The sequence below is a fragment of the Molossus molossus genome, unplaced genomic scaffold, assembly GCF_014108415.1.
Source record: "Molossus molossus isolate mMolMol1 unplaced genomic scaffold, mMolMol1.p scaffold_m16_p_20, whole genome shotgun sequence".
Lineage (NCBI taxonomy): Eukaryota > Metazoa > Chordata > Mammalia > Chiroptera > Molossidae > Molossus > Molossus molossus.
Window position 1 is genome coordinate 13,571,595 of NW_023425356.1, and position 256,112 is coordinate 13,827,706.

The 256,112-nt window shown below is 41.8% G+C and overlaps 1 protein-coding gene across 2 annotated transcripts; it reads right to left on the minus strand.

Moving 5' to 3' along the window:
* Window positions 1-122,534: 122,534 nt before the first annotated feature.
* On the minus strand, window positions 122,535-243,492 carry TRIM33 (tripartite motif containing 33). 2 transcript variants are annotated; one of them, XM_036272036.1, is made up of 20 exons: window positions 242,853-243,492; window positions 188,743-188,861; window positions 188,213-188,357; window positions 187,915-188,047; window positions 157,827-157,943; window positions 153,315-153,429; window positions 150,592-150,738; window positions 150,036-150,153; window positions 148,358-148,632; window positions 147,372-147,536; window positions 144,192-144,392; window positions 136,772-136,904; window positions 135,068-135,131; window positions 132,325-132,484; window positions 130,836-131,185; window positions 128,133-128,256; window positions 126,748-126,822; window positions 124,394-124,546; window positions 122,856-122,906; window positions 122,535-122,776 (listed from the first exon to the last, which is right to left on the minus strand). In XM_036272036.1, exons 1-20 carry the CDS (start codon window positions 243,376-243,378, stop codon window positions 122,564-122,566), a joined length of 3,384 nt encoding a protein of 1,127 aa, XP_036127929.1. In that variant the 5' UTR covers window positions 243,379-243,492; the 3' UTR covers window positions 122,535-122,563. The 2 variants fall into 2 exon arrangements, with proteins under 2 accessions (XP_036127929.1, XP_036127931.1); XM_036272038.1 differs by lacking the exon at window positions 122,856-122,906.
* Window positions 243,493-256,112: the final 12,620 nt, after the last annotated feature.

Sequence of the window (256,112 nt, forward strand, 5' to 3'; positions counted from 1 at the left end):
CACCTTTTTGGAAATTCTGACTTCAGAATATTAACCTCCACGTCTAGGACTCAAGCTCCCCCAAAACTATGGGCCCACAAAAGGAGGGCAGAGTGAGAGAGGAAGAAGGAAGGGGAGAGGGAGAAGGAAGGGGGGAGGGGGAAGGAAAGGGGGAGGGAGAAGGAAGGGGGGAGGGAGAAGGAAGGGGGGAGGGAGAAGAAAGGGGGGAGGGAGAAGGAAGGGGGAGGGAGAAGGAAGGGGGGAGGGGGAAGGAAAGGGGGAGAGGGGGGAAGGAAAGGGGAAGGGAGAAGGAAGGGGGAGGGGGAAGGAAAGGGGGAGGGAGAAGGAAGGAGGAGAGGGAAGGAAAGGGGAAGGGAGAAGGAAAGGGGGAGGGGAAGGAAAGGGGGAGGGAGAAGGAAGGGGGAGGGGGAAGGAAGGGGGAGGGGGGAAGGAAAGGAGGAGGGAGAAGGAAGGGGGAGGGAGAAGGAAAGGGGGAGGGAGAAGGAAGGGGGGGAGGCAGAAGGAAGGGGGGAGGCAGAAGGAAGGGGAGGGGGAAGGAAAGGGGGAGGGAGAAGGAAAGGGGGAAGGAGAAGGAAGGGGGGAGGCAGAAGGAAGGGGGAGGGGGAAGGAAAGGGGGGAGGGAGAAGGAAGGGGGAGGGAGGAAAGGGGGAGGGAGAAGAAGGGGGAGGGAGAAGAAGGGGGAGGGAGAAGGAAGGGGGGAGGGAGAAGGAAGGGGGAGGGAGAAGGAAGGGGGAGGGAGAAGGAAGGGGGGAGGGAGAAGGAAGGGAGGAGGGAGAAGGAAAGGGGGAGGGAGAAGGAAAGGGGGAGGGAAAGGAAAGGGGGAGGGAGAAGGAAAGGGGAGGGAGAAGGAAGGGGGAGGGAGAAGGAAGGGGGAGGGAGAAGGAAGGGGGGAGGGAGAAGGAAAGGGAGGAGGGGGAAGGAAAGGAGGAGGGGGAAAGAAAGGGAGCAGGACATTCAAAGAGCTACACTATTACTTGTGCTTTTTCCTCCAGAACAAGTGTTTCTGGAGTCACCTGCACCTTGATGGAGCAAGGAGAGAGGAGAAGAGAGTTTGTGGGCTCTGCGCCCTCCCTCCACAGCCCCTACTCCACCCCACTCACCCACACACAGGAGGAGGGAGGAGGAGGAGGAAGATGGGGAGGAGGAGGGGGAGAGGAGGAGGCAGGGAGAGGAGAAAGAGGGGGCAGGAAGAAGAGGGGGAGGAAGAGGAGGGGGGTGGAGGGGGTGAGGAGGAGAACCAGGAGGAGGAAGAGGAGGAGAGGAGAAGGAGTCGTCGTCACCTCTGGCTTCTACAGGCTTTAGGGCTGATGACCGAGGCCCAGCCTGCCCAACCTTGTCCTAGTGGAGGAAAATGTGACACCAAGACCTGGCCTTAAAATCCTTCCAGGAATTCTTCCCACAACTACTTTGAGGTCGTATACTGATCAAGACTCTGGTTGGGAATATCAGAAACCCAGATCAGAATGGTTAAAATGAAAAAGGGAATTTACTGGGAGATCCCGGACTGCATCTGCATTCAGACATAGCTGGTACCGGAAATCAAGCAATTGCATTAGGACTTTCTCTGCTTATTTCTACTCGGCTCCATTCCTCGGTCAGCCTAGCCCACGTGGTAGGATAGAGGCTGCCACACCCCACACTCCTGTCCTCCCGGTTAGCAGGTCCACCAGAAAAATGTCTTTCTCCATAGCCCCACCAGAAAGATCTGATTGGCCAGTTTGAGTCACATGCTCCTCCCTGAATGAAACTCTGAGGCCAGATGAAATTCTCTGAGGGACAGACCTGTGTCACATGCCTTCCCTGACACTGAGAGGATGAAGTGGGGGTCAACCCCACTTGAACCCCATGGAATGGGTACCTACAGGAAAGAAGGGGGTAAGGAAGAGATTCTAGGCAGATAAAATGATCAGATTTCCTCAAATAGATTGTTTTTAAGCCCATTTTACAGATGAGGAAATTGAGGAACAGACTGGTTAAATGACTCACCCAAGTTCATAAAACTAGGAAGTTGCAGATCTTGGGCTCAAAGCCACATTTGTCTGCCTCTGAGGTGCATGTTTAAGCCACTAATCTCTGCTAACTACACTGACCCAGCATCACCAGACACTCCATTATCCCAGCTCCAAATACCTGGGAATGGCATTCAGGGGCCCCCAAATAATGCAAGTTGCAGGGAGACTGACAGGAAGTTCAAGACTCCCTGGACCCTCAGAAACGTGCTGCTCTGCTCTGTTTCTCTTCCTCTGCCTTTTCCCAGTTAGAAGGAAGGACCTGCAGACCACAAATACACCTGTCCTTACCCCTCCCAAGGCCAACACACGGTACGGAGAAGAGTTTGCGTGTCACCACTTAAGGCCAAGGTTCTCAACCACACGGGTGTGGAGAATCATTTGCAAGGTGTCTTGCAAGCCATCAATTTTATTAATAGTCACAATACTGGAGTTTGCAAATGATTTACCTTTTTTATTTATTTTTTTCATTTTTTATTTTTAATTAATTTATTTATTTTTGTTACAGATGTGTCTCCTTTTTCCCCCACTAATTCCCCCTCCCCCTCCCTCCCCACCCTGTCCCCAGCTTTGTTGTCCATGTCCATTGTTCATGCACACATGCATATAAGTTCCGTGGTTTATCTCTCCCCCTAAAAAAACAAACCCAAAAAATGTATTATCCTTATAACAACACCTACTGCATTAGCATGTATTTTATGCTTTCTCAAGCAGGGAGAGGTGAAGTCAAAGCAGGCAGGCACGAAGGTATGGCTTTGTCATGACCCTGGCATCGGCCACGGGAGATTTTCCTGCTTGGGTGCCCGACTGGCTAAAGGGTTGGAAATTATTGATTTAAGGAGGATGTGTGCCCACAAATACCTTCTTTCAATTCCACCAAGTAAAGATATGTTAGTTTTAAAAGCTAAAGCTAGATAGGGAGAGTGTTCAACGTGTATATTGCTGTGAATTATAGGATAGCCTTGTTCAAGAATAAAGTGTTCTAGAGATTCTAGATGAATGGAGACATCTCTGAGTACTTTCAGATCATAAAAACTTCTGAAGGACTAAAAAAAAAGTCAAGCTTTAAATTGGAGCTTTAAATAGAGTTGAAAGCTTCGAGTTAATAGGTAATTTTGTGCAAAATAACTTCCACACTAGCAAGCAGCTTCCAGAGTGAGTGACAAGGTAGGCAGCAGATTTGTTTGCCATTGTGGCAAAGCGGAGCTCTTCCCTTTCAGTTCTCTTTGCTTTCTGGGTATTTTTTAATGTACTTATAGTATAAGAGAGAGCCAGATGGCACGCCCATGTACATTGCAGCATTATTCACAATGGCCCAGAGGTGGAAGCAACCCAAGTGTTCATTCATGGATGAATGGGTAAAGAAAATGTGGTATATACATGCAATGAAATATTATTCAGTCTTTAAAAGGAAGGAAATCTGGTCACATGCTACAATATATATGAACTTTAAGGACATTGTACTAAGTTAAGTAAGCCAGTCACGGAAAGACAAATGCTGTGTGATACCACTTCTACGAGGTACCTAAAGTAGCCAGACTCTGAGAGACAGGAAGCAGAATGGTGGTTGGCAGGGGCTGAGCGAGAGGGAGCTGGGGGAGTTGGGGGAGTTGTTTAATGAGTTTAGAACTTCATGTTGAAAGATGGAAAATTCTAGAGATCTGTTGCACAACAATGTGAACGTAGGCGACACAACTGAACTATACATTTTTAAATGGCTAAGATGGTTACGTTTATAGTGTGCATTTTCTACATAAAATTTTAAGCATTAAAAAAAGAAAAAGCCAGAAAACTGGGGCTGAGCTATTTAGTCATTTGGAAAAAAAAAAAGAGGGAGTGGGAGGCATAAGTGGTCCCTGAACTTGATTCTAATAACCTTTAGAAGTCAAAAGTGACAGTGATTCCCTCTCTGGTAGAATAAATGTCAGAAGACAAATTTACATGGAGTAATTTATTTCAAAAAAGGAAAAAGAAGTAGGAAGAAGGGAGGAAAGGAAAGGAAGACGCAAGACTACATGAAATTGTAGTCTAAAAAAGAACCATCTTCAATAACACACACACACTAATGCAACAGTGTCATACTCAGCATTGTACAAAGTATAACAGTGTTGCCACTGCAGTCACAAGCCCTAGCCAGGGAGCCCAGTTGGTTAGAGCATTGTCCGGAAAGGCCCAGGTTGCAGGTTCAATTCCCAGTCAGAGCACATGCAAGAATCAACCAATGAATCGATGTTCTCTCTCTCTCTCTCTCTAAAAAAATTGTTTATAAAGCCCTTCAGGGAAGGAGTGTTTATGACATTAAAATAAAATCTGCACGCTCACAATGGTGAGGGTTTGGGAGCTATCCGATTGCTTCCCCACACCTAGCGTGAGAAAACGGGGAGGAGAAGGAGTGATTGGAAGGCATGGAAGCCTGCGGAGCCGAGCAGGACACAGCCAGGGGGTCCGGGTGGTCGTGGTGTCTGAGGAGATGAGTTGGGAGGAACACTGGCCCCTCGAGGGAGCAGGGGAGCCGCTGAAAGGGAGGCAAGTTGATAACCAGACAAATGGTGTCAGTAAGAAAAAAATGTGCTGCAAGTCGGTTCTGCCTGCTCCCTTCCTAGGAAGGAAATAGTGCTCACTTAGATGTTGAGTCCCTGCCTCCTCCTCACCCTGCCCCCCCAGGACACTAGATGGTTGAGACAAGACAAAAACTGACCTGCAATGGGGGGGGGGGCTCAGCAGCAGCCCTGAGCTCCCAGGGGTCCCCGGGGCCAGCCTGGAGGCCCAGGCGGGGTGTGCTGGCCTCTTCATGCCCGAGGTGAGGTGCACAAAGCTGGGAACTCTGCCACACAGACAGACGGCCACAGGAAGCCAGCCTGGCCAGCAACCACGCGGGGCATTTAACGTGCAGAACCTTCTGGCTGGGGGGAGGCTGGGCAGGCAGCACTCGCGAGGGAGGCTGTTACTTGTGCATCCGCATCAGCAGTGGTTACGGGGGCTCTGCTCCCAGTCAGACCCCATTTATGAAGACACTGGGGAGTGTCCTCTAATGCAGACTTCAGGGGGGCGAAGACGGGTTAATTGAGAGCGGCCAAGCAGTTATGTAATGAGAACTGCCTAAAATTACCGCACTGTTGATTTGTCACACGGGGCTGCGTTGCGACGCAGACTTCCACTGCGTCCAAGGTACGGCTTATAAGATTTTATTTTACATTTCCTAAGTCATAGATGTACATGATAAAAACACGAACATCGCCTCTTCCTGGCCCCCTCCTCGGAAGCCACTGCAGTGACTGATTTAAGGTGTGTTCTATGAAATGTAAGGGTTTGTCAGCTTTCTTTTGGTGGTAGCTTTTTCCTAGTTAAATGTATCGTGGTTCCAGGACATGTCTTGAACAACCCCATGAAACATCCCCCTTGGGCTTCAGATGGCCTGAGGTTTTACTCTGGAAGTATTTCATGTTTGTAAATGAAGCACAGATTAGGGGCATTGTCCACTTGCCTTTAAAAAAAAAAAATCCACGCCCTGGCCGGTTTGGCTCAGCGGTTGGAGCGTCGGCCTGCGGTCCAGAGAGACCCGGGTTCGGTTCCCGCTAAGGGCACATACCTCGGTTGCAGTTTGTCCCCGGCCCTGGTTGGGTTGTGCGGGTGGTAACCACTCAATGTGTCCCTTTCATGTCTATGTTTCTCTCTCTCTCTCTCTCTCCCTCCCACTCTACCTGAACAAAAAATGGAAAAATGTCCTCGGGTGAGGATAAAATAATTAATTAATTAATTTTTAAAAATCCAGGCTGTGATTGGTTCCTCCACTCGCAAGGTAAATTCTGTACCCTGCCTTGTGTCCATAATCTGTTTCTATTCCTGTTGTCGGAATGGCAGAAGCTGAGAGAGAAACGTGAGGTCACCTGCTTTGACCCCGGGCCCAGGGCAGGTGCTGTCACCGCTACCTCTCCGGCTGGGTCTAGCCTGCCTTGGCTTGAGCAAGACCAGGGACCGGCTGCTCCAGCCTTTGCGAAGCAGGCTTTTTGTCAGACAGCTCAGATTGTTAGAAAGTTCTTCCTGAAATTGAGCTGGAATCTGCTTCCTTGTCATTCCACCTAGCCCTGGGTCTGCCATCTGGAGTCCCTGGCATGAGCCTGAGCCCTCTCCCACATGGCAGCCATCGGGATATGAGGACAGCCCACACAGCCTTCAGGTCTGCACGCCTCCATGCAGAGCAGCCCTGGGCCCTCGGCCTGTCCTCGGATGACTTGGCCTCCGGACGTGGCATCGGCACACCGGCCTCTGGGTGGGCTCCGATCTGTGCTGCCCCTCTGAAAACACAGTTCTTGAAGAGACTGCAACAGTCTTGGTGGTGTCCAGCACCATGTACAACAGAACCATCTCGAACTTTGTTCTGGACTCACCACACCTGTTAATGATGACATGTAAGCTTCTGGTGTCATTTTCACAGCCTCATCATACTGTTGGCTCAATGTAATGTAATCAAGAAAAAAAAATCCATTGGCTTTTCCATTTTTGAACATTTGATGTGTGGAACACTACATTCATTTCTCCTGAATCTTACCATGTCAGTTTTAGCCTGGGCAGAATCACTAAGGTAACTATATCATTTATCATCCAAATCAGGACACTTTTCAGAGTGAAAAGGGGTGCTATTATTGCCATTAATAATCACATTGAGGCAACAGGCACCACAAGATTGTCCCAGACACCTGGACACAAGGTCCTCCTCCACATGGTGGGTAGACCACGAAGACCAAGTTCAAGTCTCAGTGCTATCATTTACCAGCGCTGTACTTACTTGGTCAAGGTTTCTGTTTTCTTGTCTTGGAAGGGGAGATAATATTCCTATGTTATAGGAATATCATAAGGATTAAATGAGATCATGTATGAAAAGCATTTAACCCAGAGCCTGGCTTACATTAAGTGCTCAGGAAATGTTACCTGCTATTTTTAGCTTCTGGAGATCTTGTTGAGTTTGACCAGCTATCTCGCTCAGTATTGTGTCATCTTTAATCTAATAAGTATGGGTCCACAGCTTTGTCTGAATTATTGCTTAAAATAACTTGCACCAGTGTCCAAGGCAGAGCCCTGTGGCATGGCCCTGATGTTCTTCCAAGTCAGTGATGTGCATTGGTCACTGTTCTCTGGATGTGGCGATTAAACCAGCTAACGCAGTGCATTAGAAGAAAGGGAGTTCAGTATCGGGACCCCACAAATCTCAGAGGCTAAACATGTCAAGGTGGGCAAAAAAAGTAGGTTTGCAGTTGTGAGTGCATGAAACAGAGTTTATTCCTGTATTATTATTTATTAATTATTGTATTATTTATGTGTATTAGAACAGTAGCCTACCTTTGCCCACCCCTGCATATTGTTTATTTCTGTCACCTAACAGTCTGGAGAGGCTCCACTTCTGCAGGAAGTAGGACATTCTGCCACCATCAGTCAGGAGGGTCTCAGGCTGAGCGCAGCTCTTCTGTCTTTAGCCTGTGGCTTCTGTGGCTTCTGTGGCTCTCCTGGTCACCTTTCCAGCTCGGAGGAGCAAGTGGGAGAGGCTTGTGGGCCTGGAAGTGGCAGGCATCCCCTCTGCTCACAGAGACCCACATGCAGGTGGAGAGACCTCGGAGAGACCACTGTAAGGAGACAGGACGTGCAGTGCCCGGCCGCCAGCTCCCACCTGCTCCTGTGAAGACGGGGGAGGGGAAGCCGGTGGGCAGCAGGCCACCTCCACCCCACCATGTGCGAAACGCATGAGCATCCAGCCCACACTTTTTATCTTGTCCTCAAGGAAATACAGTGAGATGCTGCCAAATGCCTCATGAAATGAAAGGCGTCCGGCACTCCGCCTCCTGCTGGCCCAGGGACTTTAGCACCAAAGAAAGTCACATCCAGGGCCTTGTAAGAAAATGACACACAGGTGGCCCACACTGTCTCTGCAAAATGATTTCACGTTTCGGGCAGTGAAATTCACTTAATCCTTCCATTAATTTGTATGAGGAAGAGACAGAAGGAGAATGCAGGAACACAGTGGAATTTAAAATAAAATTAAATGAGATTCCAAGACCAGGAGCTTTAGGGAAGAGGTAAGCAAAAAAGAAAAAAATGGAATTCTACATAAAAATTAAAGTAATCTGATGGGTTTTCAGCATTCCTCTCTGAGCAGTTCTGAGCTCCTTGAACCTGGTTGCAGGACCCAGATGCCTGAGGCAAGTAACAGAAGCGTGATGCTCGGCTCCGAAACACCAGCCGAGCTAGTAAAGCCACGCCCGTGGCTTCCGTTGCTCTCCTGGCCCTTCCCAGCCAACAGGAAGGACAAGAGCTTGGAGGAGGGGACAGAGAAGCATATGGGCCAGGTCTGGAGGTGGCAGGCATCACTCCTCTACCCCCTAAAATGAGGAAATTAAAAGACTAAGCATTTGGCTCTTATAGGGAGGAGAGAGCATAGAGCGGCATTTCTCAAATTCTGGGGCTATGAGAATCATCAAGGGAACCTGTTAAAATACAAATAACTATGAATCCCCATTATACCTCCTGAATTAGCATGGGGAGAGGGGGTCCCTGAAATCTAACTATGAACACACTCCCAGATGTTTCTGACACAGGAGGTGCCAGGCCCACACTTGGAGAGACTTTGGCTCTGAGAGTAGAATGGAATACAAAGGAGGAGCAGGCTGAGGGTGGTGATGGAAACTGGGGAGGCCAGGGGAGAGAGGAAGATCGTGGAGGAAACTATGACCCAGACCACAACCCCCCCTGGAACATGGGGGCTGAAGGAGGGAAAGAGGAGAGGAAGGCAGGCAATGTTCTCAACTAAACATCAGACTCAGAGTGCTCTGCAGAATGTCGTGTACCACAGGGCTTTTAATAAAATGTGATAGCGATGATGATGATGGAGATGCTGGGGATGAGGATGATGGGGATGATGGGGATGATGGGGATGGGGATGATGGTGATGGGAATGATGGGGAAGGGGATGATGATGAGGAGGAGGATAGGGATGATGGGGATGGAGATGATGGTGATGATGAGGATAGGGATGATGGTGATGATGGGGATGATGGAGATGATGGAGATGGGGATGATGGTGATGATGGGGAAGATGGAGATGGGGATGATGGGGATGATGAGGATAGGGATGATGGTGATGATGGGGATGATGGAGATGGGGATGATGGGGATGATGAGGATAGGGATGATGGGGATGATGGGGATGATGGAGATGGAGATGATGGGGATGATGAGGATAGGGATGATGGGGATGGAGATGATGGTGATGATGAGGATAGGGATGATGGTGATGATGGGGATGATGGAGATGATGGAGATGGGGATGATGGTGATGATGGGGAAGATGGAGATGGGGATGATGGGGATGATGAGGATAGGGATGATGGTGATGATGGGGATGATGGAGATGGGGATGATGGGGATAATGAGGATAGGGATGATGGGGATGATGGGATGGATGGAGATGGAGATGATGGGGATGATGAGGATAGGGATGATGGGGATGGAGATGATGGATGAGAGGAGGATGATGGGATGATGGGGGATGATGGAGATGAGGGAGATGGGGATGATGGTGATGATGGGGATGATGGTGATGATGGGGAAGATGGAGATGGGGATGATGGGGATGATGAGGATAGGGATGATGGTGATGATGGGGATGATGGAGATGGGGATGATGGGGATAATGAGGATAGGGATGATGGGGATGATGGGGATGATGGAGATGGAGATGATGGGGATGATGAGGATAGGGATGATAGGAATGGGGATGAGGAGGAGGAGGATAGGGATGATGGGGATGATGGAGATGGGGATGATGGGGATGGGGATGATGAGGAGGAGGGGGATAATGGGGATGATGGGGATGATGAGGATGATGGGGATGGGGATGATGGAGATGGTGGCAATTGTGGAGGGCAGCAGGCTTTGTTAACCAGCCTTACATGGCTGGTTGGAAGCAGAGCCGTCTGGTGCATATTCGGGACATTACAGAATCTATTTTGTTCTCACTACTGCTGCTCAGCCAAATTTATATCTGTTTCTGGCTGCAAAACTTGCCTGGTATTGGACTAAGCCCTGAGCTCTGAGCAGGAAGAATCCCATGCCAAGTACGTGATCAGGGCAAGTCTGCATCTCTGAGCCTTCCTAGAATTTGAGCTCTTGTTCCAGAAGGTGGGAATCCCAGTACCAAACCTTCTGTCTCCTCTCACAGAAGAGGGCAGTTTGGCCCCAACCTCACTGCTTTTTCACATCCTTGTCCCTGTTGGTCTACGGCTTCTGGGGGATCTGTTCATCTTTTCAGAGCTACTCAGTGAGTGTCCACTGCGTAGATGGGAGGGTGATGCAGGTAGGTGATGGCAACACACAGGGCCTGGGAGGTACCTGTCAGGGCTGGCCTGGCTGAGACGGATACGGCAGAAGAGGAGTAACTGACCAGAGGCAGAGGCTGGCTAAAGACCGGGGTCCTGAAAAGTTACCTTCTTAAGAAAGAAAGTGAGTCTGCTTAAGCTACGCAGTGAATTAATAACAATACACTCTAAAAACAAAAACAAAAACAAAACACAAAACAACTGACTGATGCATATCCCTGCCATGATCACTTCCCAAAACAAAACAGAAGAAAACAAGACAATTTGCAAGAGCGTAGGGGGCGGGGAGGAATGGGCTATGGGCTAGTACAGAGGGTCTTGGGACCAACAGAGCATTTGTCTCTTCTTAGTGTTTTCACTTATTTGTTGCCAACTGTTCCAAGGCACATGGGCAGAATTTCTCTTCGCTCAACTTCTTTTGGATCCTAGAGTGACACTTCGAGTTCCACACACCTGACTCCCCTTTAAAATTCCTCGTCAGAAACCCTTCCTTCCATCCGCCCTCTCGAGACACTGCTCTTGGCTCTTCCACCCGCTTGCCTCGCATCCCTGCAGCTCAGCCCGGACACATGAAACGCTGGATGGTGCACGGGGCAGGGACCTTGTCTTTGTGTCTCAGGAAATGCCATGTACACCTGCAGTGCTTTGTAAATAATAAATGGCCATAATAAAGAAGCTGCCTCTTTGGGGTCAGAGGCACATGTTTGCAGAAAGACAGCCCCCACCCCCAGAGGGTCTGGCTCCGCCTGGTGTGCCTGTCACCCGAGCCTGAAGATGCGTGGAGATTTCCAAAGGGTCTTGTGCCCTGAAAACTTAGAGTTCCAAATAGAATAGAAAGCATGGTGCTAGGATCTCTTGGCCAAGGAAGGTCAGAGAGCATCAAGCTGACCTACTGTGTACTTGCAAAATAAATGCACTGTGGAAACATAAGATGCCATTATTATCGCTTCCAGCTTTATTGTTCTGCTCCGTGCATTTACACATTACAGCAGCACGGGCCTTTTCACCCGAGTACATAATAATCTGCTATTGAAAGGCAGATTGACTGGTTATAGCAGGTATTAATACTACGATAATGACTTGCCAATTTAGTTTAAAGGAGAAGAAAGACCTCTTCCAAATGGGTGAACATGCTAAAATAGACAAAAAGGGTCTCATTAGGGGGACCCTGGGAAGGGCAGGGACGCAGTCATCACATTGTCACTCACTGTCATGACCTTGTGCCACTGATGCTGGGGACAGGTAGAGTGAAATACTGGTGTGTCCTGTTGGTCTGTCACTACAACTGACAAATGACAGCTCACCGTTTTGAAAATGGGCAGCTAACAGCTCCCCTCCTTGTTTCCTGTGGCAGAGCGTCATCAGCCCGAGGAAAGCGCCGCCACCACGTGCCCACCATCGGATGTCGCGGCTGCAGAAACCTGAGCACAGTCCTAGGAGCAGCAGCACGGCTTCCCGCAGCCTCACGGTGGGCCCCGCACCGTGTCCTCGCTGACCCCTCCGCAGCCTGTGAGGTCAACCCTGCGACCGCCCATTAGGCTCAGGCTCTAGGAGGCTGGGAGTCTAGGGCTCAGTGGAGTAGACTCAATGTCTTATATCTGAACCCAGAGCCCAAGATCTCATCCACTGGGATCTAAGTAACACCTCTCCTGCCATTTGGAAGATTCTCGATGGTTGAAGTGATTTGCTTGGCATAAGTGACTCGACCTGGACAGCTCCAGTCGAGAGAGAATGCTTGTCAATCGTCCGAGCTGATGAGAAGGCCAGAGAGGCGCAGACCATCCTGACGCTCGGACACGCGGGTGTCGCCTGGGTGGGCCAGGCCGGCCTGGCGGGGCAGCTGGCAGCCGACCTGCTTTCTGAGCGGTTTCTCCAAGGCAGGTGGTCAGAATGGCCCCAGTGCCTGCAAATACCCGGGCGGGGAGGAAGGGAGTGGCTGCGGGGCATGACCTTTCTACCACAGAAAACCCGGAGAGCTGACCACCAACGCCGATTAAATCTGCTTTCTCATTAGCAGAGCTGGGTGGTTGTGGTGCCCTCATACCTCTGAGGTTTTATGTTGAAGTTTTTCTTTATCTTTAAAGAGGAAAATGGAGAAAAATCAGAAGGGTGGATGCTTCAAGGTTCTCATTGCTCGGCGGACCATCTGGCCGGACTAGATTTCTCCCAGATGGCAGGTCCATGGGCCACATTCAGGAGCAAGTGGGGACGAGGCCTCACCCCAGGTTGATCTGGGCTACAGGTATCACCTCACAACCCACTCCCTAGTTTCTAAGTAACCTCTGGCTCGTCCCAGAGCCCCCTGCCCCGCGAGCAGGACAGCGACAGCCAGCGCCCGTCCTGGCAGGAAAGGAAGGCAGGCGGCACGCGTCCCTGCCTCCCCTCGGAGTCACACAACCACGTCTTTATGTTATTTCATTTTATTTTTTTAATTGATTTTAGAGAGAAAGGGAGAGGGTTGCCTCTGCAAGCACTCCAACCAGGGATTGAACCCGAAACCTGGGTATGTGCCCTGACCAGCAAGCGAACCTGCCAATCAACTGAGCCACCAGCCAGGGCTTTTTATGTTTACGACCACATGTTTTTAAAAGCTTGAGGGTGGAGGGCTGGAATGACGGGGACTGTGGAAGAGATGTGTGTACGTGAGGGCTGCAGGTGTACGCAGTGTCGGGGTGTGTTCAGTGTGCTTCCGTGTGTAGTATGATGTCGTGTGTTGTGTAGGTGTGTGTGGTGTGCTGTGGTCTGAGTAGGGAATGGACGTGGTGTCAGTGATGGTGTGTGTGTGTGTGTGTGTGTGTGTGTAAAAAGAGAGAGTGAGTGTGAAGCACCTCTAACAAAACAAGCTGTTTGAAAAAGGAGTTTTTCTATTCCCTAGAAATTTGTCAGAATAACTTCCTTTTTGACCAAAGCTTCTGTTCAGAGGCCTCTGATGGTCTGGATAAAAAAGGATGAGCTGGACCGAAACAAACTAAAATGGTGTTAAAGATATTTTGGGGAGAAGCATTAAAACAAAAACAGTGCAGCGGCTTCCTTCCTTCCTTCCCCTGGGAAACAAGGAATATTTCATCTCAAAACAAGTCTCATCCCAGGCCCTGCGCCCGGGGCGGGGGGGGGTGGGGGGGGCACAGTGCCCTCCCCGGACCCTGGCTCAGCTGTGCGGCTCTTGCTTGCCAGGTCACGGAGGGGACGGAATTCTCTCTTTGCAGAATACTGAAGAGGACGTTGGGTCTCCTGGGATTTGGAATGAATCCTGCAGAAGCCACCAGTCTCACTGATATGGAGGTGCCATCTAGGGGCAGGAAGGGGCTGACGCATTGTGTCACACGCACACTGGCTTTCCAGAGCTGGGGTCCTGGGCCGGGGATCAGCCAGACAACTGGAGCAGCTTCAGGACAGGGTCAAGGGTGACAGAAGACTAGACTTCTGGTGGTGAGCACACAGTGAAGCACACAGATGTTGTATTACAAAGGTGTACACCTGAAACTTATATAGTGTTATTAACCAACATTACCCCAGTACATTTAATTTTTAAAAAGAAGGCTTTCCACTGACAGGTTTTTTTCTCAAACCAAACTCCCCTGCATCGAGGCATTCCAGGGAACCACAAATGATGTAAACATACAAAAAGAAGGTCATCAAGGGAATGCAAATTAAAATAATTAATCCATAGAGACTTGGCAAAGGTTTTAAAAATGATCACACCAGGGCATTCTATGCTGCTGGCAGAAATATAAATTAGTGTAACCTTTCCGGAAGGCCTTTTGGCGATATGTATCAAGAACCTTGAAGATGTTCCTATCGTTTGACCCAAATGTTGAGAATTTACCCTAAAGAACTCACCAGAGTATAAAGATTTCACTGCAAAGATGTCCATTGCATTGTTAGTTACACATGTGAAAAGTGGTATTAACACTAATGTTCCAAATAGGGACATTTTAAGATAAATAATAGATCAACCACATGATGGAATGCTGGAGAACTATTTTTAAAATCACATTTTTGGACACTACCAAATGACATGGGAATATAGTGAAAAAAATGTGAAGTGAAAAAGCTGCAAGCAAAAAAGTATATAAAATATATATTTCTAGAAAAGGGGGCTGGGAGGATGTACATCAAACTATACTAGCTGTTTTCTTCGGGGAGAGATTACGAGTGATTTTTTTTTTTTTTTTTATCCTCACCCGAGGACATTTTTCCATTTTTTGTTCAGGTAGAGTGGGAGGGAGAGAGAGAGAGAGAAACATCGACGTGAAAGGAACACATCGAGTGGCTGCCACCCGCACAACCGACCAGGGCCGGGGACAAACTGCAACCGAGGCACGCGCCCTTAGCGGGAACCGAACCGGGGTCTCTCAGGACCGCAGGCCGACACTCTAACCGCTGAGCCAAACCGGCCAGGGCATGAGTGATTTTTTTATACTTTCTGCACTTTCAGTAGTTTTTAACACTGAACATGAAGTATAATAATAATATGTGTAATTTAAAACTCAAATTGTTATAAGCAGCAATCACAAAGACCGCAGAGGAATTCCTTCCAGCCGGAGAGAAAAGCGCTGATGTTTATCATTATCCCCTGCGTGCCAGGCCCTGTGCTCGCGGCATCTCGGTGATTCCTCTCGGCAGACCTGGGAGGCGAGTCTCCTCTCGTACCTCCAACACCTCTCCCCGCCCCCACCTTCGCCCGTGACCGTGCTTTCCATGTCACTGAGAAGGCTGACACAGTAAGAAGAGAAGGCCACAATCTCCCCTCAGGGCATCACCTCCTACCTGCCCCTGAGCCCAGGCGCCTGCTCTCCTGCTGTGACAAAGGACTCACCTGAGCTCCCACCCAAGGCCCGCTCCACACCTGCTCCGGGACTTTTCTCGCACTTCTTCCCTCTCTCACATCATTCATTGTCCCTCTGTGGTGGACCATCCTGTCAGGATATAAACACACTGTGACACCCCCACGACCCTCCCCCTCTCCCCCTCTGAAGGCAACTCCTCCAAAGAGTTGTCTGTATTCACAGAACACCTTTCCTCCTGTTTTCTCTTAAACCTCAAAAGTCAGGCTGTGGGTCACCCCACCCCGTTCCTTTGGGATTGTTTGTTTCCAGGTCACCATTGATGCCATGTTACTAAACAACGGCCAGTTCTCGGTCCTCGTCTTGCTCAGTCCCTCACGGCCTTTGATGCAGCTGAAATAGGTGAGGCTTCTTGACACTTCGCTTGACTCCCAGTTGTCCACACTCTCCTGGCTTCCACCTACTTCGCGGGCCCCTGATCCCCAGCCCCTCTCTCCGTCTCCACAGCACATCCTGGCTGCTGCCGGAACACCCCTGCCAACAACACTGCTGCTTCTTATCCTCAGGCTGGGCTCAAACAGCCCTTCTCGGTGAGGCTTTTCCTCCTGCTCATCCTGTTTAAAACTGCAGTTTCCCTCCGTGTTCCCGCCCGCTGCCCCCTGGTCTCCGCAGCACTGACTGCCATCGACACTCTGCGCGGTCCCTTCCCGTCTCTCCTGTCGTCCAGCGTGTAAGCCGCCCGAGGGCGGAGTCTTTTGTCTGCTCTGCTCACAGTCACAGCCTCAACACCTCAATCAGTGCATGTAAGTCACAGTGAACATTTGTTGAATGAATGAATGACCAAACTCAGTGATTGAAAAGGACTTAACACCCTACTGGATGCTTTAAAAACGTGTTACTAATGACAAGAACAGAAAGGAAATTGGCCATGAGTATTTCTTTTCTGTTCCCATTAGAACCTCTAATGAGACTGCACGGTTGTGTTATTCCAAAAACAACAGCTTTGCAGTGTTTACCAACGTGCTAAATGCTTTCGCTTGTTTCCATTCCTTTTTCCTGATAGGTGAGGGGATGTGCTTGCTGATTTCCCCACCCAGACACCACCAGGAGGCTGGCTTTCCCTTTGGCACTTGCCTGCTCCCTTCTCGGACTCAGCCAGCCACTTGGTCAGTTGATACAAGTTCTTGAGCACCTACTGTGTGTAGGTTTCTCTAGTTCTCTATCTGGGGTATAAGTCCATTATGCACCATAAAACACACACCAAGCGTTTGTGCCACAGTCCTAGTTACCTCCACTCCTTAGGAACGGTTGTGCTCCGTGTCTAGCGGTAAAGATGTCATGACACAGCATGGTGATGCCGCGGTTCCCAGACTCTGCCCCAGAACTCTACCTCAAACCATTCTAGGCCCTCGTCACGTGAGGTGGTTCTAATCCAGCGGCCGAGGACGGCACTGTACACTTAGCTTCACGAACCCTTACAACAGCTGAGGTTGCCGGGGCCCGCAGACTGAAACGCGAGTGGCACTGGAAAGAGCATTGTTCTTTGAGCCAGACGACCAGGTCTCACTCTTGGTTCTGCACCTGCTGGCTGGCCGTTCTGAGCGACTTACTCCAAAGCCCGTGTCCGCGCCTGGGAGATGGAACAGGAAAGATGCCGGCTGCCTGTGCAGAGGCGCAGTGAGGACCACGTGATCACCTGTTTGTGAAGGGACACAGGATGGAGTATTGGTGAACCCACGAGTCTTCTCCCTCCTCCCAACACTCCCCTGCACAGGTGGCTGTCACCTAATCTCCCCTTGGACTGGTCTCATTAGAAGTATTAGCTGAGGTTATATAGAGGTGGGTGTGTGTCTACCCTAGACTCCAATTTCACTAAACATACGCTGAGAATGAATGTACTATTAAGCTGGGAATTTCTTTAGGGCAGGGACAGGGTCTCCTCAGTCCCCGGCCCCAGACAGGACCTGCACTAGCACAGGTCCTGGTGCACACCTGCTTCAAAGGAGCCCTGGGGCCCTGGGGTCAGAGCGACCCCCCACCTGACCGAGTGAAGGCTTCCAAGACAGGACCTGGGAGCCGGGTTTCTTCTGCGATCAGAGTGGAAGAGGAACTTTTCCTTTGGGTTCTCCAAGCAGCCTCACTTCCTCACTGCACATTTCTGCCAGCTGCTTTCAGTCCTAATATTTTGGCAGCCAAGCCACATGCTGTTCTGCAGAAGAGTTGGGAAACTGCTAATGATCCAATATGAACAGCCTCTCAGCTCTCCCGTGTTCCTGCTCAGAACCCAAGATTGACAATGGGACATGGCCTCTCCTTGCCCCTGCCCTGGGCCTCATGCTCTAGAGCCCCAGCCCCAAACACCCCAACTATATTTATGAAGGAATGGATGGCCACCTCTTTCACTCAGGATCTGCTGCTCAACTTGGGTACATGACCCATAACCTTGAACACCCTATCTCGAGGACACTGTTCAGACCCCAGGACACCACTTCTCCACTAGTCTTGTCTTTTGTCCTTGAAACAAAGGGTGGCTGTGTGTGAACGTCAAGATCTGTGGGTTGCATTGCTTCTGATGGTGGCAATGGACGTTATTTCAGAGTGTGTGTTAACTGGGAAAGGGGGGTGATTGATTGGCAGAAGCGCTCAGGTAAAAGAAAAGACAAGTTAATTAAAATGTCAAACCTTCCTCTCACAGAGCAAGAATGCAGTCGATTCTTGCATAATGCATTATGCGTTGCAGCCTGTTTTCTTGCTTCTCTTCATGTTCCAATGTGTGATTCTGGAGTTACCTGTAATTAGGGTAGTAGTCACCACAGTGGCACATAGCAGGTAAGGAACGCTCTACAATGTTAAACTGCTCACGTTCCTTTCAAGCAGGTGTGGCTGTGTGTGGATGTGCGCATAACCAGGGTTTCTCAACCGTGGCACTGTTGACGTCTTAGACGGGTAATTCTTGGTTGTGGGGACTGTCTTCTGCATTGCAGGGTGTCAGCTGCATCCTGGCCTCTGCCCACTGGACACCGGTAGCACGTTGTATCAACCAAGATGTCACCAGACACGGCCAGCTGATCCTGGGGCACAAAATCACCCCAGTGGAGAACCATTGGTCTAGACATATGTGTATAAAGAGTGATACTGGTATTTTTACACTGGCAACAATATGGGTATTGCAGAATTGTGGGAATCATTTTATTTCGCTTGATTTAAATAATTTTGATTAAACATTTTAATGTTCATTAATTATAATTTGTATTTTACCCTTAATTCAATATATGAAAAGAAATACATTTTTTAAAATACAAGGTCAAAAATCCTGCATTTACTTTGATCTATGCTCTATGATGGAAACTATGCTGAGATTTTGGACTCTTTGAATACAATCATTTTGGTTTTTTAATCCAGATCATTATCATCAATGGAACACACATGATGTGAATATTTTGATTGTATAACAACATAATTAGTGATTTTGCTGAAATGAAAACATAAAAAAATAAGCTTAATGGAATAAATATGTAATAATTACTTAATCATTTATGCTTTTATTTTATTGCTCGCCCTAATATCACTGGCCCATCAACCAAGACATGCATAATAATAACTTGTCAGCCATCTTTGATATTAGACTAAATTCAGTCATATAAAAACTATAGCTCTCTCTATATTTTTTATTTTGTTGTTTTAAAGATATATTTGTCAAAGTAGGATGAGAGAGTATATTTTATTGAACAATGTATTCACTTGGTTTGGAGTTTTAAACTATGTAGACATGTTGGCCCTTGGGCCCCCACTTACTCTTTGCCAGGGGTCAGGCACATATAAGGGACAGATTGGTCTCATCTCCCTGACCTGAGCCTTTAAAGGGATTGTGCAGGTGTGGGAGCCAGGGGAGCCAGGACAGAGAGGGGTTAGGGGAGGTTAAGGTGGGGAGGAGCTGGTTGGTCACCCACAAGTCTGAGGCAGAGCTGGGACCCCGGAAAAGTAGGCACAGTTGATTAGTCCCTCAAGGGGGTATCCCTCTCCCACCTGAGATTTAGATTTCCCACCCACCCCAGGGAATGTTCTGAATTCACTCCGAAACACAGCTTGACCCATCTCCCAATTCACTCAACAAGTATTTATAGATTGTCTCCTGTGTTCCAGGCACCCGGCGGGGCCAGGGGGTAGAAAACAGTTCTTGTCTTAAGCTCATCTAGAGAGGGAGAGAGGCCTTATCCATCTCTACTTCTGTCTCCTCCCTGCTTTCTTGTTCTTCCTCCTCCTTGAGCCCCCAATAAAGTAGAGAAATACATATTTGATTCATTGTATGTATCCATGTTCAATTTTTCAGGATCTTGCTTTCTGCTGTGCTAAACCAGAATCCACTTCCTTTAACTCCAGGTGTGGACTTGCCCTCAGAGAACCCGATGATCCAGAAAAAACTAGGCTCCTGGCCTTGAGGATACGCCAGCCCAGCAGAGAGGCGGGCGGGTGAGTGATGCCCTCCCCGACGCTGGGCGAGGGCCGTGCAAAGGGTTTGCACGGTGGGAAGTGACAACAGAGGTGCTCTTCAAACTTGGCCTCTCAGGACATGTTGAGCACTCCAGGGAGGCGCAGGACGGCAGAGCTATGCCTTTCCAGAACCTTCCGTGTAGAGAGGCAGCTGCCACCTCTGCAAGCAGGGTGAGGGCAAGGGCGAGAGGCCAGGCTGAGGACACCCTGGCTAATTCATTAATTAGTGGCATTGACTGGCTGCCTACCCTCCCAGGGTGACTGTGGGATCAGAAGCGACGAGGAGAGTGTGTGTGTGAGTGTGTGTGAGTGTGAGCCTGGTTGTTCCTGCAGTTGTCAAAGAATGAGAAGACATCACTCTTGCTAAGATACAAATGCCCTTGTTTGGGAGAAATCCTGCCTGTGAAATGCATGAGGAGTGGCTTGGAACTTGGAAGGTTTGCAACAAGCATTGGCAGGTAAATCACCTGGAGAGAGTCCCCAAGGGTGGGGGTCGCAGAAGGCAGAGTGACACAGTGGGAGGGTTCGTTGGTGTGCCTCCTGAACCAGATGGCACAGCCTGGCCAGAAAGGGGCACCGTGTTCTAGGCAGGCGATGCTCCGGCCGGCCGGCCGAGGGAGCCAGCGAGGAGCCCCAAGGTGACAGAGAGGGCCACTCGCCCAAGGGCAAGGGGCGGGGCGAAGGCTGGTGGAGTGATGGGCTGTGGAGACCGGAGCGCTGGCTGAAGGGGCTCTTCTGGGAGAGGCCATGCCTGCGTGCAGCGCGGAGGCCGCGCCACAGAGGTGTCTGTGCGAAGTGGGGACAGACCCAGCCTACAGAGTGGTTTTTCACATGATGCAATGAACAAAAAGCCCAGTGGTGGCCAAAGCTCAGCATGTTCGGGACTCGGCTGAGGGGCGAGAAGGCTGTTCCCACCGCGCCCTGCGCCGCCTCTTCCCCTGGAGGCCTGGGCCGCACACCCCGCTCCTCCGCAGGACAGTGGGGGCCCCGCCTCCGGCCCTATTGGCCCACCTCTTAGGGTCCTTCTCCGGGGCAGTTTTGCAGCCTGCCTCTGAGGAAGGCTGGCGTTTCTCCCAGGTCCTGTGGCCTCCTGACCCCTCGGTCCTGATCACAAAGCCCTTCTGGGGAGCAATCTGACACTCCTGCTAAGAGCCACACCAGGCCCAGGCCCGATCCGCCTTCAGCCGATACAAATCCTTCCTTGGATGGGAGCAGAGCCAGGATTAATTCTCCCTGCTGGCTCCAAACCATACCTTCTATAAAGGATTCTAGAGGCTTCAGTTGAATCACCTTATCCCGGAACTCTGCAGTGACACAGTAGCATCCATCGGACCGTCCTCAAGTCTGTCACCGTGGTCACTGAAATTAGCTCATTATTCTGATACTCCTCTTCAGCGCTGCTGCAAGATTCAGGGACCCTCGTCAGGAATCCCAGTAGTCCCCTCCCCCAGCATTCAAAGCCACTCCTCACCCCGACCCTGGACAGCTCAGGAGGGTGATATTGAACACTGAACCGATTTAAAACATGGTGGTTGTATGAGATGCATGCAGGGAAATGCACATATCATGATGGCGCAGCTGGGTGAATCAGCTCAATCTGGTATCCATGTAACCACCACCCAGGCAGGATACAGAGCATCACCAGCCTTCCAGAAGCCTCCCTCGTGCCCTTCTCCATCACCAACCCCACCCTCCTCCTCAAAGGTAATGTTTATCATCAGGGTTTTGAACCCGAGAAGCACTAAAGGTTTAAAGCAGGCAGGAAATACAATCACATCTGTCCTTCAGAAAGCATCCCCTGGCTTGGAAGAGCCAAGACTGCAGGCAGCGAGGTGAGCTGGGAGCCTGGAGCAGAGACAGTGATGGCTGGGATCAGGAAGGGGCCGCGAGGCGGGAAGACAGGAGGGAGGGAGGGAGGCAGGGAGGACGGAGGGAGGGAAGGTGGAAGGAAGGGAAGGAAGGAAGGAAGGAGGGAGGGAGGGAAGGGGCGAAGGGAGGAGGGAAGGAAAAGAAAGGAAGGAAGGAAGGAAGGAAGGAAGGAAGGAAGGAAGGAAGGAAGAAAGGAAGGAAGAAAGGAAGGAAGGAAGGAAGGAGGGAGGGAGGGAGGGAGGGAGGGAGGAGCGAAGGGAGGGATGGAGCGAAGGGAGAAGGGAAGGAAAAGAAAGGAAGGAAGGAAGGAAGGAAGGAAGGAAGGAAGGAAGGAGGGAGGGAGGGAGGGAGGGAGGGAGGAGCGAAGGGAGAAGGGAAGGAAAAGGAAGGAAGGAGGGAGGGAGGGAAGGAGGGAGGGAGGGAGGGAGGGAAGGAGGGAAGGAGGGATAGGATAGGAGCAGGGGTTCATGAGGCCAACTTCTTCCCAACTTGTTCATTTTACTGTGTTTTCTGTGATCTGCAAATTGACTAAATGACCTTAAAAGCCTCCTACCTGCAACCCTGAAAGTCTTTTATTCAAACCAGTCGCCTGGAAAGCTAGCCTCCCACTGGTGCTTAATTCACTCAAGGAAAGATGAGAAGAACCTGGTTACCAAGCTTGGAAAAGTTGCTCATCAAATTCAGCAGGAGCCTGCAATCCTCAGAGACTTCTATTTTTACCAAAAATGCACACAGAGAAGTGGAGAATTTTCAAATGAATTAGACATGAGATTGATCTTTTTATACAGAAGAAGAGAGGAAAGCAACAGAGATACTGAGTTGAACCCCACCCCCACCCCCCACCACTGCCCCAGTTCCCTGAGCTGCATCATCTAATGGCTCAAGTTGGGCCTGAGCTCTGGCCCTGCCCCAGGCACAGACCACGTCAGGGACTGGTGGTCAGAAACACCCTGTGGTTTCACCCAGACATTGAACATAGCACACAACCACCCAGAAAGGACCTGCTTCCACCCGGGGAAGAGCTGGCCAAAATGATCCTCCAGCCCCACCTGAATAATAAGAGCAACCTACCCTGGGAGTGATGATTAGTGTTGAGAAAGCTTAATACAGGACAGGCTCGGGTGAGCTACCCTGGGTACCCCACTGGTGAAGCAGAGCCCTGAAGTCAATGATTATTTCCAACCTTTGTTCCATATTAATTCATCAAGCCATGGTCTTCCTCAGCAGGGCATCGCCAACTACCAACACCCTGGGCCACGGCTGGGCTTCCCCATGGACTCCTGGGCATCCATGAGCTTTGCACAAGTTGTGCATCATCGGTGGTTGTTCAGTGGTGTTTTATGGAACCTCAAGGATGGTGTGAGGGGAGCTCAAGAGCCCCTGAGCAGGGAGTACTCTGGTGGGCTTAAGACAATCCTTTAATAAAATTTTATCAAGTAAGTTTATCTCTGATCTCTTGGCTATAGCTGGTTATTTTAAAAATTAATTTGTTTATGGTTGCCAGGTAAGAGAAGATAAAGCTTAAAGCCTTTGTTCTTCAAAAAGCTAGACAGAAATGACAAACTGAAATCTGAATGGAGTCAGGCGGGTCAGTGGACGGGCAAAGAAGGCCGCTGGAAGGCAATAGGGCGTGGTGGGGTCTTTGACTCAATGGGGCATGCATTCCCCCTCGCCTTCAGCCAGTTGCCACCTTGGGAAAATGCAGGCCTATGGGTGACCCTCTAATGCTTTGAGAGAAGACAGATATCACAACTATCTGCGCATATCTTGATTTTTAAATATTGGCAATTTGTTCAAATTTTAAAGAAACAAAAGCATTTGCAGTCAAACCCATGCACAGTCAGGGGGCCATTGCTTCCGGTTTAGATCCCTTCAGGAATTAACCAGGCTTTTGGAAGAGTTTTAAAGGCTTCAGACGTCAGGGATTGGAAGGCCTGCCCCCGGGGTGGCTGGAAACACAGGAGCTAGGGAGACAGGGACAGTGGCAGCTTCCGAGTGGCAAGAACCGGAGCCACACAAAGTGGAGCAGTTGAGGAGGCAGGATCTTGGGACAAGGGTCTCTGAGGACAGGCCACCAGGTGCCAGAGCAGGAAGACTCGGAAGACCCACCGCTGGCACGAGTCCGAGGGGCTGGAGCTGCCGGCGGGGCCACCTGCCTCTGCACGCACCTGGAGGGCCTGGGGCAGGAGCAATCAGCCGGCAGGGGGCAAGGCCCTTGCCTGTTCTCTGTGCAGGGCTTTTGTCCAACCAGGAGAGGAGGAGAGAATTCCACAGAACTAAGTACAGTGAACTTTCCTGAGCCAGTTCATTTTATTTAGAAAATAAAGAAATGTGTCATTTCTTTCCACCCCAAAGCCCTAGAACAGTGGTTCTTAAAGTATGGTTTATGGACCCCTCAAGGTCCCTGAGACCCTTTCAGGAAGCCCTTGAAGTCAAAACTATTTTCCTAATAGTACCACGATGTCCTTTCCCCGGGCCACTGTGTTGACAGTTTCATGGTGGTAGAAAGCAGTGGACAGTGAAACTGGTCCCTTATCGTGACTCAAGGCCACTGCATCAGCCTTCTGCTGTCTTCCCGCCACCCACACGGGAAAGCAACGGCCAGGCTCACTTAAGAACGTTCTCAGTGCAGCAGTAAAATTTTTAATTTTACCAATCGTGACGACTGAGTGCATGTGGTTTGGCATTCTGTGGCCAAACTGGGAAGCATGCAGAGAGCTGCTCCATGCTGAGGTGTGACTGACGACCAGCGCCGTGTGATGGCTTTGAGTTGTGAGCTAAACCAGGCTTTCAAAAAACACTGAACACCACGTTACTCAAAAGAATCATTGATACAAAAAATGTGGTTATTCAGCCTAGGTATTTGGCAGAAATTCAAAGTAAGCCTGTCACGTCAAAGAAATTAACTTGACAGTATTGTTGCCAAAAATAGAATTTGAATTTTTTTTAATTTTTGGAAAACTGTACCCACCACTGCAAGCTTGACAGCTTCCCAATATTCTAAGGCTGATGAGACTGGTGGTAAAATTAATGAATGGATTTTTTTTATATCATACAAGGAAATGTCAACATTTAGAAGCTCTGCATAGATCACTGAACCAATATTTTCCAACTGACCAATGCATGATATTACAAAGTCACATGTGGGTAAAAGATCCATTTGAAGGGCAAGAGAGAGCAATGGCTTTTACTATGACAGAGAATGAAAAATTCATTGATATGATTTCAGATTCCACATTGCAGCTTCTCTTTAATTGCCACTTGTTGAGTGGGTGTGGCATTGTGATAAGCATTTATGAACATTCATAAATATCTGAACAAGCTATTAAATACATTTTCTCATTTTCCACTATCCATGTATGGAGGCCAGATTTTAATCATATAACTTCAACCAAAACAATATATCCCAAAAGATCAAATGTAATAATCCAGAGGTTGAATAGAGTTGCAAAAATGTAAAATAATTCCACTCCTCTCATTTGATTTTTTTTTTTGTCTTGGAAAATATAGCTGATTTTAAATAAAAATACAAATGTATATTAACATTTAAGGGATTTATTATTTTCTTATAGTGATTTACTAAGTACAATATTTTTTTAATCTTTTGTTTTTTTAATCCATGTTAAGTAACCATGACCGACATAAATTTGCTCTTTGGGGTCCTCTATTTTTAGGTTAGAAGAGCATCATGTGACAGTGAATTTTGAGGCCTCTTTGACGGAGAACAAGTCAGACCTGTCTTACTCTGCTTCTCTAGGGAACCCAGAAAGACCACAGCCACTAAGAGCCACCAACCTCTGTTTTACGGGGCCTACGATAGATGTTACAGTTTGCAATTTAAAATTCATTTTCAAGTATACAGTGTAATTTTATTCTCCACCCCTATCTGCAAGGGCAGTAGGACCTGTGAGAGGTGAACTACATGATCCCAGACCCAGCTACCAGGTAGACGAGGCAGGATTTGAACCCAAGTCCTCTGACTCCAAGACCAGAGTTATTTCTGTTCCCATCCACCCCATCTCCAAATGAGCCCTGGCCCCTCTCTCTTATCTTCCCCCTAGTTTGGTCTCGTGTGCAAAGTGAGGCCGTCTTAAAAGAGAAACTAAAATTCTTTTTCCACTTCGAACACTGCAACTGACCGCAGCAGCTCTGCCCAGCTGCAGCCCTCTGTGCCACGTGGCCTGTCCGCGCCCCACCACGACTGCCTGTGAGTGAGGTCACAGGGGTGGTCCCTTGACCTGGAGGCAGAGACCGGCCATCCAGAGATTCCTAGGCCAGCTGGCTTCTCTCCTTCACGAATTTGATTTGAGAGACGCAGAGGGTGTTGCCGTTTGATGGAGTGTCCCGGAGCTGAAGGCTCAGATAGGGGCTGAGGTGGCTACTCTGGGCCACATGAAAGATAACTCAACAGAGGAAACTGAGGGTGGATGGAAAGACAGAAAGACAAAAGGAAGAGGCCACTGGGAGACAAAGAAGGAGGCCTAGGGCCCTGACGTTCCACTTCCCATGAGAACCGACCACCTGCTTTCTGTCTCCCAGCATCCCCGGGGCGGCCTATCCGCTGTCCTACCCTCCCACCCACCCATCTTTTGGTGAATTTTAAAATTATATTTAATTTTAGTTAATTGAAATAGTCACAAGTGGTTAGTAGATGCTGTATTGGACAGTGCAGATGTGGACAATGTGTCCGTAAATTTTAGTGTGCATAACAATAAAAAAATAGATTCCCAGGCTGTCCCCAAGGGAATCTGATTCAGGGGGTTTGGGTGGGACCAAGGAAGTCTCATTTTTAACTGGCACCCCAAGATCTTCTCATACAGGCCAGCATCTGGACCACATTCTGAGAGTTACTATTGAATGGGTGTCAGGGTATCTTGGAGTTGTTGATTTCAGGTCATTTGTGACTTAGTACATTTTGGTCCCTAAGCCAGAACTTGCCATGTTAACTCTCACACTATTGAAATTTTGGATTAAAAGAAGTACCTTCTAGCCCTGGCTGGTTTGACTCAGCAGTTAGAGTGTCGGCCCACAGACTGATGAGTCTCGTGTTTGATTCTGATCAAGGGCACATACCGTGGTTTTGGTTCGTCCCGGCCTTGGTCAGGTTGTGTGGGGGGCAGCCAGTCGATGTGTCTCTCTCACATCGATGTTTCTCTCTCTCCCTTCCTCCCATTCTATCTGATGATAAATAGAAAAATATCCTCGGGTGAGGATTGAAAAAAAACAAAAAGCACTTCCTAGAGGTAGATTTTCTGGCTCTGCTGATTTCTCCTTGGAAGCTCAGAGAGCTGTTCATATCCATCTGCTCTGCTATTAAGAAAATGAAATTCTATCAGTGGCAACAGTTGTTTCTCAAAGTAACCACCTGTAACCGTTCTTCTCACCTCTTTCCTTCCTTCTGTCTGAGACTGACCTCGCCCCCAGGACCAACCCCTCTCTTCCTGCTCCCTCCCACATCCCGAGCCCTCCCATAGAGGCAGCAGGGCTCTGGGTCCTCTCCTTGGTTGAGAAATCCTCCTTTGAGTCACTTCAGAAAACCTGCTGCTCTTCCAGAGTAGGTCCTGGACAGTCACTGCCAGGTTCAGCGGGAGCCAGACAGGTGGCAAGAAAGTGACGCTAACACTGTGCCTACATTATTCTCCCACTTGACCCGTAGCCTCCCAGTTTGTGAGCATATACAGGGTCACATGTATGCTTATGCCCCAAAGGCAATGATCCTGAGCAACACTTCACTTGCCCAAGCAGAATCTAGCCCCTTTCACAGAAACCGCGATGGGAGAATCTCATGGTGGGCCACAGGCCTGGCCTCCAGCTACAGCAGCTCCTCAGGGGCTGCCCTGAGTCTGGCTTCCATCACCCATTAAGCCGCCTGAAGAAGCCTTCCAAGGCCGCCAGTCCTCAGCACGGCCCTGAATTCTGTGGCTCCTCCCCACTCCCGGGCCACACTTTGTTGCCTGGGTCCTAAGCATCCCAGCTTGTACTCAGAATCTCACAAATAATTCCATCAGTTTGGTGAAACCAAGCCCAGGCCAAGGGGGCAGGTGGAAGTCAGATCCATATGCCCCGGCTCTCTTCCTCAACTACAAAATGTAAGCCCCGCACAGGCAGATGGGCACAAACTGATGGAAGGGACAAGGACGCGCGCTGACCGGGTCCTGCTCAGCAGACTGCCTGCGATGCAGATACTGACAGATGACCCGCCAGATAAACCGAGGCAGCCTGCCTTCCCCACATGTCCTAGACTGAGGGTGCGCAAGATGCCAAGGACAGCCAGCCAGGCTGGTGGGGAGGGCAGAGTGCTGAGGAGGGAGCCGGAGAGTGTTCTTATAAATACATTCTGCCCCTCCTGGAGGGCACCACCTGTGTGTTCTTTCCTTTCCTTTTACTCGCATGAAAGCACAGTTCATTGATTTTGGCTTTTCCCGAAGTCAGCCCGCTTTCAATAGACTCCAAAGAAGAGTAGTTAAGTCCTGCTTTGAGACCCTCAGGGCAGCTGGGCAGAAGAGAATCTCTCCGAGGTTGCTCCAGCCCCGGGAAGAGTCTATTTTCAGTTCACGGATCCTCTCAGTCCAGGACCAAGTTGAACGGTAGCTCCAGTGGGCTCTGCCATTACCTGGAGCCAGGGCTTAGCGGTCAGTGTGGCCCGGCTCCATTCCATCAGAGGAAGGAGACTTCCCTTCCATAACAAGCTCTCTGGGAAGGCTTAGGGAGCTAATTTTCCTGTCCTCACCTAATCTGGTCCTGCTGACCCTGGGAGTCGCCTGCCAGCCGGCTGCCATCACCGAGCACAGAGCCCGAGCACCGCGGCAGCTTGGCTCTGGTCCCCGCGCAGCCGAGGGGAGCTGCCGGCGCGGCTGGTGGCGGTCCCTGGCTGCAGCTCAGGGGGAGACAGATGGCCGAGCGATGATTGCTGAAGTTTCCTGACCAGATTTCTCTCCTATGTATCATGAAGCAAACTGGGGCTGTGAGATTCGTCCCTGGAGGGGCAGGCCGCCACCGGCTCCGACTCCAGCTCTGCGTGGGTGCGACACGCGGGCACAACTGGTTTAGGTCAGGGCTTGAGCCTTAAGCAACCCGTTTGCTGGGACACAGGGAGGGAGGGAGGGCAGCTGGATTTTCACAGCTGGTACGAATATACGAGGGAGCCAGTGAAGGAGAGTGAGATCCCGTACGTCTGAACACGGCACTGGTGTGGCACAAAGCTGTGCCCTCGAACCACCGGGGGACGGTGAGAAGGGCCCTGCCATTGCTGCCCCTGGGCATTTCACGTATGAGAGCTGCTTATTTCTTGCATCTCTGACCTTAGCCATTTCACCGATAAGGACATTTTCCTCTTCGCTGACCGAATGCTCTTCCTGGGGATCACCTCTGCTCATCGGCTTCGAAGACCTGCTGTATGTTGGCAGCTCACAACCAAGCTCCACCATCCTCTGAGTCCCCAGGGCCTGTGCACAATCACCCATGGGAGCTTTCAGCCTGAAACTCAGCACAAACTTCCATCTTCTCCTGCACCCCTCGCTGTGAGCATCGCTGTCTCTGTGAATAGCACCACCATCCACCAGGGGCTAAGGCAGGAGCCAGGGAGTCACTTCCCACAATCACCCAATCTGGTTATTTAGCTGTGAAATTGCTCTTAGTGCCACCCCCAGCTCGGCAGCCCCGTCCAGGGCACACTGGTTCAGACCACCTCCCCACCAGCCCGCCTCCTACCGGATGCCCCTTCCAGGGCACACTGGTTCAGACCACCTCCCCACCAGCCTGCCTCCTGCTGGATGCCCCTCCAGGGCACACTGGTTCAGACCACCTCCCCACCAGCCCGCCTCCTACCGGATGCCCCGTCCAGGGCACACTGGTTCAGACCACCTCCCCACCAGCCTGCCTCCTGCTGGATGCCCCTCCAGGGCACACTGGTTCAGACCACCTCCCCACCAGCCCGCCTCCTACCGGATGCCCCGTCCAGGGCACACTGGTTCAGACCACCTCCCCACCAGCCTGCCTCCTACCGGATGTTCCTCCAGCCCATTTGTAGCAGCCAGAGATCGTCCTCAAACACCTGGACTTTGCTGCCAGCTTGAAACTCCACGGGCCTCCTGAACTGTCCTGAACCTGTCCTCGATGTCCCTTCAAGATCTGGCTCCGCTACCTCTTTGGTGGCACCCTGCCTCTCTGGCCCTGACACACCACACTCCCACACTCCAGCTGCACTTCACGACTTTTTTTTTATCCTCACCTGAGAACATTTTTTCATTTTTTGTTCAGATGGAGTGGGAGGGGGAGAGAGGAAGAGAGAGAGAGAGAGAGAGAGAGAGAGAGAGAGAGAGAGAGAGAGAGAGACATTGACGTGAAAGGAACACATCGAGTGGCTGCCTCCCACACGACCCAACCAGGGTGGCAAATGAGGCACGCGCCCTTAGCGGACACCGAACCCGGGTCTCTCTGGACCACAGGTCGACACTCTAACCGCTGAGCCAAACCAGTCAGGGCCACTTCATGACTTTAATCCCTAGAGTGTGCTTCTTACTTCTTTCCCAAACCTTCGGGAGCCTTTCCTCTTATTCACAAGTGCTCACTTTCCCCTCACGCCGGCTGGCTGACCCCACGGTTGTCTGAGTCCAGCTGAGATGCCACTTTCTCTAGGAAGACCTCTGGCCTCCTATGCACTCTCTTATCACTCGTTCTTACCCTCACCACAACCTGGCACTGCCCCTCGCTGGACTGTGAACCCGAGAAGGACAGAAACAATGTCTTGCTCACCATGGAGTCCTGGGTGCCAGGCACATCTGGCACACAGCAAGTGCTCACAACAGCTTTGTTGAGTGAGTGAAGAAATGAATGAGTACCTTGCCCAGAGATGCTCAGTAGTAGATAGTGGAATTCAAGCCCAGTCCTGCTGGCCTCAGAGCCTGTGGCCTTTCCCTTGCACTCTGATGACTCAAGTGTCAACATGCAGATTATTTAAAGCAAGGCTACATGACCTCTGGAGCTAATACAGTATCTCGGGAATAAGTGCAGTGAACTCTTGAGGGTGCTTTGAATCTGACATTTGAAAATCAACTTCAAGTATTCACCATCTGCCCACTTACTATTCCGGTCTAGAAGACAGGTCTTGTCTTGCTCTTTATCTGCAAATTGGCTGGCTTACGTCTTCAAGTCACCTCTTCTTCCCCTCACAGCGATGCCCCAGCAAGAGTGCAGTCTGCTTCCCGGTCCGCAGGCAATCTGCCGGAGAGCCGGGAAGAACGGGCCATGACTGTACTTTCTTATTAGAGGAAATTGCTTGTCTTCCTGTCCCAAGCTTGTGCCGATCTGTTGTTGATGCAATGTGACCAACTAGTATTACAAAATTCAATCAGCCTGGAAATTTTCAGCAGAGGCCAAAGAGGAGCCTCCTTCTCAGCAGCAACCGCTGTAAACACAAATCACAGTGCTCGGCTTCCCGGGAGCAGGGATGAATGCCATTATCTACCCCGGCTTCATTCAAATGAAGAGTGACACACGGTGGGGGATGCAGAGGCTCAGCACAGCCCTGGAAACCCTCTGAAGTGGACTGGATGAGTCCCTTCCTGCAGGATCACTGGCTCCACCAGGGCATGAAATCAGCCCAGTACCTGGGGGCTTCCCACGGCTGTAGGCTGTGATCACAGGAGATTCTGGACACCCTCTGAAAGGGAGGCCGATTTGTCTTCTGAACCCTCAGCTACTCAAGTCAAAGCACACTGAAAATGCCCCCTTTGGATCTGATTCAAAATAATCTTGTCAAATTGGGAACCTGGAGATGAAACAGGTTGGCTATACATTGATGACTATTGACTCTGAGTGATCAATATATGGATGGAACCATGGCAATAGTCTCTGTTCTTTTGTGTTTTTTACATTTTCCATAATAAAGTATTTTTGTAAATGCTGCATGTGAGAATAACCTGGTGAAGCTTTTTTTTTTTGAGGAATAATTTGGTTTTCTATATTCAAAATCCTTTAAAATGTGTAAATCCTGTGACTCAGAAAGTCTACTTCCAGGAATTTATCTTTGGGGAATAATCATGAATGTGTGAAAAGATTTATCAACCAGCATGTTCACCACCGTCTTGTTTACAGCAGGAGAAAAGGGCACAACCCGAGTAAAAGCTGGTGGACTGAATTATGGGGCATATCACGCGAGACTATTATGCAGTCATTAAAGTGATACCGGGTCTGCTGATGGTGAGGAGAACCAGGCATTTCATTCACGGTTGGTGGAAACAAATTGACTAACTTTGGAAGGCAAATATTTATTACTCCTCATCATTTAAAATATGCATATTCTTTGATGCAGCAATTAAAACGTTAAGAATTCTTTTATATTAATAGCCCAAAATGTGTATACAAAGATGACTGTATCATTCTTTATAGTAGAAAACAATTAAAACAATATAAATGTTCAACAAATGACGACTCGAAGAAATAATGGTACACCACGCAATGGAATTCTTTACAGGCATTATTTGTAAGTAGTCATAATTATAGCTCACATTTTTTAAAGCTTAGTGTGGGCCAGGCACTGTTCTAAGCACGTTGTACGTGTTAATTTATTTAACGTACGGGTATGAAAACATCTCTGTACCTATTAGATATTGCTGTATAATGAACTGCTCATAACCCAGCGACCTAAAGCAATAAGCATTTTTTAGTTGGATTGACCTTTGGTTGACTAAGTTGCCAGGCCTCCCAGGCGACACAGAGCCCTTGACAACTGCAGTAACCTCATGGCTAAGGACGCTCTGAGTCATGGGAGCCACTATTGTTCTGCAGAGTCGACCCCAAATTGACAAAGTTTGAAAGTCTTGGCTGATGAGAGAAATGCACAAATTCTTTTCACAGCAAATTCCTCCTCGAGTCAGTTTTCCTTCCACGGTCTGTTGTGGAAGGATCAGAAACATTCTGTCCCGCCCGTCTGCCACCCTGATCAGGCTTTGCAGTAACCCTATTAATCATGGACCGCCTGTCCCAGACTATTGATGTTCTTAACACCCATTTGTCTTGATTAAGACACATGTCTGCTCGGGAGTCTTGTCATCAGAGGACCAATCTCTTTATATGAGATGCTCGACACCTGGTACTGATGTCATCTGGAGGTACTGACCAGTTAAATTGTTCCTTCCCTCTCACAATAACCCTTGGGCACAGTGCACCAGCATGCTGTGTGTGCCCCTCCTCGGGTTTGTCAGGAGGGACCAGTCTCAACTTTGAGCAGTTTCTGGGAGAATATACCATCAGAGCCGCCTCAAATTAACAAATGATTGCAAACAATGCATTTTGGGTGGTGCATATTGTCATATATACCTTCCCATTTTCAACTAACAGAAAGAAACAGTGACTACTCCCAGAGGAAAAGTTGCCAAATTTCAGAAAACTTGTTCAATCATTTGGGCAACTTTTGTAGACAATCTTATGCTCTAGCTGGGACTGTGACATCCGGTTTCAGAGATTAAACTATTCTCAGCAAAACAACCTTTCTCCCTGGGGAACGAATCAACTCAATTGGGTGTGAGGCTTTTAAAGCTTTGCTTGTAATTTTAAAGAAAGTTATTTTTGCTATATATATACAATTTTAATTCCCTAAAAGGAAACTTAGAATTTTTGAAAACTCAAGCTATCGAACCATACTCTCTTGCTCACTGTGGCAGAATTCTCTTTGAAGTGCTGTTTTTCAAAACAGGTATTTTGAATAAGTGTTCCAAAGGCCACTCCTGATTTAGTAAGTGGATTAACTAAATTTAACACTTATTCAAACTCTACCATTGAAGCTCAGCTTGTCTGGATCCTGGCCATATCTATATTTTTCCATTATGATGTCATTTGCTGGCAAATATCCGCTTTTCACCGGCATGGACACAAGGAAATGAGTAATGATAAATAAGAGTAGCCCTGACCGGTTTTTCTCAATGGTTAGAGTATCGGTCCTCGGACCAGAGTCACAGGTTCAATTCTGGTCAAGGGCACATATCTTGGTTGTGGTTGGGTCCCCAGCCCAGGTTGGGGTTGTGCGGGAGGCAACCAATCAATGTGTCTCTCTCACATCGAGACCCCCCCACCCCCCACTCTGTCTGAAAATTAATGGGAAAATATCCTTGGGTGAGGATTTTTAAAAATAACAATAAATAAATAAATAAATAAATAAGAGTAAATGGTGATGAAATGATCTTGTCTCTGGACTCCACCAACCAAATCCCAGGAGCTCCCCTCCCCCAGGTCACACGCAACTCCACCCAGGGTCCCTCCACGTTCTGCCAGTTTCGGGGCTCATCCCCTGCATTGGGAGCAGTTTTTGTTTGTCATCCTGGTGGAAGCAGCCGGTGGCCCTGGCAGGTATCAAGGTGCACATCCCTCCTCTGTGCCCTGGCCATGTCTCTGGGCTCACAGTCACCACACTGGGGTGGCAGCGGTCTCCTTTTACTCAGGGGCATGAATCTTTTTTTTTTTTTAAGACTCCCAGGTCTCTCCTGGGAGTATCCCCAACCATGTGACCCACAGAGTCTTCACACACTGTCCCCTGGTCCAGGGACTACACAGCCACCGTCTTTCCCCGCACCCTGGCCCTCTTCAGTTCCCAGAACTCAGCTGTAACACTCTGAGTCTCCCCCACTTTAGTCCAACTTCCTTCCTGCCCGTGAAGATGGAAGGCAGCCCCTGCCCAGCCTCTGCTTCACTCGCTGCAGAGCCGCTGCCGAGCTCAAAGCCCGGGATCACAGACAGGCTCTTCTGCGATCCGAAATTACCCACAGTCCTTATGAAATCCCTTTTAAATTAAGGTACTCATTTTCACTTGATACCATCTTTGTTCTTAAGAGAATGCAATTATTTCTTTTTATTCTTGGTCTGGAAAGAGCCAGCTCATCTTGGTGCAGGGCCCTGTCCCCAACCTGGGAGCTACCAGCCCGGGGAGGTCTCAGAGTTAGGGCCCCCTCGAGTCCCAGGCTGCCCAGACACCAAAACTACAGATACACCCCACGTTCTCAAACCTGTGTGGGTGCCGTTGTAATTACTACACTACAGGATAGTTTACAAGCTTCACCGAGTCCATGGTACCGTTTATCATTACTGCATATCAGTTTTGTAATCGGTAGATACTAAAAGCACCGCTTTGATCACACAAGAATGTTCAACATATCTGACATTAGAAAGGAGATCGTTTTCCTTTAAAAAGCTGGCAACTCCCGCTGCCAGGAGAAGGACCCGGGAAGGGAAGTCGGGGCCGTCTGGGAGGCGGCCCCGCCCAGTGCCTGTGACCCTGCGTACATAGCGCCCTCCCTGGCCTCAGGGGCCCCGCCTGAAAATGCCGGGGGTTGGGAGAGACGGCCTGGAAGCCCACACGAACATCCGTGAATCTACCACCACCCTCTCCCCGCCACAGGGAGAGGAATACGTAGAGGAATGGCTGCCTGACATTTTTATTTTTATTTATTGATTTTTAGAGAGGAAGGGAGAGGGCGAGAGAGATAGAAACATCGAGGAGAGAGAACATCGACTGGCTGCCTCCTGCATTCCCCCCACTGGGGATCCGGCCCACGACCTGGGCGTGTGCCCTGACCGGGAATCGAACCGGCGACCTCTTGGTGCCTGTGTGGCAAACTGTACAGATGTGCTCTGTAAGCACATAACACAAACAGCAGGTTCGCATCTGCTAGCTTTTCGGTTGGACTTTGTTTCTGCTGCTCCTGCCCCTCCTCTGACATCTTCACAATCCCCATCACCTCTGCGGTCCCCTCCTTCGCCCTCAGCACCCTGCGTCCCTGTCAGGGTTCGGATGTTGGTGTTTCCCGGTGATCATAAGGCAGCTGGTGCTGCTCTCTCCGTTGTTTATCCAGGCCACTTGCTTGGTTTTCCTTCTGTTTTCCAGGCCTTGCGAGACCAAGCCCTGCCTCGAACAGACTGCTCCTCCTCACCTCAGTCTTCACTGTGCCGAGCCCGTGTCCCCTGTCACCCTCTCCTCTCCTTCGATTCATCGGCGGGGGTTGTCATCGCAAACACTCCAACTGTTGTTTAAATATTTGCCCCTTTTCTACGACCGCTTATTTCAGAAGACTGAAACCCTCACATGAGGAAAGTGTTTCTGAGCCTTTGTTTCTGCTCTGAGCAGAGGACGCTCCGGGCCTTTCCGTCCCCTGCCATCGCCACGCTCACCTCCACACCGACCAATCAGAATGCACTTTGCGTCTGGACAACCAATCAGAAAACGTCCTCATTCCAAGCATTTATTAAGCATCTGTGAAGGGGGAAAAGCTTCTTTCATAAAAGAAAACCCAGAGGCTCCCAGGTTCCTGCTAAGGACAGAGAATCTGTAGGCGCGGAGGACTACATACAGCTGTTGTAAAATGTACCTGCTCTTTGGTGAAGACAGAGAGGGACATCTCAAGCTCTCCAAAGTGACAAAGCACTTAAAATTCTTCTCTGCTTGGAAAAGATTCTTGCTTCCATCACCAGGAGGGACACGGCTGCCCTTTTAATACTATATCTCTATCACGGACCCAAACTTCCTCGCGGATTATTTTAAAACAGATAAGACAGGCTGGAATTTTCCATTAGACTTTGTTTAATACTATGGGATACTAAAAAGGAAATGCACAAATCAAACATCAGAAACATTTTTCAAATGGAGTGCAAAGTAGAGTGCTTATGTTATTGCAGTTTTATGGAGCTTGGTTGCCCTGTAACCCCGAGTGAAGTCTAACCCTAAGCGTCCTTGTGGGAACGCCTCGCTTCCCGGCTTCCAGCCTGCCTCTCTCCTGGGCGAGGCAGCTCGAGAGGCTAGCAGAGCCTCAACCTAATGACCATCACAAAGTCGCCAAACACTGCCAGCCCCGCCCCGAGGTCTGTGCTAAGCAGGGAGGTGTAAGCACAGTGTGATGCCACTCACCCCTCCCCCCCACCCCCACCCGGTTTGTATTCACGAGTGGGGGAGGCAGACCAGCACACACCCAGCTCCACTGCGGGATCAGAATGGTTGGTGGGAACAGACACAGAAAAGTGCTACCTAAATCAGAGTGAGGTCCGGGAAGCATTTCTGAGTCCACTGTGCTTGAGATGCGACCTAAAAGATGAGCGTGATCTACTCGACTTTAAAACGAGAGAGGAAGGGAAGTTCATCTTGGCAGCATTGCTCTGTGGGGCCCCAAGTGGCTGGAATGAAGAATGTGAGGAAGAGGCCAGAAGGGGGTCAGGGGGCTGGATGGGAAAGGATTGTACTGCGCAAGAGTGTCAACTTGGTCCTGACAGGTCTGCGGAGCCACTGAAGAATTTGAAGCAGGGGACTGACATGATCAGACGGGTGGTTTTGAAACTCCAGCAGCAACACAAAGAAAAAGAGAAAAGAAGGCGGGGGGTGGGGGTAGAATTCATTCTAGAGACTGTGACAATAATCCAGGTGGGAAACGATGAGGGGTTAACCTAAGGTAGACACTATAGAATTTTGTGGCTATTTTGATATGGGAATGGGAGGAAGAAAAAGAAAGAAAAGCCTAGAATACCTCCCAGTTTCGTGGTTGAAATAATCAGCTACACAGTAACAGCTGACTAGATACTCAGTGTTGTTGTGATGTGTGAAATGTTTTGCATACTTTCATTCTATATTTTTTATCAAGAGCCTGCTATGTGCCAGGTGCAGTTTCAGACAAAGGAGATACAGCAGTGCAGGCAGCAAAAAAGACAAAAATGTCTGCCCAGGTATAGTATGTAGGAGAGTGATGAGTAATTGGGAAAACGTGACGCAGGGAAGGTGGCTGGAGGTTTCAATGGTGTGGCCAGTGAGGCCTCCCTGGGAAAGTGGCTGAGAAACGCTGAGGCACGTGGCTACCTGGGTGCAGGGGCATTCCCTGCAGAGGACCTGAGGTGAGTAAACTCAGCAAGTGTGGGCTCCAGAGACAGCCCATGTGGCTGGGCGGAGTGAGGAGGGGTGAGTAGGAAGAGACGAGGTCAGAGAGCTGGTGGGGGGTGCAGATCGCTGTACCAGCTCTCACGTAGCAACGTGACCTGACTTGCATTTGGACAGGATGACCACGGCTGCTGTGCTGGAAATGGACTGAAGGGGGCAAACAGACCACCGAGGAGGCCACGCCAATGACACAAGTGAGAGATAATAAAGTCTTAGACCCGCATGACGGCAGTGGTGACCGTTAGAAACAGTGAATTCTGACCATGTTTTTGAAGGATTGGCTAATGCTTTAGATGTGGTTGTAAGAGACAAAGAAGACCTCCATGACACCAAGAACTTCAGCCACAGAGGAACAAGTTGGGAGAGGGGGGAAAAAAGGGCTCTTTTGTGACAAGTTAATTGAGAGACCCTGATTAGGCATCCCAACAGAAATTTAATGAGAGCAATTGACTGTATGAGTCCGGAGTTCAGGAGCGAGGTCTGAACTGGGGCTGTAATTCTGAGTCATCAGCACAGAGATGGCACCTAAATCCATGAACTTGGATGAGCTCATTGGTGCCATAGAGGGAACGGGGAAAGGTTTACGGTAGGGGCTACATCCTGAGGGAAATCAACAGTCCCCTGCAAGTCACCCACTTTAGGAGAGATCATTACAGGTTCTGAGGCGAGGACAGACTAACATCAGAAAGGGGAGGAAGGGTCGCTTCTACTGACAAAGGACACTGGGCAGAAGTTAGGGTGTCCCCATCCTCTTCTTCCCAGTCAGTTTCTGACTTCAACATAAACCCTGCAAGGTTGTCCACTTCTTTTTGGTAATAGACTTTTAAAGACATGATTTACATGTCATACAATTGATCCATCTAAATTGTTCAATTCAGTGGGCTTTAGTACATTCACAGGTGTAAATTCTTTCTGCATTGTAATTCAGCGTCTTCAGGATTCGAACCTGGGTCTGAATTTTAGAAATTTTGACCCTGCACATACAGAGGATGGGGCTTTCGTTCCGGGCAGTCATAGAAGCTCTCGGGCCTATCACGTGGACCTTGATCTGGACATGCAGGGCACTGAGCTCATCATTTTCTTTACCCAAGCTCTCTGGTGTACTTAGAAGCAACCAGTTCTTCATTTGTTTTTTTGTTTTGTTTTGTTTTGTTTTGTTTGCACTGAAATCTTATGTGGCAATAGCCACTTAGTAATCAATGTCTTCTCTAAGAGCTTGATTGCAGGTGACCACAGGTGGTCATTTAAGTAAAGTTTGCCACTTAAGTGCCCTGGACTACCAGTGTCCAATTTACTGTTAGCAACAGAGTCTTTTTTTTCTCTTGGTGAACAAAATTTTATCCTAAAAATAGAACTTAGCAAAGCAACAGAATCTTTAATGCATTCACATTTAGTCAGATCAGTGAACCAATTCCATATTCCCTTCCTCAAGGCTCTGCTCCCCTAGAACCACTTTTGGTACCAATAACTGTATCAGTCAGGTCCAGTCGGGAAAGCAGAGTTACTGTGGGTGCTATGGAATAAAACCTTTCACGAATGTGGAAGAAGCTGGAAATCTAGGGTCCGGAAATGGCCTTGGATGATCAAGGGAGGAGCCACTCAATCAATCTCAGAAGCCAGACGTGTCCACCCACCCGTGAAGGAAACCAGTGGATTGGTCTGTGGGAAATTTTGGCCTTAGTGTAGCTAGTGCTTCTATGAATCCAGTCAAGTGTCTATTGGTGAGCCTGGGGCCTGGGGACACTGCTGGTCAGTAGGGTTGGCATTTGGAGAGAAGAGTTGGACATGGGAAGGAGGAGAGCAAGGGCATGCTAGAAACTTCTGAGCACCTGTGCATCTGTCCTGACTGACTACTAACTACAATGACCTCTAGAGTAATAGCTGTTCATTCATTTCTGCCTTAGTAAATAATTGATTGTTTCAATGTTTTGACTCTTATAAATAGTGCTGCTATGAACAATCACATATATATCTTTGTGTGAATATATGTTCTTGTTTCTCTTGGGTAGAATCCCAGGAGTGTCATTCCTGGGTTCTATGATAAGTTTATGTTTAACTTTTTAAGAACCTGTTGAACTATTTTCCCAAGTGGTTATACCATTTTATATTCCCACGAGCATCAAACTTGATATTGTCCATTATTTTTATTACAGCTATTGTAGAGGTTTAATTTGCATTTCCTGATGACCAATGATGCTGAGCATGTTTTTATGCACTTATTAGTCACTTATATATTTTCCTTAATTAAACATATATTCAAATTGTTTACCCATTTTAAAATTGGATTGTTTATTTTCTTATTGAGTTGTGAGAGTTCTTCATATATTCTGGATACAGAATACATTATTATTTGCAAATATTTATCAGATACATTATTTGCGAATATTTTCCCCCAGTCTGTGGCTTGTATTTTCATTTTCTTAATCATGTTTTTTGAATTGTAAAAGTTTTTAATATCAATGAAGCCCAATTTATCTATATTTTTTATTTATGGATCATGTTGTGTGTGTGTGTTACCTAAGAACCCTTTCCCAACCCAAGGTCATAAGATTTTCTCCTATAGCCTTAGGTTTTCACATGTATGCCTATGGTCCATTTTGACTTAATTTTTGTATGCTTCTCAAACCTTAATGTACAAATCACCTAGGGATCTTGTTAAATCCATACCCTGAAGAAATACATATTCTGGTTCGGGAAGTCTACCGTGGCACCTGAGAGTCTACATTGTTTAAAACCTCTACACGAACACCCACGACCCCTAAAATACTTATGGAAATCCAGCTCAGGACGTCCTACCTTTCTTCTCATCTTTGAGAAGGTGCCGCTCTAGGCTATGCAGAGCCACTTGGCTCCTCTCTTATTTCTGTGTTCCTCTTGCCTGGTTGCCCAGATTCCACGCAGCGTGGAAGCCAAGAAAAATCTTCCCCTCCGCAAGGAGGGAGCAGAAGGCTGAGCTGACACGGACAGAATTCTCACTAGAGGGCGGATTAAGGGAAGGGTCTATAGATACTCACTTGAGAATATTTCTGCTCCTGTCCCATAAAATAGCAACTGGAAATAAAGATAGGTAATGGGGTGAAAGGGATTCTTTTAGGAACACGTTTACACACTGAGGAACAGGGCCAACGGGCTAGAACAAGGTGAAACTTAGTAAGGAAGTCCGGGATGATCCACGGATTGAGGTCACTGAGGTGATCGGTGGCAGTGGGGGGTGAAGTCCGTGGCAGGGTTGGGGGTAGATCCATCTATTTGCTTCCCTACCACAGTCCTCTGTGTCCCCTCTCTGCTCCCAGCTTCTTGGAAAATGTTTTCTCCTGATCTCCTCCCCCAGGCAGGCCCTTGCTGTCCCCGAACACGCCTCGTTCGCAGTTGCCGTCTTGTCAGGAGGAGTACGGTCCTGTTTCCTAGAGAAGGAAGCAGGGTGCCGGGTCAGCCTGCAGCGGCTTGGGGGCGTCATCGCTGAAGCCACTTTGAACTCCCGGGACCGACGCCGGATCATTTCCTGTTTCGCAGGCTGCCCTGTGTTCTCGTTTTGCTCGGGCCGTTTCGTGTTCCCTGGGAGCGGCTGTCCTCGGCCTTGGGTTTCCGGTACAGCTGTTCCACCACTGTCCCCCTGATCACGTGGCTGCTGTCCTTCAACCCTCGTTCCGAGTACGTGCCCATGGACTCGGGCTCCCTCCAGCCCTGCGGGGAGGGGTCTGACAGTGGACGTGAATGTTTCAGGTTACACCCCAGCTGCCTTGTGAGCACCTCCACGACGGGAATTGCGTCTTAGACTTCATTCGAGGCACCTGGCGAGTGTTCTACAAATCCTTATTCCACAAATGCTTTTAATTCGTTAAGGAAGGCAGGAGTTGGCGTTGATTATTTACTCCCTGCCAGATACTCTACAAACAACATTACACTTCATCCACACGGGAAGTGAACGGTTGTGATTCCTGTTCTACCGAGGTGACCAACTCCTCCTGGTTTGCTTGGGACACAAGTCCTGCCTCCCAGGCAAACCCAGGACAGTTGGTCACCCCACATTTTTGAGATGAGGCTGCTGAATCTCAAAGAGATCAGTTACCTTCTCCCACTTGTCTAACGAATTCAAATCCAAGGGTGTCTAGGGTACGAGACCAGTGTATTCACGGGACAGATTAGAGCTTTGGAGGAAAGGGCACTCTGGTAATGGCTCTGGCACACCCCAGCAAGTGGCCCCTGGGTACAGTTGCCAATGTGATGAGAAGTCTCTGCAAAGTCCTACGGAGGAGCATGGAGTGGCTTAAAGAGCTGCAGGTGGTAAGAGCTGGGGTGAGGGTTAACCACAGGGGCCAAGGTTGAACCTTTCGTTGGGGTCATTGAGGGTTTGTCCCCCGCTGATTGTATCAGACTTGATTATAGCTGGCTGTACCAGCTGACACGAAATTTTCCACTTGCAGAGTAACAAATGAGTAATTCGGCCCCGATCATTATGCCCTGCTTACTACTCACGTGCCAAATATTTATAGCAGCGAATACAGCGTTTCATTTACAGCCCATAATAGGGAGCCCATTAGCTCCCCCTAGTCATCCTTCTTCCCTCCAGCAGCCGGAGAAGCGCTCAACCTTGAAGAGCAGCTGAAGACTTCCAGCTGGAGGGTAAGAAGCACATTTCTTTTGTGCAATAAAGGCTCTCCAGGAATCTTTCCTCTGTCCTACCCGTTTGCCTACATTCAGTTTCCCTCCTTCCAAGTCTCCACCTCACCTCCAGTCACAATCAGGTCCTTGTGCTGCTAAAGATCTGAAACTTGCAGGTGCCACTGTGCCCCCAGCACAGCTCCTGATGTCTCCCAGACAACAGGATAACCCAGTGGAGTGCTCTCCTCGGGCTCAGGGATGACTAAGGGCCCAGTGTGTTGGGTCCCATAATTCATGTGAGCTGGGGCTTATGGAGCCCTCTGGGTACTGAACCCGGAGCTGGGTACCCAGCAGAATAGCATGGCCCCTCCTCAAGAAGCTCGCTGGCTGTTAAGGTGCTCACAGTCTTAGGTGTTGGTGAAGGAACAAAAATATGTCCTTATGGTTTATGTTACTGCTGTGATTAAAAAGCAATCTGGGTCCTTTGAAAGACCCAGGATGATAATAAAACAAAGTGACACAGGACATGGTAACAAGCTATCAATTCGGGAAATATTTTCAGATCATCAAAATGAAAGAGAAAAGATTTATTACGGCTTTATGTGGATGACACCAGTGAACGCAGCTCCTTGCTCTGGTTTGAGATTCAGTATTTTTCCACATTCCTTTTTTATTTATATATATCTGGATCCAAACACAACACATTTAAAATTATTTCTTCTATACTCTAGGGCTTATTAGCTAAATAATCCAGTGATTCTCCGTCTCCAGCTGTATCTGCTACGGATACGTAGACACTGTGATTTCTGTGACAGATGTTCATAGATCAGATTCGTGTGATTCAGAGTACATCCAAACGCTCACTGGAAGTGAGATTTATCAAGTGAGAGCTTTCAATTTTTAAAACACTGGACTCACCTGATTCAGGAAAAATGAACCTTCACCTCAAATTGCTTTTATTTGCAACTCTTTCAGCAATCAGAACTCTAAAAATAAATTTATGGATCTGGATTTGAGAGTTTGCTGCTTTTAATTAGGCATATAAATCCCCCTACCTCATTTTCCATTGCAGTTATGTGTGTGTCCAACCTTGATCTGTTGAAGAACAGCATACATCATGGGTTTGACTAGCATCCTCCCCTGGAGACTTATCAGATGGCCATGAGCTAGCAGCCTGGTTAGATCATCAATATTTCAAATGCTCTTTAATGTCGATAAAAAAAACTTGGCTAATAATTTCTTCATGTTGAGTTAGTTTACCTTTAGGATACATGGTGTTATAATGGACTTCCAAAAATATTTTTAAAAATTTTAAATGCCCTGGACAGAGAGAAAAATATATCTAAGAAAAGATACTAAGGGTAGTGTGGGAGGTACAAAGAGGTAGATAACACTCCTTCCTACAACCCAGCTCTGAGCTCTACCCCAGCCTCTAAATACATGTCTTTGGTTCACTTCATTAAGGCCAGAACATTATTTTTCAAAGTTTCAGTTTCTGAGGACAATATCTTCAAGAAGTTATGGGTCACCAGGACTGCCTAAATCTTTCACAAAATAAGCCGTTGACCTGCTATGTGAAGTTCTGTGGGGCACCTGGCTACCCGGCAGATTTGCAGCAGACTCCTGCTGGAAGATAACGTTCAGAAGAGACAAGACTCCCTATGAGAAAATGGATGGTTTTTGTGCTCCCAGAAAAGAAAAAATAATTTTCGCAATAAGAGCTCTACTCTCCCAAATAATCTCATCTCTGTCCCCTGGGGTTCTGTGGGGAGGGGAGAGGTGGCCTGTTGAAGGAAGACATCTTGCACGTTGCAGCTTCCCATTGCATCACCTTGACATCTCCCCCCAGCTGGCCAAATCCTCTCGAGATCCTAAGAAGTGGTTCCCAAACCAAGAAACAATTCTTGAGAACAGAGCACCAGCCAGTCTGAGGTTTAGAGAGACAGTTAATAGTGATGGGAAATGCAAGGGTACCATTGAATGATCCCCCAGTGTCCACTAAAGTTTCAAAGAGAACATTTCACATAAGCCCGCCACGCAGGTTCACAGGATAGTATGGAACGCCAAAGTCTAAATTATTGACGCTTCAAATAATTTAGCTTAGAGAGAGTCTGGTGTTAATGATGCCAAGAGTCTGGGTCCAAGGAGAAGAATTCCAGCCAATGGCTCTCAGGTGTGTATGCTGCTCTCAGCGTGAGTTAAGCGGCTCAGTACAACCATCGACATGAATGAAAACTTCATTTCAAGGGGATAGGAAGGTGGAAGGCAATTGCTATTATTGAAGACCGACTGTATTTCAGGCACTGTGCCAGGCACTGGACATATGTGACCCCTTTTAATCTCAGCATAAATAGGATTTTCTCCAAGCAAGATTGAGAAAGGAAAAATTATCTGTACAGGCCATTAGAGGCTTTAGACGTGTTATGTACAAACCTCATTATTGATGCTCAACCTATCTGGCTTGTTCATGGCTGGGGTCCCAAGGCCTAGCACCAGGGCTCACATATAGTAGGTGCTCAATAAATATTTTTGAATGAATGCACATTAAACCCATTCCCCCTTCAGAGAAATAAAGCCCTTTATTTTGGTATATAATTTCAAAACAATTTAATATGAACAAAAAATGATAGAATGGACATTTTGAATAAGACTTTTGAATTACATAGATTCTACTCTTTGGCATGCCTCTGAGGGTCATGCCCCACTGCTTCGAATTTACTTCCTTAGAAGTAGCCAAGTCTAGAGTTTGAAAATGAGAGGAAGATTATTGAAAATAATCATAGATGTATATAGTAACTATGTACAGAGCTATCCACTGTGGGGTATGGTATTTATGTAGTCAAAAAGTAGAAATAATGACTGGAAATGCCCATAATAATGTATGTGACATTCATACAATAGAATATTCTACACCCACTAAATCAAGATTTAAAGGATATTTAATGACATAGGGAAATGCTATGTAATTTTAAGTAAAAAGGGCAGGATACAAAACTGTGCATTTTCTCTGTTGTGATATCTATACCTTACATAGGCATGGTAAATGCTGGAAGGAAATGTACCAAAATGTTAGTTGTGATTATTCTGAGTGGTGGAATCTTTAGCTATATTTCTTTTTCATATTTGTTTATATTTTCTATTATTTTTGAATGTCTTTTTTATTGATTGTAGAGAGAGAAGAAAGGAGAAGGAGATAGAAACATTGATGAGAGAGAAGCATGAATATCGATGGGCTGTCTCCTGCACGCCCCCTACTGGGGATTGAGCCCACAACCCAGGCATGTGCCCTGAGGGGAATCCAACCAGCAACCTCTTCAGGTACAGGATGATGCCCAGCCTACTGAGCCACACCGACTGGGCCGTATTTTCTATTATTTTTATAATACACATGTATTATGTACATAATTTTAATGATTTTTTTAAGAAAGAGGGATTTGAACCCTGGCTGGTGTGGCTCAGCTGGTTGGGCATTATCCAGTATGCTGAAAGGCTACCAGTTTGATTCCCAGTCAGGGCACATGTCTGGGTTTCAGGCCATCCCCTGCAGGGGGTGTGCAGAAGGCAGCTGATCAATGTTTTGCTCTCACATCAATGTTTCTCTCTCTCTCTCTCCCTCTTCCTTCCTCTCTCTAAAAATCAATAAATATATATATTTTTTTTAAAAATGAGAGATTTGAGCCCTGGCCAGTTTGGCTCAGCAGTAGAGTGTTGGTCCTTGGACCAATGATTCCAGTTAAGGGCACATACCTCGGTTGTGGTCTGTCCCTGGCCCTGGTCAGGTTGTGTGGGAGGCAACCAATTGATGTGCCCCTCTCACGTCGATGTTTCCCTCTCTCTCCCTTTCTCTTTCCCACCCTCCTACTCTATCTGAAGATAAATAGAAAAATATCCGTGGGTGAAGATTTTTAAGAGAGAGAGATTTGATAACAGGACCATAATAGTAAAAAGTATGGAGTTGGCTTCTCCCGGGGGGCTACAATCTGCCCAAGGAAATGGCAGAAGTTTTATACAGAAATAATAGATTTTTTTTTTTTTTTTTTAGGAATTGTCTCCTTAATTAGGCCTGTGGTCATCATAGTCATTCACTCTGCAGACTTGACTCAATAAATTTGTCTTGCATTTTCTGTTAGCTCGGGAGCTGCTCTGAAACCTATCTTTGTATTCTGTGGGAAAGGCTTCCACAGTTAGAAAAACACTTCTGTAAATAGTGTCAATTACTCACTCAAAAGCATTGTTCACGTTCTGCGCCTCAGGTGCTGTGGCGGGCACTGGGAAAAGGTCCATTTCTTTCTGAGGTCTTTATATCACTCTGCAGATGTGGGCATGAAAGGCTGGCTATTTCTTTCTTCCCAGGCTCCCCACAGCCTGGGCTATGCCAGAGGAACTGCAGTCTACAAGGAAGGCTCAACAAAAAGGAGGAAATCCTGCCATTTGCACATCAGGGATGGGCCTTGAGAGCATTATGCTAAGTGCAATAAGTCAGACACAGAAAGACAAGTGCTGCATGATCTCATTTCTGTTTAAATTTTAAAAAGCCAAGCTCATGCACGCAGACAGTAAAATGGTGGTTGCCAGGGGCAGGAGGGTAGGGGACATGGGAGAGGGTACAAACTTCCAGTTCTAAGATGAATAAGTTCTGGAGAGCTAATGCATAGCATAGTGATTATAGTCAACAACACTGCTCTATGTATTTGAAAGTTGCTAAGGGAGTAGATCTTAAATGTTCTTAACACACACACTAACACGTAATAATGTGGAGGTATTAATTAACTTTATTGTGGTAATCATTTCAGAATATATACATGTATCAAATAATCACTTTGTACGCCTTAAACTTACACAATGTGTCAATTATATCTCAATAAAGCTGGAAAATTTTTTAAAGAAAGAAGGTTGAGCCCTGGCCGGTTTGGCTCAGCAGTAGAGCATCGGCCCGCGGACCAATGAGTCACGGGTTCAATTCTGACCAAGGGCACATACCTCGGTTGCGGTTCTTCCCGGTCTTGGTCTGGGTCGTGCGGGAGGCAACCAGTCGATGTGTCCCTCTCACATCGATGATTCTCTCTCTCCCCCTCCCACTCTATCTGAAGATAAATAGAAAAATATTCTCAGGTAAGGATTAAAAAAGAAGAAGAAGAAGAAAGAAGGCTGAGCTCAGATGAGAATTCTTTGTTGAAAGCCCTGCCTAGCCCTGTGGGCAGCGGAGGTCTGCTAGTGGGAGCTTTCCTTGTGCCAGGTCTCACCCGGCCAAAAAATGCCAGAAAGAGCCCACAGGTCCTCACTAAAGCCTTCCAAGTCTAGATGCAGAGTCTTTGCTGAGAGGAGCCGGAGGGGGGGGGGGGCAGTAGAAGAACTGAATGTTAAATTTGAAGAGAAATATTCTTAAATTGTATTAATTCTGCTAGAATATCAACCAATGCAATAATATGGTAATGCTAATATTAAGTGAATAGACAGATAAATAGAGGCAGCTGCAGAGAACAGTGTGCAGACGGCCTCCACTGTTCACTTTGTGACCTCGCTCAGCTTCAGAGCCCTTGTCTGCAAAATCAGGAGACCAACCGTCTCGCAAGGTTGTTTTGAGAATTAGAAATAATATATGCAACATGCAGGCTACACTCCCTGATGAATAGGAGTCGCTCGATCACGATAGATGTAAGGCCACTTCATTCTTTTAGAGTTGCCTGCATTTGTATAGCTAGGATTTTGGGGGGTGGGGGGTGGGGAGAAGAGACAGTAAGCCGACTGCCCAGAAGGTGGGAAGGTGCAAGGACTTTGAACCACAGTGAGTGTTAGAGCGACCCCTTCAGGTAGAGTTTGGTATGTGTTTGTAAAATGTGGGGGCCCCATGGATGAGTCACAGAGAATCAGGTGAAAACTCAGTATGCTTCTCTGCTTGTTTTTTGTTTTTATTTTTAAATAAAGAATAATATTAGTTATTCAATGAGCTTTGTACAATGATGCTAAATTATACATGAATGTTAATACATCTATTTAATTATATTTCATTGGATGACACATGATTTAGAGCAAGTTTTCTTTATTGTTGACAGCATTACAGATGTCCCCCATTTTCTCCCCCTTTGCCCCCATCCACCCAGTCCCTGCGCCCTACCCCTGGCCTTCACCACATTGTTGCCTGTGTCCATGGACTATACACACACACACACACACACACACACACACACATGCATTTATGTTCTTTGGTTAATCTCTTCCCATCCCCCCACACCCCTCCCCTCTGGGGTATGTCAGTCTGTGCCATGTATCCATGCCTCTGGACCTACTTTGTTCCTCAGTTTATTTTGTTCATTAGATTCCACATATAAGTGAGATCAAGTGTAATTTGTCTTTCTCTGACAGAGCAAGTTGTTTTTAAATGCCAACACCATGATCTAAATAAGTAGTTTCCTCATTAACTTTGGATATTAATCAGTACTTTTTTCACCCAAATCTTAAGCAGGACTGACTCACCAGGAATTTTTGTTGGGTTATCAAAACCCAGTTTGTCATCTCTCCAAACCACCAACATCATTTCTATTTCACAAGTACACAGCAAGCATTTATTGACAATTAACTCTGCAAAACAAACAAACAAACAAACAAAAACATTGCCCAAAAGCTCAGGAGAATACAGAGAAGTAGAACCATGGACTCCTGCCTGGAAGATTTTCCAATCTAGTTGTGAAGCTGAAGGGTACATACATGAAATAGTTAAGTCACAAGCAAGAAAACAAGTGTGAGATTATCTGCACTAGAACTCCCACCTCATTCAACCCCAGCCCCATCCCGATATCTACTTTATGACACAACACAGCGGTCAGCAGATGGTTAGTACATTGCACTGGGCAACATGCTGATAGAGAAAATAAATAGTGAATGACTACAGAAGAAAACCCTCCTTGCGGGCCATATTTTTTTCTTTAGCACTTGCCACCTTCTAACAACCTATAACTTATTTTGTTCATCAATTTTCCCCACACTAAAGGTGAGCTTTCTGAGGGCAGAGATTTGGTCTGTTTTATTCTCTGCATATCCACAGGGAAAATAGGCTTGTTGTCTAGACCATCATTGTCACCCAATAAATATTCTTTGAATGAATACATGAATGAATGTTTTAGCCATAATTTATCAGTGAGGTTCACCTAGGTGAGACTGTATTCCTGGAGTCTTGTCAGACTCCAGGTTCAGATTTAACAACCACAGGATGAAGTACTTAATGAAAAAAAACCAGGGTGTTTGTTACAACTTGGTTTATAACCATGGCAAATGGGAAACCATTGAAAGAGAGGACTAGCTAAGCAAAATATGGTACAGCTCTGTAATGGATATCATAAATCCATTAAAAGAGCGACAGATCTATATTCTTTTGGAAAGATGTTTATGCTACATTAGAAGTGATCAAAGAAAATCATAAAATGTGGTCCTGCTTTTAAAACAATTCAGGGAGGCAAATGAACAGAAAAATGTTTGAATGTTACTACCAGGTGCAGCATTAATGGTTGGATTTTCATTTCTTCTTTAAACCTTTTCATATTTTCTGATCTTATAACCAAAAAAAATAATAATATGCATGCATTATTTTAAAATCAGAAGAAAAAAGGTATTTTTGGTTTTAAAAAGAAGGCCTCTGGAAATTCCATTCTGCAGCATCCCAGGAGTGTGGAAATGATCTGCCTGGGTCCCGACGTGGTCTTGTGCTCATCACCGCCCACACCCCACTTCTCCGCACCTCCCCATGGCTCCTGGGTGACATAAATTACAGTTGACTGTAACTGATCCAGACAGTCTGGAATTAACTTTCGGGGGTATTGATTTCAGGTGGTGGTCACATTTAATAGCCAGCAGTCATCACAGAGGTTTTTCTCTCCATTCTTTTTCCTGATGAAGGCTACCTGGATTGCCAACTGAACCTTCATCAATGAAATCCTCAAGAACTGCTGCCTCGGGTCCTAATGGCAAGATTCTGTGCCTAGTAGGGGCATTGACCCCAAATTCCAACCCTACAGGACAAAAAAGACAGGGCCATGAATGGGTTGATAATAGAAGAGCTACCTAGAAGCTTTGGATGGGTGAATAGCTTTGGAAGTCACAGTAATCGGAAGCTGGAGGAACCTAGAACATATTCCTTTTACCCCAGGGCTCTGCTGGTGACACTGTCACCTGGGCTTGGTATGAGTTCCAAATATACTTTGTCATGCTAGTTCTGATTTAATTACCAACACCTGTAATTCAAGGGGAAATCAGGCATTTTCCTTTAGAGATATGGGATCTACTGGTCCAGAGATCTGGGGTGGTGCCAGGAAGCAGGAGGTAGGAATACTGTGGACTTTCATAGTCAGATTGACTTGGGACAAGTTCTTAAATTCTCTGAACTTCAGTTCAATCAACCATAAAGTTGTATTATTAATATGTACTTCACACAGTTTTAAAGCATCTATGAGATTACAAAATGCCTAACCAGTGCACGGCCCATAACAGGGGTTCAATAAAAGTTTATTCTATCAGTGACTACAGGCGTCGCCATCTGATTGAGGATTCCTACTTGGTAACTGAAGACTATTTCTCTACTCACAACAGTTGGACGCTGAACATGAGGGTTTTCCACACCAAGCAATTCCCCTATTCTCAGCAGATGCCAACTGGGTGCCCTGTGATTCAGTTCAGTTCTGACACTGACTACTCAGATTAGTGCAGACCCCACAGGTTAAGGGCTCAGTCCCACCAGTCTGTCCCCACTTCAGATGCCAACTGCAAGTAGTGGGTTCCCAGGTTACCCATCCTTCTGCCCAACGTGGCTACAAATCAGGGGTCCCCACGCCTTCTTCTTCAGTTTGATAACTTGCTATGATGGCTCACAGAACTCAGGGGAACACTTTACCAGGCACAAAAACCAAATATATTTCTTATTATATCAAAATATCACCTAGGGCCTCAAGACCATGCATAATAAATTTATCTAATTTCTCATAACGTAAACATGTATTACTTGATTTTTAGTGGCTGTAAAGAAAGTGTGGACAATGGAATACTATGCAGCTGTAAGAAAGAAAGATCTCTTATCCTTTGAGATGGCATGGAAGGACCTGGAGAGTATTATGCTAAGCGAAACAAGCCAAGCAGAGAAAGACAAATATCACATGATCTCACTTATTTGTGGAATATAATGAACTAAACAAACTGCTGAACAAAATTAACCCAGAGACATAGAGGTGGGGTACAGACTGACAAGCCTCAGAGGAGGGGAGGTTGGAGGGGGGAGAGATAAACCACAGAACTTACATGCATGTATGCATGACCAATGAACATAGACAACAAAGCTGGGGATGGGGTGGGGGAAAGGGGAGGAGGGTGTCGATGGGGGAAAAATGAGAAACATTTGTAACAAAAACAAACAAACAACTACATAAATAAATAAATAAATAAATAAATAAATAAAGTGTGGAGAGACACTGTACTGAGATCCACTAAGTGTCAAACACCCTCTGGATGCCGGCTTGTGTCCTGTTCTCACAATTCAGAGTCACTGTGAGAAACCCCCACCGTACAGAGGAGGCCCACAGACGCTAAGTGAATGGCCCATAAGTGACAGAGCTGGTGTTTGAATCCAAGCCAACGGCTCTCAAAGATCATTGCTGTAAACTATATTTAGGTTGTTTTAAATGGGAGGAATAGTATGAGATCCTGTTATCCTATTATTTGGGGTGGTGGGAATGGTCATCCCCCTAAATAGGTTTATTTATAGTCAAATTTTACTTCGGTCATGCAGCTCCCCAACTATTCCGTCTGGATATATAATACATAACAGCGGCTCACGGCCTTTGACAACGTACTGAGTACAGAGCTAAGCGCGTTATAGGAATAAATAGATTCTCATTTCATCTTTCACTACAAGCGCATGCAGTAGGCATTCTTATGCCCATTTTACAGATGAGAAAACTGACACACAATGAGGCTGAGTAATATTGTGCAAACAGCTGAGGCTGGTGTGAGTGACTCACCCTGAACCACCCACCCAGGGAAGGATGCATATGAGCAGATGGGAACCAAAGCACCACCCTGGTCAGCAGCCCACGGAGGCAAGGACACGAGCCCGCCCACAGTACCGAGCACTAAGCAGCACCCCTCACGGCATCCAGGGAAGGTTCTGAGGCCGACCTCTTGCCCTGTGTGCAGAGATCTGTTCTCAGTGCTCACCCCCTAGGCCCAGAGGCAGCTGGGAAGGCCTCTCAGTTGTGAGGAGGAGCCCAGCCCCTTGGCCTCGGCCTCGGCCTTGGAAAAAGAGCAGGGGCCAGGCCACTGGGGCCTCTGAGCTTGGGGTGTCAAAGAAGGTCGCAGCAAAAAGAAATCGGCTGCAGCAGATTCAGTCACATGTTCTAAAGGAACCTCTGGCAACCGTGACTCACCAAACTACACTGTTTTACATGTGGAGCGGTTATGCAAATTTTCTTCCACAAAAAGAAAAATCGTTATCAGACTAAGAAAAGACACAAAACAAAAATAATACATAGAAGCGACAGGAGGCCCAAAAATATAAATTAAATTTCACAAGATAAAGAAAAGATTATGTAAAATGACATTTCAGTATTTCTTATTACTGTACAGTATGAAATGGCTACCGGTTATAAAATATGGAATTAGTTTTCCAAAGGCTCAGGAAGATTCTTCAGGGACCACCAGCATGCAAATAGAATTGTGTAAGAAATGAGCCTCGGAAGTAAATAAGCAACAGACCCTGATCTCAGGGCTCCACAGACCTGCCATTAGGTTCTGCCCAAATGGGCAGAACATTATCTTAAAGGGCCAGGACTTGTTATAGCAGATCTAGTTCCCTAATACAGTAGCCATCAAGTTTTACCAATCATACAACGCTAGCAGTAAACATTTTTAGACAGGTACCCAATATAATTATATTACTTTATAAATTATGGATAAATGTCCCTCTATCATTAACTAATTAGTATCTCAATGCTTAGTACACTTTGCGTGAGGATTGTCATAACGTCAGTGGTGATAAAGGCACTGACTTCCTGATAGTCTCTAAATTTGTTTTTGCTTACTTCTTGTCTGATCGGATTAGATGCCATTGTTGCTAAGCTCGTCAGGCTGTGTTTCTGACAAGGAGCATTCTCCAGCTAGGGGCAGAGCCATTTTCTTGTTGCTCACTTGGATTTGTGTCAGTGTTGTCTTCAGCACACTCTTCTCTGCAGGGTTCCTCGTAAGCCATTCCTGCAGCTTGTGCGGGCTTAGACGAAACGGAATAATACTGCCCTGGCTGGGCCGCTCTGCTGATTGTGGACTCACCTCCCACACCAAAAGGTTGCAGGTTTCATCCTGGGCAGGGCACATACCTTGGCTTCTGTCCCCGTCGGGGCATGTGCAGGAGGCAGCTGATCAAGGTTTCTTGCATTGATGTTTCTCTCTCTATCTCCCTTCCTCTCTCTAAAATCAATAAAGAAACATATCCTCAAGGTGAAGATTAAAAATATTTCTTTAAAAAAGATGTAATATGGCCCAGCCAGTTTTGCTCAGTGGTTAGAGCATCGGCCTGTGGACCAAAGAGTCCCAGATTCGATTTCTGCCAGGGGCACTTACCTCGGTTGCGGTTCTTCCCCAGCCCCAGTTGGGGTCGTGTGGGTGGCAACCAATTGATGTGTCTCTCTCACATCTATGTTTCTCTCTCTCTGCCTGCCTCCTCCCCGCCCCATTGTCTGAGGATAAATGTAAAAATGTCCTTGGGTGAGGATTAAAAAACAAAACAAAGATGTAACATGATCTGAACATCCTTCCAAGTATCACAAGTGAGCTATAATACTCTGAAAGCAGATGACTGAAGAAAGTACAACCATCGAGCTGTGTGTGTGTATGTGTGTGTGTGTGTGTGTGTGTGTTACACTCAGTGTGCTTCAGCACACCCCTTGAGGTCTTTAGGTGATAAGAAACCAACAGACATACAGACCAAACAAGCATGCATCAATCAATCTATATATTACATTTAAGTAAAGCTTGACTTCTTTCTTATTTTTAGATATTAGCAGCCATTTTAATATTTCCTTCCTGTATCCCCATTATATCATTTTGCATTTCCTGAGCTGCCCACTCTCCCCTCTGGGATACAGGGGTGTGTCCTTGGGGTTCACATCTGTGGGTAGATTATTGGGGTTTGGATCCCCCTCTGCGTCAGGCCACCTACAAAGAGACCTCAAACCCTGCATCCTGGTACAAAGCCCCTTTGGAAAGACTCCAGAAGAAAAGGGGGTGATGTGCAAGGCTTCCCATCATCCCTCCATGAACCAGCCTCAATCCCATTTCTTGTCATTGTAAATAAAAATCATGGTTGTGGGCTAAATGACTTCCCTGGAAAAGTCCATTCATCAGGCAAAGGAGGAAATTAACAAAGGGCCACACATGATTGAGGACTCAGATAATGGAATTTTCTAAAAAAGCTGTTCATTTCCCCCCCGGGTCTTGTGATGTAGCTGTGCCTCGTCCTGCCCCACAACACAATCACTGTGGGCGCCACAGTGATGTTTCTGTGCTTGTCTCCTGCACCAGATTGTGGATCCCTGAGGCAGGACACTCCCAGCTCTGCCACCTCGGTGCCTAGCATGGTGTCTGGCAGAGCAGGTGCTCAGTAATTACTGCTGAATGAGTACACTCTTGGGAATAATAATAATAACCTCTGAGGACCGAATGAGATACTATAAGTAAAGCACTTAGCTCAGGGTAATTGCTCAATAAATATACATTTTATTGCATAAGATAATTGCTCAATCAGTGAGAGCAATTTTATTTATTTTTCAACTATACTTTGTAAACTGCAAAATGGTACATTAATCTGTGGTTGGAACTCTCAGTTTCCATTGAAGAAACTAATTTCCTGAGAAAATCAGAAATCCTGATTGTGTACAGGCCCGTTGCCACTCTTGGGCGTGAGGAAGTGTGAGCCAGGCTGTGACTCTGCACCCAGAAAGCCATCTGTAATTAGAAGGCAGGTTACTGGCTCAGGAGTAAGGTGTGTAAGCCTATTCCCTCCACCCTTGCAAATCCGTTTCTGAGATCAACTTTACAGCATCCTTCCTAGTTCATTTGGGGCTGCAACATGTTATTATTCAATAGCAATAGTCTAACCAGTGGCCCATTATTCACTGAGATTCCTTCCAGAGGTCTCCACACCCCTTCAACAGTCCTTTCTAGAATGTCCACTAAAGTTTGACTCCTCTCTTAGAACCCCTGTCCCTCACACAGCAATGATAAAAATCTCTTTCCATCCATCCATCCATCCATCCATCCATCCATCCATCCATCCATCCATCCAAAAAATAATGTTTCCTCTTATTCCTACTAGTACCTGACATTATTGTAGGTGCTAGATATACAGCAATAAAGAAAATAGACATAAATCCCTGACCTCATGGAGTTTTCATTCTAAATAAAATAAGTAAAATACATAGTGTCAGAGGGTAATAAGTGCTAAAATAAAATAAAATAAAATAAAATAAAATAAAATAAAATAAAATAAAATAAAGCAGTCAAGGGAGACGGAGAGTTTGGCGGGGCGGGAGACAGGTTGCACACGTTAAAAGGGTGGTCGGGCAAGGTTTCCGGAGAAGGCAGCACGCGCACAAACACCTGACAGAGAGGATGCAGCCCGAGGGGAGGGCCAGCTCCTGGACCGAGGAAACACACGCAGAGACCTGCGGTGAGAGGGAGCTCCCAGGAGTGAGCAGGGGGCCCTAAGGCAGGAGGTGACATCAGAGCTGGATCCGGCAAGGGCTGTCAGCTCTGTGCGAATTTGTCTTACAGTCTGAGTGAGATGGGAAGCCAGTGGAGGCAGAGCGACATGAACTCATATATGTTCTAACCGGACCACGCTGGCTGCCACATCAATCCCAGCCTCTGTGCGGGGGAGGAACAATGGGAAGCAAGGAGGTCTGGGAGGCGGATGCTACAGGAACCCAGGTGAGAGATAATGCAGCTTGGACCTTGTGGCAAAGTGGAGATGGTGAGAAGTAACCAGATTCTAAATATCTTCTTAACGTAGAAAATGCAGGATTGCTGATGGATTAAATGTGAAGGTGGGAGAAAGACGAACCCCAAAACAGAGGCCTCAGCTGAGACACTACACTTTAACCCTCCTGTAGAGTCATGAAATATGTGTTCTTTGCAGCTTTGCCCTAAACCAAAGCCAACTTTTTAAATTTAGCCTTTTTTTTAAGGTGTTTTTTCTTTAAATATGTTTTTTGATTTTTTAGAGAGAGAGGAAGGGGGAGAGATAGAAACATCGATGTGAGGAAGAACATCCATCAGCTGCCTCCTGCACACCCCGCACCGGGGATCGAGCCCACAAGTTGGGCAGGCGCCCTGATCGGGAATCGAACCGGGACCTCTCAGTCCTTGGGACGATGCTCAGTCCACTGAGCCACCATCCAGGCCAGCCTTCCTTCCTAAACCATTGCTCAAGGCATGCACTCGAAGCGTAAGTGTATTTGAAGCTCCCATATAGTCTAGCGGCACATGGAATACATGATGCGCAGATTCTCCGCAATGAACATCAATCTTGAAAACTCCTTGCTTTCAGAAATTCTATCAGCAAAATTAGAACAGCAATTTTATTTTTCCTTGGCTGTCTGATTTAGGTTTCATTTAAGCCTTGGGCTTATTTTTGAAAGCCCTATAAACATTTTACACACCTACTCATATATTACCAAAGTCATTCTGAATTCAGCCTACAGTAAAATTAATTACCATGCCATGGGTCTGTCACTTTTCAAGAGAAATCATAAATATTTACTCAGACCTGACTCGATGTCACTTTGTAATGAAACACACAGGCAGCCAATTGCTTCATATTACAGCACATTCTTTAGTTGGAAGATTTCCATGTAAATATATCATTACATTTTTAGAAGACCATTTTCAACACCCAGAGAGGGTAATAAATCAACTTATAGCTCTTCAAAAATCCATAGGCCCACAAAATCCACATTCTTTTCCAGTTCCTCCTGGGACCATACGCGAGGTTGGCAGCAGCAGAGACAGAGCCAAGCCTGGAGTGAGAGGCGCTGAGCGCTGAGCGGAGGGAGCCGGAGGGAGGAAGGAGGCCAGGACAGCGGGAAGTGAAGTCCTTGCCGATGAAGGCACAACAGGCTGGACCCTGAGATCAAACACACAATTTACAATGTGGCCGGCCTGCAGGCAAGCAGAATGGTGTCATGAAAAGCACACTGGGTGGCATGGGTTCAAATCCCAGCTCTGCCGCCTGGGTACTGTGTGGCTTCAGGCAAGGGAATCTCTCTGTGCCTCACTTTCCTCATCTATTAAAAGTACCAACTTTGTAGGTTTCTGGTGAAGACGTAATGTAAGGGGTTTAAAATAAGGCCTAATACACAATTGATAGTGAAGATAGATAGATAGATGATAGACAGATAGATGATAGATAGATGATAGATAGATAGATAGATAGATAGATAGATAGATAGATAGACAGACAGGATGGGGCAAAAGTAGGTTTCTAGGTGTTCATATGAAAAATAATACAATAGCCCGGCCAGTGTGGCTCAGTGGATTGAGCATCGTCCCATGGACCGAGGGGTCCTGGTTTGATTCCAAGTCAGGGCACATGTCTGTGTTGTGGGCTCAATCCCCAGTAGGGGGTGTGCAGGAGGCGGCCGCACACCTCTAACATCGATGTTTCTGTCTCTCTCTCTAAAAAATAAAATCAATAAAGAAAACATTTTGAAAAAGAAAAATAGTACAATAATTAATAACTAATAATACAAGAATAAACTGTTTCACATACTCACATATGTAAACCTAGTTTTACTCAACCCTGAATGGAGATATTCATCTATACATATACATATACATATACATACACATATGTAAATACACAAGTATACATATATATAGTATATACACTACATAGTATAATATATGACATATGCATTATACTATATATATGTCACATTTATAGTATAATATACATTATATAAAGAATAGAGTAGTATGCTAAATGTAATTTATTGAAGTCGGAAGGTCTGACTTTGAGTCCCCAGCTCTGTCATTGATTATCTTACCTCTTTCCCTCAGTTCCCTGGGGGTCTTAAGGGCAATCTTGCCGGAGCTTGTGAGGGTAAATGAGATGATGGGAAAGGGTCCTGTGGCGAGTACCAGAGCACAGGCAGGTGTGCGCGCTCATCATGCGGCCACTCTGTTCCTCTGTTACCACCCTCCTCTGCTCCCTGGCGCGTCTGGCTCTTTCTCTGTGGTCTGGATTTCACGGACCCGGGTCTGGCCCCGCTGGCCGGCCAGTCACAGCAGCAACTGGTCGCAAAGCCACTTACCTCGGCTGCCGCCCCCAGCGGGGCTTCCTGTCCTGCTCCAGAGCTGCCCCTTCAGGACTGTCTTGAAAGGAACACAAGGGTCTTCCTGAGGCAGGAGCTGAAACGCGTAGGTTGAACTTTCTCACACTGATATTTTGGTCTATGTGCTCTGTGCTTGGATGACTAAAGTACCAGCTAAAAGAGGAGCTGAAGAGGCTGCTGGGTGCGGCGAGCCGGAGAGGTTACATGGGGGAGAGGCGGCTCCGGGAGCCCAAAGCGCTGCTCTGGCGTCGCTGCCCTGGTTTCGCTGTCGTTAGCAGGAGGGTTCTGGGCCGCTTCTCTCCAGGGCCGGAGGACGGAGCAGTTAAGGGAAAGGGAAAAGGTGTTAACCCTGACGCACACTCGAGATCCACCGAGAGCTGTGGGTCCCCAACTATTCTTTTCCATCCATTTCCTAAGTTAATAAGGAGTTTTTCTACCATTTTTTTGTCTGCCTTCTTTTCTCCCACACTTAGATATCACTTACGTCATACAGTTCCCATTGCAAGTGTACCATCTAATGATGCTTGGTTAATCTCTATAGTGCACAAGCACCACCACAGTCCAGTTTTAGAACAATCCCATACTCCAGACGGAAACGTTGTGCCATGTGCGGTCACTGCCCATTCCCACCCCTAGTCCCCGGTCTGTCTTTTGTAGAAATTTCATATAAATGGAATCATATACTATGTAGTCTTCTGTTTCTGGCTCCTTTTCACTTGGTATAATGTTTTGGAGATTCATCCATGTTGTTGCATTTATCAGTGGTAGCTCTTTATAATTGCTAATCAGTGATCTGTTACACAGATAGAAAACATTGTGTTTATCCGTTTACCAGCTGATGCACATTGGGATTGTTTTGTTGTTGTTGTTGTTAATCCTCACCAGAGGATATTTTTCCATTGACTTTTAGATACAATGGAAGGGAGGGAGAGAGAAAGAGAGAGAGAGAGAAACATCGACATGAGAGAGACACACTGATTGGTTGCTTCCCCACAACCCTGACTAGGCCCAGGGATCGAACCTGCGACCCTTTGGTCTGCAGGCTGACGCTCTAATGGCTGAGCAAACCAGCTAGGGCAAGATTGTTTTTTTGTGTCTTCTTTTTAAAATGTTCCAAGGAAGTTGATTCCTTTCCTTTGAAGATGTTCTTTGTTAATCTTTACCAGAAATACTCCTTTGCAATAGACCCGGGCCTTTTAAAACACATTCGCAGGGCCCCTGGGAAAATACAGCCTCTTCCAACATAACAGCAGAGAATTCATTCTGGTCCCATACACAGGCACACTCACTAGGGGAACCCCAATGCTGAAGCAGGGAAGTCATTTTTTTTCCTGGTATCTGATGCCTGGCAATAAAGGGGTTGTCCAACTAAAGTAGAGTATAAGGCTGATGACCTCCTTTGAGCATAGGATGTTTGCAGGTCACAGTCCATCACTGCTGGTCACAAGAGGGACCAGAACAAGGAGAGCCAGGGGGACCAGGGCCCATCTCATCACACCAACAGCATCCAGAGAGAAAACCAAGAGTGTGTACCCTGGTTTCCCATCCTTCCTCTAGAGCTGCACCCCCAATGCAGAAGCTAACTGTGTCTTGATATTCTATTTTGTTCTTGACTCATACCCAAGCCCTTCTCCTGGTGGGGTGGTGGAGGGTGAGGGAAGGGGTCTTGCCAAGGAGAACCTCAGTGCGGGGCTTAAAGGAAGGTCAATAGAAGCCCATCACTGTTCCCGGCAAAAGGACACACAGGCTCTGTTGATAGAGGATCCTTCACTCAGTCAGTCAAATATGATTACATTTTTTAGCTCAATAGGAAGATTAGAAGATAAAACTGAGGAAATTTCCCAGAAAGTAGAATAAAAAATAATAATAATAAATGTAAAAGGAAAGGTAAGAAAATGCGAGAATCCATCAAAGAGGAAAAACATTTGAATAACAGACATTCCAGAAAGAAAGCAAAGAGGGTAAAAGGGAAAAAATTACTAAAGAAACAATACAAGAAAATTTCACAAAACAGAAAGATATGGGCCTCCAGTCTGAAAGCGCCATCAAGTGTCTAATGAATTTTTTAAAAAGCCCACCGGAAGGTTCAGAATTATGAAATTTCAGTATACCAAAGAAAAAGAAAAGTTCTGGAAGCTTCCAGACAGGGCAAACTCAACTGGGAATCAGAATGCCGATGAGCCTCTCCACGCTGGGCCACGGTTTTCAAAACTGAACGAAAATTATTTCCAACATAGAGTTGCATTCCTAGCCACATTATCAATAAAGTGTGAGGACAGACGACATTTTCAGACACATAAGGTCTCAAAATAATGTACTTGCATGCCCCTTTTCTCAAGAAGCTCCTGGAAAATGAGCTCCACCGAAATAAAGAAGAAAACATGGGGGCCAGGAAGCAGGGGATGGGCACGTGGAAAGGAGGCAGAGGGAGTCCCCAGGATGTGGTGCTGGATTTTCAGGGCCACAGCTGTGCAGACCTAGAGAGAAACCAATGCAGAGATGAGCCACACCGGGCTCAGTGGGAAGAAAGGGAGAAGAGGACAGAAGGGAGGGAGGAATGGATAGAATCCCCACCATTGGTCAGCGAGCTGAGAGATTCTCAGAGCTGACCACATGCGGGGATTAAGCCATAAACAAAGCATACTAAGCAGGAGGTGATTTTTAACTCCAGAAAGAACAATAAGATGAATGAGAGAGGAAATGTAATTGGGACGCACTGTGTGATTCAGCTGTGACTAACGGCGGTAATAACATAAACCCTGAGTATCGATTTCAAGGGTGAGCGGAGCTGAGGGGATGATGCTGGACAGGACTCGTGGGGAGGAGAGTCAGAGTGCTGAGCCTACAGGTGCCACAGTAAAAGTCAGCAGGTAATAGTTAGACAAAGAAACGATAAATAAATAAATAAATAAATAAATAAATAAATAAATAAATAAATAAATAAAACAAAAAATAATGCTAGAAAGATGTTTTCAGAAATATGGAAGCACCAAATTAACTACCTAATAGAGTTGGAAGTTAAAAGGAAGTTGGAAATTAAAAACGAGGGAACACAGTGATTCGTCTGAAGTGTGGCGTCAGAGGACAGCCCTGCAGATGCCCTGGATCCTCGGAAAGACAAGTGGGTCCTGGACAAGTGGAGCCAGAAACATTGCTGGCAGCAAAAACGACAAAACTGAAGCCATCCTACTTTGGGCACATCGTGAGAAGGCGGGAAACAGACAATAATGCTGGGAAAATGGAAGTCAGCAGGAAAAGCAGAAGACCAAATATGGGAGGATTGACTCGTAAAAGAAGCCACGGGTGTGTCCTCAGGAGCTGAGCAGGGCTGCTGAGAGCAGGACCTTTGGACATCACTCATCCAAGGGTCGCCAGGACTCAGAGCTGACTCAACAAAACTAACAACAGAGTTGAAAGTGGGTGTGATAGTTAATTGGACTCAGTCATGATGCCCGGGTAGTCTAAGTGTTTCTATGAGGGGGTTGTTTGGATGAGATTAACATTTAAATCAATAGACTCTGAGGAAAGCAGATCATCTTCCATAAGGTGGGTAGGCTTCATCCATTCAGCTGAAGGTCTTAATAAAACAAAGACTGACCTCCCCCAAGCAAGGAATTCTGCCAGCAGGTGGTCTTCAAACTTGAACTGCATCATCTGCTCTTCCCTGGGTCTCCACCCACCAGCCTACCCTGCAGATTTTGGACTTGCCAGCCTTCATAATCAACAACCGATTCCTTAAAATCTGTCCTCTCTCTTTTTACTCCCCCACCTCAAACACACACACACACACACACACACACAACCACACCCCATCTACCCTGTCTTTCTGGAGAGCCCTAACTAATACAGTGGATGCCACCTGAAGTGGAATGAAGGCGGGTATCCCACAGAAGAGTTTTGGGTTTTTGTTATGAACCTGCTTGACATTTTTGATCTTTTAGACTAAGTGTATTTGTTACCTGGGGAAAAAGGATTAAATTTAAAAATAGTTAAAAAGAAAAAAAGCTATGCTTTATAATCCGGCAGCTCTGGTTTAAATTCCATTTCTGCCACTCACTGGCTATGCGACCTTAGACAAATCTCTCGGAGCCTCAGTCTCCCCATGTGTAAGATGGGCCCCGTGAGGTCATCAGGGGGTTACGGAACACAATAAATGTGGTATATAGCTGGCGCTTAACAGGTGCTGGATAACGGGTATTTATTTGTTGTTAGGCCGAAGACGCCTTTTCTTTCATCAACTTCCCCTGGCAGGAGCCCGCGTGTTACTCTGATTTTTTCAGGGTTATTGTTCCAATAAAATACACTGGCAGAAAAACTCATTCTCCTGGAAAAGAGTATTTGCCCTTTTAATATTTTATCCCTGATGTGCTTTATAAGACAAATACACTTCAGTGTTTTAATTAAAACCTCTTCCCAGTGCAGCCTCTGGGTCCACAAAGGGAGGCCGGTTCCATCCGCTCTTCTGGATCGATCCCCACGCGTGGGCGCCCGAGCGGGGCTGGCTCAGCGATTTCCTGTCCATCACTTGCTGTGCACAAATGAAATCGCCCAGAATGACCTGAAGTGCTCTCCTGCCGCGCGGGACTGAAGAAAGAGGCGAAGCCGCCAGCAGCAGCCAGGCCCGGGAGAGCGAGCGAGGGCTGCGAGGGCTGACTTCTCTGACGAGTCCAGGGCGGAATTAGAGGAAGGGCTGCACCCTGGCAAGGCGTGGCCGCCAGGGACCTCTCGGCGTTTCCCGGGGACTTGTTCAGCTGTCAGAGGCCACCTCCAGCCGCGGTCTTACTCTGGAGGCCGGGATGGGCTTCCGAGGGGTCTGCGAACCCCCCACATTGTCTGCGAGCGTGGGTGGGTGTGCACTTAGTTGCCTGGGGAGTGCTGGCGGCCTCCTTAGATTTACAGAGCAGCCTTGCTTCCCAATGTGCCCCTGCCTTGAAGAGCTGGCAGCGTCTCCTCTGGGTTGCCCTGAATATCACCAGAGTTTGTAAGTGTCGCAGCTGAGATATCCTGCTTGGAATGGCCGTGGGTCCTGGTCAGTCCACAGCCCCCTAGAAGCCCAAGGTGGCAGGTGTCACCACAGCCTCCTTTCTGCTTCCCTGGGCTCCCCCTTGCCGACCCATCCCTGGACCCTTACTGACTATGGGGACAGCCTGCCACCAGCCCAGCCCTTCACCAGGGGCAGCCTGGACCCCACCCAACAAGGGCAGCCCCCCACCTCTACCAGGGAAGAGACGTGGGGAAGGGAAGTCACACTGTGGGGTACAGCATTCATTTACTTCTTGCAACACCATGATGTAGACATCAATGTCCCCGTTTTCTAAAGGATGAAACCAAGGCTCCGAGAAATGCACTTGCCCAAGGTCACACCGCTACTCGGCTGTTGGGTCAGGGGTGAACTCAGTCCTGGCCCTAAACCACAGCTTTTCCTGCCCCGTGACACACAGATCTCCTGCTGGCTGTTCAGAACCCCTCGCCCCCCTTATCTGCAGCTCCCCCTTGGCAGTGTTTCCTCAGCCTTTAGCATCTGCAACACCAAGTCCACTCTCGGAGTTCCCTCCCAGCCGCTGCTGACTTGAGAAGAGCCTGCTGGGCCCTCAACACGCAGTCCCGGCTTCTGCGGTGGTGTGAGACCCCACGCCACGCCACCAATGTCACTCAGTCCTTTTTCCTTCTCAGCGCCCAAGCACCACGCACATACTTTTATTAAAAATGCAGCTATTGGTTGCTTTGTTCTTTGTCCTTTTCATTAAAATAGGATCTCCACAAGGAAAAATGTTTTTGTCTTTTTTATCTTCAACAACTGAAAAATTCAGACACAGCCTCTGTTCTAGGGACTCAGAATGACTTCTCATTCCCCACATGCAGCAAGGTCTCCCCACCTGGCTCCTTTCTGGGGCATGGCCCCCAACACAGAACCCAGTGCAAAAATTGTGCTCCTTTAAAGTGTCTGGAGTATTGAGTGTTCAAAGGATGGGTCATTTCCCAAAATATACAAGACCCTTCCTCATCACCTTTCATTGTCATGTTTCTCAAAAATGTTCTAAATGAGGCATGATTTTCTATTTTTTATTAATTGATTTGACACACAGAGAGAGAAACATCGACTTGTTGTTCCACTTATTCATGCATTCATGGGTTGATTCTTGTATGTGCCCCGAGTAGGATTGAACCCACACCTTGGCATATTGGGGCGATGCTCTAATCAACCGATCACCCGGCCAGGGCCAGAGGCATGCCTTTTCAAAAGACGGTGTATTCGCTCCTGAAGCAATCATCTTTGTCACCCAATGAAGACGATGAAGAGAGGTGAAGGAATTACAGAGCCATCCTCTTGTGGCAGCCAAAAAAAAGCAAAAAAATGAAAACAAGAGAATTAGCCTCTCTAGGGAAATGTCCTCGAACAGAAATGGCAACCAGATTGGACAAGATAGACTCCTGGGTGTTTTTATTTCCTGAGGCGATTGGACAAAACAGCAGGCTCCCATCGCCGCGGCCCCCGCACGCGGGCCCTTGTTTATTGCCTGCTTCGTGCCCGGTTCCTCTCTCCCCAAAGAGACTTGCTGAAGGCTGGCTCCTTTCCTGTGAAGGTCACCAGAGCTGCTGAAAGCTGGGATATAGTAACTTCAGCAAAATGTCAGCGAAGATTTAGCTGAAGTAAATTCCACATGGAGCCCAGAGCCTCATGGGTGATAAAGTCAAGGGCAGGTGGGCCCAGGTTTGGGAGACCACGTCCTGTTGGGGAGGAGTGGCCTCCCGGGAGCTCCAGCAAGTGAGGGAGGCTGTGGGAGTTCAGGTCCATCCGGATCATTCCTGCAGCCAGCAAGCCAGCTGCAGCGCAGCCCCATTCATCTGCTCCTAATTTGCAGGCATTACCAGCAAAACCCGAGGACTGATTTGTTCAGTGACGGAAGAACACCAGTCAGCTGCAACCTGGAGTGTGACCACTGCCCAACCTAAACAATGCTCCCGAATAACTTCCCCTCTGTCTGGTCTGACAGCAGTGCCTGGCCAGACTCCCCACCTTGGTGCCTTCCTTTGTCAAAGGGACTTTGAACTTCTCCCCCCGGAATGTCCTGTGTGTGACAGAGGTCTTCAGGCCACAGGTGGACCACCTCTCCGGAGAGGTCATGCATTAGAGGGACATCCAGAAAAGGAACTCTAACTGAAAGAGTCAGGAAAAACCTTTCAAAATTTTTGCTGAGGTACCCAGAAATCACGCCGGTAGCCGAGTTCTTTCTCTGCTCTTGTTTCACACTCTCCATGTTTACGGACCGACCCAGTGTGTTGCATCCAAATGCACAGAAGCATGTTTGATAAAACCCAAGCCATTTGCTCCTTCACATTGTGGGAAAGGATGCAGCACACAACCCAGTGACAGTCACTCAGCCTACACACACCACTCTGAACGCTGAACGTGTGAGCCTAAGCAAATCGCCCTCCGGACCTCATCTTCTACACAGTAAAGTGGCATGTGATGGGACACAAGGAAGCTTCCAACTCATTGATATTGTGCCTGTTGCTTATCTGACTAGGAGCAAATTTATTTTCCAACAACCTGCTTTTTGCTAGGTTTTATTAAAGTAATGACTTTACTGGTTTTATTTTTTAAAAAACAATCTCTGCACCTTTCTCTCAACTTTGCTTGTGAACCTACCAAAAATTACTCTTAAAAAATAGTCTTTATGCCCTGGCCGGTTTGGCTCAGCGGTTAGAGAGAGCATCAGCCTGCGGTCCAGAGAGACCCGGGTTCGGTTCCCGCTAAAGGCACGTACCTCGGTTGCAGTTTGTCCCCGGCCCTGGTTGGTCGTGCGGGTGGCAGCCACTCGATGTGTCCCTTTCACATCGATGTTTCTCTCTCTCTCTCTTTTCCTCTCTCTCCCTCCCACTCTATCTGAACAAAAAATGGAAAAATGTCCTTGGGTGAGGATTAAAAAAAAAATTGTCTTTATGCCCAGTTGGTGTGGCTCAATGGTTGAGCACCAACCCATGTACCAAGAGGTCACTGGTTCAATTCCCGGTCAGGGCACATGCCTAGGTTGTGGGCCAAATCCCCAGTGGGGGGCATGCAGGAGGCGGCCAATCTATGTTCTCTCCCATCGATGTTACTCTCTCTCTCTCTCTCTCTCTCTTTTTCTCTCCCTTCCCCTCTCTCTAAAACCAATAAAAAAGGGAATTTTTTTTTTTAAAGCAGTCTTTAAAGCCCGGTTGGTGTGGACTTTTCCCATGGACTGAGAGGTCCCATTTCCGTTCCCAGTCAGGGCACATGCCCGAGTTGCAGGCTTGATCCCAGTAGAGGCCATGCAGGAGGCAGCCAGTCAGTGTGTCTCTCTCACATCAATGTTTCTCTCTCTCTCTCCCTTCCTCTCTCTCTAAAAAATCAATAAAAACATACTTTTTTTTTTTTATCCTCACCCGAGGACATTTTTTTCCATTTTTTGTTCAGATAGAGTGGGAGGGAGAGAGAGAAAGAGAGAGAAACATCGACATGAAAGGGACACATCGAGTGGCTGCCACCCACACAACCAACCAGGGCCAAAGACAAACTGCAACTGAGGTACATGCCTTTAGCAGGAACCGAACCCGGGTCTCTCTGGACCGCAGGCCAACGCTCTAACCGCTGAGCCAAAACGGCCAGGGCAATAAAAACATACTTAAAAAAAAAATAGTCTTTAAAAAAGACTATTGAGAAATTCAAACAAAATAGAACCACCACAAAAGAAAATTTTTAAAAAAATTGTTCTAAAATGCCCTGGCTGGTTTGGCTCAGTGGTGGAGTGTGGGTCCTGGGACCAAAGAGTCTCAGGTTCGATTCCACTCAAGGGCATGTACATTGGTTGTGGTTTGGTCCCGGCCCTGGCTGGGGTCATGTAGGAGGTAACCAATCGATATATCTCTCTCACGTCAATGTTTCTCTCTCTCTCTCTCTCTCTCTCTCTCTCCCCCCCAAACTCTATCTGAAGATAAAAGTGGAAAAAAGTATCCTCGGGTAAGGATTTTAAAAAAAAATCATTCTAAATACTATTGTCTAGATACAAGCATTGTTAATATTGTTAAACATTATTCTAGACATCTCTTCGTGCATGTATTCACACAGAAGGATAAGTGGATGAAAATAATTTTCCAAAAATGAAATTATAGTCTATATGCTCATTTCAGTAAAAGTGTCAAATTTAATATTATTTTGGAATTTCCTATGAAAAAGAGATAGCAGGAAACTGAAAATGCCCTATCACAAGAAATACGTAGCAACAGATACAGTGCAAACAGCCACAAGTTCTTCGTCACTCCTTCCGCTGAGAAGGGGGATCTCTATCCGCGTGGCCTTGACCCTGAGCTGGGCCTATGACTGCTTTGACCAAATGAATACAGTGGAAGTGATGCTGTTTCGATTCTGGGCCCCACCTTTCAAACACTAGCAATTTCCACTTCCTTCCTCTTGGAAACCAGCCACCATGCTGCCAGGAAGCTCAAGCAACTATGCAGAAAAGCCAAAAAGAAGGAAAACTGAGGCCCCTGGCCAACAGCCACACTGAACCCCAGCATCAGCTTCGCTCACCAGGTGAGCGAGCCATGTGGCAGTGACCCCTCCCGCCGGCTGACCCCAGCTGTCGTTGAGATCAGCTGCCCCTACTCCGAGCCCTGCCCAAACCGTGATCAAACACTCGATGTTGTTGTTTAAGCTCGTAGGTTTCAGGTGGTCTGCTAGGCAACAATACAGAACTGAAACAAAGTCCCTCTACAGTTGTTGAGAAAAAAAAGATAAAATGTTTAAGAAATGGGGTTTCTCAATTATGTATTTTATGTTTAGACAGTCTCAATTGACTCTAGCTATTTTTTAAAATCTCAGTGTCATTTAGTCTCAGTTAAATGTTAAAATGTTTACTGTGGGATTTTCACCGCATCCTCAAACTTCCTCATTTCTATTTCGGTTTCATCACTTGGTTGATCAAGTTTAACCTCAGTGTCCCCTACGCCATAAATTAAAGACTTTATGGGTGCTGTCACATACTGTTGCTCTAATTTGTTTGCTCTCCTTGGCCTTTGCTTTGTATTGACTGTTATTTCAAGCCTTTCCTTTCTGTCACTTGCCCCAGTTGATACATGGAGATAGAATTAAATTATATTGAATCAAATGGTGGGAAGTGATTTCCTTTTCACTCTCTTCCAGTTCTGTTTAAATCAGGGAGAAAGCCTCAATTCAGTGCTAGTATATCTTTGACATCTCTCAAATGTATCCAATCTCCCTCCTGACAAAGAGAGAGTCGGCCTTCAGGTTTGGCACCTTGAACAGGTGACAATCGGATTAGACTGCTCCCAGGATGGGGTTGTCTCCCGCTCGTTCCCAGCATCAAGCTGGCTGCTTGGGACAGAGCCTCCCGAGCTGCCCCAGAATCTTCTTTTCTTTACCTGACCACCTAGTTTTTACATTTGTGGCATGAATTTGTAAACCCCTTATCTTTTAGTTGGTGTTGGTGAGTTGTTTTGTTATTAAGGTTTCTGCTGGCTTTTACATTTAATATTTGCAGAGGAAGAGCATTTCACCTTGCTTGTATAAACTTTCTTTTTTCTAGTTAAGATCTTTATAATTGTTTGAGCTACATTTGATTTAACCAGAGTGTTGGCCAAGATTTTGGGACACAATCAAAATAAAGCATCCCTGAGTCTCCCCCGAGGTATTGCGAGGCAGTGTGGTTAATGGAAAGGACTTAGCCTGGATTTGAATCCTGGCCCTAGCACGCCCTGGCTGTGTGATTTAGGACAAGGCACTTAACCTCATCCAGCCTCAGTTTCTTCTGCTGGTGCCCATCAAATAATAAATACGCAGGGAATGTTCAAGTCCCTTTTCTTCTTCCTTCTTTTCTTCTAAGCTTTCTCAGTGGTAGGACTGGCCAGAGTCAGGGCTAGTGAAAACCAGCTTTGTTTGTTTGCTTTTTCTGGAACAAAGGATGCAGGGGTGAGTGGAAGGGTTGATCTGAATCCAGGCTGATCCAGGGGCAAAGAACCAGCCTCTTGTTTCCTGTCTCTTATAAAGCCCTGAGAGCCCTGGCCGGTTTGGCTCAGCAGTTAGAGCATCAGCCCGCGGACCAGAGAGTCCCGGGTTCGGTTCCCGCTAAGGGCACGTGCCTCGGTTGCAGTTTATCGCCGGCCTTGGGCTGGAGTCGTGTGGGTGGCGACCACTCAATGTGTGTGTGTGTGTGTCTCTCTCCCTCCCTCTCTCCCTCCCTCTCTCTCTTTCCCTCTATCTGAAGATAAATGCAAAAATGTCCTCAGGTGAGGATTTAAAAAAAAAGAGCCCTAGAGTCATACATACCGAAGAGCCCTAAGACCCCTCTGAGAGTGAGCAGACTTCATTCTCCCAAGAAAATGAGGAAACTGAGTCAAAGGTGAACGAGAAGCTTTGATTGGGGTGCTTCCACAGGGAGCAGCGCCTGACCCAGGCGAGGCCCATCAGCCCCTGCACTTACTCTTTCTCTCACACTCCCAGACACACACATTCTCACGAGCATGCACGTCTTCTTACACATATATGCACGTCACACATAGATTTACCCAGACAAGCACTCACACATAGACACACGGACATTCACACGCACATCCTCACTCACTAATACACACATTCCTACTAAACTGTTCTCTCTATTAAAAAAAAAGAAATCACTCCTGCTCTTAGGCATCCAGAAACAGGATCTCCTCAGTCACAGAAACACCCTGAAGCATTATCCTCTGTTATCACAGTGGCCTGGGAAGTAGCCAACTCAATTAAAACGCAGGGACCGCTGACTCCAGGAGTCAAAGGAACCACCGGGGTGAGAACAGGAGCGCAGCTAATGACATTCATCTCTTTCTACCCAATCGCTGTACTTACAGTCCACTAAAAATATTTGAACCATTGCAAAGCCAATTCCCCAATTTTCTATTTGAATTTTGTAAATCGCATGTATGATCTTCATCCCAGGTAGAAATTGAATTCATTAAAAATATGTGTTAACCTAATTAGGCGACTAAGTGAAGAGCCCGTTCTAACGTGGAGGACAGGTGAGTGAGCAGGCAGATGGGGTGGGCGGCTTCGTTTCCCTGAGATCCACCGCTGGTGGTAATTTATTTTAGAGAGTGCATCTTTAATTAAGTGTGAATGGCATCTGACTTATCATGTGTGCCAAATACGCGGAACCGAAGTACCGCTGCGCTCAGAGAGCCCCAAGGTCCCGGGCATTGATCGCAGCGGCCCGGGCGGGCAGACGCGGCAGACACGCCCTGCAGGCCTCCCCTTCACCCCCACGTGGGCCCTCTGTGGCAGCAGCATGCCTTCTGAGTGTGCTCCAGGAATCTCGGGACGGAGGCTGCTAAATCTAATATGTACAGAAATCTGAAACATTCGTAAATCTAATACATGCGTAGCAGTCCTGGCTGAGCCAGCCCGGTGGGCTGGGGACCCCTGCGGTGTCTCTGCAGGAGCTGCCGGTGTGCTTGGAGGGGCCGAGGTCCTGGTGTGGCAGAGGAGAGGAAGGGAGAGGGCGGTTTCTGTCCCGTTCAGGATCTCCTGGCCTTGGCCAGCCCTGCGACTGCGCAGGCTGACCGAGCGGATCTCCCGCGCAGGCTGACCGAGCGGATCTCCCGCGCAGGCTGACCGAGCGGATCTCCCGCGCAGGCTGACCGAGCGGATCTCCCGCGCAGGCTGACCGAGCGGATCTCCCGCGCAGGCTGACCGAGCGGATCTCCCGCGCAGGCTGACAGAGCGGATCTCCCGCGCAGGCTAACAGCGGATCTCCCGCGCAGGCTGACCGAGCGGATCTCCCGCGCAGGCTGACCGAGCGGATCTCCCGCGCAGGCTGACCGAGCGGATCTCCCGCGCAGGCTGACCGAGCGGATCTCCTGCCCAGGCTAACAGAGCGGATCTCCTGCGGAGAGAGGGCTGGGACAGAAAGCCAAAGGAGCAGCTTACTGCAAGTCCAGGCGAGAGGCTGGGCGTGACCGAGGCTGGAGAGCAGTGGGAGAATGTCCTCGGGGGAGGACTAACAACAACGAAATACTCACACTGGTGAAACACAGCAAGACGTAAACTTTTACGGTTCCAAGCCACGGAGATTTGGGGATTGTTTATTATAGAAGCTAGTGTGTTATATCAGAAAGTATTATTATCCCCAGTCTACAACTGAGGGCAGGAAATCCATAGGGATTAAGTCAGTGGCTCCCGACTGGCAGTCATTTTGACCCCAGGGGACCTTTCCAAATGTCTGGACACATTTTTATTGTCACAGCTGGGGGAGGGGATTGTATGTGCTACTGGTCCCTAATATGTAGCGGCCTGGGACGCTGCTACACACCCCGCAGTGCTGAGACAGCCCACAGCAAAGGTCATCTGACCCAAAACGCTGAGGTTAAGCGAATGTCTGAGGTCACTGAACTGGAGCGAGCAGGTGGCCTGTGACCTCAGTCCTTCCTCAGCACCCGGCGGGCAGCTGCTGTGTGCACCCGTCTTCCTGTCACGGCTTCACCCAGCTCTGAGGAGGAAGCTCACTCCTGCGGTCGATGCCCACGTACACGAGCTCAGTAAGTTTTATGGAAGACCACCACTGCCACTCCTGCCGAGCCAGCAGGGACAAACACCGCTGGAACACGGGACGTGTCTGCGGTCGAACCAGGTGCCACACCTTAGAAACGGTAGCGATTGCACTCTAGGGCCCTTGCAGCTTCTGCATCACCAAAAAATCCAGTCTTCTGCTGCCAGAAATAAGATGTTTGTTTTTTGTTTTTTTCATCCTCACCCAAGGACATTTTTGCATTTATCTTCAGATACAGCGGGAGGGAGAGAGGGAGGAAGAGAGAGAAACATCCATGTGAGAGAGACACATCGACTGGTTGCCACCCACACGACCCTAACAAGGGCCAGGGACAAACTGCAACCAAGGTACGTGCCCTTAGCGGGAACCGAACCTGGTTCTCGGGTCCGTGGGCCAACGCTCTAACCACGGAGAAAACCAGCCAGGGCAAGATGGTATTTTTTTTTATCCTCATCCGAGGACATTTTTCCATTTTTTGTTCAGATAGAGTGGGAGGGAGAGAGAAGAAGAGAGAGAGAGAAACATCGACGTGAAAGGGACACATCAAGTGGCTGCCTCCCACACGACCCAACCAGGGCCTGGGACAAACTGCAACTGAGGTACGTGACCTTAGCGGGAATCGAACCCAGGTCTCTCTGGACCGCAGGCCGATGCTCTAACCACTGAGCAAAACCAGCCAGAGCAAGATGTTTGTTTTCTTTTGTTTCTTTGTTTGTTTGTTTGTTTTGTGGTATGTGCCCCCAGCAGGAACCGAATCCGGGACTCCCTGGCCCGCAGGCCGACACTCAACCGCTGAGCCAAACTGGCCAGGGCAAGATGTTTGTTTTTTAATACATTAATACAAAATACATGAGAAGTTTTCTATATTCCATCTCCTCGAGGAACCATGATAAGTAATTTTCTTCCACGTTTACTTCTAGGTATCGGCTAAAGTGATGGCTGACTTTGTGTGTCCAGATTAAACGTTATTTCTGGGGGTGTCTGTGAGGCTGTTTCCATATGAGACTAGCATCTGAACCCATGGACTCAGTAAACTGCCCTTCGAATGTGGGTGGGCATCATTCATGTCCTGAGGTCCTGACTAGAACCAAAGGTGGAGAAAGGAGGAATTTGTCCCTTTTTCTCTGCCTCGCTGTTGAGCTGGGACATTTCATTTCGCCTTCTCCTGCCCCAGACTGGGATCTCCACCACCTCCAGCTCCCCACATTCTCAGGTCCTCGGACTCAGACTGAACTACACCACAGGCTCTCCTGGGTCTCCAGCTTACACGTGGCAGATCACGGACTTCTTGGCCTCTACGATCACATGAGCCAATTCCTCATAATAAATTACACATCTATCTAAAGATATCAACTATTGGTTCTGTTTCTCTGGATGACCCTAATACAGCTAATATTTCTGTATTTTAACTGAGATAAGATATGGTATACACACACACACACAAATACACACACAATCAGGAACTGCTGGAGAACAATTTGTGTTCCCCTCTCCTTCCTGAGAACACAGGTAGAATACTTTTCCCAGCCTGCCTTGCAGTCCCATGTGGTCACATGACTAAGTCTAGCCAATGGAACATGAGTAGAAGTGACTTGCACGTCTTCTGGGCCTGGCAGTGAAAACCTTCCTTACATGCTGCTCCAAGTTCTTTTCTCCTTCTAGCTGGTTGGGACAGAGGTAGCCACATGTTGAAGGTGACAGAGCTTTCTTCAGGCCGAGCTCTGCATGAGTGCTTGGGGAGAGTCACCCAAGAACCTGTTCACCTGCTCAAGACTGTTATGTGAACAAGAAATACAATCCTACTGCGTACATTTGGGGCCTATTTGTTATACTAGCTAACAATTGCTCTGTAACTTCCTTCTTTCACTTAAAAATATATTACAACCCTGGCCGGTTTGGCTCAGCGGTATAGCGTTGGCCTGCGGACCAGAGAGTCCCAGGTTTGGTTCCCACTATGGGCACATACCTCGGTTGCCGTTTGTCCCTGGCCCCGGTTGGGGTCGTGTGCGTGGCAGCCACTTCATGTGTCTCTCTCACATTGATGTTTCTCTCTCTCTTCCTCCCTCTCTCCCTCCTGCTCTATCTGAAGATAAATGCAAAAATGTCCTTGGGTGAAGATAAAAAATACTTGTAAGATATATATATTTTTTTCATGTCAGTACATATACTGTATTATTTTTATTGATTTGAGAGAGAGAGAAAAACATCAATTTTTTGTTTTACTTAACTTGGTTAAGTAACTTGGTTAACTTGGTTGATGCCTGTATGTGCCCGGACAGGGGATCAAACTTGCGATCTTGATGTATCGGGACGACACTCTAACCAACTGAGCTACCCAGCAAGGGCCATATACTATTCATTTTGTTTTTGTTTGTTTTTTATGACATACCTTTTCCCACACAATATAACTTGTCTGAAGTTGGGACATATCTCCTATATGAGGCACAGTTCCTGAAAAGATTTCATTAAATGAGTGGGGTATTTTGGAATCAAGGAAACACCACAACTCTAACTTCCTAGAGCTTTAAAATATCATACACATTTACTGTTGCTGTTAAAAATAAAAATAGTACCAGGAGATTTTAAAGGAAAAGTCTCCAATCTAGCAGAACTGTTCAGACTGGACGGCGCTTCACTCGAAGGTCCAGGTGAAACAGTTTTGCTAATGACAGAGCAGAATACCCACAGCTGGTGCTGGGGCTGAGGAAGTGTGAGCTCCCGGGATGAATAAGTAGAGAAGCATTAGTTTAACTCCAGTCATATCCAGTTTGATCTTGGGAACTACTCAGGATATATTCAAACACTGCAATGAAGATCTTTAAAAAAATATTTTGTCGCCTGGCCGGTTTGGCTCAGCGGTTAGAGCGTTTGCCTGTGGTCCAGAGAGACCCGGGTTCAGTTCCTGCTAAAGGCATGTACCTCGGTTGCAGTTTGTCCCTGGCCCTGGTTGGGTCGTGCAGGTGGCAGCCACTCAATGTATCCCTTTCACGTCGATGTTTCTCTCTCTCTCTCTCCCCCCCTCCCACTCTATCAGAACAAAAAATGGAAAAAAATGTCCTCACGTGAGGATAAAAAAAAAAAAAAAGGTTTTATCAGGGGGATTATCTAAACAAAATGATGTTGAAAAAATACCAGCAAGCATTTCTCTGAAGGATTTCAGTGGCAAGGCCTAAGACAGAGAAAAATCAACCGGTCAGGTGTACAATCTCCAAAAAAGATTGAGAAACCCCATTTTAAAAAACATATTCATTCATATTTAAGAAAAGCTTCCAAATTCTTCACCTTCTTATCTCCTGTCAAACTTTCCAAGTTCAATTAACTTCTCTAAATCACAAAACACTTTTAGTATCTATCATATGAGAAATAGAGTTGTAGGTCAGAAGACATCTCTCTCCTTAAAGGCTTTGGAAATATTATGCACCTAAGAAAGGCCTTTTTGTAGGGTGAGCTCCGTAAAATATTAAACGTGAAAAAATAAGCAAGATTCACTGAGGTAAAACTTGACATCTTAAAATAAATTATCCTTATAAAATGCATTTGCTATTTCCTCTCCAAGACAATGAGGGGTTTTGTGGTTACTGTACAACTCTGTTTTGCGCCCCGCCAGTGTGGCTCAGTGGTTGAGCGTCGACCCTGCACCAAGAGGTCCCCAGTTTGATTCCCAGTCAGGGCACATGCCCAGGTTGTGGGCCAAATCCCCAGTGGGGGGCATGCAGGAGGCAGCCAATCGATGTTCTCTCTCATTGATGTTTCTATCTCTCTCTCCCTCTCCCTTCCTCTCTCTCTAAAACCAATAAAGAAAACAAAATTTTTTTAAAAAACAACTCTTTTGCATCCTGGCCGGTTTGGCTCAGCGGTTAGAGGGTCTTGGGTTTAATTCCCAGTCAAGGGCAAGTAGCTGGGTTGCAGGTTTGTCCTGGTCCTGAGGTTGAGGTCGTGTTGGAGGCAACCAGTTGATCTCTCTCTCTCTCTCTCTCTTTCTCTCTCTCTCTCTCTCTCTCTCCTCTGTCTAAAAATTAAGGGGAAAATATCCTCGGGTGAAGATTAACTAAACATAAAACTCTGTTTTGCTTATTTGGATAGCTTCGGAGGCCCCTGGAATCCCTAAATTATTCTCTCTGAAATATGTTCTCTTTGGTAGAACGGAACTTCTTCTCACAGAAAGAATTGGTTGTTTAAAAATGCCTTTTTTAAATACAGAATAAAATATTCATCAAATCTTGCCTCCCAATCTCCCAACATCTGTTTATGAGAAGTTGCCATCAAAAGTAATATGGTGACAAAAAAAAGTCCCCAGATGATGGCAGAAAGAACTGATCTACATTATGGTTTTTATACTCCCAGTCTAGTTTTTCAACAGTCCACAAATCTTCATGTTTGTCTAGAAAATAACCTCTGGAGTTTTCTTCCTTCTCAATTGCTAGTTATGCCGTGAACATACAATATTCAAGAACTCTTGAGTCTTGGACTTGAATCCACTGTAGAAAATAGTGTAGGATGTAGCTTAGAAGATATTTGATACAGTTTCAAAGCTCTTTATCCAAGGCCACTTCTGTCAAATGAAGAAAGTGCAGGCTCTTTGGAAGAAGACAATGTGGTCTATACAGCTGGTTGAGCCAACGTCTTCAAAATAAAGAGCCTGTCGGCAACTTACTATTATTAGACAATAGTTATACCCTCGAATCCTGAGGTTTCTCTGCTGGTGAGTAATGAAAACCATTTGGTTTTTCCGTCCAAGTAATAACAAGTCTTGTTCAAAGAAACTGGTTTTATTTAAAGCTTTGAGATGGTTGGAAATTTTTTCCTTGGTTGAAAAAGAAAACATCAAGTCAGCATGAGAGATTCTTACTTCTTTCTTTACTACAAGAGAACACTGCTCTCAGAATCCCCTGGGGAACTCACATTCACTAGAGACTAGGTAAGGAATTGTCATCATGCCACCAATATCTAACTTGCTTTTGAATTACTTATTTCACGTATTAAATAAACATTTGTATATAGTGTGTATATTGTGCTAAGCATTGTTCTAAGCATTTTACGTATATTAACTCCATTGATCCTCATGGTACTCATATAAGATTTTCCTGATAATTTCTTCTTTTCCCCTGAACTTAGGATAACAATGAGCTATTTGTACAGAGAGGGCTAATATTTCCATTTAAGTCTTTTTCTCCTTAAGGATTATTCCAAGCAGATAAAAATGAAGACAAACAGAGAGTTAACCTTTAAAATATAATTTGGGGCCTGGACAGTGTGACTCGGTTGGGCATCGTCCCATGCACCAAAAGGTTGCCAGTTGGATTACGGGTCAGGGCACATGCCTGGGTTTTGGGCTCGATCCCCAGTAGGGGATGTGCAAGAGGCAGCCAGTCTGTGTTTCACTCTCACATCAGTGTTTCTCTCTCTCTCTCTCTCTCTCTCTCTTTCTCCCTCTCCCTTCCTCTCTCTCTAAAAATCAATACCAGTAGAGAAATGACCAAAAAACAGTGTTCAGCCCTGGCCAGTTTGGCTCAGCAGTTGAGTGTTGGCCTGCGGACCAGTGAGTCCCAGGTTTGGTTCCTGCTAGGGGCATGTACCACAAAAACACACACACACACACACACAAAAAAAACAGTGTTCAGAAAAGTAAATGTTGAACTCTGATAGAGTTTGAGACTTGGGATATTTGTAAAAAAGCAGGCTAACCTCCAGCCATGTAAGCTAACCAGCTTGTATTTATTGTATCAAAAAATTAGAAATTTTTGTCGCAAATGTACCATAAAATGCAATTCCACAGATCATATACTACAGTTAATAGAGTGTAGTTAATGGCAGTTATCACAATGCTTATTAAGCATTTAGAGAAAATATATCACCACAGAATAGAATGCTCTCCTACATCATAGGAGACCAAGATCTGAGTTCTTACATGTGTCTTGAGTTGTGTCATTTACGACACCTCCCTTAATGAAACCTGAGGATTGGCCAGATGAATTTCTGAAGTCCCTGCACTGTGATCCAAGATCTTATCACTCGTTTGGTGCATCATTGCCCTCAGCCAGCGCAGTAGTCTTCAAACTGTGATTCACAAAGACACATCATTTCAGAAATGCTTCCTATCATGTGGCCCTCCTGGAGATGCGCAATGTACGAAAGTCCCTGAAAAGTCCCTCCATATTTGATTTGTTTAACCTAGCCTTAGTGTCCTGAGAATGTAGCTAGAACCACTGATTCATCTAGTGAACTCTGGACAATTTGCTCCAACGGACGAGGACATGTGTGCTGCAGAGAATGGAGTTGGAACCTGCAGTTGGGGGTGGACTAGGGGTTGTTTCTTGAGTGGGTTTCTTCAGTGGTGGTGTTCTCTTCTGGTTCTTAGGTACACAGGTGGAGTTAATACTTCTCAGTTCGTGACCTGTGATATTGTGATTTATAACAAAAAATAAATATATTTGGCCCTGGCCAGTTTGGCTCAGCGGTGGGAGTGTCGGCCTGCAATCCCGAGAGACCCAGGTTCGGTTCTCGCTAGGGGCATGTACCTCGGTTGCAGTTTGTCCCCGGCCCTTATTGGGTCATGCGGGTGGCAGCCACTCTATATGTCCCTTTCACGTCGATGTTTCTCTCTCTCTCCAAAAAATAAATAAATAAATAAATAAATAAATAAATAAATAAATAAATAAATTTGGTCTTTGTTCCCTTTGTCAGCATAGAGCTCCTTAAACCCTTGAAATGTATTAAGTGATAAGAGTGGTAAAGATGACAAGGATGCCTATTCTTGCCACTTTTATCCAACATAGTATTGTAAGTCCCAGCCAGAATAATTACTAAAGAAAAAGAAAAATAATAATAAAAGGCATCCAACTTGGAAAGAAAGAAGTAAAACTGTCACTATTTGCAGGTGACATGATATTATATACAGAAAACCCTGAAGACTCCACCACAAAGCTGTTAGAACTAATAAACAGCCCTGGCTGGTTTGGTTCAGCGGTTAGAGCGTTGGCCTGCGGTCCTGAGAGACCCGGGTTTGGTTCCCGCTAAGGGCGCGTACCTTGGTTGCAGTTTGTCCCCGGCCCTGGTCGGTTGTGTGGGTGGCAGCCACTCGATGTGTCCCTTCACATCAATGTTTCTCTCTCTCTCTCTGTTCCTCTCTCTCCCTCCCACTCTACCTGAACAAAAAATGGAAAAATGTCCTCGGGTGAGGATAAAAAAAAAAAAAAAAAAAAGAACTAATAAACAAATTCAGTAAAGTTGCAGGATATAAAATCAATATACAAAAATCTGTTGTATTTCTATACATTTATAATGAACTATCAGAAGGAGAAATTAAGAAAATAATTTCACTTATAATTGCATAAAAAAATAAGATATCAAGGAATAAATTTAACCAAGGAGATGAAGGAACTGAAAATTGTAACACATTGATGCAAGAAATTGAGAAGACACAAATAAATGGAAGAATATACTGTGGTCATGGATTAGAAGAATTAATAATTGTTAAAATGTCCATTCAAGGCAACTCACTTGGGTCTCCTCCCTGCTGCAGGGAGTCTTTCTATTTTTCAAAAAAAAACTCTTCTTTTACTTGGGGAAAAAAATGTCCATAGTACTCAAAGAAATCTATAGAGTCAAATCAATCCCTATCAAAATCCCAATGCCATTTTTCATAGAAATAGAACAAATAATCCTAAAATTTGTGTGGAACAACAAAACACCCCCAAATAGTCAAAATTATCTGGAGAAAGAGGAACAAAGCTGGAGGCAGCAGGTTTCCTGACTTACAACTATATTACAAAGCTATAGTAATCAAAACAATATAGTATTGGCATAAAAAACAGGCACATAGATTAATGGAACAGAATAAAGAGCCCATTGATAAACCCAAGCATTTATAGTCAATTAATTTATAACAAAGAAACCAAGAATACATAATGGAGAAAGAACATCTTTTCAACAAATGGTTTTAGAATTAATTGATATCCATATGGGGGGGGGGGGGGGATGACCTTGACTCTTATATCACATCATACAAAAAATTAACTTGAAATGGATCCTAGACATAAATATAAAAACTTAAACAGTGAAATGTCTAAAGATAACCATAGAAGAAAAATCTTCTCAACCTTGGGGTAGGCAAATATTTCTTAGATAGAAGACAAAAAGCACCAACCATAAAAGGAAAAAAAAAGATAAATTGGACTTGATCACATTTAAAACTTCTGCTCCTCGAAAGACTTCATTATGAATATATGTACCCCTATGTTCGTAGCAGCACTATATACAATTGCTAAGATCTGGGAACAGCCCAAGTGTCCATCAATAGATGAGTGTATAAAAAAGCTGTGGTACATATATACAATGGAATATATGCAGCTGTAAGAAAGAAAGATCTCTTATCCTTTGAGACAATGTGGAGGGACCTCGAGAGTATTATGCTAAGCGAAATAAGCCAATCAGAGAAAGACAAATACCACATGATCTCACTTATTTGTGGAATATAATAAACAAGGTGGGCTGATGAATGAAATAGACCCAGAGAGCCCTGGCCAGTTTGGCTCAGCAGTTAGAGCGTCGGCCTGCAGTCCAGAGAAATAGACCCAGAGACATAGAAAGGAGTATGGTTCAGAATGACAAACCTCAGATAGGGGGGCGGGGGGAATGGATGAGATGAACCAAAGAACTTATATGCATGTATGCATCACCAATGGACATAGACAACAATGCTAAGGGTTGGAGGGGGCGGGATGGGGAGGAGGGGGTCTAGAGGGAAAAAAGGACAAATATCTGTAACAAACACAAATGAATAAAAATTGGAGGGAAAAAAAAAACTCCATTATGAAAATAAAAAGATGAGCCCTGTCTTGAATGGGTCTAAGACCACAGACTCAGAAAGCTGTGTCATTCAATGAGAAAAGATTCTATATGCCAGTTTCTTAGTTTGTTTTTCCTGACTTTGTTCAATCTCAGTTTTACTGAAGATTGACCACTGTCCCTCTACAAAGGGACAGTGGCATTGGGCAGTAGTACTCTGATTCGTACCCAGTCCTCAGATAAATTGTACACAGCTGCGTAATGAAGCCAAGAGAGGATGACCCCTGAGTTCACTTGGCTTATCTCAGAAATCAGAGAAATAGAGCCCTTCATCTAAGCATGGGTATGTGAGTATATGTGTATTTACTTGTGTGTGTGTGTGTTTTTGTTTTTGTTTTTATTTTACAAAAGCAGTGTATGTTCATTACTTAACAATCAGTAAAAGCAAATTAATTATCCAGAACTTATTGGTTGCAAGTGACAGAAACTCAGTTCACAAAACTTAATCAAGAGATTTTGGGCCATCTCACCAGCTCATCCTGAAGCATGATGACTTTAAGAAGAACTGGATTCAAGGCTCAGAGGACATGTCCAGGTTCCATCACTCTCCACTATCAGCTCTGCATCCCTCACTTTGTGGACGAGCTACATTTTTACCTACTGCCCACGGCCCTCTCCAGGCAGCCAGGAAGGGCAGCCAACCAAGAGTCACATCTTTCCTAGCAACTCAAGACTGAAAAGGTAGAACCCATTCCCAAAAGGTGCATATCAGGCCAAGAAAAATTAACAACTGAGCCTGCCTGAGTCAAGTGCCTTGATTCTTCTCTGCTGCCAGGGGTATGAGAAACACCAGGTACAAACCAGGGCGATGTCCATGTTAACTGAGTAGAATTTCCATGCCCATGGCCTCTTCCTTCTAGAGAGCACTGCATGGCACTCTCACCACCCACACTGGTCTTCGTGTATCTTCGCAGAGTTTCATGCATTCATCCAACAAGCAGCCTGCACCGGGCCTTGGCCTACACTAGGGGCCGAGGACGCGAGGTCAGACAGAGCCCTGGCCTCAGCTGCTGAACTAGAGGGCCCTGCTGCAGGGGAAGAAACTTCTGCCACGAGGGCCACTTCCACGGGGCCACCAGGAGCACCAGTGTGCAGACGAGTCTTAGAGAAAAAACACTCACTTGCACAAATTCCTCTAAAAATTTCAAAGTACGCTAACTTTTCTCTTGGCTCACAATTCTAGGGGTGCGCCTAGATTCCCTGGAGCCCAAATTAACTGGTCTCTCTACCGTCACACAGTTGTATGAACTTGGATATTCAGCTATTTAATATACTCTATAAAATATTACTCCTCTGATTCCCAAGTTACACTCAAGATCATTTGAAAAAGTAATTACAGTAGCCCTGGCCAGTTTGGCTCAGTGGTTAGAGTGTGGGCCCTCAGACCAATGAGTCGTGGGTTTGATTCCAGTCAAGGACACATACCTCGGTTGCAGTTCGTGGTCCCTGGCCCTGGTCTGGGGGCCAGGTCATGCGGGAGGCAGTCAATCGATGTAGCTCTATCACATCAATGTTTCTCTCTGTCTCTCTCTCTCTCTCTCCCCCTCCCACTCTATCTGATAATAATTGGAAAAATATCCTCGGGTGAGGAATTTAAAAACAAATTTTTTAAAGTAATGACAGCAGAAGTTTCCTGCTAATGAATATGGACATGTGGGGAGGCATGGTCATCAAACAGAACAGGAATTGGGGACACTCTAACTATCCCAAATAATTTCTATTGTATATGAATAAATTTGTTTTTTCTGTGCCTAGTTCTCAATTAGTCACCACTTTTAACTTCACGGTTATTAGTGCTCCAAGGGCTGTGTTTGAAATGCAGCTCTGAGCTGCCTTTGCTCACCCCAGCATACTGGACAATGCTGCACTCAGTCTCTCGTTGTGTGGATGATGTTGTACGAATGACAATGAGGATGAAGTCCGAGTGCCAATTACTTTATGTATGTAACTCAAAATTTTCCTGTCTTTTAAATTAAGCATGAAAATCTTAAAGCGAGTCTGGAACCAACATTCTCTGTTGTTTCCAAAAGAGACACGATCCTCAACACAGGTGCACTGAAGACACAAACACAAATAGAAACACATGTCCATTATGTCCAGTTTATACAGCAGAAAGACTAAGGGTCATTATTTTCCTTTCGCAAAAGGAATAGTCTTAGCAGAATTTCTTACAATAACATTAAAGAGTGCATTGATGTTGTATTAAAATTAAATTGAAAATAACAAAAATTCGCCCTGGCCAGTTTGGCTCAGCGGTTAGAGCGTCGGCCTGCGGTCCGGAGAGACCCGGGTTCGGTTCCCGCTAAGGGCACGTACTTCGGTTGCAGTTTGTCCCCGGCCCTGGTTGGTCGTGCGGGTGGCAGCCACTCGATGTGTCCCTTTCACGTCGATGTTTCTCTCTCTCTCTCCCTTCCTCTCTCTCCCTCCCACGCTATCTGTACAAAAAATGGAAAAATATCCTCGGGTGAGGATAAAAAAAAGAAAAGAAAATAACAAAAATTCAATTTATGTGCTATGTCTGAGGAATACATCTATGTGTAAAGACCGATTCACTAGTAAATATTTGACAATTGTGTATATCATACATATATGTATATATTTCTAGGAACGGCCCATTCAGAGGGCCACCTGAGCCCCACTCTCCTTCCAAAGTCTGTGATGAGTCCATACATTTGCTGATCATCGTCAGGTTTTGGATCCAGACTAACATTTGGCTGGTTGCAGTTGTAGAGGAAAACGTAGCACAGCAGGTTGGAAATGCATGAACCTTCTGGAAAAGCTATTGGCTGAGCTTGTGTCAAATCTGCCTGAGTTGGCTGTGGCAGCTGCAGAATCAAGGCTCCCAGGGTGCAGATGGCACTCCTGTCCCGTGGCCAAGGGCTGGCTGGATCCCTCACATCACAGAGCCCTTCAGCCAGCAGAGCTGGGCCCTTCCTGTAGGGCACCTGTCCCCTCTCCAGCCACCACACCTGCCACTCGGGGCCGAGCCTTGCCACAGGCATGGTAGCAGAGAAGGGTCAGCTCTCTCTGCCCCTATACTTGTCACAGCCCGCGATGGCATGGACTTGGGAAGAACGCATATTTCCAGCAACACCTAGGACACTTAGGAATCTCCAAGTCACTACCCAAAATAGAGAGCTGCTCCAGCAACGCATATCCTTCCCCTTCCCACGCAAAAGGTGTCGCTGTCCAGTGTGGCAACTCTGGCCCCTGCTAATCTGGGTCCATCTGCCTCCGTGAGCCTGCACAGAGCTTCACCTTTTATAAAATATATTTGTATTGGTGTTTAGAGAGAGAGAAAGTCAATCAGGCATGACCAAGCCCACAACCCAGGCACGTGCCCTGACCGGGAATCAAACTGGTAACCTCTTGGTGCACAGAACGATGTCCAACCAACTGAGTCACACCAGCCAGGGCAGAACCTGGCCTTCTACCAGCTCTTCTGGCCCCTCCACACAGCTCAGGCTCTTCCTCCAGGCGATGGCTGGTCAGTGTGTCAGGCTCTTGATTTATTTATCCAGTCGTCGATTCACTTACTCACTCCATAAATATTTATAGAGTACCTACTACATGCTGGAGGGCTCCAGGCTCATCCCAGGCCCTCTCCTGTCTCACTCAATGAACTCTTAGAAATCTCTTCTCTCCTGTGATCACCACTTGACTGATTACTACCAGATGTCCTTCTCCAGCTGAGATGGGCTCTAGCAGTTGTCATTTTTTGGCTGCTTAGCATCCAGACCTACTTCCTATTTGTGGAGAATTCCCCTCCTTGTAAGTCTTGGTAGGAACAGAGGAGATGTTGGGTGATCATCGCTCCCCAGCTCAGTGAGCAGCTAGGACACAGGCAAGGGACCCAGGGTCAGCCCCTTGGGGGTTCACTCAAGGACTGGGTCGAAATGTCTCCAGGTGACAAGGGTGAGAAGGACAGCTGTGGCAGCAGCCTCCAGGGACCAGGACTGAGGAGTCAGTGATGCAAGAGCCATCGCCTTGTGTTCGACAGCAGCTGCCCCTCACCTGCCTGCCGGTGAGGCGCTGGCCCCGGTTCCACACATATGGCCTCCTTTGGGTTCTTGCTGCTCATTTACAAACCTGGCCTTCTGGTGGTCCTGTGAGCTCCCCAATGTCCGGTCAGTAATGCCTGTTTCTGCTTGAGTACACCAGAACTGGTTTCCATTCTGACGGTGGTGAGTCCCACTGGCTTTACTGGGAGGAGAGTTTCCAACTGGCTCTGTTCTGTCTCTCTCTCTCTCTCTCTCACACACACACACACACCAGCGGCCAAATCTTTCTGGTGACCGTCAATCAGTGGCTTCGAGATGTAGTCCCCACACACCTGGAGGTTGCTGAGAAGCTTTCAGGAGATCTGCAAGGTAAAATTAGTTTCATAAAATGACTGAGACATCATTTGTCTTTTTCACAGTGTTGACATTTTCACTGATGATACCAAAGCAATGGTGAGTCAAACAGCTGAAGGCTGAGCAGGAATCAGGGCAGTGGAACCAAACTGACGGGAGCAGCGCGTCCTTCACCACGACGCCCCATGGAAAAACACAGCCAGTTTCACTCAAGACTGTCCTCTTTGAAAGAGTATGAATTACTATTTTATTAACTATTGACCCTTAAATACACTTTTTAAAAATTCTATTCTATCCTGGCTGGTGTAGCTCAGTGGTTGAGCATCGACCCATGCACCAAGAGGTTGCCAGTTCGATTTCCAGTGAGGGCACATGCCCAGGTTGTGGGCCCAGTCCCCAGTGAGGGGCATGCAGGAGGCGGCCAATCCATGTTCTCTCTCATCGATGTTTCTATCTCTCTCTCCCTCTCCCTTCCTCTCTCTCTAAAACCAATAAAGAAAAAATATTTTTAAAATCCTATTGTATTCTTTTTGGGAGGCACCCAAAAAGCACATCCTTTCCATGAGAACAATATTTGTAGCTAGTGACAAATCTGAGCTTCCAAGCAAGAATTAGAATTTTGGAAAATGTGTGTCCTCAACCTTGACTTTGAGAGCTTCCTGGTACTTAAGACTTTTCTAATGAAATTGGTGGTCATATTAATGGATATGATTTTTTTTTCTTAAAATTTTCCCTTGAACTCTTATTTTCATTAAAACACAAAAGTGATGACTTTTAACACATTGTGTTCACCACATAGGGAGTTGAAGAGTGAGCTGTAAACATTTTTGATCCTTGCAAAGATCATGCCTGGAAATTTGTTTTTACATTATGTAATCTAATGGTTTCCATTTTATTATTATTGTTAATTTATTTTTGTTACAGATGTTTCTCCTTTTTCCTCTCATTGACACCCTCCTCCCCATCCTGTCCCTAGCTTTGTTGTCTATGTCCATCGGTTATGCATACATGTATATAAGTTCTGTGGTTTATCCCTTCCCTCCCCCCCTTCTGAGGATTGTCAGTCTGTACCCTACTTCTATGACTCTGGGTCTATTTCATCCATCAGTTTGTTTAGTTCATTATATTCAAGAAATACGTGAGATCACGTGATATTTGTCTTTCTCTGCTTGGCTTGTTTTGTTCAGGATAATACTTTCCAGGTCCCTCCTTGTCATCTCAAAGGATAAGAGATCTTTCTTTCTTACAGCTGCATAGTACTCCATTGTGTATATGTACCACAACTTTTTTATCCACTCGTCTGCTGATGGAAACTTGGGCTGTTTCCAGATCTTAGCTATTGTAAATAGTGCTGCTATGAACTTAGGGGTACATATATTCTTTCTGATTGGTGTTTCAGGCTTCTTTGGGTATATTCCTAGAAGTGGGATCACTGGGTCAAATGACAGGTCAATTTTTAATTTTTTGAGGTAACACCATAGTGTTTTCCATAGTGGCTGCACCAGCCTGCATTCCCACCAGCAGTGTACTAGGGTCCCCTTTTCTCCACACCCTCGCCAACACTTGTTTGATGATTTGTTGATGGCGGCCATTCTGACAGGTGTGAAGTGATACCTCATTGTTGTTTTAATTTGCATCTCTCTGACGATTAGTGATGTTGAACATTTTATCGTATGGCTCTTGGCCATTTGTATGTCCTGTTTGGAGGGGTGTCTCTTTAGGTCCTCTGCCCATTTTTTTAAATTGGGTTCTTTGTCTTCCTTTTGTTGAGTTGTATGAGCATTCTATATATTTTGGAAATTAACCTCTTATCTGATGTATCATTGGCAATTATGCTGTCCCATAGGGAAAGGTTCCCTTTCCATTTTGATGGTTGTTTCTTTTGCTGTGCAGAAGCTTTTTAGCTTTATGTAGTCCCATGTGTTCATTTTTTCTTTTGTTTCTCTTGCCTTAAGTGTTGTATCAGTAAAAATTCTGCTGCATATGATGTCTGAAATTTTGTTGACTGCATTTTCTTCTAGGATTTTTATGAAATCATGAGTCACATTTAAGTCTTTTATCCACTTTGAGTTTATTCTTGTGTATGGTGTAAGTTGGTGGTCTAGCTTCATTTTGTTGCATATAGCTGTCCAATTTTCCCAACAACATTTATTGAAGAGGCTGTCTTGACTCCACTGTATGCTCTTGCCATCTTTGTCAAATATTAACTCAGCATATTGTCTTGGGTCAATTTCTGGGTTCTATGTTCTGTTCCATTGATCTATATGCCTATTCTTGTGCCAGTACCAGGCTGTTTTTATTACAGTGGCTTTGTAGTATAACCTGATATCTAGTATTGTGATCCCTCCTACTTTGTTCTTTTTCAAGATTGCTGTGGCTATTTGGGGCATTTTTTGGTTCCATATAAACTTTTGGAGTATTTGTTCTGGTTCTGTGAAGTATATCATTGGTATTTTGATGGGAATTGCATTGGATCTATATATATCTTTGGGTAGTATGGACATTTTAATGATGTTAATTATTCCAATCCATGAACAAGGTATGTGCTTACACTTTTTTATATCTTCCTCTATTTCTTTTTTCAATGTCCTGTAGTTTTCTGCAAATAGGTCCTTTACTTCTTTGGTTAAGTTTATTCCTAGGTATCTTAATTTTTTGCCACGATGGTAAATGGAATTGTTTTTTAGTTTCTTTTTCTGTGAGTTCATCGTTGGTATATAAGAATGCCGTTGATTTCTTGACGTTAATTTTGTATCCTGCTACTTTGCCAAATTCATTTATTAAGTCTAGTAGATTTTTTATGGAGTCTTTAGGGTTTTCTATGTACAGTATCATGTCATCTGCAAATAATGACAGTTTCACTTTCTTCTTTCCAATTTGGATCTCTTTTATTTTTCCTTCATGTCTAACCGTTGTGGCTAAGACTTCCAATACTATGTTAAATAAGAGTGGCAAAAGTAGACATCGCTGTCTTGTTCCCATTCTTAAGGGAAATGTTTTTAGTTTTTGCCCATTAGTATGATGTTGGCTGTAGGTTTTTCATATATGGCTTTTATTGTGTTGAGATAGGATCCCTCTGTTCCCACATTGTTGAGCATTTTTATCAGAAACGGGTGCTGGATTTTGTTGAATCCTTTTTCAGCATCTATTAATATGATCATATGGTTTTTATCTTTCATTTTGTTTATGTGGTGTATCACATTTATTGATTTGCGAATATTGTACCATCTTTGCATCCCTGGGATGAATCCCACTTGGTCATGGTGAATAATTTTTTTGATGTATTGCTGGAACTGATTTGCTAATATTTTGTTAAGGATTTTGGCATCTGTGTTCATTAGGGATATTGGCCTGTAGTTTTCTTTCTTTGTAGTGTGTTTATCTAGCTTGGAATTAGGATTATGCTGGCCTCATAAAATGATATTGGAAGTCTTCCATCTTCTTGGATTTTCTGGAATAGTTTGAAAAGAATGGGTATTAGATCTTCTTTGAATGTTCGGTAAAACTCTCCCGTGAAGCCATCCGGGCCTGTGCTTTTGTTTGCTGGGAGTTTCTTTTTTTTTTTTTTTATCCTCACCCGAGGACATTTCCATTTTTTTGTTCAGATAGAGCGGGAGGGAGAGAGAGGAAGAGAGAGAGAGAGAAACATCGATGTGAAGGGACACATCGAGTGGCTGCCACCCTCACGACCAACCAGGGCCGGGGACAAACTGCAACCGAGGTACGTGCCCTTAGCGGGAACCGAACCCGGGTCTCTCTGTACCGCAGGCCGACGCTCCAACCGCTGAGCCAAACCGGCCAGGGCGGGAGTTTCTTAATTACATCTTCAATTTCCTTTGTTGTTATTGGTCTATTCAAGTTTTCTGTCTCTTCCCAGTTCAGTTTTGGAAGACTGTGTGTTTCTAGAAATTTGTCCATTTCACCTAGATTGTCCATTTTGTTGGCATATAACTGTTCATAGTATGTTTCGATGATCCTTTGTATTTTTGTGGTGTCAGTTGTTACTTCTCTTTAATTTCTGCTTTTGTTTATTTGGGTCCTCTCTTTCTGTTTCTTGGTGAGTCTGGCGAAAGGTCTATCAATCTTGTTCATCTTTTCAAAGAACCAGCTTTTTGTTTCATTGGTCTTTTGAACTGTTGTTGTTTTTTTATTTAGTCTCTATGTCATTTATTTCTGCTCTGACATTTACTACTTCTTTTCTTCTGCTTGCTCTGGGTTTTTCTTTTTGTTTTCTTTCTAGTTCTTTAAGTTGTAGGGTTAGAGAGTCAATTAGGAATTTTTCTTGTTTCTTGAGGTAGGCCTGTAGTGCTATGAACTTCCTTCTCAGAACTGCTTTTGCTGCATCCCATAGATTTTGTGTTGTGTGTTTGTTTTCATTGGTTTCCAGGAAGTTTTTAATTTCTTCCTTGATTTCCTTGTAACTGATTCATTGTTTAATAACATGCTATTTAGCCTCCAAGTGTTTGAATGTTTGTGTGTGTTTTTGTTGTAATTGAGTTCTAGTGTCATGCCATTGTGGTCCGAGAAGATGCTTGATATGATTTCAATCTTTTTGAATTTGTAGAGACTTACTTTGTGTCCTAACATGTGGTCTATCTTTGAGAATGCCCCATGTGCACTTGAGAAGAATGAATATTCTGCAGCTTTGGGGTGAAATGTTCTGTAAAAAATCAATTAAGTCCAACTGACCTAGGTCATTTAAGGACTCTATGTCCTTTTTAAGTTTTTGTCTGGAAGATCTATCCAGTGGTGTAAGTGGGGGTGTTAAAGTCACCCACTATGATCGTATTGCTATTGATCTCTCCCTTGAAGTCCTCCAGAAGTTTTTTTTATATATTTTGGTCTTTCATATTTTGTGCATATATATTTACCAGGGTTATAGCCTCTTGTTGGATTGATCCTTTTAATATTATGTAAGTGACCTGCTTTGTCTCTTATTATGGCCCTCATTTTGAAGTCTATTTTGTCAGATATGAGTATTGCTACACCAGCTTTTTTTTTTTTTCATTTTCATTTGCTTGGAAAAATTTTTTCCATCCCTTCACTTTCATCCTGTGTGAGTCTTTTGTTGTGAGGTGAGTCTCTTGTAGACAGCATATATAGGGGTCGTGTTTTCTTATCCAATCAGCTACCCTATATCTTTTGATTAGAGCATTTAAGCCATTTACATTTAAGGTTATTATTGACAGATAGTTATTAGTTGCCATTTTTATTTTATACCTGTGTTCCTCTTCCTCTCTCTCTCTCTCTCTCTCTCTCTCTCTCTCTCTCTCTCTCTTTCTCTGTTTCTTCTTCTTCTTCCAACAGTCCCCTCAGCATTTCTTGCAGTGCTGGTTTGGTGGTGGTAAATTCCTTTAGCTTTTTTTTAAATCTGTGAAGCTCTTTATTTCTCCTTCAATTTGAATGATGGCCTTGCTGGATAGAGTAGTCTTGTATATTTCATGCCTTTCCCTTCTGGCCTGCAGTGTTTCTATTGCGAAATCAGCTGTCAGTCTAATGGGAGCCCCCTTGTAGGTAACTTTCTGTCTCTCTCTCTTGCTTCCTTTAAGATTCTTTCTTTGTCTTTAATGTTTGTCTTTTTTATTATGATGTGTCTAGCTGTGGGTCTTTTGGGGTTCATCTTGCTTGGGACTCTCTGTGTTTCCTGGACTTGTGTGACTTTTTCCTTCACCAATTTAGGAAAGTGTTCTGTCATTATTTTTTCAAACAGGTTCTCTATTCCTTTCTCTGATTCTTCTCTTTTTGGTACACCTGTAATGCGAATGTTGTTATGTTTTGTATTATTCCACAGCTCCCTTAAACTCTCCTCTTGCTTTTTAATTTTTTCCCCATTTACTGCTCTATTTGGGTGTTTTTTTCTACCTTGTCTTCTAAGTCGCTGATTCGGTCTTCAGCTTCTTCTAATCTACTATTGAACCCTTCTAAGGTATTTTTCATAACAGCTATGTCATTCTTTATTTCCTCTTGATTTTTATGCATAGCTTCTACCTCTTTTTTTAAGCTAAAGTAGTTCCCAGTGAGCTCTTCATAATTCTTATTAAGTTGCTTGTAGTTCTCACCAAATTGTTTGAACACCCTTATAATCATTGCTTTGAATTCTTTATCTGACAAATTGCTTTCTTCTAGTTCCTGTAGTTCCTTTTCTGGTGATTCTTCTCTTTTTTTCATTTGGGTGTTGTTTCTTTGTCTCACCATTTTAGCAATCTGGTAGTTCTAAGCCCGGTGAGGGATGTTGGAATGTGTAGGCAGGTCGATGTGTATCAACTAAGGCTGCTGTGCCTCCCAGCCTGTTTTGGTGTATGGCTCCTCTTGCCTGCTGTGGGTCCTGAAAGGTTGACATCTGGTGGCTGGAATTGGTCTGTCGTGCAGGTCTTGTCTCCCTGAGACTTGCTGCTGCTTGGGCTGGGGCACCATTCTTTATTAGCTTCTGCTGATCCTGCTGGGGATGGGTCTTAGCTGCCGATATGTGCTACTGCTGCCTAGGTGCACAGGTCCTTCTGGTGTCCTGCTGGGGTGCATGGGTCTCGCTGGTATGTTTCTGGGGTGCATGGGGTTTCTCTAGTATGCTGTTGGGGGGAGTGGGTTCCACTGGCACTATGCTGGGATTCGTGGGTCCCTCTGGTATTCTTCTGGGTTGCATGGGTCCAGCTGGTGTCCTTCTGGGGTCCATGGGTCTTGTTGGTACACTGCTGGGGTTTGTGGGTTCCACTAGTGCACTGCTGGGATTCGTGGATCCCTCTGGTATTCTTCTGGGGTACACGGGTCCCACTGGGGTGCTGTTGGGGAACCCTGCTCCCTGGTGGGGCTCAGCTCCTGATCAGTTGCTGCTGGGGGCGTCAGCTCCAGGTTCGCACTGCTACTGCTGCTGCTGCTGCTGCCAGGGGATGCTCTCAGGTCCCAATCTTTTACTGCTGTTGGGGGCTGAGGATGCTCCACACCTGAGACTTTGCTGCTGCTGGGGAAGGGGCTCCGCTCCAACTCTGCTGCTGCAGTTGTCAGGGGCAGGTCTCAGCTGCCCTAGCCCTGCTGCTTGGGCTGGGGCATCCCTCCTTATGAGCCTTTGCTGATGCCACTGGGGATGGCTTCAGCTGCAATCTGAACTGCTAATGCCTGTTGGGGGTGGGGCTCTACTCTTGCCCAGTCACTGTTGCTGTTGGGGGAGGTGCCGGGCTCCCAAGCTGGTGCTACAGCCCTCACAAGCCTGGGCAGGCTGCCTTTAGCCTGGGCCGGCTGCTGCACCACCCCAGACTGGGCCTGGGTGGGCCTGGAGCCTGGGCAGACCTCTGTGCCGCTGCAGGCCTGGGCAAGCTGCCACTGCTATTGGGGGTGGGGTTCCAGCTCCCGGCCAGTTTCAGCTACTACTGCAGGCACCTCAATAGAGTTGCTAATATGTGCTGACCTGCCAACACAGCTGAGTCCACTGGACGGGTGCTGCAGGACGCTCTAGTGGATTCAGGTTGCTTGGCCCCAGCCGCTCCCCACTTCCTCATCTCAGGTCTGGGATCCTCCTAAATGGTGGGGCCTCCCAGCCACACAGGAGAAAGTTCACTGACATGCCGTTTACCACGGTAGCCGGCTGCTTTCCGTCCACAGCACAGGAACATTCTGCCCCATGTCTCTGCACTACTCAAGGTTGGTCATCCATGCTCACATTCACTCACACTCTCTCTCACACTCTCACACACTCACCCACGCTCCGCGGGTCCTGCCTGCCACCATCTTTTTCCCTGTCGATATGATTTTTTTTTTCTTTATTGATTTTAGAGAGAGAGGAAGGGAGAGGGAGAGAGAGATAGAAACATCAATTCGCTGCCTCCTGCATGTCCCCACTGGGGATTTGGCCCACAACCTGGGCATGTGCCCTGACCAGGAATCAAACTGGTGACCTCTTAGTACATGGGTCAATGCTCAACCACTGAGCCATACCGGCTGGGCTGGATATGTAAAATAAAATATGCCAACACAGCCCTGGCCGGTTTGGCTCAGCGGTTAGAGCGTCCACCTGCGGTCTGGAGGGACCCGGGTTCGGTTCCCGCTGGGGGCGCGTACCTCGGTTGCAGTTTGTCCCCGGCCTTGGTTGGTCGTGCGGGTGGCAGCCACTCGATGTGTCCCTTTCACGTCGATGTTTCCCTCTCTCTATCTTCCTCTCTCTCCCTCCCACTCTGTCTGTGCAAAAAATGGAAAAAATGTCCTCGGGTGAGGATTAAAAAAATAAAAAAAAATTAAAAAAAATATGCCAACACATGAAAAACTGCATAATTCAGTGAGCTAATTTTTTTCAAGTGGCCAAAAAATTATGTTTTTAAATCATGAATGAGCAAAATATCTATTCAAAGTGCAGGAATGAGCAATGGGTTTTGATACAACTGAGCATGTGCAGCAAGTTCATCAACATAGATTCAGATTCCACACAGCAACTAATCTGTACCATACCACCTCTTGGCAAACTTCAACATTGTATCAAAGAAGAATATCCATAATTATCTCCTCCCTTTTCCAGAGCAAAGGTGATTTTCTTTACATAAGTCAATGAAAATCAACATATCACAATAGATTGAATGCAGACCAGATATAATACTCTTCTATCAAGCTAGACATAAAAGAGATTTACAAAAATATAAAAATTCAGCTGCTCTTCACAAAAACTTTTTGTTTAGGAAATACAAAATTTTTAATTAAAATGTTATTTATTGCTCAGTGGTTAGAACATCCGCACATGAACTGAAGGGTCTCAGGTTTGATTCCCATTCAAGTGTATGTACCTGGGTTGCAGGTTTGATCCCAGCCTTGGTCAGGGTCATGTAGGAGGCAACCAATCGATATATCTCTCTCACATAGATATTTCCTCTCTCTCTCTCTCTCTCCCCCTCCCCCCCTTCCACTCTACCTAAAAATCAATGAAAAAAAATCCTCAGGTAAGGATTAAAAATGACAAAAAAAATGTTATTTATGTTAACATGTAAAGGATTTGCTTTTGTTACTTTTAATGAATACATAAATAACTTTTTTAATGTTTTTTTTCTTATTGATTTTAGAGAGAGAGGGAGAGAGAGATAGAAATATTGATGAGAGAGAACATCGGTTGACCACCTCCTCCTGCATGCCCCCCAAAGGGGATTTGGCCCACAATCTAGGCGTGTGCCCTGACCGGGAATTGAACTGGCAACCTCTTGGTGCATGGGTCGATGCTCAACCACTGAGCCACACCAGCCAGGCCATAAGTAACTTTTTTAATTTCTCAATTTTAATATCTGACTCAGTGAATATCTCTAGGGTTGCCAGATTTAGCAAATAGAAGTGCAGATATTGCATCAAACACATTTATACTAAAAATTATTTATGCAAAATTCAAATGTGTTCTGTATTTTATCTTGCAATCTTACTATAGATATAATTCATAAACAAAAGCTCTTTGGAATTCCTAATTCTTTTTAAGAGTGTAAAGGGGTCTAGAGACCAAAAAGTTTGAGGACTGCTGTCCAAGCACTGGCATTCTGTCCAAACCCCCACCCACTGGAAACAGGGTTTATAAGATTCCGTTACTATGGATCATTGGTGGTCCCTGAATCAGTGGAGGGTCCACACTCCAGACAGCTCTATTTCACTCCCTGATCCTTGAAAGCCAAGCTTTCTCCCTTTTTTTTTAGTCCTCATCCGAGGATATCTTTCCATTGATTTTTAGGTAGAGTGGAAGGGAGGGAGGGAGGGAGAGAGAGAGAGAGAAACATCGATGTGCGAGAGACAAATCGATTGGTTGCCTTCCGCACAACACCAACCAGGGCCAGGGATCGAACCTGCAACCCAAGTACGTGCCTTTGACCAAGAATCTAACCCGCAACCCTTTGGTGCACAGGTTGACTCTCTGACTGCTGAGCCAAACCGGCCAGGGCCAAGATTTCTCCCTTTGACAAAGACCTTGGTCCTACTACTCCTTTCTCTCCCATCAAAATTGACTTCTCACCTTCTGCTCACTCTTCCTTCCACCCTGGTCTTAACTAGTCTTTGAGAGCAGAAAACCTCACTCTGCAAGCATTCACCAGACATTCTGTCTGGCCCTAAGCCCTGCTGCATCTTCGAGTTTTTGCTTCCACTTGAGGTGGGCTGGAGGAAGAGAAACCACTCTCTGGAGAACCCAAAGCAGAGGAGTGGGGGAATGCACAGAAAATAGATTAATATTTACAGAATTCTTAGCTATACTTGCAATGAACTATACTTGCCACTGACCCATAGATCTAGTTGCCTGTTCCACACACATCTCCTTCTACCTGGAACATTCTCTTCATTCAATGCTTGAGTATCTTCCCTTTTAACTCAAGTCCCACTGAGTTTAAATGATACTTTCAAAGAGGCTTTCTTTTATATCCCAATCTAAATTAGGTCACCTGCCCAAGGAGCACTCTGTTGTCTCCCTTCATAGCATTTATCATAGTTTTAATTTGATATTTATCTGTTTATTTATCATTTGTCTCACTCAGTAGACTGTAACCACCAAAAAGGCAGGAACTATGTCTGTTCTGGTCAGTACCCAACAACTAAGTGCTCAATATTAATTTATTACATAAGTTAATTAGGATAGAACTACACCTATTACTGGTTTTAGATCTTTCTTTTTCTAATATAATCATGTAAAACTATCAATTTCCCTCTAAAAGTTGATTCAGCTGCACCCCCTAAGTTCTGATATGTTGTGTTTTCATTATCATTTCACTTTAAACATTTCCTAACTTCACTCTTTTATGTTTTTAAAGGTCTTTATTTATTTTTTTCTTTGTTTATTTTTAGAGGGAGAGAGAGAAACATCGATGAGAGAGAACATCGAATGGCCGCCTCTTGCATCTCCCCCACTGGGGATCGGGCCCACAACCTGGGCATGTGTCCTGAGCAGGAATCGAACCAGCGACCTCTTGGTGCATGGGTTGATGCTCAACTACCGAGCCACACTGGCCGGACCAAACTTCACTTTTAATTTTGTCAGTAATATGTAGCTTTTTAGAAGTATGTGGTTTACTTTTGAATATCTTGAGTTTCCCTAGATATTGCATTATTGTTGATTTCTAATATAAGTACAGCGTGGTCAGACAACATACTCTGATTTCAATACTTAGACATTTATTGAGACTTGTTTTTTGGCCTAGCATATGATCTATCTTGGTGAACGCACCAGGTATATTTGAAAAGAATGTACATACTGCAACTGTAAGACATGGTGTTCTAGAACATCAATTAAGTCAAGGTGATTGAGTGTGTTGTTCAGATCATTTATATCTTCACTGATTTTTTTGTGTAGTGGTTCTATCAGTTGTTGAGAGAGGAGTTTATGCTTCATGTATTGTGAAGCTCTGTTATCAGATATATAAACACTAACAATTGTTAAGTTTTCCTGGCAAGTTGATCTTCTTATCACTATGAAATGTCCCTCCTTTGTCTCTGGTAATAACTTTTTGTCTTGAAGGCTGCTTAATCTAATATTTTCCTCTCTCTTAAACTAAAGTAAAATAGCACCATTTAAAATCCAACTTCTTTTACATTTTTCTTCACATTTTTGTCTCTCTCTTATTCTCCAATCCCAATGTTAAGCTGAAACAAATTAGAAAAGTGGCATGATCCAAAAAGACGATTTCTTCTAACACAGAAAGGAGAGGTGTAACTAAGAGGCTGGCCCATCCTTCACCTGGATCCCTGGTGCGTAATCACTCACCAACGAGCGGAGCTGAGCAGCCTCTGCCTGCTTCCCACACTTGGCTCTTAAAGATTCTCTCATAAATCACGAAAGCAGCTTTCTTCTTTGCCAACATTTTTATGCCTTTGACTTTATTAAATTTGGGGCTTCCAATGTATGAAAAGAAAATCATTTCATGTCTAATAAAGCAGGGTTGGCAGACAAACTTTTTGTTGCTAGAGAACCTGTGAACACAATGGTTAAAACTTTAACAAGCTGCTCTGTCTTGTATGGATTCAGGGGAGAATTTCACAGCACTCCGAGGAAATCAAGTTCGGGGTCAACTGTGATTTTTCTTCGTTTGGACTTTTCAGAGCGTCTCTAGTCCTGTTATGGGAAAAAGCTGGCAATATAGATCTTTGCACTGTAACACAATGGAGTCACAGGGGTTCCCCTAAACATTCATGTTAATAAAATTTGGGGGACTTTAAAATTTTTTTCCAGTAATTACTATGTTCTGATTGCTGGAGGAAACTATTGCTAGTCTCAGATTGTTTTCAGTCTTCTCAGATGTCTCCAATGCCCATATTGGATGTCTAAGTTAATTAAAAATAAACTGATGCCCTGGCCAGTTTGGCTCAGCAGTTAGAGCATGGGCCCGCGGACCAAAGAGTCACGGGTTCGATTCCGGTCAAAGGCACATGTGGGAGGCAATTAGTCGATGTGTCCCTCTTGAGCCAATGTTTCGCTCTCTCTTCCACTCTCCCACTCTATCTGAAGATAAATAGAAAAATATCCTCAGATAAGGATTTAAAATAAAGAAATAAAATAAGTCGACACCATTTCCGCCTGGCATAGGCCGGAAGCATCCTTCCCATGGTTGTAGGAACCTCCGTGAAGGCTCATGGCTGGCAGCTACCTAGGTGAAAAGACGTGAGAGGTCCACAGAGACCCTGTCTCAGGAGCAGGGTGTCCACCATCAGTCACTGCTTTGAGTGAGACGTTTCTCCAGAAGGTTCTGTCACAGCTCACCTGCTACCTCTGCACAGGTAACATCAAGATTTCCTGATGGGTTGCGGTTCACCAGGTCAGTTGCCGTCACCCCGTGGAGAGTCCCTGCCTGTAAAGGCCTCCCTCCTGAGCCTTCCTCTCCTCTCTATGCAGTGACCTCTGTCCTCGCCCCAGCAGGTGATGCCCGTCCGCAGCCCTGACCTGCGAGTGTGGACAACACATTTCCTAGCTCTGGTTTCCAGATGGGCATTTCCACTGGGCCATGAGTAGCTGAAACTCAACTTTCCAAATCAAAATTCATGATCACACTTCCACACAACTAGCCCTGACTTTTCCAACGAGCTATTTCCAGTCACCCTAGGACCTCTCTTCCGTCCTTGTTGGGGAAGTTACAAACCTCCATCCATTCCTTCCAGGTCTCCTGGGCTCGTAAAAAGGAAGACAGGCAGTCTGGGGGCTACGAAGGAAATAGGTGTGAGGAAGTCCCGTTGGGATCAACATTTACCGAACGAGTTCGGGGAGCCAGCAAAAATCCACCCCTCCTGAAGCCGCTGCGACGCCCCCACACGTGCCCCCGCCCGGCGCTGGGCCGGAGTCGCTGCGACGCCCACACCCTGGCGGAAGGAGCCGACCGCGCTCGGCTGAAGTCGCTGCGACGCCCACACCCTGGCGGAAGGAGCCGACCGCGCTCGGCTGAAGTCGCTGCGACGCCCACACCCTGGCGGAAGAAGCCGACCGCGCTCGGCTGAGTTGCTGCGACGCCCACACCCTGGCGGAAGGAGCCGACCGCGCTCGGCTGAAGTCGCTGCGACGCCCACACCCTGGCGGAAGGAGCCGACCGCGCTCGGCTGAGTGGCTGCGACGCCCACACCCTGGCGGAAGGCCGAAGTCGCTGCGACGCCCACACCCTGGCGGAAGGAGCCCGCGCTCGGCTGAAGTCGCTGCGACGCCCACACCCTGGCGGAAGGAGCCGACCGCGCTCGGCCCGCCCCCCGCTGCTCACTAACCGGACTCCGGCGCCAGCCCGACCTGCCCGCAGAGGCAGGGGTGGGGCAAAGCGCCTCACAGGAGGAATTGCAGAGAAGCGACTCTGGGATGTAGATGAGCGCGCGGAGCCGTTTAGGACGAGGTCCTGGGACCCCGGGGACTGGACGGGAAAGCAGGGCTGGGCAGCGGGAGAAGCTGCCTGCACCACCAGCCGAGGCCCCGCTGCGAGCCCTGCAGCTGGCACAGCCTTTGAGAGCTGGTCACGTTCGGGCCAAGGGGCCAGGCCTTTAAAACCCAACTTTGACCAGTTACTGGCTGTGGCCTTGGCCAGTGCAGTTTTCTTCACCCGAGCAGACCTGAGCGGGCTGCCAGCTGGGCCCACTGCCAGCAGCACCCCAGCAGCAGAGGGAGCGGTCCTTCCTTCCTGAGAGGGGTTGGGTGGCGCCCCACGGTGTGCACCACGAGGGCACAAGTTGACGTTATTCTTGGATCAGCAGTGGGCTCACCGACAGCAGGAGGCCGTGCGCGAGCCCAGCCACTGTCGGGGGCTCACTCTCACGCCAGCTGTACGCAGCAGCGACTCATGCAAAGTGAAATTACACTGAATAACAGAGGAAAGAACCTAACATCTTAGGGATAGAGAAATACTGTGGAGGCTATATCACGTGTGCGCTATCCATACACCGGCGAATTCTATCCTCAGAAGGGCCTGGAAGACCAGATGCAACGGCGAGACCACCAGCATCTCCGAAAAGCAATTTCCAGAACCAGTAATGCGATTGGCAGCAGCTGAAATGGGATCTTTGACTTGAATGGAGAAGCAAAGGTGCCAGAACGGGAGAAGCTATTTCAGACACTTCTCTGCAGAGCGAGCTAATCGTGGTGGTTTAGTGGACAAGAGTGCTCGCATGGCAGTCCCGGGGCTCCGGCCTGATTGGGGGCTGATGCTGCAGTCAGGACAGAGGCTGCAGTCCACTAACATCCGCTCTTGTTCGCTCTGGTAAAGACGACATCCCAGCCTCCTTCCCGCTGTGGGTCACATGACAGCTTCTGGCCAGTGGGATGTGGGAAGGGCATGCCTTGAAAGGGGCAGGAGGAGGCCATGTTCACTCTCTTTCCTACTGCATGGAATGTGGGCTCGGGGGACAGTCATCTTCAGGGCAGCAACCCCTGAGGGCTGGACTAGCAACAAGGAAGAGCTGGGTCCCTGGACCGCCTCTTAGGGCAGAGCTGCATGCCAGCCCCAGATGGCCTACCTTCAGACACGAAGGACAGGTCATGTCTGTGTCCATCATTGTTCTTGGGGGTCTCTCTCACAGCCAGCAAAACCTGCATCTTGTTGTCTAGAGGTTGGTACCTAGAAGCAAGCACTGATCTAGCAGGTGGAAGGAAGTCTGGTGGGGCTGGGTGTGCCAGGGCAAAACATTAAGCCCAATTCACCTCCGGTTCACTGGAGACAGGGCCCAAGCCTGTGGTTCTGGAGGAAATGGTGAAAAATATGTGCATATTTTGGATGCCCTTTGCCTCTCTTAGAATCATCTAGGGGGACACAGTCAGTCTGCTCTGGTGGGTGGGAGGGGACACAGCTCTGCCGAAGAAGTGACTTTCTCCGCCTTCAGCCTAAGGGTCCAGAAACGTGGAGTGCAGTGGGTCAAAGGCTAAGCTAACAGACTCCAGTCACTGAATTGAAGTCTTCATAAGTTAGAAGATAACCCTGTGGCATGGCCCCAACCTTTCTCAAACATCTCCCTTGACGATCTCTCTCCAAGATGAGAGAACCAGCCCTGGCCAAGAACGGAGGACGGGCACTGGTTTCCCACACACGCCAGGGTCGCCGATGCCGCCATGAAACAGGCCGGATGAAGAGTAAGTTGAGCACAGAGGTCAGTAAGGAACCGACCAGAGCCTTCTGCTTAAAAGCCTGGGGTAGTCAGCCACTGGTTTTTGCACCTGGAACCGACCAGAAGCAAATTGACAGAAGGCCAAAGATAACACAAGTCTGGCCTGAAAAATCTTGTGACCTGTCAACCTTCAAGTCTGTGGCCATTCAACCTCTGAAGCAACGGTTCACATGCCTTTTATGTAAAGAGCCAGCTGGGAAATATTTTAGGCTTTGTGGGTCCCGCGGCCATGGACCCACTTCCTATGTTGGCAGAATCCACCACTATGTGAACCGTGGTGATAGGAAGGCCCCACCTCCCACCAAGACCAGATACTTGCCCTCCCCTCCCCCTGGCAGCCAGAGCGTGAGCAGGTAGCCTCAAAGTGGCCCAGCTCTTGGGCAAGTGACAGAAAGAAGCAGAACCATCAGAATTCCTTCGGGCAACTCAGTGGGGTTGCCATGCCTGGTGGTGTGGTGCCAGCAGCCTGAGGGGCAGCTGGTCCTAAACAGATCAACCCTGTGGTGTGACCCTGGTGGGGTGCCTGCTCCTTTTCTAAACCTAGACTCCTCCTTTCTCATCAATTCTTGAGAAACGTAACATCTTTTCCATAAATTCCTTTTCCTGCTTAAGTTAATCAGCCTTTTTGTTACCGCTGTCAGCACTGTTGCAGTTAGGGGTATCGATTTCATATTCATCAGCACAAGAGGAGTAGGAAAATATATCGGGGATTTGAAGCTGCCCAGGGAGAGCATGTGGAGCGAGAAGTAAGCTGGAGACGGAACCCACGGGAACAGAAACATTTAAGAAGGGAAAGAAAGTGATGTGTAAGCCCTAGCCAGGTTGACTCAGTGGTTAGAGCATCACCCTTGGACCAAAGGGGCATGTGCCTGGGTTTGCAGGTTTGATCCCCAGCCCCAGCTGGGGTCATAAAGGAGGCAACCAATCAATGTGCCTCTCTCACATTGATGTTCCTCTCCCCCCGCCTCCTCCCTCCCTCCCTTCCACTTTATCTAAAAAAATCAATGGAAATATCCTCAAGTGAGGATTAGCAAAAAAAAAAAAAGAAAGGGATGTAAAAGGGATGAAATAGAGAACAGAACAAGGGGGAAATTAAGAGAGTGTGTGCAAAGAGCCAGGGTTCCAAGTTCAGTGTTTGGAACTGGAGTTGTTCTACGTGTGAATGGGGTGCCAAGGGATCGCTGGTGTCCAGAAGCTGCCAGGGGCTGAAACCAGTAAGGGCTTTGACATGATGCGGAGGTCACAGAAAAACATTGATCACTTCTACTGAGCATTTTTCAGAGCCCAGCCCCTGGCAGCTCCATCAATCTAGACCTCAGAGCAAGGATGATGCAAAGGAAAGTGATGGATTTAAAATGTTTATAAGAAATAAACCGTTACAGTCTTAACATAAGCCACTAGAATATGGGGGCTATTTCTTACCACAGCCTAACCTGCCTATTTCAATTGATATCTATTAGCTGTGTGGCCTTTGGCAAATCACTTAACCTCTCTGATTCTCAGTTTTCTCATGCAGAAAATAAAACCTAACTTGCAGGACTATTGTAGGAATTGGAAATATTGAATTTTAAGTGCCTGATGTATAGCAGGCAATAAATTATGTTATTAATAGTGTAGTTTCGTACGAATTTCATTCTGGTTGAATTTGGCAGTCCGCTGCCTTGCTTTTATTCCTTTTCCTGACTGCCTTAGGATTCAGCCCACTCTAACAGCTAGAAGGAAGGACCTAGCCCTTCCTTTGTCCGAGAACAAGAGAACCAATTTTTGGATGCCAGAGATGTGAGCTCTGGTGTTCTGGGCCATCAAAGATTCTTGTGCAAGAAAAAGGGAACAGAGTTCTCTGTGAGGTTTGGGTGTACGGATGAGGGAGGGAGGTGAGGAAGGGTTAGCAGAGGAGAGCTACTGGATGAGGCCTGTGTACAGGATTGTATGCCTGCATTCTGATCCCCAGAAAGTTGTCTAAGAAAGTCACCCCCTTTCTTGCCGGAGGAGCCAAGTGAGCAGATGAAGAGAAAGAGCTCTGTGAGTGCCCGCATCCTGGGTTCAGAGAGGCACCAGGCCTGCCAAATAGGGGCCTCCCCTCCCACCTGAGAAACTCTCCCCCTGGCTGCACCCAGTGGGTTCAGCCTGCAGTAAGTGCTTCCATTCTGCCCACCCGTCAGTAGTCACCTGTCCTGCAGGAGTAACCCTAAGCCAGATCCTTCCTGTGATTGCCATCCACACACCCACCTCTCCTGCCCAAAGCCCACCCAGGGAGGGGAGGGTCAGCAGCGGGCATGAGACAACCAGGACCTTCCTCCTTCCCGCTCCACCTGCTCCTTCCTAATTCCCTCTCAAGGCATTGAAGGACTTTAAGACCCATTGACACCTGAGTGTGAAGGAACACTCAGTTTAATTTTAGCAAATGCTTTTGCTACTCCTCGAACAAAAAGAAACTCGTGTCTTAATCATTAGGGATCATTGCATGCTTTTAATTATCAGGACAGAACCGGTAAGACTTCCTTGTATTTCTAAAACCTCTGAGCCCCATACGAAGCACACAGCAGGCGGAAGGAAACCTGTTTGTCTCCAGTATCTTTTCCAATGGCTGGGAGCCTGTCTCAGCTCCACCAGTCCGGCCCGTCTGCAGCGCCCCTAGCGGCCTCCCGGCCACAGTGCCTCTGCGGCGCCGCGGTGTACAGCGCGGCAGTGTCCAGCAGAGGGCGCCAGTGCTCCTCAGAAGAGGGAGGTCGCCGCCGTCTCCACGGATGCGGAGTAGAAACGAGAGTACAGGAAACCACGACCCTGCCGTCCACACAGCCAGCCACCAGCAACCTCGCTTCAAGACCATACGTTTACCGGAACCTGCAGCCCAGGGATTTTTTGGTTTTTTTTTTATCCTCACCCCAGGACATTTTTCGGTATTTTGTTCAGATAGAGTGGGAGGGGGAGAGAGAGAGAGAAACATCGATGAGAAAGGGACACACGACCCAACCAGGGCCGGGGACAAACTGCAACCGAGGTACGTGCCCTTAGCGGGAACCGAACCCGGGTCTCTCAGGACCGCAGGCCGACGCTCTAACCATTGAGCCAAACCGGCCAGGGCAGATTTTTTTTAACACTGAAAGTATTGTACACCCCCTGTGGCAGCCCCTCTTCGAAAACTACTACTACTAATAGTAATAGTAATAGTAATAGTAATAGTAATAGTAATAGTAATAATGTATTTGTAACGGCCCCTTGCTGAGGGTTTCCTGGCCCAGAACCTCTTGCCTTGGCTGCTCCTGATAAGGCACTGCCTTCGGAGGCCGGGGTCTACTAAGCGATGATCTCTCCCTCGAGCATTTGCACAATTTTAATTAATAATACTCGTCTGGCTGTTAAAGTGCTCTTCAAAAAGATCTCATGTGACCTCACACAAATCTTATTTCCCTCTTCCAATATGAACCAACAGAGGCCATCATGACTGCTGTTGGGACAACGCTCCGCGAGTAAACAGCGCCTGCAGCTGGGCTCCGGCGGCCAGGCCTGGCTCCCTCCACCTCCCGGGTCCTGCTCACCTGCCTGCTGGGCTGGCCGGCTGCGCCAGCACTGCCCCTGGCCGCTCTGTGCCCTGCACTCCTGTGTGGACCAGAGGGCAGTACCTGGGCTGCAGCTGGGGTGCGGCCACGTAAACACAAGGCCCCGTGCGGGCCTCCGGAGACCCGTCCTCGTCCTGCCACCACTGTGGGGCCCACGAAGCCCTGGCCACGACTCTGAACTGTGAGCTGAGGCGACTGGCATCTCTGGGGAGGCCGCATGCAGCTCGAACGTTTCGGGATGGGGACTGTCTGGGAAGCAAAAGGACCACCACTGGGAAGCAAGTGGATGTGAGCCCTGAGCACTGAGCTTCCCACCAAAGCTGCTCAGCTCCGCGCCCTCCGGGGCCACCTTGTTCCAGTCCCAAAGGTGGTGGTGTGGCCTGGCGATTACTTATGAGAACGAGGTCTCTAAACGGTCGGACCCCGCTTGAGGGCAGCTGCCACCCCCATCTCTGCCATTTACACGTATTATCTTGACTCCCTGTCTCGCAGGTTGGGAGGACTGAATCCTCAGTCACTGGGAGGAGCTCCTAGATTCATTTTATTTCTCCCCAGATGCCACACCTCTGCAATCCAGCAAATGAATCTATGGCAACGATTGGGGCGCTTTTACTAAAGGAAGAAGCCCACGGAGTTTCCGGGCCACCGTCCCTAACGGCCTGGCAAGCCGAGGTTCTCCCTCTCCGCCCCCTGCCACCGCGCTTTGCAGGTGCGTGAGCGGTTCAAAGACAAATCGGTGGCTTGCAGAAACGTCTGCTGCTTTACTTTTCCTGACAAGTATAACCAGTCTGGTATGTCGTATTTACTTCGCCCGTCTCAGAGCTGTGCCCTCATGGCTGCATCAGCACTCTGTCAAAGTCAAGGGAGGCTGTATCCCCTGCATCTGTACCTGACGTGTGTCTCTCAAAACCTCTGGAGGAAGGGACGTGGAGGAGGAGGCTTGGAGTCTGAGGGGCTTGTGGCTGGGCCAGGGCAGACCTGTCGCCAGGTGGGAGGATGGGCCAGTCCTCAGGCTGCCAGGTCCTGGCAAGGTGCCCCCAGGGGCCATGGCTGCCCACCCTGATGGCATGGCCCATCTCATGGGCACAGAGTGCCCGTGGCAGGCTGAGCCACGACAGGCTGCACAGACGGGGAGCCTGGCCAAAGGTGCTTTGTGTGGCTGCCATCCCTGAGGAGCAGCCCTTGGGGGGTCCCTGCTCTCAGCCCCTGGGGCCCAACTCTCCTCAAGTCACCAGGGGCTGATTTCTGTAAGAACATCCAGCCTCACGCCCCGGCCTTGGGCAGGGGTCTTCTGGGAGCTGACAGGAGGAGGAAGCCCAGCACTCCTTATGGCTGCCCTTCTGCAGGGGCTGTGGGCACCGCTGCCAGCGTCATGTCTGTGTGGCTGCTACAAGGGAGTAGATTCTGCTCATGAAAATGGGGGCTCCAGCCCTGGCTGCTGTGGCTCAGCAGTTAAGAGCATCGGCCCGCAGACCCATGGTCGCAGGTTTGATTCCTAGTCACGAGCACGTACCTGGGTTGCAGGTTCAATACCCAGCCCCAGTCAGGATTGTGTGGCAACATCCCATATTGATCTCTCTCTCTCTCTCTCTCTCTCTCTCTCTCCCCTATATAAAATTCAATGGGAAGATATCCTTGGGTGGGTTAACAACAACCAGAAGTCCCTCCTGCAGGCAGCCTGGCTCGGGTCCAGCACATCTGACAAACGTTCCCATCTGCTCCTGCCTTTCTCCACCTCTTCACACGCAAGGCCACGTGTCATAACAAAAAGATCTAAAAACACGAGGGCTTAGACAAGATAGAAGTTTCTTGTCTCTCAGGAAACAGTCCAGAATACAAGGCGGTCCAGGTGCGGGGACTTGCCCTCCGCAGCAGCCAACAGGATGGAGAAGCCGGGCGCACACACTCAGGCCTTTACATGCGAGACTGGGAGACGAGAACCTTCTTTCAGCTCACAGCCTGTGGCAGGACTTGGCTTCCTGCCAGGAGGCCCTTGCTCTGCAGCCAGTGCCAGGTGAACCTCTCACTGTGGGAAAGGGGACAGCAGACACAGAGGGGCGCCACCCAACACTCAGAGGCATGGCTTTGAGAGGCCTGCCCCTTCCACGCACAGGAAAAGCTTCCTTCTCCCTTGTCCAGTCTTGGCCCCTAAAGAAACGCCCCTAAGACCCAAGCCCCCTTCCCCCCCCCCTTGCCCACTCTGTCCACCGTATGTCCCTCGATTTCAGATGTCTGCCCACCCCCAGCTTCTCTCCAAAGGAGGCCTTGCCCCAGGGCGAGAGCACTGACGTGCCTGAGGCTGTTGCTGCCTCCAGGGCTCTTCCCAGCTTCCTCCAAACTGCTTGCTCCCGGGCCAGGAGTGGGCCATGCTGGCCTTTGGGCCCAGCCCTCGCGGCATGCCACCTGCACTGTGACTGTGACTGGCCATGCTGGAGGGGCTTTGTCATGTCCAGAGAAAGCAGCAGACGGCGTAGTCGCTCTGGGCAAGCCCTGCCCGTCCCATACCTGACAGAGGCAGACCTCGGCGGCCACCTCCCGCCCCCTCCCCCGCCATCCCCGGCTGCCCTGATCACCCTCAGGCCCTGGTTCCCAGGCCCAGGCAGGGCCCCATCCCTGATGGGTGGACACCGAGTCCCGTCAGCAGGGAGGAAGTGGGAGCTGGCGGACAGGATGGACCCCTCCCACCTCCACACGCAATTATTGTAAGTGGTCCCTCCCACCCCAACACTCACTCTTAAGTCATCGTGGGGAAGTGTCCCAGAGAAACTAATTCACACAAAGGTAGTGGTGACTTCACATGCTGAGAGGCAGGGTGTCGTCGTGGTAGGTGCCAAGCCTGAAGCCAAGCTGACAGTTTATATCCAAGGTCTGCCACTGAACAGCCCTGAGGCTGAGCCAGTCAACCCCAGGAGCCTCCGTTCTTTCATTCACTAAATAGGACTAATCAAGGGTAACCCCCTTCAGGGTCTTCACAAAGATGCAAGGACTCGCTCTGGCTCAGGTGACTCAGCTGGTTGGGCATCGTCCTATGTACCAAAAGGTTGCCAGTTCGATTCCCGGCCAGGCTACATGCCCAAGTGGCAACTCAATCTCCAGTTAGGGGGCGTGCAGGAGGCAGCCAATTGATGTTTCATTCTCACATTGATAAAAAAAAATCTTTAAAAATATATATTAAAAGAATTGCCACATGAGAAGTGCTTTACACAGTGCCCAGTACAAAGCACTCAATCAATGCTGGCTCTTGTCACCTTTCTAGAGGACTTTGGATTTTAATAAAGTATAATGACAATAAGTGACCTTGTGGAAATACACCCCAGTGGTGGACTCCCACACACAGACTTACATAGTGACTGAAATCTGGCACTTGCTTGCTCCCCATGATTCTGGGGGATTTCACTGTCCACGTGGACCAGCCACCTTGAGCTCTTCCCTGTCTACCTCACCCTCCTATGCCCACAGTGGGTATATTATCATTCCCTAATGTTCTTCACCTTGAAACATCACTCACTCAGTTTATCCGACGATCTGACCACAACCTTCTATTCTACAGCGTGTCTGTTCAACTACACAGGTCTTCAACATCATCAAAATATCTCCGTATCCATCACCTCTTCTTGTCACCCCCCTCTTGATCTACGGTTCACCGTGGTCTGTGGGTCGTCACCTCATTACTTTCAGCCAACATTCTAAATTCCTTTGGCTTCCATTTATGCACCAGTCTGGCAAAACCCCAACCCTGGATGACTCTGCCTTGCCCTCAGCCAGCTGAGCAAGGTTACAGAAAATAAGAGCTATAACTAACATCTATTAGCAAATAACTATATATAAGGCGCTTTTGTCAGTGCTTGACACATAGTAACTTAGTTACTTCTTCCAACAATTCTAGGAGAAAAAAATCACTCTTGTCCTTGTAGAGGAGGCTCGGCGACATTAGGCAACCTGTGTAAGGTCACGCAGCAAGTCCACGTTTCTCTGGCTCCAAAGCCTGAACCCTATTATTACACTACATTGCCTCTTACATCAAATCTCACAGAAAATCAGATTGCTACCAACTTACATATTCATGGTCACCAACCTCAGGTAGTGCCTCATCAATGTTTGGTAATGGTCTTTCTCAGGTCAACTCTCTTGCTCCTCTCACCACACTTTTCTTCTTCTCCGTCTCTGATTTGCTGCCTCAACCCTCTCTACAACCCCTCACACCCAGCTGATGAGCCTCGATGCACAGACAAAAAGGAAGCCAGCAAACACGGATGCCTTGAACTTCCCACCACCAAATCCAGAAACTCCATGCTCTGCCCATCTCTCCTAAATCCACTCTGAGGAAAGGGATGTGCTCTCTAGCGAAAGCTAATCCCACCATGATCTCTGGATCCTGTCTCCCACCTCCTTTTCCTCAGAACATTTACTCTGTTGATTATCCCAGATCTCTTCAGTCCTGAACTTCTCCTCAGCTAGGTCTTTCATACCAGCTTGGAACTTGCTAGTGTCTCTCATTAAAAAACAAACCAGCCCCACTCATACTTCTCTCTTTTGTCTCTTCCTCATTGTGGCCAGATATCTCTAAAACATGGTCTACATTGTCTACTTGGAGTCAAGTCTTCTGATATCTCGGTCGTGCTGAAAAATGGGAGAAGATGCAGGCTCCGGATGACCAGAAAGAAGAGCTTAATTACTGTGGTACCACCACTGAAAGTCTTGCCTTTCTCTGCACCAACCAGCCAGGGATCACAGACCTCAGTAGCACCACTCCCTTCAGATTTTATGCCAGAAGAATTCTAAATGGTCAAAATGGTCAAATCCCTCAAAGGATTACAAACAGATCACAAACTCTTCACCATTGGCAGTGGTTTGTTTAACCAAACTTGAGGACCTTTTTTTGTTTTTTAGTTAATCCTCACCCAAGAATATTTTTCCATTGATTTTTTTTTTTAAATAGAATGGAAGGGAAGGAGGAAGGCAGAGAGAGAAACATTGATGTGAGATAGACACATCAATCAGCTGCCTCCTGCACGATCCTGACCAACTGGAGAGGAGATCAAACCTGCAACCCAGGCATGTGCTCTTGAATGGGAATCAAACCCTCGACTCCTCGGTCCACAGGGTGATGCTCTAACCACTGAGCAACCGGCCAGGGCTTGAGGACCATTTTTTTAATCATTGTTGAGAGTATTACAGATGTCCCCATTTTTCCCCATTGACTTCCTCCTTCCCACTCCCACCCCCCTTTTGCCTTCCCCAGCTTAGTGTCCATGTTGATTGGTTGTGCATATATGCATATAAGTTCTTTGGTTTATCTCTTCCCACCCCTTCCACCCCCATCCCTCTGAGGTTTGTCAGTTTGTTCCTTACTTCCATAATTCTGGATCTCTTTTGGTCTACAGCTTATTTTGTTCGTTATGTTCCACAAATAAGTGAGATCATGTGGTACTTGTCTTTCTCTGATTGGCTTATTTTGCTCAGCATACTCCTCTCCAGGTCCCTCCATGTTGTCTCAAAGGGTAACAGATCTTTCTTTCTTACAGCTGCATAGTATTCCATTGTGTAAATGTAGCACAGTTTTTATTTATCCACTCACCTACTGATGGGCACTTGGGCTGTTTCCAGATCTTAGCACTGCTTTGAACATAGGGGTACATATATTCCTGATTGGGGTTTCAGGCTTCTTAGGGTATATTCCAAGAAGTGGGATCACTGGGTCAAAGGGCAGTTCCATTTTTAATTTTTTGAGGTAACACCATATTGTTTTCCATAATGGCTGCACCAGTCTGCATTCCTACCAGCAGTGTACTAGAGTCCCCTTTTCTCCACATCCTCACCAGCACTTGTTATTTGATTTGTTGATGGCCACCATTCTAGCAGGTGTGAGGTGATACCTCATAGTTATTTTAATTTGCATCTCTCTGATGATTAGGGATGATGAACATTTTTTTCATATGGAGGACCATTTTTATGCTCAACCAAGTATTATCACTAGGAGCTTTCCCTGACTGCCCAAGGATGCTCTTTCACTGCTCAGATTTGGAAGAGGTTGAACAGGAGGGTGCCACTTTTTAGGTTCAGCAGCCTCTTCAAGTGAAACAGAAACCTTCTATATGAAAGACTTAACAGGGGTCCTCTTACTACCCATACTTTAGCATGTGGACCGATTACTGTTGCAGCCTCAATCCCAGGAAAGCATCTGCTGCCCACAGACTGAACATTCACCCTCCCTATAGGATACTGCATCTCTCTGAGGTCACTCAGGAGCTCAGGTTCCCTTTAAAATACCACGAAGAGAGATGACAGCAGTTCCCTAAGCATCGTTATCAAGTCTCCTGCCAGGTACTATAGATTCAGCATTGGTAACCCATCATCAACCAACAAGACTTGACTGTAACCTTCAGTAACATCATAAACATGGCCAAACTCTCACAAGAGTGAGGGATCTCTCAAGTGTATCACAGCCTGGTTTGGGTGGACCCTCTCCTCTTGCCTCCCCCAAGGCCCTGGCAATTACTTCCACCAAATTCATCCCCGCATTTACCTTGCCCTTCTCCTTTGCCTTTCAAGACTCAAACACATCTCTCTGAAAACCTGGCCTCCTGACCAGCTGAAACATTCCTCCAGGAAATGTATGGCTTAGAACCTTCATGAAATCCTCCGGAAGAGGGCCAGTTGGAAGAGTTTAGTTAACAGGCCGAAGACATTAGCAATAGCCAGAATGATAAAGATGCCCAGCAGAATGGAAGATGCCAGGAGGCAGAACCTTGCCTTCAAAGACCAGACTCCATCAATGCAGGTGGTTTATTGTGTGGAATGAAAAAGAATCAGACCTCCAGTCACAACAGGTAGCTTTATAAATCCAGCCTGTACCTCCCCACCCAAATGGGTATCATCTAGGACTGAGGTTAGCTGACTTCTTGTGCAAATTAGCATATGAATAGTCATGTACTGACACGTGGTCTGGTCTGACTTGAGAGAAAGGGAACGTGCAGGGGAGAGCAGAGGACTGGAATCGTGATGAGGCTCTGGACGGTGTGGTCTGCTAATGGAGAACTAATATAGTTCATGAATACAGGTGTGGGCAAAAGTAGGTTTACAGTTCTGATGAGTTTATTCTTGCATTATTTCCATACGAATAACTGTAAGCCTACTTTTGCCCACTCCTGTACATAAAGACAGCAAAGAAAGAAACTGTGTTGAAAGTGTAATGTAAAACACTTCTTCAGTCGGGTTTCCTTGTCTTGGAAAGTGAATAGAAAGTAAGTTGGTAATTTTTCCTTTACTATTCTTTGGAAGGAATTGGGTAAACTAAGTATTATTTCTTCCTCATATAGTTAGAATTAGTTTATAAAGCCATTTGTCCTTGGAGTTCTTTTTAATACAAGGATTTTCAATTATAGACCAAATTTCTTTAAAAGTGGTCAAAATTTGCATGTTTTTATTTTTCTAGAAACTTGTTAATTTCATCCAAATTTTCTAATTTATTGGCATAAAGTTGTCCATAGTAAAAATTAACTTTTTAATCCAGATATAAAATAAGGTATAGAAAAATCACACACACACACACACACACACACACACACACACACACACAGTTCAGTGAATTTCGATAAGGTTAACATGCTTGTAACTACCAATTAGAATAAAAGAACTCTGGCAGCCACTCCAGAAGTCCCTCCACATGCCGTTCCTATAACTTTTTCCTGATATTGATTTCAAATGTATCCCATTGTTGATAAAGGACTTTGCATTATTTCTCTCCTCTTAAACTTATGGAGGTTTGTTTTTTGGAGATCTATCCTGGAGAATGTTCCATGAGCACTTCAGAAGAATGTATATTCTGCTAAATCTTTTCTGCTAAGTGTCTTGCAGATGTCCGTTAGATCAGTTGGTTTATAGTATTGCTCATCTTGTTTTGGTGATCTTCTAGTTCTATTACTAAAAATGAAATATTGAAGTCTCCCAAATGTTACTGTTGTATTACCTATTTCTCATGTATTTTACTGTATGTTTAGAAATGTTAAATCTCCCTGATGTCAACTGACACCTTTATCATTATAAAAGTCCCCATATCACTTTGAAAGTCTAGTCCCTCTTAAAATATAGCCACTCCAGCTTTCTTGTGGGTGCTGTTTGCTGAACATCTTATTCCCTATTACTTTTTTTTTTTTTTTTATCCTCACCCGAGGACATTTTTCCATTTTTTGTTTAGGTAGAGTAGGAAGGGGAGAGAGGAACAGAGAGAGAGAGAAACATCGACGTGAAGGGACACATCGAGTGGCTGCCACCCGCACAACTGACCAGAGCCGGGGACAAACTGCAACCGAGGTACGTGCCCTTAGCGGGAACCGAACCCGGGTCTCTCGGGACCGCAGGCCGACGCTCTAACCGCTGAGCCAAACCGGCCAGGGCGTTCCCTATTACTTTCCATCTATTTTTATCTTTGAATCTAATGTGTATCTCCTGTAGACAGTATATAGTTGAATCAGGTCTTTTTATCCAGTCTGACACTCTTTGCCATTTGACTAGATTTTGTAATCCATTCTTTAATGTTGTTATTAATTTGTTGGATCAATACCTGCAATTTTATTTTGCTGTCTTGTGTCTTTTTCATTCCATTATTTCTCCTTTAATGCTTTCTTTTGCTTTAAGCGAATATTTTCCAAAGTAGTATTTTAATTTTTATAATGAATTTTTGCTGTTTTTTTGGGATGTTGTGTTTGCTTTTTCAGTTGCTCTAGGCTTTACCAGATACAGCAGAATCAGCTACAGATTTATACTAGGCTAATTCCATATAGGAACAGTACTCATGTAGCTCTATTCCCATTTCTTCCTTTCCGTGATGTTATTTTTATAAACTTTCATTAATGTTATAAATGCAACAATATTATAATTATTACTGTACTAACTATAGTAACTTCCTTAGGCTAATACAACTTTGCTTCTACCCAACTCCATAAAATATTAGAAATAAAATATATATTGCATTTCTGTATGGGCTGACCAATATACATAATTTTATACAGTTGCTTTTAAAAACAAGAGGGAAATATGTACTTATGCTACCTTATATAATTACATAATTACCTTTGCTGGTTTGGATTCAAATGACTACATAGTGTCACTAGTTTTCAGCCTGAACTCCTATGTTTGGTATCTGATAAAGTCTTTTTTTTTTTTTTAATCCTCACCCGAGGACATTTTTCCTTTTTTTTTTTTGTTCAGGTAGAGTGGGAGGGAGAGAGAGGAACAGAGAGAGAGAAACATCGATGTGAAGGGACACATCGAGTGGTCGCCACCCGCACAACCGACCAGGGCCAGGGACAAACTTCAACCGAGGTACGTGCCCTTAGCGGGAACCGAACCCGGGTCTCTCAGGACCGCAGGCCGACGCTCTAACCGCTGAGCCAAACTGGCCAGGGCTCTGATAAAGTCTTTATTTCACCTTCATTTTTTAAAAGACAGCATTGCTGGACAATTCTTAATTGACATATTTTTCTTTTGAGCATTTTAAACATGTGAGCTACAGCCTTCTGGTCTCCACTGTTACTGTTGAGAAGTCAACTGTTAATCTTATTCCTCAGAAAGTAAGAAGTTGTTTTTCTCTTGCAGCTTTCAAGATATTCTTTGTCTTTTACTTTCACCATTTTTTTACTGTAATGTGTGAGGATCTGTTTTATTTATTTTTTTTATCAGACTTGAAGTTCAGTGAAGTTCCTGAGATTGGGTTTAAGAAGTATTTCCTTAAGAATTTACATTTGTTTCTGCTAAGTGCCTGGAATCACTTGTAACCTGAAACCACTTTAAAAGTCTTAATTTTTCTGACCACGTAGATAGTAAGAGTCTGGTTCCAAACCTGTTTTAAGTGTCAGCTTGTGGATGCAAATTCTCAAGGGAGCCTCCCCCCACCTTCTTTCCATCCAGTTCTTTCTCTCCTCTCTGAGGTATGGTATTCCGGTTCATTCTCTGAGTGTACTATATTTTGAGGTCCCAGGTTTTGGAAGAGTATCTCACTCTGACTTCACACTCACATTGGCCCTATGCCTTGTCTCTTTTTAAAGCTTAGCCCACTCCATCTATAGGACAACAAGGACTGACAGCAACCATCTTTTAACACTTCTCTGAATTCATACTTTTTATTCCACACCACCCCCGCTAACCCTTATTTTGAACATTTTTAAGTCTCCAAAAAATTGAAATACAATAAAAACCCATCTACCTTTCACTAAGATTCACCCCAGTTGTTATTCTGCTGCATTTGCATTATCTCACATACTTTATATACACACACACACACAACTTTGCCTAACCATCTGAAAGTAATAAAATTACACTTCATCCCTAGATATTTCAGCATGTATCTAAGAAAAAAAAAACATTCTCCTCTATAAGCACAAGTTCATTATCATACCCAAGAAAATGAAATATTCTATAAGAGTTCATATGCCATTTCCACAGATGTCCGTCCCTAAAGTGTCTTTAATGGCTGGGTTTATTTAAATCAAGATCAGCCCTGGCCGGTTTGGCTCAGTGGTTAGAGCGTTGGCCTGCAGTCCTGAGAGACATGGGTTCGGTTCCCGCTAAGGGCGTGTACCTCAGCTGCAGTTTGTCCCCGGCCCTGGTTGGGTCGTGTGGGTGGCAGCCACTCGATGTGTCCTTTTCACGTCGATGTTTCTCTCTCTCTCTCCCTCCCTCCCACTCTATCTGAACAAAAAATGGAAAAAATGCCCTCGAGTGAGGATAAAAAAATAAAGATAAAATCCAAGTCCATGTATTGCGTGTGGTTTGATCTAGAATAGTCTCCCCATGTTTTTATACAAGTTACTTTAAGAATCCACACCAGGTATATTTGTGAATGTCCTAATTCATTCCACTTTTGTCTAATTATTCCATATAATTAGATTCAGGTCAAATATTTTTGGGAAAATGCTACAGATGATCGGATGGAGCGTTGAGTATCTTCCTTGCTAGCTCAGCAATACATTAAAACAACCATTTTTTAAACGAATCTAAATCCAGCATTTCAGATGTTTTGTGCCATCAGGAGAGTTCTTCAAGGTATTGTATTGCCTTTCCAGATCATCAACAGCAACATCTTTATGAAAGAATAGTGGCATATTTACCACTACCTGAGGCCAGGGAGTATGAGAAAGAGAAGCTTGGGAGAAAACCATGCATTTTTCATTTTTTATAATTCCCTAAAAATCTAGAACTTATTCTGAGTGTTTGTTGGAGTCTAGAAATCTAAAGATCAATTAAATTAGCAAAGGACAAACAAATATTTAAATATCTTAAATATTTAAAGAGTTGAGGATAGATTTTAAAGTCTTGGGGTCCTATATTGAAATCTTTCATCTCATCAATAAAAAGGGAAAAATTACATTCCCAACCTGTCATTTTCATGGCAATAGTAGGAAGAGGAAATAGGAAAAAGGAAACTGTTGAGAACTGTGGGGTAACCCTGTACTATAAATGATTTTGTGTCCACATTAATTCCATGAGCTGGATATGACTATCCTCATTTCACAAATAATCAAAGTGAAACTCAGAAAGTTCATACAGGTACGTGGTTCACACCAGTCTGCCCAATGGTCAAAACCTATGTCTTTTCCACTACACAAAATGCATCTAGAAAGATAAATTTGGAAGTTTCATTCTGATGTTTTACTGGGTTACTCATGGCCATAACTTATGTATAACCTAAAGAAAACTAACCCAAGTCAAATTTCTTGGGTGGGGATTGGGGGTAGTCTACACTCATGTAACCGCACTGTATTCTTACTGCTGTTCAAAATGGAACAGCTGCCCTGGCCAGTGTGGCTCAGTTGGTTGAGCATCGTCCCATATGCCAAAAGGTTGCTGGTTTGATTCCCAGTCAGGGCACATATCCAGGTTGTAGGTTTGATCCCCATTCGGGGTGTATACAGAGGCAACCGATCGATTCAATCTTTCTCTTTTTTTTTTTCCTCTCTCTCTCCCTCTCAAATCAACAGAAACATATTTTAAAGAAACAAAATGTAAAAGCTCTTACCAAGGTCATTTATGGCTTCTATATTGCTAAATTCAATGGCCACTTCATTTTTACTTCATCTCTTGTCTAAAACTTGGTATCACTGATATCTCACACCACTTCATGAAACCTTCTTGTCTTCCATTATAGCTCTTCAGCTCTCCTCTATGACTAATGCACAATCTTCTGTGAAGTCTTTTTGTTGTTGTACTCCTTCATTGTTTCTTCTGCTATCCGAAGTATTGTACTCTTCTCATTCTATAAATATCCTAGGCAGTGTCATACTCTGACATTGTTTCAGTTCCCAACTATTGTGCTGGTGGTTCACCTCTAACAGTTCTTTCCTGAAGGCCTAACATGCGCTAGGTAGTGATGAATAAAAGACATGATTCCTGCCCTGGCTGGTGTGGCTCAGTTGGTTGAATGTCACTCTGTACACTGAAAGGTTGCAGGTTTGATTCCCAGTCCGGGCACATGCATGGGTTACACAGTTCAATCCCAGGTCGGGGGCATGCACGAGGAAGCCTATAGATGTTTACTCTCACATTGATGTTTCTCTCTCCTCCCTCTCCCTTCCTCTTTCCTAAAAGCAATAAAAACATTTTTTAAAATCTTTGAAAAAAAATAAAGACATGATTCCTGAGGATCTTACATGCTCCATCTGCAGCCGAGATTTCATGAGCACCAGAACCATGAACATCTGCACTTTTATCCTCCATAGGTACCTTAAACTCCACCTATCCCCAAAATGAACTCACTCCCTTCCATTCATAATCTATTCCTTTCTTTATTATTTTAATAAGTGTCATACAAAATATTCCCTGGGCAGTCCCATGGCCTCAACTATTGGTCTATTTTACTTCTAAATCTCTCTAAAATTTGACTGCTATTTTCTATCTCCACTGCCAGGTGCTAGTTTAGGTCTCACCTGGATTATTCAGTTTACAATGGCTTCTGCACTTCCGATATTGTCTATAGCCCATTCTTCGGTTAAAATGATCTTTTGAAAGGGAAACTGTGATTATGTAAACTCTCCGAGTCCCATTCTGCTTAAAATTCTTCAGGGGCTCCTCAATGCCCTCAGTGTAAACCTCAAACCCCTTAATATGATTTTTAAGAAACTCTGCATGAAAAGGACCTTCCTCAGTTCTCCACCTTGGTGTTTTCCTACTCCAACTTAACCTCTATTCCAGCCAAACTGAACTCAGGTCCTGAAATGCAAACACATTCTCTTTCATTTTCAGGCTTCTGCATATTTTAGTCTCTTTTCACTCTCTCTTTGCCTAGCCTGCTGTTTCATCTTTTATGAGTGAAAGACATCACGTCCGGGGCCAACAAGGTGTGGGGTCAGATCCTTTCCTGTGTGTTCCTACTATATTCTGAGTTAATCCCTCACCGGCACCCACCGTTCTCATGAACAGTCTAAAACACTTGTGAAGGCAGACTGTATTTTACCTTGTTCACTACTATATCTCCAGTGCCTGCACACAGTATAAATATTTTTAATGAATTTAAATGATTAAGTCTCACCTCAATGAGGAAGAAAAAAAGAAATTCATTTGAAAACTTTTTCAATTTTCTAATTTAATAGAAATAACCAAAACAATGTGGTTTTCAAACAAGGCTTTAAACTAATCTAATACAACTTCTACAACACATTCCAGAGCATTATAACAAGAAATATTTACAGGCAGCTAATGTATTAAATAACCATGAAAAGAAAATCTTGCTTTTATTACACACCAGCAAAAAACACAGGAACGGAACATTTAGAAACTGCAACCTTGTTTTAAAAAATTAAATATGATTATTTAGAGAATACAATACCACAGAAACAGCACTTTTTCTTTAAGAATCATATTGAAGGGTAGTTAACTATGTGCAAAAGTAACAGTTGTGGTGGTGGTAGCAGTAGTAGCAGTAAAAATCATGAGGGAACGAGACCAGTTGAAATACTGGAAACAAGGAACCAGTAAGGCTGTGAAGGCTGTAAATTTAACCCTTTCGTGTGTCGGTATTTCTACACAGAAAATTAACAGGCTCTCAGATTGCAAATCTTTTTTTATAGGCTTATATACATCTTCCACTGTGAATTAAAACATAGAATGCCTACATTTTTCAGACCAGGAGCAGACATGCATTTCGTTCTTAAGACTGAAATTTAGGCCACACTTGGAAGGGAATACTGCAGTGGCACTTAGAAAATCACTCGTGTGCCTTCCCACATACAAATTTGGTGAATTTAAAAGAATAGCGTTTTTAATTTAAAAGATCACTTGCTAGAAAAGGGCCAAATTTAATTTTGTACATTTCATAGTTTGATTATGACAAGTATATTCAAATGGACTTATTTTTGAAGATAATTTTGTGTCTCCAATATAATAAAAATATATATATATAAGACCACAAAGGCAAACACAAGGAACTAAGACTGAAGAAATGCTATACATGCATTTTGACCAAGTAAAAGAAACCATTATATCCCAGAGTACATGTTGAAATGTCTATGTAAACTGAGGCATATAAATTTTTTTCTTAAAAAAGTACCTTCAATTTTTTTTACTCAAACACTTATTTTTAAAAAAATATGCAACTTTCCCCAATTTTTAAAATAAAATGCCACAATATATTGTCATTAGCTCCAGCATACATTTAATTTTCTTAATTTTTAAAAGATAGACTGGGTGATATGCATACAAACTTTCCTAAAAAAAATCACCATCCAGGAGAGGATTATGACGTGCTTAGGCAACAGACTGAAAGCAGTGTTATTGCTTTATCAAGGAGGAGATGACTGTGAGAGTAATAAAAGAAAATACCTAGGTCCAGTACATGATCACACTGAGATACATGCTGAAAACCTTGGATCACATTCAGCAGATTATTAATACAGATAGTATGAATTAAGAACTTGAATGTTTCAATTAGGAGAGTTGGGGTACGTAATTTTATAAAACTATTCACTGATCTAACACTGATTATGCAAATAAGCAGTGCTAACAATAAGTGAGATTTTCATATTTCATGTGTTATATGTGAGTGGGAGTAGGTAAAGAACTTAAAAGGTAAAGGGAGACACAGCATTTACTCCCATTTTGAGTACTAAGAGACTGTTTAATAACAGAAGGTAGGCCACAATCCAAGGGCATGGTCAGAAAACCTAAATCTATTAACTTATTAACACTTATTACTAATAATTATATGGCAGGATACCTGCTGAGGTAATTGATAAATCTACAATTTGCACACTATAAACCTTTTGCTTCTATTTAAAAACATTATTTCTTTGGATTAACAAAAAAACTTTATAAACTGTTACAACAAAAAATGAGAATTAACTGACTTTAAATTTTATTTAAAATTCCCTTATAGAAGAAATAAAAGTCAGAAAATACCTCGTTGATTCCAAAAGGATAATTTCAACAATGAATCCAATGCCTGATCATTTCTCTGTGGTTTTATTTGACATTTCTATATAGAACATGACCTACAATCTAACCATTTGAAACGCTCACATGCTTCACCTTGCAAAGCATTTCTTTCAGTGAATCAGCTCAGCTCAGAGTTAAAATACACAATTTAGGCCAGTGGAACACACTAAGGAACACTTTGTTCTTGGTGTTCTCATAGGAAATGGAAACTGAAATGTTGCAAAAACTTTGCAAGCTTTTAAGGAAACATTAACATCTCCAAACCTAAAATACTGCCTTTTAACGAAGAATACAAATATGAGAATATCAAAACAAACAGGAACTGATATTCAGTTTGCCTTTTTAAAACATAATAGGAAAACATGTAAGATTTCTGAATATCAATTTAAGTTTTTATACTTTTGAACAGTTATATTAGTGTTCAAAGATCAGCTCAGAAAACAGTGATCAATAAGCAAGAAAAAAGCTTTAAATGGAATCTAAAGTGAACACCTTCATTTAATGGTGATTTATTGATAGGTATTAATTAATGGTAAGTCCTCAGCAGTGTGAATTATCTTCTATTAACAGTAATGGAGCCTAATAAATGTTGACAACAAAGTGGCTTTTTAAGAACCAATCTTAAAATAAAACAGGGAAAAAACCCATCTAACACGGAAATGTCTTTAAGAGAAAACATTATCTTTTAAGGCCCCAAATATTGAGAAATACTTACTTAAAATTTTGTTTGTTCCGCCATTGGTAGAAACTACATGTGACTTACTAATAATCGCGAAGGAGACGAGCAAGTATAAAATAGACAAAATGAAACTATACTGCTACTCATCACTTTACAAAAATGTGCCATTAGGTTAGTCTCCTGATAATGAAATCACAAATATTGTAAGAAAAAGGAAAATGAGCATAGATAAAAGCATTTTTAAACAATTTTCTCCCTCTTATAAGAAAACTCTTCTTAGGAATTTGAAACTTGAGTAAAATGATAAACTAGTTTGGAATATGTTTTTAACTTACAACAAAACTGAAAGAGAAGCTGAAAGGAAGCTAGAGAATAAAGTAAGTCAATAGCAATAACAAGATCAACACTGTTTGAATAAACCATCAGAAGACTTGAATCATTCATGCTTACCCCCACCACTTGTTAAGAAAATAAAAACCCAAAGGAGTTTGCATAATAATTTCTTTAGAGAACTTTATTTGATTCAATACGCACTAAAAAATATTTACCTCTTAGACAATTATGTCAAATAATTTTTTTTCTGAGTAATCTGTCTGAACTGCTTAAACTGGATTTTTTAAAAGGCAAATAAATGATTTGCCACAATCTGCTGACATCTGAAAAATATCTAATGGAGAGTCTTCTATTTTGGTCACTTTATATTCTAATGTGTCCATACAAAAGTAGGACTAAAATTTTTAATTCAACAAAAGAGAAGCCTGTACACAGTCTACATCTTGGATGTGAGCATCACAAATGAAGAGAAGAAAAATGAAACAGAGCCAAGGTGGTTTATCTGCCTCGGGTGCTGAAATCAGGGTGTAAAGGTGGGTTTACTCCAGTAACCATTCAAGTGGGGATTGGCTTGTTTTCAGGATTTACTTACAGGTCTCTTCTATGTCCTTCAGGCCCCCCAGTCCATGCAATGTCCCACTTGGTGGACAGATGAGTAATCTAACCCCACCGGGTTTAGTTCAATATTTTGATATTTTAATAATAAGCTGCTTCTGAAGATTTTCTGAGAATTCTGTTCTCTATTAAAATAAGATAAACCTCAAAATATGAATGTGAACATTAGAAATAGACAGCATATATTACAAATCCATTCTTGATAGGAACATTAGTAAGAATACACATTAGCTTAAAAAACAGGCTCAGCAAATGTTGCTGATCTGCCAGGAGTTTTAGTTCACTATTTACAAATAAGACAAAGTGAAATACAGAAAATTTTACACATTTGGTAGTTGACAGATTACTGTTTGCCAATAGTGGTCTATCAGAAAACTGATATGAAGGAAGACTGGATAAGCGCCAGTTGTCACCTTCTCAATCTAATTTAAATACACAGAAAACTAGGTTAATTTTGAAACAAACATTCTGCCTTTCATGGTAATAACTGTATGATCCAATGATTTGGTTGACAGGTGCAATTCTGTGGAACTGTTTTCTGGAAATGATTACTATAGTGATATGATCTGCTATGGCAGTTACCGTATTTATTTAAGAAGACCGTTAAAGTTTATTAAATGATGATCAATGGTTATGTTTCTTAGACTCCAAGTATGAACAAAAAAATAAAACTACTGTGGAGTTCTTTAAACCAAAGCCCAACAGCATCAAAATGAGAAAAAATGTATGGGTATGATTCAGTGCACATTTGCACTGACATCAAAAATGGAATCTGAACTTTAACTAGAAAACAAGCCAGTGTGTGTATGTGTGGAGGGGGAGACATCAAAATTGTTTAATAGCTGTGCGCTGTGGTCCACAGAGACGATATATCAAGCGACACGACCCATAAGTATTTACTTGTACACCCAGTATCCTGCACCAATCAATCATTACCACATAATCATCAACATCTGCCAATTCTAACAGTCAGAATTCTTCTCTTTAGTAACAGAAATCTCAGAGTATCTCACTTTTGCTTTTTATTTTTACTTTAATGGTGCAAACAGAGTTCTCTCCCCCTTTCTTAACCAGAATGTGTTTTCTGTCCATTGCTTCAATCTAACACTGTGTAAAAGCTATCAGCTTCTTCAAGGAGGTGCCCACTCTCGGCAGAATATTCCAACAACACTTAAATAAAAGTGTATTCTCTTTTCTCTTTTTGTTAAACAATTGGTTTAAGTTCATGTCATTTTACTTTATATGTATTGGTCTGTCATCTGACTTTAGGCGTTTTCTGCGGGGCTGTATAAAGTCTTCATCAGAGTCCTCAGTTACCTCACCATCATCCTCTTCCTGCTCAAACTCTGGCAAAGGTGCGAAGGTCCTGTCTGAGTAGATCTCTGTGAGTTTATCTTCAAAGTACAATGCAACTGCTTTCCCTGCCTGAGCTACTTCTGAATCAGCCTGCAAGCAAAAGATAGGAATATTCACCTATTGGTAATGCATATTCCTTCACCAAGTTTGCATGGTCTGAAAAGCTTACCTTCAAATTAATCTCTTGTGTTTCTGCATAAACTTGAACAACTCTCATCATCTAAAAAGGATACCAGAGTCAAAAAAAAAAAGGGAAATTATAATCCTTTCTAAAGTTATAAAACTGCATAGGATTGGCGACAAAAGCCATACTGGCGGGGGGGATGAGGGGGGCAGATTATAAGTGCTATGACCAGATTAGATTATAAGTGCTTTCTAAAATTCTGCAAAACATGGAACCACTTTCTTTACAAAATTATATTACTAAAGCTACTGTGAAACTTCACATAACTGTCTCAATTCTGAATTACTGAGTAAGATCAATATGAATAGAAATTGATCTGAATACATCAATTTATTTAAGAGAAATATTATCTGTGAAATAAATACTGTAAGAAATGTTGCTTTTAAAAATCTGCTAAACTTTTAACAAATAACTTAATCAGAACTCCATCTGAATGTATGGCAATCTGTTAATCATAAATTATGTAACTATTACTAAAGCAGATAAAATGGACCTTCTTCCTGGCAAATGTTAGCTAGAGTTCATGAAAACATATTTATTTAAAATAATCTAGGTAGATTAGAAAATAATATAAAAACTTGGGACTATACTAATTTAACTTTGAGTGAAGTTTTACTCTGTTCTCTGTGGCATTTTGTTACTAAGGTGACTATACTTTTCACCTAATAAGAACTTCTAAAAAATTTTTACAAAGTCACCTAGATGCTTCCAGAGGCAGCTAGGAGTACATTTTAAAATCAATGGTTCAACGTGATTTATTTTAGTAATAGTCATATGGCACCCAAATTTCATCAGCAATAAAGATGAGATTTTAGTATTAAAGTAATCTTTTTAAAGATTTTGTGAATTCTCATCCAATTCTATTTTCTTTTCCTGTAGTAATGAAATATTTCCTTAACAATAGGAGACTTGATTTTTCCCAAAGATAACCAAAATTAATTCCTTAAGGGAGGTATATATATCACATTTCTTTTCAAGATATAAATAATAAATCCTTATTCTAATAAAAATATACAACCAAAGTTAATAAAGTCACATTGCTGAGATCCAAAAACTCAACATTATATGCTCTGGGCTACTACTATTCAAAATGAGCCACTAGAGATTAGTTTGAGATTTTAGGTTTCTACATTTATGTGGTCAATAACAAAATGAAAGGTTAATGTTACAAATGCCTTTCCTAAATGTACCCAAAATGTAGGCTTTTATAACCATTTTCCACAAAATATACTTAACTATAGGCTACTTTCTATACTTATTTCAATCCTCAACTTGTTCAGGAAGAGATATTTAATAATATTCCTGATTTATTATATTTAAGTATATACTTCATATTATACAGAGTAAACTTTCTTCTTTGGAGCTGTAAATGAAAATTTTACTTTTGACAGAACTGAAGCAGGAAAAAATTTTAAATCAAATTAGAAAAATCACTTGGCAAGAAAAGCAAAATTCAAACAACAAAACAAGCAAACAAACAAAAACTAATAATCCAAGACTCTATAGTTTGGAAGCTAACATACTTCATTAAACCTTTCACAGTTCTTGAAGATCAAGCGGACGTCGGCCACAAAGTCATCTGGGACTTGGTAGTGTTGGGAATGTTTTTTCTGAAGCTTCTTTTTCACAGTGGATAAATCCATTGGTTTCTTTATAATTTTATAGTAGTTTGGTATCTAAAAAAACAAGTAAATATGGCTAATAAGGAGTCTCCCCAAAATGCCAAACTCATTAACTTGAAAATGCATAGCATATTAATTTTAGAAAAAAACTGTATTAATTATTGAGCCAGCTGTTTGCAAATTTTGGTTATAGTTAATGTACTTTAAATCTTTGGCCCCAATCACATCATGTTCAGAATATGTGGCAGTATCCATGTTAGTGAAGGCCCCAAAGTTCTATCTTTAATAAGTAGATTTGGAAAGAAAGCAAATAGCAAGAATAACCAGTCACTAATGTTAAGGATACATGTCAATGGTGGTGGGGGGGGGTGTCAACGGGGGAAAAAAAGGAGGGATATCTGTAATACTTTCAACGATAAAGAAAAAAAATGAACACATGTAGCTTATCAGAATTTTATGATTCCTGAAGAGGTTATTTTCAAATAGAAAACAAAAAAATGGTTATACAATATATGTTATTACTAGAATATAGTATCTTTGAAGATGTAACTTTATATTACAAAGTACTCTGGAAATATCAACAGAGAAAGAAAGATTGTAATACCCACCCACCCCCCTATTTTTATTAACCATTTAGTGATCCTACTGAGAAGTTCTGGCCCCGACTTTTGGCCAAATATTTGTATCCTTGGGACATAAATGAACACAGAGAAGCTATTTCAATAGCTTATGAAAAATAATTATTTGAAAGTCATCTTATACCGTAAAGTCCCTGAACTTGAAGACAAAACAGACTTCCTAATATCAGTAAATTTAATATTTCACTTCTGAACCTACACAGTATACAAGTTTACCATTCAATATTCTATAACACGTCTGGTATTCAGTAATATCTTAATTCAACAACTAATGGCTAGCAAATAAAATGTGTGACACACTGAGTACCTCTTGTATACCTTTTACTATGAGACTTCAGAGCCTTTATTCCTTACAAAAGAGTCCCCTTTAAGTTAAATAAAGAACACTGACTTGCAAAATTTTCCAAGTCTTTTTTTTTTTTTTAAATCCTCACCCGAGGACATTTTTGCATGTATCTTCAGATAGAGTGGGAGGGAGAAGGAGGGAAGAGAGAGAGAGAAACATCAATATGAGAGAGACACATCGAGTGGTTGCCACCCACACGACCCCAACCAGGGCTGGGGACAAACAGCAACTGAGGTATGTGCCCTTAGCGGGAACCGAACCTGGGACTCTCCAGTCCGCGGGCTGATGCTCTAACCACTGAGCCAAACTGGCCAAGGCTTCCCAGTCTTTTTTTAATCTTGACTTTTCATAAAAGAGGGCTTAGGAAGGCAGAGCCAGTGTAAAAGATTTAATTTTACATGTTTATTCAAATTAATACATAGATTTTTCTCCCCACCAAACAGAGCCTAAAATCATGGAACTAGAATCTTAGAAGTAATTTAGTCCAATACTCCCAACTGCACAGTTTAAAATGTAAAGGCAAAAAGTTATGTAATTTTCCCAGTTATAAGGATGGCTAAAGGCAGAACTAAGAGAAGAAGTTGTCTTCTGACTCCTAGGTTCAAGATTTCCATTATACCTGTTATCCCTTACATCCATCTTAAAAGTAAAAGAGGACATGGAAATTAAATTCACTAAGTTTTCATCACAGTAACAAACCCTTTAAAAACAAACTTCATGCCCAGCCGGTGTGGCTCAGTGGCTGAACATCAACCCATGCACCAAAAACAAACTCCAATTTTTTAAAAAATATGTTTTTACTGATTTTTTAGAGAGGAAAGGAGAGTGAGAGAGAGAGACAGAAACATCGATGTAAGAGAGAAATATTGACCAGCTGCCTTCTGTACACCCCCTAATGGGGATGGAGCCCGAAACCCGGGCATGTGTCCTCACATGGAGTCAAACTGGGGCCTCTCAGTCCATGGGACGGCACTCAATCCACTAAGCCACCAGCCGGGCAACAAACTCCAATTTAACAAGTGAATCTCACATCTATTTGACTCCACTAAAATGTCTGATTAATAAGAAATACTTAAAATGTTATTAGGTACTACGCTAAAGCATTTTACACTGGTTATATCTCTCTCGAAAGAACACAACAAGGGAAGAAATAGTATTAGGAAAGGAAACTTGAACCTTGGAGAGGTTGAGATTATTCAAGAAGCCTGAGTTTTAACACAAAGAGTCTAACTTCTTCACCAGGGAGGTACTAAGTAAGGTAAACAACTCACCGAAGCAGGAACTGGCTCCTGGAATTCAATACTTAATTCATGACAGTAGAGATAAAGCAGAAGACGTTCACATTTCTAGTCCAAAAAAAAGAAAAGAAAACCCCTAATAAGTTGTTGTTGTTGCCTAATAAGATATTCTTGCGAATAAGACCTTTATCACTATAAAATATTATTACAACTTGAACATAAGCCTCCTACATACTAGCTCTCCAACTAAACATACATGCAAAGAAAACCACCTTGTTTCCCATTTACTTTTGAAACACTCTTCTATTCTACTTTAAATGAACTTATCAAACACAGTGTGCCTTTGTTCTTATCTGGTAACAGGTAATTTATCTACATTAACTATTTATACACATGGAAAGGAGTCAGAAAAGCAACATATACCATTTTGTACAGCAATTTATAGATTATCTGGTAATCTATAAGTTACTGCTGTTGCTACTCATTGTAATTCCCTAAGGCAGGCTGGACGTGTTGTTATTCCTTTTCTTAAAATGATTCCACTCAAATTCAAAATTAAATAAAAACTATCTGTCTTCTCAACTCAACTCTAGAATATTTTTACAAAATCAGAAATAAATTGAAATGCATTTTACATGTATACTTTTCACTTGCTTAAACTTCTTTTAACATTAAGTTCTACATTCTAAACACATACCTTCTCTTCATAGATAGTGAAGGAAGGATTTTGTTAAGTATGTATGTCGGATTAGAGCCAAACCTTATTAACCACAGAAGTATTTAAAAGATATTTTGTCTTTGGAGACCAGACTATGGACCACATGAGCACAAATCCAGTCGAAGTGAGGAGAGAATTTTTAGATCCCATTTTTAATACACTGAGAAGCTATTAGAGGATGTTGAGCAAAGAAGTAATAGCCTTGTTTACATTTTTAAAAAAGAACGCTATGAACAGCACAGCAAATGGACTGCAAAGGGGCAAGAGTAGTCCAGTAAAGAAATTATTACAATAGTGCAGATGACAGACTACGATGGCTATCTCACAAAGTAATGATTAGAGGAAGTAAGAACATATTTATAGAGTTGTTCCTGATTTAAGCAATAGAGATAAATAGTGGCATCATTTAATGATGTAAAATACTGGGGTAGAAGTGCAGTTTTTTATGTTGTTATTTGCTTGTTTATTGCTTTTGTTTTTTGAAGAAGAATAAAAATCAAGATTTTGGTTGGGACATGTTAAGTATGAGAAAACAGTCTAGAGGTGAGGGCTAGAGGTAAAGATTTCAGAAGTCATCAATATATCATTAGACGGGAAGATTAAAAAATAAAAATGTATCAGGTTACATGTATATCATACTTTAAAAAATGTAAAGCCAGACAACTACAGAGTCACTGATAATACAACTTATTTGACTTACCCTTTGGTCCACAGGGCTTAATCCCTGTGCAGTTTTCCCCTTCTTACTATGTTGCAAATTGTCACAATCATATTCAACTTCTGGTTTCCCAATGTCTCTGCAAAATGTGCATATCCAGTCCCCACTAAAGAGGAAAACAGGCATTCAGTCCATATAATTATAACAAAACCCAGTCTAGGGAAGCTGATGAGGAGCAGGCTAGATTCTTGTCGAATGTCTTAAAGTGAAGTTGTATGACAAGAACCTCCCAAAACTTTCCCAGTCATTCCTCAGTTGACTACTGTCTGGAAAGCAATATAAAATCAGTATCTTGGTATTCAAAAGAGGTCTTCTCGTAGTACAAAGTTGGTAAGTACTTGCAGCATAAGACCAATTCTCAGACCCCGGTAATCACAACGACCCCATATTCATGAACAAAAAAAGAGTACAGGATATGGAATTCCTCAGGTATCCTGTACTGTTCTGGCATATACTAAACATGCCAGAAATAAAACAGTTCTTTTCTCGTGGCCAGTCAAAAGACTAGAACACACACACACTCCTACAAATACAAACATATACAAATACAAGCACTCCCAAAAATACAAGCAAAAAGATTTTATCTTTTAAAATCTGCTCATTCTTCAGTTTGTTTACATCAAGATTTCTATCAAACCACAAACACCAATGAGTCATTCATATTCATTCTCCCCATTCCCTTACCAATGTAAATAAATTCTAAGTCTAGAGACTATACTAATGTGTGCCAACAGTTTCGGTAACTTTCAAAGCATCTACCTTTCAGAGAAAGCATTCAGTAGCAAAATTCTAATGTTCCAGCAGATGTTACTATTCAAAGAAAAGAAAATTATAAAAAGCCTAATTTCAAGATCAAATGCCGATACTTTTCCAAAAGTGTAAAGAAAAAGAAGGCCAGCATGGCCAGCGTGGCTCAGTGCTTGAGCGTCGACCCATGCACCAAGAGGTCGCCAGTTTGATTCCGGGTCAGCACACATGCTCAGGTTGTGGGCCAAATCCCCAGTGGCAGGAGGTGGTCAATCAATGTTTCTATTTCTCTCTCCCTCTCCCTTCCTCTCTCTGTAAAATCAATAAAGGGAAAAAGTAAAAAATAAAAAGAAGGCCCTTACTGCATCTCCGGCAAATGACTACACCTCCTAAGATTTACGTAAAAATTTTAATTCTTCAGAAAAATATTCTGGCACTCTTTCTATATCCACCACTTTTCTAAGCAAAAAGGCTGAATTTTTCAAACAGGGTAGCATTATTCAATTAAAATCATTGTTTCTCAGAAATCTAGGAGGAAATGTAAAATTTGTATCAATAGACAGAAAAGAAGGTGGGTTTTTCCAAGCACACTGGTATGTTTTGAGTATGTTTTTTCACTTAAAAAGAAATCTAGGGATAAGGGTTGGGAATGGGGGAAGGCAGAAAGAAGTATGACTCTACTATTTCATGGTCTCTGAAATCAAGTTGAAATTGTGTGAATATAAAATGTTAAATGGGAAGAAGAAAAAGAGCTCTTCTCTCTACCACTTGTAGATGTAGACGATAACCCCTGAAAATGTGTGAATTACCCAAAGTAATTGAATTAGTTCACTACAGAGTTGCAGCTAGACTACAGGTTTTATAACCTGGCCCAGAATATCTATTCCATTGCATTAGCTGGTATCTCAGCCTGCCTTGGGTGAATGCTTAAAGCCAGATTTAGCTGCCATGAGGTCAAACAGTCTGAGGACAATGCTCTTTGTTCATCCCCCAAATTATTCACTTTCAAATAAGTAATTCAGTAACTGTCTATTCCAAAGTTAATGACTAAAAGACATTCCAACTAGATCAAAGAAAGAGTCTGAGAAATCTGCACACAGTGCTTCAGGCAGATAGTACCAATTAACTGCTTCCAGTGGTCAAGAGGAAGCTATTTCTAAAAAAATTCAAGAAACTGAAGGTATTTTTTTCTTTAAAATGCCTTCTGAGAGCTTTCAAACATTAAAAAAAGTAAGTTTGGATAAGATCCAATAGAGTTGCCATAAAACTAAATAGTATTAATAAATCATAATTGTGGACCCTATTAAAATTGATGGTAATGATTTAAAAAATTCAGCTTCAAGAGGAAATCTACTTTCTCTAACACCCCAGAGACTTGCCCCTCATAATTTAGTGTTTTATCTCATTTGTTTAGCCCAGCCAGTGTGGCTCAGTGGTTGAGCGTCAAACCATGCACCAAGCAGTCGTGGGTTCGATTCCTCACCAGGGCACTTGCCCAGGCTATGGGCCAAATCCCCAGTGAGGGGCATGCAGGAGACAGCCAATCGATGTTCTCTCTCATTGATGTTTCTATCTCTCCCTCCCTCTCCCTTCCTCTCTCTTTAAAAAGCAATAAAGAAAAAACTTGTAATAATAATTTTTTTCCATTAATTACAATAATTAACAAATTATTACAATAATTTGTATAAAATGAAGGCCGGGAAATAATCTATTTTTTTTTAATCATTAATGGACCACTTAGATCTTGGAAATTTTATTGTTCAGCTATTAGTTCCTCTAGAAGGTAATACCACAGGAACAACAAAACCCTGGTTTACAGAAATATTATGTATGCATTGGTTAAAAAAGTCATCTGCCCTGAATAACTTTCTGGTTTTCTGAGTATTTCTTTTTGGCTTATAAAATTAAACAACAAAAAAGGAATTCTTTCACTAGTACCTTGGAAAGCTAAGAAGTGTTGGAACATGACAAGTTAGATGAAACACCTTTGGACATTTTTCACAGCACAAGAGATCCCCTCCATTTTGGCAGACAGCACACCAGTCTTCATTTGGGTCATCATCTTTGCTGTTGCCATCTCCTCCCATCCTTGCCGATCTGTGCATGAGGCTTCGAATTGAGGACTTTCCATTAACAAGGCTGCTGAGCCCTGACTGTTTGCAGCTTTCATTCGTATCTGTAGGCTCAGTTTTCACATGGTTTTCCAGGCCTGGTAATGCATCCAACTCACTCTCTAGATGCAGGTTTGTTGAGAGAGGTGGTGTCAAACTACTCTCAGGACTGCTCAACTAAAACAAAACAAGGACAAATTCTTGAAGAATCATGTAATCATTACTGTTTGGTGTGTGTATAAAACTTACATCAACATGTATACAGATATACTGACCTAACTTAAAATTATTTTGGAAATCACACTAGTGACATAAAGGAATGAAATTAACCCCCAAATTATTTAGGCATGTTAATATATGATTTTAGGGAGCAGTCTCTGTAAACTGGTTCACTCAGCTAGTAAGAAAATTAATTTAACAGTTAAGCACAATGACTGGGAAGAGAGCAAAGGATTATACTTTTCCTACACAGAGTGACTTTGGTATGTTATTTTTCACTCAAGAATCTGCTGCATGGCTTCTGAGAAGCACTCTGAAATAGTCTTCTGCCTACTTATTCTATAAATGTAGAAAGATTATGACAACGTAAAAAAGGATCTTTTACCCTGTTTTGGCGGGGTACTTTCCAAACAAAGTTCTGGATGAACAGGTGACACTGCTCCAAACCCAAGGCTAAATGTGCTGCTCTCTAAATCTATATGTACTACATTCAATCTGTAGTAGCTCAAGCTGAAATTTCTATGTGCCATCCACACAGAAAATGAGACAGAAGCCTGGGCAGGAAGAAAAAAACCAAAATCGAAATTTCTAAACCGAGAGGGACGTGGGCCTTCTTTCATCCTATGTTATAAATGCTTCGAAGTGTTCCATTTGGGAACTCTAAAATGGTTAATAATTCATAAGCCAAAGGCAATCTTCCCCCATCACAAAAATCTTTGATTGTTAAACTTCTTTCATGTCAGCAGTCTTAATTCTGAATGTACAGGTCCAGGAAAATAGCCAAGGATCATTTGTGGCCTGAAATGCAATGTGACTTTTGAGATGATTAATAAATTCAGAATAAAATAGAACCTGATTTAGAATCATGGCAAAAATACTGACAAATTACAAACTAAAAGACATTTTGAAATGAATGCTTAATATAATTCTTTTCTGATTAATTACAGCTAACATTTTGAGACACTGAGTTAGAAAAAGAGATATTTGGCTAGTACCAGGCATAAAAATTCAAACATAAATAAATGTTCATAGAAGCACTATTCAGTCTAATACGTTTGGAGATGGAAGAATCCCTGCCAGACCCCAGGGGACTTTACCATGCAGGCACTCCTCCTGCCATCCTCCGTCTTCTCTTGTTTCACAGCTCCTGAAAAGCTACATATTTCATCTTCAGTCCCAGGTTCTTGCTTCACCTTCACCTGATCAGACTTGAAACTAAGACTTGTCTTCTCAGCAGTTCTTCCTGATGACCCACAGCTAATAAAAAACAACAATGTCCACATATATTTGACTGTGTGGTGTATATAAAAGTAATTGTTCACTAACATGAAAATAAACAATTTATTAACTTTAAAATGATAAGGACACCAGAATGTTAAGAGGAATGTGATACAAATTTAGCTTCCAATTCTTAAAAATGTAGATCAAACTTTGAGAACACCTTAAAAATACGTTATGGTCTGAGGCACTCACACTAAATAATGTAAGAAGTCTAGTAAACAATCACTTTCCCTTCTCTCTATAAAAGTAGTTTCAATTCTTCTCTATCCCCAAATATCTGAAGAAAATAACATCAACAATGGTATATTAAGCCTCCTCAAAGAAAATGCTAATTTAGTTTTGGGGGGCGGAGGATTGGGAAAAGAGGATAACAAATAGTAAACAACCTAGAATGTTCTTTTATGAAATCAATGTAATGACACATGACTAACCAGTTCTCTCTAGACCATGAAGCAAAAGTACTGGCAAAAGAAGTAAATAAATGGTAAGACTGTATTACTTCTAAGAATGAACACTTTTTTTCACTCAATTTATAATTTTCTTCTAAAAGTAATGATTATTAATTTAAAATATAAATTAAAAGTCAAGCAAGTGTTTAAAAGGACCAGTCTTTAAAATGCAAGTGCAGCCCTGGCCGGTTTGGCTCAGCAGTTGGAATGTAGGCCTGCGGTACAGAGAGACCCAGGTTCGGTTCCCGCTAAGGGCACGTACCTCGGTTGCAGTTTGTCCCCGGCCCTGGTTGGTCGTGAGGGTGGCAGCCACTCGATGTGTCCCTTCACATCGATGTTTCTCTCTCTCTCTCTTCCTCTCTCTCCCTCCCGCTGTATCTGAACAAAAAATGGAAAAATGTCCTTGGGTGATGATAAAAAAAATAAAATAAAAAAATAAAATAAAATGCAAGTGCACACATACACAAAAAAATTCATATATCATAAATTGTTCTTGCACAATACTAAATTATTTAAACTAAACAGTAAATATTAGTCAACATTATTGTATTTTATCGTAAAACACACTCTCTTCCGCACTTAACCCCCACTTAACCCCATTTGTTAGTTCTGTCCTCCAAAAAAGCATAAGAAACAACAAACAATTCAGTAGTAATGAGTATCCCCAGTACTAAGAAGACTGTTTCCAAGCACAACTTCCTCACTAACATGACCAAATTTCTTAGAGAAATGGCTGATTCCAGGTCTGAGACAGGAAATGTACAAAACGAACCTAGAACATCATTTCATAACAACAAACAAGGACGCTTTCAGAGACTGCTGGGGTTATAGCAAAAAGAAGGACCAACTTTAAAAAGCTCTGATAGGCCAAAGATAGAAAACTTCAAGCATCAATAAAAATAACATCTATAATGGTTTAGAACATATAAAATATGTTTAAATATATGAATTCATAAATTTAAAAATAATAAAACTCATTGTTCACTGTTGGAAGGTACTGGGAAATCAACTCAATAGGTAAATAAAGAGAAAGAATTGATTCATTCAGCCTTTCCTATAAACAAACAGCTGATGATAGAAAGTTTCTCTTTACAGAAATAGTTTAAAATAATAAACAAAGAAGGAATAATAATTTATTTTTTATTTTTTTTTATCCTCACCCGAGGACACTCTTCCATTCTTTGTTCAGGTAGAGTGGGAGGGAGAGAGAGGAAAAGAGAGAGAGAGAGAAACATCGACGTGAAAGGAACACATCGAGTGGCTGCCACCCGCACAACCGACCAGGGCCGGGGACAAACTGCAACAGAGGTACGCGCCCTTAGCGGGAACCGAACCCGGGTCCCTCAGGACCGCAGGCCGACGCTCTAACCGCTGAACCAAACAGGCCAGGGCAGGAAAAATAATTTAAATACATCATTTTTCAAACAGAAAAAAAAAAAGTTAGGCAATGACTGTTAATGGTTGCTACCACAAAACAAACAAAACAACCAGGCGCTACGTGCACCTCATAGAAGTACATAGCACCACTACCCTTTCTCCCAAATCTGATCAAACCCCTGATCTAAATACTAATATAGAGAAAAAACAGCAGGCAGTGTATTCAAATGACAAAATGGGGAGAACACTGTTGGAGAAACACTACACTTCCTCAAATACACTGATTCTGACTTAAACATTCTATTGATGGAAATGTAGAGAGCTTATGTGACTCTGACTCAAAGAAAACTTTTTTTTAAGGCATTTATGGGGAAAATTGGGAAATCTAAACATTAATTGAATGTCTATGATATTAAAGAATTATCTGTTAAATTTTTTCTAGGTGTGATAATGGTTCTATGGTTATAAAAATTTTAAATCCTTATATTTTAAGTGATATATTCTGAAATAGTCACAAGTAAATAAGATGCTCAGATCTGTTTCAAAATAATCCAGACCAAGAGGGAATGAATGGGAGTACAGAAGAAATAAGACTAGCCATAACTTGGTAATTGTTGAAGCTGGGTGATAAGTATATAAGCATTCACTGCAATATTCTACTTTTTAAAATACATATCTGAAATATTTCTTAATAAAGAAGAAAAAATATAGCTATTAATACTATAATACTCACCTGCCTCGACTGCCAGTACTAGACGTACTGGGGGGTCTTACAGGGGTGTGAGAATTGGATAAACCTGCAAATAGTAAGTCAAAATGAACATCAATACAGATAAGAATATTCAGAATTCTACCTACTAATTACAGAATTCAATATGATCATAATGCTATTTAGATACCCTGGCAGGTAGCTCAATTGGTTAGAGTGTGAGCCAAGGTTTTGGGTTTGATCCCCAGTCAGAGCACATACAAAAATCAACCAATGAATGCATAAATGGAACAACAAATATCTCTTTCTCCCTCCCTCTACCCCTCTCTCTATCTAAAATGAATAAATAAATTTCTTTTCTTTAAAATGCAATTTAGCAATTCTTGGAAATCAGACCTAGGCTTAGCCTTGAAGTCAGGTATGTATTTGTAATCACTGGTAGACTTCAACCATTCCTCTCAGACTCCTCACAGTAACACTATCTGACTAATGGAAACTAAGTAGATTAAGAGAAAGTTATTCGCAGTCTTGCCCCAAATAATCTGGTATATATACTTTATAGATTCCTATTATTTATTCTTTCTTTTAGAGTCCTAAAATAATTATATTAAACCTCAAAAATTATATGACTCAAAAAATGTATTAATAATTCATCTCACGCAAACCCACATTTAAATGTGAACTAGTCGTACTCTAGAAATAATGTGGTAGTCTGTTTAGTATATAAAAAAAATAATAACATATAATTTATACCAGAAAAATACATTCCATAAACCACTCTGCACTATCGATCTGTGGGGAGTTGCTTCAATCTTCATTCATGGTAAGAAGGGCCATGGAACAACTGGGTTTTGGAAGAGAGCTGTATCTCATGGACTTGAATGGTCACATTTTAACAGTTTCCAATAAATTAAAGTTTTTGTTTTAAAACTACAATTTGAAAATTCACTTGCCTTTTCTCAATTCTTTTTTTTTTAAACAATTTTTCCACTTTTCATTATTTTACAAAGTGTTTTAAACTTGGGTTGAAACCAAAGAACTCTTCAACTGACAGTCTATACCATAAAATATAAGACATAGAAAGTAAATGTAACTACAAATTCAACAAGGAACATAACCAGAGCTGTGGGTGAGGGGAGGGGTACACTGGAGTTCTGAACAGTGTACACTACAGATATAAACTAATATTATTTCAGTTAGCTAAAGATGCCTAAAGCATTTGAAGAAAAATAATTAGAAAGAGCAAATGGGTGGGTGGGGGGGGGGATGGTGTTATAAGAATGTTAATTTTGTGTGTCAACTTGGCTAGAATATAGTACCCAGTTGTTTGTCCAAACACCAGTCTGAATGTTGTCATAAGAGTATTTTTTAGATGTGATTAACACCTAATCCAGTAAACTTTGAGTAAAAAAGATAAACCTCCATAATGTGCATGGGCCTCATCCAATGAGCTGAAGACCTTACGGGAAAGGACTGAGATCATCAGAGGAAGAAAGAATTCTGCCTCTATACTCAAGACTTCAACTTCAACTCTTCCCTGGGTCTCCTGCCTGGCAACCTGCCCTGCATATTTTGTACTTGCCAGCCCTAACAATTACATGAACTATTCCTTAAAATTCCCCCCCCCCCCACATCTATTGGATCTGTTTTTCTAATACATATTCTGAGAGAGAATTTTTGTAAGGTGTTAATGTTAAAGAAATGAGGCAGTACCTCAGCTGGTTTTACCTGATGATCCTGGTGATAAAGCAGAGGGACCTGGAGAGGGATTCATGGTACTTGTAGGCTGTGGGGGTAGGTGACTGCCTGAGATGTATCTACTTAGTAGATTATCTAAACTACTTGAACCAGCATCTTCCAACTAAAGAGAAAAACAAAAACAAAAAGATAAATTTGCTTTGATCAAACAGAGTAGGTTATTAATTTTATTAATATAATCACTTATGCTTAGTTTCCTAATAAACAGGCTATCCTACATCTCAATTGGCTTAACTGTTGCTTTCTTAGGCTACCTGAGGATCCACACAGTATAGTTTATGTAAATAAAACTATAATAATACTATTTAACAAATATCTGGCAGATCAGGACAGAACCCAATAATCCATTAAATTCTTTATGTTCCACTATGAAAACAGTGCTGACACACTCTGACACGTTTGCCTTTTCTCAAATTTGATGTAGGACCGTTTTGGTTTTTTTTCCAACATCCTTGTCCCATCTTCCTCCCTTTCAACATTCACATATCTATCTCCCAGAATCATTCACCTAAACATAAATTTAATGTCAATACCTAACTTTAAAGCTTTGAATTGTCTTTATAGTCAACAGAAAGCCCTTAGCCTGAGATCTAAGGTCCCTTATTACATACACAAAAAGGGGCAGTCAACAGGATGTAGGTTCAAGACAGAGGACCTGCCACTGTGACTTTGGCCTAATTTCCAATTGAATATCAGTTTCCTGTCTTTAAAATATTCACCTACAATGAGAACTGTAATGATGAAATGAAAAAATATATATATAAGAAATAGTAAACATATACTACTTAATTATGAAAATTACCTTAAGTAAAAGTTTATACTATTTCATATAAGAGATGATCAAATTATTCTTAACTGCTAATCTTCTTGCTTATTGGTCTGTTTGTACCCAAGTTGTCCCTTTTAATCTTTCCTGCTAGCAGCAAGTTCACTTTTTGAAGACTGAACACACACATTTACTACTTGGTCTCCTTTCCTCTAAAGAAAAAAATCACACTGATTTTCATGACTATAACACAGGAAAAGATGGCATCAAAGCAGAAACTGTGGAAGAAACTATACATAATAAAACAAGGCACAACTGGACTGACAGAAAAATGATCAGAATAAAGCAGCTCAAAACCTATCACAGGCAAGGGAGGACTCTCCTAAAAAGTAAATAAATAGGTTCAACATCCATTTATAATGAAAACTATCAACAAAGTGGATACAGAGGGAACATACCTCAACATAATAAAGGCCATAAATTATAAGTTCACAGCTACATCATACTTAACAGTAAAAAGCTGAAAGCTTTTCCTTTATGATCAGGAAAAAAAACAAGGATGCCCTGCTCTTGCCACTTTTATTCAACATAGTACTGGAAGTCCTAGCAAGAGCAATTAGAAAAGAAAAAGTAAATGGCATCTGATTTGGAAAGTAAGAAGTAAGAGTAACACTATCTGCAGATGACATGATATTATATATAAAAAATCCTAAAGACTACCAAAAAAACTGTTAGAACTAATAAGTGAATTCTGTAAAGTTGCAGGATACAAAATCAATTAGGATTAGAACTAATCCTAAAATTTATATGGAACTACAAAAGAACCCAAATAGCCAAATAAATTCTGAGAAAGAATATAATGACATCAAACTATACTACAAAACTACAATAATTAAAACAGTATGGTACTAGCATAAAAACATATATAGATCAATGGAATAAACTATGGGGACCAGATATAAATCCTCACTTAAACAGTCAATTAATCTACAACAAAGGAGGCAAAGCTATACAATGGGGTGAAGATAGTCTATTCAGTAAGTGCTTTTGGAAAATTAAACAGAGACATGCAAAAATGATAAATAAATCAGACCACTTTCTAGAAGAGAACATAGGCAGTAAATTATTTGACACCACTCATAACAGTATCTTTTTTAATAGTATGCCACCTTGAGCAGGGGCAACAAAAGAAAAAAGCAAACAAATGGGACTACAACAAACTAAAAAGGTTTTGCACAGTAAAGGAAACCAAAAACAAAACAAAAAGACCGGGAGGAGATATCTGCAAATGATCCATCCATAAGAGGTTAATATCCAAAATACATTAAGGAACTCATACAATTTAACATAAAAAAACATACAACCCAAATGCATAATGGACAGAGGACCTAAATAGACATTTCTCTAAAAAGGATATACAGATAACCAACAGACATATGAAAAAATGCTCACTATTCATCAGAGAAATGCAAATTAAAACCACAATGAGCTATCACCTTACACCAGTCAGAATGGCTATCATTAATAAATCAATAAATAACAAGGGCTAGCAATGATGTGGAGAAAAGGGAACCCTCATGCACTGTTGAAAATTGGTGCAGACATTATGAAAAACACTATGGAGAGTCCTCAAAAAATAAAAAATAAAGCTACCACATGATCCAGCAAGTCCACTTCTGAGTATTTATATGAAGAAAACAAAAATACAAATTTGAAAAATATATACAGTCCTATGTTCATTGCAGCATTACTAGTAATAGGCAAGATATGAAAGCAACCTAGATGTACATCAATAGATGAATGGATAAAGAAAATGTAGTATATATATAATGAAATATTATTCAGCAATACAAAAATAACGAAATTTTGCCATTTGTGACAACACGGATAAACCTAGAGGTATTATACTAAGTGAAATAAGTCAGACAAAAAAAGACAAACAATTGTATGATCTCACTTATATATGGAATCTCTCAATAAATGAAAACAAAAACAAGGTCACAGATATAGAGAAGAGGTGGTGGGTGGGTGAAATTGGTGAAGGGGGTCAAAAAAGTATAAACTTCCAGTTATAAAATAAATAAATCATAGTAACTATGATTAATAATATTCAAATAATAGCATACTTGAAAGTTGTAAACAGAGTACATCTTAAAAGCCCTCATCACAAGGAAAAAACTTCTGTAACTATGTATAGTGACAAATGTTAGCTAGACTTATTGTGGTGATCATTTTGAAATGTATTCAAATATCAAATCACTATGCTATACACTTGCAACTAATATGTTAGATTCAATAATACTTCAATTTTTAAAAAAGCGAACAGGCCCTTCTCATTAGTGATGTCTTTTTCATTTAAAGGCCTTAAAGAACCTCTTATCAGAGACATAAAGGGCTGAAGGTAAGAACAGGCCTTCGGCTGGCAAGAGGGACAATTAAGGCATATTAGTTGTGCCTGCCCAATGGTCACAGCACTGGCCAAGGATTTTCTTGTAAGCTGTAATTATCAGAGAATCCCTCACAGCAACTAAAGTCAACTGGAGGATTTGTGAAGAGGGGTGGTTCCTAATAGGGCCACAGATGGAAGCTGGGCTACATCTCACCTAAACATAAAAGAGGGAATGATTCCAAACAAACATGGAAGTCCCATGTTACCTACCTCTACTCCCACTCTTTTATACTCTCCAACCTGCAATTTGTATCTTTGGCCAGAGAGACAACCCTAAGGCTAGAAGAGTGAACAGATTAGGAAGAGGCAAACCAAAAGTAAAGGGCTTCCCTAACACCACTATATCTCCAACAGGAAAATGCTAGCTGAAGCATTCCCCTCCAGGTTTCACTAGACATGGATAAAGTCACCATACAGTTAGAAGTCTAATCAGAAAAACTGAATTCATTTATTCACTAAGCCAATGTTTTCTGAGTGTCCTGAATAACTGCTCAGAGCACGTGTGATATAATAATTTCTATGAATTAGAAGGAAAAAGACAATCCACAGAATACAAATAATCGATGAACCTATGAAAAGATAACCAACCACACAAATAAATGTAAATAAAATCAATGTCATTTTTATCTATCACACTGACAAAGATAAAAAAAAAGGACTAATTTAGCCAATGTTGAGAAGATTGTACAAAAATGAGAATTCTATAATATTTAAATCTGCATGTGAGTATCAGAAACACAGTTTTCCCAAGACTTCATAATATTGGTATCGTATCCAAATAAAGTTATTAATATGCCAATATAAAATACTGTTTACAAAAGTTTTAAAGAAATCATTAGAATACTGTATAATCTATAAAAAATCTAGTATTTATCTCTTCAAAACGTATTCAGATTCATTATATATTCCCTCAAAGTCAAAATTACAACATACATCACTACTATACTAGAGATGGAGAGTGGAACAAACTAAAAAATAATTCAAGTTGAGAGAATTCTATTTAAATCAAATCTACTCTATAACTGGATGGCCATAATGATCAGTATTAAGATATATCAACAAATACCCAAAATTGTTTTTGCATTTATTTTCTGTTTGTGTTACAGTTAATGCTACCTCATCTGCTGCCTGTCTAGCCTCCCCCAGGTTTCCTTTCACAATACCACGGAAACTACAGGATAGGAGAAAAAGTGATTCTTCTAGAGATAATAGGTCTGCTTCCCTTTCTATTTTTGGTTCATATTGTTAATTATTTCTTACTGTGGTTGTGCTTCTATGGTAACACCTCTAATTGCTTTTTTAAAAAAAATAAGTGACAGTAACAAGTATTGGCGAGAATGTGGACAAACTGAAATCCTCTTACACTGCTGCAGAGAATGTAAACTGGTGCAGATTCTATGGGACAAAGTTTGGCAGTTCCTCAAAAATATAAACATTACTCACAATATGACCCTAAATTTTCACTCCTAGAAATTCAGTACAGGGAACTGATAGCTTGTGTTCACATAAAAACTTGCACCAAAATGTTCATAGCAGCATTATTCCTAACAGCCAAAAAGTGGAAAGCCAAATGGCCATCAACTGAAAAATGGATGAACAAAGATGTTATATCCATACAATTCAGCCATAAAAAGGAATCAAGAGCTGATATATGTGGGATGGACCTGGAAACATTATGGTAAGTGAAAGATGCCAGTCACAAAAGGCCACATATGGTACAATTCCAGTTATACAAAAAGTCCAGAATAGGCAAATCCATAGATACAGAAAGTGAATCAGTGGTTTCCAGGGTTAAAAGAACAGGAAATGGAGCCCTGGCCGGTTTGGTTCAGCAGTTAGAGCATCGGCCTGCGGTCCTGAGAGACCCGGGTTTGGTTCCCGCTAAGGGCGCGTACCTCGGTTGCGGTTTGTCCGGTTGCGGTTTGTCCCCGGCCCTGGTCGGTTGTGCGGGTGGCAGCCGCTTGATGTGTCCCTTCACATCGATGTTTCTCTCTCTCTCTCTGTTTCTCTCGCTCCCTCCCACTCTACCTGAACAAAAAATGGAAAAATGTCCTGGGGTGAGGATAAAAAAAAAGGAAATGGAGAGTGGCTGCTAATGGGGTACAGAGTTTCTCTTGGGGTGATGAAATGTTCTGGAATTAGTGGTGATGGTAGCACAATCTTGTGAATATACGAAAAACCAATGAATTGTACATTTTTAAAAGTTGGATTTTATGGTATGTGAATTATATCTCAATTTTTAAAAGTAGATGATGCTTTAATAAATTAGTAAATAAAAATAAGGTTAGCATGTCTGCAAGGAAGAGAAGGTTCATCAGGGAAGGGTTGAATTCTACTCCCCCACCCACTTTAAAAAATTAAACATGTGAGGGAACACATTTCAGAGCTTCTTGTCTTGATCTCATAGCTCTCCTGAGCAAGATGACAAGAAAAGTATAATATGAGCCTACTTCCCTTATGATATCCAACTTTTCAAAGATATGGAATATCTACACTTCCACCATCTGGTCTGTGTGAGAAAGAACTGAACCAAGGTCAGAGTGATCCTAGCAAATTATGGTAAGTTTAACATCAGCAACTTTCCTTGTCCCTTTGAAAGATTCTTGAGAATTTGAATCAAGTCTCGTTTACCTTTTTATTGTTAATGCCCAACGATTTCAGCATTCAGTAACTACTTAATAAATCTTGAATGACACTGTACATACCTCTCTCTGATTGCCCAAAGCCTCCCAATACTGATACCTTGCCAGGCCTCCAATCCCAAACTATCTCCCTACAATCTCTACAAATAGGAGAGAGAGAACTGGACTTGTAATCAGAAGTCTAGGTTTTGAATGAAAACTTTTCCATTTACTGGGTGCCTCTGAGAAAGTGACTAGCATCTTACACTCATCCAAAAAGTAGAGATATTACATATCATATGAATGATTTCAAGTATTAAACTGATATAATGTCTATGAAAGTTCTTTGCAAATGTAAGCTTATAACTTAGCAATTTTATTTATAGATATATTCCAAAAGTTTCCATATAGTCCAGTACTCTTAGCACCAACACAACTACAATTTTGCTTAGCCAAAAAAGACCTCTCCTAACATCAGGGAAACAATCAGATTAAGAGAGTTTACAATGATTTAGTGATTTTGAAACAATATTGGAGGCATAGAAACATCCTTTAAAACTAACTCTTAGAAATCCATTAAAACATTTACAAGGTGGTCATGGACAGTCTAGGTCCTAATGTCTTACTAGTTTCACTGCTCCTTGCTCCTATGGCAACTTATAAGGAGATGACTCAGTATAATCTTCAAAGGTTAGATTTACATTTAAAAATATAAAATGATTTTGAATCAAATGAATTAATGATATTTCAGAAGGCACTAAAAGGTTTTTCTTCAGTAAAAAGTTACAGCCCTGGCCGGTTTAGCTCAGCAGTTGGAGCGTCGGCCTGCGGTTCAGAGAGACCCGGGTTCGGCTCCCGCTAAGGGCACGTACCTCGGTTGCAGTTTGTCCCCGGCCCTGGTTGGTCATGCGGGTGGCAGCCACTCGATGTGTCCCTTTCACGTCGATGTTTCTCTCTCTCTCTCTTCCTCTCTCTCTCTCTCTCTCTCTCCCCCCCGCCCCGCCCCCACTCTATCTGAACAGAAAAATGGAAAAATGTCCTCGGGTGAGGATAAAAAAAAAAAGTCACAGGTGAAAGGTACAGGACGCCTCAGAGGCCCTTCAGGTTCCATCTTCTACTCACCATTACTTCCTTTCTCAATATACCCAACATGCCTGATATCTAGACTTTCCAACCACTTCCTTAGTCCAACCTGCTTGCACAAGGTTTGGACTATCCCTTTAAACCTAATAGAAATTGACAAAGATTTGACCACATTTTGGTCCTAGGTCTCCTCTCTGGATCCAAACTCACACCAGCAGGGCTTCACATAACACAAGGTTTACCTCCTGGTAGGTGGTAGAAACATAAACAAAGTTTATATCCTATAAACTTAAAATATTGAGGAATGCTAGTTTTAGTACATGCAACTTACAAAAATTCAAATATATTCTACTCTTTGGAAATTTAAAAAAAAAAGTTGTGCCTAAATTTAAAAACAACAACCAGAAAAATATAATCAAAGTCCCTAAGTAAGATGAGGTTTTAAAGCTTTCATTCGACTTAAATACAAACCTGTATGGGTGGGATATCTGGTAGTGACGGGAGGTTTTCTGGATTGGTAACTGAGGGAATTAGCTCTATTGCTGTAACAGATGGGCTGGTGGGACCTCGATTTGCACTTGCCATAGTAGCTGTAGTGGGGCTGGTTGGATTGATTGTGTTGTTGTGCACCGACACAACAGGAAAGGGTCCAGCATGACCTGGGTTTGAGTGCTGTTGGGAAAGAAGATGTTATCATTACTTAATCAGCCAAGATATCCTAATATGAATATACCCTGACAACAATTTTTAATTTAAGGAAGGATACACAAGTTAAGTATTTGATACCTATGGCAGAGAAAATAAAAATAAGTCCTCCCAAACTTATACAAGAAAAGAATAATTCCAATTTAGCCTTTCCATTTTTCTATTCATTTTTGTGTAATATTTAGGAAAAAACAGACGACAATAATTTTCAACCTGTCAGCCTGGTGACATTATCTTATTCAGAACAAAGATGCATATAAACAGATGATCTGAAGCCCCCAACTTTACAAATAGCATTTCCTGAAAGCCACTATTTTGTCTATATTCCTCTTTGACTCTTTTGTCTTATTGAAAATATAAGTAATGAATTGTGTAATTGTGATTGTATAATTGATATGGTAGAATAAACAATGACTGTACAAACAGAAATATGACATCAATTCCTGACTCTAATACGTGTGACATAATCTCAGTAATTTAGAAATGTGGATAATGATGAACAAAAATGAGTATCTGTCTCATTTTGAGGGCTGTTATGAGGACTGTTTAATATAAATGAAAATCTTTGGGAAATAAATTACTATACACATATAAATCATTTAAGCCCTGGCCAGTTTGGCTCAGCGGTTAGAGTGTCAGCCCACAGACCAGAGAGTCCCAGGTTTGGTTCCCACTAAAGGCATGTACCTTGGTTGCAGTTTGTCCCCAGCCCCAGTTGGGGTCGTGTGGGTGGCAACCACTCAATGTGTCTCTCTCACATCGATGTTTCTCTCTCTCTCTTCCTCCCTCCCGCTCTATCTGAAGATAAATGCAAAAATGTCCTCAGGTGAGGATAAAAAAAATGCATAAATACATAAATAATTTGAAATATTAAATGTAAAATTCTAACATGCAGGGATTTCTTTAGGGACCCCATAGTATTAGGTCACTCTTCTTAGACTGTTGATTAGTCTGAGTCTGTAGCCTCTGCACTCTTCCAAAGGGTGTACCTGACACCCCAGTAATACTTGAAGGTTTTCCATGTACTAAGGGGTATATGGGTATGTAAACACTTCTAAGGAAATTAATGCCCATATACTCAAACTTCGTATGTACTTTTTTTTCTAAAAAAAACTAATTTACCTAAGAATGTCACAATTACCCTTCTCCAAAAAATACAGCAAACCTCTAACCCATTCCTAATCTTATCTAGCACACTGCACCAGGGAAGAAAAAAACGAGAGAGACAACCAAAGGTACAATAAAGCTGTCACATTGCTGATAAAGTGTCTGGCTCCTAACCGTGTGTTAACAAATCTTTAAGAGGGTTCTGATATTTGATGAACAACAAAAATTAATAAAGACCTGAAAAGTTGTCAGCTAAGTTTTTAAGTTTTGATAGCTCATTGTGAGACTCAGTTTTGATAACTAGGAAAATATTCAAAGAACTGAGAAAAATTCCTGTAATTTCCAGATACATATTTTTGTGAACAAGTTCCCCAAGCATCACATGAAAACAAAAACCAAAAAAGACAAGCTAGTAATAAAAATTATGTTGAATTCTGACTTACTCTAACAAATAACAGACATACAAACATATATAACTGAAAAGAGAAAAATAATCCATTTATCTCATAAAGAAATACAGATCTAAAAGAATTTTACAATTTATTTTCCTACTGTTCTTAAAGCATGTAAATAAATATGTTACCTAAACAACCGTATAAGAATAATTATAATAAAAATTTGGTACAAAGAAAAAGCTTTAGTTTTATAACAGCCTTACTGTTGCTGAAAATTTAAAAATTTTTAAATTAAAATAAACATTTTTTTCTGGAAAAAAATTGCAGCAGACTGATTTATAACTTTATCTAACATAAACATACATATTATGATAAAATGCTACAAAGTAGTAGAAGGGATATTCAAGTCCCAGGAAAAAATGGAGTGTAAAACTTTGACTTTCAAAGAAAGTCAAGCTATTTGGGACACCAGTGGATTCACTTACTAGAATAAAATATAAAGGTTTTACTTTATAATGTCAGTATTTATAATATGCCAAAAGTTATGTCCTTTGTAACTATTTAAACTTAAACTTGTAATGGAACTTTGAAATGTCAACCTTTAAAAGTGAGGAAGCACGTATTTTTCAAAAGACTTTCCAGAAGTACTTGGGCCAAAAAGAAGGCCCACTGCAGCAAGACAGTATTTGGCAACTTTGGTATGCAGACTGATCTGAGAGAGTAAGAGTTTATACACATTTCTGAGTAACTTCCTCCTAGAAATTCTGATTCAGTGGGTATGGCTCAGAATCTATTTCTAACAAGGCCTCCCAGTCATTCAGATGGTTTTTAAAGATGTCTTTAAAAGAAACATCACTCTAACCGTTATAAAATGAACTGCAATATTTTATAACTAGAAAGCCTATGTCAAACTAGCTTCATTTTAAGATCATGCCTCCTATATAAAGATAATCTACTAATCAGGCAAGACTAGAAAACATGTCTCTAAATACATTTATTTTTAAGGGCAGGCATATCTATATCCTGAAAAGAACAATACTAAGTATAGAGAAGCAGTAAAGTAAAAATAAAAATAATAGCATAGCTTTGTTATCAAACTTCTTTATATTAGGTTCAAAATATCACATTAAAAGAGCAGAGAAAAAATTTCAGGAAACTATGGTTCTAATCTTGATTTTACCGTTATCTCTTGTGACTTTGGGTAAATAACAAGCATCTTTGTTATTTGGTTCTGTAAAATGAATTGGTTGGAGTAGATCAGAGGTCCTCTACCCACAGTATGTACAGGGTTTAATGGTATCAAAGAAGCTCTTAAAATAAAAAATTTTATGTCTATTAATTCTCAAAGGTATCAATGACCCTCCCCCCAAGAACTGATTAAGAAAAATGGTGCCTTTTTAGTTTTAAAATTGTATGATTCTTACAAATGTAACTCTAGGCATACTTGTCTTTGGAGGTGTGGCTGCATCATGGAATACTGAGGGCCGCTGTGCCTGGGTATCCCTGATATTCGGGCAGCATTCTGAGCCAATCTCATCTGATGGGCTTGGAAAGCTCCACAGTTCATGTTGTTTCTTTGCATTGTTTGCACACTGATCAATCTTGGAGGCTAAAAAGGATAGAAAATGCATATATATAATAATAATTTTTATAAATTTATTTTCAATCATAAAATGTTATGTAAAAATACTTCAGCCAGGATACAGAAAGGCATAAAGTTAAAAGGGTAACTCATTCTCCTCCTCTCTAGCCCCAAACTCCTCTCAGTACATGTGTGTGTTAAGCATTAATTTATCCAACTCTGGATTAACAGTTCTGATTTGGTTGAGGGTAGGGGTGAGCAGGAGAGGTACAGGAATGGGAATGATTTGAACAAATGCCTAAAGAATATATCAGATTGCCCTGGCCAGTGTGGCTGAGTTGGTTGGACCTCATCCCATGCACAGAAAGGTCCAGGTTCGATTCCCAGTCAGGGCACATGCCGAGGTTGCTGGCTCAATCCCTGGTAAAGGGTGTGCAAGAGGCAGCCAAGTGAAGCTTCGCTCTCGCATCAATGTTTTTCTCTCTCTCCCTCTCCCTTCCTCTTTCTCTATAAATAAATTAAAATAATAATAATAATAGGTCAGATATTGGACAAAAATAATCTGGCTCTTTGGCCTAAAACCACATGTGCGAAACAAAAAAGATCTGGTATGAAGGAATACAAACTTGTGTATCAGTGAGTTAATTTTGTTTTCCATGATAAGTACTTATTGCCCTTCCTCACACTCCCCCAACATCCTTGTGATATTCAGCACAAATATTTAAATTCTGACCTTCAAGCTCTTTCCCTGCTCGTCAGTGTGAAATGTGTAACACATCTATAGAGGACAGAGTGTAGTCCTGAAGTCTTCACAGTTTATATCAATAATGTAGTAATATGATGCTCACCTGTTGTTGTAACATCTGAGGGGCTGCTTGTCGTGGGTGCTGCTGTGTTGTTGTTGTTGTTGTTGGTACAGGAGCGGGTGGTTGCTGCATCCTCATCTGTTGCAACTGCTGATGCTTCTGTGCATACACTTGTTGTTGCATGTGCTGCAGTCGAAGTTGTGCTAAGTTAATCTGTCCAGGGGTTTTACTAATGTGGTTTGTCCCTGGAGGAACTTGCCCAACTACAACATTAGGAGTATACCCAGGAGCTGGTTTACTCTCTATTACTAGATTACCTAAAGGATTTAAAAAATGAGAATAATTTGCATATAATCAAATAAATTATCTACTTCATGGATTAATCACTATCTTTTCCTCTTTCCTCAGACAACCCTCAGCACTCAAGGCTTCCAACAGTACAGCAGGAATGGAAGCTCAGTTTAAATATGATAAAGATCAGACACCTAATATAGTTCAAAGCCAAATAATCAACTTTTGATTATTCAGAATATATTATCTGCTTTTATGCTTTATTTACACAGATGTACACAGAAAATTAAAGAGCTGAAAAAGATGTTATTAGAAGAGGCTCATCTAATCAGTCTAAATCAATTCTCTTTGACAAGATTCAAAAATACTCAAGATTGCTATTGCTGATTCCACCTGCCTTTGAATTGCAAAAATGTGCAGGGCAGTGTATTACATTGCTACAAAACTGTCTTTTATGGAAATAGGGAATGTTTTTAAATCACTTATGTCCTTAGAAACAAATTTTAGGAAGTTCTGATCTAAGGTAGAGTTAGCAAACCTTTCCTGTAACGAGCCAGATAGTTTAGGCGTCATAAGAACTGGCATGTATTATTTTTATTTATTTATGTTTTTGCAACCCTTTAAATTTTTTTTTTTTTTTTTGGTACGTGCCCCTAGTGGGAACCAAACCCGGGACTCTCTGGTCCGCAGGCTAACGCTCCAACTGCTGAGCCAAACAGGCCAGGGCTTTGCAACCCTTTAAAATGTAAAAACAAACTTAGCTACCGTGCCACACACAAAAAGTTTGCTGATGCCTGATGCCAAATCTGAACATGCACAAAGATTACTTTTTTATAGAAGGCCATCCACTTCTGTTTTGACAGCTTCTAATGGTAAGGATTTAACTACTTTAAAATCTGTACACCCCTCTAAATGTTGGTAAAATTTTGGGGGGTTTGCCTTGTTTTAAATGGAGCTATTGGTCTGTGACTCTGTAACTTTCACCTATGGTCCTTAGGTCTATACTGTGGAGTAACAAAAGCAAAGTCCATTTCTCTTCCATGTGAAAAATGCTACTCTTATCTTTCAAACATTCCTCAGGACACAACTTTTAGACACATCAGCATCCTGAATATCCTCCTCTAGAGGATAATTTGATACAATTAATACATACAAATTACTAAGCATCTAACAAATTCTTCCACAGAATGAAGACCCATTTGTTAAGTTTCAATATGAAACAGTCAATTCAATTTAAAAGATGTGGGGGAAATGTTAAAAATTATGCACATTTTTCAAAATTATACAGGAGACTCTCAACATTCTCAAACATGTAATGAACATAGTTTAAGTGAGTTTCCAAACTTTCAGTATCTAAAATTTGCTTCAGATGCTTCCCCCTCCTAATTCAGTGTTCCAAATTATATTCATACAACTAATTATTTCTCACCTAAATTGACTACATTCTTTGCCCAGAAGGTGGGATCACAATGGAAACGTATTGCTCCATTAGCAGCAGGGACAGGATCACAACGAGCTTTCAAAATATGGCGCAATTGAAAAGTAATCTTAAAGAAAAAAAATTCACATTAGTCTTAAAATTAAATATCACTTGAAAAAACATATAAGATAAAGACATAAAAGCTCATGTAGTCCCACAGTGTCAGTCTCAAATGAAACAATATCAGTGTATTAGCAATCAAATGCACATACTTGCATTTCTGCTATTTCTGATGATAAACCGCATTACAATACTAGGTATCTTCAAAACAATACTGTATGATTCCACTTATATGAAATTCTAGAAAAGACAGAAATCAGGCTAATATTTGCTTAGGGCCAGGGGTAGAGGGGAACAAGCAAACTTTTGTGAGTGATGGAGATTTTAAAATCTGTATCTTAATGTGGTGATGAATACATCTGCCAAAATTCAACATCTACACTTTAAACAGGTGCATTTCACTGAACGTATAATAAAGTTAAATTAAAGATACTATGTATCTCACCAGTCGCTTGCTGTACAGTAGGGCTGTGCTGCTTCCACTAGCAATTGCCCAGTTTGTAAAGTTCATAACATGCTTCACCTGCCGGGAAAGGCCTGTGATGTCATTCTGCTGCTGTATTAACTTCATCTGTCTTTCTTTTGTAACATTCTGAAACAGAACAAGAGGTTCACCAAAGAATTCTGTATGAAAAAAAATCAGGCCATAATTTCTACTGAAAATGAATACAATACCTATATTTCTTTTTGTTTAAATGGGTAAGTTAACAAGCTCCTCATTATTCAATAAGCCTATGATCAAAAGAAAAGCCATGCAAAAAAAGTGGGACTAAAACTTACTTCTCTAGAGAAATTAATGTCTCTTGTATCTCTTTTTTCCTTCAAAAGATGAAATGTCTTTGTTAAAGATAGTGTCTTTCTATTAGGCTCATCCAGCGATTTTCAACCGGTGTGCCACATGAATTTTTAAAACAATACCTGATTATTTGGTCAGGGACACTGACCTCCTTTCCCTTAGATTGTTAAATTAAAAAGTAACAACAGTCAACACAACAAAGCCACCTGGTGTGAATGGATCAAAGTTATACCTATTTTTTTTTTTGGTCAGATCAGCAAAAATATATTTTTTGGTGTGCCACAGAATTCTTGTAATTAGTTTACGTGTGCCATGAGAAGAAAAGGGTTGAAAATCGCTGGACTAATACATAATACAGTATCTATGGCATAATGAGTTGATCTTTTGAAATAATGTTATATAATCTTAACTTACTACACTTTTCAAGCCAAAGAAAACTTTCTGTTACCAGTGCCACCTACTGGTATGGCATGAAGCTGATGTTCAAATCTCTTCTCTTAAATACTCAGACAAAATGAGACAGATGAATTCCACAGCTCTAAGAGTAGAATTAGGGAAAGTTTTGATCTGACAAAAGTTAAAAGTTCATCAAGAACAAGTGAGTGAGGGTTGAAGGAAAGAATGATTTGGAGGAAATGCTGCAAAGGAAAAATAAACTGCTTTCCGGGAAGTAAAACTCCCAGAAAGGACAGGTGATGTCCTACGTATTTTGACATTCAGCACACCAAACAATTTATCTACTTCGTCCTTAACACTTTTATACAAAAAAATGACTCAATTTGGTTTATTGGACAACCTTTCCCTAAGGAAACAAGTTACTCATTTTATAATGTAAACAATGAATAACAGTATTTGACTGACAGAAGTTTGGCAATCTCCCTCGAAATCATCCCTCTTGTAAAACTTAGAAAAACTCTATTTTACAAAGTTTTGGAACACATTACACTAGAAAACACCTATTGTTTAAATTATCAGCATATTAGGAATGTGTGGCAGATTATGTATATTTTAGCATTAAGAGGCATCTTTTAATTCCAAGGTTCTTGAAATGGTTTAAAAACATTATTTTAGACCTAGAGTTAAAATGTATTTACAGTGAGTTAAAAATGTTAAAAAAATCATTGCATGCTCAGTGTTCTATTGACATGGTCCTTTTGAAAACAAAAATCTATCAGGGTTAAGTGCAACTGGCTGGGTGTGTAACAGGAGAGAGATTGCTAACATTATGTGTTAGAGTACTTTTAATCTCACAGTATGGCCCTGGCTGGTTTGGCTCAGCGGTTAGAGCGTCGGCCTGCGGTCCAGAGAGACCCAGGTTCGGTTCCCGCTAAGGGCACGTACTTCGGTTGCAGCTTGTCCCCGGCCCTGGTTGGGTTGTGTGGGTGGCAACCACTCAATGTGTCCCTTTCATGTCGATGTCTCTCTCTCCCTGCCTTCCACTCTATCTGAACAAAATATGGAAAAATGTCCTCGGGTGAGGATAAAAATAAAATAAAATTAAATAAATAAATAAATAAATAAAATAATCTCACAATATGGAAAGATGAAATTCAGAAGTAACACTACGCTGACATAGTTTCTTTCATTTGCATGTAATTATATATCTAATATTTCTAAGTGTTCTACAAATGAAACAAAAAAAAATCTATGGAAAATTTGAGGTTACTAGTAATGAAGTTAAGTAACTGAATAGGTACACGGTTAAATTGTTACTATTCAACAGTACAGAAAATATAAACCCATATCACCTAAGCCTACTTAAAAGCACATTTTGAGAACCAATCAACTGTGGTCAATAGAAATGAGTCTTTGATTTAAGACTGGATTCACATCTAGAAATTTACATCTACATATTAATCTCAAGTATGTAAAACAAATACCTAACAAAACAGTAGGTTTAAAGTTTACAAATTTCAAAATGAGCAGCACTTTTTGCAAAACTATGGAATATTTTTAAAATAAAGAGAAAAATGAAAATGACTCAGGCAGACTCCCGATATGCATACATTCATATGTTTTTAAAAGTTATTTTGAGAATATGAAAGATGGGGGGCACAATGGGTCGGTCAGCCTTATCATCATTTACCTCACATTTTAGTAATAATTCTTTCATTCCTATGAAGACAACACTTTGCTAATACAGCTAAAATCAGTGGTATTAAATTGTGGTACAAAGTAACTAACTCGAAAAATGGTCTATTTTTCAACAACATTAAAAAAAAATTTTTTTTTTTTTAGTTTAATTCCATATCCTGCAACCAAACTAAAAGGGCTTTCAATAAACATTAAAAAAAAAAAAAACAAACAAACAAAAAAAAACCAGCTAAAGAGCAACAGAAGCAGTTTTGTTTGATTTTGGCTTTGAACCGTACCTCTAGCTGCTGTAACAGAGATTTTCCTTTCTTATTAATTTCATTGATAAGGGTGAAAATGGCCACTTTTATTTCCTGTTCTACTCGTTTGTTAGTCTCATTTACTTCTTTTATCCTGAATAAGAGAAATGCATCATTAGGTTATCAAATTATCTCTAAATCATCAACTGTTACAGAAATTCATCCAAATGCGCACTTAACCGAGTAATTTAAATTAAACCATTGTCAAAATGTATTACTTATGTTTCAGCAGAACTAACCACTCAATTTGGTCCAAACAGGTTATGTATATGAACAAAGAATTGATTAAATATTCGGTCATTTTAAATTAAAATTCATAGCCCTGGCCTGTTTGGCTCAGCGGTAGAGAGTCAGCCCACAGACCAATGAGTCGCAGGTTCGATTCTACCCAAGGGCACATACCTTGCTTGCAGTTCGTCCCTGGCCCTGGTTGGGGTTGTGCGGGAGGCAACCAGTGGATGTGTTCCTCTCACATCAATGTTTCTCTCTCCCTTTCTCCATTTCCCTCCCACTCCATCTGCAGATAAATAGAAAAATATCCTCAGGTGAGGATTAAAAAAAAATTTCATAAAAGCCAGTTTATTAATCTAGATAGTAATCTCTTTTTAGTTCCTATGACATGAATGTGATATACAAATGACATCAATGACTGCTGGTTAGTATCAAATCTGGCACACTGGTTCTATTTAATCTTAATGCTTTTCAAGAACAATGTGGAAAAAAAACAATGTTGCAGCCAATAATTATCATTTCAAATAATAGGAATTAAGTTTAGAATCATTAATTTTCATTTATATGGGTTCTAATATACCCCTTTCATAGATCTTCACAAAGTGTTTTCTTACTGTATACAGTTAAAGCAGAAAACATTTTCAATCCATTCTTTTAAAATAGCTGTTAGATGTTCTAGAAATAGGTGTAAGCTCCCATTATGGTTAGAAAAGTTTTGGTTACAAACATAAAATAGCTGATACTTTGCTACTTACAAAATAAAAAGGAGGAGCCCTGGATAGCGTGCTTCAGTTGGTTGAAGGTCACTCCCGTGCAACAAAAAGTTGCCAGTTTAATTCCCAACCAGGGTTCAATCCCTGGACAGCAGGCAATCGATGTTTCTCTCTCACATTGATATCTATGTCTCCCCTCCCTTTCCTCTCTCTCTAAAATCAATGAAAACATTTTTTTTTTTTATTTGGGGGGAGAATCCCACCAATATAAAGAAATAATATGTTAAACAACTATAAGAAAAAAGCCTTCAACTTTTATCCACTCTACTTCTTTCTGTACAAACTATAACCTACACTTACAACCTCAAAACTGACCTTCATTAGCCAAATTCATATGTGAGTAACTTTAATATACTTAACCATAATAACATGGTTTTCCCTCTTTGTTTGTATATCAGTGCTTATTTACACGCTTAACTTAAAAATTTTATTCAGTTCTGTCCTTAAAGTCAGTGGAAAAAATTTTTTATTTTTAATCCTCACCTGAGGACATTTTTCCTTTTTTTTTACTCAGATAGAGTTGGGGGGGAGAGAGGAAGAAAGAGAGAAACATCGACGTGAAAGGAACACATATGGAGCGGCCGCCTCCCACACGACCCAAACCAGGGCCAGGGATGAATTGCAACCAAGGTACATGCCCTAGGCCGGAATAGAACCCACAACTCACTGGTCCACGGGCCAACGCTCTAACTGCTGAGCCAAACTGGCCAGGACAGTGAAAATCTTTTTTTTTAAAAAACTGAGACTATTGCCTGGCCAGTTTGGCTCAGTGGCTGGAGTGTCGGCCTGTGAACCAGAGACTCCCAGGTTCGGTTCCCGCAAGGGCATGTACCAAAAAAAAAAAAAGAAAATGAGACTACTGTCTGGCCGTTATGGCTCAGTGGTTAAGCACTGACGCATGCACCAAGAGGTCACCACTTCAATTCCCGGTCAGGACACATGCTCAGGTTGTAGTCCCGATCCCCAGTGGGGGACATGTAGGAGGGGGCCAGTCGATATTCTCTCATCGATATTTCTATCTCTCCCTCTCCCTTCCCCTCTCTCTCTAAAATCAATAAAGAAAAAAAATTTTTTTAATGAAATTATTGATTACTAATGAATGATAAGACATACAGAACTCAAATGATTTTGCCAAAGACTGAAATCATTTTAGCATGCTGAAATCAGTTAGCCATAGTCAGACTCTCATTGGATTTAAGCATGTCTACTACATGTTCGATTGTAAGGAGAAAAAAATAAGAATGTACATTAAAAAAATGGAGATGGGTCATCAAAAAATGTCCCTACAAGGAGAGGTATCATTGCCTGGCTGGTTATCGGCCCACGGACCAAAGAGTTGGGGATTTGATTCCAGTCAAGGGCATGTACCTCTGTTGTGGTTAGGTGCCGGCCGTGGTCGGGGTTGTGCGGAAAGCAACCAATCGATGTGTCTCTCACATTGACATTTCTCTCTCTCTCTGCCCCTCCCACTCTGTCTGAAAATTAATGGAAAAGTATCCTCTGGTGAGAATTTTTTTTTTAAAGTAGAGGTATCATTAATACTATTTTTGTAAAGCTTTCTGAAGATAAAATCATCAATCTCCCCAACTCTTTGCAATCTTATAAAATAAATTTCTTGCCCTGGCCGGTTTAGCTCAGCGGTTAGAGCATTGGCACATGGAATGGAGAGTCCCAGGTTCGGTTCCCGTTAAGGGCATGTGCCTCAGTTGCAATTTGTCCCTGGCCCCGGTTGGGGTTGTGTGGGTAACAACCAGTCAATGTGTCTCTCACACATTGATGTTTCTCTCTCTTCCTCCCTCTCCCTCTCTATCTGAACATAAAAGCAACAATGTTCTCGGGTGAGAATAAAAATATAAAATAAAACAAATTTCTTATTCTACTTCTCTACATAGATTCAGTAACAGATGTACAAAATATAATAGACAAAAAATTAGACTGCCATGTGAATCAACTCACTATCCTTTCTCTGAAAAAGACATCTATCTGTAATTTACGAGAAGACAGTTATCATCTCCAATATCATCCACAACATATCAGCATATCCAAAACACACTGACATATCCATAAGAACTAACCATCCAAGATTAATGTGTGTGTAAATTTACATATTATCTGCAACTTCTTAAGATAAAAATTCGACCACCTTACTGTCCAATATTCTAACATATAATGTACCATTAATTAATTAATTTATTTAATATTTTTGAGTATTTACTAAGTGCCATTTTAATTAATTTTAATAGTCTGAAAGTACCTAAAAGTTCTAGTATTTGTGAATCTGAAGAATAAACATCTATCAACCCTAATCAAAAATCCAATATACAAGTTTTAATTATATCATCTCCAAGTGTTTGTCTTCCTACATTAAAGGCCCTGATTTTCTTAATCTATTCACTCATGAAACTTACTCCCACTTGCCTTATCAATAAATTTGATTTATTTAGAAATGAATCAAAATAGAATTTTTTAATACTGATGGTGTTAATAAAAATAATAGCAACAGTTAAAATTTGAGTGTACTATTTGTCAGAAACTGTGCTATATATTCATCTTATAATACTACTACTAAGAGTACTGTTTTTAATGCTTGCTTTACAGATGAGAAAATAAATTTGGCCATCATTCTTCATATTTTCTCTCCTGTATCTTCCAGTCTCTAGTTAAAATTTTATAATTCAGCCCTGGCCAGGTGGCTTAGTTCATTGAAGCGCTGTATACAAAAAGGTTGCGGGTTTGATTCCTGGTCAGGGCATATACCTAGGTTGTGGGTTTGATCCCTGGTTGGGGCATGTACGGGAGGCAACATATCGATGTTTCTCTCTCTCATCAATGTCTCTCTCTCTCTCCGCCCCCTCTTCCTTTCTCTAAAAATCAATAAAAACATATCCTCAGGTGAGGATTATTATTTTTTAAATGTGTAATTCAACTCCCTATATATTAATTGCATTTTTGACATTTTTTTAAATCCTCACCCAAGGACATTTTTCCACTTTTGTTCAGATAGACTGGGAGGGAGGGAGGGAGGGAGGGAGGAAGAGAGAGAGAGAAACATTGATGTGAAAGGGACACATCGACTGGTTGCCACACACATTACCCCAACTGGGGCAGGGGACAAACTGCAACCAAGGTACGTACTCTTAGCAGGAACCGATCCCGGGTCTCTCTGGACCGCGGGCCAATGCTCTAACCACTGAGCAAACCAGCCAGGGCGCATTTTTCACGTTTTACTAAGGCTTACAAAGATTAGAGTCTTATTAATTATAAAATAGTCAAAGATGTATCTAAAAGAAAATTCAAAATTTTGGTCAATTAAATTTTACTTAATTAACAAATATTATAATCCATACTCAAACTCATACCATTTACCCCCCCAAAATAATATTTTTAATATGCTTAATATTAATATATATTTTTAAATTTTTAAACTGGACCCACTGTATTTAATAATCATTAAAGTGAAATTATGGTTTTAAGGCAACACACTTACCTATTCTGCACCTGAGTAGCTGCAAAATGAACATAATTCTTCTTCTCAAGAAGCTTAGCCAGTAGATTCTCAATTGCTCCTTTCTGGTTTTGAAAAGCTTCTTCCAAAAACTGGTACCTTAAAACCAAAACAAAAACTACATTTGAAACAGGAGATTTATTAAGATTTTGAAACTGCTTCATAGGTAAATCTTGAAACCTTACTTAAATGATCAACATTCTATGCTGGCCACACATACATTATGTCAATAGCAACTTTTAACTACCAATCACTCCCCATCTGACCTGAACCTGAAAAGCCACTGTAAGATAAAAAATATTTACTTAAAAACAGTTCAAGTGCTCTTACATTAGAATTTTGATTCAGAATTACATTTTTTAAAAATCCAAATATTAGCATAAGTTGTACATATTTTATATCATAAAATATAACCACATTATAGAAAATACTTCCAAAAGTAAGAAAATCACCCATATTTCCATCATAAAAATCACTGTTACCACTATAATATATAATCCCCTAGTCTTTAAATGCAAGCGTAATTATAATGTGTGTGCAATTTTGCATCTGATTTTTATAGTCTTTGTCTTGTCTTTACAGTCACTTAAAATAATGTTTCAGTTCTAGATGCTATATATTGTCACACTTTTCCAAAAGGGTTATATCAATTAAAAATGACTAGCACCAGTTTTATTGTAACTGTCAACATGAGTAGTATATGTTAAGCTTTTCTAATATTACAATAGTGAAAATTAAGGCTACAGCTCATTGGTTACTAGGAAGGTAGAATGATTTTCTTTGCTAGTCTTATTTCCTTTGTGTAAATTGTTAATTAAGTCAACAAATATTTGGGGTTTCTTCACTAGGGATACATGGATAAAAAATCCATTATTATTCTTATGCTTATAATAAGTCAGCACAAATATAAAATAATAGCACACTGTGATAACAGCTGTAACAGAAGTATATATAGTCTGCAACAACAACATGGTGCCTTAGCCTTTCTCAAAACCAAGGAAAGGTTCACAGAAGTCACAACAGTATTATCCTATGCTGGATGCAGAGGCATACTGTGAAATTACAAATACTTCAATTTAGCCAAAGAAAATCATGCAAAGTTCAGAATACGGGACAGTAACCAATAAAATCTAGAACCAGACTGTGAAGAGTTGAGTATACGCATGTTAATTTTTGGATTTTATTTTCTCAGTAACAGAACCCTTGAAGAATTCTAACCAAGATGTAATAAACAGGTACATATTTCAAGACAATCATCAAAACAAAAATATAAAACATAGATCTAAAGAAGAGAGAAGGGGAAGACCAGCTAGAACTCTAAAAAGATGGTTCAGATATCACGGTATGGAACTAGTTGATATAGCTAAACAAACAAACTTGAACAATGGACTTTGTCAGAGAGATCAGCACCTTTGGTGATTTGGGAGTTAAAGTAAGGTCCATAGCATAAACTAAGAACTGAAAGCCTAGCTAAGGCTGAGTCAATAAAAGGTCACTGGAACTGAGGAGTTCGAGGTACTAATAACCAAGTTCTAATTGTCTATGTGGATACTGAAATCACTAAAGGGAGGAACTAAGCAGAGCATCTAGATGTTTGGGTCTTCCGTGAAAGTCTTGGTAAAGGTAAATATAGAAGGAAAGGCTATATAGTTAATATAAAGAAAAGTTTGTTCAGTGGTGGGGTTCAAGAGATAAAGGAAAAATGGAAAGCAGTAGAAAGGCAAAGTGTACAGCAATAGGGAACCAGTGTAACAGAGAACATCTGGCAAGTGAAGTTTTCATTTTGTGCAGTAAGAATGTTTTACTGTAGTAAAATATATATTAAAAATTAACCATTTTACGATGTTTTTTTTTGTTTTTGTTTTTTTTGTTCAGGTAGAGTGGGAGGGAGAGAGAGGAACAGAGAGAGAGAGAGAAACATCGACGTGAAGGGACACATCGAGTAGCTGCCACCCGCACAACCGACCAGGGCCGGGGACAAACTGCAACCGAGGTATGTGCCCCTAGCGGGAACCGAACCCGGGTCTCTCAGGACCGCAGGCCGACGCTCTAACCGCTGAACCAAACCGGCCAGGGCCCATTTTACGATTTTTTAAGAATATTTTTAAAGCAAAAAAACCCATTTATAATGTAAAGTCTAGCACATTATAACTTGTATCAGATATTAATTAATCAGCACAAAAGCAGGTGGATACTTTTATTTAAAAGGCTTTAAAAAGAGATTCAGCAGTGGTTAGAGCATCAGCCCATAGACCAACGAGTCCTGAGTTCGATTCCGCCCTGGTTGGGGTCGTGTGGGTGGCAACCAATTGACTGTGGCTCACTCACAATATTTTTCTCTCTCTCTCTCTCTTTCTCCCTCCCTCCCACTCTATCTGAAGATAAATGAGAAAATATCCTCACATGAGGATTAAAAAATAAGAGATTCTAATATTAGGTATGTAACCAAGACACTGTTTCTCCACTGAAGAACATTTGATTTATTCCATTTACCAAAATTTCTCTATGCCCAAAATAAAATTTTACTTTGTTAAATCTGTACAGCACTGGCCGGTGTGGCTCAGCAGTTATCGAGTGTCTGCCCTTGGACCAAAGAGTCTTGGGCACATACCTGGGTTGTGGTTTGATCCCCAGCCATTGGTCAGGGTCATTTGGGAGGTAACCAATTGATGTGTCTCTCTCACATCTGTTTCTCCCCCCCCCCCTTCACTCTAAAAATCAATGGAAAGATAACTTTGGGTGAGGAATAACAGCAACAACAAAAAAGTAGGAATATGAAATTATCATGCTAACACCTTTGACTTAATAAGCTTTACACTGTGAGAAAGAAAGATCTTTTTTAACATTTTTTTTTTTTAATCCTCATCCGAGGACATTTTTTCCATTTTTGTTCAGATAGAGAGGGAGGGAGGGAGGGAGGAAGAGAGAGAGGGAGAGAGGGAGAGAGGGAGGGAGAGAGGGAGAGAGAGAGAGAGAGAGAGAGAGAGAGAGAGAGAGAGAGAGAGAGAGAGAGAAACATCGACGTGAAAGGGACACATCCAGTGGCTGCCTCCTGCACAACCCCAACCGGGGCTGGGGACAAACTGCAACTGAGGTACATGCCCTTAGCAGGAACTGAACCTGAGTCTCTCTGGACCACAGGCCGATGCTCTAACTGCTGAGCCAAACCGGCCAGGGCAGAAAGAAAGATCTTTTGATGCAGTTTGACTATGTGAGCAAAAAGGAAGGCATTTGGTGAAAAGGTCAACATTCTAAAATCATAATTCACAAAAATTTAATGTATAAAATTTATACTTGTACAAATTTATTTCTCTTCTCACATCAAAATCAATGTTTTAGAAGCCTCTATCTAGAAATATCTTTGTTGCATTCATGTGAACAAGTAGCAAGGAATCACATTATGATATACCTAGGTAAAAGGACATGTTGTGTCCTCCCATTACACAGGAATTTACAGTTGAGTTGGATATTAAAAGTGAGTAAGAGCCCTGGTTGACTTGGCTCAGCAATTAAGAGTGTTGGCCCGAGCACCGAAGGATCAAGGGTACGAACCTGGGTTGTAGGTTTGATACCTGGCCCCAGTCAGGGTTGTGCGGGAAGCAACCAATCGATGTGTCTCTCTCACATTCATGTTTCTCTCTCCCCCTCGCCCCCGTTCCTCCCTCCTCTCTTCCACTCTACCTAAAAAAATCAATGGAAAAATATCCTCAGGTGAGAATTAACAACAACAAAAAGAAAAGTGAGTAAGAGTTTTCTAGGTAAATTTGGAAGAAAGGCTAAGAGCTTTCACCGAGAAAAAAAAAAAAATGAATGGATAAAAGCACATAATTCTGAAGCCGTTTGTTATTTTCAAGTCTTAGGAAAAGAAGGCAAAGTTCTGAGACCCGGCAAAATGGGTCTTTAGAACCAGATGCTAAAGACCCATTTTGCTGAAGTTGGATTCAGTTAATAAATAATAGTGAACCATCAAGATATTGACTGAAAAGTGATAATCAAGTATTTCTCTGTTCACTTGAATAAATTTCAATTGTATTATTAGAAGAAAAATACTAAATGGAACTTGAAAAACAAAAAAGCAGTATGAAAGTAGTTCTAGCTACAGACTACTTCTAATTTTCTTAGCAAACAGAATGAACTAACACTGCATTTTCTTTTTTAACTAATCATAATTGAAATACTTCAGAAATAAGGAGAAATAACAACCAGTAAATGGATTAAGCATAAGTTTGATTAATATGTAAATATATGAAAGCAATTTCTTTGATTTTCTTAAATCTTGCATATAAAGCAGTAATTTTAACATAAGCTTTTTAGTCACAATGAGCTATTTTTAGTAGTATTTCAAAGTATCTGGGTAAAAGTTATATAGGCCCATGATTTAGTTGGGACAGGCTAAGTAAGACTTTCTGTGCTTTTGGCTAGAATTATAAAAACTCAGTATAATAAATATACCACTGGTCATTCAGGTTTTGAACAAATCGTCATGCTTATATGTTTTTTCTTACTAGAAAATATATTATTTAATGCAGTTTGCTAAAATGTTGTTGAAAACAAGGTTCTCTCATAAGTAAAAAATGTATGAACAAAAGGATTATTTTTTTAAAAGGTTGCGAATCACTTAGCTAATAACTTCAAACTATAACTTTTGAATGCGCATTAAAAATGTTACTAGCACTCTGGCCAGTTTTGCTCAGTGGTTAGAGCATTGTCCTGCGGTCTAGAGAGACCAGGGTTCGGTTCCCGCTAAGGGCACGTACCTCGATTGTAGTTTGTCCCGGCCCTGGTTGGGTCGTGTGGGTGGCAGACACTTAATGTGTCCCTTTCACGTCGATGTTTCTCTCTCTCTCTCTCTCTCTCTCTCTCTCTCTCTCTCTCTCTCTCCCTCCCTCCCTCCCTCCCTCCCTCCCACTCTATCTGAACATATTATCGAAAAATGTCCTCGGGTGAGGATAAAAAAAAAAATGTTACTAGCACCCTGGCCAGATTGGCTCAGCGGTAGATTGGCTCAGCGATTAGAGCGTTAGCCCGCAGACCCAGAGAGTCCCGGGTTTGGTTTCCACTAAGGGCATGTACCTCAGTTGCAGTTTGTCCCCGGCCCCGATTGGGGTCGTGTGGGTGGCAGCTGCTAGATGTGTCTCTCTCACATCGATGTTTCTCTCTCTCTTCCTCCCTCTCTCCGTCCCGCTCTATCTGAAATGCAAAAAAGTGTCCTCAGGTGTGGATAAAAAAAAAAAGTTGCTAGAGCCCAGCCAGTGTGGCTCAGTGGTTGAGCATCGACCCATGCACCAAGAGGTTGCCAGTTCAATTCCCGGTCAGGGCACATGCCCAGGTTATAGGTCGAATGCCCAGTGTGGGGCATGCAGGAGGCAGCCAATCAATGTTCCCTCTCATCAATGTTTCTCTCTCTCACTTCCTCTCTCTCTAAAATCAATAAAGAAAAAAAAATTTTTTTTTAACGTGTTAGTAGGTCCTAAACTACACAGAGATGCTACTCTACCTGTCAAGTAATTACAGTATTATTGTTAGTGTTAGTGTGTATAACAATTGATAAGATATTACTCTGGCACTTCTAGAAAAATACGTCATCTTAGTTTGTATGCAAACTGAGTATCTAAAATAAAGTAGTAATTCTGACTCAATTTCTTTTAATCCATTTATTCCATTGAAAAACTTAACATTTCAAATATACATCAGGGGTTCAATTCTACTGAAACTTTCATCCACTTTCCAAAAGTATTCATTGCCCAGCTGGTGTGGCTCAGTGGTTAAGCATTGACCCATGGATCAAGAGGTCGCTAGTTCAATTCTCAGTCAGGGCATATGCCTGAGTTGCAGGCTCGATCCCTAGTGGGGAATGTGTAGGAGGCAGCCAATCAATGTGTCTCTCTCACTGATGTTTCTATCTCTCTCCCCCCATCTCTCTAAAAATCAATTAAAATATGTATTTTTTAAAGTATTCATTTATATCCAATTTTGTCAAAACACCCACCCAACTCTATCCTCAAGATTACTTTGAAAAGAATTACAACCATCATATTTTATCTAAAGATTTATCAATCTAGCTCTGGTTGGTCTGGCTCAGCGGTTAGAGCATTGGCCCTCAGACCAGAGAGTTGTGGGTTTGATTCCCGGCCCCGGTTGGGGTCATGCAGGAGGCAACTAATCCATGTGTCTCTCTTACATCAATGTTTCTCTCTCTCTCTCCTTCCCTTCCTACAAATCTTTAAAAAAAAAAAATCAATGGAAAAATATCCTTAAGTGAGGATTAAAAAGATTTATCAATCTATAGCTAGCAATAGCTAGCCTGTTTTGAGACCTTATTGTATTTCTAGGCACTGTGCTAAGTATCTTACATGGTCTCTCATTTAATCTTTAGAAAAACTTAATGATTACTCTTACTAGGTATATTACTATCTTCACAGTACTAGTTGGATGATTTGGACAACTATTCCATGTCTCAGTTCTTCAGATTAATATGAAAAATCTTATTTATCTTATGGGACTGTTCCAAGAATTAAATTGAGCAAAACACACAAAGCACTTGGTAAGCAGAGTACTTTGTTACAAAAAGCAAAACGGGGGCTTAATGCTAGTTATCACTGCTAGTTTTAGCAGTAACTTTTTTTTTTATTTAAATATGTTTTTATTGATTTTTTAGAGAGACAGAAACATTGATGTGAGAAAGAAACATCATTTGGTTGCCTCCTGTACCCCCTCTACTGGGGATCAAGTCCATAACTCAGGCATGTGCTCTGACCAGGAATCGCACTGGGACCTCTCAGTCCATGGGACGAACTTCAATCCACTGAGCCACACCAGTTGGACAATTTTAGCAGTTACTTTAAATGATTTCCATTGTTAGAATATAAAACTTCAATCCTTCAACAACAAAAAGCCTACTATGCACATAAAGAGTATGAGAATTTTAAATGAGGTTTGTTCTTTATTTAAGGATCTATATGAAGCGAAGATGATAACATCCATAACAGTTCAGGAAGAGAGGAGGAGAGTAGGAACTCAAACCAACCGCGATGAGCCCTGTCCGGTTTGGCTCTGCGGTTAGAGCGTCGGCCTGTGGTCCTGAGAGACCCGGGTTCAGTTCCCGCTAAGGGCATGTACCTCGGTTGCAGTTTGTCCCCGGCCCTGGTTGGTTGTGCGGGTGGCAGCCACTCGATGTGTCCCTTTCACATCGATGTTTCTCTCTCTCTCTCTCTCTCTCTGTTCCTCTCTCTCCCTCCCACTCTACCTGAACAAAAAATGGAAAAATTTCCTTGGGTGAGGATAAAAAAAATAAAAACAAAGCAACCGCGATGAGAACCTAAAGGGGTGGAAATTGCAAGAAAGCTTGGGAAAGACATTAGGATTCTCACATAAATAGAACAAAGAACAAAAGCCAACTTGAAATCTCAAAGGGCACACAGTAACATTAGCTGGTATTTCATTTACATAAGACTTCACTAGAGCAGGCTGTTGCTTTCCACTGCTGTCTTAAAATTCACTTATTTTTTCTTCTGTAGCATATAACCTGCCATCCAAAATTAAAGAAAAAATGGGGAAGAGGAAGGAATAACAGTGAAACAATAAGTTTTGGGACACCTATAACAACACATATATATGTATAACTGGCATCTCCAAAGGGGCAGGGATAGGGAACAAAAAAAATATTTGGAAGAAATTATAATTAAGATTTTCCATATTTGATATAAACCATAAGCCAACAGATCTAAGGTCAATATCCTCCAACCACAAAAAAGATTAAGAAAATTACATTAAAGTACATTATTTCCAAACTGCTTAAAGCCAGTAATAAAGAAAAAACTCTTAAAAGTCGCTTTATGGAAAAAGATACATTATGTACAGAGGAATGAAGATAAGAGAACTGAGCAACATCTTTAAAGTACTGAAGGTTGAAAGCCATAGGCTTAGAATTAGTTAGCTAGCAATAATATCTTTCCAATATGACAGCAAAGTTTTAGGGGATAAATGTGTTCACTACTGTGTCACCGTAAGGCAGATATCTAAAAGACCTATGAACTCAATGTAAAGATGTAATAAGAATAAACTGCTCCTCCACCACTTCCAAGGGACTTAAGGAAAGTGGAAGAGAGGAGGGAAGAACCCTTAGAAGTAGCAGCCACAAAAAAAACCCCACATGTGGATTTTTAGACAAAGTGCACATCATCTGGTGGTCAAAGAATAACTCCATTCTGGAAATTTAATGGTCCCAATCTGGTAGTGCTACTATGCACTGGCAAAAGGAAATTCAATTACTTACTGAGGAAAGCAACATAGTTCTGAACAAAAATTTTGCATAAATATATTTTCATGGAAAAAGCAAAGTTTCTACTTTAAAATAGCCATATATAGGTAAACATGGCACCTTGAGCAAAAAAAGGTAACTGAAAAAGAAGAAAAAAACCACAACAGAAGCAAATATCTATGCTTACTATATTTAAAGAATGAAACACAAGCTGGCAAATATTCAGGTAACTATTTTTAAAAGTAGGTAAAAAAATCCAAAGAACCTCTAACTTTTCTTGTCAACTCCCTGTGAATCTATAATTTCATATCTCAAAATGGAAGTGTTTTAAAGGTAGGAGTGTGGCTGGCAGATTTAACAACAATAAAACTTATGCAACAATAGGTTTTAATGGAAATTTCACATGGTTAAAGAGAATATTCATGAACTGATATTGTTCAGAAGTAAATGCTTCTCTGTTTTGTATTTTGAGCTAAAAATATGGGGAAAATACGTAAGGCAAAAGACATAGAGAATGAATTATAGGTGTAAGGAGATCTAACACACACACCTAAGTTCCAGAAGGAGAGACAAGAATGCAACAGGTGTAATATTTGGAGAGATTACTGATTAAAAGACACAATCCAAAGATTGAGAAAATCAAACCAAAAGAGGAACCTTAAAAAGCAGTCAGAAAACAAAGACAGCCAACTTCAAAAAAATAACAAGTAGAAAGTTTGCTGACCTCTTTAGGAGCAAAAAGGCAATATGCTTACATAATCAATGTGCTGACAACAAAAAAACAATTGATAACCTATACATAAAATGCTACACAGTATAAATATATTTCAAAAATGAGAGCAAAATAAAGGTATTTTTAGACAAAACAAAATTCACTAAAACTTGTTAGTAAAGCAAGTATTAACAATTTCAAAGGAATGTAATCATACAAGCCACATTCTCTAACAATGCAAATAGATTAAAAGTCCATTTAAAAAAAAAATGTTTTCCATGTTTCAAGGTTAAAAAAAAAAACCTACAGCTAGCTGGCCCTTGAAAACATGTGTTTGAACTGCACAGTCCACTTATACACAGATTTTTTTCAATAAATATACAGTTGGCCCTCATAACCCTGGGTTTTGCATCTATGGATTTAACCAACAGCAGATTAAAAACAATATTTTTAGCCCAGCCAGTATGACACAGTGGACCGAGCGTCATCCCATGGACTGAGAGGTCCTGGTTCCATTACCAGTCAGGGAACATGCCTAGGTTGCAGGTTCAATCCCCAGCAGGGGGTGTGCAGGAGGCAGTCAATCGATGTTTCTCTCTCTCCATCCTTCTTTCTCTAAAAATAAAAATACTAATTTTTTTTAAAAATCAGTATTTTCATTACTCAGTTGAGACTCCAGGGATGTGGAGGGTTGACTGTACGCATTGTTCTACACCATTTTATGTAAGGTCCTTGAGCATCTGCAGACTTTGGTATCCACAAGGTATCCTGGAACAAAACCCCCGTGGACACCAAGGAATGACTATAGTTAAAGTTTTGGGGTAGTTGAAAGTTATAAACAAATTTTCAATTGTGTGTGTGCTGAGGGGGGAGGGTTGGTGCTCCTAAGCCCAATGTTGTTCAAGAACCAACTGCACTCTTTAACCAATCCATTATTCAAAGAGGAAATTACAGTGGAAATTAGAAAATATTTTGAATTGAACTAGTATTAAAATACTTTACATTAATATCTGATATAATGCTAAGGTAATACTTAAGAGGAAATAACCATTTATTAGAAAAAAGGGATAACATTTAGGAAGCCAAGCATTCATCTCAGGAAGGTAAAAAAGAGAAACATAAATAAACCCAAATAACATAAAAGGAAGGAATTAAGATGAATATAGAAAATAATGTGGAAAAAATATACAACTTAGACATGAACAAGCCAAAAGCTGGTTCTTTGAAAAAACTAATATTAACACATCTGTGAAAAGATTGAGCAAGAAAAATAGAGAAGGCACAAATGGTTAATATCAGGGATTACAAAGAGGTCACCAACACTACATATCTGAAGACATTAGAAAGATATTAATGAAACCCGTAACAAGAAATTTAAAAATTTAGATAAACAAGTTTATAAAAAATCGTAACTTTGCCAACCTGACATAATAAAAAACCTGTACCACAAAAAATCTGAACTTATAGTTAAAAAGTAAATAGACCCAGTCCGGCCACTGTGGCTCAGTGGTTGAGTGTCAACCCATGCACCAAGAAGTTGCCAATTCAATTCCCGGTCAGGGCACATGTCCAGATTGTGGGCCCAATCCTCCGTGGAGGACATACAGGAGGTGGCCAATCAATATTCTCTCTCATCAATGTTTCTATCTCTCGCTCACTCTCCCTTCCTCTTTCTTCAAAAATCAATAATGAAAAAATATTTAAAAATAAATAAATATACTCAAAAAATTCCTATCCAAAATACATATCCTAGAGTAACTCGTGTACATGTATCCCAGGAGATCCGAAGGAATACCTTATTTTTCATATTACTCCAAACTAAAAACAATTCAAATTACTATTAATAAAAGAATGGATAAACTATAGACAAGAGGTTCCTAAACCTTCTTGGATCATGATGTCATTTAGTGTTCCAGCAATTTTTTCCCCCATGAAACTAAAAGAAATACCTAACAGTTCCATTTATCAAGTATTTAGCTTAAAACACACACCCCCCCCAAAAAATCCAGATTTAAAAAAATATTTTGGTTACTCTTTATACCGTATTTTTAGATACCTGTATGTATCTTGTGACTTAAAACTTTTTTTTTTATCCTCACCCAAGGATATTTTTGCACTTATCTTCTGATAGATTGGGATGGAGGAAGAGAGAGAGAAACATCGATGTGAAAGAGGCACACTGAGTGGTTGCCACCCACAAAACCCCAACTGGGGCCAAGGACAAACAGCAACCAAGGTATGTGCCCTTAGCAGGAACCGAACCCGGGACTCTCTGGTTCACAGGCCGATGCTCTAATTGCTGAGCCAAACTGGCCAGGGTGCTTAAAACTTTTTAAAAGTATGCAGTCACGCCCTGGCCAGTTTGGCTCAGCAGTTAGAGCATTGCCCTGTGGTCTGGAGAGACCCAGATTTGGTTCCCACTAAGGGCACGTACCTCTGTTGCAGTTTGTCCCTGGCCCTGGCTGGGTCATGTGGGTGGCAACCACTCGATGTGTCCCTTTCACGTCGAAGTTTCTCTCTCTCTCTCTCTCTCTCTCTCTCTCCCTCCCACTCTATCTGAACAAAATATCAAAAACTGTCCTCAGGTAAGGATAAAAAAAATAAAATAAAATATAAGTATGCAGTCATTAATGACAGACCCTGACCTATGACCCATCTAAGACCACAGACCTTTTACTTAACCCACAGTAAGTTTCCACCACTCACTCCACCCAACTCTAAGTCTATTTTAGATATGGCCACATCCTGCCTGAGGAACAGAGCATACTGTATATCTGGACCCCACTGATGACATCTCTGCCCCAGAACCCCTACTTTAGTCTAACTTTATCAGGCAAGTCAGAGGTAGCTGCCAGCTTTGTCCCGGAGTCTCCACCTTAAGCTTTAAACAGGCCTTAAAAACCTCAGTCCCTCACGGAGATAGGGCCATTAGCTCTATAGATCTCAGCCTCTTTCCTCCCTTGGAAAGTGGATAAACCTTTCTTTGCTCGGTTACTCTTCTCTGTAAATTATTTCACAACCCACAGCTTAAACTGAGAAAGCTATCAGAGCCTACCTAACAATTAATATGCACTGAGTTCTATTTGCCAGGGAGAATTAATGGGTTTGGATACCACAGTAAACAAGACAAAATAGGGTCTTCTTTCTTTCCAAACATTCTAATTAATGAGAAAATAATTTTGTTTTTTTTAATCCTCACCCAAGGATATTTTTCCATTTATCTTCAGACAGAGTGGGGAATGAGGGGGGAGAGAAACACTGATGTGAGAGAAACGCATCAAGGCTGCCTCCCACACAAGCCCGACTAGGGCTGGGGACAAACCACAACTGAGGTTCATGCTCTTGACTGGAATCGAACCCACGACTCTTTGGTCTGCAGGTCAATGCTCTAACCACTGAGCAAACCAGCCAAGTTGAGAAAAGAATTTTAAATAGAGTTATGTAGTAAGAGAGAACATGAATAGCTAAAAATTCTAAACTGGGTACATAGTAAAGAATTCTTGAAGAGTGATGACATTTATACTATGATCTCAAAGACAGGAACTGGCCATGAGGAGATTAGAGGTAAACCATAAGTGACCAGAGGCAGATGTCCATTGCTGCAATATAAAATGACCAACCACCCAGCTGGTGTAGCTCAGTGGACTGAGCATCATCCCATGGACTAAGAGGTCCCAGTTCAATTCCAGGTCAGGACACACGCGTGGGTTATGGGCTCGATCCCCAGTGGGGGGTCATGCAGGAGGTAGTGGGTTGTGGTTTCTCTCTCACATCCATGTTTCTTCTCTCTCTCTCTCCCCTTCCTTCCCTCTCTCAAAAAATCAATAAAACACATTTTAAAAATAGAAGAAAAGACATAGGAGAGAAAATGACCAACCAATGGGGTTTGTACTTTTATCATAATATTACCAATTAACATTTTTACCAACACAGCCTCAACCTGTATGTCCCTTTGCCAATTAGATAACTGATCACTCTGAATACTATGTTTCTTTCTCAAATCTTCTCTCCTCATTTTTTCCTCTCTTTCAAGCTAATTCTTAGTCTTACCCCATTTGTCTCCTTCTAGTCATAATCATTCTGTTGACTCACTGAGCCTATGAGTCCCTCAGACAGTTTGATAGGCCCACAAACTATGATATTAAAATTAACAAGGCTTTTTTCCCCTAGCAAAACCAAAATGAAATAACTCTATTTTGGATATAATCACTGAAGTAAACTACTACTGAACCACATACTCAAATCTCAAGTCTCAGACATACTACAAGAATACAAGAAAGCAAAAACAGTCTTAGTTTTTTATTACTGCATAGTCGTTAGTATGGTGCCTGGTACATGGTGAGCACTCAAATATCTAGTGAACACTGAACAAATGGGCTTAATGAACTGAATAAAGTTCAATAAACAAGCTGCTTTTTCTCTGATGACAAATGTACATTATGAAAACAATATGCTTACATAGGAAACCCGGAGTTGTCGTCATAGCTCTAAATCTAGCTCCCCAAGAGGACTATTAGTAGATATGAATTTATGTCATTTCTAACAGCTATTTAGATGTACTTGAGAAGCTTTTTTAACTTTGGAAGAATTTACAGGAAAAAAAATGAGTTTGGCAAAGGTTCTTCTTAAAGTAGTGGTGCTCAATTTTCATTGAAAAACTATAACCACCTAAGGTGATTTACCAGTATTCTTAAAATACAATAAATAAAATTTGATGCCCAAAATGTAATTTAAGATTCTTATTAACCAGTCTGCAGTAGCACTAAGGCATCAGAATTTTTTCAAAGCTCTCTATGTACTTCTATCCATCTAGGATTGCAAATACCTGCTTTACAGCTTATCTTTCTGGATAATCATCCATCCATCTTTTAATTTAAAAGCCTAATTCCAAGAAAAGCTATTTTTTTAGGAAAATATTTTAGAGAAATGTTCCTTACATTGTTCCACTCACATGACCACCATTACAAACCATCTTACTCTTTAATAAAAATGTCTACTCTTAAACCATATTGATGCTAAAAAATAATCTACAAATACCCTTCTCTAACTATATACACAAAACTGAAGTCAGGGATAAAAAAAATATTGAGGTGGAGCAAAGGAAACTTTCAGTCTCAGCCATGACAGAGTAAGGGGTACCAGACTAGTCCCGCTGTGAAAAACTATAAAAGAAGACAAAAATATATGAGGCAATTGTATTCAGTCATTGGAGAACCTTTGCCAAACTCATTCTTTCAGAGAATTTCTGCAGTTCTTTGGGAGAGTATCACAATCACTCTGCCTCTCTGTCAGTAGACAATATCATGAAAAGTGGCACAGAGAGGTGGAGACCAAGCAGAGTACAAAAGTCTCTTTGAGCTGAGAAAGCAGTAATCAGGGTTTGGGATTAGTTAGCACCTGGAATCCATGGAACAGGGTACTGGAATAGCTGTGCAGGGTGAGGTTGAGGAATGGAGAAGGGAGAAGGGAAGATACAGAATAAGTGAATTCCTCACAAGTTCATGTGCAATGTCTGTGCAATACATGCACAGGATGAGGTCATGCAGCTGCTACAAAGTTGATCATGGAAGGAAAATACTAGAGGTCAAGTAGCTGTGGGAGACAGAATTCCAGCTGAGCCAGTAGGGTGAGGGACTTTCTTCATCTCCCAGGCATCTACCTAAGAAACCAGAAAGGCCACACCATAAAGGAAAAGAACTATAGTTGGCATAAGTTCTACCCTAGGCCTAACCTGTCTAACAAAACCTAAACAAGCTTTCATATGATCTTTCAAGAAACAGAGTTTATAAGTTGAACCCAATTAAGTTAGAGGCTTGGGAAATACCTTGGGTGTTCTACAGACCATCCCTACCTAACAAAGTGTTAAAACAAGCTTTAAAAAAATCAAAGTAATCAATCAACCAGTAATCTAACTGCCTGCTAGAACAATTAAGAATCTGCAAAGAAAGTTAAGAGAATCCAGAGTTTCTACAATGTATTACCCACAAATCTCAATAAAAATTTACTAGGCATTCAAAGAAACAGAAAAGCATGACTCAAACAAAAATACACCCAACAAAAAGTGGTCTAGATGTTCTATTTAGCGAAGATTTTAAATGGACTATATTTTTCCAAAATTTATATGAAAACAGGTTCTTAATAAGTGAAATGATAGAAAATCTCAGCAGAAAAAAGATGGAAACTATAAAAAAAAGAAACAAATGGAAATTCTACAAAAGTACAATAATTGAAATAATTCATTGGATGGGCATGGCAACAAATGGGTGAGGGCTGAAAAAAGGGTTAGTGAAAATGAACACAAATAAAAAGTTACCAAGTCTGAAGAAGAGAGAATAGACTGAAGGGAAATGAACAAAGCCTCGAAGACCTGTGTGATAAAATCAAATAGTCTAATATTTGTCTAATATGTGGGGGAACTTTTTAAAAAGAATAATGTCCACTCAATAAACCACACACAATCTATAGAACGGAATACATACCTAAAAACATCATAGTCAAGTGGTAAAGACCAAAGAAAAAGAGAAAATCTTGAAAGTAGCCAGAAAGCCACCATATAACCATTCAGGGAAGAATATAAATGATATCATTAAAAGTAAAAAGAGGCAGAATACAAAGTGATGACACCTTTTAAATGTTGAAACTAAAAAATAATGTCAATCCAGAATTCTATAACTAGTGCAAACATCCTTGTAAACTGAGGATTTTCCAGTGAACAGAAACTGAAAGTATTCATTCCCAGCAGACCTGCAAACAGGAAATACTTAAAGATATTCTTCAGGATAAAGGAACATGATAAGAGATGGTAACTCATATACAAGAAGAAAAAAGAGAAACAAAAATTATAATAAATGGATAAATATAAAAGACTGGATTTTTGTTTTCCCTTCTTATAATTTTCTTCAAAGAGAACTATTTTTTAAAAAGGCATTGTAAGGTAAGGTTTATGATGTATGTATGAATAACTATATGGCTTTAGTACAAAGGATAAGGATTGATAAATTATTCTTCTGTAAGGTTACTATATTTGTGAAATGAGAAACAGAATAATAATTTAAGTAGACTTTAAATTAAAACTGCATATCATTAACCCTAAGGCAATCAAGAAAAATAAAGAGGTATAACTTAAAAAGCCAAAAGTGGATGTAAAATAAAATACCAAGAAAAGGTTTAACTTAAAATATGGCAGGAAAGAAACAACAGAACAAAGCACAAAAGAGAAAAATATAAAAAACAAAAAGTAAATGGCAAACTTACACCTAACCACATCAATAATTACATTACTTGTAACAGGATTAAAACTCTCCAATTAAAAGAGCAAGAGGGCAGCCCAACCAGAGTGGCTCAGTTGGTTGAGCATCGTCCAGTGTAATGAAAGGTTGCGAGTTTGATTCCCAGTCAGGGCACATATCTAGGTTATGAATTTGATGCCCAATTGGGGGAGCATATAGAAAACAACTCATAGATGTTTCTGTCTCACATCGATGTTTCTTTCTCTTTCTCTAAGTATGCCCTCAGGTGAGGATTTAAAAAAAGAGCAAGGACCTACAATTAAGGGGCCCTCAACTATTTATACAACTCAAAATTGGTTTCTATACATATACATACATATACACACATATAATGATAATTCCTATATTCAGGCAGCTCTATTACCTCTTTTTTCTTATATATAAATTAATAAATACTTGTTAATGAATGAAATGTCTAAATCTGTATCAAATACAGATGTTTCTCAACTTATGATGGGGTTATGTCCCAATAAACCCACTGTAAGTTGAAACTATCTTGTCAAAAATGCATTTAACACACCTAACCTACTGAACATCATAGCTTAGCCTAGCCTACCTTTTTTTTTTTTTTTTTATCCTCACCCGAGGACATTTTTCCATTTTTTGTTCAGGTAGAGTGGGAGGGAGAGAGAGGAAGAGAGAGAGAGAGAGAGAGAGAGAGAGAGAGAGAGAGAGAGAGAGAGAGAGAAACATCGATGTGAAAGGGACACATCGAGTGGCTGCCACCCGCACAACCAACCAGGGCCGGGGACAAACTGCAACCGAGGTACGCGCCCTTAGTGGGAACCGAACCCGGGTCTCTCAGGACAGCAGGCCGACGCTCTAACCGCTGAGCCAAACCGGCCAGGGCAGCCTAGCCTACCTTAAACGTGCTCAGAACACTAACATTAGCTTACAGTTAAGCAAAAGCACCTCAATGCCACTGCTCAGCCTCATGAGAGAGTATCACACTACATATCACTAGCTCAGGAAAATAAAAAACTCTAAGTGCTTTAAGTCAAAAAATGGTAATTCGAACCATCGTAAGTCAGGGACCATCTGTCCTGTTCTAGGTAGGTTCTTGGAACTCTGTGAATAAAATGTGGAGCCAATAAAGTATTCTCATAAGTTTGGATTTGGATATGAAAAAACAGTGGAGTCAAAGATGGTGCCAAGATATCTGACCTATGCAACAGAAAAATAATGCAATGGCCACAAACTAAGATGGGCAAGGCTGCCAGTGAAAAAGGTTTGGTGAAGGTGATCATCAGTTCAATTTTAAATATATTATATTTGATAAAGCAGAAACTCAAGTAGAAATGTTACAGTCTATAGAATAGACAAATGTGAACATACAGAATACTGAGAGAGAAATATTAATTTGGACATCATCAGTATATTAATGGTATTTAAAGCATATGATTGTAACTGTAGATAATGACGTAAGTAAGGCCTGGCACATCCAACATTAGGAGATCCAGAAAGATAAGCAAATGAGATTGAGAAGAAGTAATCAGTGTAGTAGGAGGAAAACAAAAAAATACGATCTCTTGGTAGCCAAGTAAGTAAAATGAATTAAGGGAATAATCAATCATGTCAAATGTTGCTGATATATATGGTATTAAGATGATGATCAAGAAATGCTGCCTAGATTTAGTAAAGCAATCGTAGTGATGACCTTGAGAAGAATAATACTGGTAGAATGCAAGTCAAATGTTTATATATTTAAGAGAAGATGAAACAGGAGAAATTGGAGAGTGATTATAAGCAATACTTTCAAAAAGTTTTGCTGCAGCCCAGCCAGTGTGGCTCAGTGGATGAGCGTCGACTCATGCACCAAGAGGTCGCCAGTTTGATTCCCGGTCAGGGAATATGCCCAGGTGCCACCCAAACCCCAGTGGGGGATATGCAGGAGGCAGCCAAGTGATGTTCTCTCTCACTGATCTCTCTCTCTCTCTCCCCCTTCTCCCTTCCTCTCTAAAATCAATAAAGAAAAACATTTTTTAAAAAGTTTTGCTGCAGCCCTGGCCGGTTTGGCTCAGCGGTTAGAGTGTCGGCCTGCGGTCTGGAGAGATCCGGGTTCGGTTCCCGCTAGGGGCACGTACTTCGGTTGCAGTTTGTCCCCGGCCCTGGTTGGTCATGCGGGTGGCAGCCACTCGATGTGTCCCTTTCACATCGATGTTTCTCTCTCTCTCTCTCTCTCTTCCTCTCTCTCCCTCCCACTCTATCTGTACAAAAAATGGAAAAATGTCCTCGGGTGAGGATTAAAATAAATAAATAAATAAATAAATAAATAAATAAATAAATAAATAAATAAATAAATATAAAAAATAAAAAAGTTTTGCTGCAAAGAGGAACAGGAACAATTAACTATTGGTAGGGAAAGTAGATTAAAAAAATTTTTGTTTTTAAAGACAGGAAAAAATAGCAGAATTTTGAAATACTAATAGGAAAAACTGCTAAAGACTGAAAAACTGACATTAGCAGAAAAGGTCAAACTGCTGAAGCATTGTCCTTGGCTATATAAGATGAGATGGAATCCAAATGTATAAATGGAAAAATTGGCTTTATAGAGAGAATTCAACTAAGATAACAGACAGAAATATAAAAATGTGGATGCAGGTGCCTGGCAGACAAATAGATGTGGTAAAGAGTCTGCTAAAGTTCTCTATTGATTGCTGCAATGTTTTCAATGAAACAGAAAGCAGTATCTGGGAGTAAGGATAGAGGATGAAATGTTGGCATATATGACAGAAAAAGGTGTGAATGCACAGTTTGACTGCCAGGCAACAGTAGAATCTACTTGAGGTAAGTGGACCAGTTGAGAACAAGATCAGTTGGTGTCATTATGTGTTTTGTTCCCCCAAGCAAAGCATGATAGAAGAGAAGTTGGGTTTCATCAGGATTGTGGTTTTGCCAGCAAGTTCAACCAAGTGGGATATGGGAGTCAAGGTTAAATGCTAAATGAGTGAACAGGATTAGCCTTGAAATTAAACTGGAAAAGAGTTACTAAGAACAGAAAGGAATAAGGTAAAGTGAAAGGTATATGATCAATGGATTAAAATTCAAGTCACTATGTGGTGAATAACTGTGGAAGACTGGTACTAAACAGAATGATCTAGAATGACAGATATGATCACAGAAGAGGAATGCTTGAAATTGAATAGAATATTGGAAATGCCATGGTCTAGTAGTGTATGAATATGGTTGCAAGTGGCAATGTAAATGAAACCACCTTAGAAAGGAGATCAAAGAACAGAAGACTAGGGTCAGAAAGATCAAATCTGTGTGCATTAAAAGTACTAGGAATTAAAACAGTAGTATCGTTCCACAGATTACCATTGAGTTAAGAACTAAAATCTTTAAGAGGTGAAGTGAAATGCCCCAAGGGTTTTTATATGACAACACCAACAAGGTATATGAGTAATGACATGTGATTAAAATTTGAAAATGTTTAAGGAGGAAGGAAGAAGAATAGTCTAAAAATAGCAAGTAGAAGGCCTACCTCATACCTCCAGGCCCAATGATACATAGAATATCAAAGAAAAACAAACCACCAGGTAAGAGGGCTGCAGGGGAAGTGATGTCCTAGAGCTCTGTTTCCATTACAGCAAAATATAGAAAGGGATCAAAGGAGAGGTTGAATATATTATGGAGATCCTGCTAACGACAAATCATGAAACACACAGAACAAAGTGGCAGAGAGAGACAGAATGAACTGTCATATGCAGATTAAAGTATGGCAGATTAGGGGAGACCTGGGAGTGTGGGACTGTCCTTTGGAGACAAATAAAGATAAAGAACATAATATTATAATTAGTCTTAGATCTAAAGCAGATAATGATGGAGAGGGTGCAAATGTTGGGGAAGGGAGAACTGTGGCATCCTCTTTTAATGTTAATGCAGAAGAAATTGCAGTTCCAGCAAGTTAACCATATCTTCACCCTAGATGAGGATCAAAGAGTCAGAATTGTGTGGTCTTAGAATGTGTTGATTTATTCATGACCTTCATTTCAGGAGAAGCACACTCACCCCAAATGTGTAGGTTTCATCTTGCCCCATGATGACAGAGTTAATGGAACTGAAAAGATGCACTGTGTGTGATGACCCTCTCCACCTGCCATAACAGGGGCAGTGCTATGGGATGTCTTCTAAAATAGGTCAAAATAGCTTTATCAATTTTAGATGATTAAGAATTCAATACATACTACCATCCTCTCTACCACTCCTATCATGTCCAATCTAGTTTTATCATAAAATAGTCTGTATTTACATTACTATAAGTTCTCAAATTTAATATGAAAAAACTTAACTACCAATTCCCTAAATATACCTGACAAACCATGTCTTCTCAGTTTTCCCCACCTCAGTAAATTCAATCCCATCCGTCCAATTACTCTTAGTAACTTGAAAGCCAAAAATCTTAGTGTTCTTGATATCTTTCTCTCATAAAACCCATAAATCAACAAATCCATACATCACAATTTCAGGCATCAAATTCAAAATATATATAGAACTTGATCATATCTGTCTCCAGTGTCAGCACTCTAGTCTAAGCCACCATTATTTCTTGCCTATATTATTGAAAACAGCCTCCTGATTAACCTCTTAATTCTGTCCTTGCCCCTCTGCCCTTTAATCTCTCCTCACCACAGCTAGTGTGATTCTTTTAAAACAATAATCAACCAAATCATTCTACTGCTCAGAATCTCAACTATCTTACAGTAAAACCAAAATCTCTACAATGTCCTACAAAGTATTTAATAATTTGGCCCTTCCTGCCCCTCTGACCTAATCTGATACTAATCCTCCTCCTGTTCATTCCACTTCTACCACAGAGTTCCTCAAAGATGTCAAGTATGCTACTATTGTTGGTCCTTTGCACTTACTTTCTCTCTACCTGAAATATGCGCCCCCTTGCCAAATTTAAGCAGAGCTTGCTCCCATTCTTCCTTCAGTCTCTCGAATCCATTCTCAACACTTTTGAAACCACCCTATTTAAAATAAAAACCTATATACCCACATGCTCACATGCTGTCCCAATTTCTCAGCTTGATTTTTCTCTGTAACAGTCATCATCTGATATACTTACTATCTGCAACTATATATGTCCTTGGGGATAGTAACTCTGCTTCATTCACTGAAATACACCATGCCTGGCACTCAGTAAGCAAGTAACTATTTGTTAAATTAATAAACAACTATGTACATATTGTCCAATATGATCCGGGGAGTATAATAATTTTTCTTGTAGAACTTTTTTTGGAATAAATGCCCTTTGTTGTCATTTGCTTGTCAATATACCCAATGCTTCTCATGCTCCATCAGATAAAAAAGTTTTCTATATTATTTTTCAAATCATCTAACAAATGTAATAGAAGTGGTTCCATTTTTTTCCTGGAGACTTCAGTCCTCAGCTTCAGTCTAAACTAGCTACTGCACAGCTGTCATTCTGGGAATTTCCATTCATTTTCTTGGTTTATTAACATTTTCGTGGATCACATTCTCTAACAGCTCTCTAGAAAAAGGTCCACAAGAGGCAGTTTCTGAATCTTTGCATGCTGAAAAACATCTATATTTTATTCTCACACTGATGAATAGTTCAGCTATAGAATTCAAGGCTGAAAATCTTTCCCTTTCACCCAACTTTTGAAGTCACTGTCCTAGCATCCTCTTGCTCCTGGCATTGTTATTATTAAAGATCTTACTTAAATTCCCAGTTCACTGCAGGTCACCTACTTCTATTCTTTGGAAACTTTGTTGATAATTTAATCCACACATACTGTCATTTTATGATGATATACACCTTCATATGGATCTTTTTGACAATCAGTGTACTGGTCACTAACTGGGTCATTTCCGACTGGCAACTCTGGGTTCTTAAGTGAACTTTTTGTACTATTTATTTATAATTTCTTTCTTTTCTTTTTCTGTAACTCATACTGGTTGGCTGTTAGATATCTTATAATTTTATCTTTTAACCTTCTCTTTTTGCTCTATTTTCTAAAAGACTAACTAGAATTTATCTACCAAACCTATTCCAAGAGCATTTTCTTATTTTAATTACTTAAAAAAAAATTTTTTTTTCTTTACTGATGTTAGAGAAAGGAAGGGAGAGAGAGAGGGAAAGGGAAAGAGAGAAACATGGATAAGAGAGAACCTCAGCTGGCCGCCTCCTGACTGTCCCTCCACTGGGGATCGGGCCGACAACTGGGCAGGTGCCCTGACCGGAAACTGAATTAGCAACCTCTTGGTGCATGGGTCGACGCTCAACCACTGAGCCACACCGGCTGGGCTATTTTAATTACTTCTTTTCCAGAGATTCTGTCCTTATTTTGTAACCTATAATAGTTTGCTGTTATCTTTCAGGATGTTGTTACTTTGTTTTACATTTCCTTTTGTTCCTAAATGATCTTATGTCTTTTCCTGTCCTTTCTTTCAATGTACCTTGGTCTCTTTCATGTGGGTGGCTGTGCCAAACAGAAAGTTATAAAGCTGTAGTGACTAACAACGGATCATATAACAAGACCAAACAAAGGCAGCTGGTGGTAGTAGTTGAACAGTTCAACAACATCTAATCTACAGTCTCTGAGATGATCTTGGCTTTGCCTCATGAGCATATATATATAATGGTGTCCCAGTCCCAGGTATCACAACCAAATCCAAGGAAGGAAAATGCTGAAAAAAGGCTGACATAGTATTTGTCCCTTTTATCAGGAAGGCAAAAGCTTTCTGAAAATTACCCAACAAAGCAGAATTCCACTTATGTTTTATGGCCATAAACTGTGGAGCAGAGCTACCCTAATGCCAGGAATGCTGAGAAAGGAAACACTTATCTTTTCCAAGTCTCTATATTTGACACCAGACAAGAGAGACAGGAGTTGAGAATTCTCAACATATTCCACATTGTATGGCATATGACAGTGGCTCTCTTCAAATGTCTGATGATCCTTCCATCCATTCATATTTAAATATATCTAAAAACTGCTTAGAATCATGAGTGTGTGAGATAGAAGGGTTTAATGAGCTGGTCAGCCTCACTGTAAGGCAATCTCTTTAATTAGAAATGAACTCCATATGTCCACGTTTAGAAGACTCTTCTGATCATGCACGTTCTCCAGAGAGTAAAAAGGTCTCTACTTCCAGAAAGTGTTAGTAAAGATAACACACAGAAGTGAACTGGTTTTGAGGTTAAATAGTTCTGACAGATAAGGAAGGTGTTCTATAAATTAAGAAGTAGCATTTGTAAAGGCAGAGAAATTTAAAATAGGGGCTTCCTATTTAGAAGTAGAAGTAGGAGATAATAGATTGTGTTGTAAAGAATTTAACTTTGCCCAAAAAAAGATCTGGTCTTTGACCTCAGCTACTGGGAGGGCATTGCTAAGCCCTTGAACTGTGATAAAAGTATCTTTGTTTACCTGGGGCCTTGGGCCACATGCTAAGGATATGATTTATAGAGGGGGCTTTGGGTCACTGGGCTATTATCAGCTCAACCTCAGGAGAAGCAAGAGAAAGATCCGTTACATGGACAGAGAACCATGTCTACTTGACAAAGCTCCAATAAATATTCTGGACATCAAAGCTCAGGTGAGCCTCATAGGTTGGCAATATCCCATTCATCATTGCTGGAAGAAGCTAACCACATCCAGAATCCCACTGAGAAAAGACAAATGGAAGCTCCACCCTTGGAACTCTCCTGGACTATGCCCCATGCATCTTTCCCTCGGATGATTATAATCGGTACCCTTTCACTGTAATAAACATAAACATCAATCTAATGGCTTTCAGTGAGTTCTAGCAAATTATATAACAATTCTGGCAAATTATCAAATCTGAGCGTAGTCTTGGGAAAGCCTAAACTTACAAATGGTGTCAGAAATGAGGGTGGTTTTAGGGACCTACAAATTCTGTAGTTGGTGTCAGAAGTAAGGAGGTACTTGTGGATTGCTTCCTAACTTCCTAGTTGGCATCATAAGTGGGATTCACTAGAATGTCCCTGACTCACTGAAATAGGTGGTTTAGGAAGAGGAAGAATGAGAGGTATGGGTGTTTATGAAACTCTGATTCCTGACTGACTACCTAGTCACTCATGGTATGTAATTGTACTTACTAGAGGTAAAAGTTACCAATGAAATTTAAAAATGGTAGACCCAACTCCCTAGGTGCTGACTCACTTGATAAATAAGGAAATTCAAACTAGTAAGATACAAACTAATTATACAATCCCCTGGTTACTGTCATCCATAGTATCTAAAAAGACTAGTGTGGTGGGACAGATCCTGAAGCTGGACATAGCTCAGATTTCAGTCAGTCTAAGCTGAAGCCACTAGCCTCAGGGCCACTCCAAAGGGGAAAATTTAGGCTAAGAGAGAGACAGCACCTCTTCCACCTCTGGTCACAAGAAAGCAGTCCAGGTCCAGGAAAGACAAAACCAAGAAACTATGAAATTGGAGTACAGTGTTAAGGATTTATCTCATTTTGTGGATTGATGTTGTCTGCTCCCTGAAGGAAAACCTTTACTAAAATATTGTGAGTGGTCAGTTAGAAGCAGTATCATTGGTTTTGAATGCTACAGAATAGAAAAGCAGTGTTTGAGTTGATGCAGGACACACAGCTCACTAGTAAACAACCATGGCTAAGGCTATACATAATTCAGGCACACAGCAGGTCATTCCTGAGGGGATGGCTAGCCTGGTGGACTGAAAAAACACCCTTGTAAAGTCTGTTTACCCTGAGACAGGGAATTGGCCTTCTCTGATCAATGATAAGTGTAACTCCCCAGAAAAAGTGGCTGTTATGTTTCTTACACAAGCCATGCTGGATCTGCATTATGAAGATCAGGATATTCATCTACTGAGGTCACAGTAAATACTGTGTTTAAGGGGAACACTTTTACATGGGTGCTTCCATGTAAACTTACTGCTGCAAAATCCAGCAACAATCTGAGAAGCCTTATCAGATTTATTGTCTCAGCTTCCCTTTATGGGCCTTATAAAATGCTAAGAAAATTAAAGTAGCTCATGAGAAAATAGAAAAAGATCAAGAGGAGATTCAACAGATTTATCCCAGCAGAATGGAAATTTTAGGACAGCTATTAAAAAACAGGATGAATAAAGCAGACATTGCTGGGGTTGAGACAAAGGACTTAATGCAGCACAGCTGAAGGGTGGGTGGACCGATGTAAGCCACTATGACTCCCCAACATTAAAAAGCCCTAAACAACTCTGCTATATTGGAGAAATTTAAAAAGCTGGAGGGCAACGATGACAATGAGAAACCTGATCTTGAATTGCCGAGAGTGATTATCCTCCCAATTAATCAAATTGAAGCCTGAAGGAGAGGCCAGAGTCTTATGCCTCAACCCCTAGATGGAGAACCAACGCAATATGCCCTTGTGTAGGAAGATAGTCAGAAAATGAACAAGACACATTTCTGGGACTCCTTGACGTGAGAGACCAATGCACTATGGTGGAAGCCCTAATGGGTGCTGAAGTTAAATTGGGAGGTAAGGCAATTGTTGATAGGATTAAAGTGAAAGTTAGATGGAAATTGAAATGTCTGAATAGACTTTATGTGAAGTGGTTCCATCTCCTTCACATGGATGTATTAATTGGATGAACATCATATCTGACTGGTACTGTAAAACAGAATGCATATAATTTCACCCGAACACCAGTCGTGATTAGACATGCTAAGTGGGAACCGCTAGAAATGTCTGAGCTTACAGAAGTTAACTTGAGACAATATAAGATATCTGGTGGACAAAAAGAGATTACCACTTTAATAACAAATTAAAAGTTAAGCCCTGGCCGGTTTGGCTCAGCGGTTGGAGCGTCGGCCTAAGGAACAGAGTCCCGGGTTCGGTTCCCGCTAGGGGCACGTACCAAAAAAAAAAAGTTAAGTGCTAGTACCAATGAATTTTCTGAACAATAATCTTGTGTAGCCTGTGTAGAAGTGGATGGCTCAGCAAGATTAATAGACTATTAAAGCTTTAATAAAGTAGTGCCATCATAGCATCAGCAGTCCCTGATAAGGTTTCAAGAGTACAAAAAAATAACCATAGCAGGCTAAAGGAACGTGGTACTCAGCGAGTGATCCCAAAAATGTTTTCTTCTCTGCCTCAATCTCGAAAAATGTCAACAGCAATTTTCCTTCTTGTTTAAGGATCCCAATTTACATTTACTATACTGCCACAGGGTTATTTCAATTCACCAACTTACTGGTATAACTTGGTTAGAATTTAGACTTGATGCAGGTCCTGAGTATAATAATACACTATATTGCCCTGGCTGGTTTGGCTCAGTGGTTAGCAGTGGTTCTCAACCTTCCTAATGCCCCGACCTTTAATACAGTTCCTCATGTTGTCTGTGGGCGTACCTGCACGTGGGCGGACCTGCCTGGAGACAACAGAGAAGAGGTGTCTCGGTTCCTAAGACCATTGGAAATATGTGTTTTCTGGTGGTCTTAGGCAACCCCTGTGAAAGGGTTGTTCAACCCTCAAAGGGGTTGCAACCCACAGGTTGAAAACCGCTGGGTTAGAGCATCAACCTGTGGGCCAAAGAGTCAGGGGTTCGATTCCGGTCAAGGGCATGTACCTCGGTTTGGTCCCCAGCCCTGTCAGGGTCCTACAAGAGGCAGCCAATCAATGTGTCTCTCTCACAAGGATGTGTCTCTCTCTCTCCCCCTCCCTCCCACTCTATCTGAAGATAAATGGAAAAAATATCCTCAGATGAGGATTAAAAATAATACACTGTATTGATATTATGATAATATCAGAAACTGAGGATGAAGGTAGGACTGAGTTAAATGTAGTGGTGACACACTTAACCAACAGAGTCTGTTAATAAATCCAGCAAAGGTCCAAGTACCTGCCCAAACTGGTGAGATTCTTAGGAATAACCTAGGCAGTAGCCACCTTTGACATTCCACAGGTAAAGAAGAATAAACTGCTTTTGCCACCTATCTCTAAAACTAAACAAGCAGCCCAACATTTGGTTGGTATGTTTGAATTTTGAAGGACACACTTTCCACATCTGGTAATATTACTAGTATTAATCAATACAACCACCCAAAAGAAGGGGGGCAGGCCATGTCTGATTTACAAAAAGTAGTCTCTCTCCAGATGCTTTTGGGCCCCTGTGATCCACACTCAGACATGATTTTAGAAGTTTTGGCAACATAGATTGTGCCAACTGAAGTTTATGGAAAAAGCCTATGAGTGCTATTTAGCAGCAACCACTAGGATTTAAGCCCAGAAGATTTCTGGATGTTGTGGTAAAATATAAGCCATTTAAGAAAAATTACTGGCTTACTGTTAGGCATTAATTGAGACCAACTCTATGACTTAAGAATATAAATAACCCTGAAACCCGAAATACCCTTAATGTCTTGGGTGATCGAAGAACACTCTAACAAGGAAGACAATGACCATAAGAGTTCCATACACACAGAAATTGTGCAGAAACATGCAATCAGGAGGATGCAACAATGTATTTATGGTATTTATGAGCAGGTGGCTAGCCTCTTTTCCCTTAAGCATGACTTTGGAACCACCTGAGGAGCTGCTGAATCCTATGATTGCACAGGTGCCCTGCAAACAGCTCTCTATTAACCAACAGAGAGCTGCTTCGTTTATAAATGGCAGTTCAAACTGAAGACAGCATTGTGTTTGGAAGGCTACCACTCTAATTAAAGAAGGTAACAGCAAATCATACCAATGAACTGAACTGCATGCTGTTGTCCACTATGTTTGGGTTTTTACTGAATTCTGCAGTTGGTGTCAGAAGTGAGGGTGATCATGTGGACTGTTTCCTAACTTCATACAGATGATAAAGAGAATTTATTGAATTCTGCAGTTGGTGTCAGAAGTGAGGGTGATCTGTGGACTGTTTCCTAACTTCATACAGATGATAAAGAGAAATACTGAGTAAGACTCAATAAAATATGCTATATTGAGCACTTTTATACTTTGACTATGGGGCACCACAGAAGGGTGCTTTTAAAAATGGAGGGGAGGGGGCAACTCTATACCTTAGCAAAATAACCCTGGCAGCAATTTGGATAGAATGAATTTAATAAGGTAAACCTCAATGCAGAGAGACCAATATAAATGTGTTGTAGTAATAGGTACCTAGGCTTTTAATTCCAATGACATGAGTTCTGTAATAGTCTATCCGGAAATGTATAAAGTGTGAACTAAAGAAAAGGGAGAAAACATTCAAGAGATAATTAGGACTTGGATACAGGTAGTCAAGGAAAATGATAAAGGGCAGGATAGGATCGTGGTCAAAGTCTGATGGAGGGGCGGTTGAAGCTATTCTTTCCTGAGAAAAAGGATGCCATCTTCCTGTTTTGTTTTGTTGTTGTTGTTGTTGTTGTTTTTGCTTCTCGTCATCAATTTAAAAAGCCATAAGAAATCTAAGATTTCTCAAAGATCTGACTGTAGCTATGAGAAAAGTAATCTAATATCTTACTGAGATTATGTAAGATAATGGTAAGATTTGGCCCTGAGGTAAAGGCAGGGTCAAGTAAAACATTAGCAAACCTGCAGGTAAGATGAAACACACTGGAATAAAGTAAAGATATAAAAATTTTAAGTAGATTTCTAAACACATGTTCTGTAGAACATAAGAGCAGCCTTGAGAAAGAACAAAGGGCAATTATCTTTGTATATGGTCAATTTTGAGAGATTCCACATACTGTATTCATTCACCTACTGTAATTCTATATTCTATATATTATATGGGAGAAAATAAGTATATGACCTAAAATAGATCTGGAGTCTGATCACCTGTATTCAAATTCTTGCTCTACCGCTTACAGTGAGACCTTGTACAGATTACTAAAACTTTCTGGAACTAGACTCCCTCCCCTTTAAAACAGTCATAATACTAGTGCCAACACTTCATGGGTAGTTGGTATGAATAAAACCAACGTGCAGTATTCAGAAAAGTGCCTGGCACAAACTATGGATTAATGTATCCCCTCCTCTTTAGGAGAATTCTAAATGAATTCCAATGAATCTAACAAATTAAAGCCACTAAGACATCTTACAGTTAAACAGATTTTAAGTGTGGTTGATCCAACTTAACCTACTCTTTTATAGCAGGAGATTTATAAGACCTATTTCCATCAAGTCAGCAGAACTGTTGTAAGAAAAACACTTTAGAAAATGCTGTATGGGTAAGCAAGACCATCCTTTTTTATTGTAATAAACAGATGTCATAGCAACTGGGAAATTTACTAGAGGATTTTGTTACACAATTGACTAGAAATTTCAGTACATTTCCAGAACAGTTAGAATGTATCAGACTGGTAATAAGTAAATACTACTGAATCCTGAGAGTATAACAGGATTGAAATACTAAGCTATGTATTAAAGAATTAATATTTATGCTTATTTCGAAGCTTATAAATCCCTAGTTTTTCTGTAAATTGTAATATTTAACATGAAATCCGTATATTTATGCTTTAATGTTAAAATGTATACCATTTATCCATACCCATGGGAATATTACCTTTTTAGATGACAGCCCATAGCCTAAATAACACAGTACTTGAAGTGCATCTGAACCAAGGTAGGGCAAAGAAATACAACTCCATTCTTATAAACCCAAACCGATATAATACATTTTACCAAATCATAAGACTACTAGATATGAATGTGGAAACCATTAAAGAATTTATAAAAAACATATTTTGATTTAAGAACCATACAAAATTGAAAATTAAAATGCTAACAAACAAAATTATGGAATAATTATTTGCTTTAGGAAGAATAAATAAGAACTTTTTATAATATTTCTTGATAAGCAATTATGACTTCTGTACCTATGTTCTTTGTGTTCCAATAGCTGACAGTCTCTACATGTCAGTCTATCACATGTTTCACAGAAAAGTTTCAACTGTTCTTGTTTGTGTACAGGGCAGAAAACAGGACGCTGACCAGATGCTCCAACAGACTCTGTAGTAAAATAAAACATATATTTTTAAACTAAACAAAATTTTTGTCTAACTTTCTAAATTTCTTATTGACACTGGTATCCAAAGCTTATAAAGAATACGCAGAAATGCTATAGAGGCAAAAAAGGGAGATTAATAGTAATCATTAAAATTGCTTCTATCTTACCTGAGACATCTTCTTTCTTCCTGATCAAGTGATCTTTAGTGAATTTTACTCTTTGATGTGCTTCAATACAGGTCTTACATAGCCATTCTCCACATTCAACACAAAAGCCAACGGCACTTGCATTGTCTTCACAACTAGTACATACCTAACAGAGGAAATAAATACTAATGTCATTAAATTTACAAAATATAGAGCCACAAAATAAAAAGATAAAAACTTTCTAACTTGCTTCCAAATATACTCATTGTACCTAGGATAAAATTATTTTACTATCCATTTATATTAATAAAATCCTTTTTTTTCCCAGATCAAACATTCAGGTGGATAAAAATCTAAATCTCAGAACACAAAAATGATCTTTTGACTCATTTAGCCATATCTGAGAGGGTGTAGAATATCCTTTATTTTCAGTTTGAAAGATGGAATGATAGCAGAACTAGCCTACTTTATGTAACAATTCAAACATGTTTTTCTAATAATGCACATTTTGATAATAAGATAGGAACATAAAGAAAAATTGAGAAGCATACCTGTTCTGATTTCTCGTCAGAACTGCTAGGAGCTTCAGATGTATCTTTCACAAAATAATTATCCACAAGGTCTATCTGTCTGCATTCTTGACGGCATACTGGGCACCGTATTACACCAACTACAATATAAAATAACAAATGAAGAAATTTTTTCAGGAAAATTGTACATGATGTGCATATGAAAACTACTCATTCAATATGTCACAGACAAGACCAAAGAAATGAGCATTAAGAGCTGAGTAAAATAATCCACTGAATTAGTACATTGGGGGAAAGAATGATACCCTATTTAGGAAGCAAAAACAAGTATTAACATGCACAAAGTTTAAAGGTGCGTCTTATTACAATATGTGGTTCCCAAAATATATCCAGGTCCTACTCCTTGACAAACCTGTCAAGTGTCACTTTATATAGCAAAGAGACTTTGAAGATGTGATTAAATTAGGCTCTTGAGATAGGGATGCTGTCCTGGATTATTTGATGGGCCCTACATGCCATCACAAGTGATCTAAAAAGAGGGAAGCATAAGAAGATTAGATTACAAAAAAGGTGAAGGCAACTAATAATGGAAGCTTTCGAGATGGAGCCAAGAAGCACCAGTAGCCATAATAGTGGCTGAAAAAGACAAAGAAATAGATTCTTTCCTCAAAGCCACCAGAAAGAGCCAGAGCAGCTGACACTTTGACTCTGCAAGACACTCCAACTTTAGCCCAGTAAAACTGAATTCAAACTTTTAGCCTCCAGGCCAGTATAAGAATAAAATGTGTTGTATTAAGGCCCCCAAGCTTATGGTAATTTTGTTACAGAAGCGAAAGAAATACACAATCTACTATCTTATAAATTCTGTCTCAGTTCAAAACTACTTGAATACAGCAGCAATAGAAATTCACAATCTATCATCTTATAAATTGTGACTTAGTTCAGAACTACTTGAATTCATGCTAGTGTAGGAAGAAAGATCATCTATCTGTGCCTTAACCTATTAGTGCTCTAGCATCTATAAAAACAGATAAACCTGCTGAGGTAGCATACAGAAGTTAAAAGTTAAGAACTAAAAAACTAACACCACAGTCAACACAACAAACTGAGTACTGTTATCAGCCATAAAATTGAGGATATAGTATAAATGGCACAACCCTTCCTTTCAAGAAAGGGTTTGAGACTAGTATATAATTTTTACCTTTTAAACCATGCACAACTATAGGAAGCACCATATATAGACTAGGATGCTAATAGAGTCCCCAAGAGTTGTGAGTACACAAACTACAGAAACTGATATAATTCTAATAGAAAATTGAAACATAAATAAAATGTCAGATTCCCAGTAGACACATGTATATTGTTAAAACAAAGTCAAATTTATAATTATATATTTGAAAACAAAATACTCTTTTTATAATACAAAAATGCATACACAGATTTTGCTCAAAGGAAATACATAAAAACCATTTTTCAAATCAAAGGAAGAAACAGTATAGAGAGGAGAAAGGGGAAAAAGAGCATAAATATTTTTACATTTGAGAAGGCTTGAGTTAAAAACCTTCCAAGAAACACTGGATAAAAAATGATACCCTAGCCCTGGCCGGTTTGGCTCAGCGGTTAGAGCATCGGCCTGTGGTCCCAAGAGACCTGGGTTCAGTTCCCGCTAAGGGCATGTACCTCAGTTGCAGTTTGTCCCAGGCCCTGGTTGGATTGTGCAGGTGGCAACTACTCGATGTGTCCCTTTCACGTTGATGTTTCTCTCTCTCCCTCCCACTCTATCTGAACAAAATATCAAAAAATGTCCTCGGTAAGGATAAAAAATAAAAAAAAATGTACCCTATTTAGGAAACAATGTAACTACAAAGGAAATAAGTATAAGTAATTGTAGAACAAAAAGATGTGAGCAATTAACTTCTTACAGTGAATCGGGTAAGTTTTCACTGAAGAGGTAAACTTAAATCCAGTCTTGGAGAATTAACATGCATCTATTAATGTGCAAGAAAGAGTTTACTTGCCTAGCAGCCTAGGTTCCTCAAACCCTGCACATTCCTAAGGACGGCTGTCCTCAATACTGGTCCTTGACTGGCTTCTGGGAGATGATCTCTGAATTCTTGGAATATTATGCCCGACAAAGAGAGTTTTTCTGTACGCCTGAGGCCTTGGGCCACACTATATTCAGTTTGACCTCTAGGGGTGGTTGTAGTCCAAGTAGGCGGTGTCAGTTCTATGGAGGCTGCATCCCTATATGACTGACTTCCTCTCCCCACCAATAAAAATCCTAGACATGAAGGCTCAGGTGAGCTTCCCTGGTTTGATGATACTCCTGCATACTGACAAGCAGCTCTTTAAGCATCTCCCTGTGCAATTCCACTAAAAGGAGATACTTGGAAGCTTGTGCCTGCTTCCTCCTGGACTTCACACCATGCACCTTTTCTCTTACTAATTTTAATTTGTAACCTTTCACTGTAATAAAACACAGCCATGAGTACAACAGTTTTTCTGAATCCTGTGAGTCCTAGCCAATCAATGAGCTTGAGGGTGGTCTTGGGGAGCCCTAACTCAACTAGGAAAGGAAAAAACAGCAATGCAAACCACGAACAGCAGGTGCAAAGTTCACAATGGGTAAAAAAAAAAAAAAAAAAAAAGGAGGCTATAAAAACAGAAATATAATTTTATATATAAATTTATGTATACATATCATTGGAAGAGTTAAGACATTTGCAACAGCTAAAGTAAGAAATATTTTTGTTGACAGATACAAAATATGGAGAGACATTCTGTTCTAAGCAAGAAAACAATATTATAAAAGTATTCATTATATGCCCAGCTGGTGTGGCTCAGTGGATTGAGCATCTTCCCATGGACTGACAGGTCCCATTGGATTCCCAGTCAGAGCACATGCCCGGGTTGTGGACTCAATCCCCAGTAGGGGGCGTGCAGGAGGTAGCTGATAGATGTGTCTCTCTCACATTGATGTTTCTATCTCTCTCACCCTTCCCCTCTTTCTAAAAAAAATCAATAAAAACATATTTTTAAAGTATCTATTGTACCTATATAAATGAGTTACTTGATGCAAGTCAAACCAGGTGTGTTTTTTTTTAACTCAATAAGCTGATTCTCAGATTCTTAAAATTTCTTCTTCAATCTGACAAGCTGACATCACAGTAAATGACAACACAAATTCATCTTTTTCTCATTCCAAATCCCTATTATAAAAACATTGAAGACTTTAGAAGATAAACACAATATAAAAACAAATTCAGGTGGAGGAAGGGGCAAGGCACATAAATCAGTATTCAAGCAATTTCAAGAAATGTAGATGCAAAAGGATATCTGATCATTACAGAAGAAAACCAATCCACAGTACACAAGGAGTGGGGAAATACATCTGAGACTGACCCTTATTTGCCATAAAGATTTTCACAAAAGTTTAATTCGGAAATTTGAGGCATGAAAGAAGTCCCAATGAGAGACACAAGGGAAAAAGTGAAGTCTGTAGACATCAGCAAACCCCATTCCTATGCTATTTATGTCAGATTACCCAGTAGCCAAGATGTCTCACTGCCAAGACAAAAAGAAAGCTTCTTTAGAGATCTCTTTGCTATTTGCTTCCTATTTATCAATAAATTTAAAATTATATAAAAGTCTGCTTAAAAATGAGAACCATTTACCATTTGAGTTTATGAAAAGTATGCCCTTGTAATAAGTGTACATCAGATGAGTGTGCTCCAGACCCACTCTCTCTGGTGCTAGTTGCCATGGTGAGTTTTGATGATCATACAAAACTGAAATCTAAACTCCACAGCCAAAGCTGACCAGTTTTATGTATAATGTCCCAAGAACTGATTTCATTATTTCAAAGCTCAAGTTTGAAGAGTCATATTCATGCCAATTAATTTCTTTTAAATGCCAATTTACTAAAATGTGTAATTATGGGGAAGGGTGGGAAGTTGGTGAGACTGGTTTTAAAAGGCCAAAATACATCCAGCAGTGTGGCTCAGTGGTTGACCTATGCACCAAGAGGTCGCTGGTTCGATTCCGGGTCAGGGCATATGCCCAGGTTGTGGGCCGAATCCCCAGTGGGGGACATGCTGGAAGTGGCCAATCGATGTTCTCTCTCATCAATGTTTCTATCTCTCTCTCCCGCCTTTCTCTCTCTCTCTAAAAATCAATAAAGAAAAAAAACTTTTTTTAATAAATAAATAAAAGGCCAAAATACAAAAATCTACAAACTAGTTTCTCTCTGCCGTGTTAAGTGAAATTTAGTTTCAGTAAAGTGACTGGTGGACTTCCATTCAAGATGGATGACTAAGCAGATGCAGGAAGACCACCTGACCTCCTACTAAAATACAGAAATGGCTAAAATATAACAAATTGTAGTCTGACAAATACATAACTAAGTCTGCACCCAAGAAGGCAAAGTTCTGAAGTACAAGAAACAAAAAGGAAAATTCAAAGCTCAAATGGTGAGGCACTGATGCAAGTGGGCCACAGGGGTTATCAGTACCACTGCCGGAAATAGGACAAAGGTTTAAAGGTAAAACTAAACGCCCTCAATTAAGCATTGGGACAGGCTAAAATCCTTGTCATCTCTAGAGTCATCCACAATAAGTCAGAACACAAAACGAGCTTCATGCATAGACATATGACCAAAGTTTATATATCTGCATAGTACACAGAAGACCAACTTACGAAACTAAGAAGCTTGTCTGGCCCTGCCAGTGTTGCTCAGTGGTTGAGCATCGACCCATGAACCAAGAGGCTGCCAGTTCAATTCCTGGTCAGGGCACATGCCCAGGTTGTGGGCCAAATCCCCAGTTGGGGGCATGCAGGAGGTGCCCAATCAACGTTCTCTCTCATCAATGTTTCTCCCTCTCCCTCTCCCTTCTTCTCTCTCTCTAAAATTAATAAAGAAAGAAAAAAAATTTTTTTTAAAGAAGCTTGTCTGGAAGCTTCTAGGTTGGTGAACTTGTGGAAATTTGGGGAGAGTCGCACAGCATGCTCAGAAGCAAGGAATCTCTGTGCTCTTTCCCACATACCTTGCCCCGTGTACCTCTTCCATCTGGCTGTTCCTGAGTTATATCCTTTTCAAATAAACAGATAATCTACCCAGTGTTTGATGACTTAGGGGAAGTTCATGCAGTGATACAACCTCCAGCCCTGCATCTTTATGTCCTGGCATCAGTTTTCCTGAGACTTCAGAAATACTGAATGAAAAAACTGGGCGTAAATCTACTACAAACCAGAAGGAACCTAAGGAATCTAGTCAAGAGTACTGGTTATTTTCCCCAAGACTTACGTCAATATTTCTCTTCTGTTTTCTATCCTGAGTTCAAGTTCTTATTTCAAATCTCATCTTTAATCAGTTCAGAACTCCAAATGAAATGTCCAGAAAGCAGAAGGCATTAACTTTGCCTCATATCTACTTCTCTTCCTAGGATTCCTATTTCAGTGAATTCACATCGTCATTCAACAACCAAAAAAAAAAAAATCACCAGCAGCAGCTTGTCTGGAACCTTACAAACACAAAACCATCTCAATTAGAACACCTCTCAACCCAGAGCATTAAGTGGGGTTCCCAGTGAAGGTAGCTCATAAATTACAATGTTCATGAAGAAATCCAATACTATTAGAGTGAGTCAATAAATCAATAATGACCTAAATCACAGAAAATAAAACTTCAAAAGAAGAAAAGACTTCAAATATGTGTAAAACGTTCAGGCCTATAAAGAAACAATCTATGAAAATGAGTAGATATGAGAAAGAATAAAAAATAAATTATACTGATTAAATAAAAAAATAGAAGCTAAATAGTAAACAAATGAAAATAAAACTATGAATGTAAAAGATAGATATGAAGAAAAACACAGAATTTAGCACAAAGATAAGGAGAGATGGAAACTACAAACAAGAAAAAATCTAGCCCTGGCCAGTTTGGCTCAGCAGTTAGAGCGTCCGCCTGCGGTCCGGAGAGACCCGGGTTCGGTTCCCGCTAAGGGCATGTACCTCGGTTGCAGTTTGTCCCCGGCCCTGGTTGGTCGTGCGGGTGGCAGCCACTCGATGTGTCCCTTTCACATCGATGTTTCCCTCTCTCTCTCTTCCTCTCTCTCACTCCCACTCTGTCTGTACAAAAAATGGAAAAATGTCCTCGGATGAGGATAAAAAAATAAAAAAGAAAAAAAAAAAAGAAAAAAGCTAAAGAGCTGAATCAGAAACTCCAGCATGTGTCAAACAGAAGTTCTAGAAGTTCATGGAGGAAAAGAGGCACAGATGCTATTTAAAGAGATAATAGCCCTGGCCAGTTTTGCTCATCGGTTAGAGCGTCAGCTTGTGGTCCAGAGAGAGCCGAGTTCGGTTCCCGCTGGGGCGCGTGCCTCGGTTGCAGTTTGTCCCCGGCCCTGGTTGGGTTGTGTGGGTGGCAGCCACTCGATGTGTCCCTTTCATGTCGATGTTTCTCTCTCTCTCTCTCTCTCTCTCTCTCTTCCTCTCCCTCCCTCCCACTCTATCTGAACAAAAAATGGAAAAATGTCCTTGGGTGAGGATAAAAATTAAATAAATAAATAAATAAATCGATCGATCGATAAATAGCTGAGAATTTCACAACTGAAGAAATAAGTCCTCAAATTGCAATCCAATTCCTGAGCAGAATAATTAAAAATAATTCCACAACTAAACAAAGATGGAGCAAAAACTCTTCATAACTGCTAATACTAAAAGACAATCAAGATTAACAAAAGACCTCATGAGTTTAAAAAAAAAAAAAAAAAAGCCAAAAAATAGCAGGCAATCCCTTCAAAGCTTTTAGAGAAAGAAAATAAAAGTCAACCTAGCAATCTATATTCTGATAAAACTATTACTCAAGTGTAAAGGCAAATTAAGTTTTCAGGCATATAACAGTATTATTCATTGTTATGACTAATAAAGCATTAAGCTAGACCATATAAAACTGTCAATAGTACACCACTTCTGACCTGCAAATATAGCAATTTTATACAGTTTAACCTGGTATTTATTTTAAGAACATGAAAAAATATTTTGAACTAAAATTTAAAAAATAATTAGCAAAGGCATCAATAATACATGTTGGTATCTAAATATGCATAGGCTAAAAGTAAATATATATTAATTTGGGAAGTGAAAAATACAAGAAATTAAAATATCAAACTACAATAACCTATTCTAATTAAACTTCAGCTTGAAAAGAAACTTTCGAATAATAGTAAGAGGAAATTGATATTAAAGATTAATTAAAAGTAAGGTAGCCTGGCCGGAGTGGCTCGGTTGGTTGATCATCTTTCTGTGCACCAGAAGGTTGCCAGTTTGATTCCTGGTCAGGGCACATACCTTGGGTTTCAGGTTCGATCCCCTGTTGGGGCACATATGGGAGGCAATCTTCAATGTTTCTCTCTCATATTGATGTTTCTTTCTCTCTCTTTCCCCCCTCCCCCTCCTTCTTTCCCTTTCTCTCTAAGCATGTGAAGATTAAAAATAATCAACTTAAAAAATAAGGTAAAACCCTGCCTTAACAAAATAAGTGAGGCCCCAAAATTCAATTGCATAAAAGAGAGTCCAGTTGTTGGAAAGTAAAATAACTGAGTAAGCTTTCTTTTTCTTTTTTTTATCCTCACCCGAGGATATTTTTCCATTTTTTGTTCAGGTAGAGTGGGAGGGAGATAGAGACAGAAACATCGATGTGAAGGGACACATCGAGTGGCTGCCACCCGCACGACCAACCAGGGCCGGGGACAAACTGCAACCGAAGTACATGCCCTTAGCGGGAACCGAACCCGGGTCTCTCCGGACCGCAGGCCGACGCTCCAACCGCTGAGCCAAACCGGCCAGGGCTGAGTAAGCTTTCTTAATAAACTAAGACTATAGTTTGATACCAGGACGAAGCTGTTGTTCTAAGGTTCACACTTTGAAAACAACAGTTCTAAAATATCGGTAAGAAATTCCAGGAATCTCTTACTAGTTGGTGCTATTTGATTCATAAAAATTGGCTCAGAAGATGATTGCGACTCAGAGACTCCCTGTCACCACATCCCTTCTCTGATGTTTCCCAACCCAACCTTGCACTACCCATCACTTCTGCCCTCACTCCAGTAAGAATTTTAACCTGCCTGTTTGAGAATGAGGACATAATCATGATCAAATTATATTTAAATTTGTATTAATACAAGATTTTACCATAAAATATGTCAGTATCTATTGAGAAATTTGTATGTATTAGTTCGCTGAGTCCTCATACAGCTCTGTAAAACAGGTTCAATTATTATCACCACTTCAAAGGTGACGATATTAAGGTTCAGAGCTCAGGTAACATTCTCAAGGCCATATGGCAATGTAAATAGGGGCTGAAAGAAGGGCCAAATCTGAAGCCATGATGTCTGAATATACAGCCCTTGCTCTTTTTTTATCCTCACCTGAGGACATTTTTCCATTTTTTGTTCAGATAGAGTGAGAGGGAGAGAGATGAAGAGAGAGAGAAAGAGAAACATCGACGTGAAAGGGACACATGGAGTGGCTGCCACCCGCACAACCCAACCAGGGCCAGGGACAAACTGCAACCAAGGTACGCGCCCTTAGCAGGAACCGAACCAAACCCGGGTCTCTCTGGACCGCAGGCTGATGCTCTAACCACTGAGCAAAACTGGCCAGGGCTATAGCCCTAGCTCTTAAAATCTATGCTAAACTAGCTCTCTAGTTAAAAGGCCGATCCATTAGTAACAAAATAAGAGACTAAACTAAGGCAGTCATGATAGCTATATAGAGGACAAATTAGAGGCAAAACCAGATGACTTAATCATGACTGTATGATGATGATGGAGAGGTGGCAGTTACAGCAAGGGAAAAATTTTTAAATTCAAACTGATTCCCAAGTTTCTGGTGTGAGTAATTCATGAACAATTACACAATTACTCAAAATGAGGGGAAAGTAATTTTAGCCAAAACGTAGTAAGTTTTGAACAGACTGTGTTTAGCAGAGTTCCAAAGTGAACCACCAGCATTATAAGTAGTTCAAATCTGAAGCACAGCTATAATTAGTGAGTGAGAATATGATCAAGGTCAGTATACTAATATTTATGACTCAAGCAGAATAGGAGTTCTCAGATTATTTTTTTAATAGTTTATTGATTTTTTAGAGAGAAGAGAGAAACACTGACGTGAGAGTGGAACACCTACCAGCTGCCTCCCACGTATTTCCCCAACCTGGGATAGAGCCTAAACCTGGGCATGTGCCCTAACCAGGAATGGAGGCAGCAACCCTTCAGTGCCCAGGATGATCCCCCACCAACTGAGCTACACCCGCCAGGCCAGTAGTTCTCATGTTTAAGAAACAGATTTCAAACATTTTTCTAATGCAAATCACAAGTACATTTTACATTAAAAGCCAATACACAACTACATATGTATAACTGAAATAAATGAGAATCAAACAGGGGTCAACTACTTTTTCCATTAACCACTCATTATTGAGCTGTCATCACTGTACCAATTCACCTTTAGTTTAGAAATACATACTATCCCTAAAACATAAGTTGACTCAGTATGACCTAACAATCTTTTTATTCAGCTCTAGCTTCTCTTTCCCATACCCTGGATCAGTTACTCTAACCCTTCAATCAACTCCCCTCTCCTTGCCCTTACAAAATAATAATAAATGAAAAAAATATTGATACGTTTTCAGGTAGAGAAGGGAATGGACAAGAATTTACACCTATGGCCTCTGATTACTTAAGTAGAAGGCCAGATCAAGTGATGAGAGCAAGAGTCTTGTGAGCCAAGTGTTGAAGGTCTGAACTGACTGATCCAGGGAACTGGAAAAAGAGGCTGAAGAGAGTAAGTTTATCAGGTAGTACCGAGAACCCCAATAATATCACCAATCCCAGGGTTAATTCCTCCCTCCATCTTGAGCACCTATCTTCTGTTCATCCCTATTCCTTCCTTGTGTATACACAGTAACAGACACCTAGGAAGCAGGACATACTTGCTAAGAGGGAGAAAAGCAAAAAATAATACCTAGATTCTGAAGCAGCAGATCAATGATCCTTTCTACAGAAATTTTATAGCATTGCAGGTAGTAGCAGAAAGATTTTAGTATGAGTGTGGGGGAGTTGCAGATGTGGAATGTTTAATGTTGCCCATGCTTACAAAAATGTTGACAATGAAGACAAGGCAAGAGACAATGATTTGCTATGAAAGGCAGAATAAAAAAGAATACTGCTTTATATAGGAAAAAATTGGATATAACTGAAATTAATTAACTTATAATCAAATTGTCTTAAATCCTACAAAATAACACTATACAGTAACATGTATTTTAATCATGCTGATAAGTATGCAACAAATTTCCACAAGTCAATTTTGCCATTAAATGTAAAACTGGCTTAAGTTGAAGTCATATATAGTTATATATGGCCACTAATGTGTACATATAAAGACATAAGACCTGACACATAATCAGACATAACAAACAAAATATATTTAGAAAATGCATTAAGCATGTATGCTATTATAAAGCTTCTTGGTATTCTTTAAGCTTCTTAATTCTTAAAGATATTATGAGTCTTTTTTTTTCTTTATTGATTTTAGAGAGAGAGGAAGTGAGAGGGAGAGACAGATAGAAACATCGATGAGAGAGAACATCGATTGGCCGCCTCCTGTACGTCCTCCATTGGGGATTTGGCTCACAACCTGGGCATGTGCCCTGACCGAGAATTGAACCAGTGACCTCTTGTGCATGTGTCAATGCTCAACCACTGAGCCACACCGGCCTGGCAAAGATACTATCAGTCTTTAAATTAAAATTCAAAACCCCCTGCATAATCAGAAAATTATGAGTAAGGTCACTGTCAAATAAATAAAATTCCAATACATAGCATTATCTGAAACAAGGTACCCAATGTTTTTTTAATATTAACAGAAACTTGTGCAAAAGTAATACATATTTTCATTGGTGATATGGGCAAGTTATAGACTACTAGTTATTAAAAAATGCAGTTTTAAACAATAATAAATAGTTCAGCCAGCAATTTATTAAGAATAATTTTTAGCACTGGTGTGGCTCAGAGGTTGAGCATCGACCCATGCATTAAGTGGTTGCCAGTTCGATTCCCGGTCAGGGCACATGCCCAGGTTGTGGGCCCCATTCCCAGTGAGGGGTATGCAGGAGGCGGCCCATCAATGTTCTCTCATCGATGTTTCTATCTCTCTCTCCCTCTCCCTTCCTCTCTCAATAAAGAAAAAAAAAATTTTAAAGAAAGAATACAAAATTATAACACAACAAAAAAAAAGATTTTTATATTTTTAAAGAAAAGAAGAAAAAAGCTATGGAGATAGTATTTGGACCACAAAGGCTTAAAGTGTTTACTATCTGGTCCTTTACAGAAAAAGTATGAACATCTAATTTAAATGAATAAATTTTCACTAACTCAGGTGGAAACAATGCCATATAACCAGAAACATCAGAATTCAAGTACTTCTTGAATTCAAGCACTCAAATTCAAAACTATAAGAAGTCTGAGTCTTTTCAGTAGGTATGGTTCACAGGAGATAGAGCTTCAGTCTATGTTATCTACACATGTGCTTGTGAGAAAACCCGCATGCAACTAGGTTTTTGTCTTTCTGTTAAATCCTCACCCGAGGATATTTTTCCATTTATCTTTAGACAGATGGGAGGGAGGGAGGGAAGGAGGAAGGGAGGAAGGAAGGAAGGAAAGGAGAGAGGGAGAGAGGGGGGGGGGGGGAGAGAGAGAGAGAGAGAGAGAGAGAGAGAGAGAGACAGACAGACAGACAGACAGACAGGCATCCTTTGGTTGCCTCCCACATGACCAGGGCCAGGGACCAACTACAATTGAGGTACATGCCCTTGACCAGAATCGAATCTGCGACTCTTTGGTCCATGGGTTGACACTCTAACCGCTGAGCCGAACCAGCCAGGGTAGTTTTGTCTCTTTTTATGAGGGAAGAAGGTATGGTACTGAAAAGGCCCAATGGAGCCTGGAGCCATGACCATGAAGACCCAGGATTCACTAACTGGGTCCACTGCATCTGCTTAGTCACTGCTTCCTTTAGGAGGCCATCTGAATTCTGTAATGATAAGATCAATCAATCCTTGGATCATGAGAAGACTACTCCAACCCCAGATGTACTAGCTGAGCAGGGAAACAGTGAGGTTCTGCCACTCTTCAAATAAAGTATTTAATTTGAAAATGCATTCCATACAGGGCAACCAAAACAAAGTTTATCATGTCTTCCACGGTCTACTGGTTCACCACTGACTGATAACCACACAGCCACCCCCAAACTTGACCCTGTAAAGAGAGCCATACTCATAAAAGGCAAAGAACAAGTATATGCCATTTGAGGAGGTACAGTAACTTAAGGAAGACCAAGGTAAATAATCAGAACCAGCTGACTGGCTCCTACTGAGGCAGAACTAATGGAAGAAACAAGAAAGAACTTGAATTAAAAAAAAAAAAAAAAAAGAGTACCAAAAACTCTCAGAGAAATGCAATTAGAATACACATCATAAATATGAGGGAAAGGGCTCTGCTGGAATTAAACATGATTCCCACATTTTAAAAAACTGAAGACCTGGCCCTGGCTGGTTTGGCTCAGTGGTTAGAGCATCAGTCAGAGGACTGAAGGGTCTTGGGTTCAATTCCCAGTCAATGGCATATATTCAGGTTGCAGGTTTGATCCTGGTCTAGTTAGGGTCATGCAGGAGACAACCGTTCAATGTGTCTCTCTCACATCGATGTTTCTTTCTCTCTTTCTCTCTCACTCCCTCCCCTCTCCCTTCTACACTCTCTAAAAATCAACGGAAAATTATCCTCAGGTGAGGATTGACAACAACAAAAAATTTGAAAACCTGAACAAACAAACAAACAAACAAAAACAAGCAACTCCTAAGAAGCATAGTGATAGTCTGGAGTATCAAATTAAGAAACACACACACACACACATACACAAACAAACGGTTAAAGGAGAAAAAGATATAGAAATATAATAATATAGATATAATAATATAGAAATATAGATAAATATAAAAAAAAAAAGGAGGGATGGGGTAGGGGAAGGACAAAGAAAAAACGAAACAGAAAGAATGATATCAGCATTAGATATAAATTCAACTCAACCCAAAAGTATTAAATAGGACAAGAAGGAATTTTATTTAACAACGAATGATACAGTCCACAAACTGTCAAACTTTTATGTAAGAAACAGAATGGCAGCCACAAACGAAGAGCAAAAACATAAGAAAACGCACAAATGTGATGCTGAAACAAAAAATTTACTGGCTCTCAAACTCATATTTCCTTCTCTAAATTCTGAAATCTAGAAAATTTTGATAAAAATTTGTCTTCAAACACAATTAGTGAAAAAAACCTGACCTGAACTAGCATGAAACTGTTTGTATCTTTAGTTACCCTATCTGGCACAAATATTGCTGCAGAATTAATTGTAAGAGTATTACCACATGCCCTACTTGAAAGGTTAGGTACCATCTTGCCTTTCTAAAATGTGAACATTAATGCATTCTAAAGTGCTTTTGATCTCAAGCTGAATCCATAAATAGAATTTTTAAATTTAAAATTGTTTTCCAAGATCCATACAACTTTAATCTTGTAACCTGGCCATGACAGAAAAAAAATTAAAAAATTTTACTGACCATTATATATGGACATAATCAAATACCCTAAAAATAAATAAATAGATGACCTCCCTCTCCAAAAAAGTGAAATAATTGCTAAATATTGCTAAACAGAAAACAATATTCTGATTCAAAAAGAAATTTTTTAATTACCAAAACAGAAAAATGTTTGTAACAAAGAATCATGAAACGAAATACAAACAGAAAAATATCTGGTCTTTGTAGTTGTTACCATAAAAATTAAAGGACACTGCCCAGTCAGTGTGGCTCAGGGTACTGAACATCGTCCCCTGACTTGAGAGCTCTCGGTTTGATTCCTGGTCAGAGCACATGCCCGGGTGGCAGGCTCAATCCCCTGTAGGGAGCATGCAGGAGGCAGCTGATGGATGTTTCTCTCTCACATCGATGTTTCTCTCTCTAAAAAAGTCAATAAAAACTTATTTTTAAAAACTAAAGGGCATGAACTTATCTCTTTAAGATACACACACAGTTGAACTACTGAAAGACAAAGATATGCTAATGTTAAAGAGCAAGAAAAAATGCCTCATGATATACAAGGGAATAAGACTAACAGACTTAGCAAAAATAATAGAGGCCAGAAAGCAGTGGGATGACAAAATTTAAAGTAGTGAAAGAAAAAAATTAGCAACCAAGAATAATTCTAAATTCATCAAAACCTGCAAAAGAAAAAATTTAGACATCCCTATATAAACATGAATTGAGAGAATTCATTGCAAGTCTACCTGCCTCACAAGAAATACTAAAAAAGTATCTCAGGCTAAAAGAAGTGACATCAGACAGTAACTCACATGCATATAAAGAAGTCTGGCCGGTGTGGCTCAGTGCCTGAGCATCGACCCATGCACCTAGAGGTCGCCGGTTGAATTCCCAGTCAGGAAACATACCCAAGTTGTGGGCCAAATCCCCAGTGGGGAGCATGCAGGAGGCGGCCGATTGATGTTCTCTCTCACTGATGCTTCTCTCTCTCCCTCTCACTTCCTCTCTCTCTAAAATCGATAAAGGAAAAAAATGCATATAAAGAAATAAAGAACATAGGTAAGGTTAATTACATAGGTAAATATACAATATAAACCTATTAGATCTTTTTTTAATTCAAAAGAAAATTGCATAAAACAAAAATAGTACAAAGGAGGAGAGAAAATGGAGTTATGGTGGAGCGAGGATATTAACACCAAACCATAACCCAAATCCACAGAAATCAAAGAGTATCAGAAATGGTAAATATATGTAGGTTAATATAAAAGATTATATTTTCCCTTTCTTTTCCTAACTTCCTTGAAAACCATAACAGTATATCAATAATAACCATAACAGTATTGCTGGGTTTATAATATATAAATTTAACATATATAAACAATAGCACAAGGGGGCAGGAGGAGGGGAAACAGAGTCATATTGAGAAAAGCTTCTATATTTTACTGAAATCAAATTAGCAGTTATCTGAAGTAGACTGTGATAAACTAATATATATACTGAAATCCCTAGGGCAATCACTAAGAAATTAACTCAAAACTTTGAGTTTAAAAAAAAAGAAAAACTGTAATAGAACACTAGAAAATGTCTATTTAATGCTAAAGGTAAATAAGAACAAACCAAGGAACAACAAACATATATTAAAACAACAGAGATCTGATCATATTAATAATGAAAGTAAATTCGAATTAAACACTCCAACCAAAAGGCAGAGGTTGCCAGACTATATAGATATGATAAAACAAGATTAATAATATGCTTTTTACAAGAGACACACTTTAGATCAAAGACACAAATAGGATGAAAGAAAAAAGATGGAAAAAATATGTCATAGAAACAGTAACTACAAAAAAAACTGGACTAGCTATACTGATATCAAATAAAGAAGTTTTAAACAAAAATATGTTACCACAAACAAAACTGAACATTCCATAATGATAAAAATATCAATTCTCAGGAAGTTATAATTATAACCATATATAAACCTAACAAGACAGCTTCAAAATATGTAAAGAAAAATGTGGTAAAAACAAGGAAGACAGATAAAGCATGAATATGAGCAAAAGAGTGGGGGAAGAAACCACAGAGGCTCACTACCTATGAGACAGTAGCAAGTGGTTTAATATACACTGATGGCCCAGTTGGTGTGGCTCAGTGGTTGAGCATCGACCCATGCACCAAAAGGTCACCACGTTCAATTCTTGGTCAGAGCACATGCTCAGGTTATGGGCCTGATCCCCAGTGGGGGGCATGCAGGAGGGGGCCAATCTCTCATTGATGTTTTTCTCTCTCTCTCCCTCTCCCTTCCTTTCTCTCTCTTAAATCAATAAAGAAAAAAAAAATTTTAAATAATCATAATAATAATATAAAACTAACACTTGAACAACACAGGATTAGAGGCACCAACTGCTACACAATTGAAAATCACATATAACTTTCGATTCTACAGTTGGCCCTGAGCTTCCTCAGATTCGATCAACCACAGATTCAAAACAGTATTTCCAATCCCTGGTTGGGAATCCACAATAGGGAATGCGAAAATACTGTTTTCCATCTATAGATGGTTGAATCATGAATGTGAAAGCCCATGAATAAGAAGGAATGAAGAGCCAACTGTATTTATTGGGGAAAAAAATCCACATATAAGTAGACCCTCACAGTTCAAAACCATTTTGTTTTAGGGTCATCTATCTGTGTTTGTAATTGAAGTCCCAGAAGGGAAGAGAAAACTATTTTAAATGGCCAAATTTTTCCAACTTGAAAAAAACAATAATCCAGAGATGTAAGAATCTCAATAATCCCTGAGGATAATAGCTCCAAATAAAACCATGCCACATCTTAAAATCAAATTGCTAAAAACCAACAGTAACCTTAAAGACAGGAAGGAGAATGGACAGTGTGGCTCAGTGGACTGAGCGTCATCCCATAGGCTGAGAGGTTCTGGTTCAATTCCCTGTCAGGGCACATGCCCAGGTTTCAGGGCCGATCCCCAGTAGTGGGCATGCAGGAGGCAGCCAATCCATGTCTCTCTCATAACGATGCTTCTCTCTCTCTCTCTAAAAAAATCAACAAAAACATTCTTTTAAATTAAAAAAAAAAAGACAGTTTCATACAAAGGAACCACATAATGATGAGAGCAGACCTATCATGAGAAACTATAAAAGCCAGAGTTAAGCCCTGGCCAGTGTAGCTCCATGGTTAGAGCACACAGATGTGTCATGGTTTCTGTTCCTGGTCAAGGGCACATATAACTGGGTTGCAGGTTCAATCCCTGGCCCCAGGAGGGGAGTGTTCGAGAGGCAACCAATCAATGTGTCTGTCTCAAGTCGATCTCTCTCTCTCTCCCCCTCCCTCCCTGCCTTCTACTCTCTCTAAAATCAATGGAAAAAATATCCTCGGGTGAGGATTAACAAACAAACAAACAAGCCAGAGGTTAATGCAGTGATATCTTTAAAGTAGTAAAAGCAAAGAAAACAAATACATGAATAATCAAACCAACCCAAGTGACAAACTTCAGGAGAGAACGTAACAGCAAAGACTGCAGATATCAGTAAATAAACATAAAATGGATGTTTAATGTAATAAAAACAAAATACCATTACTATGACCAAAGAAAAACAATATAAAAATAGAGTTCAAAGAAAACAGATATCTAGAAACAAAAACAACAGCTAAATTTAAAATTTTTAAGTAATGCCCTGGCCGGTTTGGCTCAGTAGATAGCGCATCAGCCTGCGGACCAGAGTCAAGTCAAGGCCACATACCTTGGCTGCAGTTCAGTCCCTGGCCCTGCTCATGCAGGAGACAACCAATCGATGTGTCTCTCTCACATCGATGTTTCTCCCCCCCCCCCCCCCCAGATTCTATCTGAAGATAAATGGAAAAATATATCCTCAGGTGAGAAATTTTTTTTAAAAAATTTTTTAAGTATTAAAATAAAAGCCCACCCTGGCCAGTGTAGCTCAGTGGTTAGAGCATTGGTCTGCATACCAAAGGGTCTCGGGTTCAATTCCCAGTCAAAGGCACTACCTGGGTTGCAAGTTGGATCCCCAGCATTAGGGCGCATGCAGGAGGCGACTTAATCAATGTGTCTCTCATACTGATGTTTCTCTCATGTTAACATAGCCACTCCACCTCTCTTATGGTTACTGTTATCATGATATATCTTTTCTCCTTATTTTACTTTCAGCCTGTTGTGTCTTTGAATCTAAAAATGCTTCTTTTAGAAAGCAAACAGCTGGATTTTGTTTTATCCAATCTGACAATATCTGTCTTTTTATTGGAGTGCTTAATCCATTTATATTTAATGTAAATAATGATATGGTTGGATATAGGTTGGTCATTTTCTATTTGTTTTATAGCTATGTCATGTTATTTGGGGGGGGGGCTTCTTTTCTTTACTAAGCCTTTTTTGTTAACTAATATATATTTTAAAAATATTTTTTTATTGATTTTTAGAGAGGAAGGGAGAGGGAGATAGAAACATCATTCAGCTGCCTCCTGCATGACCCCTACTAGGGATCGAGCCCAAAACTCAGACATGTACCCTGACTGGGAATAGGGAGAACCAGTGACTTCTTGGTGCACGGGGCAATGTTCACCTAACTGAGCCATACCATCTGAGCTGTTAACTAACATTTTTAATGTATTTAGAAATGTTCTCTGATTTTGTTTTCTAGTTGTTGCTATAGCAATTATAATATGTCTTTATCACAAGGCACTTCTTTTTTTTTTCAATCCTCACCCGAGGACATTTTTCTATTTATCTTCAGATAGAGTAGGAGGGAAAGAGAGAGAGAGAAATATCAATGTGAGAGGAATACGTCGACTGGTTGCCTCCCACATGACCCCGACCAAGACCAAGGATGAACCACAACCAAGGTATGTTCCCTTGATCGGAATCAAAACCACAACTCATTGGTCCGAGGGCCAATGCTCTAACTACTGAGCCAAACCAGCTAGGGCACAAGGCACTTGTTGTTTTTATTTTTAATTAAATTTTTTCCATCACCATTTATTCCCTCTATGCACTCTTCACCCATTCTTCATCCCACCCATTCCCCTCCACCCCAAAATCACCACACTGTTGTCCATGTCCATGAGTTCTTTTATTTTTTTCTTTTTTCACAAGCTACTTCTGGGTAATACTGTATTAATTTTCTTAAAATACAGCAACTTTGCCCCACTATCGATCTATCCCATACTTTGTATTGTTACTGTTATATTATTCTATTTATGTTTAAAAAGTTACTAGTACATTGTTATGATTATTGTTTTAAACAATCTTATGTTTCTTTTAAAGAAGAAGAAAAATAATCTTTTATGTCTTCCCCCATGTTTATTATTTCTAATGTTTCTCATTTCCTTCCTGTATATCTGAGTTACAGTCTGGTTTCAATTTTTTTCATCCTGATGAATTTCACATAGTATTTTTTGTGGTATGAATGTGCTAGTGACAATTATCTTAATTTATGTTTATCTGGGAATGTCTTTATTTTGCCTTCATTTTGAAGAATATTTTAGCTTGATATAGGAATCTTGGCTTATAGTCTTCTTTCAGTACTTTAATCATCATTTAACTGCTTTCTGGTCTCCAACATTTCTGATGAAAAGGCAGATGTTAATGGTATTGTTGTTACCCTGTATGTGAAGAATTGTTTTTCTCTTGCTTTCAAGATTTTCTTTGAAAAATATTTTTTATTATTTATATTTATTTATTTGTTTGTTTGTTTAATCCTAACCTAAGGATAATTTTCCACTGATTTTAGATGGAATGGAAGAAAGAAACATCTATGTGAGAAAAACATAGACTGGCTGCCTTCTGCACAACCCGTATTGGGGCTGAAGATCAAACCTGCAAACGAGGCATATGTCCTTGACCCGGACTCTCTTTGGTCTGCAGGCCTCTGCTTTACTGCTGAGCCAAACTGGCCAGGGCTGAAAATATTTCTTTCAGCTCTTTGACTGTGTTACCTTTAGGTTTGATTCACTTTGCATTTATCATATTTGAAGTTCTTTCAGCTTTAGAATCTTCAGCTTATAGAGTATTTAATCAACTTTGGGATATTTTGGGCCATTCTTTATTTTTCCTACTTCTTACTCATCTAGGACTCCTGTTACAGTTATGTTGGAATTCTTGATGTGGTCTGAGGACCTGTTCCTTTCTTAGGTCTATTTTCTTCTTTTGGACTGAATACTTTTATTTATTTTTATTTATTATTTATTTTTTTATCCTCACCCGAGGATATTTTTCCATTTTTTGTTCAGACAGAGTCGGGGGGGAGGAAGAGAGAAAGAGAAACATCAACATGAAAGGGACACATCGAGTGGCTGCCACCCGCACGACCAACCAAGGCCAGGGACAAACTGCAACCGAGGCACATGCCCTTAGCGGGAACCAAACCCGTCTCTCTCTGGACTGCAAGCCAACACTCCAACCACTGAGCCAAACCGGCCAGGGCTATTTATTTATTTTAAATTCTTACCTAAGATATTTTTCCACTTATCTTAAGATAGAGTGGGAGGTGGGGGGAGGAGAGAGAGAGAAACATCAATGTGAGAGAGACACATCAACTGGTTGCCTTCTACACAACCCTGTCCAGGATCGGGGACCAAACTGAAACCAAGGTACGTGCCGTTGACCGGAATTAAACTTGCAACTCTTCGGTCCTCGGACGGACATTCTAACCACTGAGCAAAACTGGCCAGGGCTGGATTCAATACCTTCAATTTCTATATCTACAAGTTCACTCAAACCTGCTATTGAGCCCAGATATGTAATGAAAGAGTTTTTTTGTTTTTGTTGTTAATCCTCACCAGAGGATCTGTTTTCCGTTTTTTAAGAATGAGTGGGAGGGAGGGAAGGAGGGGGAGAGAGAGAAACATTAATGCAAAAGACACACATTGATTGGTTGCCACCTGCCCGACCAGGATCAGGGATTGAACTTGCAACCCAGGTACATGGTATTCACCGGGTATCAAACCTGTGGCCCTTTGGTGTGTGTGCTGATGATCTAACCACTTTGCAACACTGGCAAGGGCTGTAATGAAATTTTTATTATGGATATTATACTTTTCACTTTTATGGGTTGGTTATCATTTTTAGTTCTCTCTAAACATACTTTCTGTATGTTGAGGCATTGCCATCATATTTTACTTTATGCTTTGAAGGGTTTCTTTTATTCTTGTAAATATTTATAATAGCTGCTTTGAAATCTTTGTCTACTAACTTCAGTGTCAGGGCTCAGTTGATTAGTGACTGACTGTTTTTCCCCCTGAGGTTAGGTTACACTTCTCTGTTTCTTCTATTGTTTCCACAATTTGACATCTAAGATAATGTAGCAACTCTGAATTCTGCTTTATTTTCCTGTGGATATTTTTTTTTTTTTTTTAATCTTCACCCGAGGACATTTTTCGATATTTTGTTCAGATAGAGTGAGGAGGGAGAGAGAGAGAAAAACGTCAACGTGAAAGGGACACATCGAGTGGCTGCCACCCACACAACCCAACCAGGGCCAAGGCGGGGCAAACTGCAACCGAGGTATGTGCCCCCAGCAGGAACCGAACCCGGGTCTCTCCAGACCGCAGGCTGACACTCTAACGGCTGAGCCAAACCGGCCAGGGCTTCCCGTGGGTATTTTTTAGTAACCTGCTGAGACTTAAGTATGAAATCTGTCTTCTGTACAGTGTATAGCCACTGACATCTCCTTCCAGTTTTGTTTTTGTTTTTAAATGTTTCGCCTGGCTTCCTAGGTGTTGTTCTTTTATCTACGTAGCTTGGTAGGCAGTCAGTGCTTTGGGCAGAAATTGTGATCAAATATCTAGAACTTATGTGCCTTATACACACTAATGATTGATCTCTGTGGTTTGGGAATCACAAAGCTGCAGCCGGTTTTTAGTCTCACTTGGTCTTTAGTTTTTCCTGGGCTTTCTTGGGTCTCCCTTTTAGTTTGCCGGGTATGTGTGGAGACGTTATCTTAGTCCTTCTGTGGCTCTCTCATTTTAAGTATCTTATATTAATTTTCTGTGTGGGCTGATGCTTGCTCTAACTGTGACCCTCAGGACAACAAAGCTGTTCTTTTCAGAGATAACTACTTTTAGCTGGCAAAGCTTCTGTTTTCACATTTGCTCTCCTCCCTCAATTGATTCTGCCTCATATGGCAGCAAAGTTGCTATTTTCGTGGTTAGTCACCATTCTAGTAAAATTACTGATCTTGCAGACTAGACTGTTGAGGTAGGAGTGAGAATCATAGGATCATCCTCAGGCAAAAAGGCCAGAACCTTCCACTGTTTTTACCTGAAACTCAAGCAGTTTTTGTAGACTAAGTAGTTACCATTTTGTCTGATTGTGGTTGTTTCCCAGTGCTCTGAATTAGGTGTGGGTGTGTGTGTGTGTATGTGACAGTTTTGTCCAGTTTTATAACTTGTGCTCTGAAGATTTGCTTTTCATTCTTTAATTAGTTGAAGTTGGCTAGCTGTTAACTCCTTCTTTTGTACATTCATTTTGTTGTCAAATTATCTTTTTAATTTTACTATTAAAAAAAAAAAAAAAAACATCTCTTCCCCTGACTGGTTTGGCTCAGCGGTTAGAGTGTCGGCCAACGGACCAAAGAATAGCAGGTTCCACGTACCTCAGTTGCAGTTTGTCCCCTGCCCTGGTCAGGGTTGTGCGGGAGGCGGCCAGTAGATGTGTCCTGCTCACATTGATGTTTCTCTCTCTTTCTCTCTCTCCCCCTCCTCCCTCTCTCCCCTCTACCTGAAGATAAATGGAAAAATATCCTTGGGTGAGGATTTTAAAAAATGAAATAAAAATAAAAACATCTCGCACTGTCCAGTTTTGCTCAGTGGTTATAGTGTCGGTCCTCAAACCAAAGAGTTGTAGGTTCGATTCTGGTCAAGGGCATGTACCTCAGCTGCAATTCAGTCCCCAGCCCTGGTCAGGGTCATGCAGGAGGCAACCAATCGATGTGTCTCTTTTGCATAGATGTTTCTCTCTCTCCCCCCCAATTCTGTCTGAAAATAAGTGGAAAAATATCATCAGGTGAGGATTAAAAATAAATAAATAAATAAAATAAAAACATTTCAAGTATTCTACCTTTTCTAGATCTGCACTGTCCTATACCATTGCCACTAGTCATTTGTGGCTAAAAAATTCAGTTTATTGCCCTGGCCGGTTTGGCTCAGCAATTAGAATGTCAGCCTGTGGTCCAGAGAGACCCGGGTTTGGTTCCCCCTAAGGGCATGTACCTTGGTTGCAGTCTGTCCCCGGCCCTGGTTGGGTCATGTGGGTGGGTGGCAACCACCCGATGTGTCCCTTTCACGTCGATGTTTCTCTCCCCACCCCCACTCTATCTGAACAAAAAAATGGAAAAATGTCCTCGGGTGAGGATAAAAAAAAAAATTCAGTTTATTAATTGTACTAAGTTCCTTTCCAAGTGCTCAGCGACCACCTGTTATATTGGTTACTGTATTGGACATTGCAGATATAGCACATTTTTTATTACTGAGGAAAGTTCCATTCATTACACAGTGATGTTCGAAAATCTTTGATACAGCTCTGGCCGGTTTGGCTCAGCGGTTAGAGCGTCGGCCAGTGGTACAGAGAGACCCGGGTTCGGTTCCCGCTAAGGGCATGTACCTCGGTTGCAGTTTGTCCCTGGCCCTGGTTGGTCGTGCGGGTGGCAGCCACTCGATGTGTCCCTTCACCTCGATGTTTCTCTCTCTCTCTCTCTTCCTCTCTCTCCCTCCCGCTCTATCTTAACAAAAAATGGAAAAATGTCCTCGGGTGAGGATAAAAAAAAAGAAAGAAAGAAAATCTTTGATACAAATAGTAACTAATAATAATAGCTAACATTTTCTGAGTACTTACTGTGTCAGATATTGCAGTTGTTAACATATGCAGTTTTCCAACATCCCCCTTTTTAAGTTACTATTATTCCTATCCCCATTTGTCTTGAGACTCCAATGTTAAGGAACTACTAACCCAAAGCCACACAACTCAGAAGGTGATGAGCTTGGAATTTAATCCTAATTGGTCTGGTTTCAGAGCCTGTGTCATTCATTGTTTTTGTTGTATTTGCCTCTCTGATAAATGATGCTTGGTTTCTAACCTGAATTGAAAAGTTTTTAATGTTTTGGCTATTTTTGAATGCTGTTTGATTATTTTGGTAAATGACCCTTTTCATATTTAGGTTGTTTGCTTCTATTTCTCAGAATTTTTATTGACATCTGAATTTTATCATATTCATCTATTTATCTATTTATATAACCATATGGTTTTCTCCTTTAGTTGTTTTGATAGGGTTATTTTGTTAATATTCTTGCTGTTGAATCACTGAATTCCTGATGTAAAGCTTGGCTGATCATAATATTCTTTTGACAGATTGCCAGATTGATTACAGATATTTCATTTAGAAAAACAGAATCAGTGTATTAGAATTGTCTGCAATTTTTTTTCTCTTGCATTTTCTTTGCCAACTTCAATATTAAAATAATGTTGGGCTTTATAAAATGAATTGAGATTTTTCCTTTTACACTCTTGTTCTAGATTATCTTAAATAATGATGGAATGCTAGTCTGCTATTTAAACATTATTCTGTAAAAGTAGCTTGATTTGGAATTTTTTAAAATGGCAGTTTTTCCAATTGGTATGCTAGCACGTCTTTAAGTTTTTTATTTTTACGTTGTAAAATTTTTTATTGGATCATAATCAGGCTATAGACTGTAAAAATTAATGCCTTTTGGAAGGCTGCTATGCTCACAATCATACCACCAACACCTTTGTGCCTTTTGAATTAGAAGATTTTTTTTCTTGATTTTGGTAATTTAATACAACATTAAAATTTCTCAGTATTCTACAGACATACCAAATAAATGTATGTTTTTTTAGTCTTGGAATATATCAATAGCTCTTAAATTGTATTATCTTTTTTGTTTGTTTGTTCGTTTTTAAATCCCATTTAAAAAGTGTACTGAAAAATTTCATTGTACTTTTATTTTTGTCATGTGTCCTTTTATTTATTTCTTAAAATACGTTGATATTGATTTGAGATAGAGAGGAAGGGAGAGGGAGGAAGAGAGAGAAACATTGATCAGGTGCCTACTGCATGCATCCTGACCGGCAACCTAACTCACAACCTGACAGAGAATCGAACCACGACCTTTTGGTGCATTTGTTGACACTCAACCAACTGAGCCACATCATCCAGGGGTCCTTGCTTTCTTTTTTTTTTCTTTTTTGGTTAATCCTCACTCAAGAATTTTTCCCCCCACTGATTTTTAAAGAGAGTGAAAGGGGAGAAGGGAGAGAGAGGAAGGGATGGGGAAAGCTCTCAGATAAAGAATATTACTAGAGCCCTGGCTGGGTTGCTCAGTTAGTTGGAGTGTTGTCCCATACACCAAAAGGTTTCGAGTTCAATTCCCAGTCAGGGCACACACCTAGGTTGTAGGTTTGCAACCTGGTCAGGAAGCATATGGGAGGCAACCAATAGATGTCTCTCTCACCTTGATGTTTCTCTCTCTTTCTCTCTTTCTCTCTCTCTCTCTCTCCCCTCCTCCCTCCTTCCCTTCCACTCCATCTGGAAAATCAATGGAAAGTATCCTTAGGTGAGGAGTAACAAAAAATTTTAAAAATATCTATGCCCATAACAAATAAATGAAGGAAAAAGTGATATATTAAAGAAGAAATGAAAAATTCAATAATTTCGGTTAAGGAGTTTAATATTCATCTCTCAGGAATTGACTTTTTAAAAACTATATTAGTAAGGATATAGACGTTTTGGACAACATTCTACCCAACTTGATGTAACTGACATATTGAACGCTCCATGCAACAATAATACAAGCCCTGGCCAGTTTTGCTCAGCGGTTAGAGCATCGGCCTGTGGTCCAGAGAGACCCGGGTTCGGTTCCCGCTAATGGCGTGTACCTCGGTTGCAGTTTGTTCCTGGCCATGGTTGCTTGTGCGTGTGGCAGCTACTCGATGTGTCCCTTTCACGTCAATGTTTCTCTCTCCCCCTCCCACTCTATCTGAACAAAAAACGGAAAAATGTCCTCCGGTGAGAATAAAAAAAAAAACCAATACAATACATATCCTATTCAAACGCAAGGGGAATATTCTCAAGGACAGATCATTTATTAGTCCAGAGATGGGCACATAAAGGTCCATAGGCCAAAGGTCCATAGTCTGTTACTATATGGCCTGAAAAATAAGAATTGGTTCATATTTTTAGAGCAGTGAGAGGTTTATGTTTCCTCCTGACACCATACCTAGTATATTTTCCAACACCACTTCTCCAGCTCTCTGACACCAATTGGATGTCCTACTATTCAATTCAATTCTGACCCTAACTACCTTTTGAGTTAGCATTAGACTCCACATGTTAAGATTTCAGTCTCACAAGATAGCCCCCACTAAAGATGCCAGTCACAAGTCCCAGGTTGTCACAGGTACTGCTGACTGGCTGGTGATCAATTCATGGGGTTTCCACAACCCCTTCTTCAGGTTCAATTATTCAAAAAGATACAGAACTCAGGAAAAGTATTTCACTTACTATTTCTTATTTATTATAAAGGATACAATTCAGAAAGTTACAGGAAGAGATCCATAAATCAAGGTATGGGGAGGAGTGGGGAGCAGAGAGAGTTTCTATCCCCTCTCCAGGTATACCACATTTTCCCAACACATGGATGTCTTCAACAATCCAAAGTTCTGCAAACCTCATGGCTTAGGGTTTTTAAGAAGGTTCCATTACACAGGTACAACTAAACTCAATCTCCAACCCCTCCCCCCTACTTAAGGTCCAGGAACTTTCAGCCTCACCCTCTAATCATGTGGTAGGTTTCTCCTACCAGAGGAAGAGGCTTATTATGAATAAAGATATTCAGAGGAAGAGGCTTATTATGAATGACAAAAGATGTTCCTATCACCCCATCACTCAGTCTTAGGAGCTCTTTGTCAGGAACCAGGGACCAAATACATATTTGAAATGGTAAGGGGGGGAGGGGTCATCAGTCCTCAACAAAGACCTATGTGCCCTACAAAGCCTAAAATATGTATTATCTGATCCTTTATAAAAATAGTTTGTCAACTCCTGTGCTAATCAGGACTAATTTCAATAATTTTATAAGGCTTTAAATCATACATAGTATGTTCTCCTACCACAATTAAATTTAAGTAAAAACAAACAAATCTAGAAAGCTATAAATGTTTAGAAATTTGAAAACAAACTTCTTGCTCAGCTAGTGTGGCTCAGTGATTGAGTGTCGACCCATGCACCAAGAGAGGTCGCCAGTTTGATTCCTGGTCAGGGCACATGCCCAGGTTGTGGGCCATATCCCCAGTGAGGGGCATGTAGGAGGTGACCAATCAATGTCTCTATCTCTCTCTCTCTCTCTCTCCCCCTTCCTCTCTCTAAAATCAATAAAGAAAAAAAATTTTTTTAATAAAAACAAACTTCTTAATAACCAATGGGTAAAAGGAAAAATCACAAGGACATTAGAAATCATTCTTTTTTTGTTGCTGTTAATCCTCACCAGAGGATATTTTTTCCAGTGACTTTCAGAGATTGCGAGGGAGGGGGGAGGAGTAGAGAGAGAGAAAAAGAGGAGAGAGAGAAACATCTATGTAAGAGATCAAACATCAATTGGTTGCCTCTTGCACAGGGGATCCAACCAGCAAACCCAAGCACATCCCCTTGACTGGGAGTTGAACACACGACCCTCCAGTGCACGGGCTGACACTCTAACCATGGAGCCATGCCGGCCAGGGTTAGAAAATATCTTGAACTGAATAAAAATTAAAACTAACATATATAAATTATAGCATGTAGCTAAAGCAGTGATTTGAGTCCAACAGAACTTTCTACCATGATAAAATGTTCCAGATCTGCACTGTCTAATGTGGTAGCCACTAGACACAATATACGGAACACTTAAAATATGATGAGGGTGACTGAGAAACTCAATCTTCAATTTTTTTTATTTTTTATCCTCACCCGAGGACATACATTTATCTTCAGATAGAGCAGGAGGGAGAGAGGGGGGAAGAGAGAGAGAAAAACATCAATGTGAGATACATTGAGTGGTTGCCACCCACACAACCCAACGTTCGGGCCCACCCAAGCTGTTTCCAAAGGCTTTACCACAGGATTGTTTGAAACTCTAACCATGTCCCTGTCTTACTTTGTCAATATAATTATAAAAGTTGAATTGGTGGGAAACCATCTTAGCTAAACTAAATAACCTTCACTAAGACATTCTGACCTGTAAATTTTTCATTTACAAGAATAAATTATATTGATCATCCCTTTAACCACAAAAATTAGTGTTCACTTAAGTCTCCAAAACACCAACATAAAATTCCTGAAAGCAGAAACCATCTAATGCTACCTCACACAGTGCAGACAATGAAGCATGAGTTCCATGAGCCATGATTCTATAATTTCATACCAAAAATTATAAAATATTAGAACCTAAAGAAATCCTCAATATAGCCACTTCAATAAATGCTGATGGGAAAACTGGACAGCCACATGCAAAAGAATAACTTACACCATATACAAAAACAACTCAAAATGGATTAAAGACTCAAATTTAAGACCTGAAACCCTAAAACTCCTAGATAGAGGGTAAGCTCCTTGGCACTGGTCTTGACAATGATATTTTTTTAATTTGATACCAAAGCAAAGGCAACAAAAGCAAAAAAAAAGTGAGATGATAAACTAAAATTCTTCTGCACAACAAAGAAAACTATCAACAAAATGAAAAGGCAACCTATGGAAAAGGAGAAAAGCTTTCAAATCATATATTAGATAAGGAGTTAATATCTAAAATATATAAAGAATTTACACAGAGGACTTCCGGTCAAGATGGCGGGTAGGTAAACGCGGTATCGCGTCCTCCCACAACCACATCAAAGTTACAACTAAACTACAGAACAACCATCATTCAAAACCGCCTGAAATCAAGCTGAATGCAAGTCCTACAACTACGGAATTAAAGCAGCAGCCACATCCAGACTGGTAGGAGGGGCGGAGGCGCGAGGGGCTGGTCCCACACCCACGAGTGGTGGATAAAAATCAGGAGGACACCTCGGCTGGGAAGGTCCTTCCTGAGAACTGAGGGGTCCCCGTCCCACACCAGGAGCCCCGCTCAGGGTTCCAGTGCCAGGAAGAGAAGTCCCCATAACTTCTGGCTGGAAAAACCAGCAGGAACTGAGGCTCAGGGAAGCTGAAGCAGCTGGAGCCCCAGGCAGCTCCTTAAAGGGCCCGCGCATGAACTTATCAAACTCTCTCCCTCTAAGCTTGGAGGAGAGGCAGCTCGAGGGGCGCCAGAGACATACAGGGAAGAACTGAGCTGTGTGGCACTGGAACGAGGGCTGGAGAGGGGGCTTTCTCCGGGACAAACGTGCTGTCAGAGGCCTTTGTTCCTTTGGTGAGCCCTTCCCTGGGGCAGCAGACAGAAGCAATATCTGGGACTCCAGCAACCTGGCTCACACTGGTAGCACCGCCCTGGTGACTCCCTGAGGCCCCACCCCGCCCCACCCTGCCCCACCCAACTTTCAGGCCCACCCAAGCTGTTGCCACTTGCTTAACCAAAGGATTGGCCTGTCTTGGATCCTGCTTCCGGTTTTTCCTAAATTCTTTCAAACGAGCAGCATCTGGTCTCAGCTAGCCCAATACCTCTCCTTAAGTAATACAAGAAACAAACACAGGGAGGCAGCCAAAATGAGGAGACAAAGAAACAGGTCCCAAATGAAAGAACAGAAGAAAACCCCAAGAAAAGAACTAAGCGAAAGGGAGATAAGCAACCTAACAGATGCTGAATTCAAAATACTGCTTATAAGGATGCTCAATGAACTTAGTGAGAGCCTCAGTGAACTTAGGGAGGGCCTCAAGAGCATAAAAAAGAACCAGTCAGAAATCATGGATGCAGTTAGAATTGAAGGAGGCATTAACTGAAATAAAGAATAATTTACACAGCTTCAATAATAGTGTACGTAAATCCAAGGAGCAAACCATCGATTTGGAATATAAGGAAGCAAAAAATGCCCAATCAGAACAGCAAAAAGAAAAAAGAATCCAAAAAAATGAGGATAGTGTAAGGAGCCTCTGGGACAACTTCAAGCGTGCCAACATTCGCATCTTGGGGGTGCCAGAAGGAGAAGAGCGAGAACAAGAAATCGAAAACCTGTTTGAAACAATAATGGCAGAAAACTTCCCTAACTTGGTGAAGGAAACAGACATACAAGTCCAGGAAGCACAGAGAGTCCCAAACAAGATGAACCCCAAGAGGCCCACACCAAGACACATCATCATCAAAATGCAAAAGGTTCAAGACAAAGAGAGAATCTTAAAAGCAGCAAGAGAAAGGCAGCTAGATACCTACAAGGGAGTTCCCATAAGGCTGTCAGCTGATTTCTCAAAAGAAACTTTGCAGGTCAGAAAGGAGTGGCAAGAAATATTCAGAGTGATGAAAAGCAAGAACCTACAACCAAGATTACTCTATCCTGCAAAGCTGTCATTTAGAATCGATGGCCATATAAAGAGTTTCCCAGACAAGAAAAAGTTAAAGGAGTTCATCACCACCAAACCGTTATTATATGAAATGATGAAGGGTCTTTTTGAAGAAAAAGATAAAATATATGAACAAACAAAATGGCAATGAATATATATCTATCAACAATGGAATCTACAAACAAAATGAACAGGCAGAGCAGAAACATTCTCATAGATACAGAGAGAACATTTTGTTGGTTGCCAGATGGGAGGGGGTTGGGGGAATGGGTGAAAAAGGTGAAGGGATTAATAACTACAAATTCATTGCTAGACCGACAAACCTCAAAGGGAAAGGGGTTGGGGGGGGTGGATAAACCAAAGAACTTATATGCATAACCAATGGACACAGACAATCGTGTGGGAAAAGGCAGGAGGGGGGCGGGAGTGGGGAGGAGGGGGTCACTGGGGGAAAAATGTGGAACATCTGTAATACATTTTACATTCAACAATAAAGATTAAAAAAAAAAGAAGAATTCACACAACTCAGCAACAAAAATACAAACAATACAATTTAAAAATAGGCAAAAACAAAAACAAAAACTGAATAGACATTATTCCAAAGAAGGCCCACAACTGGTCATCAGGTACATGAAAAGGTGTTGACATCACTAATCATCACAAATCCAAAAACCACAATGAGGTATCACTTCACACCTGTTAAAATGGCTCCTATCAAAAAAGAGATAACAAATGTCGGTGAGGATGTGAAGGAAAGAAAGCCCGTGTGTACTGTTCATGGGAATGTAAATTGGTGCAGCACTATGGAACACAGAACAGAGGTTTCTCCAAAAATCAAAAACAGAACTACCATGTGATCCAGCAATCCCACTTCTGGGTAGCTATCCAAAGGAAATGAAAACAGGATTATCAAAGAGATACCTGTGCTCCCATACTCATGACAGCATTATTCACAATAGCCAAGATATGGAAACAACCTAAGTGACTATCAACAGATAAATGGATAAAGAAAAAGTGATATATACCATCTGCAAACAACATGGATGGATCTTTAGGATATTATGCTAAGTGAAATAAGCCACACAAAGACAATTACTATATGGTATCACTTACATGCGGAAGCTAAAAAAAAAAGTCAAACTCACAAAAATAGAGTAGAAAAGTGGTTGCCATGAACTGAAAGACGACGGAAATATGGAGAAGTTGGTACAGGGGTACAAACTTTCTGCTATAAGATGAATAACATCTGAAGATCTAAAATAGAACATGGTGCCCGGCCAGTTTGGCTCACTGATGGAGCGTGGACCCATGCACCAAGAGGTCACCGGTTCGATTACTGGTCAGGACACATGCCCAGGTTGTGAGCCCGATCCCCAGTGGAGGGAGTGCAGGAGGTGGCCAATCACTGTTCTCTCTCATCAATGTTTCTGTCTCTCTCTTCCTCTCCCTTCCTCTCTCTCTAAAATCAATAAAGAAAAAATATTAAAAATAAATAACGTAGAACATGGTGACTACAGTTGATAACACTGTATTGTATATATTTGAAATCTGCTGAGAGAGTAGAAAGAACTTAAATGTACTTACCAATATAGAATAAAAATATGTGAGGTGATGGATGTGTTAACTGACAAATGTATATCAAATCATGATGTAAACTTTAAATATCCTAGAATTTTGTCAGTTATACCTCAATAAAGTTGGAAAAGAGGGAGGGAGAAATCCTCAATATCTCCACTGCCATGATTTTAAATAAAGGAGACTTTAATTAAACTAACATTTTTTTACCTAAACTACTAAAAAGAACTCCTACTCCTCCATGTCAATGGGTAGTAACAGGAAGCTGAACTTCTACCCCTACTTAGCAATATAAGGAATAAGTGATGGAAGGTGGGATAAGTCGTCACTCCACTTCCTATTCCCTTCTCTGGTATGCTAAGGTCCCAGAAGGGGCTGAGATTCCACCCCTATCCTGCAGCAAAAAGGTGGCAGGAGTCATCCCTATGCTGCCTCCATTCCTGGTATCACAGGGGCTCAGTAGAATTGAGCTTACATGCAACGAAGTTTATGAGTTATTATCTCGCTTTTGTTTTGAAAAACCAAGGGAGTTTCAATTCCATCTCATCCATTTGCAACAAGGCAGTGAAAGCCAGCCTCCACTTTTGCTGGGATAGCGTCAGCAGGGCCCAATGAGAAGCTGATCATACACACCCACCTGGCTAATATGGCTAACAGGAAGACTGCTTGCTAAAAAAGATTAAATAAGACCTGAAGTATCACAGTATCATATCCAAAATACCCACAACACACTCAAACATCACTGTCATACCAAAAACCAGAAAAAGTATAGTTATTTGGTTTAAAAAATATATGTATCTGTGGTACTTAAGCCACAACCCTCTCTCTTTCCCCCCTTCCCCATCAAATCATCATGATAAAGAAACACTCCAGTTAGATATGGCCAAAAAGACCTCTCCCACCAGGTTAGTAGGTCTCCAAAAGGTAGCAGCCATCAGCATTTCTCATCTCACACAGCTCTGGATTGCAAAAGCTGATAAATTCAAGGCAGTGTAGCCAAGAAATCAGAAACTCCCTTCCTCCATGTAGTCTCAACCCATGGGCACAGCTCTGTCCCAAGCACAAAAGGACAAAATTACTGGGGCAATAGGCTCACTTGCTTGTAGGGCAGAGGTCCCATGTCTAAGGAGATTCAAGTCAATAAGACCAGAGGCTCCTGCACCTTAGCCAGCGCCCTCATCACCCTACTCATACAGTAGAGACGGTCAGCAAGAAGTGTCATTGGCCCTACCTAGAGCTCCAGAGAATTTGCCCAGCGGATGAGGCAGACTATAGGAACAAGGAGCGATGAAGCTCTTCCCAAGAGAAGTGACTGTATTTGGAAGAGTATGCAAAAGTTAAAACCTAAGGGCATTCTTAAAAACAGTAAATTTCAGTGGTAAACAAATAAGAGAAAGCTAGTAGCTCCACAAGAACAAGCTAAACCATAGTCCAGCTACCTTACAGGAGACCCAAAGAACCTAAAAAGAAGCTCTCCTACTGTTATAACAAACCTCAAAGACTAATTTCAAAAACTACCTCGGAAAGAGATCTGAATTTAATTACAACAGACTGGAAAAGTTATGTTCCATGGAACTGTCAAAAACAACAGAGTAACCAGACCATTAGAAGAGCCTAACAGCTCGGTGTGATACCCACAGAGGCCAGAGAGCTTAACAGAGATCAATAAAATGAGCCCTCCTAAAACCATAGTATTCCAGGGTGACTATACACATTTCCACAGTTATGCCTTCTGACCAGAGACTTCATGCTACAATGAAAAATATACTTGACCTCACTAAAATGATCCGTCAAGTTACTATATAATCAAACAACAACCAGCAGCCCCGAAGTTGGGGGAAATCTGTATCACAAAAGAAGGCAAAAATGGGAAAAATGATGCAACAAAGGATATCAGACATATATTGCGGGAGGGGGCAAAATGGCAGGTATAAGTCCAACTAAACAGTAACATTAAATGTGAATGAGTTAAACAATCCAACCAAAAGATAAGAGATCGTCAGGCTGGAATTAAGAAAAACAAACACAAAACAAGACCCACTATACACCTGTCTACAAGGACACAATTTAGATTCAAATACACAAATAGGTTCCAAGTAAATGAGTGGGAAAAGATATATATGCAAACAGCAACTGTGGGAAAGCTGAAGTGGCTATACTTAATGTAGGCAGAATATATACATATTTTATCCTCACCCGAAGACATTTTCCCATTTTTTGTTCAGATAGAGTGGGAGGGAGGGAGAGAAAGAGAGAGAGAGAAACATCAACGTGAAAGGGACACATCGAGTGGCTGCCACCCGCACAACCACAGGGCTGAAGACAAACTGCAACCGAGGTACGCACCCCTAGGGGGAACCAAACCCAGGTCTCTCTGGACCACAGGCCAGCGCTCTAACTGCTGAGCCAAACCGGCCAGGGTCCTACAAAGACATTTAACCTCCTAATCCTCAGAATCTGTTGATGAATGAAAGATGAATGTACAAAACTCAGCTGTATTTTTATGCACTGAATGAATAACAAATATGAAGAAATAATCTAAAAAATAAAATTAAGAAAATTTAATTTACAATATAGCATAAGAAAGAACAAAATTACTCAGAAATAAATTTTTAAGTGTAAAATGCACGTTCTGAAAACTATTAAAACATGGTTGAAGTAAATTAAAGAAGATCTAAATGAATGTTAAAACATCCTATGTTCATAGATAGGAAGACTTAATATTGTTAAAATGGTAATAGTCTCCAAAACTGACATAGAAATTTAACACGGTATCAAAATCCCAGCTGGGTTTTTTGTAAAATTGACAAGCTGGTGCTAAAATTTATATGGAAAGTCAAGGGACGTAGACTAGCTAAAACAATCTTGAAAAATAACAAAAATGGGGGAATTACTACCAATTTCAAAATTTAATACAAAGCTATAATAAGCAAGACAATTTGCTACAGGAATAAGGACATACATATAGATCAGTGGAATAGAACTGAGAGTCTAGAAATTAAAACTCAGTTTTTATGGTCAACTGATTTTAGCACTTAGAGTACTAAGACAATTCAATGGCGAAAGTATAGTACAGTTGACCCTTGAACAACATCGTTAAACTGTGCAGGTCCATTTAAATGCAAACTTTTTTCAATATACTATGTAAATTTTTTGGACATTTCCTTACTACCACGAAGCAATTATATTAATTACACTAGGCCACCATAACTCAATCATATTACTGCTTCTTCATTAGCAATGCATGAATCATTATATTTGTAAATAGGAATTCATTTTCACATTCTTTTCATTTTTGATGTCGTTACCAATATATATAACATCTACAGTGTTGCGCACCATATAAGACAATATTGATGTACATACTGACAGAGAGACAATTAATCTTGTAAACAGATACTGCAAACTTACGGTATCAATATAGTACTACAAATGTGTTTTTTTTTTTTATCCTCACCCGAGGATATTTTTCCATTTTTTTGGTACAGATAGAGTGGGAGGGAGAGAGAGAGAGAAACATCGATGTGAAGGGACACATCGAGTGGCTGCCACCCGCACGACCGACCAGGGCCGGGGACAAACCGCAACCGAAGTACGTGCCCTTAGCGGGAACTGAACCTGGGTCTCTCCGGACCGCAGGCCAACGTTCTAACCGTTGAGCCAAACCGGCCAGGGCTAAATGTGTTTTCTTTATAATATTTTTTCTCTAGCTTACTTCAATATAAGGATATAGTATATAATACATATGTAAAATACAAAATATGTGTTAATCGACTGTTTATGTTATTAGTAAGGCATCCAGTCAACAGCAGTCTATTAGTAGGTTTTGGAGGAATCAAAAATTCTACCGGATTTTCCAGCTCACAGGGAGCAAGGGAAGGGTGTCGGGGAGGGGCCTTGGCACCTCTAATCCTCACATTGTTGAAGGGTCAACTGTATTTTCAATAACTGGTGATGAGACATTAGATATATCCACATGCAAAATAATAAAGCTGGATCCTTACCTCACATACAAATTTTACATACAAAAATTAACTCGACTACATCATGGATCCAAATATAACAGCTAAAAATGTAAAGTTATTAAAAGGAAATATAAGCTCCATGACCTTAGGTTAGGGAATGGTTTAGATATGACATCAAACACAAGAGCACAAAAGAAAAATTAAACTGTACTTCACTGAAATTAAACTTTGTACTGCCAAATCTATGATATACAAATTAATGTCAATGAGTTGTACACTTAAAAATGGTAAAATGGTCCTGGCCGGTTTGGCCCAACAGTAAGAGTATCAGCCTGCGGACCAGAGAGACCCGGGTTCGGTTCCCACTAAGGGTATGTACCTTGGTTGCAGTTTGTCCCAGGACCTGGTTGGGTCATGCAGGAGGCAGCCACTTGATGTGTTCCTTTTACATCGATGTTTCTCTCTCCCTCCCTCCCACTCTATCTGAACAAAAAATGGAAAAATGTCCTCGGGTGAGGATTAAAAAAAAAAAGGTAAAATGGCAAATTTTGTTATATAGTTTTTCCACAATGAAAAAGTTTTTCGGTCCGTCCAATGTGGCTCAATGGTTGAGCATCAACCCACGCACCAAGAGGAGCCCCATTGGATTCCCAGCCAGGATACATGCCAAGGTTGTGGCCCCGATCCCTAGTGGCGGGCGTGCAGGAGGCTGCCAATAGATGTTCTCTCTCATCGATGTTTCTACCTCTTTCCCTCTCACTTCCTCTCTCTCTAATATCAATAAAGGAAAAAAAAAATGTTAAGTTTTTAAAAAATAGTAAGTTATTAAAAAAAATTTTGTGCAACATGATACGATCAAAAAACTGAAAAACCCACAAAAACAATATACATGCAAGTCAGATATAAGGATCTAGTATCCAGAATATACAAAGAACTTTACAACTTAATGTCAAGTAATCCAATTAAATGATGGGCAAAGGCTTATATAGGGTCAGGTCTCATTTTCTCAAAGAACACAAATACAGCCCTAGCCAGTATGGTTCAGCGGTTAGAGCGTCAGCCCTCAGACCAAAGAGTCACAAGTTCGATTCCAGTCAGAGGCATATCCCTCAGTTGCGGTTCAGTCCCTGGCCCTGGTTGGGGTAGTGCAGGAGGCAGCCAATTTATGTAACCCATCGATGTTTCTCTCTCCCCCTTCCTCCCTCCCACTCTATCTGAAGATAATGGAAATATATCCTCAGGTGATGATTTTTTAAAAAAGGAATAGAAATACAATAAATACACAAGAAGATGCTCAACATCAGTAGCCATTAGGAAAATGCAAATTAAAACCACAATGAGCCTTGACTGGTTTGGCTCAGCGGTGTTGGCCTGCAGTCCAGAGAGACCAGGGTTCAGTTTCTGCTAAGGACATGTACTTCAGTTGCAGTTTGTCCCCAGCCCTAGTTGGGTAGTGCGGGTGGCAACCCACTCGAAGTGTCCCTTTCATGTCAATGTTTCTCTCTCTCTCTTCCTCTCCCTCCCTCCCTCCCACTCTATCTGAACAAAAAATGAATGCCCTGGCCAGTTTGGCTCAGTGGTTAGAGCGTCGGCCTGTGGTCCGGAGAGACCCGGGTTCGGTTCCCGCTAAGAGCACGTACTTCGGTTGCAGTTTGTCCCCGGCTCTGGTTGGTCGTGCGGGTGGCAGCCACTCGATGTGTCCCTTTCACGTCGATGTTTCTCTCTCTCTCTCTTCCTCTCTCTCCCTCACACTCTATCTGTACAAAAGATGGAAAAATGTCCTCGGGTGAGGATTAAAAAAAAAAAAAATGAAAAAGTGTCCTTGGATGAGGATTAAAAAAAAAAAAAAACCCACAACGAGATACCACTTCACGCCCACCAGGATGGCACTAATAAAAAGATATAACAACAACAGATAGCAAGATTATGGAAAAATTGGGATCCTCACACATATTAATGATAGGAATATAAAATGGCATAGGCACTTTGGAAAACAGTTTAGCAGTTCCTCAAAAGAATGATGTATTGACACATGCTACAACATTTATGAACCTTAAAAACTCTGCTAAATAAAAGAAGCCTGTAACTGAAGACCACATATTCTATGATCCAATTTATATGAAATGTCCAGAATAGGCAAAGTTAAAGAGACAGAAAGTGGATCAGTGATTATCTAGGTCTGGAAGAAGGTATTGTGAGTCAATGGGAAGTAACCACTAATTGGGTAGAGGATTATTTTTAGGGTGATGAAAATGTTCTAAAATAGACTGTGTAATGGTTGCACAACTCTGAATAACCTAAAACCACTGAAATGTACACTTCAATTATGTGAATTATATCTCAATAAAGTCCTCATATTTTTTTAGAGTGGCTATATTAATATCAGATCAAATAGATTTCAGAAAAAAAAAAAAAATAGTATCTCCAAGATACATTTTTAAATGAAAAAGTTAAATGTTGCTATTTACAAAAGAAAAATGATTTTTTTATTTGATTTACATACAGTTAGGTGTCATTATTCATAGTAGTTATGTTCTATGTAGGTGCTCCAAAAAATAAATTAGCACCCTGGCCAATTTTGCTCAGCAGTTGGAGCGTTGGCCCACGAACCAATGAGTTGCGTGTTCAATTCCAGTCAAGGGCACATACCTCGGATGCGGTTCATCCCCAGCCCTGGTTGGGTTGTGCAGGAGGCAACCAGTCAATGTGGCTCTATCACATCCATGTTTCTCTCTGCCTCTCTCTCTCCCTCCCTCCTTCCCTCCCTCCCACTCTATCTAATGATAAATAGAAAAATATCCTCATGTGAGGAATAAAAAAACACACAAAATAAATAAATAAATTAGCAGATATTGAACCATCATTAGGGGAAATTCACGGTTAAGTTCCTGAAAGCCTCTGTGGTCACAACATTTTCATCTACCAATCAATACATAACCTTCTTTTATGTGTATTTCTTTTTAAACACAATTTGATATATATCCTAGGTTCGTTAACACTGAATTCAAGCCAACAGCACTGTAACTCTAATTACACTATAAATGCCTGAATAAAGCTTGTCTAACATGTATTTTCTCCATAAAGCCTTCTTGCACTAGGAACACTAAACAGCACTTCAGCTCTACACATGAGGGTCATTTTAAATAGTGAAATCAATAAAATGTACAAAAATAAGAAAAACATGGCACAAAATAGACCATTGCAAAGGATATTAGTTTCCAGCATGAAAGCTGAAAGAAGACAGAGCTTCACTTTGTTCTACCCTCTGCTGGGGTCACATGCATTAGGTGCCTCAAATATTTTGCCACTTTGTACATGTCCATGAATGAGAAAGTACCACAATTATTGATTTCAGGGTTACAAATAAATTTTAGTGACTAGGTGAATTCTAAAACACAGAATCACAAATAATGAGAATTGATTCTATAGAGTTTTTAAATCTCAGAAAGAAAAAACTATTTTAAAGTATTTTTTATTTTGGCAAAATATATAAAAATAAAATTTACCATTTTAATAATTTTCATGTATCTAATTCTGTAGTGTTAAGTACATTCATAATGTAGTGCAACCCTCCTGCCATCATAGCCAAACTGTTGTCCACAGTGACAGCACCCTTTTACATTCCCATCAGCAAAGTTCAAGGGTTTTAATTTCTCCACATCCTTGCCAACACTTTTTTTTATTAGAGCCAACCTAGAAGTGGTGTCTTGTGGTTTTGATTTATATCTCTAATAACTAATGATCTTGAGCATCTTTTCATGTGCTACTGGCCACATGTGCATCTTCTTTGGAGAATTGTCTCTTCAGACCTTTGGTTCATTTAAGTTGGACTCTTTGTCTTTATTATTAGGACACACACACACACACACACACACATTCTTTACATATTCTAGGTACCAGATTATTATCTATGACTAACAAAGAGACATCACAATAAAATATCTAAAGGTCAGTAAACATACCAAAAGATGTTCAATTTTATAGCTCTACATGCCATCAGAATGGCTACAATGTCAAAGACAGATAACATCAAGTATTATAAGGATATAAAGCAATTAAAAATCTCAAGCACTACTAGCAGAAGTGGAAATTGATACAACCACTTAAAACTGTTCAGCAATATCTACTAAAGCTGAACTTATGTGCAACCTGACTTGGCAAGTCCACTCTAAGATACATAACCAACAGAAATGTGTCCATATGTTCATATGTTAAAGTAGAGCTTCAGTGAACACATTCATTATAGTAAAATATGATAAACAACAAATGTCCATCAACATTTGAATAAATTTTAGCATATTCATACAATGAATACTGTGAAGACAAGGAACTACAACCATAAAGCAACATTACATAATCTCACAATGTTGAGCAAAAGCATTCAATCTGTTTAGTTCCATTTAAATAAAGTTTAAAAACAGGAAAATTAACCTATGGTGTTAGAAATCAAGATCACAGGGAGTGACTGAAAGGGAACACAAAGAGGTTTTATACAGTGCTGGTAATGTAGTTTCTCATTCTGGTTGCTGGATATACACATGTATGTTTACTTTGTGCATATTCAATGAACTATATACTTTAGATTTTTACATGTGTGTCTATGCATATTTCAATAGAATGTTTAAAAATTAGACATATCACTTAAAAATATACCAATATTTTAGTCTTCCATCACAAAACTACCTTATATAAGTAAAATTGTTTACTACCTTGATCACGACTCTACTAAAAAGTCAGTATTCAGACAACTTTCTTTGGCATCAGGTTGACTTTATCCCATGCTTCTGCAAGAATAAGGACCCAAGCAAGTTGCATCATGTTGTATGCCACATTACATGACCCACTGGATTTAACAGTAGATCTAATAGGCATGAAATGTGCAATTGTAACAAAAATAAATTTCACACATTGTTCAAAATTTCACAGACCTGTAAAGAACTCAAGTGTAAGATGCATCAGTTGAGACAGACTCATCTAACTCCATTTTGAACATGTAAAAACTTGAGTGTTTCAAGCGGTAGAAAAAACAGGTAGCTAAATTTCAGAAGTATATTATAATATGGTTTGCTGAAAAATTAGTAAAATTCTGAAGGCACCTATGTCAAAGGTTAAGTAGGCTTTTGTGAACTTGCTAACCACCATTTATTCAGCATTTCAATCAATTTACTCAATTTCACTACAAAATTTTTAATCTGAAAATTCTCTTGCCATTTGTTTCTTGTCTAACAATACTGATCATCCTAATGATACTTAATTCTTATTAAAATATTACAAAATAGCTTACTGAAACACTTGAAAGGGAAAAGTTTACATAGGTACTTAAATTTAAGCTTTTAAATTAAATCAATCAAATTATAAATTAATTATATCAAACTCAAATAAAAGTAGCTAATCAGATTCTGAGTCAAGACAAAGGTAGAAAACTGACAGCCTATCCGGTATTACGTATTTTGCCAAAATGGAGTTGTTGGGTTTTTTTTCTTTATTGATTTGAGAGAGAGGAAGGGAGAGGGAGAGAGAGCTAGAAACACTGATGAGCAAGAACATCTATTGGCCGCCTCCTGCATGCCCCATACTGGGGATCAGGCCCACAACCTGGGCATGTGTCCTGACCGGGAATCCAACTGGTAACCTCTTGATGCATGGGTCAATGCTCAACCACTGAGCCACACCAGCCGGGCTGGAGTACTTTTTAAGTTCTAATTTTACTGCTTTTAGGTTGGGCAAGCTTTGATATTCCATGTCTTATACTAACTAGTATACCTGACTGGCCCCCGACAGCATCCATCCGATGCTCTGCTATTTTCTCCATATGAAAAATCCACATTTAGATAAAATTTTACCTCTCTGCATTAGGACCCTCAATTGTTTTTCAAAAAATGAAGATGATATGACCTGAGAGATCTTTTTATAAGCAAACAGATAACATGAAAAAGTTTTAACTTGGAGCTGATGTTATTTTACAGATAAGGAACATCAAGTCAAGATTCAAATAAATTTGTCCATATCTGAGTCTGTCCACTCATTACTAATTCAGATTACCTACCTTGAAACCATAAAACAGAAACTGGGGATGGAAAACAGAGAAGGAAAAAAACTACATCAGTGAACTTCCTGAATTACAGCCAAAACCATAAAAGCCAAAATCAATCATCATAATACTCACATGAGAAAGGAGGATCATCACCTTCAAACCAATATTAAGAGCAAAGGCAGTAAATTTCAGCCATGACTAATCTCTACTTCTGAACTATATTTCCATGAACATTTGATCATTAATTTATTTTTTAAGGGTTTGTTTTTTTTTTTATTTTGAGAGAGAAGGGAAGGGAGAGGGAGAGAAAGAAACATCAATGTGAGAGCACATCAATCAGCTGCTTCCTGCATTCCCTCACTCATTATCTAGTATAACCTGGCATGTGCCCAACTAGAAATCTAACTGGCAACCCCTGGGTACACAGGATGACGCCCAACCAACTGAGCCACACCAGGCAGGGCTAATTTATTTTAAAGTCTTATATTATTCTCTAATAATGTGAGTCTTATCTCTTCAATAGCATCAAGGTTAATTTAATACTTCACAAAACATGAAGGTAATGCTCAACACAAAGCAGAATTTCAAATTTGCAGAGAACAGTTGAAATGCAGTGTTCTCAATTAATTACTTCCAATTCTTCAGACTCACTTCAGCCTCATAAACATAGTAAAACAGTTAAATGACTCTAAATATGCTACCCTCATATCTGCTTTATTCACAATAAAAAACAGAGATCCTTTGAGTAATATTAATTTTTGCATAAGTATTTATTATGTGAGATGACTTTTTAAGCCATTACTTAGTAATGGAAAAGAAATGTTTAATTTGGATACTGGCATTCTATTAATAAACCACAAATGGGAAGACAGGCCAGAGTGGCCTAAAATTCTTATTCTGGCAGTAATTTGTGATGTTAGAAGAAATGTGGAAATTCTCATCCAAATCCATTGTGGACAACAGGTCAGGATGTACATACCATATTCCTTGAAACCTGTGCCTAGTACTTCCCACCAAATGCAAATGTGGAGCACGGCATCAGAAGGTACAATAAGTATTTTTGGCTTTGTAGGCAAAGACAATATCAAAGATGTTTATATAGGTACTTATGTAATAAAGAAAAATAAACAAACTTCCACACATTTTATTCACAAAATTCAAAATATAATAACAATCCAGTGAAGATTTTATTATATTACAAATTTTATATTAATACAAATCTACTAATAAGAATTAAGAAATTCTGCCCTGACCAGTTGCTCAGTGGTTAGAGCATTAGCCCATGGACCAAAGGGTCACGGGTTCGATTCCAGTCACGGGCATGTACCTGGGTTGCAGGTTCCTTTCCTACCCCAGTTGGGGTTGTGCAGGAGGCAACCAATCTATGTGTCTCTCTCACATCTATGTTTCTCTCTCCCTCCCTCCCCTTTCCACTCTCTTGCTCTAATTAAAAAAAAAAAAAGGAAAAATAGCCTCAGGTGAGGATTAACAACAAACAAACAAATAAAAAAAGAATTGAGAAGCCCTGGCCGGACTGACTCAGTGGTTGGAGCATCAGCCTGCGGACCAGAGTCGCGGGTTCCATTCCCGCTAGGGGCACGTACCAAAAAAAAAAAAAAAAAAGAATTGATAAATTCTTTGTAGGAGATAACATTTTACTTAACTGGAAGGATTTAATTAACTCACCATCTGTAAAGAGCTTTTCTTTGTCTGGCTAACAATCCACCCAGAAACTTACCTTGATTTCATTTTTTTATTTTTAAAAAAATTCTGCTGTGATGAGATATTCCATTTTAAATTTCTGACTTCTCTGTCCACTGCTTTCCTAGGAATTAGGAATATCATAACCAGTACTTAGTCTAGTATTATTCACATAGTGTACTCTGTTAGCAGAGCTACAGAGCTATAATAAAAGTGGAATAAACACTTTGCCAAATAATTCAAAAGGAAATAACCCACACTCCACTGTATCTTAAAGTGTGACATGTGAAATCCACTTTTCTCCTGTCTTGTTTCAAATGAGGTATATACTGATAATTAAAATATTTTTGCAAATGTTGTGCTACAACCATTTATATATTGCATCACTGCAAATTGTAGTGCACCAAAAAGCAGTGTAAAGCAATGAACACCACATACAGTCTTGTTACCACTATTCATTTTGCCACTGCAGCACGAAAGCAGCCATAGATAATACATAAGGAAATGGGCATAGCTGTGTTCTAGAAATGTTATTTATGAACAAAATTTTAATTTCATATCATTTTCACATATCACAAAATATTCTTTTGACTTTTTCAACCATTTAAAAATATAAAAATCAATCTTAGCTCATGAGCCATATAAAACCAGGGAGCAGGCTAGATTTGGCCCATGGGCTCTGGTGTGCCAACCCCTGATCTAAAATGAAGTTCAACAGCTCCGGCCGGTGTAGCTCAGTTGGTTGAGCGTCATCTCATGCACTGAAAGGTGGCTGCTTCAATTCCCACAGGGCATATACCAGGTTTCAGGTTTAATCTCCAGTCAGTTGGGGGGTGCGTGCAGGAGGCAACCAAGTACAGTTGCTCTCTCACATCAATTTCTCCTTCTCCCTCTCCCTTCCACTCTCTAAAAAAATTAATAAAACCATAAAAATAAAGTGAAGTCCAACAATTAACCTCCAGTCATTGAGTTTTCTTGCCTCAGTCAAGTAGGAAGAGTACCAGGATTATCCACCGCTTGAGGAAGCCTCAAACAAAAAGGGACAAAAAGAGATCAACATAAAAAGAAAAAAGATTAGAAAATAAATTCAAGAAGATCATCAGAATGTCAGCTGAATAATAAAGTGAAGAAGAGAAGGAAAACATAAGAGAAAAGGTAGGAGAGAGTATGAACCCAAGAGTGCCAACATACAAAGAAGTAACAGTTCTGCCAGGCCGGTGTGGCTCAGCGGTTGAGTGTCAACCCATGCACCAAGAGGCCACCAGTTCAATTCCTGGTCAGGGCACATGCCCAGGTTGTGAGCCCAATCCCCACTGGGGGCATGCAGGAAGAAGCCAATCGATGTTCTCTCTTATCGATGTTTCTCTCTCTCCCTCTCCTTTCCCCTCTCTCTAGAAACAATAAAGAAAAAAATTTTTTTGAAAAACAAAACAAAAAGTAACAGTTCCAAAAGTGTGTGTGGGGATGTAGGGGCTGGGAGAAGGGATTGTATAGCTATGAAAAAAATTTTAAGTTTAAAGTTTTGTTACTACAAACAAAAAGTCATAAGACTGATAGAAAACAGACAGTAAACTATTAAAAACAATAAAAGGGGCCCTGGCCAGATTGGCTCAGCAGTTAGAGCACTGGCCTTCAGACCAAAGGGTCTCAGGTTCCATTCCCAGTCAAGGGCACATACCTGGGTTGCAGGTTAGAACCCTGGCCCCAGTTGGCGCGCATTGGGGAGGCAACCAATCAATGTCTCTCTCTTACATTGATGTTTCTCTCTCTCCCTCCCTCCCTTCCACTCTCTCTCTAAAATTTAATGGAAAAATATCCTTAGGTGAAGATTAACAAAAATAAACAAGCAATGAAAGGGGAAAAAATAAATAAGAGCACATCACCAAATTTCAGAACAAGGATAGAGATCATTAAAAGGTTCCAGGTAGAGGTAAATAGAACAAACCTTAACTGGGATTATACAAAGGAGCAAAATCAGAGTAGCATCAGCAACACTGATTTCTTAAGAGTCTGGAAGATATACCCTCAAGGTTCTAAGGATAAAATACTTTCAACCTAGAATTTCATATTCAGTCATGCTACCATCTAAGTAGAAAAGTAAAATAAAGAACTACAAAAATCTAAAGGCTCCAAAATTTTACTCTCATCGACTTGTTAGGATTACAAACTGGGGAGTGAACCAAGAATGGAGAAGACAGGGAAGACGAGAGCTTATGCAAAGTAGAATCAAGACTCTTCATAAAGCAGGCTTAAGTTACACTATCAGAAATGTTCATAAGCAAATAATAGTAAATTTTTTTAAAAACCTGACCAATACATAGAAATAAAATTGTCGTCATGCCTGAGTTCAGAGCAAGGAAAGAACTTTTCTCCTGAGAATTTCCAAATACAGGTCAACCTACAAAATAAACCCTAAATCACTATCTGCCAGTTCTAAGAAACACCAACCAACCTTAATTTCAGTGGTTTTGTGTTGATGCACACCTGAAAGAAGCAAAGACAAAATACTCTATGGAGGCCTGTTGCTGCAAACCAGCTGATGAGATTCATACATAAAGCCCTGATGAAGAAAGATGCTTACAATCAAAACCTGTAAAACATGGGAAGATACCATCTACTATGATCAAGAGTACGCAGAAGCTAGGAGTAGCAAAATAAGACCTCAGGAACCTCAGATAATGAAATTATCTCCTAAATGGTTATCACTTTTGCACCATGATAAAGTTGAAAAATCATTTAAGTCACACCACAATAAAATCAGGGATCACCTGTATATAGGAATAACTCAAAGATGTGAAAGCCCTGGCCAGTCTGACTCAGCAGTTACAGCATCAGCCCTCAGACCAGAGAGTCCCAGGTTCAGTTCCTGCTAAGGGCACATACCTCAAATGCAGTTTGTCCCCGGCCCTGGTTGGGGTTGTGTGGGTGGCAACCACTCAATGTGTCTCTCTCATATCAATGTGTCTCTCTCTTCCTTCCTCTCTCCCTCCCACTCTATCTGAAGATAAATGCAAAAAATGTCCTCAGGTGAGGATAAAAAAAATAAAAATAAAATAAAAAGATGTGAAAGACCTTTCTAGAAAAGAAACTACGTAATATTAAAAAACAGATTTCAGTAAATGGGAAGGCATACAATATTTATGAATAGGCAGACACCAAATTACAAAGAAAGCATCTTCTCCCAAATCTATCTAATACATGCAAAGCAATTCCAACAAAAATACTTTTTTTAAATTGAATTTTTTTTTTTTTTAGAGAAAGGAAGGGAGAGGGAGAAGGGGGGAGGGAAGAATGTCAATCAGTTGCCTGGCTTAGGTGCCCCCAACCAGGGATTGAACCCACAACCTTTTGGTGTACCAGACAACACTCCAACCAACTGAGCCACAAGTGTTTTCAAATGAACTTTCACAAGATGATTCTAAAATGTATACGAGCAAAAAGTTTAAGATCAGTCAAGATAATCTTGACAATGAACAAGGTATATGTGGAGGGGAATGAAATTACCCTAATGAATACCAGCAAACTTCACTTTATTGCACCTTGCAAATCTTGCCTTTTCTATAAATTGATGACAAGACCCTTCACCAGCAAAAAGATTACAACTCACTGAAGCTCAGATGACTGTTAGCATTTTTAACCAATAAAGTATTTTTTAGTTAAGGTTAATGTGCATTGCTTTTTTAAACATAATGCTATTGTACACTTAACAGACTACAGTATAATGTAAACATAACTGTTAAATGCACTGGGAAACCAAAAAATTCATGTGACTTACTTTGTGATATTCACTTTATTGTGTTGGTTTAAAAACAAACCCACAATATCTCCAAGGTATACCTGTAACAAAGTTTACTTTAGCTTTATAATAAGCAGTAAGACCAAAAAATGGAGGTTGGGAAGTGATTAAAAAACTAAAAACAAAAACACCTCTCATCAAAAGACAGCTTACTAAAGAGTAAAAAAATAAAGTATTAGTTATCTATTGCTGCAAATTACCCCACTTAGTGGCTTAAACAATAATTCATTCTCTCTTGTAGAGTTTCTTAGAGTCAGGAATTTAGGAGTGACTTGGCAAGTGGTTCTGTGAAGATGCAGTCAGGTGTCAGCCAAGACTACAGTCATCTAAAAGCCTGACCATGCTAGAAGATCCAGCTCCAAAGTGGCTCATTCACATGGCTGGCTGACAAGCTGGCACTGGATATTGGCAGAATGCCTCGGTTCTTCTCCACATGGGCCTCTTTATGGGACTGCTAGAGTAGCAGTCGTTTTTACCCAGAACACTGAATCCAAGGAGTAAGTACAAAGCTGTATGCCTTTAATGGCCTAGCCTCAGAAGTCACTGTTAATTCTGCTGTAGTCTCTTGGTCACCCAGACCAGCCCTGATGTCACTGTGGGTAGAGACTACAGAAGGGTGTGAATACCAGGAGAAAGGAATGCAGACATCTTGGAGGCTAACTATAAGACTAGGCTCAGAATAAAGCTTCAACTTATATAACCAACAAAGGATCAAAGTATGTGGAACTTATCAAGAATTCTTGTAAATCAAAACAAAAAATATAGTCAAGCTAAAGAAAAATAGAAGACATAGTAACAAGTAATTCCCAGAAGCAGCAACATAAACTGCATATAATAAGCATTCAAAAAGTGTTCTTGCCCTGGCCGGTTTGGCTCAGCGGTTAGAGCGTTGGCCTGCGGTCCAGAGAGACCTGGGTTCAGTTCCAGCTAAGGGCACAAACCTTGGTTGCAGTCTGTCCCCGGCCCTGGTAGGTTCGTGTGGGTGGCAACCACTCGATGTGTCCCTTTCACATCGATGCTTCTCTCCCCCTCCCACTCTATCCGAACAAAATATGGAAAAGTGTCCTTGGGTGAGGATAAATAAATAAAAATAAAATAAAATCAATAAAGAAAAAAATTTAAATAAAAAAAGAGTGTTCTTCTTTCATGCTATTTACCCCATCATTTAAACAGAGATGTTAAATATTTTTCTAAAAATAATGTATTTATGTTCACTCATCCTTGGTGTTTTTTCCACTTCCTTTGGGACCAATGTCCATTCTAGAAGCTACCTAGGAATAAAGGTAGTTTGTGGCCACAGAAGAAACATAGGTTAATGTATCCAATACCAGGAGCCCAACTTCCAAACTTGGCCTCAGGAAAGTAAAATGATACAACTCAGTCAATCAGTCTTAATATGGGGGGAGAAAAATCAGATATACAGTGAGGAATTTACAAAAGGTCAACCAGCCCTGGCCGGTTTGGCTCAGCGGTTAGAGCGCCGGCCTGCGGTCCAGAGAAACCGGGGTTCAGTTCCCGACAGGGGCGCGCGTACCTCCGTTGCAATTTGTCCCTGGCCCTGGTTGGTCGTGCAGGTGGTAGCAACTCAATGTGTTCCTTTCATGTTGTTGTTTCTCTCTCTCTCTCTCTCTCTCTCTCTCTTCCTCCCACTCTATCTGAACAAAAAATGGAAAAATGTCCTCAGGTGAGGGGGAAAAAAAAGGTCAACCAGTTATTAAGTACTTTTTTCACCTGTACATTCTTTGGGGAACAAGCTCTTTATAAACTATTACAGGCACCCTAAAATGAAGGACTCTAAATGTATGAATATGCAATTTCCTATTATTCCATGGTCTGACATTCTTCCCAATGACTCCATATCATTTTCTGACTGTCCCTTTAAAGAAGCAGGTCTCAAACTTCTTAGTCTCTGGATCCCTCTTACACTCTTAATTATTGAAAATCTCAAAGACCTTTTATTTAGGTAAGTTTTATCCATCAATATGTACTATAGTATTAGAAATAAAAACTTTGTAAATATCTTATTAATAATTTTTCTTGAAATTAAATATTTTATTAATATAAAAATAAAGTCATCATCTGCTTCTATAACATTATCAGAAATAACTATATTTTCCAAAACAAAAAGCTTTCAGTAAAGAGTGATGCTTTTTAAACTTTTAAATATCTCTTTAATATCTGTTTTAATAGAAGATGACACATATACTATTACATCTGTTGTTATGAGTTGTTGTATCTGAATAATATGAAGAAAACCTGGCCTCATACAGCTATGTATTTTTTAAAAAGAAAGAGAGCCTGGCCGGTGTGGCTCAGTGGATTGAGCGTCACCCCATGAACTGAGAGGTCCCTGTTTGATTCCCAGCCAGGGCACATGCCCGGGTTGTAGGCTCAGTCCCCAAGAGGGGGCATGCAGAAGGCAGCTGACCAATGTTTCTCTCTCACATCAATGTTTCTATCTCTCTCTCTAAAAAAAAAAAAAAAAAAAAACAATAAAAATCAAAAATTTTTTTTAAAAAAGAGTACCAGTTCCTGGCACAAAGCTGATACTAGCATTACAAAATTTTTTTAATTTAAAAAAGGAAGATAGCCCTGGCCACTGTGGCTCAGTTGGCTGGGCGTCATCCCATGCACCAAAAGGTTGCCAGTTCAATTCCTAATCGGGACACATGCAGAAGGCAGCTAATCAATGTTTCTCTCTTTCTCTCCCTCCTTCCTCTGTCTCTAAAAATCAATTTAAAAAATCTTTAAAAAGAAAAGAGGAGAGTATTTTAATAGCCTTTTCAGACAAATATGTGGCCTATCTTCTTTGACATAATACAAAAATATATAGTGTATTTATTTATTTATTTATTTTTAATCCAATGAAAAAATCCAGTATTTTTCCATTGATTGTTAGAGTAGGAGGGAGAAGAGGTAGCCAGAGAGAGAGAAACTTTGATTAGTTGCCTCCCCCACAACTCTGACTGGGCCTGGGGATAGAACCTGCAACCGAGATATGCCCCCTTGACCGGAAATCAAACTCAAGACTCTATGATCTTCAGGCCAACATTCAAACCAGTGAGTCATACCAGCCAGGGTTCTATTTATTTCTTAAATGCCTCAATGTGGAACTTGAAGCCATACTGATGAACTTTTACTACTATCTTATATTAAAATATTGGTGTATTTTTCACTTTGCATTTTTCTATGCATGATTTTGTAACATCATGCATTGGTCATATGGAAAATATTAGTACACTATGTAGATTTTACAAATGTTGACACTTCATTGCACAACATCCTAGAAAAAAAGAGCGCTAATATCATTACCAATTTCATCAGAAAATCTGTCAAGCTCATGGGAGCAGATCAAGTTTTCCAAAATTCTAATTTTCATTTAAAAGCTCCATATCTTTCTCTTAATTAAGTAAAAAAAGAAAATGAAAAAAGACCCTAGTTGGTTAGAGTGTTGTCACAATATGCCCAAGGTTGCAGGTTCAATCTCAGGTCAGGGCACATATAAGAAACAACCAATGAATGCATAAATAAGTGGAACAATAAATTGATGTTTTTCTCTATCTCTCTCAAATCAATAAATAAACAAAATTTAAGGGGGAAAAAATAGTAGTCAGAAAAAGCCTTTCTCGCCCTGGCTGGTGTGGCTTGGTTGGTTGGTCATCATCCCATGCACCAAAAGGCTGCCAGTTCTACTCTCTATCAGGGCACAGGCCCGATTGTGGGCTCAATCCCTTCTATGCGGTGTGCAGGAGGCAGCTGATTGATGTTCTACTCTCACACTGATGTTTCTCTTCCACTCCCTCTCTCTTAATAAAAAAAAAAAATTAATAAAAATATTTTAAAAAAAAAGAATACGCCTTTCTCAGGAGGCAACATTTGAAGTGAGAAGCCCTTCACTCAAGAACACTGATTCTCAAATTTAGTGTGCATCAAAATCACCTGGAGGACTTGTTAAACGAGACTGCTGGTCATAGGTGTAGTGGGCACAAAATGTGCATTCCTAACAAGATCGCAGATGATGCTAATGCTGCTGGTCCAGAAGCCACACTTGGAGAACTATCGATCTACAGAGAACAGCTCAAGAGTGTGAATAACTTTGGTGTGTTAGAGGAACAGAAAAAAGATCAGTTAAAATGGAGGGTAATGTATTTGTCACCATTTCAGAACCACTTAAGATGGTGAATTAAACTACCAGCTATGGCTCCCCAGACCAGAGATGAAATAACAGGTTGTTCAATAATCTGCAAAGCATTTCACAGTTTATAAAAGCATGTTCAGATTTACTATTTAATTCGACTCAGTGAGATATAAGTGAAGGACTATTAGCTACACTTTAGAGATAAAATGAAGGACAGAAACATTATGAACCTGAGGGAACCAGAAAACAAGTGGCAGAACTATGTCGCCTGACTCCAAATCCAGTGTTCCTTCCAGAACAGCACGCTCACTTTTTTAAAGAGTAAAGCAAAAGATACATATAGGAGTTAATACTAACAAATTATTTTCCAGATGTCATGCCTAAAAACATGGTGGCTTCCAGATTTCATTTGTTTTAGATACTGGTTAGAAAACATTTAAGATTTACTATATTTAGTCCCATGTACTTATTTCTCCTAGTTCAAAAACAAAGGACAGCAAAATGAAGAGGGAATTTACAGACTATTATTCTCTTACCTGCATAAATATCAGAGAGCCAACTTCTTTACCTCAGTCCCTTAGCTACAGCAGTCAAACACAATTTTCATCCTGTGCTCCCTCTATATCTCCCACCTAATCCAGGTTCCCACAAGAACACTGAATCTCATATCATACTACACTCATGAGGCCATGCGCAGTTACTTAAACAACCATTATCCATCTTCTATACATCCATTATCATTTAGTGTCTTCTCCATCAATCAACCTTTATTAACATTCTTACCTGCATGCCTCAATACTTCAATCCCAAAACACACAAAACTGAAATCATATCCTTCTTCCACCACACACACTGTTCTGTGTAAGAATTCTTTTATTTGCATTAATAGCACTGCCACCTATCAAAAAAGAAACCTGGAACTCTCAATGCCCCCCCCCCATCTCCATTCCCATGGCTACTTACAATTAGTTACTACTAATAATAAACTAACTGCCATTTCATTAATAACTACCATGTACTAGTCACTGTACACATTTCATTCTATCAATAACCCTGTGAGGGGGATAATTTTGTCCTTGTTTCACAAAGAGAAAACTTAGGCTAAGAAAAATTAATCTGACCAAGTCACAAGTAGGAAGTGACAAAGTAAACATCCAAACTCAAATATATCTCCTAAAGTCCATACATTTTCCCCTAGCGAAATGCCTCCTTCTTTAATACCTGATATCAGCCCTTTACTACCCATTCCAAATGCTAATTTCTCACCTAGATTACTTCCAAGATTCTCCTAATTGGCCCTGCCTCCAGCCTCGCCTTCCCTTACCCTTCAATGTGCCAAATGATCTTTCTGGATCACAAATGTGATCCTTTTATCCTCTTGCCATGAAAGGCCTTCAGGAACTCTCTTTAGTCTACACTGTACAGGATACACCCTACAGGATGAATTCCAAACCCTTTAGTGCAGGTCCACAATCCCTTATCTGCAGTTCCAAAACTCAAAAGCTTTGTAAAATTTTTAATTTGTTTTATAAATTTGCAACAAAACTCACCCTGAATTGTGGAAGACTATTTATTGTCTACTCCATTCATAGATATTTTCATGTTTCACTACAGAAATATTAATGTGTTTGATAACGTGTTTACCCAGACCCTGCTGGAGTTATTCAAGGCCTTACCAGAAAAAATAAAAATTTCCAAACTATTCTGAAGTCTAAAACACACTTGGTCCCAAGGGTTTCAGATAAGGGACTGCATACCCCTTACCTATTCAGCCAAGAATCCAACATAATTTCCACCAATCACTTTACACATCCCTTAGCTGCAGGATGTGTAAGGTGTCCTGTGAGCTGCTCACCTTTCAAGAAACCTGCTTAAGGGTTTTCTTTTCAGTGAAGTTTCCCTGACCTTCTCTACACTGTGCCACAACCATTGCAGCAACTACCCAATTCTCTATAGGTTTTCTATTTGTTTCCCGTTAGACTGTGAATGAGCTCCTTCCTCATTGAGTTATTTTATTCAATCCTACATTGTCTGGAACACTAGGGGCTCATTAATGTACAATGAATCCATGCCCAGCTCTCCCAATTCCCAATTCCCTTCATTTCTCCTTCACCCCTAAACCTCAGTATTTTTCCTTGACCATGCAGGCCCCTCACAGCAGTTTTCGTTGCCAGAGTTTCTCCTTCCCAATGTCATCTTAAAATTACTTTCTACCAGATGCCTTCTCTTAACCCCAAACTCTCCAATGCCCTTTATCCATTTAATCCCTAGTCCTTTACCCTAGCCTTGATCAGGTCAAGTCCTCTCCCACTAGGGCAATTCATCCTCACAGCCCTCATCTCATACCTTCTCCCTCAACACCTCTCCCAGCTTCGGGCCTTCCCTTCTAAAACGCTTCGCTCCAACCCTTTCCCAGACCCCTCTTCTCTCCCAGTCCAGGTCCACCAGCTGCCGAACCTACGCCCGGCCGGAGTCGACACTTTCCCCGCCCGAATCCGCACATCACACACCTCCCCGGGAGCGGTGTCCCCTCCCCCCGTCTCCCGCAGCGGGCACCCCTCCCTCCACCGCGCCCCCCACCCCCACCCCGGCTATCTCTGGAGGTCCAGCTGCTCTGGAAACTGTTCCAGGGACCGTGTCTTTCACCTTAGAACCCTCGGGGCCGCGACGCTCCGAGCAGCCCCAGGCCCAAGAAGCTCCTCCTCGGCCCCGCAAATCCCTTTCACCCAGACCTCGGGCAGGGCCTCCGCTCACCTTGCTGGATGTCGCCGTTGCTGCCCCCCGGGATGGGCACGTTGAGCTGGCGCTCCGGCTCCGGCAGGCAGCGCAGGCAGAAGGAGTGGAGACAGGGCAGCAGCTTGGGCTCCGCCTCACGCCGGCTCTGCAAGCTCTGCTGACACACGGCGCAGGTGTCCAGGAGCGAGGCTGGCGGTCCGAGAGGCGGCCCCGCCGGAGGACCCGGAGCGGGAGCCGAGGCAGGAGCTGGGGCCGGCGTCGATACCGCCCCTCCGGGAACTCCAGGGCCCACTGAGGCTGCAGGGGCTGAAGCAGCCGGGGCCGAGCCGGAGGAGGCCGCGGCCACCCCCCCGTCGTCGGGCCCGGCCGCGCCGCTCTCCGCGTCGGCCCTGCCGCCTTCCTCCTCCTCCTCCTCCACCAGCACCGCGGCGAGAGGCGGCTCCGCCTCCTGCGCCGCGGGCCCGACGGCCCCGGCAGTTACCGGCGCGCTGCCGCTGCCCCCGCCGCCACTCTCAGCTTCGCCGCCGCCTTTGTTTTCCGCCATGTTTTCCTCTTTGAACCCGCCGGACCGCCCCGCGCCGCCCGCCGCCCGCGCCGCCGCCGCCCCCAGCCCCAGCAGCAGCCGCAGCGAGAGCGGCCGCCGAGAGCGAGCAGGCGAACGAACAGACGAGAGCGCGCGCGCACACGGCGCCCCCGCCCTCGCGTCGCGCGGCTGAAGAGGGGCGGGCGCGGCGCGCGCACGTACGCAGGACGTCCACGGAGGGACGCGGGAACTCGGGGCGCGGGCGCGGAGCTGTCCGGGCCGCCCCTCCCGACTGGGGCCCGCGCCCGGCGTCCGTGCGGTGGACGGCGCACTGCCTTTGGCTGAGGGTGGTTGTGAGCTCCGACGCGTAGGTGGAGCGGGAAGGGAGGGAGGGAGGGTAGGAGGCCGGGGCTGGTTCTCCCGGGCGGCGCCGACCCCAGAGGCGGGAGCGTCTCCGCGGAGACCTCACTTGCAAGATCTGACGTGTGGGCCTGCAGGCTTTGGGGTTCGGACCCCCTGGGTCCCGGTGCTCTAACCCGCCGTGTTCCTTTGGGTGGTTGTGCCCCAGAGGAACAGTAAAGGGGCTTTTTTTTTTCTTTTCTTTTTTCTTTCTTTCTTTCTTTTTTTTTTTTTAACTGGGGCCTAACAGAAATAGGCTGAAAAGACCCGGTGAGGAAAAACTTATTTAACAGTTGTGTTTAGTTTCTTCAGCTGATTGATTCTCAGACGTGGGTTCATATCTCAGACGTGGGTTCATATCAGAAAAACCAATCAGCTGAGAGCTCTTTCACAGACGAGATCGAGACAGCAAGACCACACCCCAGACCTACATCAGGAAGTGGGGGAAAGGCTGAAGGATGTTGAAAAGTCTCTTGGACTGACTGTGATATGCATCAGTTTGGGAAGTCACCTCTCTCACCAATATTATGTCCCTCGAGTCCCACTTAGTGTCTTGGCATGAGTGGGATTACGAATGCCCTGACAATGTTGGTAATAGAAGCTTTCAGAAAGGTTGTCTTTATTTGAAAACAAGTACTTGGGATTTTTAAGTACTACAATTGTCTTAATGTTAGGATCATGAAGTGCTTTTATTCTCTGAGCTGATATAAATCCTTAAACCTGAAAGCATTTTTAATTTGTTCAAAAATATTGATCTCTACTATTTACCAGGTAGTGTTAGAGACCGTAGGATTACAGCAGAGAGCAAAAGAGGTCCTTGCCTTCAAGGGGTTTGCAGTCTAACGAGGAATAAAATGGAGTCACTATAGTCAAGCTGCTAAATTACTAAAATGAAGTAGGTTGAAGTATGAGGAAACGATTCTATTCTTTTTTTAACTAGCCTAGGAACTTAAACTTTTTAACTTTCCAGGCCCACAGTAATACCTGGACATACATCAGATCTCCAGATAACCCTCTTATTACTTCCTGAAGGACTCACCAATTTGGACCACCTGACATCTGACTGATAACCATCTTAGACCAATCTTAAGGCTAAGAATGCATAACTAATTATACTCAAGAATACACTTCTTACTATAAGAACTCTTAACTATTCTCTTTAGAACACTTCTGGGTTTTTGCTTAGCTGTGTTTTCAGTTTACAAACCTTAAGGGCCTTAAATAAATCTATCATTTATTTCTAGCCGAAGCCTCCAAACTCTTTTTAAGTTTGTTCAACACTAATGGAGGAAGATTGAAAATAAATGCCAGGGAGCAATAAATGCTATGAAGAAAAAATAAGCAGAGTAAAAGAATCAATGGAAGAATATTCTCAGGTGAGGATTTTTTTTTTTTTTTTTTTTGTATCCTCACCCGAGGATATTTTTCCATTTTTCATACAGATAGAGTGGGAGGGAGAGAGAGAGAGAAACATCGATGTGAAGGGACACATCGAGTGGCTGCCACCCGCACGACCAACCAGGGCCGGGGACAAACTGCAACCGAAGTACGTACCCTTAGCGGGAACCGAACCCGGGTCTCTCTGGACCGCAGGCCGACGCTCTAACCGCTGAGCCAAACTGGCCAGGGCTTTTTTTTTTTTTTAATGTACATAGCCAGGCCAGTGTGGCTCAGTGGATTGAGCATCGCCCCGTGGACTGAGGTTCCGTGGACTGAGAGGTTCCGGTTTGATTACTGGTTGTGCCTCAGTTGTGGGCTCGATTCCCCAGCAGGGGGCATGCAGGAGGCAGCAGATATATGTATCTCTCTTCCATTGATGTTTCTATCTCCCTCTGTCTCTTAAAAAAATCAATAAAAACATTTTTTTAAAAATTTAACTGTACATATGTATGTACTTGTGTATCCCTTGGAAAAGTTTCCTATACTGGAGTACCCAAGGAGTACTCATTCCCACGTTTTAAGATGCTGTGTGAGCCCTGGCGGGTTTGGCTCAGCGGTTAGAGCATTGGCCTGCGGTCCTGAGAGACCCAGGTTCGGTTCCCGCTAAGGGCACGTATCTCGGTTGCAGTTTGTCCCCAGCCCTGGTTGGGTTGTGTGGGTGGCCACCACTTGATGTGTCCCTTTCACGTGGATGTTTCTCTCTCTCTCTCTCTTACTCTCTCACCCTCCCACTCTATCTGAACAAAATATTGAAAAATGTCCTCGGGTGAGGATTAAAAAAAAAAAGATGCTGTGTGAGATGGCTCCCACTCTATCTGAACAAAATATTGAAAAATGTCCTCGGGTGAGGATTAAAAAAAAAAAGATGCTGTGTGAGATGGCAAGTCTTGGATGAATTTTGAACAAAGGCTCAAAGTCTAAAAGAATCACTGTGGCTTTCCTGGAGAAATCACTTGTAGTGGGTAGAGTGAAGAAGGAAGACTAATTAGGTTGGTAATCCAATAATGGTTGATTGGACCAGGGTGGTATCTGCAGGTGGTGAAAAATATGGAGCATATATAATAAAAAGCAAACACTTTTCTCCAAATTGACTTCAAGAAAATTAGTTAATGGGTTGAACTTTTTTCAACTAAAAGCTTTGAATATTTCTTAACCTTTTGATGCCTGTTACTGCTTGCCTTTATTAAAATCTAGTATAAAAGTGTTGTTTTGAAAACTATAATTTTATAGAGATGGCCCGTCCCATGCAATTTACTATGTGCTCTGAGAAGGCAGTGCCTAGAATTAAACTGTCATAGAGTACTTGCGGACATAACAGACACCTAGCTATATCCTTAATTTGCAATGGGAGCCCATACATGTTGCAGGAGAAACTGAAATCATTCTTGCAGCTGAAATATAGACAAATCTGTGGTGGAGAGACTGCATAGCATGAAGATTGAATCTGTACTCTGGAGCCATAATTACTGGTTTGAAACCTGGTTCTACCACCTACTAGCTGTGTGATTTGGGGTAACTTACTTAACTTGTCTCAGTTTCCTCATTTGTCAAAGGGTATTTTTTACTAGTAGGACCCAACTCAAGGTTGTCTGACAATTAAATATTTGTAAAGTGCTAACAGTACCTGGCATATGGTAAACATGAAATGAATGTAAAAGTATACCCAAAGGTACCGGAAGGGGACAGAACTGAAGGGAGAAACTATAGTATCTCAGAGATGGGCTGAACTGAGCAACAGGTGTAAGTAGAGTCTGTGTCCAGCCATTCTTCTGATGTAGGCTATCATTTACCCATGACCCGTTTGCCCAAGCATTATGAGAAAAACACATTTCCGAAATAAAAGAGCTATCAGTAGGCACCTAGCAGCTATGCCATGGAGAAAAGCCCCCTGAAATTGCTAGTAGCCAGAAGTGGAAAGAACTTTCCAGTTGTCCAGAAAAGAGAAAGAGCACTGGAAGTGAGTGACACAGGTGAGCAATGGTAAGCGCATAATCCTTCAGCTGAGCACAGTAGGTTGGCAACAATAAAGCCAATTCTGCAACTCTTTTTTTTTTTTCAACTCTTTATTTTTGGATGTAAAATGTATTACAGATGTTCCACATTTTTCCCCCATTGACCCCCTCCTCCCCCCTCCCGCCCCCCTCCCACCTTTTCCCACACTATTGTCTGTGTCCATTGGTTATGCATATAAGTTCTTTGGTTTATTTCTTCCCACCCCCCAACCCCTTTCCCTTTGAGGTTTGTCAGTCTAGCAATGAATTTGTGCTTCTGGGACAACTTCAAGCGTGCCAACATTCGCATCTTGGGGGTGCCAGAAGGAGAAGAGAGAGAACAAGAAATCGAAAACCTGTTTGAAACAATAATGGCAGAAAACTTTCCTAACTTGGTGAAGGAAACAGACATACAAGTCCAGGAAGCACAGAGAGTCCCAAACAAGATGAACCCCAAGAGGCCCACACCAAGACACATCATCATCAAAATGCAAAAGGTTCAAGACAAAGAGAGAATCTTAAAAGCAGCAAGAGAAAGGCAGCTAGTTACCTACAAGGGAGTACCCATTAGGCTGTCAGCTGATTTCTCAAAAGAAACTTTGCAGGCCAGAAGGGAGTGGCAAGAAATATTCAGAGTGATGAAAACCAAGAACCTACAACCAAAATTACTCTATTCTGCAACTCTTGAACATAGCAACTGTGGTCAACAGCAGGAGTGGAAGAGTTCATGAGGACCAGCAGAGGATTGCTGAGCTGCAATTGAGATATGGGGCATTTCTATTAATGTGCCATACCTGCAGTCGAGTGTGGATGAGGCCAGGGGATATAAAGGTGACATTTTATGTCACCTTTTTGATTTAAAGTTCACTTCTCTGAACACAGGTACAAAGGCACATGTGCCTTGGGTATAGTGTGTCCTTGGACTTAAGAGATGTCAGACTGCAGAGCAGTGACCTTCCTAACACAGGTTTTGAAAGAGCAAAATGGAAATGGGTGATGGTGAAAAGGGCAAAATTTGTGTCCACATAGTGCCACACTATGAAAAGGAAGGCAAGCATAAGAAATCTGTTTCGATGGAAGCTAGGTCAGTCCCCAGGATTCTCTTACACTCAAGCCAACAAAAACAAAGGCACACCCTGGTCGATGTGGCTTGGTTGGGCATCGTCCTGTGCAACAAAAGGTTGCTGGTTTGATTCCAGGTCAGGGTACATGCCTGGGTTGCAGGCTCAATCTCCCGTAGGGGCATGCAGGAGGCAGCCAACTGATGTGTCACTCTCACATTGTTTCTCTCTCCCTCTCCTTCCTCTCTCTCTAAAAATCAATAAAAATATATATTTTTAAAAGAACAAAGGGTATCACCTGGGAAGAAGTATATGGGAAATCCGAAGAAGTACATCCCTGGAATAAAAATGATCCTCACTGACATTAATTAACAAGACTGAAAGGACAGTCTTGCTAGCTTATGTCAAAGTACTAATGAGTAATAGTTGGCCACTGCCTTATTTCTTTAAAACAGGAATGTCTTGACTTCTTTTATGTATAACATATTTAAATCAATGTCATACACAAGAATTCAGATCATGAATGGCTGATAGAATATTTTTATTGGACAGTCCTGATTTAAATAAGATTGACTTGTACTTAAATTGATATGATCAGCTTTTTAAATTTTGATAGTAATTCTGGTTCAGCATGTACTATCAGTCACTGTTTCCCTGTCCTAAAGATATGATTGGACCTAATTAGTAATGTTTAACTTTTCACAAAGATAGTGAATGGCATCTCAAAATCTATACATTGATTTTACATTTAGATTGATACAACTGGTTGTATGAATATATTTAAATACTGAGGAAATCACTGTCTCATAGAATTGAGCAAGACTCACCTGTATTTAATTTTTTTATTATTATTTTTAATGCTCAACCAAAGACATGTGTAGAGAGAGGAAGAGAGACAGAGAGATAGAGAGAAACATCAATTGATTGCCTCTGTATGTACCCTGACCAGGAATCAAACTGGCAACCTGTTTTTATTGATTATTAGAGAAAGAGGAAGGGGCAGGGGTGAGAGAATCATTGATTAGCTGCCATCTGCAATTGCCCTGACAGGGAATCAAACCGGCAACTTTTTGGTGCACAGGACGACAACCAACTGAGCAACAGTCACTGGGTTCACCAGTGTTTTAATTTGTGTTCATTCTGGTGTTGAAGGACTAAAGATAAGGTTGCAATATCCACTTTATCTTTTTGGTCTTAACTATGCCAATCAAAAATTCCCTGTATCTCCCTGGCCAGTTTGGCTCAGCAGTTAAAGCGTGGGCTGGAGGACCAAACAGTCGCCGTTTGATTCCGGTCAAGTTGCGGTTCGTCCCTGGCTCTGGTCAGGGTCATGTGGGAGGCAACCAGTTGATGTGTCCCTCTTACCACGATGTTTCTCTCCCTGCCTCTCCCTCCTTCCTACTTTATCTGAAGATAAATAGAAAAATATCTTCAGGTGAGGATTTAAAAAAAAAATTCCCTCTATCTAAAATGTTGCCTTTTACTTAATGAAAGGCATATTAGTGTGCCTTATATATAATAATAAAGAATATTTAACATTTCTCACATTGTATAGAAAATGTATAAGGTCAGACCCTTTTGAAAGTCAGTATGACAAGATATAATAGTATTTGCTTTTGAATGCTTTGCTAGTTAAGTTAGTCAAAGTTATAATTCAGGATTGTCTTTAAACAGCTATTCAAAAACACAAGAACCTGTATAACTATATATATGTGATTGGTAATTATGCTTTAGTCAACCCACTGGAAGGATTAAAATAGAAGAGATATGACATCACAAATTTGTAAATTATATGATCCTAAGGCTTAAGATGATTAAAAACAAAATCATAGGAAAAATAATAAAGTTCACTTCTCAGCATTTCATGATGCTGTGCAAAGTACGCTTTGATGTCCAGGTGCTAAGTAGTCTGAATGAGTCTGAGAACCACTATTATCAAGACAAGAGGAACAAATGGCAGAGTTTTGAGTCTAATTGCTAACTCTTGGCTTTTCTATATTTCTAAGGTCTTCTGGGGGCACATGGGTAATCCCAATAATAAGCACAACATTTGAGCAGCAGTTTACATTTTATGAAGTGCTTCCACACACATTTCTGTAATTCTGGCAACCAGTAGGATACATCCCAATTTAGACAGTAAAAGCAGACTTTATAATGTGAGTGTATTGTAATGTATTAGCTGTCTGTTATTACACAATAACGTTGTTTTTAAATTTTTTCTATTATAAACAATACTGTGATGAATAACAGAATATTATTCTTTGCATGTCTATAATAATTTCTTCTGAATATTCCTAAAAATAGAATTGCTGATTGAATGAGTATACCCATTGTAAAAAAAACTTTTACTATTTAATTTGAAGGGTTCCTATTAGGTTATCAGATAACTGGATTGTATTTGATATCCTTTTCTACAATAAATAAAGGTAAACTAACATAAAATCTTTTTCTCACCCGGCCAGTGTGGCTCACTGGTAGAGTGTCAACCCTTGCACCAAGAAGAGGTCGCTGGTTCGATTCCTGGTCAGGGCACATGCCCAGGTTGTGAGCCCAATCCCCAGTGAGGGGGCATGCAGGAGGCAGCCAGTTGATGTTCTCTCTCATCAATGTTTCTATCTCTCCCTCCCTCTCCCTTCCTCTCTCTCTCAAGTCAATAAAGAAAAAATATTTTTCTCCAAATATGTTTGTTTCTCTAAAGGTCTATTTCCTCACATCCTGCTCATTCTTCAATCCATTCTAGCCTGGTTTCCACTCCCATCACTCTATCAAAACAGTTCGTGCTAAGGTCATCAATGACCTCCACACAAATATTTCCAAGGCACCTCAAATTTGGCATGTCCAAGACTCAATAATCTCCCCAAAACTCCTCATCTTTTTCCATACTCCCTAGCTTAATGAATGATGTCACCACTCATATGCACTAGAAATAAAGATATTTAGAAGATAAATTAACTGATTTTGACAGATTGGATATAGGAGGGTGTCATCCTTGAAACCTACAACTTCTCACCCCACATATTCAATCTATTGCCCAGTCTTATCAATTTGACTTTTAAAGAAATATGTTTTTCATTGATTTTTAAATAGAAAGGAAGAGGGAGAGATGTGGAAACATCGATGAGAGAGAAACATCAATCAGCTGTCTTCTGCACACCCTGTATTGGGGATTGAGTCCAAAACCTGGGCATGTTCTCTGGCCAGGAATCAAACTGGTGGCCTCTTGGTGCATGGGATGACACTCAATTCACTGAGCCACACTAGCCGGGCTTATCAATTTTACTTTTTAAATATTTCTCTAAATCTCTCCATTTGTCTCTGTCTTTACTGTGGCCACCCTAAATGAATTTACAGCCTTCAAGATACCACCATCCTCATCTCCACCTGTACTGTGACTCCCCTGCAATAATCCACTGTTTAAACTGCTGTAAGAGTAATTTTTCCAAGGGAAACTGACCCCTGCTTCCTCAACCCTCATCTCCATGGCTTTCCCCAGCTCTTACAATGAAAACGAAATCCTTAAGCACCTATAAGACCCTGTTTCATCTGGCCTGGACTACCTCTCTAGCTACTTAATGTCCCACTTTCTCCCTGCTTATATTCAACCTACGCTTCCCTTTCAAGTTCTTCACGTTGCTATGCTCCCTCTTCCCTCAGGGCCTTTCCACATTCTGTTCTTTAGCTAGAGTGATCATTTTCTCTACCACCAGGACCACCACTTGCTGCGCAGAGTTAATGCCTACTCAAACGGGGGTCTGAGCTCAAGCAGCACTTCCTCAAAGAGCTCCTATCTAGATCAGTTTAATTTGTTAGGTGTTCGCATAGACCCGTTTCTTTCTTTCATAGGACTTTCGAGAAGCAGTGCACTGTAATGATTAAAAGCAGGAGCCAGACTATCTGGGAGCCAGCTCTATCACTTATTGGTTGTGTAACCTTGGATGAGTTACTTGACTTCTCTCTGCCTCAGTATCATTATCTGCAAGTGGGTATAATAGTGGTTGGCATAAAAGAACTATGCATGTATTATATTGTATATAATAAATTATTTTATGATTAAATTAATACATGGAAAGAGTTTAAAATAAGGACCAGCAAATATAAGTAAATAATATTTTATTTTATCATTAAGGTCTCAATTTGCAATAATGCATTCATTAATATGATTATCTGATTGATACTTATCTCTCTCATTAAGCTCCATGAAAGCAGGGATGATATGTTTCTGCTTACCATTCTATTTCCAGTGCCTGGCACAAAGATGCTCATATATATTTGATAAATTAATAGTGATTCTTAGAAGTTGAATTATTAGATTAAAAATGCACATATTAAATGTTTTCCAATAGTACTTACCATCCAAATGTTTGGAGGAGGGTTTATCTTGTTTATAGGACAGGAGAGACTTGATCATGTTTCTGCTTAAAGGAAAGAACTAATGATAACCTAGAGTTTGAAAATAAAGGAAAGAAAGGAAACTTATTCACAAAGCAGTCTCCCTAAACATCTGGGAGAAAATAGGATATAGAACAGATGGGATAAGAGAAAGAATATCATTACGTACTGTGAAATTATGGGAAAGGAGAATAATGATAATGTAGGTAATTTTGTGGTTTAGGAGATGAAGAAAAGAAGAATAGGGAAAGGCTGTAGCCTCTGAGAAAGAAGCAAGGTGTATGCTGAGAGAAGAGGCATCAGTAAGGTTAGTTGGGCAGTTAGAATTCTTTTGGCTGCAAGGAATAAAAGGTGTGGTAAGAGTGGTTATTGAGAAGATAATCAATATTGTTACAACTGACAAATATTAAAAACAGTCACTAAGCCCTGACTGGTTTGGCTCCGCGGTAGAGTGTGGGTCCACAGACCAATGAGTCACGGGTTCAATTCCGGCCAAGGGCACAGACCTTGGTTGCGGTTTGTCCCCGGCCCTGGTTGAGGTTCCCCAACCAGGGCCGTGCAGGAAGCAACCAGTCAATGTGTCCCTCTCATGTCGATGTGTCCCTCTTATGTTGATGTTTCTCTCTCTCTCCCTTTCTCCCCTTCTCTCTCCCTCTCATTCTATCTGAAGATAAATAGAAAAATATCTTCAGGTGAGGATTTAAAAAAAAAAACAAAAAAACAGTCACTAAGCTCATCTTCTCTCCCTTTTCTTTTTCCTTCCTCAACAATTCAGCCCAGAAGCCATTAAAGGGATCAACAATGGAGAGTTGCTGTGGTCCAGAGCCAAACTGGCCAGGGCTTAATTTGTTTTGTTTTGTTTTCTCACCCGAGGACATTTTTTTTTTTTTTTTTTTGCATTTATCTTCAGATAAAGCAGGAAGGAAAGAGGGAGGGAGGGAGAGAGAAAAACATCGATGTGAGAGAGACACATCAAGTGGCTGCCACCCACACAACCCCAACCGGGGCCTGGGACAAACTACAACTGAGGTACGTGCCCTTAGTGGGAACTGAAAGGTCTCTCTGGTCCACAGGCTGATGCTCTATCCACTGAGCCAAACCAGCTAGGGCTGTATTTTGTTTTTAATGTTTGCTTATGTGTTCCATCTGCCTGTGTGTCAACAATCTCTTTTTGCAGCAGTCATCTCTTCCCCTTTGTGGATGTCCTTCTCACCCTTCTAGGGCTCTGACATGTTATAAGGGCAGTGATGCCCTCCTTAACTCCCTTGGGTTACTCCATGCTGGGATAACCTCCAGCCCACCCACCAGACCAAAGCTGTTCTCCCACTGGGTGTCTTCCTTACCCACTCAGACTTTAACATCCTTCACTGGGACTTCCTCCTACACAGATGCCTTTCTCATCCATCTTGGGCTCTGATACCAGGGCCAGGCCATCCCCCGGTGCCTGGCCACCCTCCTCACACTGCTGACTTTGATGTCCCATGCTGGGAGGCCCCCTCCTTCTTACCCTGCTCTGGCTTTGACTGCCTGTGCTGGTGGCAATTCTAAGTGGACTTCTTCATTCTGCTTGTTCTCTAAACTCCTTGATGGCCCATCATCCTGTGCAGAAGGCTTTCTTCTCATCCTACATAGATCTGGCATCTTGCACGAGGATGACCCTCTCTTTCCCTGGGATACCGGTCAGTCTCTGACTCTGCTCTGGACCACAGCAACTCTCCATCTCAGGCATGGATACCTACATTGTTGATCGCATTTAATGGCTTCTGGGCTGAATTGTTGGGGAAGGAAAAAGAAAAGGGAAAGAAGATGACTATTTTTTGGGTTGTTTTTTTTTTAATCCTCACCTGAGGATATTTTTCTATTTGTTTTCAGATAGAATGGGAGGGAGAGAGAAGGGAAAAAAGGGAGAGAGAGAGAAACATCAACATAAGAGGGACACATCAACATGAGGGACACATCGACTGGTTGCTTCCCGCACGACCCTGGTTGAGGGACCCCGACCAGGGCCGGGGACAAACCGCAGATAGTATAGGGAAGGCATCTTTCACATGGGAGTTTTGTCTCCTGTCTTCAGAAAGAAAAGGGGAAGTCAGAGCACCCTTCTTGCACCTGCTATTTTTTAAATGCCTTTTGCTCAAAATATTCCTATGCCAAAGTGGTATATTTGAGGGTGGCATATTCCGCCACCCTCCATAAATGTGTGTGTGTAAATGTGTATATAAATACACATATTTCTTAGGCCTGTCCACTGACAGGCTTGGGAGCAACAATACCCCAAGAACAACAAATACAGCTGGCCAGATCTTGGCTATTAAATACCTTTCTCCTTTACAAAGAACTAGGGCCCCTTGGTGAAATGGTTGATTCCAAGGCAAGAGCAGGAAAAATACAAGATGAACCTGGAATACATTGCTATTGCAGGAAGTCCTCATAGAATGATGGCAACACATTAAAAGGTTGTTGGGCTCCCATTAACAAAATCTGGAACAATTCTGAGTATCATAATAAATAATGATAGTAATAGTTCACAATCCACTGAATATAATAAGAAACTATGAACCAAACTGATAAAAATAAGTGAATAAATTAAAAGTCTGTTGAGGAAATTTTATTAACATAGCCTCAATATTTATATATTTGCATAATTTTCTATCTCATTTACACACTTACATGTATGTCAAAGTATTACTCACAAATATTTATTAATTACAAAGGGAAAAGGAGTAAACTTTATAGTGGACCGCCCTTAATTAAGGAATTGAATTTAAGTCACCAGTAATGAGACGAATTAAGATTGGGTTAGGATGGCATGAGAACACAGAATCATTTCTTTTATACTCCTGCTAAAATTGCATAGCCTGTATCTAATCATGAGGAAACATCAGACAAAACCAAATTGAGAGACATTCTACAAAATAGCATATTTCTAATCTTCAAAAGTTTCCGGGTTATTTGGAAACCATGTAGGAGGATGGCAAAGCTGCAAGATGGAAGAAGCCTGGGCTCTTGAATCACCCACCACCTACGGATCAGGAACACAGGCTTTATGGGTGTGATAATAAAACTTCTGCTTGAACTACTATTCCTTTGGGGGAACCAGAAAGAAAGTATCAATGTCATAAATGTCAAGGAAAAACTGAGAAACAATTCCAGATGGAAGGAGATTAAAAAGACATGACAGCCCTGGCCAGTTTGGCTCAGCGGTTAGAGCGTCGGCCTGCTGTCTGGAGAGACCCGGGTTCAGTTCCCACTAAGGGCACGTACTTCGGTTGCAGTTTGTCCCTGGCCCTGGTTGGTCATGCAGGTGGCAGCCACTCGATGTGTCCCTTCACGTTGTTTTTCTCTCTCTCTCTCCCTTCCTCTCTCTCCCTCCCATTCTATCTGTACAAAAAATGGAAAAATATCCTCGGGTGAGGATAAAAATAAATAAATAAATAAATAAATAAATAAATAAATAAATAAATAAATAAATAAA

Excerpts from the sequence above, each read along its gene's own strand:
- TRIM33 (XM_036272036.1), bottom strand. The coding sequence starts at position 243,378 with ATGGCGGAAAACAAAGGCGGCGGCGAAGCTGAGAGTGGCGGCGGGGGC. Across the intron at positions 136,905-144,191 it reads CAGATATCCCACCCATACAG|TTGGAAGATGCTGGTTCAAG; the intron begins GTTTGTATTTAA and ends TTTTCTCTTTAG. Across the intron at positions 126,823-128,132 it reads TAAGCCCTGTGGACCAAAGG|AAATGTGAACGTCTTCTGCT; the intron begins GTAAGTCAAATA and ends TTTTTGGACTAG.